Here is a 263793-nt window from a genome sequence, read left to right as displayed (position 1 = left end):
AAAGATTAATTACGAATGAAATTGTTTTAATATTCTTACTCAAACCATACAATTTTTTATTCTAACTTATTAATAATAACTAAACTTACTTCCAGTCACGCAATTACCAAAGATAATAAAACTATTAAAAAAATCTAACTACAATTCTAACCCCATTAACAGCGAATTAATTTTACATTTTACTAACTTCCTAGACGAAAATGAATCCTTTGAGTGAATAATATTAAAGTTCAATTAAGAGATGCATTTCTTTGATCAAAGTAAAACATTCCTAAACATTCACCATGGGTTCTGCCTTGACTTCAACTGTTGGTAATGAACCGTTTCTTTTCATGCATTTTACGATACTTAAAGTAGCAAGAACACATAAGAAAATCAAAATTGCGACAATTGTTATCTCTTTTTTGCTCACATTTTGCCAAATAGTTTCTTTTTTCACTATGGCCGAATTCCAGTTTGTTCGAGCCCTTGCTGCCTTAGTTTACTTCTACGTAAGTATACCAATGAAGATCACCGCTACAATTTTTGACATCAGTTCTTCATTTTATTGATATGCTTGAGCTTCATAATGGACATTGAAAGTTTGATCAAATCTAAAAAAAGAAATTGCTGGCAGTTAGACAAAGCCGGATTGGAACTCAAACGAGAAATTTTCAAACTCGCCCGGATCATAGAGGTTTTCTTGTTAATAAGCATTGCAATTATAGGCATCCTTGGGAAGCTATATTTTCTCACCTCAGAATTTCTGGGGACTATCGATTATAGCGTTATTTTAATGGGCGAATTTGTACCCTACTTCCAACCTGTTTACACTATTTTTCTCGCCATTTTCCTTTCTGTCGAAGCTCTCTTATGTATTATCTGGTACCTGCACTTTATATATTTCAACTGGCATGTGCTGCTGCAAGTGGTAATCCTGGGTAAATTCACTAGAGGTGAAGAATAAGTATTATTAGAAATATTGAGTTTTTTCAAAATTTGTTTTATACAGATTTAGGAAAAAATGTTACTGAAGACTTGGTTATGACCCACTGTGGTGTTATCCTTGATGGATATTATCAACACTGCATATGGAAGGATTTGGTCTTCATAATTCAGAGACATGCTTGTATTCTGAGGTAGTTAGACTTTAAAATTCATGAAAAAAACGATGATGACATCTTTTAGCTATCATCGACAAGTGTTGCAAGATATTAGATATAACATCACTTTTCTATTGGCAGGAATTTTTAGTATTTGTATTTGACTCGGTGGGCTGTGGATAGGTGTAAGTATTTTTTTCAGGAACACACACAATAATCCTTATTTCATATTAATTAGATCGTAGAGCAGCAAATACAAATGGGAATGTTAATGCCATTTTGTCTAATTTATTTGGAAATATTCGGCTTCTTAGGTCAAACCCACGAGGACAAAGTATATTTAAATTCAAACTCTAATGATATAGCTCATCTAATATCTCTTCAGTTTTATGCAATATGTGATTTGGCTTTGGAGGCTCCATGGTACAAATGGGACATACAGAACCGAAAAACCTATTTGCTTTTGATTCAACAATCTGCTCAAAAAGTACCACTCCAGTTCTTCAATATCAATGTAAATAGAGAGTTTGAAATGAAGGTAAATCTAAGTTTCAAACCAGAAATTTGGAAATTCGACGAGAATTTTTCAGTTCCTAAAACTCCTATATTCGATTGCCAGTCTTCTTATCCATTGTTACTTTTAAGAAAAGATTTGCGGGACATGGTAAAAACAATATAATTATTTATCTAAAAAGTGTGGAAAGCGACATTTTAGCGTACGTCAACTGCAGTTATTTACTACGGTTAACTAAAAAGTAATCAAACACGTTAGAGATTCTTTTGCATGTATTATACTATATAATATTTTTTCTAACAGCACATGTTTGTTAACTTTATTGTCCTCTGTATCTTTGCACGCATACGAGCGGTAAAAATTTTACCACACGGATGTTAATGTCAAATTTCCCGAAAAATTTTGACACTAACACCTGTCCTTCTGATTTGCATACGAAAAATTTTTATCACACATGGTAAAATGCCACTTTTAACCCGCAAATGTGTGCAGTAAAGTCACATTAATGCACAATCGTAGAAAAAAAATTAATGTATTACTAATAATGAATGAATAAAGTATTTATATTAAATTGCTTTTTACTATTTTATATGAATCTAGCAGAAGGTAGCACAGATTAGTCGTCTCGGTAGATATACCCAAGTACTTCTCGTAATTTTTAACTTTAATGTTGAATTGCTAGGATATTCGAGGAGGAATGATTCAAAATGTGGTTGAAATTTATCTTCTTGATAAGCATGTGCAAATCGATTACAGTATGGATTTCCTTCAGGCTGTGATATCCGGGGATCCACTTCTATATCTTATTTCCGATTTTGAAAATTTCTCAAACTAGTTTTAGGTTTATTTTTATGTCAAAATTTCTAAGGACTTTTTTTAAAACTTTGTGTAAATTTGAAAATTTTATTTTGACCATTTTTTTTTGTTGTCACAAATTTCAAAACAAATATGTAGAAAGTGAAATTGAAATACGGTTTTCTTGCAAATTTCAATCGACGTTTAGGGGGAGTTTTGGGACTATCTTTATAACGTTGATATTATGAGGATTTTTTTCAAATCTGGAGAAATTATTATTTTTATTAGGTGGCTTGTTTTGGAATTGAATTTAATGTGTTTTTTTTATTTATTCAGATTTTTTTATGTAGAACGTATACAGGTCTGACAACATTACGCAGCCGGACGATCTTGTTCCGGAAAGTCCTGGTTAATTAATTGATAAAAACAGTGAATCAAAATTGTTTTTAAAATGTTATAAGATTACAAAATTCTAAATAGTGTTTGGTGTCAAAGGGGCAACGTAAATTGTTCAACTAGAAATGCTGAAGTAATTGATTCCACAAGTGATCAAATGTTGTGGTGAAATGGCCATGAGAGGGGAGAACGTTAGGAGGAACGTATGTATATTTAATAAACTAGAGAAAACTGCATTTAAAAGTTCATTATGTGGAAAAAGGTACAGTGTCAAAGTTTATGATACATTTAGCTCAAATTTGAGATGTAGCTATATTTTTGCAATAAACTGAGTTCGATAGAAGTGTGAACTCTTTCTTTAAATTCAATGCTCGATTAGAGAGGGATTTCTCGTAACGTTGCGGATTCTCTGGTATGTACCGATCTACCGAAGTGCGAATCTTTTCGATAATCAATACAAAATCCAGAACAACTTTCTACTCTTAAACATAATGATGTCAAAAATTTGAACCTGAAACTTGAACTGACAGTAATATTGGTATTCAATAAATGCCCATCCCTGCCTTAAAGGGAAATACGACCCTACAAAATACGAAACAACCAAAATCAACTCAAAAAATCACAAAAAAGTTCCTATATTAAGCTGAGTTTAAGACTTGTGAAAATTCAACTGGGATTACTAAACAAATTCTCAAATATCTTCGAAGAAAATAAACGATTAATATCAATAAATAAAAAATACGACAACTAAAAGTAACCACTTCAAACCCTAGATTAATAAGCACAAATATAACTTGCAATATATTGGCAAAAAATATTAATTATAGATGAAATTATTTTGATATTCTTACTCAAACATTTCGTTGTATTATTTTAACTTAATAATAATAAAACTAATTCCTGGTTACGTAAGTAGCGAACTCAATAAAGCCTTTAATAAAACGTCTAACTACATTTATTATAATCACAATAATAGTGAATTTAACCCATATTTTATTGATTTTCGAGACAAAATCCATTGAATAAATAATACTTAATTTCGATAAAAATATATTTCTTTGAGCAAAATCAAATTTCTTTAAACATTTGCCATGGGTTCTGCCTTGACTACAACTGCTGATAACGAACCTTTGCATTTAATACATTTTATGATATTTAACGTAACAGTAAAAGTACATAAGAAAATGAAAGTTTCTGCAATGATCTACACTATTCTCCTCACATTTTTTCAAATTGTCTCTTTTTTCAGTATGCCCAAATTAGAGTGTGCCCGAATCCTTACAGCCTCACTTTACTTCTACGTAAGTATACCAAGGAAGATCGCCGCTACAATTTTTGATATCAGTTGTTCACTTCATTGATAGGCCTCACCTTTCTAACGGATATTGAACATTTGACCAAATTAAAAAGAAGAAATTACTGGCAGTTAAACAAGGCCAGACCAGAACTCAAACAAGACATTTTCAGATTAACTCGGGCTGTAGAGGTTTTTGTATTGATAATCTTTGTAGTTATAGCTTTAGTTTTCATGCCTCATATTTTGGCCCCAAAGAACATGCGAAGGGTCGATTACACCATTATTTTAATGAATCAATATGTGCCTTACTTGGAACCGATTTACACGATTTTTCTCATCTCTTTTATCACTCTCGTTATTCCTATATGTCTTTCCTGGATTCTGCACTTTATGTATTTCAATTGGCATGTGCAGGTGCAGGTGTTTATGTTGATGAACTTTATTAGAGGTGATGAATAAGTGGTATTATGAATACTGAGTTTCTTCGAAATTTGCTTCATGCAGATTTAGGGGAAAATGTTACTGAAGACATTGCTATGACTCACTCTGGTATCCTCCTGGATGGGTATTACCAACGCTGCATATGGAGGGACTTGATCTTCATAATTCAGAAACATAATGAAGTTTTGAGGTAGTTAGTCCTTAGAACTCACGAAAGAAAGGACGATAATATTTTTTAGCTATCATCACCAAATGATGACAGATTTAAGAGTTAGTATCAGTTCTCTAGTATTAGGAATTTCTGGTAGTTTTTTATGTCTCTCTGGAATGTGGATAGCTGTAAGTTACTTTTTCTGGAACACATACAAAAATACATATTCCGTATTAATTAGATCGTAGAGTGCAATGTACCAGCAGGAATGATGATACCAGTTTCATTCATGATTCTGGATATTTTGGCCTTTTCTGCTCAAGCTTACGAGGACAGGGTATATTTGATTTTCAGATCTAGTTCCTAATCTAATATTTTTACAGTTTCTTGCAATATTTGATTTGGTTTTGGAGGCTCCATGGTACAAATGGAACACAAAGAACCGAAAAGCCTATTTGCTTGTGGTCCAAAAATCTGCACAAGTGGTACCATACAAGTTTTTCAATACTCGTTTTAATAGACAGCTTGAATTAAAGGTAAATCGCAGTTTCAAACCGGAAATTTGAGGTTTTGATGAGGATTTTTCAGTTTATAAAAATCGTATACTCGGCTACGAGTCTTCTTGCCCACTTTTACTTCTAATTGAAGATTTGCTGGATATGGTTTAAAAGTTTGCAATTAGTGTGGATACTTTAGCGCACGCTGATTGGAGTTAATTATTAGGGTTAACTAAACAGCAATAGAGTGCACTAAATACGTTATAAAAACAATATATGTAGTTATTTACCTAAGAAGTGTGGAAAGTGATATTTTAGCATGGGCTGATTTTCGTTTTTTCGATTTTTCCGATAAGTGTATGTGTGCTAACTTTATTGTCTTCTGTATCTTTACATATACAGTATGTCTTCATATAGAGGGCCCAAGAGGACAAATGGACAAAAAATGTTGTTTTTCGACAAAAAAATCATTCTTGATAAGTCTCTGCTTCTCGAAAAAATATGATTTACCAAGATAACTTTTTTATACAGGGTGTCCAAAAACTACGAACACACGAAATACCATCAAGAGCAAAATGGTAAATAAAGAACAGATTTCGAATCCTATCCAAAACTTACACACAAAATTCTGCTATTCCAAAATAGTTTTGAAAAAATTCAAAATAAAAATTAGTACATATTACATATTCAAATACACCTGCCCCGTATTCGACGCATTTCTCAAATTTAATATTGTGACATTTGTTGTCATGCTTGTTGTGAATACGTGAAATGAGGTGAAAAAGGTAAAATTAGAAATTGTTTGGATTTTAAAAGAAAAATAAAACTTGGAATACTCAGTTAAAATTTTGTATGCAAACTTTGGGTAGGATTTGAAATCTGTTTTTTATTTACCATTTTGCTCTAAAATGAGAAGTAAAGGTAGTTTACTCTTGATAGTATTTCATGTATTCGTAGTTTTTGGGCACCCTGTATAAAAAAGTTCAAAGTTAGCTTCATAAATTGTATTTTTTCAAGCAGGAGATACTTTTATCAAGAATGACTTTTTGTAGAAAAACGACATTTTTTGTCCAATTGTCCTCTTGGGCCCTCTATATGAGTACATACTGTATACGAGCGGAATAAGTTTTACCTCACGGGTGTCAATGTCAAATTCCTATACAAATTTTGACATTGACTAATGCCACTTTAACTTACGCGCAAAAACACTTTTTACTGCACACTGTAAAATGCTATTTTCAGTGCTCATCATATTGATAAAAAAATATTAATTACAATTACAATATTATCTTAATATTCCCTCTTAAATGTAACGATTTAGTATTTTATATTAATAATAATCATAAAATTAGTTCCATTTCCTAAAGCCAATAAAATCAAAATACAAAAATTCAATTTATATTTTGTTTGTCTATTATGTCTAAGGCGGAAATTAAATCATACATAAACGTAATTATACGGCGTAAACAGTGTTTAACTTCGATGGTAATATGTATATTCTTAACTTTATTTTGGTTAAACTAAAAAAACATCTAACTACATTTATTATAACCAGATTAATAGCGAATTTAATCTATATTTTACTAATTTCCAAGACAGAAATTGATCCTTTGAGTAAATACTATTTAATTTCGATTATAAGATGTATTTCCTTCATCAAAATAAAATGTCCTAAACATTTGCAATGAATTCTGCTTTGGATTCAGCTGTTGATAACGAACCGTTGCTTTTAATGCGTTTTATGATATTTAACTATGCAGAAAGAATACATAAAAAAATTAAAGTTTATGCAGTGATTATGTCTATTCTCCTCACATTTTTCCAAGTAGTCTCCTTGTTAAGTATGCCTAAATTAGAGTGTGTCCGAGTCCTTGCTGCCTCAGTTTACTTCTACGTAAGTATACCAATGAAGATCGGCTCTACAATTTTTGACATTAGTTCTCCACTTCGCTGGTGAGCCTCACCTTTTTAATGGATATGGAAAATTTGATCAAATCCAAAAGAAGAAATTGCTGGCGATTAGAGAGGGCCGGACTTGAACGCAGACAAGAAATTTTTAAAACCACCCGGACTCTAGAGGTTTTCTGGTTAATAATCCTTATAATTTTAGTTTTGATTTTCTTCCCCTATTTTCTCACCCCAAAGTTCATGCGAAGTGCCGATTACAGCGTTATCTTAATGGGCAAATATGTGCCATACTTCGAACCTGTTTACATTATTTGTTTAGGCACTTGTTTTCTTTGCTTTTTTTCTATATCTTTTACTGGGATCCTGCACTTTTTGTATTTCAGCTGGCATGTGCAGCTGCAGGTGTTTATGCTGACGGACTTTGTTAGAGGTGATGAATAAGTGGTATTATGAATACTGAGTTTTTTTTTTAATTTACTTTATGTAGATTTAGGCAAAAATGTTCCTGAAGATTTTATTATAACTCACTGTGGTCTTGTTTTTGATGGATATTATCAGTTCTGCATATGGAGAGATTTGATCTTCATAATTCAGAGACACACTGAACTTTTAAGGTACCTAGTCCATAAAATTCATTTGAAAAACGATAATAATATCTTTTAGCTATAATCGACAAATGATGACAGGCTTGAGATTTAACATCAATTTTCTGTTGCTAGCAATTTCATTGCTTTGTTTAGCTACATCTGGATTGTGGATAGCTGTAAGTAACTCTTTTTGGAACACTCTCAGATATTCTTAATGCACATTAATTAGATCATGGAGCACCAACTACAGGCAGGAGCGTTGGTGCTGGTCTGCTTGATTTCTCTGGAAATGTTCAGCTTCTCTGCTCAAAGCCACCAGGACAAGGTATATTTAATTTTCAAACCAAGAAATATACCTCATCTAAAATTTATATAGTTTTTGTCAATATATGATTTGGCTCTGGAGGCTCCATGGTACAAATGGGACATCAAGAACCGAAAAGCCTATTTGCTTTTGGTTCAACAATCTGCTCAATTGGTATCATACCAAAGCTTCAATATTCGTATTACTAAAGAGCTTCAATTTGAGGTAAATCGCAGATTCAAAACAGAAATTTGAGGTTTTGACGAGTATTTTTCAGTTTCTGAAAATCATGTATTTGATTGTGACGATTTTTGTCAACATTTTATATTTATGGGAAAATTTGCTGAATATCGTTAAAGCAATACAGTTATTCATCTAACGGGAGCGGAAAGTGATATTTTAAGTTAATTAAACAGCAATTCATTGCAGAAGAAATACTTTTGCATGTTAACATTATTGCCTTCTGTAAGTTTATTTAAGTCCTAATGTGCGTTAATATCTTGTATCGTATAAGGATTTGGACGGTGACACATGCTACTTTGATTTGAATGCGAAAAACCTTTTACAACACACGCTACTTTTATCCTGCAAACGAGTGCGGTAAAGAGACTTTACCACACGATCGTCAAAAAAATTGTATTATTGATCATGAATGAATAAAGTACCCATAACAAATCACTTTTAGCCATTTTATATGTGTCTAGCAAAAGGTAGCGCAGATTAGTCGTCTCGGAGGATATACCTTCTTCGCGTCATTTTTAACTTTAATTTTGAATTTCCGGATATCGGTGGAGAAATGTTTAAAAAAATAGTTCGAATTAATTAATTCTTTTCACGAGCCTGCGATACTGGATGGTAATATGTATGGTACATCTTTCAGTATCTGAGATATGGGGGCGACTTCGATATCTTATTTCCAAGCTATTTTAAGGCCAATTTTTATAATGTTTCTGAGGACTTTTTTAAAGCGTTTGAGGTTATTTTCTGTGAACAAGTCTGAGAATATGATTTTGAGATCTGATCCTACCACTTCCGACACTTCCCTCTAATCTCTCTCTTTCGCGAGCAACAGCTTCCCTAAGGTACCCTTCTTGAATTCTCCCGATTCTGGACGAAACGTTTCCCTCAGACTCCGAATTCTTGATATTCAAACCTGGTGTGTTTCGCTATGTCGCACGCTATAGCAGCACTCATCCGACTTAGGCTTTTCAATTCTCTTCAGGTTCGATGCAAAACATCTATGTCCCGTCATGATCTGAGACATGCAGTAACTTACGTTGAAAAATAGGATCGACGACTGCATCGTACATGTTATCAGTCTCTTTTCCATACTCGAGGGCCTCCCAATTTTTGGAGTTATTCTACTAAAAAAAAATAATCCTTTAGTGGGCTTTCTCTGTAATATAATTCACGTGCTTCGTCATCCTTAAGTCCCTGTCTAGTACCACTTCTAAGTATCTGCCGATTCACCGCGACACACCTGGTTTCCTTCCATCTCAATACCGATTTATCTCACTCTCCTTCGGGGCAACACGATCACCTCGGATTTCTCCTCGGACTCTCTCAAGACCCATCTCTCCCAGTTCCTTTAATGCGACTCGCATCGTCACATTTACCGCTCCCTCCAGGCTTTTCCTGTCTGTTCCCCTCACAATAACTGGAAGATCATCTGCATACGCTACCAGTCTTACATCTCTCCCCATTCTGCTCTCCAAGACTGCGTTGTACAATATGTTCCGCAGTACCTAACGCGGAACCCCGCACGTCAAACTCATCCTCTCTCCACTGGGACTACATAATTTTCTTATCTGATAGGTACAACATTTCAGTGTTTGTGAGATATCCACTGATATTTTCCTTTTTGAGCGCATCTACTATCCTACCCCATGGCGTGGAGTTGAAAGCGTTTTTGATATCCCCCATTACCTTGGCACATAAAGCTCTATGCTGACTAGTCCTCGAGTTGATCTTCTTCGCACACTGTTGGATCCTCTTGATTGCATCAAGCGTGGATTTGACCTTGACAAAACCATACTGGTCATGCCCTATCATGCTTTTCCATTCCGCTTTCCGGGCAAGCCTATTTTTGATGAGGATGTCCATTATCTTTTCCACAAAATTAACTATCAAGGTAGGTCTACCGAATCCTTCATCCGCTTGGGTTTTTCTAACACAACCATTCTGCATACGTTCCATATCTTAAGAAACCGCTATGCCTTCAGGCATGTATTGAATATCCTCAGGGAATCGTCGATATTCTCCCTTATACAGCTGCGTCTGGGGCCTTTTAGTTTTCGAGCTGTTCTAGTACTTCAGGTCTTCCTCAATGAACATCCCTATCTCTCCACGGTTTATCCCCATCCGTTGCCAATGGATTCTATCTTTCCTCGGGAACAGCTTTGAGATCTGCGCTTTCATTTCCTCCTGCGATATCCTGCTTTGGTTCCGCATTCTCATCCTCTCCACGGTTATTTAGTAAGCAGTTCCCCAAGGATTTTTGCTAAGCTCTTCGCAAAGCTGTTGCTAGCATTTATACTTCCTGCTCTCAATTGTTCATAATTTGATGATTGCCTTCTTGTAGTTCCTATCATATTCCTCGGTTTTTTCCCGATTATTTTCCTTGTTCCTGGATTTAGTATACAGGGTGTCTATTAAATGTACGGCAAAAATTCAAGGAGTTATTCCCTGGACTATTCTAAGAATATTTTGTCTTGATGATTTTTGAAAAGCTTCTTTGTTCCGAGGACACATCCTATTTTATAGACCTATGATAACTTAAGTCTTTCTGCGCGACCTCTACTCTCCAGTTTTTAATATTAAGTGTTTGGTGTTTTGTTGCCGCTGTAAAATCTATCACCGACGACCACCTGGATGTACAAAAGGTAGGCATACTTCTCTTGTTTAATACAACCAGTTTGTCCTTAGTCATCCAGACTTCCAGGAGTTTTTCTCTCATTCATACAGTTGGATCCAATGATAAGTGTCTTGGCATTGCGGTTTCCGCCGACTATTGCCCCTTTTCTATTGTTGGTAAGTATGTATATCCTTCACTTGCTCCAATAGAATCCTTAAATCATTCAAGTCCCCATTAGGTGAAAAATGAACCTGAAACCTAAACTAACCGTAATGTCGGTATTTAATAAGTGCCCACCCCTGCCTAATAGAGAAGTACGGTCCTATGAAATATCAATAAGGCCATCATAAAAAAGTGCCTATTTTAAGACAAATTTGTGAGCTTTAAAGACACAAATCAGGCCACTAAACAAATTTTCAAAGATCCTCGAAGAAAATAAACGATGAATTTCAATACATAAAAAATACGAAAACAAAACGATATCATTGCATACACAAATTAATAAGATCATAAATAATCTTCAATACGTTGTTTAAAAAATATTAATTATAATCACAATATTATTTCAACATTCTCATTCAAACTTTATAATTTATTATTTTATGTTAATAATAATCATAAAACTAGTTTCTGGTTGCTGAAATCAATAAAACTCAAAAACCGCAAATTTAATTTATATTTTATTAATTTGTAAGACGGAAATTAACCCATTGAACAAACAATGTTTAACTTCGATGGTAGAACGCATTATTTTAATTTTGTTTTGGTTAAACTAACAAAAGGTCCAGCTACATTTATTACAAACAGAACAACAGCGAATTTTATTTATATTTTACTAATAACCAGGAAAAAAATTGATCTTTGGAGTAAACAATATTTAATTTCAATTAAGAGATGTATTTTCTTGACCGAAATAAAACATTCCTAAAACATTTACTATGAGTTCCACTTTGACATCAGCGGCTAACAACGAACCGTTGCTTTTAATGTGTTTTATGATATTTAACTTAACAGAAAGAATTCAGAAGAAGACTAAATTGTCTGCATTGATTATCTCTATTTTCCTTACATTTTTCCAAATAATCTCTTTTTTCAGTATGCCCAAATTTGAACCTGTCCGAGTCCTTGCTGCCTCAGTTTACTTCTATGTAAGTATACTGATGAAGATCACCGCTATAATTTTTGACATTAGTTTTCCATTTCATTGACATGCCTCACCTTTCTAATGGATATTGAAAATCTGACCAAATCCATCAGAAGAAATTACTGGCGATTAGACAGGGCCGGATTAGACTTGCAAGAAGGAATTTTCAAAGTCACTCGAATTCTAGAGGTTTTCTGGCTAATAGCCCTTGCAATTTTAGCTGTGTTCTTCATCCCCTATTTTACCACCCCAAAGTTCTTGCGAATTGCCGATTACAGCGTCATTTTAATGGGAAAATATATGCCCTACTTAGAACCTTTTTACATTATTTGTCTGCCCTCTTTTTTGGTTCCAATTTTTACTATGTGTTTTTCTTGCATTCTTCAATTTATGTATTTCAGCTGGCATCTGCAGATTCAGGTTTTTATGCTAATGAAGTGTGTTAAAGGTGAAGAAAAAATCATATTAAAAATATTAATTTTCTTGAAAATGTTCTTTTTATAGATTTAGGGGTAATTCCCATAGAAGACATTGTAATGATTGACTGTGGTTCTGTCTCAGATGGATATTACCAACGCTATATATGGAGGAATTTGCGCCTTGTGATTCAGAGACATACTCAAATTTTAAGGTACATTGTATTAATTTTATTTTGATACACTTTTAATCGATTGTAAAAATCATTATTTCTGGAGAAACAGGAGTCAGTCAAAAACGAAGTTAAATGGTTTTTCAAAGTTTTACGTCGCAATTTTAGATTTTTTTCTATCGTGTTCGATTTTCAAGCTGTCACATAACTTTATTTCTTTTCAAATGAGACATCCTTATATTTTGGTATTTTTCAATATATGTTGTTCTGATTTCAAACATGTGCCATATAAATATGTCAGGGTTAATTCTCTAGCTCAATTAACAATAATTTTTCGATAAGAAATAAGCAATTTTAAACAGTAAAGATATTTAATATAATTAGTTTAATATTTTATATAATAATTAAGGCAGATTAACAGACATATATAAATTCGAAATTAAACAAGTATTAGTTTACTAACAAGAAAAATTAAAAATTAAGTTAGAAATATTACTCTATATGCCGATCTTGTTTTTCAATGCGCATTGTATACTGTTTAACCAACGTTCTTTAACTTTTAACAAAATTTCTCTATTATTTTTCACTTGACGTATTACATACTTAATACGAATTTATAACTCATTAATGCAATTAAAAAGAGACTTATAAACAATATTTTTGAAATTACTCTATAAAAAAAGTCGCATAGTGTGAGGTCGGGACCACCTGGAGGCCATATAGACATAAAACTTTGGAAAAAAAACATTTAAGCTCGTTTTTGAATGACACCTCTATCGCAAAAAATAATGATTTTACAGTCGATTAAAAGTGTACCAAAATAAAATAAACACAGTGTTCATATATGGTCCTTAAAATTCGTGAAAAAAAGATGATAATGTCTTTTAGCTTTCATCAAGAGATGATAACAGGTTTGAGAGTTAGCATTACTACTCTACTAATAGGAATTTCTGGTATTTTTTTATGTTTTACTGGGTTGTGGGTGGCTGTAAGTTTTTTTTTTTAACACACGCAAAAATCTTTATTGCACGTTAATTAGATCACAGAGAAACAACTACGAGCAGCAATGTTGATGCCAGTATGCCTGATTTTTGTAGAAATATTGAGCTTCTCTGCCCAAGCCCACGAGAACAGGGTACATTTAATTTCCAAATTTGATGGTATACCAGGTCTAATATATCTTTAGTTTTTAGCAATATATAATTTGGCTTTAGAGGTTCCATGGTACACATGGGATGTAAAGAACCGAAAAGCCTATTTGCTTTTGATTCAACAAATGGCCCAAGTGGTAGGATACCCGTTCTTCAATACTTGTATGAATAGAGAATTTCAATTACAGGTAAATAACAGTTTCAAATCGGAGATTTGAGATTTTAATAAGAATATTTCAGGTTCTGAAAATCATATATTCTTCTGCGAGTATTCTTCTAAACTTCTATTATTAATCTGTAAGTCACTAAACAAATTTTAAAAGGCGTTCAAAGAAAATAAATTATACATATAAATTTCCATAAATATATAAATTATAGAAAATAAAAGACCCCAATTCAAACAAAATCTTATATTAATAGGTAGATAAGTTGCTTCAAAGGTATTAACAAAAAAAAACATTATTTACAAATGAAATTATCTGAATGTCCTCATTCGAATGGTACAATTCATTATTCCAACTTAATAACGATAATGAAACAAGTTTTTGGTTAGGTAAATACCAAACGGAGTAAAACCTCTTAAAAAAGTCTAACTACATTTATTATAACTACAATAATAGTAAATTAAATTTAAGTTACCTACAGGGTGATTCATTAACAATTGAATAACCGAAAACTGCAGATACTATACGTCAAATATTGACGATTGGAGAAAATATGTCTTATCCGAAAGTTGATAGTTTCGGATATACAGGGTATTGAAAGTTAAAACTTTAATTATTTTTTTGCTATTATTCTGAAAATATCTAGGTTAGACGTTTGAAAATTTATGAAGTTACGTTTTTTAGGTAATAAATAAGATACGTTTTGCAGTTTCAGTGTTGCTAATAAAGGACACCACTTACGATCAATTTTACAGAATTCATAGTTAACAACTTTTTACCCTGTAAGCCTCAATGAAATTTGAAGCAAACTTTGAAAAAGCAATCATTTTTCCATTATTTATGTATTCTTGTTTCATTTGGATATCTCAAGCTGTTTTCGAGAAAAATCTATTTAACGAACACTATTTTTAAATTTGGACATATGGGAAATTAAAAACGAAACAAACCAAGTGTATTTACATTTTTGGAACACATAATTCGTCACCTAAAAAACATAACTTTACAAATTTTCAACTATCTAACCTAGATATTTTCAGACTAACGGCAAAAAATTAATTAAAATTTTAACTTTCAACACCTTGTATATATCTGAAACTATCAACCTTCGTATAAGGCGCATTTTCTCCAATCATCCCCATTTAGCGTGTAATATCTCCAGCTTTCAGTTGTCTCACTGTTAATGAATCACCATGTATATTTTACGAATTTCCAAAACGGGTATGAATCCTTTGAATCAATAACATATAATTTCGATTATAAGATGCATTTCCTTTACCAAAATAAAGCGTTTTTACTTATTTGCCATAGGTTCTGTTTTCACTTTGAATGCTGATAACAAACTTTTGTTTTTAATGTGTTTTATTGTATTTAAGGTGAAAGCAAAAACACATAAGAAAATCAAAGTTTTGATAATGAGTCTCTCTCATTTGCTCACATTTTGTCAAATAATCTTTTTGTACAAAATGCTCAAATTCGAATGTTTCCGAGTTCTTGCAGCCTCAGTTTCCCTGTACGTAAATATATCAATGAAGATCACCGCTACAATTTTTAAGATCAGTTTTTCATTTCATTGATATGCCTCACCTTCATTAAGGGTATTGAAAATTTGACCAAATCCAAAAAAAGAAATTGTTGTTGTTTAAACGAGTGAATTTTTCAAACATACCAAGACTGTAAAGGTTTTCTGGCTAATGGCTTTTTATTATAGTTCTCCTTTTTATGCTAGGCATTCTTTTTCCCCGAAATCTCGCAGCGAAGAGTCGATTACAACGTTATGATGAGAGCAACCAGCATTAAAAACATCAAGTTTCTTTAAAGTTTTTTTTAATGCAGATTTAGGACTAAATGTTTCTGAAGACTTTGTTGTGTCTCACTATGTCGTGATCCTGGATGGATATTATCTACGCTGCATATAAGAGAGTTTGCATTCTATAATTCGCAAACATACTGAAGTTTCGAATCAGGTAGTCCTTCAAACTCATTAAAGAAACTATGTTAGTATCTTTTAGTTATCATCGCGAATTGATAGCAAAATTGAAGTTTAGCAACACTTCTCTACTACTAGGAATTTTTTATGCTTGTTTATGCCTCACTGGAATGTGGATAGCTGTGAATGACTTGTTCTGGAACACACACAAAAATCCTTGTTGAATATTAATTAGATTATAAAGTACTAAGTACGAGTAGGTAGATTGATGCCCGGTTTCTTGATTTTTTTAGGAATCTTAATGTTCTCTGCTTAAGGCTCCGAAGGTAGTATGTATCTGACCTCGAAATCTGGTGATATAGGTACCACATGTAAAATCTCTAAATTTTTTTGCAACATTTAATTGGGCTCTGGAGTATCTATGGTGCAATTGGGACATAAAGAAACAAAAAGGCTATTCGCTTTTGGTTCAAAAATTTATTCAAACCCGACTTTCAATTTTAGCCTTAATAAAAATTTTCAAATTGAAGTAAATCGCAGTTTCAAACAATAAATTTGGGGTTCTAAGAAGAATCTTTCAGTTTCTAAGAATCATATATTCGGCTGCGACTATTTTCGTCAACTTTTACATTTAAAGGAAGATTTGCTGGATATTGTTGGAAACAATATAGTTATTTACCTAGGAAGTGTGAAAAGTGATACTTTAAATTAACTAAACAGCAATCGAGTGAGGTAAAGACATATCGCACAAGATCGTAAATGTAGTTTATTCCTTAATTTTATTATTTTATGGACTATACTTAAATCGCTTTGAATGCTCCATGATACAATTAAGTTTTGTAATATGGAAACTTAAATTTTTATGTTGTGTCTTACTTTACAGAGGTATTACCTGTAAACACCAAGTCAATTGTTATTAAGTAATCAGTTTAAGTTGTTCGTGTTTGTTGGAATTTGTTTTTCTTTGATTCTTTGTCGTGAGTTTTGCTTGTGTTGCTAAGAATCAAGTTCCCAATATATAAAAATACTCGATCTTCGAGTTTCTTTTTTCTTCAACAAGTTTCACATGATATGTATTATACAACTTTTGTAAAACACATTCCAATTATTTATCTTAGCTTCGTATGAAATTGTTGGACAAATATTAATATTATGTATACTTTAGAGAAAATAATTAGATTTTATGTCTGTTTCATTAAATTTACCGATATACTATGTAATTTTTCTTACTAGCTCATATGTGTTAACTTTATTCTCTTCTGTAAGTTCGATTAAATATTACCGTGCGATAATATCTTTTATCGCTGGGATGTTAACGTCAAATACCGGAAAAATTTTTATACTGACACATGCCACTCTGACTTGCGCACAGAAAAACTTTTTACCGTACACGGTAAAACGCTATTCTCAGCCTCCAAATGAGTGCGATAGACACCTCTTTTGGTCCAGAAAAGCATGTTTAAGATTCGAATCTGATGGTATTTCATATTCATTAGGAAAATTTCAAAGCATGTTTAAAAAGCGAAATTGCAATGGGATTTTAAAGCAAATTTCAATCGAGGTTTAGAGGGATTTTTAAGGCTATTTTTATAGCGTTGATATTATGATGCGGTGATTTTAGAAAGTGACGAAGCATTAGTTGATAAAAATCTTGAATCAAAAGTGTTTTTAAAATACCATAAGACTACAAAATGCTCAAAAGTGTTTGGTCTCAAAGCCGCAACATAAGTTACTCAACTAGAAATGCTGAAGTAATTGATTCCACAAGAATCAAATGTTGTAGTGAAATGATTAAGGAAGAAGAGAATATTAGAAGACATGCACATACATTTAACGAACTAGAGAAAATACATCTAGAAGTTAATTATCTGGAAAAAGGTACGGTGTCACAGTTTATGATATATTTAGCTTAAATTTGAGATGTAGCTATGTTTTTTGGCAGGTGTTGTTTTTTGTGGGATTACACCTTTTACCACTAAAATTTTTTTGTTAAGTACTTCTGACTGGTTCTTCCTTAAATTCAGAAGCTCTGGTTAAATTTTAAAGCTTTTTTTTATCCTTTGAATTGTTTCCGTACCTACCACTGTTGTAAGAATCCACATAATATGTCCAAGTTTATTATTTCTCAAGTACGCATGTTTTGCTTTATGCATAACTCAATCGTAATCAACTGATGTTACACGGGTACCGACAATTGTAACTTATACATAACGCAATTCTATTTATTTGATACAGTACGGTCCAATCCTAATATTAGAGTTTAGAGGGTATAACTTATATAAAGACTCCGATGGAAACGTGGACTGTTTTTTAAATTTAATGCTTGAACGGAGAGCGGTTTCTGGTAATGTTGCCGATTCTCTGGTATGTATCGATTTGTCATAGAACGACTCTTTTTAATAATCAATACAAAACTTAGAATAATTTTCTACTCTTAAGCATAATGATACCAAAAATTTGAACCTGAGACCTGAACTAACCCTAATGTTGGTATGTAATAGGCACCCCTGCCTTATAGGGAAGTACGGATTTACGAGATATGAAACGACAAAAATCAACAAAAGCACCACAAAAAAAGTACCTGTTCTATGCTGAATTTGTGGTCTTCAAAGCCTCAAATGAGATCACTAAACAAATTCTCAAAGATCATCGAAAAAAATAAAGGATTAATTTTAATAACTTATTAATAATAACTTATTAATATAAATGATAAATATTTGATTTAATAAAAAACACAAAAAGTAAAAGTTATCACTGCAAATAAAGTCTTAAATTAATTCCCCATAAATAATCCTCAATATATCGTTTAAAAAAATATTAATTATAGTTACATTATTATTTTAACTTTTTCACTCAAACGCTATAATTTATTATTCTAAATAAATAATAACCATAAAACTCGTTTCTGGTTACAGAAGTCAATAAAATCAGAAACCACAAATTTAATCTATATTTTACACATTTTCTAGAGAAAATTTATTTCTTTGAATAAATAATAGGTACTTAATTTCGATCATAAGATCTGCTTCTTTGATCAAATTAAAAGTTTCCTAAACATTTACAACGAATTCCATCCTGAATTCAGTGCTTGATAACGAACCGTTGCTTCGCAAGAGTTTTATGATATTTATTTTGTTGGAAAAATTCTTAAAAAACTTAAAATTTCTGACATGATTTTCTTTATTTTCCTCACCCTTGTCCAAATAGTCTCATTTTTAGAATGTCCACATTAGAGTGTGAGTCTGCAGCTTTAGTTTACTTCTACATAAGTGTATCTTCATTTCATTGATAAGCCTTACCTATATAATAGATCTTGAAAAGCTAACCAAATCTAAAAGAAGAAATTGCCGGCGGTTAGACAGGGCCGGACTAGAACTCAAACAAGACATTTTCAGACTTTCCCGACCTCTAGAGGTTTTTTGGCTACTGGTCCATGTAATTTTAATCATGTTTTTCATCCTATTTTGTCCCTATTTTGTCACTCCAGCGTTCCTAAGAAGGGCTGACTTTAGCATTATTTTAGTGGGCAAACATATGCCCAACTTGGAACCTATTTGCATTATTTGTATCACCCCTTTTCTGGTCTTTAGTTACTTTATGTATATTTGTTGGATTTTGTACTATATGTATTTCAGCTGGCATATGCAGCTGCAGGTGTTCACGCTGACGAAGTTCGATAGAGGTGAGTACCAAGTAATATTTGGAATACTGAATTTCTTGAAAATTTGTTTTTTGCAGATTTAGGCAAAAATGTTGCTGAAGATTTTGTTAAGACTCCCTGTGGGGTTGTCCTTGATGGATATTATCAATGCTGCATATGGAGGGATTTAATCTTCATAATTCAGAGATATACTGAAATTTTGAAGTAGTGAGTCCTTAAAATTCCTTGAGAAAACGATGATAGTAATTTTTACCCATCATCAAGAAGCAGTAAGAGATTTGAAAATTGGCGTCACTGTTCTACTGTTAGGAAATACTGGTATTTGCTTTTGCTTCACTGGATGCTGGGTTGCTGTAATTTTTTTTTAATACACGCAAAAATTCTTATTGCATATTAATTAGACCATAGAGCAACAATGTTGATCCAAGTTTGCTTGATTTTTCTCTAAATCTTGAGCTTCTCTGCTCAAGCCTTCCAGGACAAAGTGTATGTAATTTCCAGATCTGGTGATACATCTGATCTAAAATCTCTACAGTTTTTTTGCAATATACGATTTGGCTTTGGAGAGTCCATGATACAAATGGGACATACATAACTGAAAAGCCTATTTGCTTTTGGTTCCATAATCTGCTCAAATAGTCACATACCAATTCTTGGGTACTCGTATTAATGGCAGGTTTCAATTGCAGATAAATTGTACTTTGAAATTGTAGATTTGAAATTCTAACGAACATTTTTCAAATTCTGAAAATCATATAATATATAAACTATAAAAAATAAAATTCCCCAGTTCAAACAAAATTCTATATTAATAGTCAAATAAGTTGCTTTAAAGGTAATATTAAAAAATATTAATAAAAAGTGAAATTACCTGAATATCCTTACTTCATTATTCGTTATTCGTATGCAACGTAAATACCAAACAGAGTAAAATTTGTTAAAAATGTTCATCTACATTTATTATAATCACAAAACTTATTTATACTTTACTCATCATTTCCAAAACAAGAATTAATCCTTTGAGTAAATAGTATTTAATTTCATTTATAAGATCAACTTTCCTGCTCAAAACAAAAACTTTTCTACTCATTAGCCATGGGTTCTGCTTTGGCCTCAGTTGCTAATAACGAACCGTTACTTTTAATGCATTTTTTGATATTTAACGTAACAGCAAGAACACATAAGAAAATCAAAGTTTCGGCAATAATTATCTCTCTTTTACTCACATTTTGCCAAATAGTCTCTTTCTTCACTATGGCCGAATTCCAGTTTGTCCGAGTTTTTTTTGCCTCGGTTTACTTCTACGTAAGTATACCAATACAGATCGCCGCTACAATTTTTGAGATTAGTTCTTCATTTCATTGATATGTCTCACCTACATAATGGATACAGAAAATTTGATCAAATCCAAAAGAAGAAATTGCTGGCGGTTAAACAGAGCCGGACTGAAACTCAAACAAGAAATTTTCAAACTTTCCCGAACTCTAGAGATTTTCTTGCTAATAGCTCATTTAATTTTAGTTTTGTTTTTCGTCCCCTATATTGTCACTCCACAGTTGCTACGAAGGGCCGATTACAGCATTATTTTGATAGGTCAATATGTGCCCTACTTGGAACTTACTTACATGATTTTTCTCATACCTTTCATTGTTCTCATTGTTCCTATAAGTATTTCTTGGATTTGGTACTTTATGTATTTCAGCTGGCATGTACAGCTGCAGGTTTTTATGCTGACAAAGTTTGTTAGAGGTGAAGAGTAACTAGTAATAGAAACATTAAGTTTCTTAGAAATTTTCTCTATATAGATTTAGGGGTAAATGTTGCTGAAGACTATTACGGGACTCACTGTGGTATGCTCTTGGATGGATATTGTCAGCGCTGCATATGGAAAGATTTGATCTTCATAATTCGTAGGCATACTGAAGTTTTGAGGTATTTAGTACGTAAAACTCTCTGAGAAAACGATAATAATACTTTTTAGCTATCATCGAGAAGTGATGAGGGATTTAAGGGTTGACATCACTTCTGTATTACTGGTAATTTCTAGTATTTGTTTATGCCTCACTGGAATGTGGATGGCTGTAAGTTACTTTTTCTAGAACGCATACAAAAATCCTTATTGCGTATTGATTAGATTCTAGAGCAGCAAGTATTAGCAGGAACGTTAATGCCAGTTTTCCTGATTGTTCTGGAAATATTGGGCTTCTCTTCTCAAACTCAGGAAGACAGGGTATATTTGATTTTCGAATGTAATGATGTACTGAATCCAATGTCTTTTCAGTTTTTTGCAATATATCATTTGGGTTTGGAGGCTCCATGGTACAAATGGGACATAAAGAATCGAAAAGCCTATTTACTTTTGGTTCAGCAATCTGCACAAGTGGTACCATACAAGTTTTTCAATACTCGTGTTAATAGAAAATTTCAATTGCAGGTAAATCGCACTTTCAACCCGGAGATTTGAGATTTTGACGAAAATCTTTCAGATTCTGAAAACCGTATACTCGGTTACGAGTGTTCTTGTGAACTTCTATTATTAGTCAATAAGTCACTAAACAAATTTTCAAAGATTTTCAAAGAAAAACTATAAGTTTGAGTAAAAATGATATATAAGAATTAAAATGCACCACTTTAAATAAAATCTTACATTAATAAACGCATAATTTCTTTTAGGGTATTAATAAAAATATTAATTACAAATGAATTTATCTTAATGTCCTCATTCAAATGTTATAATTCATTATTCCAGCTTAATAAAAATAATGATCCTGGTTCTTCGTTACTTAAATACGAAAGATAAAAAACTCTTTAAAAAATGTTTAACTACATTTATTATAATCCCAATAATAGCGAGTTTAATATATATTTTATTAATTTCTAAACTGGAAGTGAATCTATTAAATAAATAGTATTTAACTTTGATTGTAATATGCATTTCTATAAACTAAATAATCATTTTCTATTCATTTGCCATGGGGTTTGCCTTGACTGCAACTGTTGGTAACGAACCATTACTTTTAATGCATTTTATGATATTTAACGTAACAGAAAGAACACATAAGAAATTAAAAGTTTTGGCAATGATTATCTCTCTTTTACTCACATTTTGCCAAATAGTCTCTTTCTTCACTATGGCCGAATTCCAGTTTTTCCGACTTTTTTTTGCCTCAGTTTACTTCTACGTAAGTATACTAATTAAGATCGCAGCTACAATTTTTGAGATTAGTTCTTCATTTCATTGATATGCATCACCTACATAATGGATATTGAAAATTTGACCAAATCCAAAAGAAGAAATTGCTGGCGGCTAGATAGAGCCGGATTAAGACTTAAACAAGAAATTTTCAAACTCACCCGGATTATAGAGGTTTTTATATTAATAGGTATTATTATTTTAATTTTTGGGGTCCTCCCCCATTGTATGAGCCCAGAATTTCTCCAAAAGGCCGATTACAGTTTTATTTTAATGAGGAAATATGTGCCTTACCTGGAACCTATTTACAGGGGTATTTTGACATCTTTCATTATTCTCAATATTCCTATGTGTATTTCCTGGATTTTGTATGTTATGTATTTTAGCTGGCATATCCAGCTACAGGTGTTTTTGCTGACGATGTTCATTAGAGGTAAAAAATAATTAGTACTAAAAACATTAAGTTTCTTGATTTTTTTAAATACAGATTTAGGGGTAAATGCTGCTGAAGACTTTTATATGACTCACTGTGGTGTGGTCCTAGATGGATATTATCAACGCTGCATAAGGGAGGATTTACTCTTCCTAATTCAGAGACACGTTGAAATTTTGAGGTATTTAGTCATTAAAATTCTTTGAGAAAACAATGATTATATCTTTTAGCTATCATCAAGAAGTAATACGATATTTAAGGATTAGCATCACTTCTGCGTTGCAGGCAATTTCTTGTACTAATTTATGCCTCGCTGGAATGTGGATAACTGTAAATAACTTTTCCTGGAACACACACACAAATCCTTATTGCGTATTAATTAGATTCTAGAAAACCAATTACAAGGAGGAGTGTTTCTGTTAGTTTGCTTCATTATTCTGGAAATAGTGAGTTTCTCTGCTCAATCTCACGAGGACAGGGTATATTTGATTTCCGAATGTGATGATATACTTAATCCAATATCTTTTCAGTTTTTTGCAATATATGATTTGGCTTTGGAGGCTCCATGGTACAAATGGGACATACAGAATCGAAAAGCCTATTTGCTTTTGGTTAAACAATCTGCTCAATTGGTACCATATCCGTTCTTCAATACTCGTGTTAATAGGCAGTTTCAATTCAAGGTAAATCGCAGTTTTAAACCAAAAATTTCAGGTTTTGACGAAGATTTTTCAGTTTCTGAAAATCATATATTCGATTGGGAGTATTCTTGTGAACTTCTACTTTTAAGGAAAGATTTGTTGGATATGGTAAAAAGATTTGCAACTAGCGTGGAAAGCGATACTTTACCGCACGCTGATTGCAGTTAATTATTACGGTTAACTAAATAGCAATAGAATGCGGTAAATATGTACACTTTTGCACGTTTTGGGTACAATATCATTTCTACGAGCACATATGTGTTAACTTGATTGCATTCTGCAGGTTCAATTAAATATTAGTGTGTGGGAGATGTTTTACAAGCACACTGCGCAATCTTACATGCACAAATAGTTGCCAAAGTGCGGTAAAATTTTATCCCATATTTTCGAACAAAAAAATGTTGTCATTGACACGTCACATGTACGTGTGGTAAGCTGGCTTGACTGCACGGACGTAGAGAAAAATTGGTGTCTTATCTATCGCTTTAGTGCGAGGAATTAGATGAAATGAAACAACAAACACTGGGTACAAAATTTAATATATCATCACGCTTTTCCGACAAACAATTATTTGTCTCCTCATTTTAATGTAATGACGCTTACTAGCGCGAAAAGTTAGTTCATAAAACTGAAGCAAATGTTGTAAAATCTGTCATAATTATATCGATCGATGTAAATTTATTATTCAAATAAACTAAAATATAATGTGTGAATTCGACAACGTTTATCAAAGAATGTGGTACCATAAAATGCTTCAAAAAAGGATTTTTTTTATATGGGTACTGTTTTAGAAAATTGATTAAAAAAAATAGAAACAAAAAAAGTAGCGTCTAAGTAGATAAAATATCGCAAATTCTTATCGATTCCTTTGATATTCAATAGAATATGATATCTCTGCCTTAAAGCAAACAAATAATGGGACAAACTGCACGATGGCCAAATGTCGGGATTTCAAGTATTTAAAGTTTGACCCTTAGAAATAGCTGTAATTTACGATTATTTCCCTACATCCCACAAGACAAGTTTATGTATAAGAATATATAGTTATGACAGATCTGTACTGATTTCCTGATAATGAGGCCTCGTTCAGCTCACATGGACAATATCGTTTGAATTATCTGACTTCGTCTTTAAAGGCTGCAGCTCTTTCTCGCGTCCATCGTTCTCATCTGAATTGTTCCATCTTTGAAGGTTCCCTGTGCCAAAAATCAGATAAAAAAACGCTCCGAAAGTATAAGTGAACACGAGAATCCAAAAAACGTATTTCCAAGTATCAAACACGCTTTCCTTTGACGTAAGAAATCCAACTATTGTCGTAGAGAGCCACCCTCCGAAACTCGACAAAGTGTTAGCTAATCCAAAAACGGTTCCAGAGAAATTCGGAGCGATGTCCAGGCCGTTTGCCAAATATCCAGCGGTTACAGCCCCGTTGAAGAACAAGCTTAAAGTAAAAACAGTCACCGATAATATGGCGTTCATTCCCCATAATGCTTGTAGAACCATTAAACATCCTGGTGTTAGGAGAGCAAATGCTGTGAAAATTTTGCGGGTTGCGGTGGTGGTAAGTTTGCCGGATTGCCGTAATTTGTCTGCCGTGTAGGAGGCAATCACTGCCATGATGTATTTGCCTGGAAGAAAAGAATTATTTATGCCGTTTTGAGTATCTTGCGCTCAAGCGCTTACCTAAATATGGCAAGCTGCTCCAAAGCCCATTTGCCTTTATGTCAAAGTGCAGGATGTCTTTCATGTATGTTGGCAGTTGGTTAATCACTGTGAAGTATCCAAACACGGAACATGCATGCGTTATCACTATAGCCCATACAGGTGCACTCAAGAATATTTGTTTCCATGGGACGTAGGAAGGTTTTACCGCTTTCCCTCCTAAAATTTTATTAGAAGGAGGCAAAATATGAATAAAATTTTGCATCATTGATAATTAATATAGCAGAGAAAAATCGGCAACAACTTTATCCTACCTTCTCCTTCCGCAATTTTGGTCTCAATCTCTTTCCTTTCCTCCGCAGATATTCTGGGATGTTGAGCAGGGGAATCATAAATTAAGTAAAACCAGAGCACTGACCACACAACTCCAATCACTCCAGTGACGTAAAAAACGCTTGCCCAACCTACAGTGCTAATCAAATAGCCACATACCGGCATGGTAAGGGCTGCTCCGAGACTAGAAGCCATCATATGGGCTGTGAATTTAGATCTAAAAAAACAGGTTTCGTTTCATCCGCCTGCCGTATTGTGGAATTTGAAGCAAGCAACGATCTAGAAAGAACTGGATAGACCATCGTTTTTTAAAGTTTTGAGGCCTCTTTTTGGTAAGTAACGCACTAACTACTCATGGAACTAAAATAGGAGGAAATGACCACGATCTCCTTACATCTTATACAGGGTGTCCCATTAACAATTCACCCCCTATTTAGTTTCTTTACTTTTGACATCAGAAAAAAAGTTTAATAGGTAACCCCCTCTCCTTCATTTTAATAGTAGAATTTAGAAATGGCCTCGTTGTCCCCCTCCCTCGGCACGTGACATAAACTTCCTTATTTTAAATGGAACTCCCCTATTTTTTGGCATTTTTGGATTTCTCGTAAAATTTTAAGGTTAGTTTATGTAAGGTGTCTTACCTTAAAAATTTACCGTTTTCGAGTTATTCCGGAAAATTTGAAAATTTTTACAGCTGCAAGGTCCCACGGAAATTAAGGAAATTATGTCACGTGAGGGAGGGGGGCAACGAGGTCATTTTTAAATTCTACTCCTAAAATGAAGGGGAGGCCCAGTTGAAATCTTTTTTCTAATGTTAAAATAAAGAAATTAGAGGGGAGTGAATTCTCACTTGGACACTTTATACAGTGATAAAATGACGTCGTAGGAAGACTAATACCAGTATAGGGCGGCCTTCTGGTCAAACAAGCAATATATGGCACAAGCAAACAATGGGGAGGTCTATGTTTTTTTTACTTATTGAACCAATTTTTTTTGTAGACCCCTAAGGGGTTTTGGAGCGATTATTTCCTCCGATTTCTCCGCTGCGGATTAGGGTGCCAAAAAGGGGGCTCAGAAATAATAAATTATGCCGCTGCATCCAGTTCTTCTAAATCGTTGAATCATTGATCAAAAAGATAAATTGGGATAAAGAACGCAGATGCGTCCCAAGTCGAGCGCAGTTGACCTATTTCAGTTCAGACGCGGACAGTGGGGACGGCCGCTTGAAATAATAGAATATCGGGTATTTCTGCAAGGTGGTACCGTGTCCCAACTTTTGCACAATTTTTGGAACGCTGTTTCCTGAACGTGATAATTTAGTTCGATAGTCTGGTTGAGAAATGCGGAATCTAATTACTTGATACAAATTGCAGCTTCAGTTCAATACCATATTTACTTAGTAAATATGTGGGCAAAAAAAACCGAAGAAAATGACATTCTCCATTCAAGAAAATAGACCATCTTGTGGATTTATAAATTTAAAATTTTTTTACATGATATATCAATATTTAATTCAAGAATTTACTTTTTATTGTGTGCAAACTCCGTAAGTTAATTTCCTGCTTTTAGATAACAATGGTATACTTTTGTCAAACAATAACAAGTGGAAATTAATGGAATGAAAAGTATCAAGCTTTAGAATTTTGAATTACGAGGAACAATAAAAATATGCTATAAGTAGAGTCAATATTTGTCGTAGTGCTTATATTCACTTTCATGGATTGCCATAATTTTAACATCGTCTGAGACGATAAAGAAAATTTATTTATAAAATAGTTCGTTAAACAAGGTAATTCGATGTAATCCTGATTGAATCTTGTGTAATTTCTTTGTAAATGTAGTGCAAACATTTTTGTCGGGTTGCTTTAATGAGCATCAACAAACGTAGGAAAGAATTAACAAAAAAAAAACAATGTTTTGGATGTTAGAAAAAAACTTCGGACACTTACGTGAAATCCGGGGCGTTTGAGGCAGGGCTGCGCTTAAGCAGGTTGTTACCCTATGCATTTTTCCGCCCCCTAATACACTACCCTTTTTATATACCTCCTCTTATTCAATTATTCATGCGATGGAATTTTTTGCGCCCCCACCAAATTTGCTGCCCTAGGCATCCGCCTATCTTGTTTAATGGATAACACAGCCCTGGCTCCATGTCCATTGCTTACAACATTATACAAGTATGCTCATTCATCCGCGCAAACACTTCTTTGATTAAATATTCTGGATTTTTGTTTTTTATTTCATGTAAAAGAACCGCGGTACCTACCGCTCCATTGGTGGTATCCATTTAGATGCCATGGGAGGTATGGCAGGCCACGTCGCACCTAAAAAGAATCCCAATGCAGCCCTTAATATCAACAGAACATAATAATTCAAATATGCTGCGAAGGGCGTGAGAATGGTGAGTATCGAAGCCATCAGCATTCCTCCTCCGAAGATTTTTCGCGCTCCTACTATCTCTGCCATTCTGCCTCCAGGAAGTTCGGTGAGTACATATCCCCAAAAGAAGCTGCCTAAAAAATTGTGGTAATTATACTAAATGTGTTTTTTGCATTGGAAACGCATTGAAAGCCATACATTAAAGACAAAAAACTGCGACTTGCAGTCGCCATCGAAGAGTGGTAAAGGACGGCAACCTGTTTGTTAATTCTACGGTTATTACCACCAGCAGGTATAGACATACCAGCGTCTCGTACAGGCGCATATTATATTAAAGAGATCGATTTATGGGCCCATAAGATATTGCAGCGAATAAGAAAAATGTATGCTGACAGCTGAAATCTATAAATGGACTTACAGCAAAGCCTTTTTTAATGTGTGCGTACGTAATGCGACTGGCACACATACGCTAGAAACCTATACAAGACCAATACCTCAAATGAATCTTCGATAATTACAGACAGGAACCCATTTTTTGGATATTTATTTTTCATTGTTTTACTCAAGAAAAAGTGTGGCTGAATAGTGAAAAAATTTGGAGAAAACAACCATTTTAAAAACACCTGATAGTGGCAACATTTATAACAAGTTTCATTTCCTGAGAACTTAGGAGATGTGTCTGCATCAGGGCCAATATACCAAAGCCCTGGTACCTTTACCAACGAAATGTTTTCCATAGAAATAACGAATTTGACGCGGAGCATTACACTACTTCTTCGTTTCAGTGGAAAATATCTTCCAGTTAAGGTTATCAGAACTTCGACATATTTGGCCTTAGATAGCTTAGAAAAATAAGTTTGTCCGCTTTTAACCCTCTTGCATATTTTCAGCTCTATAAAAGTTTGTGTTAAAAAGAATACCGTAAGAAATTCAATCTCTTACTCTATTCTTGACTCAAATTGACCACTCGGTCAATTTAGGTTAAATCTTGTTTGTCTACTGGCCCACACAGGGCAATATATTGTAGCTAACCGGTTATTAAAATAGGAAAAACCGGGATCGCGTATGGGGATATGTTCTAGTTTGCCTTTGTCCAAGGATAAGAAACTATTTTCAGGGAGATATGTGTATCTCAACTTTTTTTCATCTCTAATTCAAATTATTCCGGCTTGTACTTATTTTATACTCATGGGAACAGAATCATTCTTACCTAAAATGGCGTTTGATTCCCGCGAAGTCCAGTTGAAATGTGTCTCATCTATTCGGGATTTTGATAAATTTGTGATAGTTCCGTTTTCGACCCTCGTGCTGTTTTCTGTCATTTCTACGATCGCGATGGAAATGTTCACCCTCAACATATAATTGAACATGAATCCCACAATAACCATTATATTTAGTATATGACGACATGATAGCGTATCTAAAATGAAGAAAAACGCAATAAAATAACATTCTTTAGAGCTAAAATATTATTAATGTCCTCATCGGCCACATTTAGTAAAGGCAACGATTTGACATACGCGTTAAAAATGACGTTTCGCGACTAGTTGAGTCTGCTGAATGCGGTCCTTGATTTCGTTTCCATGGGAACTATGCTCCTGCTAAAGTTACCAAAGACCTTAGAAATTGGACCTTTACGGTGAAATAATTGAGAGTTGGTAAATTCATTCAGAGAAATTTGAAAACGAATGAATGTCAAGCCTCTGTTACCAAGTTAAAATTGATGCCCCTATACAATGATTTATGGCTGATGATCAAAACGTGTCCTTTGTTATACTGGCTACATTTTTACAAAGTGACTCATTTTATTTACATTATAATTCGAGACAGAAGGCATATTGACTTCCACAAACAATAATTATTGCCTAGAGAGCATGAGTGTTTTTTAGGCTTAAACAATGGTTATGATCGTTAATTTTTCTCTCACATAAATTAAAAAAAAAAACAACATAAATGAACGGATTGAGTAATCTTGGCCTCTAATAATTAATATATAATGGCTTTATGAAATCCCCATACCTATTGGCAAGGAATTAGACTAGGAGCCAATGAACCTAATTTGAAACTTGAACAGCACCATTATATTTATTAGCTCGATAAACTACGCATTTTAATTATGCATTCCTATTAAATATTAAACAGATTTTAATTATGGAAAATTGACGTAATATACTGCACGTCCAAGGGATTAATTATTCGATTGAAAGCAAATTGAGGTGATGTTGGGATAGATCGGGAGTCTAAAAAATGACCACCCAACATGTCTTTTTGAGGAAAAAATAACAATGCAAAAGCTTATAAATTGAATGGCAATGAAGAGTTCAAATTAGAGAATATGAGCATTAAGCAAATTTAATTTTTTAATTTTTTTCTAAAAAAAATTCTTTTCACCTTTTTTAAAGACATTCAAGGAGATTCAAAATATCTAATAATACATAGGGTGTTCCATTTAAAAATCATGATTATCACTTTGTACCATTATTATAGTTACTTCTGGCATATAATGCAGAAAAAACGAACTACACCACTAGATTCTGTAGCAAAAACTCTTATCAGGATCCATTTTCACTTTCTTGGTACCTCGTCGGGTAAATCAAACACATAGGGGGACCCCAAAATGCAGTTTTTTTTAAAATACCCTGTATGAATGAAATCAAGATGGCGACGACTTTTCCGTCGCTGTCAACTTTTTGTTGTGTACACAAGTATGGGTTACAACCACCTAGAAGTCAACTTTCTGTCAAACTACCTGAATGTATTACTCATGTATCTCTGTCAAACTTATGTCACCTAGTTGATTGATTAGAAGGTGCTTTAAACTCAACATACATACTTTCCATCAGAGAGCTAGACAGAATTGAAATCGCGAATAACGTTTTACACTCACCTGTCCATTTTTTAGTTTGTTTGTCTGTAGTGGCCATTCCAGGGACCAACAGGACCTCTTTAAACCGACTCTATGTTTTAATAATCTGCAATTACTAACTGCTATATTAAAGTATTTCCTGAAACAAAAATATAAAATTTAACGTTCTTTTTTTAAGCTTATTTGCTCATTATGGTCAATTTACATTTTCGCATCGGGATTTCAGAGCAAAATCGCGTTTTCGATAGTTCTGGTTCATTTAAATATAATTTTCTGTGTTGGAACCTATACGACCTGTTTTCGGTCGGAGTGACACGAGATCAAGCGCGGAAATGTGTATTTAAGTGAACCGAAACTGTCGAAAAAAAACATTTTGCTCCGAAACCATAAGATAAATGCCGAAATGTGTACAAACCGACCAAATTGATCACATTAAGCTTTAAATAAGTTCAAACGGCGAAAATTCCCTCTGAGGGTTCCCAAACAGCCAAATGTCGAAAATTTGCATGAAAAACACATTAAAATGAAAAAAAGGCAATTTTTTTTTCCACTTAGTTAAGATACAATAAAATAAAAACAGAAATATACTGTTTAAATTATAGACAAAATCATGTATGTAAAGGCGTGTTTCTGTCAGGTAGAGCGTGCCTAATTTCTGACTTTAACTTGAAGTAAAAAATCAGTATTTTCTATTATTGTGGATATTATTTTCAGTAGGGTGAAGGAAAACTGGTAACCTGAAATCCCTCATTTCGCTGATTTTCATGTGACTGAGGGGCTCACGCTACTGCACACATAAATACAAAAATGGGGGGACGTCGGAAAAAGCACAAAACAAGAATAAAACTCACTAAAAAAATCATAAAGATAAATAAATGATGATGATATTCAATGGCATGCTTATAATTTAAAATTTTTCTTTTTCTTTGTTTAAAAAATTTATGATATTATTTATTCACAACTCATCATGATTGGTCAATAAAATGTTATGGTTTTACAACTTTTAGATGCCTTGGGACGACTTTATTATAATTTGCATAATTATGTAGTATTTACACGTCTTGAAGATTAAAAAGAATTTAATCTTCTGCATGTCGTTATTGGCAATATCAGCGATTCTACAAACTAGAGCAACAAATTATTACGATCTTCGAACGTGGATAGCTCGCACGCTTCGCGAAGAAGACTTTTCACTGATAATTAAATTCGGTCGATAATCAGATTATCAGGTTACTTTTTCCTGCGAAATGGGAGTTGTCTGAGATAAATGTGTTTATTTCAGACGCACCTGTATTTACCTTTCAAGAGTTATAGGCATAATTGCTTCTACTACTTGGGCATTTGTTCCCTTCGTACATGTTCCAAATTTATCTTAGACCTAAGTAAATTAATCTTAATTATGATTTATTTAAGTAAAAATTTGTCGGAAAAGTCTTTTTTCAAATGTGAATTGCTTACTACTTAATTCAACTGGGGCGTAGTTATTTATATATACTTTGATGCTTATGTTAACAAAACCCATATAGGGAGGTATTTTTTCTATAGTCTTCGGGAGCAGACCTTATCAATCAATCTTCAAGGATAGGTCAAAGGATCCATTAATTATAACGACCTCACATTTTAGGGCAAGGTGTTCTTGTACGCTTGATGAATATATGAGCAGCAGAACCAAAACAAGGCTAGTTTGACGAAAATTGCGAAATTTCTTAATGACTTACATATTATAGTTCCAATTTCCATATAAATTACTAATACTTATAAGTTTTGCACAACAATGATTATTTATGTGAGGAAGTTTTCTACTCACCAATAACAATGGAGAACTTTTCTAACTGTAAGTATGATTATTACGTAACATTATGTCCAATAATGTGATGTATTAAGGTACTTTTTCACAAATTGACAATGTTTTCCGTTTGAAATAATTAACTTCTCTCACAAAACAATGCTACAGCTTTGGCAAGGATTGGGGTTCATTAATTATCATTTAGTCAACTGATTTATCCTTGTAGTAATTAAAACGCGCCGAACCGTTTTTTTCAAACTTCACGTGTTTTATAATTACTGACTTAATAATTATTAAAAATATGTTGATCCTGCTTCCACGTCATTGACACATTCACATTTATTTAAAAAACTTACACGTCCCGTAAAAATTAACTTAAATAAACATCCACCTAATAACTTTCCGATCCTGTGAGAATGTTGCTATAAGAGACCCAAGAATAATGATATCTGCTATTTCCGATATATTTTTAATCACGCATGTTGCTCATATTCTCAGATAAATAATTTATCTTAATACGTGTTATCATCGACCAGCAAAAATATAGACTTATAGGAAATAACAAAGGAAAGCAGAGGAAATTGGTTTTGAGTGTGTCAAGTTCATCTGCACGCGAATATAGAAAAATAACCTCCTGAATTATTATTGATTATTGATTGACTTGAATTATTTGTTGTATGAAGTCGTTATTGCACTGACATTTTTTTAAATCGCCCTGTAACTTTACGTAGGCATTGCCCAATAATACCAATCTTCGGTGAATCTGGAAACAATAAGCTCCGATCGAGGTTGCTATACAGGGTGTCCGAAAATAGCGTCGAACTATTTTGGGAGGTAATTCTAGAGATTAAAATAATAAAAAAAGTTGTTATAAACATATTCCAAAAATTACTTTTTAAAGGAGCTAGAATCCCTTAAGAGGGCCACTCTAAAGTTGTTTTTTTCGCAATATTTTCGAAATAGTTTACACTAAAATTGTGAAATTCGGTATACTTTAATAAGTTGAAATGGGAAAACTTTTTTTGTGTTAACAATTACAGAATTTAGCCAAAGGCGCCACATACGGAGGGTCTCCTACAAAAATGTTTTCGTAACTTTTTTGTTTGTGACATGTTTTAATTTTTGAAATCAAATTACTGAATCGCAAATATTTTTAAATAAAAAAGGTCCTCTTATTTTATCTGTTAGGATAGACCGTTTTTCAAAAAAATTAGTTTTTTTATAAACCAATGCACTATTATATAGACATTAAAAAAGTAGAAACAAAAATTAAAGTCTGCATTTATTATAGATGAATGGAGGCCATTTTCTACATTTATCATGAATAAGTGATAGATCCTTAATAATATTAGTCTCGCTAATAAAAAAATATTTCTATTACAAGGATGCCCACTATGTTTATTAAGATTACGATGTAATATGTAATCGTGCATCAGTTCATAAAAACCCATTTTTCTAGAAAACGGGCTATCCCAACGAGATAAAATAAGAGGACCTTTTTTACTTAAAAATATTTGCCATTCAGTAATTTACTTTTAAATATTAAAAATGTCGCAAGCAAAAAAGTGTTTTAAAAAATTTATGTAGAAGCTCCCCTGTATTTAACGCCCCTCACTAAAATCTGCAATTATTAACCCAAAAAAAGATTTTCCATTCCAACTTATTAAAGTATACCGAATTTCATAATTTTAGTGCAAACTATTTTGAAAATATTGCGAAAAAAACATCTTCAGATTTCCTCTTTTAAGGCGTTCTAGCCCCTTTAATAACCAGCTTATGGTGTACGTTTATAAGACCTTTTTTTATTATTTTCATTTACAGAATCACCTCCCAAAATATTTCGAAGTTATTTCTGGACACCCTGTATAGTGAATATCGTTTTATACAGGGTGTTTTCTAAAGGTGCGGCACAAATTCAAGCTTTAACTTCAATTTAACGCGAAAAACTACGGAATACTTCAAAACGTTGTAATTTCAAATTTGATGTCGAAATCAAAATGCACGATTTAAAATTTATTTTAACGATTTTGGAAAAATTGGTATCTTGAGACGCCACTGGATGCTAGAATTTTATCGATCAAAAATACTAAACATTTTGAAATGATGAAATTTTAATTTGCAGTTGAAATCTGGGTACATGGGTTGTTCAAAAAATTTGATGAAATTAATGCGAATTTAAAGAAATTTCAGAAGTATATAGATATGAAAATATATGTTGATTGTTTGTGTCAAAAGAACGAAAAAAATCCCCTATAAACATATATTCGAAATCGTTTCATATTCGATATACAAGGCGTCAAAAAACAACTATTCTTAATTCAATTTAGTGATGTTGTCGGTACTCCCAACTATTACTGGGCTACTATGCCTAACCTGAACTGGCTATTTATTAAATAGCAACAATAACGTTAACAATGAAAGAAAAACGAAGACATTTTCTTTATTAAAAGGAGATCGAAAATCTAGATATTACTTACGAGAAACACAAGTGCGTTATAGCAGATCTTGGAAAACCAAACTCGGGAACAACTCACAAAATGATTTGTGGTACAGTTAACTTAAAACACGTTTAAATTAAGCAACGAAAAGAAGATTCGTAGACGAAGTGAATGTTCAAGTGATAAAGAAAAAGCTGGTTTTATGTTTTAAAATGTTCTTATATGCTAGAACCTACATATAAGCACATAATGGGGGCCTAGGATTAAAAGGCGGGTACCGACTAGGTTTATTGCGAGACTGATTTAAGATACTTGATCGAGCTTAAACCTTAGTTTTTCCTGAGCGCAAACCTGAGGTGTACCACAAAGCTTATTTGTGTTAATCACCACTATAGTGTAGCCATTTCAGATATTCCATTAAAAGCTACGATGTTTAGTGCCGTAAGTCCCATTACCCCTTATTTAATTATCTTCTTTCGTTGACGACAGATAAAGAGAGGTAATAGAACCTTATAAAATTTCTTATAAAAAGTTCAGGACTATGTTTTAAAAAAATATAATGATAATGGTTGTTACAAGTCGAAACGTCCGGTACACGACTTGATTGCTTCTGGTGAATAGCCATCTTCAAGGGATCTGTTTAGAAATGTCCGTTTTGCGCCTTTGAGGCGTCTTAAGATGTGTTTTTTGGGCCATATAAACGTTTTAAAGTCATTGGAATTTGTAACATCTGAAAGACGTAAGCAACCAATATCTTTGGGGCGTTCTGAATATCTACTCAACACGAAGGTAATTTATGATATTAAATTATTAAATTTATTTTTTATGCAAATGTGGGTATTTAACATCTTGTATAGAGGTTGAAGTGGAGCATTTTTAGAAAATGGGAATGTACAGGGTGCAACATATCGTGATGGAGATATGTCAGGGAGAGACAGTACTCTACAAAATAATTTCAAAAATGCTAATAGACCCATGATCAAAAAAGCACCATTTTTGATATACAGGGGAAGAAAGTTTCACATTTTGTATTTTCCTCACGTACGCCTTGAGATAAACTTTTAAAATTTCGTGCACCTATTTTCTTTACGACTCTTCACGACAAAATGTAAAATCGACAGCTATATACAGGGTATTATGTTTTTTTTGGTCACGTTCTATCTTAAGCATTGTATCTTTTTTTTTGGAATACCCTATATGAATTCTGATATAAAATTTTAATTTCCGCTCCTATTGTTTATCTTTTTGGTCTCTTGCAGTATTTTTTGCACCTTTCACCGTTTTCGTACAATTTGCCAAAAAAAATCTGTCTATGAGAATTAAGAATGTAAAGAAAGTAAGGCTCAAATACCAAGCACCTGAGGCAATTCGTAACATTTAATCAAATTTCTTTAAATGAAAATAAATTTAAACGAAAACAAGATTATAAAAAATGTGAATCTTTGCCACTCTATATGTCGAAAATGGCGTATTTTTGGACACGGATCTATTATCATTTCTTTAATTATGTTCCAGAGTCCTATCGCCCCTGAAAATATCTCCATGAAGATATGCTACACCCCGTATAATTAAAATTGATAAATATTCAAATTGATAGAACGATCATCTAGTTGTCGGTAACTTAATAGGTAACCATTGAAATAGATAAGTATCAAACACTGCGGCACTTCCCTTCGGAATTCAATTAAGCCCATAGAAATGTAGCTGCCCTTCCTACTTACCCGGCTAAATAGGTGCCTGTCTAACAATGTATTTCTCAACGTTTTCAAATTATAGCGTTAGATATGCTGTCTTTATCGTCTATCACGCACGTACACAATACAAAATTGTAATTCGACTACCTTGGTTGAAACACCTATCTAGACGTCATCCCATAATTGCCGATCCATTCACGAATATCGCAATTGGACTAAGAAGGGGGTTCGTTATATCAATGACATAACTACGATTACAAATTTCTGGAACTCGCACCGAAAGCTACCGGTAGCGAAGGAATAACAGATAACCGATGTGTGGGTGGGTAGTCCGCCTCACATCCGTATCATTCGAACAAATAATGAACGAATAATGAATGAGAGTAACATAACCCGGCACTTTATTGCTTACATTTGACCTAAGTGTTAGTGTTCCAGGCACTTACCCACCATTATCACCCATGATAGGCAGTTTTACCGACGAAGAAGAAGCTCGTATGTGTACACCTCACTACCTACCTACCTACCTACATCTGAAGTTTAGTACTTACCTCAAATATCGATCCGAAAAAAGGGGGAGTTTTAATCTCTCCCTAGGCCACCATGCGATGTCGCAGCATTATCATTTACCTCTACTTGTAAATATCTCTATGCGTGATATATCTTTCTAAAACGCACTTTCTTTCGTCATCAGCAAAATCGCGCGGGAACTGAACTAACAGGTCAATTCTGTTATACCCACCTTGAAGCCTGAAAAACTTGAAAATGTGAGGGGCAGTGTAAGGCATGCGCAATTTTCCAGTGTAGTATACAGTCTGTTATTTCGATGTCGCGCTAACCGAGATTGTAGAATTTTTGGGAAATTACCTAAGAGTTTTCGCATTGCGAATTGTCCGCTCAGGGCGGAACAGGAACGGTAAAGTTGAACTAGTCCGACCGCGAAGCTGCGGAAGGGGCAAGTTGAACATTTTGAGAGGTGCTGTCAGCTAAGATTCGGTGGTGCAGGTTCAAAACTTCATACATTTCAAAAATCTCGTTTTTCGGAACGTGCAAAAACTCTCGGACATTCTGAGGGGGATTATTATTCGGAAGCGAAGGGGCAACCCCCTAATTGAAACAATCAATGAGACAGCTGGTACGCTCATAGCAAGTAATTCTGACGTTAAATTTAACATACTAAAATGCCATTGAAGATTATGGTTCGGTACTGGTTTGGTTAAGTTTGGCACAGCCCTCATTAGTAGCGCAACAGCGGAGCGGAAATGAGACGTGCGATGTACAGAGCGGTTCCCACTTAAAAGGTTCATTCATGTATTATTTTTTATATCTAAATTTATTTGGCATAAATATTTATCTACTTCACGAAGGCATTTTTTTATTTGTTTTATCTACTTCCCTAGAGGGTTCCTAGATCTAACATCATGCAGATATTACCATTAAGTTTGATTAAGAAACATGCTTTCCCCATATATAATTAATGGACGGTGACGTGGGTGACAAATATAAAATTTTATGAGGCACTATCAACGACCTAGAAGAACTAGACGTAGCAAACAATTACTGGCATTCCACTAAAGTCGGTCCGGTTTTTTGGATGAATGGCCGCCATGTATTAATGTCCCTATGACGTCTCTAAAAGTGTGACTGAATTGAATTTACGGCGAAGATGTTTCTTAGATGAGTTCTCTAGGAGGCAACTTTTTTCTAATTTAGACACCCTTGCCACAATCATCGTTTCGCAGAGAGAAATAGATGTGATAACCGATGTGACCGATAGAAACCCGACGGTTTTTAAATGAGCTATACACAATTATTTTTTACAAAAAATTTAATTATAATTGATAAAATGGTTTATTATTACATGCCATTTGATTATGTGTAAAAAATTATGTCAAGTAGGTGGTGTCCCTCCGCCTAAATACAGGTTTTCAATCTTCGCACGAAATCGGTCATATATTATTGCCATATGATAAACACTTTGTTACGTCCAGAACTTCGCAGAGGACAATTGGATTTGGAAAATGTTTTTTTCCAACAGGATGGTGCCACCCCACACACTCTCGTGTCGTGCTCATGTCTGTGCAATTGGTTCAAAGCATGTTTCCAGAAAAGTTGATTTCGTGTTTCAGTGACGTTCCATGGCCCCCGAGATCACTGGACTTAAGCGCATGTGACTTTTTTTGTGGAAGTATGTTTACTCTCATCATGGGCGCATGTTTACTCTTATCAACCCCGTACACTGCTAGAACTGAAGGAGGCCATCAGGGAAGAAGTCACTTAAATAAACACTAAAATGATGACTCTAGCAATGGCCGGTTTCATGCGAAGATTGGAAATCTGTATTCAGGCAGAAGAACCCCACCTACCCAACATAATTTTTCACATATAATAAAGTGGCATATAATAATAAACCCTTTTATGAATTATAATTAAATTTTTTGAAAAAAATAACTATGTATAGCTCATTTCAAAACCGTCAGATTCCCGTCGGTCACTCTTTACTTCCGTTAATGGTCTTTGTTGATGAGACCAAAATTTCCTTGAAAAAGTTTGTTTTAATCGCTGTCTAACTGTGTAGAATAATGCGTAATATTAAGCAGAGAAGAAAAGATTAAATAAAGAACTATGAACAGGAAATTTAATTTAAGAACTAAGAACAATGATCGTTCACATTGGCACAAATAAACCAGTCCACGTGCGCTAAATGGAAAGCCTGAAAGCCTATTAAATTAACTAAAGATATTTAAGGTCTTTTACTACGTCTCCATTTTCCTTTATCACGTTGGCTCCAAAAATAATTCTATACCATCTATTTACTTGGCTAGTGTGTACTGTTAGATCCTACTTTGCTGTTCTCCTTTCATTAATAAACTTGGCAAAATGATATTACGCTGAATTGATTTGCGCCGTTTATTGTTACTTCTATTGATTCGTGCCGTGCAATAAAATAAGACGTAATAATTAATGGTAATAGTGTACCCACATCTCTCAAGTATATTCAATGTAATATACAGGATGTCTCAAAAAATCAAATGCCAACTTGGGAAACTTCTGAGAACGCCATTGGTAGTGGATCATAGACAAATGGCAAATTTCATATAGAATTCACTCAAACGGTTTAATCTTCTTTTATTTTCAAAAATCAGTTCTCACGGCTGTACCCCACAGTTACACCATGTAAGTCAATTTTTCACGAAAGTTATTTATTTATGTTAAGCGAATACAAGTTAAGAGCTACTTCGTTCGCTGTTTTCAGTATTCACGTAGCTGAGTTAATAACGGAGTTAGCACTTCGTAAATAACGTTTCACTCAAATTTGTTTGGAATTTTTGATATTATTTATGTATATGTCGGCCTGATTCTCTAATGTGTTAAGCCCATATACCGAACTTATTTTTATTAAATTTTAAGCTGCTATTTTGGGTGAGTAGGCCTTAAGACTCACAGGTGCGTAGTAATCTTGACTTTCTACATAAAGTATATCCACAAGACTTTTTTTCCGTAAAAGAGCACAAAAATCTGACTCGCCTTGCATTATTCACCGTTTCCAGAATGTCCATGAGACCCACTTTATTTGGAACATCCTGTATTATCTGCACAAAAGCTGTCGACCTCCAAATCCCCTTTGGGATCCTGCTTTAAGGTTCTTTATTTGCTCGATCATAAAGGGTGATCATTAAAAAAATCTTAAATAGGCGTTGAAATATAAGAAGCATGTCTTAGATAAGTTCACTTCTTATCTACTGCCAATGTCCGATTTATGATGGTATGTGGATTAATCAGGGTCCTACGTTTGCGGTTTAGCGCCTTCAGCAAATATTTTTAATGACCATCCGGTATAAGGCTTGACCACCTGCTGGCAGGTCAATCCGCAAAATTAGTAAATTGATTAAGGTTGCATGAAACGAACGCCGGCAGTTCAAATAGTATTAAAATGAATACGGGGAATTTGAAACCAGTTTACATTTATTTCAGTCATTACAGATCGCGGAACGGGTTTGAAGAAAAGCACCTATGCATTCTCAAATAGAAGCAAACATAACACATCATGAAGAATATCTCGGTTATCTTGTAGGCAATTAGTTCTTCAGTGGGATTAGATAGAAGCAATTATAGTGAATTGCAAGTTCTGTGGAATAGATTTTGAAACGCATGTCACGCATTATGCATTTTGCGTATGAATGAGCAACAGTTATTTGCTTACACAATCTATTAGTTTTTTCTTTAATGTATCTCAAGTGTTTCTTCATTTATGCGCAATGAAAATATTGCGAACCAACGACGTACTTAAGACTATATGCCGGATATGGAATAACTGCTGTTGCAACCATTTGCGGTTGAACTGGATCGTTAATGACCCCGATCAAAACCGAAAAAATAAATTTTGAGGAGCGTCCGAAAGAGAAAAATTATAGTTCTAAATCTATAATAATTCAAACACCTTTTTCGCAGAGATCTCGGAAAGTTTCTTCTGGCTACCCGCCAAAACTACCTTCGTGAGATTGATTATCTTGGCTTATTGATTAATCAGAATTTTCCAAGAGTTAGAATTTTAAATTTTAAGTAAACTGATTGAAAAAATACCAATGACTTGACCCTAACACTGACTTGCCGAATTGTAACGGGCACGCTTCCCATACGAACAGATCTTGGGGCAAGTGTGCTCAACCCACAGAATGATTTTATGTAGGTTTAATCTTCGTGATTTTTAAAATTTTTAAATATTTTACATTTAATTCAGAGAGGGAGCATTTGCGCACCACGCTTCATTTTGATTCAAGCCCGCCTCCACCAGAGGAGGAACCAATAAATACACCGAACTGCTCCGTGACGGCTTCAGTCAGCATCCAGAAGCATGGAAGATCACTTCGCCTTGGATGATGCCCACAGCAGCTTTAGATGAAATATTATGGAACAATTTCATGGATGCATTCCCGAAAAACATTCCTGGTTAAATTTTAATAGAGTTTTCTGTATTGATAATTCCGAAAAAAAAAACAGAATCACATAAATCAGCAATCAACCTTAATCTTCTTCAGAATAAACAATCTATAAAGATAAAACTGCCTGCAAACTGTACCTACAAATAATGAGATGCTTACTTTTAATATCTGGTAAGGTCGTATCTATTCAATCTGCAAACTAAAAAACCATAACTGGTTTTAACCAAGTATAGTATAAGTTCAGTAGGTAAACAGCAAAACATTGTGAACAATTTCTCAGCAACTTGAATATCTCGTTATTACGTTATTAACGTGTAATGCAAGAACTCTTAAAATCTTAAAGTTAGATAAGGCGTCTGTGCAACTTTTAAACACAAACCGTTTAAGTAAACGATTTAAGCCATTTGCTTAAAATAGAATCGAATCGTCACCGACACACCTATATTTTCAACCAACCTCAAAGCATATTGGTTGATGACGAAGGCAATATGTGATGTGTGTGTAGATATTGACATAACGGATGTCTTAAGTGCCTTAAGTTAACTGGTTCTAGTACATTAGGAAGCAATATAATCTAGGGATTATTATGGTGTCAAAAATAATTTATTGCTTCGGTTTACAGACAAAGAATGAGTGCTGGCAATCACCCATGCACCTCTTACTCTATCTTTACGAAAATACTTAGTTTTGTTGCACTTGCAGTAATAAGTCGCAGATGCGCCAATTTCGTGGAGTATGAAGTTTGATACTTACGTTTAAATGAACACGTCACTTTTACTTTAATTTGCCTAATGCGGGTAAATATGGGAAGATCGCGAAGATGGAAGAAATATCTATAATAACGTGTACTAAATAGGTGTATGCATTGTTAAGTAAAGAGTTCATTGTTCAATTTAAAGCGAGAATCAGATATAAAACGGTGCATATAAAAAAGGTAGGGTGATTAAGATTAGTTAATTCAAACCCATCAAACAAGGATCATGATACTCTTATGAAACATGTGGAGCTGTGTAGTTTTACTGATGATTTTCGAGTTTTTTGAGGGAAGCCTGCAGCTGTAACTGTAGGAAAAGCCCTGGAATAATTCCATTCAATCATGGAGAAAAGAATTGTGTGTTATGGCTCAAGATATGGACGAAAAATGATCCCTTATCAGCCGGAAATTGGGGGAGGGGGGGGGGGCGGGGTATATATATATATATATATATATATGTTTATGGAGTTTGATAATAATACCATATCCATATTTTTGAAAAAAATGGCTAATTTCATTTTTAGTTTTGTTGAAAAGAATATTGTGCTCCTATGAAATTCTTCCATTAAATATCACTGATTTTCCCTCCTCTACATAGATTTCACATTGATGTCCTCTAAACTAAAGGGTGCGTTTTAGCTAAGTGAACTACGTACCCGATTTCGAACAAATATTTCCCGAGTTATTCAGGGTTGGCGCAAATTTTTCTGGATTTGAACTAAGCCCATGAGATGTCGCACAGATTTTTGAAAATATGTCCTGAATCCAATTTTATAATTTTTTATGTGATTTATTTACCACTAGTATGGGAAAACTACGATTTCACACTAATTACTCCTGCTGTGTGCTTGAATTTTCCGCGCTAATCGTTTCCTAACACTAGTTTTTACACAATTTTTCCTTGTAGGTAGTGAGATAACCCCACCTGAATTCATACATATTTTGTTAACACGCCGCACTGTACTTATTAACAAATTGTAGTACTTCGAGATAGCTTATTTTCTGCCCATATGGAAAAGACGCTATTTCGTACTAGTTTCCCGTGCTCTGCACATGCTTGACATTTATGTCCCATAAACGAAACTAAGTTCATTCAATGATCAATGTACAGGGTGTTTGGAGCATGAACCGTCAAAATTGTTTTGTGGATTCTTGGGGTAATTTGCAAGGTTTTTTGGGTCCAATGACCTAGGACCTAAATGATACAGTTACTGAGAAATTAATTATTTTAGATTTTTTTCAAATTACCTAAAATCTCCCATTCAAATCCTTAAAACTATTTTATTTATAGTTGTATCAGTACAATTTTTTTTCAATTTATCCTCTAATAAATTCTTATTTAAAATAAACCGTTATTTGAAGCAGCGATCCCCAATAATTTTAGTTACAACCTTTGTTTATTACTTTTAAATTATCTTAGGAATTTGGAGCGTTGCAAGTAAAATGCTTGGGATTGTTGCATCAAATAACAATTTATTTTAAACAAGAATTTATTACAATATAAAGTGAAAAAAATTCTACGTTGATACAAATACAAATAAAACAGTTTTAAAGGTTTGAATGAGATATTTTGGGTAATTTAAAGAAAAGTCTTAAAAAAGTAATTTCTCAGTAAATATAACATTTAGGATCTAGATCAATGGAGCCAAAAACTTTACGAGAGAGCCCACCAATCCACAAAAAAATGTTGATGATTCATCCGCCAAACACCCTATATAAATTTTAAACAGATTTTCTTTCGACCCTGCGAAAACCATCTGCACATATTCTGAATTCGGTACAGTCGCATTTGCTAAATTCATCAACAAAGTGAAAGAGTCCGACATAACTTAACTGTAGTATTAATATTTTTACTGCCATTCACAAATTCCATGAGAACGATATGCTCTCTTAACTGAACCCATTGAACTACCGATAGCAGACCACCAACACTACAATTAGGCATATTTTAATAGATTTGCCTTGGATTAAACTAAATGCACCTGATTTCACACGCATTTCAAGAACTTGCACTTAGCTTTCACGCATATTGATAGTCAAACTATTTATCTGCTACCAATATAGGTACACAGGTTGCAGGACTGTTACCAATTGCACAAAAGTCGTTTCTTGTAAGTAGAGGAAAAACACGATTTCACATAAATTTCTCCTGGAAACGAAACGGGAAATTAGAGAGAATAGCTACTTCTGCGAATCACTCGAAATCGACAACAGATAAGAAAAATCGTTGGAGGCAAAGAAGCTTCTAAATTGATGAGGGACTGAAACTTTACGAGAGGAGCAGTCAGTAGCGGACCTCAAGTGAGTTGAGAATGGGAAAAAGGGGCCCGACGTCAGAAAAAATAACATCCTGTGGAGTTGACGAGTCAAATAGTGCAAACCGTAGTGTCTCAAAAACTAGAGGGTACGTGAAAAATACGAAAAAGGTCTAAAATAAGAAAATCTGAAATTAAAAACGGTTCTGGTTAACGGAGCATTTGCTATGATATAACATAGTATTCTGTGCGGTTCTAAATTGACCTCCCCTGTTAGCTTTTTAACAAATTATTATTAAAAAAAAATAAAAAGCAGCATTAAATAAGCCAAAAATACTATCTTTTGATGTTCGTTTATTTTTCTAAATGTTGCTTACGTCATCGGTAGGGCAAAATGGCTGACTTTTTAAAATTGGAACATGGGCCAAGTGCTACCTCAAATTAAAGGTATTTCAAAACTACGTTTGATGGTGTAATGCGATTTAAAATCAATCGATCCCTTTTTGAGTAAACGAGCTATAAATAGAAAAAAATTGATGTAAAAAATGTAATACAATTTCAGATTTATAATACATAAACAATAAGAAAACTTGTTTGTTAATAAGATATTAATGAAATTAAATATTGGAAATAGGCACCACTTTGCTTATGACAAAAATGTAACCTGTCGACAAATTCCTTCCTTACATTAACGAAGGTTTATGAGTTAATAGATCTGCAAACTTCTGTAATTCGATGTTGAAAAGACTACTTTTATTGCACTAAAGAACTAATTTAGAATGATCGGACTTGCAACTGATCACAAAAAATGATGAGGAAGAATGATGAGGTTTCAACGGTAAAGGGCGGTTTTATCTTGTGGTCCTAATGGGCTTCAGTTGTCCATCGCACCAGGCGATTTTGCACAGGATAACACAAAAGGATAAGAAGGGATGAAACGCAGACGACCACAGGATAACGCAGATGATTCCGTGACGATACAGATGGCTACATAACTCCTGCCATTTTATAAAAATAACCGAAGACTGATTTGTATTGTTTTTGTTGCGAAATTTATAGCTGTTTTTTTTTCAAAAACTAATTGATACATTTCGAATCGCAATACACTGTTGAATATAGTTTTGAAAGGCCTTTAATTTAAGGTGCCACTTGACCCATATCTCAATTTAGAAAAATCGGCCATTTTGCCCTACTGGTCATTTGAGCACCATTCGGAAAAATAGACAATCGTGAAAAGATGGTGTTTTTGTCCTATTTAATGCTGCTTTTGAATTTAAAAAAAATAATAATTCGTTAAAAAGCGAACGGGGGAGGCAATTTAGAGTCGCACGGTATTATTTTTAGACCTAGAGACAAACCCCGAAGCGAGAGCATTCAAAGCTGGACCATCCTGTATGTCCTACAGACTCCTCGAAGAATCCTACTAATGGAGAATGCTCGAACGAATTCTGGTAATTCGATTGTTCACGCTTGAACTAAATCAACAAGTTTATGCAGTTTTAAGTGAGAGAGGGGCCTTGAAAATTATGTTCCGATTTGCCCTTATTCTCTTCGTCAATAGCCCACACCCACGTAACTCTTTACACCCACAAACCTACACCCACAATTCAATCACAGGTGTGATCACAGAAGCTGCAGGAATCCTGGGAGAGGTAAATATGGTTTTATGCACAAATGAGGGTAAGTGCATAAAACATGAAACCACCCCGCTTTTCGCCGCAGGCAAACAGGAGATAGTGACTTTAGATGTTTTTCCAATATAAAGTGCTCCCCTTATTTTCTCCATTAATTCAGCGGTCTGCGCAGACCGAACACTCTACAGCTTCCCAGCAGCTGTGTTCCAGATATTCCCGTAAATAGGGCCAATATTTTCGCGACCTTTATCGACACCACAGAGGGTGCAAATTGTCTACCCGATGGTTGGAAATATAGTGTAACGACCATGTTTCTGCCACAATTTATAGTCCACCTTTTGATAACTCAAACACCAGTGAAATAGAGTACCTACACTATTAGGATAAACTAGTTAAATATGCAGCTCAATATATTGCCATTTAGGCTATAAGTATTAGAAATTTTACGGGTCCAAATATATTATCCCAGAATAGCTTAATTTAGTGTGTAATAAGAAATTCCATATTATTCCAGATGAAAAATTAGGAAGCAGGTGAGTGTTTTCTCTATGCATGCTGAGAATGTGCATGTGGCAGGGCACCACGTAAGTTAGATATCTGCTATAGAAGTTGACTTTTCAGATTGCCTTTCTCTGTTTCTCAACTTCGTTAATGAAAGCAACTGATATTTACAACGCAACAAATACTATTGCATTTTTTGGAACGAATTTGACCTTCACAGTGTGTCCAAGATAAGGATATAATAAATGCAGACTTGGATAAGTGCTAGAAAAGTTCCGCATTCAACGGAGTAGTTTCATGATGCGAACAGATTTACGAAATTATTTTTGGTTTTTTAGTTACTTTGGAAAAACCCACATATTTAATTAAAAAAATATCTCAAGTTATGATACGCAATAGATTGAAACTATGCCGCTTTCCACTGCAGTTGTTTATAAGCTTAGATAATCTCTCGTTGGCGCTAACACATAACTGTTGGTTTCATCAGAATACTGCAGTCGCAACTAATGCAAAAGATTTCCAGGAAAATCGATACACACTTGGCCAGCCTGTTCTACGGACATGACCCCGTTAGATTTTTTCTTTGGAACTTAATTAAAAATTATATTTATCGATATACCTTTGAGACGAAAGAACTACGAAAAAGAGTTCTTGAAATTTGTTTCTTTCATTTAACCACGTCTGTCTATTACTGTTTACAAGTTTCCCATGCTGGACATCCTTATCTTCGATACACTATATACCTACCAATAAAGTTTTCCGTGGGCCTCTAAGCTATAAAAATTGCAATTTGAAACTCACAATTATATTCTTTTAGTTTGCCATGCAACATTCAGCAGCCAGAGATTCTCAATCAAATGAATCGTGCGGCAGATCTGATGGAGGTCGGAACGATCTGTACGCTACTAAAACTCTGGCTCATTATAGTAAAAAAGATATCTTGGAGCAGTACTGCCTCTCCGATAAGGGTTTCATTGCTCTAGAAAATGGTAGTTACAATATTTTTGGGTGAGTATGAGTTTCTCTAAGTAAGCCGATTCTAAATCAGAAGAACAACTTGTAAATTTCAGTCAATTCGCTTTGGTATTGTATGGTATGAAGTACCATTTTAAGATGTGAGTATCGTGGATGAGCACATATATATGAAAGGCAATATCTCAGTACGTATTTATTGGCCTTGATACGTACGGGTAAAACTGGGTTAATGCTTGTTTTTTAATCTCTCCCACAGTTTTTGAGATACTTAATTAAAATTTTGAGGGTATGTTAAGGCCTACGTAGATGGACTAGCCGAGTCATTGATAAAGTTCACAGGATGCTAGTTACTTTGAGACGAGACCTTTATGTCCCATCTTCACCTGATTTGAAATACGCCAGTAGCTGTTCCCTTCCTAAAATTTGATCCCCTAATGAATTTTGAAACTGTCTTGTATCCTGCAATATTTCTAATAGTCGCTCAATAGATAGAGTTTCCAAAAACATTAGAATTCACATTTTTTTTGTAATTAACCAACCAAAATCTCCCCGTCTGTTTTTGGCGTTATTTTGAAAAAAGGTAAAGAAAAAATGGAGCATTTGTCTGAAACGCATAGAACGTATTTAATATACAAGTTAATGCAAAATGTTTTTTTATGGATAATCTTAGATTCTACATTCAAAAATAATATATAAATGTCCTATGAACATGAATCCGAAAATAGTTCGTTATAGATATATAGGGTGGTAAAGGTAGGGGTTAAGGTTACACGATATGACTTTATAGTATACTTTATAGTATAGCACATTGTTTTTGGAAAAGACCCCCATTTATTGTTTTTTTTAACATTAAATGCTCCAAAAGGGTCTAAATTAAATATCTTGTAAACGCTAGGAGCTATAATGAAAAGAGTGAGAATTATTTTCACACTTTAACATTAATTTCACATCGTTGGATAAGTTTCTTGCATTTTTGTCTGTAGACTCTGCAACGAAATTCTCTGAAATTTTTGTACCACCCTGTACATATAAAATAAAGACAACGGTAGCCATTTAGGATCACAAATTAGCGCAAAATTCAAAAACAGATCACGTGTTTAGCTCTTTTAGCTGAAATTGAAAACCAATTTTACACTTCTCATTGCTCAATTCAATGATGCCATTATTATTCTAAACAAATAGTGGTCATTAGGTTACCTTCTATTGAATTTCGTGTTAATGTGTGGGTCAAATTAGCGACTATTTGCCATTAATTTAATTATTGAATGGTTTTATTGGGATCGCTTAAATTAAAAAATATACAGGATGTAATTTTAATACCAAAAAGATATGATATGTAATGATTGCTTGCCAGGGCTGACGCTCTCAAGATGTTAAGATCAAAATTTGGCGCAGTACAATGTAAGAGAAAATTAAAAAAATTAATTGATTTTATTTCCAATTATCAAAGGATTAAACTCTCCAAATGACGGTTCAAAAATGGCCCGCTTTATAGTACTTTGTCTCTAAAAAATTACGAAAATTCCGAGAAAGTATAAGAAGTAGGGCAAGGCCTCTATTCAGTCGAATTCAAAATTTTAAAACCAATTTAAGTGTTTACTTACTTATTACCAACTGGTCGACCAGTTTCCATGTGAATAAGGACGTATTACGTTATTATTCTCTAGTTGTATAGCTATTGTGAATAATGCTCTCAGTGTGTGCTATGTTTCCGAACAAAGCAATTTTATTCTTTTTGAATCCTTATTTTTTCATCAGATAATTGTAATAATTATTATGCAAACGCTATGAACTTTCAACCTATTGAAGAACGGTTACTTAGATTTTTTCACCTAACTTAAGCGTTGCTGTAGTGTATTAAATATGAATACAATATACAGGATGTAACATAACATCATAGAGATATTTCAGGGGGCGATAGTGCTCTGTAAAATAATAAAAAGTTACTAGTAGACCCATGGTCGGAATCGCCCCATTTTCAATATACGGAGTGGCAAAGTTTCACATTTTTTAAAGAACATTTTTTATACTTACTTATTATAATTTTGTTTTCGTTTAAATTTATTTTTGTATTAAGAAATTTGATTAAATGTTTGCTCAGATAGTTGATAACTAAGCTGGATGATTATTTTTTCCTTCTGTTCTTTACATTCTTCAATTTGTATGGATAAATATTTTTGTAAATTCAACGAAAACGGTGAAAAATGCGAAAATATTGCAAGAAACCAAAAAGTTAAAAATTGAAGAAGAAATTTAAATTTAGTATCAAAATTTATATAGGATTTTCAAAAAATATATAAGGCATAAAATAGTACATGGCCCAAAAAGCATAATACCCTGTATATGGCTACCCACGATTGTGACATTTTGTTATAGAAGTTCTTAACGAAAATAGTCGTATGAAATTTTAAAAATTGTACTTAAGTCATCTTCAAGATTTCTTCATCTTCAATCAATTCTTCAATCATTTCTTTCATCAAGACTCACGGCAAAAAAACGCAAAATATGAGTAAATGTATAAAACTTTGCCACCCTGCATATCGAGAATGGTGCGTTTTTGACCATGAATTTTGACCATGAAGATTCCTATTGCCCCCTGAAAATCTCCATGATGATATGTTACACCCTGTATATGGAATTAATATGATTTAAAAATTAAATCATTTATTTCAGGTGCCTTTCTTCACACAATAGCTCCTTTTGTTCAAATGCCAGAACGTCGATTTTTATGTCCTGCGTTGGACAAAAGGTACCATCGGAAGAAAATTTGTATGAACTTTATAAGAGAAACCCGGGAGATATGGCCCCGTTTCCCAAGAAGCAAAGGTAGCTTATACTTGACCAAAGTAGGCGATTTACAAAAACAACATGTTGGAAACGAAGAAATTGTGAAAATTTATTGATACTAATTCATGCCTTTACTTCACACTTTTTCCAACAATCACCTATCAATGGAGAATCTGTTAAATCTTCCAATTGATCATTCGGCTAATTTTCAAATATTTCTCATTTAGATATCCTTGGGCCCCACTTGCACCTGAAATGTACATGTACGATAAAGACTTGAAAACATCGTACTTCCGAAAAAGGCACCTGGGCGATCCCAGTAGATACATCTGGATGCCTCCTGACGACGAATCTGTAAGGATGGAGAAACCAAAATCTATTTCGGATTTATCCTATCGGAATCAAATATTTCCTCAATGGCAAGTTTTCGCTTTTATAAGAATTTGAGTTTTACATGACAACAACTTTTAGCAAAAAGCATGTGAGCTTTGCAAGGTCTCATACACTGACATCATTTGACGATGCGTTAATGACTCTGAGTTCGTCTCTAAGCCAACTGAATCAAATTTCAAAGAGCCAAGAGCGGTTATTGGATGTGCGGAAACCTGGAGATCTCCAAACGATCACAAGGCAACCTCAGTATTCGGAAAATAAAATTGTATTAGGTAATACCTAGAATATTACGTGACTCGAATAATGACTTCAGTAGGGTTCCCATACACTATTTTCCATTAATTGAATTTCACATTATTAAGGCCATATTATTAATGTGTTGCTAACTTTAACCTCGAGCTAGTTTTCATGAAAATCGAGAGTCTAACCAATACTCATTCTCCATTTTAACGTTCTTATGGAAACTAGCTTATAGTTAAAATTGGCAGCGTATTAACAAATTCGTCCTAAACTTCCTATTGCAGATAAATTGAAGAGAGGGCCTATGAAAACCAGAGCAACACAAACAGATGCCATTCCCAAGAGTAAAACTGCGCATCTTAATCTGAGTCCTAATGCAGCTCAAAAGGTCAGCTTACATAAAGTTTTGCTCAAATATTTTTCTTAATGGAATAAGTATACTAATCGTTCCATTTTAGGTTAAACTTGTGTCTCAAGCTGCCCAAACTAATGGAATAAATGGACGCAGGCTTTATAAGTCGCTTTCGGAAGTAGGCTGGCAATTCCCACCCTCCTTCAAGATAAGTGACAGTATATTTAATTCTGGACATCAAACTTTACAACGGTAAGCATGGTTCATATTTAAGTAGATTTGGAGCCGTACAACGTAGCGTTAAGGTTCTGTTCTATACCGTGTGGCTCCAAATACCCCCCTGTTAACTTTGTAACAAATTATTATTTTTCAAAAATTGAAAAACAGCATTAAACAGGAAAAAAAATACTATCTTTTGATGCTGTCTACCTTTTTAAATGTTTCTTCCATCACCGGTAGCGTAAAATATCCGACTTTTTAAAATTGAAACATGGGCCAAGTAACTCCTCAAATTAAAAATATTTCAAATCTACATTCAATGGTACATTGCGTTTCAAAATCTATTGATTCATTTTTGATAAAAACAGCTATAAATTTGATTTAAAAAAAAAATGCGATACCAACGCAGTTAAATAATAAGTAAACAATGAAAAAACTTGTTTGTTAATAGGAAATTAGCCTTAGAGCTGCACGGTGTTGAAAATTAGCATAACCGCTAACGACATAAGCTTATACGTTTACTTTTCACACGTCTTATGCCTTACGTTAACGAAACTACTAACCCACCTACGCTCCAAAGTAATACCATTGAAATTATTTTTTCTAGAACCCAATCTGATGAACCTCCTAGGTCGCCCTTTGTAACCTCGGCGTCATCAGCGCCGATGTTCCTCCAGGATGATCAATCAGTTAACGAGTCACGTTCATCATCGTCGATTGAAAACCGTTCTGATGATTCTGTGGAAACGAAAAATGAAATTTTCATCGATTACAAACCTCAGCTACCGCACAGTTATTTAAAGGCATCAAATTACACCTTGTACAACAATTTTGCCGATAGGCCTGTTGCTGACGATGAAATTCATTCGGATGGGCATATGTTGGCAATGAATGACGATATCATTAAACTTACTACTGGTGATGGGTTTCATGACTATGAAGAGGGTAAGTGGAAAAAGTGTAGTAGAAGATGTATTGACTACGGGACTACTCCGTTATGTTTCGATTGTCAAAGTTAGTCTTATGAAGCTTGTAGCTTATACAGGATGCCGCAATAATCACTACTTTATATTACAAATAAAACAGTTAATATTATGTAATTATACGAGTCGCCCCTATGATATGACAATTAGTTTAGCATGTCCTGCCATAACGCCAATGGTAATTCACGAAACTATTTTTACTCCTTCGGCCTTAAAGTGCCTCTTTATGTGCCTGTTCAGGCGTAGACAACGTCGCACTTTAAGGCCGCTTGGAAACATTTTTTTTTTTCAGTTTTCGACGACACAGACAATTTGGCACAGCTAAAAACATTGAAACAAGTTTCAATGCCAGATATAATAAACCAAGACCTGGAAAAACCCATCACTGAAAACTTCAGTGCCACTGACAAAGGGTAAGCAAATCCCTTATACAGGGTTCCTTGATGTGATGCTAATATTTAAAAGTGTGATTCCTCAGGTCATTTTATTAAAAACAGTTCATATAAATCGCAACGGCTTAAATTTTTAGCTATAGGGTGTTGAATTTTTTCTTTTCAAGTCGTTATGTTTAAATTTTTCAGAAAACAATGTAGATATTACTTTCAATTTTGGTATATATTAATAGGTCATAAAACCCCGTATTTTAATAAGAAAACCACTTTTTTGTAAATAATATCGGAAGACATGTATTCTCCTCTGATTGAGCTATAAAATTACTTTTCTTGTTAAAATACGGTGTTTATATCCTATTAACATACATCAAAATTGAAAACAATATCTAAAGAACTTTTTAGGAACTTTACAAATAGCAATTTGAAAAGAAATATTTCAACACTCTCTGGCTAAAAATTTGGGCCAGTGCGGACATACATATGTTCATATGAACTTTTCTTTATACAATGACTTGATAAATCACATCCTGAAATATTAGCACCACATTAAAGAACGCCCTGTATAACAGCTACTTCATATTCTGAGTTTTAATTATTGACACTCTTAAGCCCTACGCTCTCAACGATTGATAGCGTATCCATTGACGAATCCATTGTGCCTTCTATTCTGTTAACATTAGAGCCGCCCTCACTTGACTTGTTCAGGTAGGTCACAAAAGGACCTTTTCAAATATTAAATACAACGTGAGTGTCCGAACTTGTAGTGACCGCATTGATGGTGCCTGTCAAGAGCCATTACCAATGGTACATACCGAACCTGATGATATACCACTGGGACCAACTGCTAAAAGCAGAACTGTGAACGTCACGGACGTAACTTCCAGTCAAACTCCAGGTTTGAATCAGCCTCAATTAAGTTGTTCTGTAGTTTATACGCTTTATCCTTCGCTTCTCATACGCTATCGTTTATCTAAGAGCCAGCCGAATAAACTATTAGATATCTTCAACTAATAGTTTATTCTGCTGGCCCTTAGGTAAATAATGGCCAGCATGATAACTTTACCGAGTAGTTCCAAATTTCCTACGCAAACGAAAGAGTTAGTCAAGCCTTTATTTAGTTTTTTTTATCTTCCGGGTAAAATTGTCTTATAATTGATTTTTTGATCCGAAGCAAATTATATTCATTTTTCTTTAGCAACCTTGATGACACCAACATCAAAGCGAAAACGTTTAGTGGCTATGAAGCAAAAAAATTCTATCACAGACTATAAAATTCTCCCAGAAGACTATTATGATAAACCTGTGGAGAGCTTCAGTAATTCAAGTCCAGCAAAGGTAAATTTGGCATGTAATTATTCTTTGTGGCAACATCTACCAAGCCATCTACATGTAGAATTTTATGGAGATATTAGGTTGTGCCTGAAATGAAGTTATAATATCCACTAGACCAAATCTACAATCTACCAATTCTACATGTCTTTTGGTAGATTTGATAGATGACTCCTCCGATCCTCCGTGATTTCAGAAATTTCATAATGACCTAAAAATCATTGAGCCAAAAAACAATTCCAGGGCAAAATTCTTCACAAACCACTAGAGTCTAGTTCCGTTATCAGAAACACGAATTCCACAGCCTTGAAAGTAAGGAGTAAGACCACCACAATACATTTTCAAGACAACTTGGTAGATTCTCAACGACATTTGGACTTTGAGAGCATTCAGCAGGCGGTGGTGCCTGATCTGCATCCCATTCCAGATATCTGCAGGATAAATGCGGATCTCTCGGAAAGCACGACCACTGATGACTATATTACTGCCAATTCTGGAACAGACAGTTCAAGGAAAAGCACCAATATCCAGGTTAGTATATTTTTAAAGTGTAATAAGTACTATAAATTTTGTTGTCCACACGACTCAAAATACAAGAAAGATCCACGCACCGAAATCACCTCTTCAGTTTCTATATAGCGGTGGCCCAGGTCTTCTCCTCAAATGTCTCAATAACCTCATGGATGCATTTCCTGGAAGTCCACCATCTTACTCTCATATTTTCTAAAAATAATTATCTTCTACATAGTAAATAAAGTCGGAGATAGTGCTCCCTTATTGTTCAGCCTTTTAAACCAACTTACATGTACGACCAGTATCGGCATTAGGGGGTGGGGTTGAGGAGGGAGGGGGCGACAGCTTACCGCGGAGAACTTTCTTGGAGGTATGGGAGCGATGATTAAAAATTTCACCCAAGGCGCCAGACTTGCCAAAATGAGCCCTGGCTACGCTTAGGTCTCAGTTTTTGCTTCCTGTCTTCTTGTTTTCTTGGTAGCATTGCCAGCAACATAATTTTTATAGGAATAACAAAATCAAACAGAACTTTGCTCTATTTCTCCATTTTCATGAAAATTAACTTACTGGCAAAGTTTCCACGAGTTTGAAAATCCGTGCTTAACTATCCATCTACTCAGAGCGATGCACCCCTTGAGCTTAAATTTAAGCTAAGTTAAATCTTAAAATTTCCCATATATCACCAAAGTTTTAAGCTTTAGGTTTGCCTGCATAAATTTATTTTATACGGGAAATTTCAAAGCCCAACTTGGCTAAGGTTTAAGGGGATGGGGTGCAAAGTCCCGTACTAGCTCAAATAGTCGGACTTGCTATATCGGACTATTTTAATAGCTAAAAATATCGTAGAAATAGAAGATCATTTAATTCTTAAAAAATTTTCAAAAAATTATTTCGAAATCAATTTTACCATCGTAGGTTGTTCCATCCGTATCTGAATCACCATCACCAGACCCACACTTTATCGATTCCAACCTCCTCATTTGCAATAATCATGATAACGCCGTACCTCAAGTAAGAACAACTAGCTATTCAAGTCAAAGCGACGATAGTAGTTCTTCGGGTAGTTATAGCATTGGAGGATCTACTGCTGATCTATTAGAAAGGTACGATATACATATATTAATTCTTATAACTTCATCTGGAAGGAAATTTCCAGTCAGCTAAAATTTAGTGGGTACACGGCATATTGGCCAAAATAGATTTTTTTGTAGATTGGCAAAACGTGAAGTCAATAAGTCACGCAAAGACTTAGAAAAATCCTGCGTACACCAAACTCAAAAAAAAGAAAAGAATGTGAATTCTGGCTCGGAAGGTAACGTTAAAACGAAAAGAAAAAAAGCTGAGCTCAAATTGATTGCTTATCCGGAATGTATTAAAGTCACAAGCGAAAAATCTCAAAGGCACAAAGAAAGAAGAGGAAGTCCTACACGAGGTCAGAAAAAAAAAATTCAGGGTAAAACAACTTTTCTGCTGCCAATTCAATACTAATAAATATTTCGTTTCAGGAGGAAAACCTACACGTAGCAAGGAGAAACAATCCAATGCTGATATTAAGGGTTATAAATTGACATCAGATGAGTCGAGCACAGGAAGGGAGAATATCACTAACGAAACTACAGTGCGCAAAGTTAAGAAAAGCAAAGATAACGTGAGAAGAAGATCCGTGTCGCGATCACCAAAAAGTCAAAAATGCAACAACAAAAGGCCTGAGAGAGAATATCAATCTTCAAGTCTCCCCAATAGCTTGTCAAGGCGAAAATCACCGAAGATATCTTCTCCTCCATCTCCAAGCTTGGGATGCAAAAACCTCAAGTAGGTGAAATAATAAAATAATAAATGTGTATAAGACAATTTTCTTTACAAAAGTGACTTCATCATTGCAAATTTTCCTCTTCTACAACGTAGCGACGTTTCGATTTTCGGCGACCATCATCAATTTTACTTTTTCTTTTTGGTGCCATCTTGGATTTTCACATTTTTTAATTTAGATTTTCTAATGATTCTTTACTAAAACAGGATTTTGGATATTTGCTCCAACCTGCGAAACTGAACCTTAATATTTGATACATCACCATAATAAAAAAAGTTTCAGTTTTTTTCGAATATTATCGAAAATCGTCGGAATTTTTTAAATTTTAAAACGGCACATTTTTTTATCTCCAAATTAAGCAACTTTTCCCCAATTTATCCCACCTCGTATCTCATATTATTACTGAGATCCTTATGGCTCCAAAAACAATCACCCTGTATATATAATTTTTTTTAATTTATTTTTTATATCAATGTGAACCTATTTCTTAGACCACGAGATCAGGAAACTGGGGGTGGAAGCTCCACACAATCGTCTAAAGATAAAACTACACTCAAAGCCCTAAGTGTCGAATCATTAAGATCTATCAGTCCTGGAAGCGACAGTGTCTTCTACAGTGACCCTAGCTGTTACACCATAGAACCACAAGTACAGTGTCTGCAATGTGGAAAAGAGGTACTGTTGAACTATATAGATATTTCATAACAAAACTGAGCCAGTCTTATGGGTTTACTTTTAGGTTCACATGCATTCCCATGGCGAAGAAAAGGAAGTGAATGGGCATATCACTCAACCAGATATTGTAAAGCCACCAGCCGGTTTTGAAGATTCTCCCAAAATCAAGGTAGGGAGGTTTATTAAGAAGTCAGATGGAGCGCATAAAGGCGAAGACAAAAGTGAAAAAAGACGTCGCCACAAACCGGAGACAAGGGCAAAGGTAATAACCACGTACCAAATACGCTCCTAAGAACGGACACCGGCTATGCCTCATATAGGTGCTATTTTTGCAGATATTTGGAAACAATGAAACAGAAGATCAATCATAAATAATTAAAGCAATAAATTGTTCCTGCTTGCTTAAAGAATTGAAAATTGATATTTTTTATTAAGTTCTTTTGTGTTTCCACTACTGCTGTAGTATCTCTAATATCTCCCTTTCTACTACTACCGCTCTAGTATCTTTAAAGCGTAAAATTATAAGGCCCATTAAATTAGAAAAAAGTTGCTAAGTTTTGCTTCATTAAATATGGAAAAAGGAAACTGTATTTTCAATCGATTCAAAGCTCTGATATCAATAGTTTCTGAGGAATAGCGATATCATTTCTTAGTGGCTCACTTTTCTACCACATGTACCTAGCGAAATTCTATATTTGTACGTAGTAAATAAAATCGGAGATAATGCTGCCCTTTCTTATTATTCAACCTTTTAAGGCAAGTTGCATTTAGACCGGTACGGGGGGGGGGGGGGGAGGGGGTCGAGGTTGTGCAATAACTCACATCGGCAGACCAGAAAGGGCGGCGGATTTCCCTGGTCGGCAGTTTTTCTTATAGAACGGGGGTCGGTGATTAAAAATAGCTATTAACCTGTAATTTAACTATCTATACCAACCTGAAATCTGCATTTCGTTGAGTGCGTTCCACAATTTTTGCGCACTGACCGTGTTTCACTTACAGTTTCTGAGATCCCAACGATGATCCTTGAATTGGACCACCAACGGGTTGGTCCAAATTTCGAGCCAAAACATGAAATAACACAACATTTTTCCTAGTCAGAAGAACGTAGCGGTGGCGCAGGAACAGTACGAGGACGATTACGTCCCATGCAACGTTCTCCCTATTGCAGCAAAGAAAACCTCAAATCAGCAGACAGCAGTCCCTGCATCTTACCGGGAGCACCAGAAGAAGAAAATGACGAAGGACTATACATGGGATCATATAGTACCGGAAAGTGGTTATGTGTCAGCGACTCTGAAAAGGCGTACACTATCACGGCAGCCTCAGGTAAAAGTCTTACTAAAGAGCAGAAAATCGACCTGTGTGTGTTTACTTTGGATACTTCTTACCCTTAAATAATCATTTTATATCATCGCGACTACAGAAAGAAGTAAAATAAATCTGGAAATATAAAACTAACATTAAAATACTGTATTTTGACTGGAACTCATTACGGACCATTCTGTAAATCAAAACTATCCAAATAACAAACTTGCGAAGCATCCTACGCCTTTTGTATTAAACGGTGTTTTAGAATTTTCCCCCATAAAACCAGGCAAGAGAAACAGTGATTACTATATTAAATTATTAAATGAATTATTGCATTAATCATTACATTAATTATTATTTTAATACCTTCTTTTTTCTAGATTCAGAATGTCAACGACGCGACTCAATCTCAAGTACCGAGTCGGAGCATGAATTTTTAAAACGATACTACAGTGTCAGACAAAAAGTTACTCATCGAAAACCTTATGTAGATATGTACAAACGGCTATATTCTAAATCGTTTGGTAAGTTAAGTGGATTCGGTCAGTCCATTATGGTCATATTCTTTAGTAAGAAATTTAACAGTCAAAAGAAGTATTTATATCTGAAGATGGAATTGGTAAATTTTAGACATAACTGGAATCTATTTCAACAGGGTAAACGTAATCAACTATTTGTAGATTCTTTCTAAATTTAGAAAGCCTGTTATACATTTAAACCCCAATTGCCATATATTGTTACTCAACAAGTAAGTACGTTTCTCTCGCACATTTTCAATCTTATACCTTGAAGATTGAATTGCTCGTGCGACGTACCCGAACCTAGTTCAATGAAATAAAAGTTGTCCAAAAATATGAAAATTACTCCAAAATTAGACGGTCCACTTACCTTTGCCACCCTGTATACTGTAAAGTATTTGTTGTCTCTAGACTGTGATAAAACAATTGTTGTTCGTCGAGAATCTGGGGAGTTTGGCTTCAGAATCCATGGGTCCAAACCAGCAGTGGTAACAGCTATTGAAACCGGAACTCCCGCAGAATCTTCTGGTCTCCAAATTGGCGACATTATAATTGAAGTTAATGGAATAAATGTTATGGATAAGAGTCATTCAGAAGTGGTGCACATTGCCCAAGGCCAAAATGATATTTTAACGTTAGAAGTAAGTTCAAGGTTATGTGTGGATGAACTGCAAGATATTTAAAATTGCATTCGTTTTCAGATAGGACGCACATGTAGCGCTGGGAACCAAGGGAATGTTAACTCAGACTATTGCACGCTTCTTAGTGGGTTTTTGTGGAAGTTAAAGACACATCACGTAGGTAACTCAAGGTATAAGTGGACCCGTCGATGGTTTTGCCTGAAGAACGACAACTGCCTTTATTATTATAAAACTGAAAGTGTAAGTATTATTAGGAGAAACAAACTTTCTTGCCTACGAGGGAGAATCAAATATGTACGGAAGTTTTTATTTTTTTATTTATTGGAACAAGATCCAAAAGTAAAAGATATATATTATTTGTCTATCTTATCTCCTGATTTAAGAATATATTTTTTCCATGGTATTAAAACTTTCTTAATGCCATTATCGTAAAAACAAAGAAGCCCTCAACAGCTGCATCGTTGTTTAATCTTTCTCCTCCCAGTGTTTCTTTCAACAGGCGAAATTTGTGACAATCACAGGGGTACAAGTCCTGACTATAGGGAGGATGTTCCAATGTCGGCCAGTGAATTTCTGCTAATTTTCCCCGAGTCAGGTGGACTGTTTAAACTTAGGGTATAGCTTATGCCTACCTCACTTACAATATGGATAGAGATTAATTGGCGATCAATCTGAAAAAGGCAACGAACAGTAGCGATATTATGCTTAGTCACACTGGTCCGAGGGCGTGGAACATGAGGCTCATTTTTAACTGTTTCTCCTCCTAGAAATGTCTTGTGTCATTTGTACACCTAGGTTTTCTTTAAAGGAATCTCTCCGAACAGGTTTCAAGCTTTTTAAGGATTTCCGCTGGTTTTACACATTTCACATGTAAAAAATTTAATATCACTATCACTCCTAGGCACACGAGCTCCCTCCTGATGCTCTAATTAGCCGCATAATTCTAATTTATATTTGATTCACCGTCGTACTAAGATCACATATTAGCTTTGCCAATGCCGAACTGATTAAAATAAATTGACTGATTTTAATAAGCCATAAATTATATTATCACACAACTAAATGTAGTTCCGTCACTAATTTAGGACCACCATCCTGTGGGGGTTTTCATGCTTAGGGATAACGAAATTGAAGAAGTCAGCTACGAATCTAAGCAATACAAGTCAAACTCGTTCGTTATATATGATAAGAATGGCTTTGAACAACTTTATTTGGCATCAGACACTTTAGAACAGAAAATCAAATGGGTAAGTCCTTAGATATTTGTAACATTGGTGCAGGTTGTTAGATCATTTTTGATCGATGTTATCACACACCTCATATAGGGGGTGTCTGTTTCTGGAGCTCAACCATGGAAATCGTGCTAATCAATCTAAAGAATCTTAAAAAAATATAAATATCCCCCGTGTATAATTCATGTCTCAAAAAAGTTACTTCCAGGAGACACTGAACAGAAATTAGCGTTTTGTGGGAATACCATAGCACTGATGGAACAAAATCCCCTATTTTATCTTCAATGAAATATTCACAGATAAGTGCAAGTTTACCAACTGAGGCATGTTCAATCATCACAATGCTTGGTCCACTGAAAATCCACACGAATATTAAGGAGGTCGACCACAAGCATCTTTTAGGCTAAGTGTATGGGAGACATACGTTGGCCGACACACTCGCCAGATTTTTACCCATTAGATTATTATTTATGGGGAATTATGAAAGACTATCACAATTTCAAGGACCAAAATAAGAAGAAGAGACTTTTTAAGAACGAGAAAATCGAAATATCGGGTTTAAAAATGAGATCGCAATGTTATAGAACCGGAAAAGTTGTAATGATGAAGTGTCAGTCATTTTCTGTAATCTCACTAAATAAGGTGAGGAAAAAACGTATTTTTTTTTCAAAATTTCACCTTTTTTAACAATTCTCAAAGTTATCAATATTTTTCAAAATTTTAAACAGCGTATTCTTGCACAAGTTTGTTAAAATTTAACCGAACTCATATCTTTTAAGGTTATTAAAATCCCCATGGTTGGGCTCTAGAAACGGACACCCTGTATATATCACACATATCATGTTAGCAGGCCACTAAACGTTAGGCGATTCTATGAAATCCAACTAACAAACTCTTACCTTTTTTTGCCCTGAGGATGTGAAAATCATCAGAACACACCTGGTTGTCTTGTGTTCTCCGTGAGTGGCCCGATGGTAGCAGCCAGGTAGGGTGGGATTTAGGATAACCCCACCTACCCACTAAAACCACCCCCTATCTTCTCCCTAGCCAGGATCATTATTATTTCGGGGCATTCATGCGCACGTACCTCCGTCCGTTCCTGATGTTCTCTTTCCTTCTCTTTTTCTCCTCCATCGCCTTCCTTCCCATAATCTCTTCCATGATCATCCCGAATTCTCTCCACTTCTCCTCATTCTTGGTCAGTCTCAACCTTTTCTTCCTCGCTCTTTCTCGCTTCACTCCCATAACGAACTCTTACATACATTTTCTTCACCAAACCTAAGATTAAAACACTATCGAAAATAATCTTCAAGGTTGATCACATCAAGAAGACAATAAAAGACTTCCAAACAGGGGATGGGTACTTGGAAGATGTAAAACACAATCTGGCTACAAGTCCCAGTGACGTAAATAATCCCGAATGCTTAGGATACCTTTTTAAGTTGGGTACCCAGTGGAAGTCTCGAAGTCGACGATACTGTGTGCTCAAAGATGCTGCCTTATTGTTTTATCAGGAATACAACTCTCCCGTTGCTTTCGGTGAGTGCGTGAATACATGAAGACAAAAAATTATTATGCTTTTGGTTTAGTCGACTTCTATTGTGAGGGTTAATCACCCCTTAAAAATAAAATTACAAGACTCCAAACACCCTGTATAGAGGTTGTCCTAGAATATATGGATAATTTCTTTGACTCGTTTTCAAGTAAACAGCTTTAAAGACCTCCGCCTAAAATTAAAAAAAGAAATCCTCACATCGTACATTCATTAGCATCTATTAATAAGCAACTTTCTGTTACAGGCGTTGTCTTGCTCCACGGTTACAAAGTTCAACAATCGCTGTCCTCGAAGAAACATGGCTTTGAAATTATTGCTCAGGTCCCGTCCAACAAGCATTATTATTTTCTAGCCGAATCCGATGCGGACAGAAAGAGGTATCTATCTAAAGAACAGCTAAGAAGATTAATGTTCATGATAGATTCCATGGAAATGGAGCAGCTAACAAAATTCATGCAATCTACTACATTGGGCGCAGTCAGTCTACAGCAGTGCTGCAGCTCTTTTTTGCAGTGATTGTATTTCACTGTAGTATCCACTTAAAGTGGTAAAGCATATGACGCTGAAAATTTGACACTTTCACACGATCAAGCTAAAAGCTTTAATAAAATCTTTAATAAAAAATTATCATGAAAATATTGATGACTTAATACTATTGGACGGATAATAATAAATATAAACATGTGCCACACATTGCATCTTAGAAGCTTCATAAATTAATGATTTTATTGTTAATAATGAAAATCAATCAAAAAACAAAAATAATAAAACTTTAGTCTTTGTTAAAATAAAGTAGTAATAATTTTCAGATGGATCGCAGCTCTTGAGTATTCCATAGACCGATGGTTCCCTCACACCTGAGTATTCCAACACATGAATAGAAGCACTAAGTAGTTGTGTGTGTTTAGGTTGCCTGTTTGTCACACCTTAATGATTATACATGTACTTAGTAAACTGAGTTTTTTTTATGTAAATATTTTAATATAAATAGTAAAACGTACAAATCCTTGAGCACGATTTTGGAAACATACCCCAATTCCCAAAAAAAATCAATTTTTAGATTACTGTTTTCAATACTCAATTTTTTTTTGTTTATATATCCTGCGATTTTTGCAATATTAAGTCAAATTTTCAGTACACACGCAGTTTTACAGAGTGCAAAAATAAATTTTCCAAATCATGTCAGAAACCTACAAAACGATCATTGTTCTGGGATCAAGCCCGCTTTTACCACCTAAATGCTTTTTGTGGTACGCCACTAACTCTCGCATTTTTTTCATATACGTAACCTTTTTCGAAGGCAAACCATAAAAATTTCCTATTCAAATGGCTTAAGACCATGGGCAGGGATATACCTATTAATAACCGAGTTTCGATTGGTTGGATTCGTGAATATGGCTGTAGGATTTAAAAATTATATAAACTATATTAAATAATGCGAATAAATAATTTATTGCTAACTCTTGGTATACAACTGAGCTTTCCGTTTTCGGTTGGCAAGTATATCATAAAATGGATTATGGCTAATACTTTGAGTGAGACGTTCAATCCACTCCTTACGTTCCTCATCGCTACTGGCGGACATTCTATACACAGTGTGCTTGCCTTCAACAACTTTTCCTTCGGAATCTGTTTTGCACGCCTAATAAAATAAAAATAAAATAGACTTAACACAAGTATGAATAGATGAATATAGTAGCAAAGTAAATTTTTAAAGAGCCTTAATTAAAGCGTCAAAACCAAACGATTCCTTAAAAAATGTCACTTTAAAGGACCATTTAAGACAAGAAATCACCTTAATAAAATCGGCGCCACCACTCGCATATAATTCAAAACAAAACTGCTTCTGTCTATCCTGACATTCACGTATGGAAATATTCTCTAAAGGAATAATGCCTCGTGGCTCCTTATCTGTGGTGTACTCAAAATAGTACAAACAATTATCGTTGAGGATAAACCAACGCCGTTTCCAACTCTTATAACGCCCCCCTTGTTTCCATAACCAGCCCTCCTTGTCTGGATTGAAGAATGTATGCATTAAATCATTTCCGTCGTCTTCTGGGATTTTAAACGGTTCCGCTTTAATACTTTCATACAGACTCTATAAGTGTATTAGTTTTCTTACTAAAAAAAATTATTACTTCTAGACACTTACTATAAGTAATTCCTTTGGTAAATCTTGGCCCTGATTAATTCCTCTATTCATATTTACAAATTGTTCGATTGTAGGTTTGTCTTTGACGCTTGGATTATGCAAGCTAGTATTTAACATTATAATAGCGAATGACAGCACATAACAAGTATCTGAATTTTCGAATATATTATTCTCTCCTTGACAATCACAGTATCGTTTCGCGAAGCACTCCATCATCCTATCTATTTTTTGAGCTTCTCCTGGCAATCGAAAACTCCATAAGAATTGCCTAGAAAGAAGAATAAAAAATAGTAACAATGGTAAAACAATTCCTGTAAATATGTTACTCTGTAGACATACCTTAAAGCTTGGACTAGAATAAGATCTGTGAAATCGTGAAGATTGACAAAAGCCTGCAGTACTTTCTCATTAAAATCGTTCCTTTCGCCCAGGTAATCTCCAATGGCGGTTTTGTTAAGTCCTTCACCTTTGTGAAGAAATTGGGCAACGCTTTCAGGAGTATTCTAGAAATATAAATAATAAAAAAATATAAATATAAATAAAGCCATATTAAAACTTTTTTACCTGTAGTAAATTTTTCTCTATTAAATATTCGATTCCTTTCTTGGGGTCCATATTAAACTTTTTCCGTCCAATGGACATCATCTTTGTCCTATTGCTGTTTTTACCATCATCTCCTGTATCAAGTGTTTCCATCTCAGAAACTACTTCACACAAGTCATCTTTAAGTTGCTGAAATATTAGATCAAATCAATTAAAATTTTTTAGTTATGATGATGATATACCGCCCCTAGGGCGTCCCAGGTTTTATGATTAGGACTTCAGAAATGGAACGTAAAATTGAAACAAAAAGGTAGCCATTATTGTTACATTATATATATTTATATAGTAAATTCCTTTAAATATTACCAATTTTACTATTAACTAATTTAACACACTGGACCACCTACGGCGGCGACTCGACTACTAAACCGCTAGAATCAAGCTAATTAGTTCTTACAGGGTCACATAATCATAAAACCCACCCCATATCGGAAAGTTGACTCATCAGTAGATAAATTATCGCCTCGGTCCCTTCTCTTTCGCCAGGTAAATTTTGGAGTGTACGGCGTCACTGGGACAATTTCAGAATTCACGTGGTTTTCAGAATGCGTAAATATCGTGTTGTTAACTTGTATTAAAATGTTTCAAAAACCAAAATGAAATATAAAATTAATATGTAAGAAATTTGTGCTATCGATTGGATTTAATTTTCGCGTGATATTTGTGCGAAAAGTACTTTTCCTTTTCAGAAGCATGCTTAAGTCCAGTATATTTCTTGACAAATTTGGCGATAAGAACTTGGTGGATATTTACCTGTATTTGCAATAAAAGTTCCGTTTTCTTTCTTCTGATTTCAATTAATGCCTTTTCCTGCTCTGGCGAAAGGTCTGAAAGAAAAATTACCAAGTGAAATACAACTAGTATATGAACTAATTAATAGTAAGCATCAGATTAAAACTTCTGGAGCATTGAAAAGATGATTGGGTCGTGAACATGCATACTTATGAACTTGTTAAATTCTGGACTGTTTCCTTTAACATAAAAAATGTATTAGGTGGACCTTGGAATGAGTCATGGAATCTTAATTTTTTTCTCTCATCTGCCTTTTGAGCATACTCAATTCTATTGCAGGCAAGTAGAAATGCAATTTTCTTGGATATGTTAAAGATAGACATTTTTTAATCTATTATTTTCATGTTCATATTTCATCCACATATTAAAGCCCATTGCAGATACTGTCACCTATAGCCACCACTGATGGCTGCCATACACTAGGACCCATATCAGATGGGAAAACCATGGAAAAACCTGTGGGTGAACTAAACCAGTATGAATGCTTTATCTGCAAATGGTTTATTCAATTGCATAAAAAATATATTTGCTAGTGTGTAACCAACTGCAATGTGTTTAATAACGTCTTTTGCATTATTTATTATTGTGTTTGGATGGTAGCAAGGTATGCCAAATACTGTTCAGGAAATTTTAAGATAGGTTTGTTCAAGAAAATTATTAAAATTGGTCAAAATGAATTTGACTGCTCGATAACACATCCCTAATTTTAAGGCCTTTCCAAGACAATCTAAGATATTTTTTGAATAAAATTGAAGCCCAATTTGGATTTTAATGTACCATTTTTTGTGCCTCCAATCTATCACTTGCTTATCCATTTGTATCGCTTGAATGACTGTCACTTCGGATCCCTAAATGTAGGGTATTCATTTGATACGATAAAACAGGACATTAACAATAAGTAGCAGATGAATTTATCCAAGACAAGCACCCGATATTTTAACGCCTGCTTGAGGTTTTGTTCATGATCACAGTCTGGGACCTACCTGCAACATTGAAATTCTCCAAACCATTTGTCATAGATCCCATCCCTTAGTTTGCTTATTATCCTTGTTATTATTTTAAAGGTCTGCCTATTTCAATCTCGAAAAGTGGTACTGCCAATGCAGCAATCAAACGTTGCTTTTCTCTAAACGCTACTTAAATATAATTGTCATATAAATAACGTGCCTATTGTCTTCTATACCATAATTTGGTACGATTTAAAAAGTCTAACTCTAAACACACGATTATTGGGTGCCTGCACTACTTTGCAACTAGACAAACACTTTAATCAAGCACACTAATAAATAAATACGTCATGGCGTAGTCATAATTAAGCTTTTTCCCTGGAAAAATTTAATTGTTTTTTTTCCAAATACAAAATAGTTTTGTTGTCTTGTCAGTGTCAGAATTAAAAAAAAGTTCACCATCAGTTGTCATGCACGTTAATGTTGTCAAGTCAAGGTCATGTCAAAAGTCAATACAGCTCCTAGCTTCCACTAACAATCCGCCACGTAGTTCCCTGGCTTAGTTTCACCTCTTGTCAATTATGACGTGAATCAGCTGGCGAAAAAAAATCAATCAGCTAATTTGGTGGCTTTGGTAAAACTTGTGACTTGTGACCTAAAAACAACAAAACAGCCAAATTTCTTTACTAACACTACAAAACCTTCGACTAGTTTCGCCTAATCTTGTCAATCCGGGAGGCTCCACTGCCTAAATGCTCAGCAAGTACCATTAAAGCAGTTGATTGCTATCGTGCACCACCTGACATCATCTAAAGATGGTTCAAACAAAAGAAGACCCAGAGGAATTGCATAAAATATGCGATGTGTTAGACCGTCTTACCCTTGACGCCTTATCTTTAATGCAAGAAGAAATTGACCTCAAAATTACTGCGGAAAACTCAATGATGGTGGGTGAAACTCACTTGGCAAAAACGAGGTAGTAAACTATAGTCAGAAACTTAAAAAACTGCAATTCAAAACTCACCTTTCAGGTACATCTGCGGCCAAAATAGTGTATCAAGCTTGCAGTTACCTTGTGAAAATAGCCCAGAATTTGAAGCCCTCACCACAGTAAATTTTGCAAGTGACCAAGGGGTGATGCAGTTTGATATGGAAGTACATAAACCTAACAATGAAAATTATGTGGAGCCATTAAAGTGGTTTGGGTTTATGCCACCACAAAATCTTCAGTTTGCACAAAATCTTTATAGGCAAGCTGTACAGTGGATTGTGCAAGCCGCCAATGTTCAAGTCAGATTAGCAGAAACTTATAAGCAAATTAGTCAATTAAAAGTTTTGAAAAAAGAAGCAGTAGCCAAAGGATAATTGTGTCTCTAGTTTAATGGTGATAAGATAAAAATCAATTTCACAGCAATGTCAGATTTTCTGTTGGCCTTAAATTGTATTGAGTAAAGGGTGAGTCACTCAAAAATCATAGTTAGGTGAAAGTTCTAGAAAAGTATAAAATATGAATCTAAGAACATTCAATTACTGCAGACATTTTTATTAAAGCCGGTTTGGTGAAAGTACCTGTACCTATATGTAAAACTATGATATAATTAAGGTTTTGCTAAAACTCTGCAAATTTAATATTTAAGGTTAGAGTTATTCGGCTATGTCACAGCAATATATAAAGTCTGATAGAAGACAGATTTTCGATTATGATTTCCTCATTTTGTATAAATAGGGACTTTTTAGAAACTGAAGGTGTAGCATTCATATAGAAAAAAGATTTCTCACTTTATTTGCTATGTAATCCATACTGACATACTATTAGATCCATTGCTTAACATATGCGAAGAGTATACTTTTAAATTTCTTCTCAAATCTTTCACGTTATTTATTGGCACCAGGTTCTGAAACGCAGATAATTGATTTATTAGACTACTGCCATGGATACTTTGAATTAGGTAATCTGGTGGGAGTGTCAAAACAATCCAACATTTCATAGAAAATAGACTTTATTTCTCAGTACACTTTAAATTAAGTATAGCAAGCAAAGCAAATGGCGAGGTAAGGCAAAACACTCTCGCTGCACAATTCTCCCAACAGATAAAATTCCATTTATTCCACGCATCCTTAAAAAACTATGACATCTTTTTTATTGGGCTCCACCAACAATGGTTTTACATTGCCTATATCTCTCTCCATAAGGTTCAGGAAGAGCACCTCTACAACCGTAGCCGCCAAGGGTGTGGATGGCAGCAAAGTCATCACAATCAATTTTCCCATCACCATTACAATCCTAAAATGAGAAGAGATTAATAATTTAGAGAAATACAGGTTTGTTTAAATTCGCAGACTACATATGAGATATGTAGTTGGTTAAATTGGAGCAAACTTGCTCCCAATTTTTATACCTAAAAAAATTACGTTTCAAAATTTAGATTTCCAATTGATTCCGAAAATAATTGCGAAAAAGCGATATTAGCTGCAATTGTGCTTATTTTATTCTGAACTTATTTGAAAATATGATTAAATATAAATATTACTTTTTCGTTAGCAATTTTTGATCTTCTACAAAATAGAGCCATCGGATTTTTAATTCAACGTTTTATTTTTTTTAGTTATTTTACTTTTTTACTAAATTTTACTAAATTTTTGAAAGCCATTGATTTTTTTAATAAAACTTGTAATCGGACTCTAATTAATTTGGAATCTTCAATAATCCCTGCCGAAAATCGAATTTGAAACATCCGATTGTTATCCTCCATATTATCAAGAATTCGCTAAAATAAAATCTTAAAACAGTATTTATTCTTTTGTAGCGATTGATTTTATGATTTGGACGAAAGATAAAAATCATTAATTAAAAAAGCACTTTCTATATTTTGCTATGGAGACAAATACATAAATTAAAACCTCCTTAATAGGCAGCACGTTTGTTTCAAGGCAACTTCGATTATTAAAAATTTCTTATAAAAAGCTAATTCTACAGAATTGTGTATTATCTAGATTTCCTATTATGGTTTATATATTACAGCTCTCTACGACTCTCACACGGATAAAAATATTTGCAACACTTGCACCTTGCACCTAGTAAGTGTCGTAGCAAAGAATAGTTTCATCTTTGCTCACTGATCCTATATATTTATTCCTTCCTGTACATCTTACAGCTTACACTTTGAAAAGAGAATTTTTAGCTGTATGTACAAATATATAACCTTTGTATATACAAATAGCAAATAAGTACTTACCATTGCAATTTTTCTTATTTTCTTATTTTATTCAAATGGTTAATATTCTTATCTGGACTAGGGCCTACCCCTGATTGGGTAATCTCTCAAGGAATAGGACTTTGAGGTACGAACCTGCTGGAATTTGTTCATGTACCCTTGAACGCACAGAGCGGCACAGTAAGTGTCTCCAGCGCAGTGGGAATAGGCAGCAGGAGCTTCCGGAGATTCTCCACCTATCGTGGGTTTGCCTGCATCCGACCAGTAAGCCCACGTAATTCTAAAGGGACCACAAACGTCTCCTAAACAAGTATTGGTAGTGTTGCATCCCGATATAGCTTCGCAAATGCATCCTAAGCATTGTTGTGTTACAGGCAATTCGTCGGCGAAAATTCCTACAAAAATTAAAACCTCTTTGGAAGTATGACGCAGCTAACAATTCATTGTAAAAGTGAAAAGTCGTGTTCTGCAACTGCGTCATAACTATACAAGGCAATTCAGAACTATCGGATCAAACATCTAGGGATTATTCAGTGCAACAAATAGAAAATATTTGAGTATAAGAATTAATGTCCAAAAATGTTTCCCTCAGGCGTTACGGCCTTTTTATAGTGCTTTAAGACAGCTATGTGCTAAAGTGTGTTTTATCGAGTTTTATTATAATTTGTTTGTGCAAAATAATACTGCAATAATTGTTCAAAATATCGTCCTTGTACTTCATCAGTTCGGACAACAATGGATCGGCAGAGGTGGTTCAGTTCCGTGGCCCCCTAGGTCATCCGATTTAACATTTTTAGATTTCTCTCTTTGAGAACATCTAAAGTTTCGGGTTTATGAAACGCCAATGAAAACAGGGCAAGTTCTGATTGCACGAACCACTGCAGAATTTGAAGTCGTTCAAAACGATTATCAAATTTTTAGCCTAGTCCAGCCGCATATGTCATTTAAACAGATGCAATCAAGTTAAAGAACGATTTTTTTAGCAATTACTGTAGTGTTATTTGATACAAAGAAATTATAATAAAACGTATTAAAACTACTGTAGATAAAACATATTTTTGCACATCACTTTCGTAAAGCATCATAAGGCCGTAGTATCTTAGGGAGACATTTTTCATGCATATGGGCTCGTATTCTCAAATATCTTCTATTGTTGCACTAAATAATTCCTAGAAGTTTGATCCTATAGTTCTGAATTATCATGTATGTATATAGTATGTCCCAGAAACATTGGTACAAATAAGTGTTGCGGGCTTCTGGGCAAAAGGATGGAGTGATTGAACTAAATATGCCTCATAAAAAAGTGTTTGTTCTCATTATATAGGATATTTAATTTTTTTATTGTGTAAATTGGAACTAAATCTTACAGTTTCTCATTTACAAGCTCAAAATTGCTCCCAGTGGGATTTTTGGGTAAGGTAGATTCACTTAAAACCTTTGTTCCAAGCTAGTCGAGAGGTGGTTTTCTCTCTAGCACTCAAGACTAATTTGCACCATTATTTCTGATACACCCTGTATATAGAAAGTTACTCCAAATGAACAAAGAGTTACTGGAACTAAAATATATTTCCTAATAAGTAGATTTTCAATTAAGTAAGTGCCTCCTTACCAGTTATCTGTTTGCATTCATCCTCATTTTCATCCCAAGTGAACGTAATTTACAAGAAATTAAATCATATTTCGGACACGCTTTCGCATAAGAATTTACATTAAGAATGTTTTTATACAGGACTTTTTATGGTATATCCTGTTACAGGCAAACAATGAATGTTTTTAAGCCAACTCCCACATTATCTATACTTTATTTAAAGGTTATCCCATAATTAGATTTTGGAATGATGAAAATGATGTGTTCACAGAAATCACAATGATCTCATGGGATTAGTATGGTCTTAATACGCGATATATAGCTACCGCATACTCGATAGTAGCCTTTAAGAAGGCCACACTGAGATCATTTTAAAAGAGTTATTCTTTTACGCAAGTATAAGGTCGCATACAGTTAATCACATAACTGGTCATAAGACGGTACATAATCGGTATTTAAACGTATGTAAGTACCTAATGAAAATATAATAATTTTATGTCGTTCTGTTGCATATCAGGGGTCTCCGTTTCGATAAAATATAATCTCCTAATAAAGCGATCTCAGCGGTCATAGCAGTTATGAGTGAACAAGAAATTCTAAATTAAGAAAAAACCTTGAATTCGTAAAAATCTTGCAAGGGAAAATGTAGTATTTTTCAGAATTCCGCTTAGAAGCAAGTTTCGGTTTTGTTTTGAAAAAGGTAAATACAGCAATTATTACTTACACCAAACTAAAGTATACTACACAGTACACCATACTAAAGTATGGATGGGAGAAAAACACCATACCCAAATATGGTGTAGGTAATGGTAACCAATTAGCCGCTGTACACATCCCAATGGCACTTGCAATCCATCCTTCTCATTCACGCCCAATTGCTTCATTAGGGCTTTCACCGTTTTCAAGATATTCGTACTGAAATTTTCAAATAAACCCCCCGTGCATACAGGAAAGCAGTATCCATCTGAGAAACGCAACCGATTTGAGTAGGGACCAATATTTCATGTGTCTTCATGTGGGTACGTTTTTTTGGGCATACTCGTATGAGACACTTAATATTCAATACGAGAACGAGAGGCCATAAAGATTAAAATATCGGCCTGGGATTTGCCATAAAAATGCACTGCAGATTGTCTGCAAAAGCAGCATACAAAGTCCTTAAGATCAATGGCATAAAAACTGGCATCAGATTGGTATCATTTGGCTGGTTTGCAGTTTGTTGAACCTTTAACGACTTTAAGGCAGAAACTGAAACCTGTTTCCAATAACTATTATGGGATATGAGAGTCTTAAGGAAAGCGTTTAACACCCTTGCTCGAGGATTAAAAATGAAGTTGCGATGGTCGTAAATTGAAAATAATGTGTCGTTAATGGGTGCGCGTGAAGGGTATCCAGAAATAAAACTACCAACGGTAATTGCTCGTCAAACGAGAAAAATGGAAATAATGCTCAGAGCTTCAGAGGTCACCTATGGACTTGAGGCGGCTTTAACTGGTTTGCCCAGCCCAAATCGGTGGTCCTCGTGAGTCACCTATACCTGACTCATTTTCAAACATTATTGAAGGTACTGAAGAAAGGACAGGTATTTCTGAACATGCTGAAATGTGGGCAGCTGGAGAGCTGCCTGCGTTGCTGTACCGAAATTTAGTGGAGCAGCCCAGTCAAAACAACCTGTAGAGCTTGAAATTCCGAAGTGAGCGATTTCGTCCTAATTTACAAGAATATGCATTAAGAATAAAAATCGAGATATATTTTAGGTGTAATTATGTGAAATGATAGTCGTGATCACATTGTCACAGTTGTTTACGTTGCTGGAAGGACAACTTAATGAGCTTTGCTGAAAGTTGTTGCCATACAAGGATTTAAATTTAAAACACGTGCATCACAATAAAATATTATTATACGAGATTTTTATAATCCCAATCATTATCTAAGAGAGATGTCTGAAAAGAAAATATAATGCTGTATTTTGTCCATGGTCACAGCCAATTACCATCGATAAGGTCTTATGTCATATACAAGGTGTAACATATCATCATGGAGATATTGCAGAGGACGATAGTACTCTGTAAAATAAAACAAAAATGCTAATAGATCCGTGGTCAAAAACGTATCATTTTTGACATACAGGGTGGCGAAGTTTCACCATTTTTTCTCATATTTTGCCTTTTTCCCGCGTATAATTTGATTTAAAATTTTAAAATTTGGTACATCTATTTTCTTTAGGACCCTCTGCAACAAAATATCAAAATCGTCAGTAGCCATATACAGAATGTTATGTTTTTTTGAGTTAAGTAATGTTTTATGCTTTGTACTTTTTTTACACGCCCTGTATGAATTCTGACACCAAATTTAAATTGCTTCTTCAGTTTTTTAACTGCTTGATTGCTTGTAATATTTTTGTATCTTTCACTGTTTTCATAGAATTTGCAAAAATATCTATCGATGCATATTAAGAATGTAAAGGATGTAATGAAAAAACAATCATCCGGCTCAATTATCAACTATCTGAAGCAATTTGTAACATTTAATCAAATTTCTTAAATTAAAATTAATTATCAAAAGTAAAATTATAAAAACTGTTGAAAATTTCCTTTAAAAAATGTGAAACTTCGTCACCCTATATATTCAAAATAATGCCTTTTTGACTATAGGTCAACTAGCATTTTTGTATTCTTTTGCAGAGTACCATTGCCTTGCGCAAAATCTCAATGATGATATGTTACACCCTGTAATCTATAGGCTTTATAGCTCGCAGATCTCCTTTACTTCAATCAATGGGCTGAATATCGGTTTATCAATACTAAGAGAGAATTTTAAAAGGCTTCTTTTTCCTTCGATTGTTACTTGAAATTGAATTAAACCAAAACTGCTAAAAATATTTCATATTTTGTAATAACAAAAAATATCTATAGTGGCAAGCAGAATTAGAATCCATAACAAAATATCGGATATTCTATTTAAAAATCTTATTTTTGCCACACTACTGTTTTCTGGACCAACCTGTAACTTCGAAAATATTATATTATTAACATAAAAATTCATGAAAAACTGAATAACTTTTATATTAGACTTTTTTCTAAATCTTGCGGTTTTTGACAATGTAGTGGACCATCTTACGTGGACCACCTTTTACGTTTCGAGGAGGCCCGGTACCTCCTGAATATGTTTTTTTCGGTCCAAAACTTGCCTCTCAATTCTTGTTATTGTGTCTATAACTAAGGTTCTCTAATCTCAGTATTATCAAAACCATCTCTTTATAGAAAAAAATTAAATGAATAATGCGTTCTAATTATGATGTTTTTAGAGCAACTTGATTGATTAGCGTTTGAAGATCAAAAGGTTTCTTTTAATGATAAGCATATTGGTCTGCTATTATTAAGCGACCTTAACGTGGCCTTCGGGCCATTTTTCAAAAACTGAACATTTATCAAAGCATTAAACACAGAAACGATTTAATTTGTGTTTGCTACGTCTAGGCCATAGTAACGGATGATTTAACCATATACTTTCGCTTTCAGTTTGCCTAATTGCAGACCACGAGATTATGCACACACTTATTCAAAATTCGACAAAAACAACAATTAGATAATAATGTGGTAATCTTCTGTTGTAGACGACCTCCCTACAGAATTCAATCTAAATGGGTGGATGACCCTTACCTGCCAGAAGGCTGACCGCGACGACGACACCAACAGTGTACTTAATCATGGTGAAATTGTTAAATCAAAAAAGTCACTGCAAAGTTTCAAATGATACTGACCGCAGCGTATTGGAGAACCAACTGACCAACGTATGGTTTAGAGGATTGAAATATATGCAAGACACTGGCGGAACCAGACCACTGTTTGGGTCTTCCAAGTAACTAAGAGAAATGTGTAGGTGTAACTTGAACTTGACTCAAGAACGAGGATTTGGTGTAAGCACTATAGTTACCAAACTACCAGAAATCCCAACCATTATGATAACAATAGATAACTATGCTAATTAGGTCCGCTTCGTCTTACCGGACTCATCAATTCCTATTTGGTTATTAATTTGTTGATGCTCATGATATTTTATGAGTTTAGTTAGTTAGATATTTCTCAGGAATGTGAATATCCTATAATTGCTACCATTAAAAGTCGAATATATTGGAAAAATTCGTGACAGGCTGAGAACAGTTTCAAAATATTACGGTGCATGTGAATTCATCAATAATTTGCCATTTTCGAAGTTTGACCAGATTTACTAGATTTTTAACAAGGGAAATTTTGAAAATTCAGCAATGGAATGTCGGTTATTAGAAGGGTTACGAGATCAACTAGATTAGCCCAATACTTTGAAATCTCCTTATGGTGTCAGATTCAAAATTTTTCGGTGTGGTTATAACCATCATCAATTCACATTTTTTTAAGTACGGTCCTGGATTTTTAAAATCTGATTCTGAACCTCCCTTTCCGAATTTGGTGACGTAGGACAGTTACAGATTTTATTAGTTTTTAAGTTAGATTTTAGTCGATTTTTCACGCACTTCACGTGCCTTAGGTGTGACTGACCTGATGCTGGATCAATAAACTTGACCCCTTACGTGCAGACTTGAAGACGCAAAAAACAAGTCGCTTCCTTATGTTCTTTATCTTTATGTTATATCGAGTAACAATTTTGAACAAGAGATTTATTGTCTGCGAAAAATAGTTTCAGTTTGGAATTTTTAGCGTTTACATAGAGATAGATTCGATGAGTATGGAGTAAGTAATAAAATTACAGAATGGAAATTTACAAGCAAATCTGCTTTGCAGTCATTCCACTGGTTGCGACTGATTATTAGAGTTAAATTGAGGATGAAGTTGAGCATAAATAGTCAAAACAAAGCAGACATTTAAAGAAATTAACAGGTATTAAAACTTCAATAAATTAACAAATACAGAAGTTGTAGAGCGCATGTTGAAACTTGGGTACCTATAAATGTGCATATACACAGGGCCGGCATTAGCAAGTCCGCCGCCCTGGGCCATCACTCAACTTCGTGCGTCTATAAGGCCGGCACTGCATATACAGAGTATTTCATAATAAAGTCGTGCTATACTAAACTTATCTTCACAGATCTCCATAACTTGAAGAATAAAGTTTTATGAGTGTACGACGCACTTTTTCAGAACTATTTGATGGTATCATCAGAAACCTGATACTTTGAAATACATATATGCATGTCCATTGATCCACAATATAATTCTATACCAGATTTTCACTTAAAATATAGTGAAGTAATCTGGTTTATTGAAAATTTAGCAAATTTGCGTTTTCTTAATTTGTTTGATAGTGATGCCTAGTTTTCTTCTAACTAACTTTTATTATTTCTTAATGATATGCTCCGTATATTATTACATTTGGATAGCTCTTTACAGACAATTACAGTTATACAGACTTTCATGGATTTATGATGAATTGTTTTAGAACTTCTCTATGGTATCTTCAGAAAAATTACTAGTTTCATAAACATAGAAGTCCATTGGTAGTTTATCATTCTTTTGGAACTGATTATCGACGATTTTGACATTTTGTTATAGAGGATCTTGAAGAAAATAGGAGTACGAAATTTCAAAAACTTAACTCAAAGTATACGCGGGGAAAAGCAAAATCTGAAAAAAAAGTTAAACTTTGCCATCCTGAATTTCGAAAATAGTACGTTTTTGGCCATGGGTATATTAACATTTTTTAAATTATTTTGCGGAGTTCTGTATACACATTTATAAAAAAATAAATAAATTTCCCTATGAGCTCTATAACTTTTATGTATAATAATCTTTCGAAAATCTCCTTCAAACCCAGTTAAAGGGGAGTGGGACTTTTTTTCTCGGACATTCTTTACAGTTCTCATTGTTCTCATCTTATTTATCTTGACGAAATTATTGATTCGGCCTGCAGCTAGCTTGCAAGCTTTCGTTTAGTACGTAACATGCTACTTACTATTCCCGTAACGTAATGCGCTGGTATTGCCGCCGCTTTGAATATATTCGTACTGAAATATTTCAAAGGGACACAGCTTGTATACAATTGGAACAAGAAAAATCGATGAGCTGTTTGTAACATTTTATTTGTCAACATTACAGTCAAAGAGGTATCCAAAATAAAATTCCAACATTTACGAGTACCTATACCTACTAGCGGTCAGCTAGTTTTAATTTGCATGCCTCGATGGACTTTTTATTTCTAATTTTGAAATCGCTGTTGCCTATAACTACTTTAAACAACCTAAAAATATTAGATATGCAGAGTACCTTCATTCTTACATAGTCACATGGTAGGTAAATTATCTACCTTTGATGAACCCTACTTTAAAACTGCAACTTGTATAATAATTCTTATTTTGTAAAAAGTACGGTCAATTGTAAACCTTAAAATAATTATTGTAACTTCTTTAAAATTAGCCTTCACAGTACCTAATTTATGAGCTACTAGCTACCTAATTTCTAAATCCTAAATCTACTACTACTTCAGCTATAAATGTTAAAAATAAGCATTCCAGGTAATACGCCATGATCAAGGTTAGGGAAAAACTGGGAAATACCCCTTACATGGTTTTTATGCCACACAATTCCAAGAGAACCCGGAAAAAAAATTTTCGCGCCTGCTGCTCAGGTATTTTAAAAGCAGGCAAGTGAAGTTTTGACTAGATCATAACTAATCTAAATACCTATTGATCTGGATCCCCCCCATTTTGTCTGAAAATTCTAAAAAACACTTACATATTTAAGTTAGACTTGCACAATGCCATCTAAGTCTCAGTATACTTGAAATATATTATTCAATTCACAAATACTTTATCTTAAAAAATAGTTGGGTTTTCGGATACGATTCTGAACCAGCTCTCCTAACTTTTTGGGGCTCGAGAATCGTAAACGATGAGAGACTCTTTTAATCGGTAAATAAGTTAGAATCTGAGTGTTCTACCATTTCAATAAAATTGCTTCAATTTAGTATTGTTATTGGCGAATGAACACATAAGTCTTTATTATAAGTAACATCGTCTTACTAGCTATGAGTAAAAGCGACTAATCTACGCTCGATCGAGAATCACACTGAAGTGATTTTTCTCAATTTGGCTGTGTCTCTATAGTAATATTAGAATTGGGTATTTGTTTTAGATTGTTTCTCTTTCTCTGTTGGGCTGTTTGTATGGATTTTCCACATGTCCAAAGTCATATTTGCAATCACTCACTGCAACCTCTTAGGTTCTTATCGGATTTTAATTGACTCTCTTTTAAGGTTCCAAAAGATACATTGACATTCGGGTTTACAATCGATTATCTCTAAGATTTTAGCAGATCTACTAGAAGTAATATGATGATGAAGGAGGTAAGCCCGACAAAATATTTCTACCGTTTTTACAATAAATATCTTTGTATACAGGGTGTAACGCATCACCATAGAGTTATTTCAGAAGGCGATAGTACTCTACAAAATAACAAAAAAATGCCAATAAATCCATGGTCAAAACGCACCATTTTGAATATACAGGGTGGCAAAGTTTCACATTTTTCTTCACATTTTGCATATTTCTCACGTATACCTTGAGTCAATTTTTTAAAATTTCGTACATCTATTTTCTTTAAGACCCTCTGCAACAAAAAGTTAAAATCGTTTTTAGCCATATACAGGGTGCTATGTTTTTTGGCTCATGTTTTATTTTAAGCTGGACGTCCTCCCCGTAGCAGCAACGCACGTGAAGATCGACTTCTTAGACGGATGGCCATTGGTGATCGATTTCAAACAACAATGTCTGTTGCAGTAGATTGGATGGTAGCTCTAAATCGTCGGGTGTCGATGGCAAAAGTTTACAGAAGAATTTCGTCTTTTGGCCTGCATTCATACCGCCCAAATCTACGACTGCCACTAACCGCCCAACACCAAGCTTCCAGATTGGCCTGATGTCAAGAACGAATTGATTGGAATCATGAGTGGAACAATATCGTCTTCAGTGACGAGTCGCGATTTTGTTTATGAATCAATGATGGTCGTAGAAGAGTCAGACGATACCAAGGTGAAAGAAGAAATTTGCAATTTTCTTAAAGGCGCCACACAGCTTTAACACCTGGTGTTATGGTCTGGGGTGCGATACGTGTTGGCCGAAGATCTTCTCTTGTGTTCGTTCCAGGCACCCTAAACGCACGTCGCTACATTGACAATGTTCTGAGGCCAGTATTAGTACCTTTCATGCAAACTTTACCAAATGGCATTTTCCAACAGGATAATGCAAGACCACATAGTGCGAACATTACTCGACGATACCTGGAAGAAGCACAATTGGTAATACTGCCTTAGCCTGCACGGTTACCAGATCTATCGCCCATCGAAGATCTTTGGGATATGATGAGTCGCCGTCTTAGAAATTTACCGAGGCCTCAACAATGTGGATGACCTACGACATCATCTTGAGGTAGCATAAAATGAAATACCCCAGGAAGATATTGATCATTTGTTGCAAAGCATACCGCGAAGAGTACGTGCTTGCATTGCCGTACGAGGCGATGTCACTCATTATTAATTTTTTAATTATCAAATATTGTATCTTTTAACTGAAAGTCTGATCATTTGATACTCTATTATGAAGCATTATTTTGCCAAAATTACAAGACTTAATTATTATTATTACTGGGTGGTGCATTTCATGTGAAAGTGAGTGTATTATCCAGCTCAGTTATTAACTGACTGAAGTAAACATTAAATCAAGTTTGTGAAAAGAAAAATAAATGTAAACGAAAACAAAATTATAAAAACTGTAGAAATGTCTTTGCAAAATATGAGAAAAAAATACGAAACTTTGCCACCTTGTATATCGAAAATGATGTGATTTTGACCATCGATCTAAGAACATTTTGTATTTTTTTGCAAAGTACTATCGCTCCCTGAAATATCTCCGTGATGATATATTACACCCTGTAAATAGTGTATCTACTTTTCGAAACTTTCAGAGGGTGTTACCATTATTAATATATTAGACAGAGAGATGCAAGTTTCACAAACCTCTGCCACTTTTCGGTAGAATGAACGACGTTATAAAGAGATTTATCATCTTCACCTCTTTTTGTTTTTGCAGTATAGAGCAAATAGAAAATGGACCATTTTTTTATATAATATATCCCTTGTATTTCAGTTACCTCATAGATCATTGACTCCGTGTCCTCCCTACTGGGTATTTTTCTATACTTGCGGAATACACCAAAGTTGTGATTTTCTCAATCGGACACGCATATTTATTCATAATTACAGTTTTATCGCCGAGAGATTTCCACCACAGCATTAGTTTTTCTTTGAATTTCAACATTACTTCTTATACAGGGTTTGTCAAAAGTTTGAATTCGGTTTAGATAATACCTACCTACTTACCTTAGAATATTTAAAACGCTGCATGTTAATGAAATTTGGTGTACTATGAGTTCTAATTACGCCCGATCTACTGCGAAAAATCGAAAACTTTGCTATGTCCTAGATTTTTTATTTTAACTGAAAAAGTTTTGGTATCTATAGAATAAATGTAAACTTAAGAATAACACCTGCTTTATATTGAATTGGGCATAATTAGATCCGATGGTGCCCTACTCGAAATTTTATGAAACCCCTCCTTACTTAGTTGCTCGTCCTGCAACTCGGATTAGTGCGACAATGTGTCGTCACCTTAGGAAATTTATATTCTTCAAAAATAAATTATCATTTTCTTATTAAACCTTATTAGGTACACCTTTTAAGTAATAGTATTTAGTTCTCAATGATGACCTTTTTACATCTGCTTTTCTTTAAACCCTTTCTTGTTCTTTTTCGCGTGAAAACCTTTAAAGATGCTCGAATTTTTCTCTTTTAATTCCATATTTTTTTCCGTAATCTCATTCATTTTATTGTCGATCCTTTCTTCGCTCTTCGTGCGATCGGACCACCATCTCTTCCTCTCTACTGATGATACTCTGTTTTGTCTGGTACTCATGGTACTGCCGCACTCATCTTCGACAAAATCTTCCGGTTCTTCTTGGGGAAGCTTATCGTACTTATGTCTTCTGGAGGTTCTGCTTGTAAAGGGCATTTCAAGTTGTGTGACGATTTTCTGGGCACACCTGAAACTCAATTATCATGTTTTATATCTCGATTGAAATTGAATTTTACCTAATTCTTGTAGAAGCTGGGGGTATGCTGTGCAAAGGACTAGACTCTCGAATTGGAGGCAGACGATTGATATGATTTTTGTCGGGTCTGCAGTACTCCCTTAAAGTAATTTTCATGTCTTGTGCTTGAGACCTAAACCAATGAACAACTTAAAATATGATACTACCGAATCGGCGAATTGCCGAAAACCTTCTAATAGCTCCAGTCATGGGTTGTCGTGGGTAAGCCCCTCCCATGCAATTCCCCCCACAACATTTTTGCAGTCCATGGATGTGGCCTTTTGGAAGCACTCCTTCGGAAGAACTTGAACTGGAAGATATAATAGACGATGTTCTGCTACTAACACTGTAAAGGCTGTCGGATTGAGGAACTGAAGAATTTCGTGATGTCATCGAGTAGCCCGAAATGGACGAAGGTAGTTTTGGAACAGTCTAAAATTGTGATGTATTAATGCTTCTGGATATTTTCTGGATTGAATTAAATTACCTTTAACCTCAATATTTTGGCTCGACACACAACGCATCTCAGAGGAAGTAGTCTCTGCGATACTGCAATTTGGATGGTTTTGACGAAACACTTTCTACAGACCACTTGGTGTTCGCATGGTGCAGTTTGCATGGTGGCTTTGGCATTAATGCAGATTACACACTATGAATGAAAAGTGTTTGTACTGTCGGCAACTTGCTCATATTTTGTGTCGCACGATTATGCCAAAAATGTATTCCCAATCATGTGCCCCAGCTACAATCTATGTAAACTGATGAGAAATAATGACCTCGTGGATGATAAAATTCGAAGAATTTATTAAATTCATTATACATGGTGGTCCAACGAAAACTTTGCACCTCGATTTTTAGTATTTAACATGAAACTCTGTTAAAATGCCCGGCCCCATTGATTTTTGGTTCGAAGGCGACAATTTTGTTGCATTTTCAACCCTTCATCTTCAACCCTTGAAGAAGGGCGAAGGTTACCTCCAACCTCCAAAATTTCTAATGGGAAAGGTTGTCAAGTGATACCTCATTTTAAAGGTAGTTGCACTCTGATTATAATTTCCAAGTTTGAAGTCATTGTCATTATTCCCGTTAATATGACAGCTTGTCAAAGTCTGTGGGGGAAAAATGTTTAGTTAATAATTAATTTGTCATAATAAGAGCTGTGGGCTTCAAAATGAGAGTTTAAACGCACTTTGACAAGCTGTCATATCAAGGGTAATAATGACAGAGACTTCAAGCTTGGAGCTTATAATCAGAGTACAACTACCTTTAAAATGAGGTATCACTCGACACACCTTCCCTTTCAAAATTTAAGGGTAACTGTTACCCCTGTTTAGAGGTTGAAGTTAAAGAGTTGAAAATACAATAAAAAATTGTCTCTCTCGAATCAAAAATCCACGGGTTGGAGCGTTTTTACACATTTACGTTTTAAATACTGAAAATCGAAGTGCGAAGTTTTCGTTGGGTCGCTCTGTACATCTTTATTGATATTCCAACAATAAAGACTTTATAGTGCATTTTCAAGAAACATCGTAAAGCTTTTTTTGTAGTTGAAAAAACAAAGAATTTCAAATACTTCCCGAAATATTTCCGGACGCCGTAAAATTCCGTTAGAACGAAAACTCTAAAAGTTGCTCTTAAGTTCTATGGGTTAAAAATGTCTCATTTTTCAGTTTTTTGCTCTTAGGTGACTAGAAAATCAGTGCGGGATGTAAAATACGTGGGTCAAAATTGCCAGGCGGTGGCAGGTTAGGCGAAGGTAAGTTAAAATGGAGGAGGCCTATTTCTTCCCCCATCTTACCTACACAAAGTTTCCGTTATTTACCTCCTCTTCTCTGCATGAGGCAAGTTCGGGCTCACTCTCTTCTAGCTTAGTAAGAAGTTTTTCCTGAAACGAAAGTGATAATTTGATCAACTTGCAAAGCAACATTAATCTAAGCAATAATAGTGGTCACACATATTTTTGCAATGTAAATTAAAACATTAACAAGACAAGAATTTAAATATTCCTTTTTTGATTTACGTAGTCGACACAATAAACAGCTCAGATCATTCAATTCACCACGACCGGTAGTTGCAATGAAATGCATGAAGTTAAATGCGTTTCGAACCACTAAACTGCGAAATACCAATCCCGACCGTGCCCGTAGACTGCTTTAATTTCATGTATAGCAAAACATGCCGACTGTGCCTAGTCGTGGCGACCGATTCATGCCGATTCATTACGTGTGGTCCTTTATGGAGTTCACGTAGTAAAAAGGCTCTACTCGGCACAGTTTTAATATACATGAAATTAATGCGTAGTAGGAATTCGTAGAATCTAAAGTTATTGAGACGCGATGACGTATTCAAATGTTGATTCCGTTTGCAGTTTTTTTAATTTCATGCATTACAAAACATGACTGTGCCGAGTCGAGTCGCCTGGTTCAAAAACAGTAGCTCTTAAATGTATATCTAGTGAGTCAGGATAATAAATTGATCAACAAGATACATGGTAGGTAGATATTATATACTTTACAGCGGGGAGAAAACTGCACTTTTAAGCATTTGTTAGGAGGAGTAATTGGAAGTTATTCTTCGCGTTGGATGAAACAGAATTGGCAGCTCTCTCATCATTCTCCGTGACAATTAACAATTAGTAAAATTAATAGTAATTACATTAAGTGAATTGATGACGATCTAGGTATTGACGCAAATCCTCTATTTTAAAGGAAGCTCATTGTTAATTACAGTTCGTTCTATCATGGAATAATTTTGCATTCGGCAGTCACACGTGGGATCACGCGGGCTCGCCCGTTTTATCGCAAGTGTTATTCCTGGGATCTTCTCACAACTACGGTTTTTGGGTGCTGAAATGGGCGCGTGGGAACCCGACCTGCGCAACACAACCGTAAAACGGGCGCGAAATTGCATTTAATGTTATAACACGCCAAAAATATGTTTTTTGCGACTTAATGGCGAAAGAAGCTGTAAGGTAAGACAATACTTAGTGGAACAGCCAAATAGAATAAATTCAATATCTGCCTATTTCGACATATGCGAAAAAATACCGAAACATGTTAATTTTAAATTATAAAATAGCATTCTTTAAGGTAAAAATTTTAAATTTGAATTTAATCCCCTTTGCGTGACAATTGCAACCCCCAAATTTTTAAATGGGAAACATGGGTTTCTAATACCTCAATTGAAAAGTTTTCTTATCCTTTATTCATAATTGCTATGGCTTGAAATTTTATTGCAAAGAATAATATTTTTAAAAATTATGTAATTGATGACATTTTCTACCATAAACTTAATACTTAATAACCAATACCATTTCATTATTAACAATCTAATAAAATAATAAAACAAATCAATCTCAGTCTTCTATGAAACGTTCAAAACGCATGTCTCAAACCTCTTGGCAGTATTCTGTCCGTAAATAAAAATGTTTTCTAACATTAATCAACATGTGAGGCGTAATCGATCTAATCGCAAGCGTTATTCGTTTTTTCAAGTCAGGTAGATCGCGTAGTTTAATTTTGTACGTCATACTCTTCAAATATCCTTATAAGAAGAACTCTAATGGAGTAATATCAGGTGATCGTACTGGCCATTCCAGCAGTCTTCACTTCCCTATCCATCGATATGGAAAAGTTAAGTCGAAATACATCGAAGTGGATTTGTTTTGTTATTTTATTACATTATCAATAATGAAGTGGTATTAGTTAATAAGTTTTTAGTTTATTGTAGAGAATTTCGTCAATTACATGAATTTATAGTTTTTCTATGATTCTTTCAAACAAACTTTAAAACCGTAGCAATTTTGAATAGCGAACGATGATCTTTCAAATATGTAAGATATCACAAACCCATATATCCAATTTAAAAATTTGGGGGTTGCAATTATCACGCAAAGGGGGTTAAATTTAGGGATGACATTTTTACATTACAGAATGTAATTTCAGGATCTAAAATTGACGTGTTTCTGTATTTTTTTCACATATGTCGAAATAGAAATTGAATTTATTCCATTTGGTTGTTCCATACCGTATTATAGTTTTACCGTCTTCTCAATTTCATGATAAATTCAAGGTTTTATTTCATCTTTATTAAAGTCAGGCTAGAATTAAGCCATGGAATCTTAAGTTTAAGGCAGTAGGTAAATAGGCGCCATTGATCATAATTTCTTTGGGTTATCCTTTCACCTTGAACCGTGACATTACCTGCAAAGGCACGAAGCCTGAGCAGAAACCTCCAAGAACGAAGGAACGAGAGCAGAAGTTATACAAACTCCTTGGGAATTGCAACTCTCTATAGCCTTTGCTATTATTAATCCAAATTACGAAAAATTGGTGTCGTCGAAAAAAGAATTTAGAACGTTTTAAAACAAGGTGCCACTCGACATCCCTTTCCATTTAAAATCTTCAAATTCACTTACAACTCTGCCAGATGGGATATTTACTTTCACAATAATATGAAAGGAATATGGCCCCCCTTAATTCTAAAATTGACGGATTCGAGCGTTTTTCAATTTTCTCCAGCAGACGCTCACAAAATCAAGTAGGAAGTTTTCGACGGAACACCCTGTATGTATCTCACCATAAGCGGACACCATGGACACACACCATGGACTGGACCCATGGAATTTACTGGTCTTTAAACGAGATAATAATTCAAGTTTATTAATGGTTCGGCCTAATTTTTGTGCGTAAATTTTGGATTGTATGCGGTCTATATGACACAATTGTTCGTTGTCGGTTCGTTGCCACACTGCGATTTATTAACAAAACCGTCAATTCGGCAAAAAGCGAACTAGGAATCTATTTACGTAAATGCGTGTAAATATGTCAATGTTGCCCAAAGTTGCAATTACTGAGAACACGATTACTAAATTAGTAACATATAATTATTTATACATTGACCACATCATTTAGTACTTCGAAGCGAAAATGTGAATCGGTAGTTTCTTTAAACATCCGCTATTAAAAATTCTAAATAGCTTTTTCCTAATTGCTTTTATGTAGAACTATAATGAAGCCACGGAACAAAAAGGTACCTGTTGTGCGGTTCTGCGGTACCTACGTGCCTATCAGCATACAGGGCGCATTTAGCTGAATGCTTTAGAAGTATTTGGAGAACCGTGAAAGCCAGAAAATCACAATTTGGGATGCAGCCGTTTGAGCCCGATATTTATAGATTAAAATATTTTCAAAACGGCGGCACTTCCAGAAATATCGGAAATTGATAACAACTTTGTTATTTTAAATGGAAAGACTGTTTTTTTCATTTTTTTTTATGATTCCATTTTGATTTTCAGGTCAACCTTGTGTAACGCACTGCTAACCTAAAGTGTCAACTTTCGGAGATAAAAATTGTTTTATGCCAAAATTGGAAAAAAATTTCTATATGAAAAGAAATTATCATAGCGGAACTAACAAAAGCAGAACAATAAAATTTTGCAGGTAAAAAGCCAAAACGCCGCACTTTATCCTTCTCAATTTTGATTTTGATAATCGTCTACAGGGTGGTCTGGTTAATAAGTCGGACTAGACCAATACAAAAATGCCGAAAAGTCATTTTGTTCAAATGGGACGCCCCATATTTTATTACACGGGTTATTTCATTTTGCATTCAACCATGTAACATTTTCCTATTCTGACATAAGATTTCTTTAAGTTATCCGAGTTTGAAATTTGAAAATTTAAAAAATATATATTCAAAACATAATTGCTTGGTGCTGTAATATCCTTAACTGCATGTAGACAAATAGTTTTAATAACTGTTCGAAATGTCCACCATTTGTTTATAAACATTTTTCTGCCCGTAAGTATACCTGGTCAAAGCTCAAGTAACTCAGAAAATTCTTATGTAAGAATAGGAAAATGTTACATGGTTGAATGCAGAATTAAATTGTTTTTTAACACTCGTAATCAAATACCAGGAGTTCTATTTGAAGAAAATGACTTTTGGGCATTTTTTATCGACCTAATTCAATTTATCTTGCAGATCAGCCTGTAGATGATCATCATAATTGAAGATTTTTGCCAATTTTAACATAAAATAATTTTTATCTTCGAAAGTCGATACTTTAGGTTAACAGTACGTTACGTAAAGTTGGCCTGAAATTCAACATGGAATCATAAAAAAATGATAAAAAACATGGTCACTTCGTTCGAAATAACAAAGTTGTTATCAAATTCCGATACTTCCGAAAGTACTTGCATTTTGAAAATGTTTTCAGTCAACAAATCTTGGGCTCAAATGGCTGCATACCAAATTGTGATTTTCTAGTTTTCGCGAATCTCTAAACTCTTCTAATGGTCACTCATCTAACGATAACTTTTATGTTAAGTCTTCTTTGGTACAGCCACTACACAAAGATTCCCACGAGCTGATAGTTAACTTAAACATACGGCCTTCGTTATGCTCTTGACACAGTACTACCTTGCCGGAAGAAATTTAAAAGTTTACGCAGCGTAGAACGATAAACGCTGATTAAAATCCATTTTGGTAATGATGCACATGATGACATTCAATTCACTGCAATAAAATTACTACTGTAGAGTTGATTTGTTATTAAAAAAATGACTTTATACCAGCGAAAAGCACCCATAGTTTTCCTTGAGCCTCGAGGGTGGAGCGTTTCGGCTCGATCTTTTTGTTCTTTGTGTTTAACTTTGGAATTACCAAATTTGGTCCAACCTTGTGCAGCATTGTAGAGATGGTTATTATTATTAATCCCCTGTATTGAAACAGTGAAGTGTTCACCTTTAGACCATCATCGTACATGTTGACCTTCCAGAGGTCACTTGCTTCCCGTGTATGTATCACCATTTATAACAAACATGTTAGTTAGAGGCAATATAGAAGCACAATTTTTTTGGTCCCGTGTTTCAGTGAATTAAGTGAAAGAAGTGAATTTGTAAACTCGTCATTAACAAATAAGATTCAGAAGTCCATTAGTGGTTTTAGTGAGTTTTAAGCGATTGGATTAGATGTCTATGTTGATGGCAATGGTGAATGTGCTCATCCCTTTAGTTTTATTGTGAAATTTTTAATGAGGTAGGTAGTAAGTTTTCTTCCCTTTAAAATCACTTTTCGAGATTTGGAGACATACATATCTTCGTTTTAACTGGAAGAATCGTCAATATAGTACAGCGAATCTTCAAAAATTTTCAAAGACACATGCAGGTAATTTTTATAAATCATCGTGTTACTTTCGAACAATTCCAAATTATTTTTAAATAAGTTTAAATTGTTTTTAAATTATTTCCAAATAGGTAGTTAATTCAGTTCCCTGATACTTGTCAGGTCCGTTTTCTAGATGTTAATTGGTGTTCTGTAGACCTAATCGTTTCTAATAATTAATTTTTGTGTAAAATAAAGGACTAGAAAATCAATCTGAAGTTAAGACGCTGAAGTGAACTATGAGTATTGTGTCGCTTTTAATTGGAACCGGTATCAACCTGCTTTACATACCGTTTGCGGACTATAGGAGTGGAAATTTTGTAAGTGAGAGTGGTGGAACTAATGAACTCATTCCATTCTCCCCATTGAATTTTTTAAGGAATACCGCAGTGTGCTCAATCGTACCCGTTACCTTTGGTAAGTACCATTCAAGATATGATTTTCACATGGTATTTAATAATAACATGTTCTTGAGTGAGGCAAAGAAGTCCCAAATTTCAATTTACAGCAACAAGTGCTCAACCTTATTATATCGGCTTTTACTGATTTATGTGTTGATCGATGAATGTCACTTTATTTAGCATGGATCAAGTTTAGTTGTTTGATAATGTGTTGATTAGACATACCAGTAAAATTAAAACCTCATGGCAAACGCCTACAGTGCGTCTTTTACGCAAAGAAGCCATTTTCTGCCTTTATTCAGCGTACATGGTGGTCCTAAAAAATTATTAGTCCAGGGTTAACTGGATGTCTGATTTCTTCTTATTGCAACTCTACATGCTTAGAACTACGTTTTCCGTGTAATTCTAATCATTTTCGATGTAATATAATCCCCCCGTGTGCCTTCAACCCTTTTAAAGAAAGCAAATAGATAAGGTGCTCAATTTTTTTTTGCCACCCTGTAGGCATTGAATGAAGCCATGCGCTTTCCTATCAGTATAGTCGACAGGGATTTCGCAAGGCGAAGAAAGCCAGGTCCCACAATATGCCACGAGTTAGACAAAATAGCATTTTTTAATGAGTTTCACATGCACGATTTTTTCTAATCTGTACGATGACTAAATTAGAGGAATGGGGCAGAAAGTTTGAAAGGATTCAAGCTGGACCCTGCACTGGTAGAACTGCAACAACCAATATTGCTATTAGACCTGTTTATTATTAACTGAGTTGTAAACTGGATCTCCCCGTTTTCATTATGTAACTAGTTGCGCAATGAAACCTATTTAGTCACCTGATTCAGTTACAAAAACTGTCACTTTATGTGTAGAAAAGTGAAAAAAATTCTTTCGAAACACGCTCTCCTGACTTTGAATTGGAGTCGTGCAAAACTTTGCGAACGCCCTGTGTGCAGTTGGTTAAATAATTCAACTTTATTAATGGAAAGATGGGTTTTAACTGAACATCCATTACATTAAGGAATTAACCAGCAACAGGTTGCTTTCAAAGATGCCTTGAAACTAGAGTAGTTCGCATCGTGGATTTTATCAGTGTATCAATTTGGTAATCTCGAATAGTTAATTAATCATTTACCTACGTGAGCTGATCTCGTCTGCTTAATTTAACTTAAAACAGTTAAAATTCCCAGGCTTCAATTAGCGCCTGAATATATACAGAAATTTCATTAAAATTAGGCTTGTTTTATGATCAAATATTCAGTTTCTGTCAGATAAGGATGGACAGCATGGGGATCTCGGAAACGGTGATAAACACAAAGTCGCTTAAATTAGAAAAAAGTTGCGTAATTTATGGTAAATTAATAATTTGTTGTTATATCGGCTAAATTCCGAGTGGTTGCGAAGATATCCGGAAAAAAAACAAATTTAAAGATTTTGATTTTTTAAAACAACTCTTATACGGTCACGGTTATAGGAATGAAAGTTTTACATTATTAAGACACTTTTTTGAGAAATTCTCAGCAGTGTTGTCAGCTTTCTTGTTAAGTCCTTACTTTTGGAGATAAATTGTTAAACTTTTGATTTTCATATAGGCGCAATATCGAACATTTTTAAAATCGATATAAAATTCCCTTTTCGGCCATGTGTTACGTTTGGTGTCTTTCTCAGAAACTCTATGTGCTATAACCATTAAAACATTTTTTGATAAGTCGGCTATTATTTTGACATATAGCGATGGTACACATTAAATAAATGCTATGGAAACGTCAAAAATATTTTAAAGTTGTAAAACCTCAAATTTGTTTGACGTTTATATAATTATGGCTCAAAATTGCTTCTCCAATGAAGAGAAAATTGATATGTTGTCATGCAATGTATTACATCACGGAAATTGTGCTGACGCTAAACATATGTATGTATATAAATCTGTTTCCAGAAGGAAAGCAGCCTGAAAAATCCATATCTAAAAGACTGATGTTTAATTTAAAGGAATATGGTTCAAGCATTTATTTTTTTACTTTGTACCATCGCTATAAGTCGAAATCATAGCTGACTTATCAAAAAATGTTTTAATAGCTGTAACTCATAGAGTTTCTGAGAAAGACACCAAACGTAACACATGGCTGAAAAAGGAACTTTATGACGATTTTAATATTGGAAATATTCGATATTTCACCTATAAGAAAATTCAAAGTTTAACAATTTATCCTCAGAAGTACGGACTTAACAAGAAAACTGGCAACACTGCTAAGAAATTTTCAAAAAAGTGTCTTAATAATGTAAAACTTTCATTCCTCTAACTGCAACCGTATAAGGGTTATTTGCAAAAAACGAAAATCGCCAAATTCGTTTCTTTCCGGATATTTTCGTAACCATTTGGAATTTAGCCGATGTAAAACACATTATTAATTTGCTTTAAATTGAGCAACTTTTTTCTAATTTAAGCGATTTTACATCTATCACCGTTTCCGAGATCCCCATGCTATTCATCACTATCTGGGACAGACGCATATGGATCCAAAATGAGAATTCTCGTCGAAGGAAATTTGCATTGTTGCTTACTAATTATTGATTGCTAGCAAAAGAGAATTAAAAAGACCACAAGTTCTAAATTAACAAATGAATTAATAACTTTCGAATTTTTGCGATGAACCTCGCAGGATGCTACCTAGGCGGCTGTTATGTAACTATTACGTCTTCTTACACAACGATAGTTGTCTCTGCCGAATGAGGTATATTCACTTCAACTTATTGATATTATGATAATTATTTCTTTATAATTAATGAAATATGTCCAGCATAAAAAAAGTCTACTGAACCTTTCACCCATAAAATCGTGCAAATCTGCTCCATTTATCCCAAAGAGATATTATGTGGTTCTATTTTTTTGCAGTACCGTTCTATCGCAAATCTATCAACTTTTGAAATACAAAACATTAATATTCTTCCAAATCGTCAACCAGAAAGCTCCGCGATTTATCTCCTTGCTAACCTGATTGGATTTTTATCAAGCTTTTCCGCATACATGACGGAATCCCTAGGGATTGCTCGATTCATCGCTTTTCCGACTCACATAACTAAATTATCGGAAAACAGGAGGCGAATAATGATTCTGCTAGATGTCTACCAGTTTGCTTTCGAAATAATATTATTCAATTTATGACAGAATATCGTGTTTTGATGATTTCAGCTTGGGTAATCTTAAAAAATCAGTTCTGAGTAATAAAGTATCGATATACAGTGTGTCTAAAGTAAGGATATCCAGAATGGGGATCTCCTAATAGATACAAACTTGGTTAAATGGGAGAAAAATTCGCATACACCATGTAAATAGATCTATAAAATTGTTTTTGGTTTTTCAGTTATTTGGAAAAAAACATACATTTTTAAATTTTCTTCCCAAGAGAGATAAATGAAACAAACATCACTTTTGCATTGCAATTTTTTATAAGTTTGAACATGTTTGGGTTTCGGTTGTATGTATGGTAAAGCGCTTCGTTTTTGAGATACAGGAAGCATTGAATTTTTATCTTTGTAAATATTCTCTCTCACAGTTTTTGGAATGTTTGGTCGAAATTTGTCAACAGAGTTAAATTTACGATATATTTAGAGCGATATAAGATTAGACCCCAATTTACCCTATCGCATTTTTTCTTGTTCCCTACTACCTAGTCGTCCTTAAAATTAATTTTTTTTCATTCATAATTTTTGTTTAATCCATAATTCATTTTATAGATCTTTTCGCATCGTGATTTCACGCCTTGGAATTCGCAACTTTTCTCTTATTTACCCCAGTGCCTGTACCTATTACAGTTTACGAGATCTCCATCCTTCGGATACACGGTATTAGTGGAGCAATTCTTTGAAAATGGCCGTTTTAACAATCAGCAAAAAAACTCCTAACATTCTCTCCAAGCCTTCAACACTCAAATCTACTCACTTTAGAGGTGCTTATTTATTGATTTATTCCAGGTGAAAATGAAATAAAAATCACAGCCATCCCACGCGGGTATTGTACTAACTGTTGCCCCATTAAAATTTCAAGGGACATTAAGTTTGTCCTTTATAACAAGTTCGACGCCAAAAAGGGCATATCAATTTCCCCTTTTAAGGAAGAAGGTGCCGCCAGGAAAGCCGGTGTAAACCCAAATTGGAAAACTGTAATATTCATACATGGCTTTTCCGAAATTAGTCCAGGAGAGAGCGGTAGCACTATAGCAAATGGTAAGAAAGGGTGAGACGATATGACATTTCGACATTTCTATCCTCCTACTTCCATTCGCGAATATTCGCGAATAATTCCCAAACCTCTCGAACGGTTTGCTTACTTAGCGATAAAACTGGAGTATTAGCAGAACATCATCCCGTAGAGGGTTCGCACTCTTCATCAACATCTGCTTACACATGAAATTTTACTTCCTGCTCTCAGTATATTTCTCATTTCAGCATACTTATCCAGAAGTGAAAACTACAACATAATTTTACTAGACTGGGGCAACTTAGCATCCTTCCCATGGTATCGAACTGCTGTGCAAAATGTGAAGCTGGTAGGAAAAGCTTTAGGAAACTTTATCAAGCTTTTTGACCAAACTGGGGAAATACCGGTTAGCAATCTGCATATTGTGGGCTTTAGCTTGGGATGCCATATTGCTTCAATGGCAGGCAAAGTTTTGCCTAGTAATATTAAGATACCCAGAATTATTGGGTTAGATCCTGCATTTCCAGATTTTACTGCAAATGGTACGTAAGGAAGTTTATGAATAATACGAACGCTATACATATATATTTTGATTGCCAGTGAAATAGCTCACAGAGAATTGATTGAATTTGTAATTTACAAGCGAGGCATGGGTAAGAATTTAAAGAGACTAATTTGAACGTTTCGATTTGCTATCAATTTCCTCGTTAAATTGCGTTCCTGCTCTGCTAACCCTGACGAGTACTTCGCTTTAAAAGCACGATTTTCCAGTTTTATTTCCAATTTTTGTTGTAGGTTTCACGAAAAATTGCCTTTAAAAAATCATCACTTTATTTATCAAAACTTGAAAACCAATTTTTAAGTATTTTGCTAATTTTTAACTTTTCAAAACTTTTAGATATGACAAAATTCCGGATTCACCTCGAGAATATCATTTGTTTTACCTATCCCTATATTGATTCTCTGACTGAGTTCACATTGTAGCTTTGTCAACAACACTTCTAATGTGAGTTTGATCGATCTGGAAATTGTCGCTGAATAGTCGAGGTGGTCTTTGTAGCTTTACATTTTTTGCCTATTTACTGCCCTTAAATGGTCGCTGGTTCGCAGTTAGATTGGAAAAATAGTTCATTATACACCCAGAGTGTGAAATGCATTGTTTATAATACTATTTTGTATGACTGCCTACTACTGGATTGAACTGAATTGTATAGAATTACAATAAATTTGCCTAAATTAAGTATAAATTGAATCCAAAACGCAAAAAAACAACTCATCTTGAATCATAACAATGTCGTTTCGCGTGAGTTTCATTTTGTTTCCATAAAAAAATTGGTTTATCTTATTTTTGGCTCACTCTGTATAAATGCAGATTGATCCGCAAACTGCGTAACTAATTAACAATACAAATTAAGAGATCTGAACATTTTTCTTAGATGAGAAAAATATATGAATTTTATATGAACCACTCTTACAATTTACACCCTGCCAGTTATATTATACGTAGTTTATGCACTTTATATCTTTTTCACCAGATATAGTCTTGGAACTTCTTAACTTATGGCAATAAATTTCGATTTAAGATTAGTTGTAAGGTGTCCAAAAATTATGAAAACTGTATCGAGAAATGAATTGTCAAATTCGAGGAATTTGAGCAATATTTTCACTTTACTACTTGCTGGACCATGATATATACTACAAAACAGTGAATTTTAGTGTTATTGGATCGCTAATTGGAAAATCAGGTTTGTTTTTAAATATTAACGTGCTCTTTAACAAATGGTCACATCTTCAACGTCGCCGTCATATCTAAAATGCTCCTTTGCACCTAATTATCAAATTTTGACCAAATTGCTCGATTTTTTTCAAAAATAATAGGCAATCGTTTCCAATCTTTTTGGACATATCATATAAGTGAGCTTTAAATTTTAGATCGGCTGAAAAGACTAGTGCCCACGGATGCATTATATGTGGACATAATCCATACAGATGGAGGGGTGTTTGGTATCCATGATCCAGTTGGACATGCCGACTTCTATCCTAATGGAGGAACGGCTCTTCAACCAGGATGTCAACCCGTTTACCTGGCACGAAATCAGCTCGCTGATCAAGTTTGTATGAAATTTTCTGGAAATGTATTTAATGAGCAGTATTTAACGTTGCACATACCGTGATTTAAAGAACTATTATTTTCCGATATTGGTCTGCAGAATCTAAAAATGTCATTTAATACAGTCTTCTAAATGTTGAAATACGGATAACGTTGGTGCTTAAGTTTCTTCTGAACAACCTTCTGTTATTCCCTCAGGGTAAATAAAAAAGTCATGTACGAGTTATACAGGTTGTCCGGAAATAACGTCAAAATATTTTGGGAGGTGGTTCTGGAGATTAAAAAAATAATAAAAATTCTTATAAACATACCTCAAAAACTGCTTCTTAAAGGCGCTTGAGAATCCCTTAAAGAGGAAACTCTGAAGTTGTTTTTTTCGCAATATTTTCGAAGCGATTTGCGCTAAAATTATGAAATTCGGTAGACATTAATAAGCTGGTATGAAAAAACTTTTTTTACTAGAATCATCTTCCAAGAAATTTGAACGTTGTTTTCGGCACCCTGTATATTATTTAAACATTATTTCCGCAATTGTCCGTGTTGAACAGATCGCACTGCAGCGTCCTGTATATGGCGATTTTAAAAAACACATATTACGCATAAATGCCGACAGATCTGCTCCTAAAATTGCTGAACCTACCCTGATGAGACTTGACAAAAATTATAATTAAATCGGCATCAGCGTTTTAAAAAAATAATAAAAAACAAGTCTAATTTCGACATCCTGTATTTGGGGAGCAGCAAATCCGGACATATGTTTATAGGCACTTTTTTTCTTATTTTCACTCAAGGAAAATTCCCTTAAAATTGCGCGCTATACTTAAAAAACGCTCTATATATTAATCTGGAATATCGTGGTGTTTTAGTATGCAAATGGATTTTTAAGTCATTCAAGAATCTCTCTTTGTATTCAATTAAAGTATAATACATAAATATTAAAATTTCAAAACAAGAGTTAATTTTTTTATATTTTTCAGTGGCTTGCAACCATATAAGAGCATGGCGACTTTATGCAGAATCAGTTAGAAATCCAGAAGCATTCCCAGCTACTCATTGTGAAAATTGGAACGGTCCCAACAACAACTGCAACTTTACTACTGATGCTTACATGGGATTTGGGAATCGGTAAGCCTTAATTTAACTCAGTTTCCCTCAATGCCCAATTGATGAATGATCTATATTTTCTCTTTTAGAAATTCTATTGGACAGTTTTACCTACGCACGAATTTCGAGACTCCTTATGGTTTAAATGCCGAGCAACAGATCGAATAGGATGTGGCTGTGATTTTTAGAATTCTTTTTTTTTTTAATTTTAACAATGATAGTTTTTGTTTAGACTGAATACCTCTGAAATTCGATTTAATAAGACTCGCTTTATTGAAGAATAATTCATTTTACGCCATTGTGAAAATTCACTATTGAGCTTCGAATAAAATATGTAAAAACATTTGGGACCAACCCAACGTTTGCGAAAAACATACTCCTACATTAAGCGGCCACATATACAATAGAGGGATCTGATTTAATAGTCAATGAAAGTCGGAGAGTAAAATTGCCTTAAAACCATATATTTCCCAAATTGCATCGCAAATTGGGCCAGTGTGAGATTTGCCTTTAGAAGAAATAATAAAGTGAGTTTAATAGAAAAATTAACATACAGCTCACCGCTTTTGCTGTCGAGAGATTTAATGTTTAAGTAAGTAAGAAAACTTTCCGCTCTAGTTATGTAATTAATCATGGAATGGTTTTTTTAGCGTCGGCATTTTATTAAAGAAGAGCAAGGTATTTTTTGCATCGTGGAGAGCAATTCAAGTTAAAGAAAAAACCCGCCACTTCTGGCTGGGTATGAACCAGCAATCACTAGCTTTCACTATACTGCTTAGTTCGGCCTACCGTGGTACCATTTTTCGATAAATTTAAGATTAGTGGTAGGAAGTGAGGGATGTTATGGTGGATCCCAAAAGAAGGTTCTAAAATCTTCTATTTCCTACTGCTAATCTGAAAGTTATAGAAATAGATAGACTGATAGACTAGACGAAGCAGTGCAGCGAAAAATAGTGATCGCTGCTTCAAACCCAGCCAAAGGCGGCGGGCTTTTTATTTAACTTTCATTACTGCCTGCGGTACCAAAAAATACCTTGTTCTTCATTAATGAATCTCTGATGCCAGAAAATCAATTCAAGATTAATTACCTATATCGTCGTAAATAAAAATCCTTGATTATGCCATTTTTCTGCAGATTTATCATTCTACTAAACACAATATGGCATCACCTCGTATACATCAGAGATATTATGATAAAACTCAATGTGAAATTGTTAGCTTTGAGTCTGTTTATGTTCGAAAAGCGACAAATAAAAATACTCATAGCTTTTGATATTTATGTATATCATAAGAATCTGTGGCCGTTCAGCCGGCTATTCTCATTTTGCCTGCCCACTACATCCATCAAGTTAAAAATGGATACCCTGCCACTCAAAGACCGAAAACTCGATTTTCGCAAATAAAATTACGTCTATATCATTACGTCTTCAGGTTTTACGAACAAATCACCAATGTGTGTATGTTACAGTTTGCCGTTTCTCGAGGGTAGATAGAGACAAGACTAAAAGCAAATTTACCCTCATTTTATTTGGCACTATAAAATGATTAAGGTCGCGTGTTCCGTAAAAATCAATTCATTTCTACTTCAATAATGCGATTACATCGTTTAGTCACTTCAAGACAGAAAATTTAGACTGAGCTAGAGATACTATAGAGTCCGCTCCATTTACTGCTTGTTTTTCAATTAACGCTTTTCCTTTTGCTGACTTTACACCCAATTTAGCAATTGAAGAACTTGCACGGAAAGCTAACAGAGGGGTCCCCCTTGAGGAACCTCCAAAGAAACTAAGTATGGGTATTCATGTATGTACCACATAGAGAGGTGACACCTCGTCATGACGTAGTTCGTGATAGTTCAAGCCTTTAATGAAGAAAATGTAGGAAAGTTGCACCCCGCGACTATTGGGATTTGTGCTGGATAACACGCTCCGCATCAAAGACTTTTAAATGACAGCTGACGTTATTTTTTATAGGACTTTTACCCAACTGTTGCACAACTGTTAACTCTTCTGAATGCGGCCATGTATGAAAATATATCTTCTAAACAGGGTTGGTCATGTGTTCCAGAACATTTCAGTTACAAGTGAACTAAAGAAATTTGAAATTAGTGGTGCTATGAAAGCTTCCTTGACAAACATCATGACTATACTTAATCAAACAACCTAACTAATGTATGTCATAATACCTATCATCATCACCCCCATCAAAACTCGATAGGAAAATGGCCACAAAAATACTAAAACCAGGTAATATTCGCGTCTCGATCCAAATGCGTATTATCGGGAAATTTATTAGGATAATTCAACTTTGAAAACACTTGACCTATATCCTCAATTTTGCACAAAAACCGGCTTCTAGACGTCAATTCAAGTATGTATTTTGGGTGCCAGCACACGGCTTGGCACTTATACAAGTTTCCTTATGAAACAAAGCCCACTGATCTCCCGCTTACATCTGCAAGGGTGTTTCCCTGTCGAAAACACCGGAATCGATTTGTTTTGATACCAGGTGCCAGGTTCAAACTTATTACGAACAAGAACAAAGCGCATCACTGGTTAATAATGTAAGAAATCATTGATTCGACTAGTTTATTAAACAGTTAAGTTCATAAAGCCATTGCATCTTAGAGGGCACATGTGGTACTAACCCTCCTAATAGAAGACTCCAATTCTGATACTCCGTCAGGAGTACGAATAATAAAACAAGGGAAACATCGCTATAACACCGCAGTGAAATGTCCTATGTAGACTTCAAAGGCTCGTGTGATTATGGTAGTGCTACCAGTATCAGTCACCACTGCCATGATCGCGAACGTGTTTAGGAAGACCAATTTTTACCATCTAGGGAGGATAATCGGGACTGCTGCTATAGCTATAACTATAGCTATAACTATAGCTATAACTGCTGCTATAGCTATAGCTGTAACTATAACTGCTGCTATAGGTGCTGCTATAGCTCAGCTTGATTACCTGCCTCTAAATACAAAATTTTATATTACTGAGATCTATTAGGTCCTTAGGTGAAAGCGAACAATTTCCTAAGTCGGTACCAAAATTTGCACCCACACATGCTCCTGTTATATGCCTCTTTTTGGTGGACTTGTGACTTTTGTGCTGTGGACTTAGTATGTCCCATGAGGACACTTTTACACGTATGTTATGTGAGACCAGAGAGGTAGAGATGGAGTGCACCACATTGAAGTCCTTTTTCCTGGTATGCTCCGTGGGGAAGCCCTTAGATTGCAGGAGGTATAACTCCATGCAGGAACCATGTCCGTTTAGGGAAAAAGACAGGAAAGGTCGCAATTTATTAAAACAAAAAGTTGGATGCTAAAGAGCATTTTGTTTGCACCCAAATTCACACTTTTACTACTTTTTTTAAATTTACGTATTTTTTTGGTTTTGGTAGATTTTCGTGTTATTCAAAGTTCAGCACAGTAGACTTAAACTTAGCTCATTGGGCAAAAACTTATTGGCCAGCTTAATTTGGCAGTAAATTTGCCCCATTGGTGTTGAAACGATTTAGATCATGACTATTTTATAACAATTCAGTATCTTCACACCCATTCTGAGAAGTTTGCGTGCTTTACTTGTTTACTGGTTACATTATTAATTTCAGGTTGCACGCAAACAGGAGCAGGTATGGAAGGCGCCAGAAGTGACTGATAGTCTAGATAAAGTTAGTTTAGGAAAAAAGTTTGGATTATAAAATAATATTTTCACATTTCTTTTACCCACGCCAAGATTGGCGATGATGATGAATGTATTTCGTGTTTGATGAACAGATATCTTCATTTTAATTCAGCTAATCTAACTGAACTAAACTATGAAAATTGACGTTTTAGCTTGAAAACAATGGAGGAATGTTCAGAATATTTTAGACAAATTAACAACTTCGAATAAACTTCTTCGGTTAGTCAATATTGCCTATCAGTTCTTTCTTGGAGGGATTCTATAATCAAACTGTTTGATCTGGAAGACTCGAAAAAGAAATAGTCAAATGATGTCAGATCAGGCGAGAGTGGTGACCGTTCATTATGATCTTGCTATCCGAATTATGTAAATTCAAGGTGCTCATGCCAAAGAGATTGATGATATACAAGGTGCTAGAAAAAATTAAGCCAATTCGTTAGCTATATATCGCACGAGAAACTCCAAAACGACACATGATATTATAAAAAATGTTTCTTTTTTTCAAAGTATGTATGCATAACGGAAAGGTCTAGTTTTCTCTAATATCCTGTATAATTATTCTTCTAACAGGTTGGCCTCCTGAGATCGTCGTCTACACTTTCAACATACATAGGTGCCATAGAAAAAGAAAAAATAATACAGAGAAATACTCACGATTTTGCCATTCAAATGCTGCAACTCCCTCTCTGCTAAGCGTCTTGTTGCATTTTCTTTCCTTTTCCTCTTATATTGACTATACTTGTAAAACAAATACATTCCAGGTAAAGCCAACACAACAAACGGCTTTATGAGGGGATTGTGACGAGGTGGGTAATGAAAAGGATTTTCTTGAGGATTTCGGGCAGCCTCCGGCATTTTGATATCTAGAAATAAAAATGTAGGTTTTTTAGTCACTTTTAAACATAAAGAAAAATACGGAAGTGTACGAGATGACTTCAAGATAGTTCGATGCTGCTCACAAAATGCCGCTTTAAATTCCAAAATTATCAGTTTTGTTCCTTATCAAACAATTACTATTTTTTTCCAACACGACGACGTGGCAAAGTTTTTTACGGTCGCAGTCAGCCGGCAAGGAAAACTTCCTGCTGGCCTTATTTTGCAGGCCTGAGCATAGAAACTAGCATGTACTATCAGACATTAATCGAGAGATAGGAGTGGTGACAATTCTGGCCTCTCGGGAGACACATAATCAGATATCTATAGCCCCTCCCAATTTGCATTGAAATAACTTGTATGCTAGAATGTATGTTTGAATAAATGAAGGATACTACGTACCGAGGAATGTTATGGACAATTGCCAATTTGTAAATTAAACCACGCGCGTGGAATATCCGAAATATTCTGAATCTTATTGAGGAAGGAAAGCTGGTATGGATGTACTGGACACGAGAACTATACAGGGTCGGAGATATGTCGTAAGTGAGTGAGTATTAGCGAAACTCTACGAGATAGAGCGTAGTTTTATGGCATCTTATAAGTGTCCCAAAAATATTCCAAAATCTCCAAATTAGCAAGTCCAATTTTCAAGGAGAAAAATTTTTCGACAACTATTCAATTTAGGTATAGGAAATGTCTATAAAATTCAACCAAATAATATGACGCAGAATCCAAAGATAAACCTATATATACCGGGAGACCCAAATCGAATGTACTTTGTCACATCTTACTAAACAGGCCTGATAATGTATTATCTGACATCTCTTTCAAGTCTTTTTGTGTTATACCGATTTTATTAAAAATTCCAGGTAGAAGTGGAGAATTATATAAAACTGGATTGTTTTTAAATTACCCTGTATAATAGAATTTTGGTGAAAACAATACCATCATAGAAATCAATTTTGGCGTATTCGAGAATTTTTATTTTTAAATCTACCAAGAAAGTCATGGAGGTGAATCTTTTTGATTAGACCACTCTGTATAAACAAGAGACAGTTAAAATGTCAGTAAATATCGAATGTTCTCCCTCTTTAAATATGCTTTATATAGAACATCTGTATTCCATGTCAAGCTGAAATATTAAGCTGTAATGTAAAAGCACTAAATTTATTAAAAATCCAGGCCCCATGGAAATCGATTGCTGTACTCCTGTGTAAACAATAGATAGTGGCAATAGCTGAATTTCACATATGGGTAAAATAGAAATCTAAAAAACGTCAAATTTTAGAAGGCTTGTGTCAATGTTTGACGTAGTGAGGGTAGACAATACTAAAATTTGACATTTATTAGATTTATAATCTCAATCATACGTCAATTTCAGCAACTATCGCTATTTCTTATTTGTACAGAGGCAAAACATTAGATTTCCATTACATCCCCGATTATTATTAAGTTGAAATAGCATATATATATTGGTGGTACAGGGTGGTTCCTTATATTTAGATTGCTTCTGGCGAATTTATTATGAAAGATGGGTAAAAACTTTAAATATAAAAGTTGTAGGACTGCTCCTATATCGCCAGAAACTTTATGTTTCTCGGCAGTTTATTGGATATTTTTCCCTGATTCTAAAAATATGTAATATATTGACAGTTGGCTCAGCTACTTTTGTATTATTTGCATATATAAAACATATTCAAGATAAATGTGATTCAGTATCTCCCTTATAAATGCAAAAAATTCAAAAACAACTTGACCAAACGTCAACTTGTTACAGATATCAGAGTCAGAAAAAAATCTATCAAAAATGTCAAAAAACATATTTCATTAGAAATTTAACTTAAATTTTCTTTTATCCTGACTTACATTGATCTTTTGTTTTTACCAATAATATTTCCTGGCGGATTGCACCAAAAGCAATTTAAATCTAAGGAAACACCCTATACATTCCAATATCACTATAACCGCTAAAATATTTGGCAATGAATTATATCCAGTTTCATGAGCTCAGATGAATTTCAGAACAGAGCTTTAGCTAATAATAAACGAGGGTTAACGGCCCTGCAGGATAATCAACTAACTCTAGCCTTTATATTTTTACTGGGCATTAACATTCACATAAGCCATACCTGCTTGTTATTTTAAGATGTCTTAAAAACGAAGTTACATTAGTAGATCTTATAAATTGCAACAATTCACTGGGAAATAAATAAAACAGAAGATAAAGGAGATTTAAAGGAGAGACGGAGATATATGGTGGGAAAGAGTGCGAGAGTGACGGAAAAGCAAAATATTTACGAAATCCTGCATACGCTGACTCGATTGGTGAATCAGCGCATAGCCCCACCGACCGTCGCGACGCGACGCGTCCTTTAGCATACTGCGGGCTCTGTGAGGGTTGTAGGGTCTTTTTAGGGATGTACGACACAGCTACGTTCCAAAATGCTATTATTATGTAAACTCCTCTACCCAGTCCTCGAATAAAGACTTGAATCGTATTTAGTACTTATCTAATTATGTTTATATTGAGGATATTAGAAGTTATAGGCTTGTTATAATCTGCAATTAATTGAGTCCGACACGAACTTGCTAAGTAAAAGGAATAGGTAAATAATTCGAAGGACATTCTGTCCAATAGAGCTCCTCCATTAATTACAACCGCACACGCTTTGATCTATAACTAGTTAGTTTTGTTCAATATTTCCAATTAAAGGATACGAGCAGTTTTTAATTTATGTATTTGGCTGTTTTGCGCTCGTGTCTTCTTTTACTGATAGCCTGCCAGGGAAAATAGTGATTGATTTTACTAGCAATTTATAATTTTTTTCATCTGAGTTTACAGCTTCACAACATATCATATAACGTGAATTATTAAGAAGAGGTCACGATAAGGATTTAAAGAAGTAAAAAATCGGCCAACTTGTTCCTTATTTCTTATTCTTATTATATCTTATTTGCTGTATAAACCCATTCTTATAAAATATAAAATACTACGTTTTGACAGGAAGTTGACAGTTGTGGGTTTCAAAATGACAACTTCAAAATGATAAGCGGCATTTTAGACGTTTTAAAAGGATGACAGAAAGTTTGATACTTTCATTTGAAGATTTTTAAGAGTTTCTCAAAGTTTCATAATTCTGGTAATTATTCTTTTTTTCGTACGGGTTTTTTAAATTACTTAATAATGCAGGTCAAAACTGAAATTTGTAACTTATAAGAAATAATGTGATATCGCAAAAACTAATGGAGATGTATATTACTGCAATTCAACATCAGCGTGTCGTAGAATTTTTACGTGCACACCTGTGCGTAAAATGTTTCGACACACGAACGTAAAATATACACAAAAATATTAATACTGACACATGCGATTTTGATTTGCTGGCGTTAAAAATTTTTGACAAAAAATTGTGAATCGTAGTTCCGTAGATTATGAGGTGAAATGTATGTACAAAATTGGGAACGTAAGAAATAATTTGATATCAAAAAATCTGCAGGAGCTGTATATGACAGCTTGTATGTTAACTTTTATGGTTATTGTATGTTGTCTTCTGTACGTTGAATTAAATATTATTGTGTGAAAAATTCTTTACACACACACTTGCGATACAAAATTTTGCCGCAGGTATGTTAAATACACACAAAATTTTAACACTAATCCATACCTCTTTGATTTGCTTGAGGTAAAACTTTGTGAAAAGAATGTGAATCGTAGTCCCGTAGATTATGAATAGTGTACCTACACAATTAAATACTTAAGAAATGACTAGATATCACAAATACTAAAGGAGCTCTGTGTTACAGCGATTAAATATTAGCGTGCGGGGAAACCTTTACACGCACATGTGCATTAATGGGCTACTTTCGGCTTGGAAATGTGTGCTGTACAGCCAATTTACTGCACGCTTGTGGGAAAATAATATTATCTTATACTTATCAGGTTAATTTACGATAATATCTGACAAGTTTATCTCTGTTAAAAAGAATTTTAACAAAAATTTAAGAGAAATAATGAAACACTGAGTAAGTTGGAACGAAATTTAAATTTAGGTCGGATTTTATATACGTACGCCATTCAACGTTCTTCTTCTTACAAACTTTACTGAAATTTCGAAAAAGTTAACAAAGCCGGTATTTCAACGTTCTTCTAAAACTGCATGTAAACTTGAAGTAACCATCAGTCTTCCCTCCTATTTTCGATAAAGCGCCAATCATTTTTAGTTTGGCAGCATTTTTAACCCCTACAGATTAAAAGTATGCATCAAATATGAGACTACACCTTGAAATATAGTGGACAGAAAAAGTTTTCAAATTCACAATTTTGACCCCTCATATTAAACGCGGAGTTCCTAAATGAAAATTGGTGTTATAAAAATCAACTGCGTAGTAAAGCTTGTATTATATCCTTGTTCAAGGAACTTATACTTTTTTGTAACATCCTGCGTACCACAACTCACAACATCTTGAGAAAAACTCGTCAATCAAAGATTTTTTTCAAACATAACTTTTTAATCGTTTTGGAAATCAATTTTGAATGTTTTTTTTTAGTTCAAAATGTTATGATATATATAAAAATTAAACGACAAATCATATAAAACCATAAAATGATGGCCTACTTGAGCATCCATGAACATGTCTATCAAATTAATCCTTGCCTGATAGACAACCGAGCCTCATTGTTTGCACTAATTCATTACCATGACCGTAACTAAGGATTTTTCTTCGATCCACATGAATTGCTGAAACATAAAAGGATCAAGGCTTCCACACAAGGCCGAACCACTTAAAAAATTTATAGCCATTTCGAACAGGATAATTTTAAGGAAATAAAGCTGTTTTTACCCTTCTGATTGCAGTGTATAATTCTAAGCCAAATGTTTCGATTTAATGCTCTTTATGCCCATATAGTTTGTGCCTTTAATTTTGGGTTTTATGGGTTTATAAAGGCACATAAATTTTGGCAAAGGTTGATCCTATAAACGTACATTTGGCCGCCAAAGTCGCGCGCAATAGATCGAAATCAGTGCGTTCCAATCTTCGCGTTTTGTTACCAAGGCACAATAGCGAAGTTTTTAGCTTGGCTAGATGGCTAATTATCTCAGCTAATAAGCTTTTTTAAACGTATAATCAGTTAATCGACTTGAAGTCATCAGGTTGTCAATCTATTGAGACTGTTTTTTGAAGCAATGGAAAGATGAGATAAGAATCTATTATTTATTAATAAAAAAACCAAAATTGTGACACTTTGTACAATACTTCTCATTGGAATGGCGCGAAATAATATTGCAAAAATCGACCTTTTCCATTTCATTATCTCTTTATTCATCCACGATACCTAATATCCTACACGTTTAAAGATCAAAGAAACTTTAATAAGACTTAAGTCGGGAAAGTGAGGAGGCTATGCGATGTCCTAATGCCCTGGGCCATAAGGCCTGCAAGAATTCCTAAGCTTGAAATACTGTGACAAAAGTTTCAGTGCTCCAACCTCTGTTAAGATTTTCTTCGACTAAACATACTAAGCCATCTTTATTAAATATTAAATTGAGGCATATTACTTACAAGACACTTACATTTCAATGTCGCGTCTTGACCTTACTGGTTGGTTAATACAAAGAGAGTAGGCATCACACCATTCTTGAATTCTAGATAGGCACGTCTTAGAAAGAGGGTTTTCTAAACCACCCTTATTCTCCTGCGGAGATCCTCGAATCTTAAATGGAATAGAATACCTCCATAAAAAGGACGGGTTATTTTGCGGAGCGATCCAACTGGAGTGAAAACAAATTAGGAAGCAAAAAGGGCTCTAAGGGTGTAATCGTAGGAAACACCCCCGTTTTATTACTACTACTACCACCGGTACAGGGTGTCCCCGTTAATCGCAGTAGTCGGAAGTGAATATTTAACCTTCGGTATGAAAAATGTATACAAAATAAAAGACCGAAAATAACAAAGAATAATATTATTTTTATTATATCTCTGATCTTATTTTTATACAAACAAAAATGTGATTGGCACAAAACACGTATTGGATTGTGATGTTTTGGAAATAAATCGGCCAAGAATAAATTAATGTAAAGGATTTATGGAAAGCCTGCCACCCAAGGAAAGTGTAAATACAACTACTACATGATGTAACAAATTTTCAGAGGTTGCATCAAAACTTAAGCGAAATTATTTATTTTTAATGATATATTAAATTTAATAACCCAATTAAACAATAGGGATTGATATAACCTCCAGAGGAATATACTTTTTTATACATATTGTGTTCTGAACGGTTTTATACATACCATGAACCAAAACCCATTTAACTATTACTATCAATATAATAAACTTAACAATAATTAATTTTAAAAAATAATTATTTTCGTAGGTATTAAGTAGGTACTTATTGTATTAAAAGGAGATGAATACTAATCCTGAGGCCGGACTGTTGAAATCTCAACGAGATTTCGGTTTTCATTTTATCAAGTTCAATTATCTTTTTTAAATAAGAATCCGGCAAAGAAATTTCGAGATTCTTATAAAGATCTTTTATTTAGTTCAAGTATCTTTTCCTGATTTCAGTCATCTGCAAAGCACTCGAAACGTTCTTGCCAAATCTTATCGAAAATTAATTAATAAGGGATTAAATTTAATGAAATGGCAATCAAAATCCGGCTTATGACCAACCGAATAATAATAGTCTACCTAATACACATTCTTTTATCACAAAATAGGGTTTCATATCTATTCATGATATTTATTTAAATCTATACTACGCAATGCAAATGAATCGATAATGGAACCTTTTTGGCTACTCACGATATAAAAAAATTATTGATATTATTTGTGAATTTATTTCAAATCTCGTTTGTTGTATTTGTTTACCTCCATATACTTTTATTGTGTGTGGGTGATTGATTGCCTTATTTGATCTATCACACCTTTGTTGTAAAAATTACCACAAGGTAAATTTGTACGCGAATAAGAAAAAATTGAACAAAAACCTAATTTCTTTATAGTCAATTTTCGATACCTTAATGAGTTTGCAATAAAAGATTTTAAAAAAAACTACTCCAGGATAGTATTAAAAAAACACTTATTGTAAAAAAATTGATTTCCTAATATTGAGAAAAGTTAATAATAGAAAAATGTATTAATTGATAACACCTCTCGATGGTAGATACATTTAAAAACACTGCATAAGTTATCGTAATTTATTTTTAGGTGTATAAATAAAAATTGTTTAGGAAATAACCAACTAAAAATAAATATTGAGAATCCGAGCGTTTTTCCGAAGTTAAAATGTCTAATTTTTTCATGCATTTTTCTAATTTTTAAAAATTTTTTAGTGCTTTAAAAGACACATATAGCGCAAAGTTACCTTAATTATTAGTAGAAACGTTAAAGGCACTGTAATGGTACTTGACACACACCAGGTGAAAAAAATTACTGCATGTCGTACCGAAAAATTGAAAATCTACACCATTGGATTCTTTGCCAAAAAAGTGAATTTAGGTGTCCACTTATGTTCGAAAATAACGCCGGAAACTACAGGAGTATAAAAGGAAAATAAATAATTCTCAAAAATGTATCTTATAGACTAACGGGGTTATGAAGAATAGTTTGAAGGCAAATTTTCTAACGAGAAAAAGTAAGCAACGATTTCGAAAATCGCATCCATCTACCTCTGCTTATAACGCAAGTACTTCAAAGACTTCAAAAATGGAATGTCATGTACAGGTTAGAGTACAAGATGGTTCAAATTAGAGGCTCTCCACTGGAATCTTGGAAACCGTAAGAGATACAAGATTGGTTAAATCATACCAAAGCTGAACAATTCGCCAAAATGCTTTTCTGAGAACAAAAAATTCCTAACAATTCCGAATATATTCAGAAAAAACTAAAATATGCAAAACTATTTTTATTTTTTTACCGCTTTATCTTTTCTGAATATTTGAGTACAGTAAAAGCTAATATTAGAGAGGACGTATCTTATTAGAATGTTACTTAAATGTTAACTTAAAAGTTTATTAGTCAAAATAAGTGTAAAGTATATTCCAAAATTGACTAATTCTCGCTGAACACTGCGTGCAATTTCCAGTCATCCAGTCAATCCAAGTATTCTACGTATGAATTATATGCGATGTATCTGTATTAGGCACTTTTGGCTAATGTGATGATTTATTGATTATGACAGTTATTACATTGGTCAAACCTGATGTTATAATGGAATTCCTATGGAATAATTAATGATTAAATTGAAACCTGCCAAGAACTGGAAGGGGATTTAATGTATACCGAATTAAAGATTTCTCTAGCTATTTAAATGTCTTTCACGATTATACTTAAATTTCCCCAAAGATCACAATTATTGCTACTCCAAAACGGTAACAAATTTAATACTTTTTCAAATTTCTTTACGAAACAGAAATTTTAACAAACATTTACAAATATCCATTATATCAAACATCTACCAACAATATTGGAAATAAAAAACCTGTACAAAGATCTTATAAAAATTAGACTAGCATTATCTTTTTTAAAATTGCAAGTTGTGCATTGGTACGAAAGTACATATATTGTCAAGATAGGCTGCTCTGTTTCTACCTCAACAACCAGGTTACCTAACTAAGTTGTTCCTTCACCGCTGCTTCACGGTCTAGAGAGTCTAGGGTATCATTCGAGCTAGAACACGTTAGATCTTCCAGTTCCTCCATATGCTTCTGCCTTTTACGGACATTCCAATGCAAACATTCCGCGAGCGAATCGAACCAGTCTGAGATTTGATCTTGGGAACATATACTTGGCACTGGGTATATTGATGTTGTAACTCTTAAACTAGAAATAGAATAAATGCTTTTCATATTAAATAGATCCATATTTTAAAAGTAATTTTTTGACATACTAGTAATATTATTATACTAACCTGTCACCATGTACTAATTCTTGTCTATTTCTTCCATCAAAGGAAACCCATGACGTGTTTCGACTTTCTGGTGAAACTGAAATCTAAAAATGCAACTTCGTTTTAAAAAATTAAAAGAAACATTTTAATTGTAATATGCGCTTTGCGAATTCTTTCTGTCTTGTTTGTAAGACTCTGGACTGGCATATTTCATATAAATAGAATACCTATAAGCTATTTCACCTTCCAACATTTGAATTTTTTGAAAATTACAAAAATTAGTGTTGTTTGATGGTTGACAAAAATAGTTGATTGATAAACTACTGAAAGGCAGTCACATTCATCACCATAACGGAAAGAGAGCTGATTTCTATACTGGAACATTGTACTGCCTTGTTTAAATGATCATTATTTTCCTCTAATTCCACTAGGTTGTAACAATTTAAAAAAACTCAACTAGTTTGGTTGTCTTGTCCATTCATCTTCGATTTCAACCAACTCAACTACCACTTTCTTTTTTTAATTTTAATTTATTGTTTCTGTAAGTTCAATTTTATACTAAATACGATATTTCTCATACCTTAAGTTCGACGCCAGCAGGAACGACAATCGGCCTAAAACTAAGGGAATGGGGACATATGGGAGTAACCATTATAGCAGGGACGCTAGGATGAATCATTGATGCTCCTGCAGCTACGGCATATGCAGTACTACCTGAAATAAACATGCAATGTATTATATCTGAAAAGTGGATTGAAAGTGGAGCAAATAGCTATTTCCAAAATTGCTACTAGTATTACTGTAGATCCGATTTTAGTTATACCGAGCAATATTTTAAAACCCATCAAGTGGAATATTGAAATGAAGATTTTGATCAGTAAAAAACGAACGAAACATGTATGAAATCCGGAATCTCGGTTTATATTTAAAATTAGGAAATTATCAGGCGCATGGTGGCAGAAAAGCCTTCATGTTACTTACCAGTCGGAGTGCTAACTATTAATCCATCGCCTTGGACAGAAGTGATGTGTTTTCCATCCAAATACAGATCAATGTTCGACAAGTACGGACTCGGCCCCCGGTCAATAACCACTTCATTTAAAACTAAGAAACTGGCCGGCTTTTCTTTCTTCATACCCTCAGCTTCTTCAGCGTTAGAAATGTCGGTTTTCTTAACCAGGATACATCGTAATCTGCTCCTTAATGTTAAAGCCGCATTGCCTTCAAATAATAATCCATAAAATGTATCTATGTATGGTTCTTGGAAGCTATCATTGAAGGTAAATTACAAATTTTATAATAATAAGGAAAAAACTTCACCTTCAAGGACGTTGTTGACTTGCTCTTGAAAATTGTCGAATCGAAATGGAGTAAGAAATCCTAAAGAGCCTAAGTAGAAAGCCATGACGGGTGGGACTGACTGCTGGAACAATTGGCTTGCATATAGTAAAGTACCTGAAACCACAATAAAAAATTGCAATAACTCTTAGGTTACACGAATATCTCTAATTGAAAATCAAGAGAAGATATCAACTAAATGATGTTCTCTCAATGGGTTCTTATATGATACGAATATCTAATTTGCCTACGAACCATCGCCCCCCAGGCACACAATGAAATCAATTTTATCTGTCAAGTCGTCTTTCCCTAATCTAAATGTCATGAGTCGATCCTTCACAGAAGGAAATTCAGGAAATTGGTCCAGGTGGGGATCATCCATAACAGCAGTTTCTACAAAAACAACCATTCGTTTCTCCTGAAAACGATAAAAATAATCGGATTAGGTCAGGTAGCCACACAGGAAATTTAAATTGTTATTCTTTGTTAAACTTAATGAAAAAACTGAACACGAACAAGGATGTAATTATTACCTTCTCATTCTATTACAAATTATTTGCAGAAAATTGGCGAAAAATAAATTTTAAAAAAATCGCAGACTCTAAAGTGAGATATACCTTTACACAATAACCAAGTATATGACGCGTCATCGCGTGTCGACATTTTAGTACTGAAGTGCAAAATAAGTAGAGACGAAAATTGATTATGAAAATTGAATGAACCATCAAAATCTGTCCGATAAAAAAGCAAAGGAACGTTGAAAAAAACAGAAAAAAAATGGAAAAATAAAGGAACATGAAAATTATACATATTATGTTCCTTTTAATGGGACACGATGTCTATTATATTCTATAAATATGGATATTTTTCAATGGCTTGATAAACATTTATGTTGAAATTTGCATGTAAATGAAATCTTGCATCAAATTTCATGGTCTTTCACTATAACTGCAAGCCCAACGAATGCCAATTAACGCAACATGAGTTATGAGACCAAACGCTATTAAGGCATTACTCATGCAATTAAACTGTCGAATAATTAAATTGATATAAGCTCTAGGAACGAACAGATCATTTTCAGACAAATAATGAACTTTTTACCTCGATTAGCCATCGCACTAATTTGACAAAAGGTGAATAGACCGAGGCATCTCTCACTTTCTTTATAACAAGGACTGTTAATGGAGGTTTGTACCATGTTAACCTTTGACTGGCAGGATCCTGAATAGTCCTGGAAATTAAAAAGGGAAATATGTACACATTATAAGAAAATAATTAACACGTTTTTAAAATAAACACAAAGAAAATAGGGATATTCACGACATAATGGTTCTAACTTAATATATTTCAGCTTTATCACTGAATTGATACAACATCGCTTTTGTTAGGCACTTAATCATATAAAAATTTTATGTTATTGCATACTATGGCATTGATACATTTTTCAAAAATGTATAACTAGTTTTGTGACGCCTTGTTTGGTTCAATAGATCTACTGATTTTTCAAAGAAAATCGACTTTTTTTTATCAGGTCTGCTTCGACAATATTTTGGCAGGTATTTTTCTGCGCTGTTTGATTGAGATCTTACGCGATAAGACTGCGTTAAACCCAAAACTGTCTATTCTCTGGAAACGAACTTTGGGTAGGCTAAATAAATACATATTAAATAATAGATAGATTTTGCCGCAAAACAAAATTTGGCAATTGCAAATTTAGATAAATAAATAAAAAATCATTGAACCTAGATGGTCAAAAGTTCTTTAAGAGTAGCTTAGTTACATTAACAAGTAATTGACTTAGCGTGAGAGTAAGTGAACTATGAACGTAATTCAACTACACTACAAGTAGTTCAATTGCTTTGAAAGTAGTTTAACTATTGAATGAACATTAAAATTGATTAGCAATTACCACTACTTTTGCTTAGTAGGTAAAAAATGAATTACAATTACCGTTTCTTGAATAATTGAACTAAAGTAAGTCTTTAAGTAATTAAAGTAATTTGCAATAGTTAGATTACATTTTACAAGCAAAGTAATCTAATTGCGGGCAGCTCTAATTGTAAGCATTCATTTTTTGGGGTAAACAAATATATCAATTAAAATCCCATGAAACATGATTTAGGTTTTATGTAGGTAGGTAGGTACTTGTTTAGACACACTTACTACTTCTTGTTACTTAAGACCTTAAGACTTAAAAATGCTTGCATGACCAAGATAAATTGGCACGTAATGGCGGTTTAATTTACATTTACTCTTATCCACAAAACATGATAAAAAACCATTTTACTGATCAGTAAGTATTTGATATAATAAAATAAGCACTTTTGCGATGTAAAAATGAACTCACCTATACTGGATTGCGTTGCTCTTGCAAACCATGAATCCGTTTATCCCGTATTCCCCGCTTTGTCCGGAAACTCCAACCTTGGCACCGTTATCTTCACAATTATTGTTAATTTCAAGGCCCTTATTCTCACTTTTGAAACAACCTTTATTACTACCGGTGCTTTGGGCCATATCACAGCTCCTTTCCATACACAGAATCAGACCACTTTCAGCAACCATTTTTTATCACAGTTTGCGTATACTATATCACAGACTTTTATATGTTAATTTTCACTTTTCAATCCGATTAAAATTACCAACCTCCTGTATTAAACCGGGTCATTGAATGCTATGAACCTCTAGATGATGTCCCACTGCAGTAAAACTGGGCATTGTTTCAAATTGATTTGTGAATTAATTATTGGCATTTATATTGTCGCAAGTACCTATTTCGAAGCACTAGTAATTATCAAGGAATGTGTGGTTGATAACTGCCGATGAACAACGATAAATAATAGGAAAAAGCGTTTTCGGGTTCGCTGTTCTCACGCGATATACTGTAAATGGTTTCCCCAATCAGACATTACTTGAATTATCGAATATCAACAACTTGGAACGTGAAACAAAATAACGGACGTTTATGAAAATATGTGAGATAGTACATACCAATTAGTAAACAATCACTCAGACCGAAACTTTTTAAGAAACATTAGTCGGAATTTAGGGACAAATGCTCACATTTGTTTGAGGAAAGGAAGAAGATTAAAAAATTTATACGCAAATTAAGGGGGCCATAATGTGTCTCGTACGCTGTATTACAATCCGTGAATTTATCGGCATAAAAAATTAGTCAAGTCATGCCATGTCAGGTAATAACTATCCGAGCGATCGCAATACATTTCCCAACAATGATTGCGCACGTTTTCTACGATTCTACGTCTACCTTAATAAAATATTTATTTTTGTTTTCGACCAAAGATGTAATTGGTATAGCACCTAACAGATACAAAACTTAATGGTTATTTGCCGTATTCGTGCGGTATGAACACGGTAATTATTTAAAACGCTTTACCGCACGTGTGATGATCTCTAAGGCCATTTGGCAAAAATCTATTTCGAGCAGTGAAAATTTACGTTCCGCTATCGAAGCGTTGCGTTTTGATAATTTTGCCCAAGTATAAAATCCAGGCGCGATTTGATGATGTACTGAACTCATTACAACGCTCATGCTGTAATAAAATACAATTCATATTCCATTACCACTTCGTCACGAATCCATACTAAAATCTAAATCTGCTCCGTATTATTAAGATCGGAAACATTTAGCCAATATATCCAATTGATTAAAGATGAAAACCAAATTATTTTTTTGTTATTGGACATTGATATGTTGTGCGCTTAAGTTACTTGTTAAACACCAAACACGGGAAACACGTTTTCACGATTTACAAGCTTTTACCCATTTAAATCGCCTTTAAATTTTTTGGTGCTATGGCCAGGTCAAAGTACGCATATTTGAATTTAGTGTTGCAAAATTCCATACTGAGTACCATATTATTTTCGATATTACAATTAGAATAAAAGAACGCATACGAAATAGGGATCGCAAAAGCGAATGTTTTGTACTTTCCTTAAAATCCATGTCTACAGGATTGAAAACAATTCTTCAGAATTTAAAATTGCGAAATCTAAAAATCTAGGGTCGCCTTCACATCCAAAACTACGAAAAAATATTTTCCCGTAAACACAAGTCCAGGAATATATCGTTACTGAAAACAGGGTGCTTGAAAATGGTTTTCAATCTTACTTCACAGCTGCTAGAGTTTGTTAGATATTTAGATTCAGATTTGGAGTTGTTGAAATTAGAAGCGACCTTTCATTTATTCCACAAAATATTAGAAAATGATTAAATCGATAGGAAAAGACACCACCAAAATATGAAACGAGAAAACATACAACTTCGCTGATTATTTTCACAGAAACCCCAACTTCGATCAATTCTAGAACTATTTTTCAACACCTGCTAAGAGGTGAACGGTTGCTATCCGAAAAAAGTAGCTCTCAAAAATTCGGGGATTCCCAAATAATGTATTTTCTAAAATAATATGTCCTCCTTTTTGGCTTTATTGGCTTTATTCACCTATGTATCCATATTTGAAGACAAATTTCGCTATTTGAAGCTAAATAATCTAAATTCAGCAACCAAAATAATGACTCATATTGCTAATCTAATTTACAGTGCCCATAAACTCATTATATCACTAGAACTACCGTGCAAGCAAAAAACTAGAAAACATATTTGAATTATATGCCCTTGCACAGAGTCACAAATGACTAGGAAAGACGTGTGCACTGCATAAATAAATACATGGATATCCTATTTAAAACAGAGATATCGTTGAAAATTCTCATCAAGACAACAAAACCATTAACAGATAGGTTAGTATTTACCAAATTTGGTATAAAACTAAAGATGTGACACCACATGAAAACGCAGAATAACATACCATTCAGCCACTATATTGGTATTATTGGTATATGGTATAGTACGACCCAAATGATAAGAAACTTATATATAAATAATTCAATAAATTCGCGGAATGGCAGAAGGATCCTTTTTTAAACCATAACAATAATAAAAAAGCGGATTTTGGAAACCGTAACTAATTCAATCAAAATACCATTTATACCAAAGCATTTATTATAAATATCGACATCACGTGCCCATACAACTTAGAGGAACAATTTCGTCATGCTGAATGTTTTGTTTGCGATGAACTTGAACGGCAAGCTTTCGATAAAGAATGCCTTTGCACGCAGATGGTGATCTTAAATGTACACAAAAAGTTATCTGCATTACACTCTATAGTGTTCAGTTATTAATAAAATTATGCACCTAATTGTACATTCGATTAGTTTAGTACAATGTAGCACAGTGGGGCAATTCTAATCCCAAGTCTCTAAGGAACAAACATTACTTCTTAGGAAGCAAAGGGAACAAAACCTGGTAGACTCTAAGGCAATCTTCAGTCATGTCATTTATAATTGAAAAGATTTTATAATAAATTTGCGCATTGCATTTTTTGTTTTCTGAAAATTGAAAAGACTTCCTGAAAGGCAAAATTAAAGCAATCGTTCTGCATAATAAACGAGACCCATAAAGAACCTGTTGCCTTCATTCGTTTCACGAGCAGCTAGCCTTACTTCGCGGAAATTGCATTTTTCTATTTCACTAATAAACGAAATACCTCAAAAATCTATACACTCTATATAGGGTGGTTCTTTATACTTACACTACTTCCAACATGATTAATGTAAGAAATTTCTCCTAAATCACTATAAAATGCTAATCAATGCAACACAAGAATACGGCAAAGTACTAAACTTTTAATGAAATGCCCACAATGTTTCATAGTTTACTTGTGTTTGTCCTTCGCAAAGAAGTAACGACATATCGATAAAACCGCATTTTTCAATTAGATATATAAGATTTTAAGACGTTTAGATACGACTCTATTCAGTGCAAAATACTTACATAACCATAGCGGAATTTTTCATAATACGTCCACATGGTCCAAAATGTTGCACTGGTGAAGGAGCGTTTAAAGATCTTGTCCTCCTGAAACAAATTAATTAACATTAAGAAAATTGAAGCAGTTCTAAGGTGCAATGCAATGACTATTATCACATGATTGAAAGAAAATTTAGTTTAATAAGTACATGAGGATGCTGCACAACGTCAAGAACCTGGAGAAAACGAATAAGAATACATCTACACATACAGTGTACATCTTGAGAATTTAGAGCTTGAAACAAATTCACAAATGCGAAATGAATTTAAAAATTCAAGAATATGGGAAAAATAGGCTGTTTGATTTAAAAACTTTGATACATAACTTCATTCTAAAGAACTCTGTTATTACAGAAAAAAAATAGCAACAGGTTTATGCAAGTATTTTCTGTAACAAAGTATACTCCAATAAATACAGCAAATTCCAAGCTTGAAGTGGTCTATTTTCATAAACATTAGCTACATCTGTAATCTTATACCAAATTAAACCAGAAGCAGCATCAGAATCAATCAGCAGTTTGATTTTACAGGAATTTCAAATTTAATGTATTGCTTATACCAGGGAACTAAAAGGGTTAATAAATATTTTCCAAATGGCAATAATTTTGAGTAATGAACGTATCAAGCATGTATATTAGCAAAAATTATTTTCTTAAACTTATTTATTACCGTCTCAGTACGATCATGTTGGCAAATAATGACCAGTAAATTAGTATTTACTAATTTGCTAACCATTTTTCATCTTTAGAATCGACATAAACGAATTATAAAATACGAATTAATAATACACATGCTTCATAGTCCATTACTGAAAATTACTGCCTGTTGAAGTATTTTAATTTTTATTGGTAACTCAGTTGTTCTGAAGTGTGGAAAAGTTATTTACCTTATTTTGCTTGCAAATTTCCCTTTCATAATTTTATTACTTACTTCATATTCATTATACATACTTCTGCATGAATACTAAAAATTCCAAACTTAAGTTATTTACCTAACAAGGGCAAAAAGTGATACCACACTCTGATTTAAGTTAAGTAAGCAATGCAGGTAACCAGCTTCTACAAACAAAATATGGAAAGGACACTTTCACATATATTAGGAATACCATTTTTCCTACAAGCACATGTGTATTCAGATACTTTCAGCTTGAAAATTCATTCAGTAACAACTTAACATCCAGCTCATCACAAAAATACATTAAAAACCAGTTCTAACTCCTAAGATGTCAGTATATTACTGTAGTCCTTATTAGTAATAAATTCTAATTCTTACCAAGGAGTGCCACAAAATATTTGTATTTATGAAGCACTTACAAATCATACTCCAAATTGATGTAAGTGTTGATTAGAGTATTAGCCATTTTATCTGTCATCTTCCTAAACCTCAGAACTCATGAAAGAACTTAATTTTACTTAACATACAAAACTACAAAACCTTGACACACAAATTAGTTTTAGGAGTCTTTTGCCCTCATTGTGATGTCATAATTACCACTATGTCAAGCTCTCAATTCTTCTCTCAATGTTCCTGTTCATTAGGAAGAACTCTTGATACTCAAAGGACCTCTTCTACTAAATTCTCTATATCACGGTACAGAGATGTAGATAAAGCCTAGTAGCTGCATTGCAACAGATGGTTGAATTTGAACAATAAAGTAGGCAACTTGATAATATATGAAATAATAAGGTGACAACATACTCACGGCCATGTACCAGATCTCTTCTGTGTTGCTCCACTTTCCCTAAAGTCTCTATTGAAAACATCATCTGAATACTTGATAGAATGTTCACTGTGAGCCTTCTTAGTTCCCGCACAGTCTAGCCTGAATTCTAACTTTTCTGCTAACCTACATTTGTGTAATGTTGGTAAATCTAGATCAGAACCAACCCATAATGATGTCATCATGTGTATTATGAATTTTCGGACGTAAAACTGCCCCAAAATCACATTTTCACTTGCCTTCCTGGCATCATTAAATGTACATTTAAATCTAGAAGAGAACCAAAACTTTAATTTTGGAAAATAAAAATTGTCCTTGAACGGCAGGTTATGTTTTGACAGCCCTCAAATTCCTTAAATAAAAATATGACAGTTAAATATTTGGCATTTTCAAATCCTTTTCTGACGATCTGAGTATATAGAGCAAGACCTATAGAAAAAATTATATTGCTGTCTTGTATGCACACAAACTTTTCTGTTGTTACCCGGTATACTCATTTTGGGATAACCTTTAGAAGAATAAGAATAACGAAATATATTCAAGAGTAAATGTGTGCTAAGCCTCTTTACACTAAATTACATGAACTACTCTAAATATTAACGTTATTAAAAAATGCTTGGTATTTAAACGAAACGTCAGATTGGGGTTGACAGTGACACTGTCTCATAAGTTGAAAACGAAAGTACGCATGCGGCGACGATTACAGAAAATCGTGTGTGTCTCAAAGTTTTATAGGAGTTGTGGCGGTAAGATGATTATTATTGTAAAATTTTCCTTGGGAAAACCAGTAAATGCAGTTCTAAGTTCTTCGTTTTTATCTCTTGCAGCTCTTCATGACTTTGGACGTTATTTATGACTCTGGAAGGATTGTTAATAGAAATTAAAACTTAAATTGTAAGTCTACTAAAACTCCATTCAGCACTGTACTATAAGTAAATGTAAGGTAGATATTCCCAAGCCCAAGCCATTTAATTTTTCAAATACATAGTTAAGTCCTCTAATGGCGCTTCTTCATGTTCATTTTAAGCATCACCAACCATTGGCCGTTTTAGCACGGTCGTTTATTATCTTGCTAATATTTTATGTATTATAATAATTCAAACTAGAAATGTTGTGATTAGCGATTTTTAAAATTCAGAAAAACGAACTGACCGGCTTAATCTTTTCAACTCTGAAATCTATTTTTTAGTCGAAAAAAAAATTCTTACCTGTGGTTTTTGAGCTTTGATATGTACATTGTGAAATGCATTGGGTCTTGACATTTTAAGAAAAAAGAAATTGATTTGTGTATGTATTTATTTAACTAACTACTAATTCTTCTTAAGAAAGGAGCTTCTTGGTCATATTTAGCTTATAGTAATTCCCCTTAGAAATGATCAAAAAAATAACACAAGCATCTCCACATTTTATTTGCAAGTCCTGACCCCATTGTAGTGATATTTTTCATCAGAAATGAGTGCCAGCAGTGAACTTTACGGAATACTGCTTTTATTTTTCCTTTCTGAAATACTTGTGGCCACAGAGTGTATAGTACCTTGTTCAAAATAAGAATTTGAGTAATAATGGCTAGTACAATCATTGCCATCATTGCTAAATACCCAGTTGGATACATTAATATCTAACAGTTCTAGAAAAGGTCCCAAATAGGGGTCATTTCATGTTGACAAGCACTATTTGTGACATGATTTATAAACATACGTAGGGAAAAGTATGTATTTTATTCTAAAAAATTTTAAATATCATACTAAAATTATGTACCTTCAACCTGGAGTTCTGATGAAATTTATGCATAATAAACAGACTGTCAACAAACAGATTATCAAATGATTTCAACTCATTGTTCTAATTTGTCAATCCAGCCACAGGTTGTAATAATTTCTAAGATATTACCTTAAATGAATAACTTATACTTCTTGTATACTATGTTGCTTTAATCAAGTGTTCTCCCCCTTCATCTTTCAGGTAATGATAACCAGACTGAGATAGTAGCTTGCTTCCCATACTACATTGGAATGGGTGACTACAGCAACATTGGTCTTCCTCACCACACAAGTACAGAAACCAAGGAAAAGTATTGCAAGTATTCTTATTCATACTGTGCAATATGTGATAAACAGTCACCTCGAAGAAGGTCTAAGAGTGAAACGAATGAATGCTGCAAACGAAAGTGTAGAGAAATGAAATCTCTAACTCCAAAGAAGTATGATAAATGTATTGAGTATGAAAATATGGAAATGGAGTTTGATTCCAAGGGATGGCATGAAACTAAATATGATTGCTGTCGAATAAGGTAAAATTTTTAGGAACTACATATAATATATGTTTAGCAAGAGACTAAGTTGAAATTGAATGATGTATCATGTGATTATAACAAGTACTTATTTTATTTGGAGATGTCAAAATAATAATAATTATACATAACTGCTATCTTTAAATTAAGAAATAAACATGACAGAGACACTGACACCACTTAATGACCTTATTAGATAATTCAAATACTCAAAAAGCTAAATTTTGCTATTTTATATCACAAGTATAAATTTAAACAAAAAACACAACTAAAAGTTTGCCAATTTCAACATAGATTTACAATTTTCTGCATTAAAAAAATTATTCTAACTATTTAAGCAAATTCCGTGACAAGCTGCTTAGCAAAATTTATATTTGCTTTAGAGAAGAACCCTATGAATAATGTCATGAAGACCCTACGACCAGAGCCATTTTAATTTTTTAGTTTTATACTTTTTAATTATATTTCTTATAAAATTTTTGATTTATGTTGTCTTTTTTGGGACGTAACGTGAGAAAATTTATTTTACGCAAGTTTTCTTTAATTCTGCGACTTTGAGTGAGATTTTCCTTGTACCTGGTGCTAGTGGCGTAATCAATTTAATTTTTTATTCCAGATCCAACCTTGTAGAACTGCCAACCTCATACATTGCCAATAATGATAACTGTCAAATCCCATCAAATTTGTCAGTTCTTCAAGATGACATTAATTGTTTAAAGGCTTTTAAGCAGAATGATTTTTGTCCAACGTCCAATTCGTTCGATTTGAGAGCTCCATTTGAACATGTAAGAGCCATAGATCCAAGAACGAAACTACTAGAAAATGTAAAAAATGTTGGCAAGATTGAGACAACTTCGCTAGAGCCTGCCATGTTATCGTATATAAAGTCAAATGGCTATCATGCTCCAAAATCAAGAATTATAGATGGTCTAGAGTTTGACAACTCAAACTACTCCATGGGGTCACGCTCAAACACTTCAAATTGTAGAGAATATTGCCAGCTAGTAGATTTTAAAAGTCAAGATGCTGATAGCCAGACGCCTCTATGCTACAACACTGAGACTTATTTCAATAGACAAATAGATAGAGAAAATTACTCTAAAGAAGTAGATTACCTGAGAGAAAAACTGAAATTTCTACATAATTCTTCTTATACTCTTCGTTCTAATCAAGATGTAAATGTGCAGAATGTGGACTCAGCAAAAGGAAATATTTTACGCGAAAGTTGTATAACGACCATAACGGAAGCAAAACATAAGGTGGAAGAAAAACAGTTACCTTCCGAGGGAGCAAAATATTCTAATTGTAAAATATCGTTAAAAACTAGGAAAATTAATGTTGGAAAGACACAAAGAGGAAAGGCTAGATTGGAGAATATTATTATTATTAATAGTTCCATAAGGTAAGTTAGTTTGTACTGTTGTTAAAGTCTATAGCAGCATTCTTTGTTTTGTCAGAATATTTATTTGTAATAAGTTTAAAGCGAGAAGTTTTAAAATGAACATGTTTAAACAGATTGTCAAGGCTTTCATGACAGAAAGAAATACAATTGTAAATATTTTCCAGGCATGCAAACTCGGATCAAGCCAATCATTTCTGAAGATATACCGAATTTTCACGATTTCGGAATTATAGTTTCCAGATTTTATTTGAAGATATAAAGTGAAAACAATTTTGCAATCTCATTGCCACTTTATCTTCTCTACGAGCTGAAGTGGTACCTACTTATATATATATATTCCACTTATATATTAATTCCAACATTTTAGAATATCACCAACATCGTTTAAATTTTTAGGTATATCAATTGATTTTTTTGCATTTTTTTTAAATGGCCTAAGTTATAAGATAAAAAGTTAAACAATTTTAAATTGTTCACCTTATACTAGTTATGTAAATGAGATAGTTTCCTTCAAGTACTAATATTGTATTCGCACACCTCCATTCTTAAAATAAATCAGCCGTAACTTGAAACATACTACTCGTAAATTTACATATTTCCAAATTAAATTGTCCAATCTTGTTCCCGTTCGTTTAAATCAAAAAACTATTTGTATACATTTTGCCCACGTCTTCCCAAATTACTTTTCATTCATGGAAACTGCGATTTCGTACTACGCGTTACGCCACTGTTCTTGTATATCATGTTTACACGTGTTTTGTTAATGCCTCACATTCAAACTGTAAGTAGAGTATTGGCGTTCCCAATTACCAAATCCGGACTCACTCTAAGCCCGAAATAAGCTATTTTAAGACTCTATGATCTTGAATCACTTTTAAACATCTGTTTTCCAGCTATCAGGAAAGACGTAAAAATGACTAATTTAAGCCAAAAATTTTAAGTTTGAGAAAAGTGCCATAAGTTTTAAAAATAAAAGGAAAGTATTTTTCATTCGATCTGTACTTCAATAATGTGTTGGGTATTGAAATTCTTAACTTTTTTTTCGAAAACATTGGTTGCATGACACCACGTTTTATTAAAAATTCCAACATTCCATGATAAGTTTACCTTGCGTATTTTTAGATTCAGGTTTAATTCTGGCCATTAATATAAAAGTGTTGTGAGGAGGAGGAAAATAAAGCGTATGTCTCATATCCCTTTTACAACAACAGGGTCATATTCGCCTTGGTCTGGTTGGCGAGTTATAGTCCGCCTTTACACCTCATTTTGTGTGGATCCCCTTTTAATTACGTACTTCGTACATGCACGTGCCGTTTATTGTGTGGTGTTAAAGCAAATATTATAGATCCCTTCACTCCACGATATTATTTTTGTGTGCTTTATGTGTATAGCGGCAATATGAAGTGGAAACTTGATGGTTATCTCCTTAGGGAGTATTGTTCTGAGTAAGATTTATTCACTAAGTTGGTATCTTTATTCAGATTGTGTTTAATCATTTCCTATTAGATACTACGATACTAACGATACTTGAAATCATAGTTTTATGGTTTAAAATAAGTTGGTTTGGTTAGAAAGAGTATTAATCCTAAATTGGAAAAGAAAAAAGAAAAAAAATTGTACCTAAGAGATGCGAAAATATCTTACTACTTGATTACTGTCTGTGTCACACATTTTTTTATTTTAAAAGTGATACAAAATCTGTTCATAAACTAGACACTTTCCTTTTATAAATTTTTGAATTACTTCTTAGCTCCTGAATTGACTAACCGATTAGACTGGCAATTCAAATTAATTATTTCTGTTCTATTATCTATTCTCTTCTACATTTCATAATTGCAATAGACTGATATTTTTTTGGACTTACAAATTACTGCAGGTATATTTTTTAACATTTCAGTGAATCTGAAAGTGATAGCGTCGAGGATGACGTTGCAGAAGAAGACTCCCAAAGCATTTCAAGTAGCGATCCAATTTCTACTGATGAATCTTCTAAAGACTCGTCGAGTAGTCGTGTGTCCGTCAATGTCGATTCTTCTCGTAAGTTACAAACATTTTTATTCATATATTTTTTTCGCATTTAATCTGATTAATCTAAATATTTAACTTAAATATCATTGTTTTAAATTTACAATGACAATTATAGATTTATAGAGGATTTGATTTTATTTCAAAACGTCATTTATCACGTAGTTAGAGCTCGTCATTAATTTTATTTTCGTTTAGTCAATGTTCTGCCTTCTGCACTTGTTTAAAACCTTAAAATTTTAACGACTTTAATAGTTTCTCTACCTTGAAATTATATGGTTTTATAGTCAGAAGCCTTAGGGCATTGCAACCAGATATTCTAGAGTTTAATGTCTTTTGATCTTGACTTGTCTTTGAAACCCTGACTTTCGATCGTTTATTATCAAAAGTACTAAGAAATGCTAGAAATAACGCTCTATGACATTTGCGCATTATTGTAAATAAAATTCTTGGAAATTTACCTTTCGACCTTCGGCTTGCTGTTTTTTTCCATTGGTTTTATTGCCTTATATTCACTACCACATAAATTGCTAACTGTATTTATATCCTTTTAAATGCTTGTGTAATCTTGGCGACGAAAAAATATGATCAAATATTGCAATATCAAATAAATATCTAGACCTTAAATATGAAAAATATCGATAAATACTCATAATTTGCAGGTAGCCTGACACTAAATAACATAAAATTAGAATTATTATACTCCAGGAACTCATTTAGTGGAGGAGTCAAATCAAAAAGCTTAAAAAAGTGTTCCATGAGAACAATATTTCAGTCAAACAGGCCGAGAGGAAAATTCAAAATATGAATTGTGTTAGTTTTAATTTTCTTATTGCATTTTTACGATATAATTATTTTATTAGTTTCCATTCATTCCCCAGCAGACCAGCACTGACATTTCTAAAGTAGTCTTGGAAAAGGTCTCTACTTAAGTGTCTTTCACATTCACGTATCATTACAAATTTAAAAAATAATTTATTTTGAGTTTGAATTAAAGACATTAAATGTTTAAAGAATCGTTTAGTTTAGACGTATGAAACATTAACAAAGCTAGGTAGTTTGGGGTCACAACATTTCCGTTTCCGAAATTCACTTACTAGTTTTCATTTTATTGATCGGCGTATGTATGTATTTCTAAAAATCACCTATAAAATTACATATTTCTTTGTTTTTTTGCCTTTACCTACCTTTACCTCTTATAGTATGCTTTTAGTAAAGGCCAACTTCTAATTAGACTTTGACATGCAACTGTGTATAATAGATTTTAGGGATTAGTTCAAATATTCATTTGTTATTATTCCTGGAACTGAAGAATATTTAAAATTTTAACTTAGTCCTGCAGTTGTATTCCCAAACTTGCCTAGAGGTTTTTTTAAGTGGAACTTACATTCCGTTTTTTTTTTAGCGTTGGAATGTACTAGTTGGCCAGTTCGTTCGAGTTTGTTTCCAAACATTCCCCCCTACGTAAAATTCCGCCCTCACGACTTGGAAACCGTCTATAAGTTACCCAACGGAAAAAAGTACTTCAAATGGAAACTTAGCACAATTACGCCTATTATAGTTCGCAAAACTTTGTCAAATTCCGGCTTTGCCTTGGTTAGAAGTGAGTTTAGTAGAGGTGTGTTCCCTATTTTGTCCTTAGCAATCCCATTTTACCATATCATAAGTCTCCTCCCTTCCGCGTTGTGGCTCAATCCTTACATTGTATCAGTACCTTGAATAAATTGTTCAAACCCGTATTTTAGAATCGAATCAGTGGTTAGGTACGTGGGGCAAACATATGAAATCTCCCATGTTTAAAACGTTAAAGGATACCCAAAAGCTAAATCACTTTCCTGGCACATTCCAGTTGGGCAGAAAGGATAGGTTGTGGCGCAATTTCCAAAAGATGATTTCTAAATATGGACTGAAAGAGTGAGAATATTTTGCGCAAAGTTTTGGGAATAATGTTTTCTTAACAATCAATTTAATAGATTTGGTTTTCTACCTCATACTTACGTACTACCTCAAGAACTGAAAATTCTGAAGCAGACCTGGGATTTTAAAATTAACGGGGGTAAAGAAATGTGGATTATCAAGCCGGTAAACTCTTGTTGGAAAGTTTTCGTATATGGATTTGATGATTTGCATTTTAGCCTGCTTCAGCAAGAGGTGTAGGAATCAAAGTGATAAACAAATGGTCTCAATTGCCTAAAAAAACGTCCTTAGTGTGTCAAAAATATATTCATAACCCCTACCTCATAAACGGGAGCAAATTCGATTTGAGACTGTATGTATTAGTTACTAGTTTTCACCCTCTTAGGATATACCTGTATCCGGAAGGATTAGCCAGATTTGCAAGTGGTGAGTCTTGTTTTTTAATTGGTGAAGTACGTTTTCAAGAACTTTTTCTTGTTTCAGCCAAATATAGCGATGACGTTAAAGACCTCAAAGATCGGTATATGCATTTAACTAACTATAGTATCAATAAGTTGTCCAGTCAGTACACTGCCAATGAAGATGCGAACTCGTGCCAGGGACATAAATGGTGAGTATTCAAGTTTTTGTATAAATTTTGTCGTTTCATAAGTTTATTGTTTTCGACAATTAGCGAAACATTTTCATTTTGGATTATTTTGGGTTTAAATAAGAGCATTTAATATTCAACACAAAAAGAAACGTGAAAATTGTATTCTTCAAAAAACATTTATGAGTGTTTAAATTTAGCTGCTGACTTCATGTGTCTCATTGCCATTATCAACAGTGGAACATAGGTTTGCTTGGCCGGTTTCATAATTTCGAGATTTTCTTTGAATTGTGTAGTTATTTATGATACCAGTGTAAAAACGCATATTTCCACTTATACACAACGGATATATTAACAACTCGTCAAAGTGTTCTTAATCGAGGGTGTCATAAAAATTTACTGCTCTTTTTAATGCTGCAGGACACTAATGTGTTTGTTAGCAGAATTAACATTTATAGTTTTTGATTAAAATTGTAAAGATGACATAATGTTTATATCATACTTGAGTGCTGGGTCATAAACGAGTTAATAATTTCTTTAACTAACCGTATATCGCACCTTTGCGCTTTCAAACAGGGGTGCAAAACTGATATTTTGTCTCATTACGAATTTCAAACATTTTATCGTTTGCAAAATAATAGCGAAAATCAAATTATGAAATTACAATACCAAGTTATTGTTCCAGGACTCTTACGAAACTAATGGAGTATTTGCACATAGAAGGTGTCGACACGAAAGTCCTTTGGAAAAATTTGCAGCAACTAGTGATAAAGACAATAATATCATCCGAAGCCTTAATAACGCCTCTCTGCGAGGAGAATATGAATAGTTACTATAATTGTTACGAATTGTTTGGTGTGGACGTTCTCTTAGACGAGCACTTAAAACCATGGTTATTGGAAGTAAGACTTTTCTTTAATTTTTATATATGATAAGAAATCTACATAAAACTTATGTTGTCTTTTAGGTTAACATTTCACCAAGTCTTCACAGTTCCTCGCCTCTTGATGCCTACGTAAAAGGTCCCTTAGTTAAGACCTTGTTCGATTTAGCACAGTTCCATTTTCCTTTACGTTTATCGCAGAATGTACGAAACGCCCCGCAGTGTTTTGATAATCGGCTGTATACCACCGCTCTCACGAAAAAGGAAAGAGGAAAACACTCGCACTTTGAACTCTTTGAAAGTAGAGAGGATTACTTAGATGATATTTTGTATAATTTAACAGGTAAGGGGATATTATTATTTTCTTGTTCGTTTTTTTACGAATTTATTTAGGTGATGACATTCGACATTTGTTAAGAGCGGAGGATGAATACGTGGTGAAAGGAAGATTTGAGAGGATATTTCCAACTGCGCACACATACAAGTATATGGAATTTATGGAAGCACGGTATTACAATCGATTATTTGATGCGTGGGAAGCGAAATATTCTTCTAAACGGGAAGACGGTAAGATTAAGGAGCACTAATGATTTATGGTAACTTCAAAATTAGCTATTCCGTTTATTTTTAAATTGAGTCTACCAGTAAGTCTTCAGTTTTTTATTAGTTTGTAATGTAAAATTTCGAAAATAAAACTATTTTATTTATGAATATCACTACTCTAAAACAAAACTGATATGAATAAGAAGTTATAATTCAAAAATTTGCAGCAAAACATTTTTTTGCAGGTATCGCCTTACTTCAATCCTTATGTGCCAAAAAGCTGCACTTAAAGGTAGCTCATCACAACACGGTAAATAAGGTAGGTAATTTACATCTTATTAAAGTAGTCGGTACCATTTCAAAATCTTGCTTATTTTGAGATAGGCTTTGTTTATATTATAAGGAACACCGGAGTAGGTAATTACAGATTTTAAAAAAGTTTTTTGTAGAAATAGTCAGTTGTCATTTGAAATCATGCATTTCACTTACAACAGAAGAATTTATTTTTTTTAAATATGTACTGCCATTGCAGGGTGCCCATTTGACGATCCCACGAAGACTTACTAATTTAATTGTCCTGCCTACTGCGGACTTGACATAAACTAATTCAAAAATTTAATTAACTTATTTAATTTGTAAATTAAAGTACAGGATTTTTTCCAAAAAAGTAATGAATTAAACATCTAACCCATTTTAGAATTACCAGGTCAAAGCCTTACATAACTCTTTGTATTCGACTATAAAATACGAAAATATACTTCTACTATGGCACAGATTCATGACTCCGTGGAAGTGTCAAATGGACATCCGGTATGGAGACAGTAAAATCTCAAAATCAAAACTGAATTAGACACTGCGAATGTTAATTATGCGTTTACATCAAATTTTGGATTCTCGTTGGTAAGATTGGTAGATGAATAGCCCATTTCTAAGTTCGATTAATGCTTTTTATTCTCCACTTGTGTCCAAATTCATTTTACTATTTGACAAATCAATAACACCTAATAACCACACACTTACATAGTTTATAAGGAAATTTTTGATTGTCGTTAATGTAATGTTATTGGGGTCAAATCGAGGCCAGAAATTCCATTATGGCAGCGCTGCATTCTCTGTGCTCTCAGTGTCGCAGTAAGTGGGAACTATCTCTCAGAATCGACGTCAGTTTGTTAATAGAATAGTTTTCTAGTTTTCGTCATGTCAAAATATCTCTTAACGCTACGTAATGAAATGAAAGCAAAGTTAAAAATTTGTCATTGACAAATAGAACTATAAACAATAATACTATAGAAAGCAGAAACTTGTTAGATGATGTTAACAAAGATCGTGTAATTTTTGAATACCCTGTGCCAGTAGTAATGTAATTTAGTTATGTGTTCAATTACTTGAATATATTGTTAGAGCCTAGCGATGCAATCAACCAGTTAACGTTTACAACGTAGCTGTCTATATGTCTCTTTTTTAAATTGTGACATTTTAGAAATTAGCAAAATGATAGAAATTAGATGTGTGTGATTTTGGAGAAAAATGCAGAATGGGGATTAAAGACCCGTTTACTACGATAGGGAATTACTTTAATATCATTGTAGCTGAGAATTGACACATTTGCAAATTAGTAAACCGGCCCTTAATCAACATTAGAATTATAGGTATTAGATATTAGATCACCGTTATATCGGAGGTGAACATCAACATTCTGCTTTGAAGGAGACATTTCTATCGTGAATACTATCTTGAGTTCGTATAAGGTTAGTAATGTCTAAATTTAGTGGTTTCTGAAATATTAACACATCTTCGAAAAAAATTACTGGTGCGGACCTTCAATTTGTCGGTTTTTTATACAATTTTTGGTCATATATGGAAAGCAAATTTTGTAACTATCAGAATGGTTATAAATTGAGGTTTAGCTCTAGATTCTATAAAACTAGTAGAGCCTAGAAACTGTGAAGAATAAATATTGTATAGATTGTTGTTTAGACTTTAAGTTACTTGGACGTGTATAGAGCGATAAAAGTATCGAAATGCCACACATTGTAAAAAAATAGAAAGAAAAAAGTTGCTTTCATCGATTTATTTGTATAAAAATATGAAACATACTTTCTATTCTTTAATCAATGAGAAGGGCAATTAAATATGTACATTTTACATTAAAACTTCTATTCTTATTTATTTTAGAGCTGTCAGAATATGACCCCTGGGGAAACGATGATTTCGAATCCGCAGCCATCATATGAGGGTCACACTCGTCCTTTAGAAGAAATTATGCAGAAAGCTTCTATTTCTACAAAGTTGCTTTTATGTGAAGAAATTAAGGTGTGAAGGGGTATAACAATTGTGAGTTGTAAATAATAATTACTCCTTGAAACTTCGAGACATAGAGGACGATAGTCTTCCCTTCAACTGCATGCAAAACTATGTGCCATTAACTAGTTCAATAATTATTGACGGCAACAATTTCGATCATTGAACGACGATAAATACTATTCTAACGTTTCCCCAAAAAGGGAATAATGTCGAGGTTGAAAGTTTTTATAATTTTATTGAGGATTAATAATTTAAACAGAAATTGTTTATTCATTTAATCTTTAAAATATCCTTTGTTTTAGATCAATAATCGTCAAGCTGTATAATGTGAATGTCTTGTAAAAACGCCAGCGTAGACTGCCAAGTACGTCTCATTATTTTACTTTCCAAGATGTGTGTCTTCTATTGTTTTATTTTCACATATGGTGTAGTAAATACTCTATATTTATTTGTATTATTTATTAATTCTAAGTTTCATTCTTAAGGATATTCCACTCTTTTTTTACTTAATTGAATTATTTAAACATGATTTAATAAATAAATTTTATTTGAATTAAGAATAACGTATTTTTTGTCGAACCCGCTCTAATTTCTAGGTTTTGGTTATTTTAGATCTGCAATCCTAGATAAGTATGAAAAGTGGCAATCAGTTCAAGAAATAACAACGTAATTGTAATTATTAAATTTAAAATGTATAAAACCAGATTTTCATTCAAAACCTATTCTACTCTAAAAATCAAGTGTAACTCCGATTTAACAATCCAAAAAAATTTCAATTTGTTATTACATACAATATAAAAAATGATGGCACAAGGTCTCATAACAGACCGACGAAATGTTTAGATTGAGACGTATTTGCATAAAGCGAAGACATATTCAATTCATGATTTTATTCATCTTCAATTACTTCTTGCTCTTCAAATGTTGTCCATGAACCTGAAATAAATTTAACGAGTTTCAGAAAATTCCTTTTTGACACTGAAAAAAGGTTTAATTTCAAAACTGTAAATCCATTTTAAAAGTCAAATTGACCACAAAAAATTGTCCTTTCGCTAGGCAAGTCACTTACTATCACTTAAGTTGTCCTCAATGTTATCTCTATTTTCCTGAATATCGTTCAATGGTAATATATCCCTATGAAGTCTGTGATTAGATCGAGGCCTCGGTATTTGTCTCATTTGTACGTTTATGTCGAGTTGCATTCGAACGTCTAGAACCATGAAGCCAACCGTGATCAAAAGAGGTAAACGGTACCGGCAGTCCCAAGCTAGTTTCAGTAGAAATAGAAGCGGAGTACCATCACCCATTGTTTGTTGAATCAATCTTAAAAATAAACAAATTATTAACATTTTTTGTATCAAGTATAGTATATGTATAGAGGGCGATTCATATAGAGCTTTTAACAATCTGGTTATAATTGGATACTTTATTATAACTAATAAATGAAGTTAATACATGTTTGTGGCTACGTTTCGGAGTTCATTTAAAATAAGAACATTTTACTGTATCAAATTACTATCCGTATAAGTTATGCATATGCAAAAGCACAGGGTGATAAATGATGACATTTCAGTACATTACAAGACGAGTGTCTGTATGATTTATCATAAATCTAACTAGATGCAGGATGCCAACATTTGAAAATGTCTCTCAATCTTCTCTGCAGTTTTTACCATTTATGTGTCATTAAGTTCAAATTTGGGGTTATACAAAATATAACGCCTCGGTTGATGCTGGAAATTTACAGAGCGAAAATTATTTTGGTGCCAGTTCCGAAGTTCCCAAGTTCAATTTTGATTTCTATTTTAAATAGTCTAACATCTACCATTTTAATGATCTCAAAAACGAAGAAGTAAATATATGAGGTCATTATTTTGCATATTTAACACGAAAAAGAATTTAGGTATAATCAAACGTTACAATTTATATCAAGTAAAATCTGGCACATAAATTTAATATTTGCAATTCAAATATAGAAAAAAACTATATTTTAGCCACTTTTTTAATTCTTTTAAAAACGATATCTCACATGTTCGAATTTTTATAATTGAGCAAAGAAATAATATAATCATGGTACATACCTTCTATATCATTGTTCGTCATATATGTTGAAAATATTGCACAAACACTTATTTTATTAATGCAGCCCTGGGGAACGTATTAGGAAAGGCAATAGGTGGTTGAAAGAAAAATTAGTTAGGGAAAAGCATAATATATTATGTATTCTATGTTATATGATCCTCTCTGATAAATTACATGAAGCTAGGTATGCCGATGTAAATATAAGTAAAAACTATGAATTTCATGTTTAGTTTACATTATATTTTTATTATTAAACAAAACCAGATGCTGCCATATAGCAAAAGCGAAGCAGTAAACCACTTCAAGCAAACAAAACTCTCCTATACTTTTTTATATTGTCTTCACCCTTTTCGTATACAATATTTGACTCTTATCACCTCTGCATCAAGTTAAATGGACCCTTTTACATACTATATAACTCAATCTTGTAATGCGAACATGTTCAAGTTAGTTCAGATTAATGATGTGAACATGTTCTATAAGTTTCAGGTAATTGTTCGTTTTTGCTTTTATTTTGTTTGAGAAACACATTTTGAAGTTAAAAAATAACAGAAACAATTATTATTTATCATTCTCCTATGATAGAAAGACCAAATGGTTGATGGCCTTTTTCTTTAGAAATAAAAATTTTAAATATAATACATAGATATATATTGCCCCACTAGCTTCAGTGGCATAGGAGTTTGCCTTAACTCACTCGATATTAAAGAACGCTCCAGTAAATAAATTTAAAAAAAGAACTTTAACAAATGCGATTGGGATTCTTAAATATACCCATTTCCATAAAAGCACATAAAAACCCTTAAAAAAAAACTTTAAATTCTATCGAAATAATCCACAGTGTCTCCACTCTTATATTTGCCCTCCTCCAAGAGGTTAAGAAGTTTGGTCACAGTTTGCGACGCACTCAGAATTGAGGTATTTCTAATCTCCTGAAAGCTGCGCCGCAGATCAAGACTTTCGGCAGAATCGCAAATGGAATTGAACATATCAGTTAAAACAGGTCCCGGAGAATAGTTCAAAACGGTAAATTCGGGCTGTTCTAGGGCTAACACTTTAAAGAAAATGTCTCTAGAAGCTTTTGCAGACCCATACATCGACATATTAGCAAACGGCTGGCGGCCTACCAAAGAAGTAATATTTATTATAACGATTCGTGTAAATAAATCCTTAAATTTTTGCAAAAATGCGTTATTTATAAGAATGACTGAGAAAAGATTCAAGTCAAAGTAGCTCTTCCATGTTTTTAGGTCTACAAGTTCTGAAGCTTGTTTTAGGTCCCCTACATGACCAGCGTTATGAAATAAATATCCGTACTCCATATTTGCATTATCAATGGACTTAAGAACTTCGTTAAATATTTCAATATAGCCACCAAAATCAATTGAGGACAAGTCGATGGCGAAAGTTAGAACTGTGAAAGATTTATCAGTTTCCAAAATGCGGTTCTTGGTTTCCTCCAAACCGTCCATAGAACGAGCGAGCAGGACAAAAATGGAGCTTGTGTCTAAGCGTTTGGATATTTCCACTGCGATAGTTTGCCCGATACCTTTGGAGGCGCCGGTGATGACGATTAGTGACTTTTTTGAAAAGTTAACAGCAACTGAGGTGGCCATGGCTGATATGTTAGAGGACAGCCTGCGAAGAAAAAACAGTATTTTAACCGGGAGGTGCGCAAGAAGACTTATTAAAACAAGCTTATTTGGCGCAATAAAGATGGAAAGTGTATCGTCGGGATAATAATAAAAATATCTGTTCAAGTCTGTGGTAAGATCCGCCCGCAAAGAAGCAACGTTTATCATGCCAAGATGTTTCCAGAAATTCTTCGATGTAGACAGTGGGTTTACAACATAATATACATAATATGCAATTACTTTGTTTTAGACATAACAATCCCATAAGATTTTGCCACTATCTAACTTCTGTAAACTTACTAGGTACGATTTAAATGATAATTTTAATTTACCTTCTTCTTTAGACAATTGATCGTGTTTAACAAGCTCCAAAACTTCTCCTTGATTAAGAGCCTGCCTATGGGGCAAAATTGTTCGTAATAATGCAGAATCACCTACTGGTTCATCCAATGAAATTTGATCTGAATCAGGTCTAGTACTCTCTGAAAGCAGTTGTCGCATATAAAATTCTTTCCTTGCAACTAATTGCTGGAGAATGTCAGGCCTGGATTGTAGCTTAAGCAGTCTAGATTCTGAAAAACAATAAATTATTGAAACAAATGATGTTATAAAATAATTTTCCCTACATAGATAGCTATTTATAACGACCAAGCAGAAAAAATAATTCATTAGTAATACGATAATGTTAATTCAGGATGTGGGTGACTTGATGGGTAGAAAAAAGGTAAATTTTGTAATAGCACAATATAATAAATAAACACGTAAGATATGATGTGGCGAGTGTTGGAACCTCTTACCCACAAATGCATATTGCTCATCTAAAAAGAACCAAACGGCTTTTGCATATTGTGAGAAAAATCTACTTATATAAATGTTTCAAGTTGAGAAGCTCTTTATGAAAAAGAGGCTAGTTCTCTTTGGAACTCTCCAAAATAGTCAATTTCTTATACATATTTTATTGAATATAAAGTCGAATTTATAAACACGGCACTGCATTTCGCTCCGATACCAGCTCCGATCCTTGGAGCTGTTTTGGTAGCACAAATTGACAATCCAACTTATATTCTTAAAGCTGGATTTGACATTACCTAAATACAATCCTTGTGGTAAAATGGCTTTATCGCACGCAAATCGAGGTAGCAAGTGTATTTCACCCTCACATGCTTATGGTAAAACTCTTTAGCGCCCGTGTGCGTGTAAAGATTGCACCACTAATATTTAACTGAACTTCCAAAAGATAGTAAGGTTTATACACATATGTGAGGGATAAGAATAATATTATATCTAACACATGGGAAAGTATCCTTTTAATTTGACCAATTGCTAACCTTGGAACGACCTTGGTGTGCATGATTCATTCAACTGCATTAAGTGTATGATAAAATATTACTTTGGCACTCATTAAGTAAATAACTATTAAGATTATGAAAAATTATACTGACAGCACTACAGAGACACAGTTAAAGTTTTTGGAGACTATTTTCTTAAATTTGTTGTTTAAATTGTACACAAAGTACATGAGTCATAGCTAGTATTACAGAGGAAAAATAACCATAGCAGTGTGGTTATCTAGCTCAAAGACCAATCGATATGCCATTATATTGTGATCTATATTATCATAGAGAATCTATTTATGTTAGGTCAATAAATGAAGAGTTTATTAAATTATCCTGTCTACTGGCCAAATGTAAATGAGCGGCGAGGAAGGTAACATGGTACTCAACAATTTAGAACTGGATGGAGCAAACGGTTGCACAGATTCCACCAAAACTGATCACACTTTTTAACCAGAAGACCACTAAGAATTAGTGCCCTCATTGCATTATTTTGAAGCCAGGGATGTCATGCACCAGCACATCGGCACATATATAAAACATCACTCCTCCTGATTTCACAGCCATCAGTTATTGCCCCATTTGCCAATAAAGAGGGGCAAAACTGCAACAACCAATGCTACATCCTCTTCTTCTAAATTGGCAATGGTGCTATTTGATTTGGTGCCTTATTTGGGGCACTCATAATACTCACCAAGAGCTGCTAAATACTTTTTGTGATCCGGCAACTTATCGGTGATTTCAGGCTGAAAATTATCCTCGAACTCAGTTAAAAAAATTTGATTTGCCTCAGTAGAGGATTTTGAACACTGGCACTTGTTCCATGGGTCCATAACAAATAACGTATCCACAGAAACAAGGAAAACAGAAAACAATTTCTAATACAGGTAGATATAACAAAAAATAAAAATTAATTGCAATTTTTATGTGCACAGAAAACACTCATACTCAAAAACAAGCATTAGTAAACCGTAGGGAACAAAAACAATTTATGTGAAATCCACACAGGTAAAAACAACTAATAAATAAATAGAACAGCCCAAATCAAGGTCAGTCAAATGTCAAATGTGAAAATATAAATAAAAATTAAAAATAAGAGAGTAATAAATGACAAGTGTCATTGACGTTGGACATACGTTTACGAGCGCGTTCACAGTCTATCAGGAAATTATTAAAAAGTTGCAAATTGTGTTTCAATTGGTCATCTCAATGTTTTGCGATTTTTCTTGACTTTTTGTTCCGCATGTGCTCCATTGCGAATTTTGAATTAACTGAAAAGGGACTAAGCAAACCATAAATTTGACAATAAAAGTAACTTTATTTTCTATTTTGTCTATTCATATAAATGTAGTTTCCTACTTCAGACAATAATTAACCAAACTGTAGAAATAATTTAGTTATTTTACGTTTCTATAATTGGTTATTAATATATCATTCATTAATTAGTTTCTCTTATTCTCCGCTCACTACTCTGTATACTCAAGAGTCATGGTAATAGCATCATGCATAAAATTCCTATACATTCTAGAAATCTTACATCTGAAGGTCTTTACGAGCCATCTAAACTTCCTCCATAATTTTCTCAATATTTGGAACTGACTCTTATGCCTCCTCCTCGCCTTCAGATGATATTTATATATTCCAATTTCAATCAACAAAATAAGCCCTAAAAATATAGAAATATTTTATTATAAATATACTGTGCATTTTACTTACCACCACGTCACCACATTATATACAGCGTGCCCTTTTTAATTGTCTCTACTATAGCTTTATTTAGGCAGACGAAAAGAATCTTAGTAAGGGTCAAATGGGAGAAACCAATTTTGGAGACGTTTGATATGTCGTAAACGGTATTGCGACATGTTGAAAGTTTCCAAAATTATCTTCACTTAAAAACGACATCCTGTATATTATCACACCACGGAAAAGTTCGAACATAGTTCTCGGCAAGAAATCCATTTATAGGGTCCACATTACATAACGGACACTTTTAGTTGTAGAGATTTTTGAAAAATTCAAAAACAGGGCTCTTTCTTATTAAATTTAGAAACTATCTAGACAAAGAAAAATTGAATTTTCCCAAAAATTTTCCACGAAATAAAGTGTCTTACGGGACCGTAGAGTGAAAAGGGGTGCTGGGTGTGGTAAAGTAAGGTAGGTAAAGTAACCAAAATGTAGTTTTGGAAATTGGAACGATGTAGAAAAGATTAGCATGGCCCCTGCGCAAGGATGACTTCACGCAAAATCGTGAAGGTTAGGTTAAGTGGTACTACTGTCTGTGGTCATTGCGCAGGAACCATGTTAATCTTTTCTGTATCGTTCCAATTTCCAAAACCACGTTTTGGTTACTCTACCTACCTTACCTTACCCCACCCAGCACCCCTTTTCACTCCACGGTCCCGTAAGACACTTTATTTAGTGGAAAATGTTTTAAGAAAATTCAATTTTTCCTCATCTAGGTAATTTCTAAATTTAATAAGAAAGAGCCTTGTTTTTGAATTTTTCAAAAATCTCTAAAATTAAAAATGTCCGTTATGTACTGTGGACCCCGTTTATAATTCAAGTATTGATTTTTTGAAAAAGCTCTTAGACACATCCCTTTATTTTTCAATTCGCATCTTTTCAAAAACAATTCAAATTTACAGGGTGGACCACCAATTGATTAAGACATTCAAGTTTATTTTTTCAAATAGGAAGACCAAGTGTTTTTATTTCATATCGTGAATCGACACAAAATTTTAGATACATCCGATAATACATTCTTCATTCAAAGTGTTTGTGCAAAAACGAACACCTATGTGTATTGTTTCCAAAAATGAGTGCCTAAACTATAAATGAATTAGTGCCATTTTTTTTGGCCGCGCAGTATGTATTATATAACGAACATGAAGCAAATAATTTGCCGCATAAACCAAAAATCCTAAAGCCAATCCGAAGGCGAAACCTGCGGATTCGCGAGTACTGAAAATATTTTTGAGAGAAAATTAAAGTAGAAGCAAGTACATAGTTTACCGTTAAATTTCACATTATAATATAGATATAAGTCCATCTTCACTTGTTGCAAAATATTTCATTCTATAACAGTGTGATGGAATAAGTGATTTGGGTTGGGCAGCGACAAATCCATTTGAAAATTCCTATTTGATATTTGATTTGGAAGACAAAATTCCACATAGCGAGAACTTTTCCGTGGAACTTTTATAAAAAATAATTTGAGTTCCCACCAGAAAATATATTTCCGATAAAAAGTAAATAAAATGATCCTTGCAGCATTTTCAAACTTATGGGTTTCAATTTATCGTCCTCAGTCGCTTTCGCCCTTTTATTTGTTTCAATACTAGCTGTTGTAGCTTCGTTCTCTCTCAGCTTGGCATCTGGTATATTTTGCTGCTTCCCTAGCTTTTCATATTCGTTTTCTGTCATTTTCGTTATGATTCCTGCCTCAAAATTTGCCATGAGACTGAAAAGAAAATTATGTAGCACGTTACGCTTTTTCATAGCAGCAATGCTGACATTTTATTAATTTCTTCTATGTATGGACACCCCAACTGCAAGGCAATGGCAGAGTAGGCAGTGTTGAGCTTTTCGCTGAGATGAAAATTTTTATGGCCTAAAATTTAACTAACTCAAATAATTTATTACACCTTTCTAAACAAATTTTTCCACTACCAAACCGTTGGGTATCGAAAAATAATGTCTCTCTCCCTGCCATTACTGCGACGTTTCGCTTGTCCTTTACCAATTTCACCCCCTCTTCCACAGATTCAACTACATATTTGTTTTGACTTCTTTGCATTATATCCCAAATTTGACCATAGATTCCGCTTCCATTCTAAATGGTAATTATTTTGTTGTACCAGTCCGTATGCCTCTCCGTAATCTACCTCACCTCAATTAATCCAAACGATGGACTATGCTTTTCAATGAAAAGTTCGAAATTAGTAGATTCCATAACGTTTTTTAATTGATACAAGTTGGTGATAGCTTTTTCTAAAATACGGAGTAATTGTTTGTTTTTGCCGTCTGTCTCAGTAAAGTAATATGTTTTATATCTACCTCTTCCGGGTCTAGCAAGAAGTGAAGTTAGATTTGCTGAATACATGTCAGTGATAATGTAAGTCGAAGACATTGATAGAAGAATAATGAAAAACCTCGTTTTCTGGGTGTTACTTGGTTCTTTCCCAGCTATGTAAAGAAATGTTTGATACAGCTTTTATATAAGTGTACTAGGAACACTTCTCCCAATAATCTTCGTTCTTTGGAGCTCTTATGCAGGGTGCACCAGAAACACTTGCACAAATAATTCTGGGACTGGGGGAATGGGGTTATACAGAATGTCACAGTCATTTTTAATTCTCTAAATTGCGAATAAATGTCACAGTTTTTGATCTACACACTTGAAACCTTAGTTAAGCTAAGATCTTAATGTTGAATATAATCTCATAACTCCCCTCTGTTGTTACGTAAGTATTTGAAAACCAATGACTTAACAAAAACGTAAAAAATAAATCTAATGGGTTTAAATTAATACTTTGACACTCTGTAGAATGAAAACAGGCTGCTGGATTACTCTATTTTTTTTATCCCCTAGCACTTTTATATTCACCTGTATTTCTGTTTCTGAGACACCCTGTATACGACAATTATAAGCAATCTGTACTTACTCTGTTTCAGTAAAATAGTTATTGTAAACCAGGTACAATCAAAAAATAATCGTGTGTGTGATCGTACCAAAAACCGAGGCTGCCAAGCATTCGGTAAGGCAATTAGGATGTATAAGAATGGCCCTACGATTAGGCAAGTAAACCCTATGGCTGGCCAGACCTGGAACCGTATTAAAACGCCAGAACATAAGGTGAAGTTTATTTAGGTTTAAGTTAAAAGAAAAGTTTCAAGTTAAAGAAATAAATTTTTTGTAATGGAACAGTACAGCTACAGGCTAAGCTCATTTATTGTTATTACTAAGTTTATGGAAAATTTTCCATATATCCAGCTAGTTTTTTTCTGTGCTGTACTTCAGATATATTAGATAAGAGTAAAACTAGGGGGTCTCAAACATTTGTCGTTTCACTTTTATTCCTATGTATAAAAAATATCTACTTGATAGATACAAAGACCACAAATAACAATTCTCTAGAACCCTTTTAATTCTCTGAAAAATTAATTTAAGACTGTTTTTAAACTCTTTAAAAAAATTCGTAAAAAAACCGTGTAAAGAACCAGTTGTAACCGTATTCCACTGCGAAGGTTAGTTGAAGGTGAATAAAGACGGCCAGAAAGAGCAAGAACCGGTTATATCCGCATTCCAAACATTCCGCTGTCAAGTTTTTTTAGCACCCATTAAAGGGGATGTACCAAGTATGTAGGTCAGTGGATCAACACAAGTAAGACAGAATAAGAAAATGTCGAGACGAAGTCAGATAAAGACGTTAAAATGTGTAAAAACAATTGATCCTTCATATATTTATCCTTGTCCAGGATTACTAGGCTGTACGACTCAGAGAAAGACAGAATGATAATTATTGGAACTTTTTTCAGAAATGTATCTTTCGTTAGTTACATCATAACCTCAAAAATATTTGTTTTGACTTTAGCTAGAAGATTGTCGTTGTAACATTATATATAACTGAAATGCAAAATAGATTGAAATTATATTATGTAGGGATAATAAATGTCGGCAAGGGTTGATCCAAATATATCGTGGACAGACTTTACCTGCCATTGGAACGGTCTCAATAAAGCCAAAGCCTCGTTGAGTTTACTCGGTGCATGTGTAACAAACGCACCACTGTCTGCCAAAGTGATAAAGGAGAACTCAACTACGTTAATTCTCTCCCAGATGATTCCCATATCTCCAATGAATAAGTCTGCTTTCTGGAAAGTATCTCTTCTAAGTCGGTCCAATGATTCAATAGTTTTTATTGAATTTTACCCTATTTGAAACCAATCCCAACACTCCATTGAATTCTCCATTTTCAGAAGTAGCTGAACCCTGAATCCTTTCTGGGGGATCTGAATATACATACCTAAATTTTAATAAGTTGATGTTACAGTTTAATATGTTGCAAAGCGATGTACCTGAAATTTAGTTTTCTGGACAATAAGTTCAATATTCTATCGTCTCTTCCACCAATTACTTCAAATGACTTGTTATCGCTTAAGTTGTACCGAACAAAGTGCCATGGTGGTTTCTGTTGATGTAATAAGCTTGGTAAAAGTTGTAACAGATGTAAATTCTATCTACATACATGTAATACTGGAATTCTTAAAAGCTTGCCGTGGAAATCCTTGTAAACAGACTTTTTCTGTGGGAGTGTTGGATGATGAAACAAACCTTTTTCATGATCCCACCAGTTGACCATATTTAGGTGATGCTCTTTATACGAAGTTGCTTGATTATAATATATTCTAAAACTGTGTTCAAAGCTTTGTAGACTAATTTCTCTTTATCAGACAGTGGTTCAGCTTACGAGTCAGGTCTGGAGTTGTATATCACAATTACTCTCATAGCACTATGAATATTCATTAAAAAGTGCCTTGAAAATGCTTGCTTAGACTTTTCTTGAGCCACACTGTAGCACAGCTTGTTTGTCCAGTGGCAGGCATTGATATTTTGTTGCCTCTTACTTTTTATAGGATCATTCCAGTTAGTCTTCCAATGAAAGATATAGATCAAAGTTCTTCTTATGTAGTTTCTGTCATAAATCTATAACATTCACTTGGTCTTAATGCCTCTTTCTAATTTATCTAAATATCGACTGCCTATCTCTAAATACTGCTCCACGGCTTTTTTTAAAGCAGATTCATAGCGGCCTACTCTATATGAAAGTTCGATGGTTTCTATTCAAAACTGATATTTCAACTGAGACTTGCCCTAAGCTATATTTAATTCAAATAAATTTAGTGTGATATTTCAGATAAAAATCCTAAAATGCAACAAAAATTGCAGCAGTTATATATGGCCTTACCTGAAGTAAAATATGTTCATAAAACTTATGTTTCCCAAAGAAGATTGTGGTAGCTGGCAGATAGTTCTTCGTTTGGTAAGAAAGTAATTCGAAATACTTGCAATAAAAATATAAATGGGTATTTATTATGTATAGAAATATTTCGCATCTTCCTCTAAAGGATATCTCAAAAATCAACTGCCATATATGAACAATTGTTTAAAAATAGAAAAAATTCCTTAAAAACACTTATTTAAAAAAAAGGGAAGATGATACTCATTTTTTCTTTGATTTGAAGAAATACACGACGTCCCTCCGGTATATAAAGGTTGAATTTTTAAAAGCTGCCCACTTACCAAGTTTTATCCGTATCAAATTTCCGGTTCTCAGTAAGACGCCCTGTATATCTTCAGATGGTAAAAGCGAATTTTTTAAAATTAATTATTGGGTGTGTGTAAACTTCACTTTGTGAGTTGTGACCCACCTTGATTTAGATTACTCTTTTTATTCATTACCTTGTCTAGAGCATCCAAAGACGAAAAATTAAAAAGCGTTACAGAAATTTTTCCTTTTTCCAATGTGGGCAGCAGGGAAATTACCAGATGATGGTCTTGATGTTGACGATTTGTAGAAAAACAAGAATTACAGTAAGTCAATGAGAAAACTAGAATAATTATTACAAAACAGTAATTTCTTTATATAATAATTTTTTAATTTTTGAAAAATAAAATTAGATACAGTTTCAGAGCACTCGAAAGTGATGGAAAAACTGATTATTTTGCAACTAGTTATGAAACAAAGCAGATACTTTCATTTCCTAACTCATTGACAGGTTTTCTCTCATGTTGGAGCAAAATTAATTAACTCATAGAAAATGCTGCTATTGTGTAACTAAAAACCCATGCATAACATAAACTGTTATCATACGTTCTGAGAGTACCTATATTGAATTTCTATCAATATTTCCTTGTAGCTATTTACCCGTAATGTCGAAACCAATTATTAATTTGTTTTCCGGAAAACTTTTAACAATCTCATACGTCGCGGAAACCAAATCGCCACCATACCTTCTTCTCAACCTCTGCAGTTGATCTAAAAATTACATGAAATGCATTAGGTACCTACAATACCGTTAATAAAATTGTCATGAAAATGATGGTGAAGGAAAAAGAAATGAAGATTTAGAAACAGACAAATTGTTAAGAAAATGAGTTAAGACAATCGTACACCTAAATAATTATTGTTGCACCCATTTTAAATATCACGTTTACCAATTATACAAATTCTACAAATGCTACAATTTTTTCAGTATTACAAATTCGAGAGAATGTATGGGGATCTTCAGACTACCAAAATAGATCATTTCTATAGCTTTAATTTTTATATTTGTTTCCAGATTTAAGAAAATGTTCATTTTTATGAAATGATAAATAACGTTCTTGTAAATTATGCAACAAAAGAGAAGAAATGTTAAAGAAGAAAATATTTTCTTCTATAATATGCGCATTTTGCGAGTTTAGAGGAATTTTGCAAACGTATTCAAATTTCTTATAAAAAAGTGCTTTAAAATATTCCAGTTACGTCTATCTGTAATGAGTAATTATTCAACTATTTAAGAAAAATCAAATTTGAACCATTGGGGTTTTCGCCGATATTTCCGGAGTAATTTAGAATTTTCTCTAGATTAAAACTGATTTTTGAGTAAACATTAAATTGCGCATATTTGGTGAATTCCTATAAACTTCTTGAATACTCAAATGAAAAGAATAATTTTACGAATAATGCACACTTACCTTCATATGTAATAAGTTTGGATGTTTTAAAACAATACGTTTTAGAGTTTATTAATAGAATGCTGAAAACCACATAACTAATAATGATTATAGCGTGATTTAAATATAGTTTCATAGCTACTTCGGTGATGGGCAGATTAACTATAATTTTCTTTAGCGTACTTAAAGTTGGAGAAATGAGCATGAATATTCCATGATAAATGCCATTCATTTTGATAGCGAATTGAAAGTTAAAGGTGAAACAATTAATATGGACTGACATATTAAGAACAATAAGACATGATGAATTGAACCCAAATAAATACTAACAAGGGCAATATACATATAGGGTGTGTTGTTTAAAATAAACAAGTTTAATCCTAGTATTCTTTTTCGAGCCACTCCCCATATTTCAAATTATACACATCAGCCTATACCTTTTTTTGATCTTACAACTTTCGTATTTAACCGATTCTTCTATTTCTACGAGAATCATGCAAATTTTGGATCCTGTTATTGTTTCCAAAGACGCTCCAAGTAAAGATGGTGAATGTGCTAGTTATAATAGAACCTTTAATTTAAAAGTTGATACTCCTGCTTTAAATTGTCCTGAGGTGTCTGTAGAATTCGAATTCATGTTTAGTTCATGTCGAATTTGAAACAATTATTATAGTAATAAAATAGATTTTAAATGGAAATTCCTGGTTTGGGCTAATATGCTACTCATCCATCGTTACCATGCACCTGTTAGTCTTAACTCAACGTTGCCATATTTCATTCTTTATAGCTTTCAGGCATTAATGATGTTGTAGCCCTTGACCACGATAATAGCCAGAAATGTCAACGTAGACATTGACATATTTATAACATAACCCAATATTTGTAACTTTTTGATGTTTGATATACTCCAAATTTAATTTTAGGAATATTAAAAACCCCACATAAAATCATTTTTATCAAATATTTGAAAATAATCTAAAGTTGCCATTTAGAACATAACAAATAATGAGGCACGCCAGTTTTATCGCCAGGACAGTTTTTGTACATAACAATGATGTAGAGTCTGCCTGCAGGGTTTTGAACAGAATTTTAGGTAAAGAAGATATTTTTGATCAATATCGTCGAACGCGATACTATGAGAAACCTTTTGAGGTACGTGCTACATTGGACTACTCCATTTTGATACAAAAACTGTACCTATGTGGTATAGTTCCTTTAAAACATATGTACAATCTTCTAATTTCATTTAAAATAGATTTTAACATAACATGAGAAAAGGGATTATTTGTTCATGTAAAAAAACGTTGGGGTAATGTAAAAAAGCAAACCAGTAATTTTGAGACATTTAGGTGCAAAGCTTTTTTATACAATTTATCCTCAATTTATAGTCATATTTACCTAAATTCCATTTTTTATTGCAGTTTAGAAGGCGAATTAATTTTGAAAGGTGCAAATCAATATACAATGAAGATATGGCTAGGAAAATTAATTTTATATTAAGAAAAAACAGGACCGACCCATTTCCTGGATGTCTTTAGTCAAAATATGTCAACTATTGTTGATACTATTAAGACAGTTTAAAAGTTGTATTGAGTAGTTAATATAATAAATGAAGTATTTTAACATTGATTTTATTGGATTCAGAGATTTATATATCAAAATGATGTGGTAACATCTAAATATTTTCTTAAATAAAATGTCTAATTAGTAATACATCTTTAACAGACATTCGGCATGACGAGTATAGAAAAACTAAGGTAAGTTTTACAATTATAGAAATTCTGTACTAGACTGAAAAGATACTCATTTTGATTGATAAATAATAAAGTAAAAACAACACATTACTTTCAAATGTAATGCAGTTGATTTTTACTAATAGGACAATTAAGAAATCATGAAAATACGCCAATGTGCTGGAGGTTGGGAAATTAATTTTGGAACATCCTGTATCTAAATATTTTAATGCAGTTGTTATGGTAGGTACGTTTATTATATATATACATATACACATGATAACATAATAATTAAATATAAACTTGTTTTTAAAGAATACAATTGATAAAATTCCATTTTAACAGAAATTAAATTTACTAGCCAATAACGACATAAAATACATCAAGGTTATTTTTATTTAAATTATTTTTAAACTTATTTTTAATCAGTCGCAATAAATAACACTTGAGTGTTTATTCCAAGCAGTCCCTTCAATGGGCCAGTAATCTTAAAATAATTTTAAAGGCATGAAAGTTTTTTTACAAGGTTTATATCATATTTTTTTATTAGGATAGGTGCATAGAATCTGTATAATCACATATAGCAGTACATTATTATTTGGGCCATTGCATTGAAATTAACTCAATATTTTGTCTCGCATTCGCGAATTAGTTTGGGAATTAAATCTCATAAATTAGATTAATTTTAACTAAATTAAGTAAATTTTATAACCTATGCTAGAGTGTACTTTTCATGACAAACAGCAATAGTTTTGCTTTTTTGACTGAAACGAAACAGGAACTATATCGTAACTGTCAAGTGCAATTTATATCGATTGTACCTATGTACTATAATATTTTTTAATAAAACTTATTCAAAGGGATTTAAATTTTTATCACAATTTTCTCTAAATGGATTAGTTTTATCTAACTCTTCGACGTCATCTTTGAAGGGATTCATTTTGTCGTCGTAATCATCGTCCTCAAATGGATTTGACGGAGTAGGATAACTGCCTGCGGTAGAAGTTTTGTACGAGTGTGAGGTTTGTTCCCGACTTTGTTGGGCCCTATGAGCATTATTGATTGAAATTGGAAAATTATTTATAATTGTCCGATTTTAAGTTATAACTTTATACCATTAAAAAACTGATATAAATCAATTCAACTAGACGTTAACTGAACGAAAACTTTATATCAAAGCAGAGTATGAAACCCCATTTTACCTAATACTTTTGTCGCTGAAAAAAGTATTCATTTATTTTTACAGTTTTCAGTAATTTATTATTTATTAAAAAGTAATTTTTTTCCCTATATCTCTAGTATTTTTGCCCGAAAAGCCAAAATAGTCGTCTAATAAAGATACAATTTTGCTTCCATTTAACAAACTCTGTATCGCCAATGACTTTTGAGATCTCCACATTGAAAGTCAAATATGGGTCGTAAATATTTAGCCTTAAAGAGATTTAACGTTCTCGAGAAGCATTACTTTCAATGTGACGTGGCAAATTCCTAACATAATAATACTAACCTGTATTTCTGAACATTTGAAGATTTTCCTTGTGAATCGAAACTTAAACCCGGCTTAATTTTCACATTATCTATTGGACGTGATTGCATTTCCAATTCTCGATGATAATTTGGCCCCTCTCGTTTGGTCGTAACGGGATTCGCAAATTTTGTTTTGGTATCTACTTGGGCAAAAGGAAAACTCTTTCCCAAAATTTCAGTCCTAAAAAATAATGATTAAAATAGTTCGTCTTTGAATGAAAAAGTATCACCGATAGATCAACATTATTACAAAAACGTGTCGAGATGAGGAGAAACAAATTGCCATCAATACTTACCTTAAAATATTGTAATTATTGAACACTCCTCGACCAAAGTATTCAGCAACTGTTGAAAAACCATCGTGTGCTTTGTCTAGCTGGTAGTGGAATGTTTCGTGCAGGTCTTTATTATATTCTCTAAAAATAAATCAAAATTGAGGTTGGGTTTTACACTAATTTAGACAACTTATATTAATAATTATTTTGTAGGGAGTTTTAAAATATTCCTATAATATCTGTATACTTCATTTAATAATCAGCGTTGAACAAAAAATTTTAAACATATGTTGAGTGCAAACATTGATATAACAGACTGCTTTATACATATAACACATATAAAATATATATATACTAATTTTCAGTTGTACTGTAAACAGTTTTTTCTTACCTTGCCTTTAGAAGGTTCAATAAATTCTTATTTTCCGGCTGGCAAGTAGGGCATTCTGCCTTGTCGTCGGAAAAACTTTGAAAGCAATGCTGATGAAAACTGTGATTGCATAGAAAATGAACGGTGGGTAATTCCAGGGGATGATGGCAGGCTGCACACCGTGCTCCTGGAATAGATATTAATATTGCTCATCCGGATCAGATTGTATTTTAGTATTCAAGACCTCAATACGATTATCATACAGCAGACTGGCATCCAGTTTCAGACTAAGCAGTCTGGTATAATTACTCGTTATATTTTAACTTTAATTTTAGTGTCTAGAAACTCCGAGTGTGTTCTATTAGTTTTAAAGCAGATTCATCCAGTTTTACTCACATTTGAAGCCAATTTATTCTGGTAAAACATCCATTATAACCATAAAAAAACGGCAAAACTTACCTTGAATTCTACTAACACCAGTGGTAAGCTCTTTCAAGAGTTTTTTGAGTTTCTCGTTATCTTTCCTGTAATTCCTTGTTAACTCGGCGATTTCTTGAGCTTTCTTAATTTCTTGTTGTAGTTCATTCATTATGTATGACCTTATGTGGCCCAAACTAATTTCCGCATTTCCTGTACATACGGCGTCGATAACCAATTGTGGTGAAAACAGTCTTTCCTTAGCAATTACAGTTAACACCTAAAAATATATATATAATATATATATATTTGGACAAGTCTACCGACCCCATAATTCAAACTAGTGATAAAAAAAAGCTCTGGAAGATGATAGGTATGTCCGATGTACGAACTTACCTATAAATTTGTAATCCGTATGTGTAATGTGAAGTACAGAAAGTAAGAAGTTACTACGTACCTCATTAAGCAAATCCATTGATGGTTGTTTATTGTCTCTAACACAAGACCAAAGAGCTTGGACCCAGAGTGTCGGTTCTTGATGACCAAAACGCGTGCAACATGCAAGAACGGAGTTTGGGTCATTGTTGGATATATGATACCTGAAATAATATTTCGCATTACTTGTATGACGGCATCGAAAAAATAAGTTAGGTAGCATAGCTACACGTACTATGCTTATATTATATCAAAACCTTATATAATTTTATATCACCGTCGAAATTTTCATTTCACACGAAAAATCAAATGAAATGGAGTTTCTATTTGTTTGACTATAAATGCGTAAAAATTAAGTAATTGTTCAGAGCGACGAGACACGTTAGCGATTTTTAATTAATCATTATTATTCCTAATAAATTTACAAGAGATAATGGACTGAATTAGGGAGTAGTAGCTACTACTTAATATAAAAAATTGTGTTTGTTACTACCTTAAAATTTGTTGATACAAATTCTTTTCTTCATAAATATATAAAATTCCTTCACTGAAAGAATGCATATTACAGACTACCAACGCATGAGACTTGTCCAACTTTACATCTGGGTTTTGAAGCAACTCCAATATCCTTTGGGACAATCTATGCTTCTCATTGGTACCTGAAAAACAAAATTTAGCTTTGATAAGCTAAAAGACCCAATAAAATGAGTTATTTAGCTTGGACAGAGTACATTTTAGAATATTACAAACAAAAACAAAATGAATACTCAAAAAATCTTAAAGTATAATTCTGGTTCACCTTCAGTATTTGCCCAAACTTGCAGGTAATGCTCTAACAGAGTGCCATATACCGAAGGGCTCAAAATGCATCCTTCTGTAATTAAATGTTCCAAAAATTCTACCAAACACTGGGAATTGTTAAGAAAAAGATGTATGAAATCTTCAGGATCAGACTTATCAATCCGATCGTAGTTTCCTAGAAAATTATAATTTAGATGTAAAAGTTTTTAAAATACAACCGATATAGAAAAATAAGAAGAGAAAATGCAAACCTTCCATCATATTTTCCGATACAAGTGGACGATTATCAGGTTTGTAGTTCGTGCACAACCTTTTCAGAAATTGAGTGCTTTCGTATGGAAGTTTTTCAACCAACATCTGACCATATTTTTTCATGTAGTGATCAGCCTCTTCGAAATTTAAATTAGCAATATAATCTAATACTTCCAAATACTTTTGATGGTCTTCAATTTGTATTTTTATATACCAATCGTGCTTTTCATGTTTTTTTGCCAACATTAGCGCTTCGGCAAGATTTCCTTGCCTAGAATTAAATATCAAATCAAAATTTTCAAAAGTATTTAACTTGAGAGAGAAATATTCCACACCATTATAATTTTGTTGAATATTAGTGAGATATCTTCCTTAGGCGGAAAAATTTCAATATGATTTGTTAACACCCTGTCAACAGATATCCTGTGAAGTATTTAAATAAGTAGCCAATAATTTCGCTCTTGAAATATAAACTACTCACCTGCAAACTTTAATCGCAACATCGACGTCATAATTTAAATCGATTTCTTTGGAAAGAATGAAATCTCTCAAACTGTCCGTCTGACCAACAGCGTTATTTAACTTCGTATAGCAGTTCAACAATAAGGTGGTATGATCTTCTGTTGCTTGTCCCTGTTTATGCAAGGCCTGAAAAATACAGACTTCTAGTTATGATGGTCTGGCAGCAATTAAATGCTTATATAATAATGGGAAAATGCGCACCAAAGCGTTCACCTTTTCAATTTTTGACCACATACTATTATTACTACGTGTGAAAATCTGCTAACCTTAGAGCTTTTTTAAATTTCGGCATTGAAAATTTTATATAGATAGAAGTTATCTTAATTTTCTCAAGACTTACCTGCAAATATACAATCAATTTTTCCAAGTGTTGGGACTCTACAAATTTCCTGATCACATAACTAGGCTCAAGTTTACCGATAGTTTTTGTATACTGTTCAATCGCTCCAGAATGGTCTCCTTTGTCACAAAGATGATCACCATACTGTTTAAATATATCTACTAAACCATCCAAATGATACTGTTGGCTTTTTGCGATTCTAATTGCCACATCATAGAGGTTCTTTTTGAAGAGGAGAGACAATTTTGATTGTAAGTCTTTCTCGTCGAGATGGTATACTTTATACTCTTGATCAATGATGAAAAAAGATCCCCACTCATAAAGAACCGTTCTAAACAAAAAAATCAAAATTACAAAACCTGACGTAAATAACTTCATTTCGATTTTTACTTTTTGGCGAAACTAATTTTGATAATCGGTTCACCATTTTATGATCAAAATGATAAATTTGGGAATCTCAAATAAAACACTTCAATTAGCTACCTTATACTGGACATCACATGCTGATAAACTATAAATTTGTTGTAGATATCCAAGACAGTGATGAGGTCCTCTGAATTTGAGTTTGGTGAGTCGGACATACTGCTTATTGACGAAGGTCGATTGCTTTTGGAAATTATAATTAAGTAGCTCCTAAACCATTCTAACATACTCTTTTCTCCGTCGACTGCATAACATGGTCCTCTACCATCGGGTGTGTAGCAGTATATTGCCTGAAAAGTATATCAGTAAAAACAAAATACAAAAGGTTCTGCTATCAAATTTGGATAATCGTCTTTTAGCAATATTATTTAAATATTTAATAAAATTACTAAAATTAATTCAATGTGTGTTTTGTATTCTTGAACATACGTATTAAATATTTGGTATCTTTGACGATCCCTTACTGAAATGTTGAACATTAAAGTCTTGAAAGTTCCAGATTATTTAAAGATTGAAATCTGGAATTGAAACTTGCCCCAGTGTGTAATGTCGATAAGAAAGATACACGATACCATATTTAAAAGAAAAATCATAATATTAAATGCTGTAAAAATCTGTGGTTAAAGGGTTTGCCTCTTTTTTATGGGCCCCTGTATAAAAATTAGAAGGTCCAGGCAACAAGATTGAACGTAAACATGGAATTTATATTAAACTACACTAAACATGTGCACTTACATCATTTCTGGCCACCATAAAATTACTTTCCTGCGAAGACTCCGCCAGCACGTTACACCTTTTTGTGCAACCTATGCCATCCAAATGATACTAAAAACAAATAAAAATAGTAGGTGGAGTGTATTTGTATGTGCTGTACAGATAGATATTTAAAAAAATCATTAAAATCTAGTTGGATTTCGTAATCTTGTCTTAAAAAAATGAATGCATTATACAGGGTTATTCACGCTATACGGCGCGGAATATTGTGGCTAAAATACGAGGCTTTCAAAAGGTTTCACTTTTGGGCTATATGGGGATCTATTATGGTTACTTTTAAAAATTATTTTCATATTATACAGGGTGTCCCAAAAGCCCTAAAAGTATCAAAGTTGTGTTTTTTTAAATGGAACCCTCTGTATATTATTGCATTTTTGGATTGTCCGATCAAAATAAGTGTCTGTTTTAATAAGGTTTACTATACCTAAAACTTAAGGTTTTTTAAATAATTTGAATTTTATCAAAATTTGACCTAATTTTTATGTTTTAAACACTTAAGAAGTATTTAAGTTATGCAAGTGTAATTTACAGTGTAATGTAATAACGCCAAATGGCGCAAAGAACAATTATTTAGCGTATTCTGTAAAAACGCGAAGACTTAGTTATGAACACCCTAATACCATTCGATAGGTAATTAAAAATTACATATCCTGGTAAGTTAAAAAATATAGCATTGTATTTAAATTAATCAAGTTATAGTCACTTAAAGTTCTTATTCGATTAGTTTTAATTTTTGCACATCCTGTATAAAATGGCAAGTTTATCATGATTGGGATATAAAATATGATCTATTGTTACACTACACTGTAAATTACACTTGCATAACTTAAATTCTTCTTAAGTGTTTAAAACATAAAAATTAGGTCAAATTTTGATAAAATTCAAATTATTTAAAAAACCTTAAATTTTAGGTATAGTAAACCTTATTAAAACAGACACTTATTTTGATCGGAGAATCCAAAAATGTAATAATATACATAGGGTTCCATTTAAAAAAACACAACTTTGATACTTTTAGGGATTTTGGGACACACTGTATAATATGAAAATAATTTTAAAAAGTAACCTTAATAGATCCCCATATAGCCCAAAAGTGAAACCTTTTGAAAGCCTCGTATTTTAGCCACAATATTCCGCGCCGTATAGCGTGAATAACCCTGTATACAGTCTAATCGAAGTAAGTATGCATATAATGAATGCATTTAGCATTCGAATTAGAATTTGTCTATATAATGTATGAAAGCACTATAAAAGGAATGAACAAAATCAACGAAAAATATAGCAACATTTCATAACGTTCTCGATCAATGTCAATGGTTTTTTCCATGGATAGGAAATAATAAATCATGTTATAAACATAATGTTCATTTTTTAATTATGGGAGTAAGATTTATTATGTCATGGAAGATATTAAGCTTTGAAGTACTTCTTACCTTCTGCTCTTTTTCTTTATGTGAAATATTATACACCACCACTTCTCTATGTGTTGATACAAATAAAAAGCTTCCATTGGCCGTTATCTTAAAAGCTAATCCAGTTATTTCATTACGTAAATCTTTGAAGAGTTTTTGTTTGGAACTCCTGTCCCTACTTATATCACCCCTGGAAAGAGATTTAGTACGATTTTAGTGTGTTACAACTAATAACTACTTGAATGACTGAGCATATTAGTCTCAAGTAAGTAACATGTCTATTTAAAATAAGTCGCTTCAACACAATTTACAAAACATTAATCAAATAAATAAGGCCAATTAATTTCAGAAATTTTCGATTTCTTGTTAATGAGAAATGAACTAACCTAAATAGAAGTAAAGATCCATCAACAAATCCTACAGCCATAAGCCGCTGATTATCATGTACAGTAAGAGTACTAACTTGTACTGCAAAAGGTCCAGGAACTGCTCTTGTGACTCTTTGACAAAATGGGGTTTTATTCTTATCAAGTTTACTTGTGTCCCATACCTTGATCAAGGGATTTATACCAGCTTCATCATTCTGCAAAAAGTTTAAATAATATACATATTTATCACTATATGTCACACAAACAGAATCTAAATCACAACTTGGTTAATTTTATAACAGTATTGTACTGCAATTGCAAATTTTTTATATTGAAAGAGTCAAAAACTAACTAGATCTATTTATTTTTGGTATAATAACTCCTACCATTTGTCTTTTACCTCTTAACATATCTGACCATAAGTAGTTATTATCAAATTTGGCAATATGACTTTCCATATATGTTATTTACACCATAACTAACAAATTTAACTGTTTACTTACTCCAATAGTAACAAGAAGAGGGGAATTTCTTAACTGAAATGTGCAGTCCACAGATATTTCATAGGCTCTAAATGAAGTGATATGCCAGGATCTTGACACCAGATGAATTTGGCCTAGGGAGTCGCCAAAAACTAAATGATTATTTCCTGCTGAAGTGGTGTTTATTTTGCATTCCTAAAATTACTACATTGAAAAAATCACATAAATATTAAAAAATCCTTATTTTACTTAATTAATACTTTTACATCCTAAAGAACAAGTGCATATATAAAAATAATACAAGAATTATTTAGATTATTCCAGTGTTTATATATCAAAATTGATAACTAGAATTTCCAATAAAAATTTACAATGTAAAATTGTACCTGCAGCTTGTTAAATGTAGGAGGAAACACGGCTTATCGTCTTTTAACTTTTAACTTTCTGTACATGTAAACCTACTAAATATCATATTTCACACAATCTAAATTTGTGGAGTGAAAAAGACTCTCATTTGTAGTTGCATATGTGATTGTGTTTTTTCTCTAATCTTTGTGCCATCCAGAAAAAATCCTAAGTCTCTTCCTATATTTGACAGCCTATCCTTTAGCAAACCGAACAGCAGTTCTGCACACTTACTTACTTTGGAAAGTTTTGCCAATTGTTGACTTCCCTCTAAATTTGGTTTCATATCAAAGAACTGAAACTTTCTCCACTAAAATAAAAAACAAATGTTAAAATAAGAAACCTAAAAAATTTAGAATCATTTTCATTTAATTATTTCTTAAAGATGCAAACAAGCTTTGTGGTCTCATGTTTTCATTGTAGGATTTCTATGGATATCTACCACAATTTCTCCAATTCATTTTAATGTAAATTTGTTCTAGTTTTGAGGGTGTCCAACATTTTAAGGAACTCATTAAGTTAGTGCAAAATGCTATTGATGCACAGGCCATGAGCATTTTTGATTGGCTTTTCATAAGAATACAAGAGATGAAATTTATTTATATCTTATGTTATGCTATGCTAAATAGCCAAATTAGCCTACACATTTCTTATATAATACTTGTATATGGTTGTATGCATCTATAAATTAATTTCAAGTGTTTAATGTTCTTGTTTTTTTAAGTTTCACTAAGATAGGATGTTGAGTCAACAGAATAAACAATCACTATATTTGACAGAGGTAACAGTTGAGGAACTGCTCTACAACTGTTTGAAGTTCAAAGCATAAATAATATCTCACTTATAAATTTAGGTGTTTAAAGAAATCCAAGTAACTTTCCAAAAAAGTCTATAGTCTGTTTTGTTTTAATATTAACCATATAATGAGTAATAAGAGTACTGATATTATTATTCTCTTTTACATGTTATTAATGAATTAAAAAGAAACTGTTTACTGTTCCACCCTTCAGATTTAGGGTTCTTTACGTGATCTTATACTTAAAACTCTATGCTAAACATTATGACATGGTATTGATACCTATGGACTGTAAAGCCTCTTAGGTATCTATTGTAAATTATCGTAAATTATCGTAAATTATAGGTACTTCGAGGGGCTTATATTCATTGAAAACCCAAAAATTAGCTGAAGTGCTCACCTCCAAAAATGCCATTTTCCTTCTCTTGCTTCACTAATTTTCCTGATAAATATTGTATAAAAATCTCCAGCAAATATTCTGAATTTACTCCACAGACCCGAGGGTAGCAACGTTTGGTAAATGACCCAAAATAAAACAAAGGTTTAAATTAAATTACTTGAAAATGTTTTAATCATACATCTTTGAAAATAATAAATATTAATAAATATAATAAAAACATAAAAGATAAGGTTCGGGAATTAGGGACTTTTAATTTGATGAACGACGAGCTGTCGAGCACTGCGAATTGTGTATGAGTTCAAGGTCCGGACTCTATAGGAACATGGAAGAGTGAGAATGAGAATTTTGTCTACTAAAATTAGCAAATGGAATTTTTTGACTAATTAACATTTATAAAAATTTAATTTTCACTTTCACATTTGATTTTTGACTTGGGTACCCTTTGGCAAACTAGACCTTAATTCATGGTGATGAAATCGGACGAAGTGATGTCAGGCGCGTTTACATTTTTAATAGGATTTTCTGGCCTCAAATAATAAAGTTAAGCAGGACTGTCGCTTTTTCCTCCATAATCGTTGTAGACCTTGATTGAACTTTTACGGGAAAATTCGTTTTCTTCTCACCCTCAATTCACTTTTTCAAGCGTCTAAGTATAAATCGGTGACGTTCCCCAGATCTTGGCACCTAAAGTTTTTTTGAATATCGTTTTTTGAATCCAAATCGTTCTTAAAGAATGGTGTTGAGGCTTTCCTCAAATTGTTTGAGTCTTTTCAGGATAACTTTTCTTACGATCTTTCCGTTATATGACAAAAAAAATGACTTTATAAATGTACTTTGGTCTATATTAGTAATCGATATTTGAAGATTCTTTACTTCTTAAAGTAACCTCGAAGAATAGCTTTATATTAATAGTTCTAAAAGGTAAGCTCATTTTAAAGATGAAGCATTCTCCCCTTCAATGTTTCTCTAAATATTTCGGTATCTCCACAAATTATTCCACTTTTGTGATTCTCTATAAGGTATGCTACATGGTGCTTTACTGGTTTCGAAATAAAATACTAAATAATTTATTGCAAAATACTTTATTTAAAAAGAATTAAGTCTAAACAAAATATATTGACTTCAAACCATCATCATCGAAGGTTAATGGAGCCAAATGAAGGTAATAACAGGTGACATTTTTCGTTGGATATGCGAGTGGCGGTCTCCAAATATTGGCGAAACAGATTACTAAGAATCTCGTGCTCCTATTGCCAACATACTTTTATTATCGTTTGCTCAGAAACGCTTACGACCAAAACTTACCTTTTCAAAAGGTTTACCGAAGTCCGCCATATTTTGCAACTCTAATTCCTTTATAAGAGCTTGGATTTCATAGACAGGAAGGCAAAAAGGGGGTGAATTTGAAGACAGCGACATCGTAAAACCAAACAATTCTTTCCCGTAACCCATGGTGGCTAATAGATACTCATGGCATAGCTCAAAAGTTTCTTCTAACCGTCCGGAACGATGTAGGAGCTTTAGAATTTCAGCGGGGTTTCTAACCTAAGGGACATTTGTGATAAGTAAGCGAATTATAAAGATAGCACATCATGACTTGCCTTATAAGACTTCAAGAGCCAAAATGGTATATAAACTCTGAAGTTAATCATTTTTTCGCAAATAGCTTTGTGAAGCAAAGTGGAATTGGGTTCCTCGTATTTGTCTAGGTAAGTTTGCAATAATTGCCAAGCTATTAAAGCCACATCCTCCCTATTCGCAGGTAAGTCTACAAGCGTATAAGAAAATTATCCTCTGTAGTGACTATTTATACAAAATCCTGCCTTGCAAATCGTTTTCCGCTAACCAATTCCAGGCAGTCGGGTCCTCGTCTTCGCTTAAAGCCAAACATCTCCAGGTCAAACCCACAAACGTAGAAATATAGGAGATATTAAAAGTGGTCGCAACCTCTAATGCCGTTTTGAATAATCCGCAACTGTTCAGTAAAGTAACAAGTTCAACGGCATCTAAAAAACGCAACATCTTTGTAAACATAATCATTTTATTTTCTGAAAGGTCTAACCTGTAATATTGGTGGCTAAAGAGGGATCGAATCTAGCCAACTTTAGTTTGGCACTAGAGAATGCGAGTTCCTTTTTAATAGCGTCGATATTAACCACTTCAACTTGCTTTTTGATGCGGAAGATCTCGCTATCTTTTCTTGATCCGGCTAATGATTCCAGGATAATTTCATCTTCGCCTTCGTCGGGATATGAAGGACGAACTACCCAAGCATGCTGAAAAAAATGAGAACTATTTACACTTTAAGCGATGTATGTGTCTTAAAACTTACTACTTCCCCCATGAAACTTATTGTATTTTTTTTAATAACATTCGATATAACGTTAGGAAGCTTTAGAGTATCGTGAGTACCCAAATAACAAACAGTTTTCTTGAATTTGCGAAAAGGTCGTGTTTTGGTGTAAAGAAGATCGTTTCGCTTCACCATCTGAACCCTTTATTGAACTTACACACAAACATTCAGACACTTACCTGTGCGTCAACCAGCTGCAACATAATTTTGGCCGTCAAAAGACATTTTACTTGTTTCTCCAAACACTCTACATTATCATATTGAGATAGCCTAAAGGCCTGTTCATACATTACAGACGCGGCTAATCGGTGGCACAAAGGACCGCGCTTAATTTGATACGCATACAAAAAGTCGTAGAACACATTGTCCGTAGCATCAGTTGCTCTTGCCCTAGTGAGGAGAATGTTTGTAAACAATTCATCCATATCTCCGTAAGTGAAGCTCAGCAAAACATCAAAATTTCTCTCGTCAAGGAGCGTTTTAACCCAATCTCTTAAACTGTCTTGTTTTCGTTCGATATCCGGGTTGGATTTTAAAGCGTAAAAGGCTTCTTCGTAGTGCTTAAGACAGAGGTGGTGTTTGAATTTGATGGAATATAAAGTGGCCACACGAGGGTTTTCTGGGTCAGCAATAGTCAGGGCCGTATTAGCCGTTTGAATAGCACAATCGCGAGCACTGTGTAACTCGAAGAGTTGAATTACCTACAAATGCATGTTATTTAAATGATTATTTTACTGGTAATGAATCAAAAACCTTCAAATAGTAAAGAATAAGGGCTTGATTTTCAGAATGGTCTTTTATCAATTTTTGCAAAAACGGCTCGGTTATGACCCCTTTGGCAGCAATTTCAAATAAATTGAGGGCTTTATAGTTTTCCCCACTAGTAAGAAATGAAACGGCCAAAAGAAAGCTACCTAAAAACCAAGGAGAATTGAAAAATACTCTATAATGCGACGATAACTTAACTCACAGCTGGAAATATTCCAATCACACCAACTGACCAGCAGCTTCACGTACTGTTGCAGCCAAACGTGCTGGCCACTACTGACCAGCCATTCTGGTAATATTGTATTAGTTCTTAAAGGCCACCTAAATACTGTAATCGGAAAATATCCATTTATATGTAATTATTTAAATATTTATCTGACAAGAAGGATACAAAACATAGCGTAGACTGCTAACAAAAGGCAACAAACTTAAATGCCAATAGGCCATTGTTTTTTCAGAGAAATCGATCTTGGTGAATAGTTTTCGTGCTTCTTGACCTCCAGTTGAGCAAGTGAAGAGTTCTAGAAGTGAGTATGTGGATCTCTGAGGGCGCACATTAGAGGCAGGCGTTAGTTTTAATGGAGCTAGGCGTTGCAAAGTCGATTCCCTGTAATAAACCCTGTTTCTTTAAGTAACGATGAAATGTACGTAAGTAACGATGTAAAATAATTTTTTGCAGGTATTTGTACGTAAAAAGTTAAACGTTTTTAAAGTAGAAAAAACTTACTGAGGTACATTATTGAGAGCAGACAATTTTGTCAGCCATAACATCACGAAGTATGCCTGGGTTAGGTAAGTAATTTCAGGTTTGCAAACCGAATGTAAGGCTTCGGACACATTTGATTTCAAGGACTCTCCTTTTTCCAAAATATCGCATAATATGATCATGTTCCGGCAGATACCAAATCTAAAAATTCACACATAAGTGTATTCATTGTATAATGAGCACTATACTTGAAGTTAGCCATATTACTTTTCTCTACGAAAGTATTGACGAGATTTTAGCCACACACTGTATGAACGAACATCACCTTACCGATTTTGACACTGTTGCCTCAAACACGAGGCTACGAATGACACCCCCAAATTACTGCTGAAATAATGTAACGTATTTGGATTTGGCTGATTGTCTGGACTTGCCGAAGTCGAATCATATCTCAGCAATTCCAAGAGCTTGTGTATCGCCTTGTACAGATCTGTGCCTTGACTGAGAATCGAATTTACTTGGTCGCAAAGCGTATTATACTGGAATTCAACCAATTGTTAGTGGCTTTTAATAATTAAGCTCGTTTTAGATTATCAAATTCTTGTATACACAAAATATTAGATAACCCAAAACTAGCTTTAGGTACGAATACCTCGTGTTCCATTTCACTTTGCAGAGACGTCAACAGTTTAACTAAAACTGCATCAGGTTGAACGGACATTCCCACGTCTCTCTCAAAGGCTAATTTGAAACTAGAGCTCAACTGCTTCTCGATATAAACAATGGCTTCAAATAAAATTAGCACGTCGTCCAACAGATTTTGACCTGAAAGCATGATAAGATCAATTTAACTAATTTCCAGTAATATGTAGAGAAAAGAAAACCTTCTTCTAGGAGGGCGAAATTTATGAATTGGTCCTTATAAATGAATTCACTCAGAGCCATATGCTCTAAAGGCTCCATGGGGCGAATGAATGAACAAGTGGCCTTTTTCAGTAAAATCGCTCCGGAATTTTGAGGCAAAGCCACGAAACCGAGGGGTCTAAGACTGGCTTTGTGGTACTGGATACAACAAGAATAGAATTTCTGCCAACACCTACGTATATGATTTTTATTAATGTTGTATATGGTGTGCTCCAAAGTTGTTCCACATGTATTTATTTATTTCGATCATAGATTTCAGATAAATAATAATGATAATTGCCCTATATAGCAGTGAGGTTTCACAAACTAATTTTGAGTGTGACGCCTCCACGGAACCGAGTCATTTCAGTCGCTAAGCATAACCGGCGGGTAGGCAGTTATACTAAATTTCTGACCAACTATGAGCTAAACTCTGGCTTTTTTCTTACAGTAACTGAGATTTCTATATAATCATACATGTGATAATATAGCAATTTGGAACACACTGTGTATATGTTAATATCAAAATACCATTCAGAGTGTTCTAGATATTCGTCAGCTGAGACTTCTTCATTAAAGAAACATGCATGAATGTCACTCTCTATGGCTAAACATATTGCTTGTTTCAAGGCAGCCACGGAAGTCAGATTAATTTCTGTACCCATCAGATTAGACTTTCTATAAATCTAATAATAAAATAAGAAAATTGGTTAAGCTAATATCAATAAATAAAATAAATCAACTCACCCCCAAAGCTTTATTAATTGTATGCAAAGAAAACCCTCCAGGTCGAAATAAATGTTGCAAGTAGAATTGTCTGGGATCGCATTCTGAAGCATCTCTCTGTGGCTGAGAATCTTGAATTGGTTCTTTTATAACAGGAGTCCAGATCCCGGACCGAATGTTCGAGATGTAAACAACGCAGTCGTCGTCATTAGTGCGCCAAGCGCCCCAAATGCAATTAGATTGTAGAGAGAAATTTATAAGATCATTCTAGAAAGGCATTAATTACAAGTTTGAATAGATTCAAAAATACTTCTTACCTCAACTGAAGATAAAGTGTTGAGAACCTTAACACGTATTTGTTGTAAATTTTCAATAATCTTTAGAATGTAAAATTGACTGCTGCTTACAAAATTTACAAATATCCCCAAAAGATCATGACCTTCATATGGACAATCACTTTTCCTTAACACAGCTATAAACATGACTTTTAAATGCATTTATTTTGTACATAAAGAAACAAACTCTATACCTGCCTGAATTCGTTCAGTATTGCAATTGTCACTTTCAGAAAAAATGTCTATAGCAAACACACACTGTCCAGTTTCACATAACCAAAACTTTAAATTTCCATTTCTTGACAATGTTATTACATGCACTTCAAAATCTATAACATGAATTAAAGTGCTCACTATCTGATTTCCATCATTTGTTTTAGACCTGCAATCATATGAAATGTACAACTTAACTTACCCATTTTTATATGAGCACTTACCGAAACTTGTCAGTTAGTCCTGATAGAAATCGAGGCATTAGTGACTCGCCTTTTAATTCTTGACATATTGCCTGACCAGCTTTAGTTAACCTAATCAATAGCAGTTCAGTAGAAAGATAAGATAGCACAAAAAAAGCTTCATCAGTGTCCACATTATAGAAGGATCTGGCCAAGTTGGGGAGTTGATCAACTATATTAACCATAATAATTTGTTTGGTGTGTGATTCAAAACATAGGACTTACTGGATGAACTAGGATTGTTAAATACATGAAAGCTGCATGGGTCTCTTGCATCACTGGCATTTGCTTTTGAGAAAATTGAAGCAGCAGCTAAGTTTGGGTGAGAACCTAATAATTCATCCTATAAATTTATCCTATTAAAATACAATGAGACTGAGGGGTTATGTTACTAAAAACCTGCTTATGGAACTTTGAAGGATGTGGAAATGACAACTTATGAACACTGCAAACAGTGGGGACTAAAATAAATACATTATCTTCAGTTTCTTGAACTGATATTCCATCAAGAATTGAGCTATCAATGAACCTAATTTTTAATTTGTTTCCTGAGAGGTTTACATCCAGACTTTGCTCAATTAGTTCTAAGTAGTCATTGTTGATTCGCCTAAAAATCACAAAATAGAAGAAAAAGTTAGAAAAAGTTTTTCTGGCTAGTTTATTCTTAATTTTGAATAAATTTATTACCTATTGGTTAATAAAATTGTTTATAAGAGTAAATTGTGTTCATTTTTGTGGTTAATTCTCAATTTCTAGAAGTGTTTTAGACTTTTACGTATTAAGGGCTAAAAATGAAAAACATTTTTTTGGTAGTGGAAATGTAAGTACAGAAAGGAACTGACATTTCTCAAAAAAATTGCCTGAAATGCACTATTTAAATTTACATAAAATATTCTTCAACTAAATTGGAAAATGTGTGAATTAGTTTCCCATACTTCCTAAATAAAACTAATGACATTGATTTTACAATATGTAGGCACTACTGCACATAAAAATAATGAATGAGGACAGCATAGTCTACGAATCCAGCTTAAAATTTACCAATGTATGAAGCGGTTTCTTGTATAATATCGGCTGCTATCAGTATAACAATAACCATCTCCCTTTTCTGTGGCTTTAATGTCTTGCAATGTGCTTTGAGTGCCTCCTATAGATGACAGCAAAATATGTATGTTAAGTTTTATTATGTTTATTAATAAAAACCAGACTCACCAGTGGTCAATGTGATTTCAGTTCCTTTTTCCAGTAAGTCCTGGTCAGTCATCACTTCTCGATATCCCAAAGTGAATTCAGTCATGATGAATTTATATTATGAATAATTGAATGATACTAAATTACAGTAACATTAAAGGAAAACTCACAATAATTTTTTTTTAATTGTTTGCGAGTGCAAATCTGCAAAAATTCAAAACGATATACATTAAAGGCGCTAAAATAAAAATTTTGCATTTGTGTTATTTATTTTGAGAACCGGTCACCGGTCTTGGAAGGGTCGGCAATTGACAAATGACAGATGGGGGTTTGAGCTTTAAACTTATAGAAAAAATCATGAAGCATTATCGAAACAACGCTCCTCCTTACTTCCTAATAGAATCACGATGACTAAGATGTCTTAATAAGGTTGGAAAAATGACGTCGCTAAGAAGTAGCTTGTGGAATGTGCTACAGACATGTGTTTGAACTTAACCTAAAGAGGACTTCTAACTGTCTGAACTTCCATCTTCAGATATACAATTAGAATCCTCATATAACTCCACACAATAGAGGAATTGCCAAGAATTAGTTCAAAAAATTTTAAATTTTAACACCCTTTATTATATTTCTTATTAACGAAGTCGAGTCGATAGTTTTGATAATTTTCGCATAACGAAAATACAGATTCATTCCTCAACCTTATCGACATGCGTTATTTGACCGTTAAAACACGTGACTAAATCTCCGCCAACCGCATTCGGTGCAATCAAGTTCAGCGCCGTCACCATTTGAAAATAGGTCTGACGTCAGCCTCCATATAAATATCTGACGCGCATTAATATTTCCCATAATTCTGTTGGTGATCGATTCAGAAGCATCATTATTAGCTCTCTGGATAATATCTCTACCTAACGGATTTTTTTTGATTTTGTGGTAATTGTGAAATAAAAATTATACAAAATGGTAAGTATAATTCAACGTCGAATCACTGGTTTTTATTTGCGTTTTTAATATATAGTCTGAGAAAATTGCGTTTAAACGAACAGAATCGAGGTAACGGAAGCCGCCATTTAATCTAACGCTACACACACGCCAACGTAGGCAACCGGCATTTTGTAAATTCTGCCTTTACGTGTGTATTAAAGATGATTTGAACTTTCAATAATACAACTTATTTATCAATACGGTTAGCCCTAAATTTTAAATATATGAGAAAGCGCTTGGTGAAATGTCCTATTAACGTAGGGCGTGGCATCGGCCACTTCTCTCAAAAATGGAAAAAATGAAATTTAGAATAAGTACGAAAATTGCAGGACCAAAGCTGAAAAATATTGATTATTGGCTTTTATTATTGATATTTAACTATATAATAATAATTATCCTTTGGTATTAAATTAGCTATTTTTGTATAATTTATTGGAAAAGGGGGAGGCTAACGTAGAGCTATTAACCCAATATTTGAGAGAAATTATTCTATAAGTACTTCATATTTTAGAAAATTAAATAAATTGTTTCCATGCTACAGAACAGTTGTTCTTAAATAGCAACCTCCCTTTAATCCTTTTTACTATTTCATTTCATAGGTTGGAATGTTAGTAGCTTTAAAATGAGTCAAAAGTCCTATATTCAATTATTGATATTGTTGTCTTTTATCTAATTTTCTTTGATCCATTGTATTTCCAATTGTCACAAGACACATTATATATTTTTCAGCTATTAAATAGCCTTTAACTGAGAGCATTAAAAAACAGTACATTTTTTTAACTTGAAACATAGGATTTCACATATTAAAATTTTGAACTCCAGGCTATATTCTGCTAGAATCAAAGTTATGAAACTTAGCAAATAGTAATTTGACAATTTAATTTACACTAATAATGCAATTAAGTTAACAAACATACAGTTTTTACTGAAAACTTATTTTCCAATGACTATTTAACACAAATAAATTTTTTTCTGCAGCGTGAATGTATCTCAGTTCATGTCGGCCAAGCTGGAGTCCAGATTGGTAATGCCTGCTGGGAGCTCTACTGTCTGGAACATGGCATCCAACCTGACGGTCAAATGCCTTCTGACAAAACTGTAGGTGGCAATGACGACAGCTTCAACACTTTCTTCAGCGAGACTGGTGCCGGCAAACACGTCCCAAGGGCAGTGTTTGTGGACTTGGAACCCACTGTAGTAGATGAAGTGAGAACCGGCACCTATAGACAGTTGTTCCACCCAGGTAGACTGCATATAATTATTTTTTTAAGTCTTAAGTATAACTGATTTTAAAAAGCTTTCAGTCCAAAACAAACACCCTAGATATCTCTTGATTCTGTGAAAAGTTTCATTTGAGAAAAAGAAATGTCAAATGAATATCCAACATAATTATAAAAGGCATAAAGTTATTATCTTTTCAGCAGTACTAAAAAATGTGAAATTAGTTGATGTATTTACAGATTACAGAAAGAATCATATGGCTATAAAACAAATTCTTAATGCATTGAGTTTATAAAAATTAATAATTCACTTGTAAAACGTAAAAATTGTGCTGAGTTGCAGTAATAGATTCCATTTTCCATGGATATATGGAAAACTTTTGTTCTAGTAATATTTTGGTTTTTGAGATATGGTATCAACAAATTAACAACATTATCTTGTTTCTAAATTGTAAAATAAAGCTTTTTTTATTTTTGTCACAATGTAAGCCTTGGAAAGTTTTGTCTCCTATCATACCAAACGAAAGATAATTACTAATTAAGTGTTAAAGTTGATATCGGAATAAATTTGTCCTAATTTTGCCGGTGTACGTAAAATATTAAAAATCAGCGGATATGAAAATGTTTTTCTTTCATTTCAGAACAACTCATTACCGGAAAAGAAGATGCTGCCAACAATTATGCCCGTGGTCATTACACTATCGGCAAGGAGATCGTCGACTTGGTTTTGGACAGAATTAGGAAGTTAGCCGATCAATGTACTGGATTACAAGGCTTCTTGATTTTCCATTCGTTTGGTGGTGGAACTGGGTCCGGTTTCACTTCTTTGTTGATGGAACGTCTGTCGGTCGATTACGGCAAGAAATCCAAACTCGAATTCGCCATTTACCCAGCACCTCAAGTGTCGACCGCTGTAGTGGAACCCTACAACTCCATATTAACCACCCACACCACTTTGGAGCACTCCGATTGTGCTTTCATGGTTGATAATGAGGCCATCTATGATATCTGCCGCAGGAATTTGGATATCGAACGCCCCACTTATACAAACCTGAACAGACTGATCGGTCAAATCGTGTCTTCCATCACCGCTTCTTTGAGGTTCGACGGAGCATTGAACGTAGACTTGACTGAATTCCAGACCAATTTGGTGCCCTACCCCCGTATTCACTTCCCACTGGTAACATACGCTCCGGTTATTTCCGCCGAAAAGGCTTACCATGAACAACTTTCTGTCGCCGAAATTACCAACGCCTGCTTCGAGCCTGCTAATCAGATGGTGAAATGCGACCCTCGTCATGGCAAATACATGGCTTGTTGTATGCTATACAGAGGTGATGTCGTTCCCAAGGACGTAAATGCCGCCATTGCCACAATAAAAACCAAGAGGACCATCCAGTTTGTCGATTGGTGTCCAACTGGATTCAAAGTAGGCATCAACTACCAACCACCAACTGTTGTGCCTGGAGGTGACTTGGCTAAAGTACAACGTGCAGTCTGCATGTTGTCCAACACCACCGCCATCGCGGAAGCTTGGGCTAGGTTGGATCATAAATTTGACTTGATGTACGCCAAGCGTGCATTTGTCCACTGGTATGTAGGCGAAGGTATGGAAGAAGGAGAGTTCTCCGAGGCTCGTGAAGATTTGGCCGCTTTGGAGAAGGATTACGAAGAGGTTGGAATGGACTCCGGAGAAGGTGAAGGCGAGGGTGCCGAGGAATACTAAGTTCCAAAATAAGCAGAAGAAACATATTTATTGGTCTTCCATGTTCTGAACTAAAAGTTTGTTACATTTTTGTACTACATTAAATTTATTTCTTCTGTATAAGAAATATGTTTTTTATTTATTCATATTGCTTCCAGTCATATTATACAGCATGATTCATGAAGGTTTTTCTGAGCAAAACGTTTTGGTATAAAGATTAAAAAACCCTAAATATTCTTAATTTTTTTATTTATGTTTTAATCTATTACTAAATACATTTTACCAGAATCTATGATTAGTGGATTTTCCTCTTTAGGGATATCCTGTGTAGCCAATTGAAAATTTCATTTTTACACAATTGTTGAAGTAAAAATATCGAAATTGTTAAATTGATTTAAAATAATATTTGCAAGAAGGGAATCGATCTAGATCAACATCTCTTGCCTCTAATCTTAGCTAGATTTTTGTGTTTGGGCAACCGCAGACCATCCTTGCCCCCACCCACTACCGCTGAAGGTTCGTATAGACAGACAACCACGTCCTCAAGCCAACATCGTCGGCCTAGGGATGTGCAATAGTCCGCAAGATATAGATTTATATCGATAAAAGCAGTTCAGTGTAATTTATGGCACTTTGCCCGGAAATACAGTAAAACTATATCAAAATCGAACAATAAATATAAATTGTTAGAGGGTGTCTTGCTTTTAAATGCATTACACTGTAGATGATATAGCGAGAATGCATTAATTTCATATTGCATTTACATCTTGACGTGGTTGTGATAGGCGAGTTGCAGGCCTCGATACCTAAAATTGTTGGATTTGATTTAACCTCATTAATCCCATGAGTGCAACACACATCAACCCTCGATCTCAAAAGGATTAATATTCAGTAAATTATTTTAGTTGGTAAATTGTAGTAAATGTCAATGTGATAATATCGATATCTCGCAAACGATATAAAGTTTTGAATATTGAATCTAAACGTATCGATACGTCAAAGTTTCGTAGCATGTCGAACATCCCTACGTGTCTGATCGTCGCCATTATTGTTGTATTGCGTTTGACTTGAAGCTGATTTCGCGTTTTGTGTTGTTGACGAAATAGAGATTTAAAGGAAAACTTTCGTTAAGTTTTCTACTGTTTGTGAAAATCTGGGAATACAAATTTTGCGGTAGAGATCCAGGTTTAGACAAGGAAATCAGGTGTGTATGTATAACCACCTCGTTTTTACCAATTCATGAACCTAATCAAGATGGTGATGGGCATTTGAGAATTCCTAAGTAGTACGTTCCAATTATTTTTGAGAGTGACTGAGGATTTTCTTGCGTCCAATGAGTTAATGGGGAAATTTTTCTCTCCTCGCTCTCTTTGGCTTTGCAAACATAGGAAGCTGCTGTTTAAGTATCACTTGATAAAAAGGTTGAAGAAAATTAACTGTTGCTTTTACTGAGAGATAATTTTGATATCAATAATGATGTAAGAATGAACCTAAAATGTTAAATTCTCTCTTGTTGCTAAAACCCTCCTATGTGGGTACTGTTTTGATATTACCATCCTGTGGGGAATATTTCAACCATCCAGATTATAGAATTGGGGCCTCAAGTCTGTTTAATAGTTCATTAAACTTTCAAGGTTATTGAATTACTGAGTCTCCCAAGACTAGAAATGCCTTACACATAGTTGAGACTAGATATTTAATTCCCAAAACCTGTGAGACATATTTTGTAACAATGACTATAAAAGATTATCCAGTAAAACACTGAAGGAGTACAGTCTCAGTACAGTAGGGAGAACAATCATAAAACACAATACAGCATATCACAAGCAAAACATTTTCTGAAATGCAATTTATAGATTTGGTTTTGTGCTCTTATTAATTTTGCTGTGTAGTTGCTTTGGTTGGTTGCAGCTCTTTTTGCAATTATACATTGAATATTTTTTCTTTATGTTATTTTTTCTATTTTTCTTCTCAAAGAGCTCCTTTGTTTACCTCTTAGCTGCAATGAGCCAGTGCTCCATCCAGTTGGAACTAACAGCTGTGAGAATCTTCTAGGGTTAGATTTTCTAAAAATCATTTACCACAAATCCTAGAATTTCGAGGTATTTTGCGAACTTTAACGATTCGTCGTAAATCACCAAACTTATTTCTATGTCTTTGATGCGTTCCTAGGACTTTTTTGTTTAAGTTTTCTATGAATTTCTGACTGAGGTATTTATTGTAAATGATAAATTGAGATACCCTGTATATGGTAGTTTTCTATAAAAATGTTGTATTTATATAAATGTTAAGATATTTTCAAACACTGTATAAAAGTGATGCGCCAATGGGAGATTTGATTGTTTGAGGTTGTGCACCATATTTTCCCCTCCTGTGAATATGTCCCTCTGTATTTTATTTAAAAAATGTTATAACATAATGTGTGTAAGTGAACTGCATTAACGATTTTCGCATATTACGGTAAGACATACCATTACCCAAACTTCGGTTCCTGTAGGACACTTCAGGCATCTAATGCGTAAGTTCGTCATAGATTTTGCCATCCACTTGCAGGAAAAACTGAGCGGACGTCTTACGCGTTTGGCGCCGACACGCTCCATTTTATTTTTTAGTTCTGTATTGTTTTTAACAATTTCGACTTTCAGGCGAAACAAGATGCCGGGTTTTAGCAGCGCGGGCACGTTCAAAATCTTTATCGGAAACCTCGCCGAGAAAACCAGCGTATCGGAACTTCGGCCCCTCTTTGAGAAATTCGGCAAAGTCGTCGAATGCGATGTCGTCAAGAATTACGGTTTCGTCCATATGGAAAACGAATCGGAGGGCCGCGAGGCGATCCAGCAACTTAACGGGCAAATGTTGAATGGTCAGTCGATGAAGTGTGAGGCTGCCAAAAGCCGCAAAGCGCCCCAAACTCCCACTACGAAGATTTTCGTTGGTAATCTGACGGATAACACTAAAGCACCTCAAATACGGGAATTGTTTAAAAAGTTCGGAACTGTTGTTGAATGCGACATCGTTCGCAATTATGGGTTCGTACACCTCGAGTCCTCGGGAGACGTTAACGAATCGATTAAAGACCTAAACGGTCAAATGGTAGATGGACAACCCATGAAAGTACAAATTTCTACCAGCCGGGTTCGACAGCGCCCCGGAATGGGAGATCCTGAACAATGTTATCGTTGCGGACGTGGCGGACACTGGTCGAAGGAGTGTCCCAAGGGAATGGGACCCGACAGGTTTCGCGAACGTATGTTCGGTCGCGACCCTTATCCACCACCACCGCCGCCACCGTTTCTACGCGATCGGATGATGGGACGTTTTGAGGTAAATCGCGATTTTCTTTACTTAACTCATATGGATAACCTACACTTGGTTCATACAGCTTTGGTTGCTACATTCTTCGGCTGTAAAAAGTTGGCCTGCAGAAAGCTGCAAATATTAATTCATAATAATATCTCTTTTTGCCTCTCAACTTAAGGTTTTTAAGTTGTGTCAAATTGGGATGCATTACCTACGAATAAAGTTTTATGTTGGATATAGATAATGTGGTTCCCAATTTGTTTTAAAATTCAAAGTAAGTTTTGTTGTTTTTGAATGATCTTATTATGGTTAATTCTAGTAACTTTCAATAAAATTTGGTACTCTCCATATTTGTATTTAATGAGAGAATATCATGAATAAAATTTGGCACATGCATTCTCAAGATTGAAATATTTCAGTTATTTATTTCATTGTTGATCACCTTCAATAATCTGCAGAAGAAGCTTTGTGGGTGAGTTTTAATTTTAATATAATTAATATCCTATCTAAAAATAGTTATTCTTCAAACCGGCTTTAATGGGCATTTCGTATATTGTTGATGTATTATTTATTTTTATTTAAGTTGGCTAATTTAAAGTTTGCAGTACGAATAATAGTAACGAAAATATGCTTTGACTTAAGTATGATGACAGTCTGTCATATCATAATGCACATTGAGGCATTAATGTCAATGGCAAAAATAATTATTGGTCTGCTTTGATAATCGAAGGTAATCCATCTTAGAAACGAAATTATTTCTTTATTGCTAGGGTGTATGTTGCCAAAGTCTTGGAGTTTTCTACCTTGTTTATCAATGGGGCCTAAAAAGATGCAATATTGCAGGATTAGCCTTAGTAAGCAATTCCTTGCATTACTGTATCGGACCTATAACATTGATCACACATCTTAACATATAAATTTCTGATTTAGGACGCGTATGATGCTTATTATGACAGACGATTCCCGGAAGATTCACGTGATCTGTACGAACGCCGCTACTCGAGCATTCCTTCGCGTAGCGAAATGGCATTCCGAAGTAGCAGAGACTTTTTACCACCCCCCTTGCCGCCAAGGCGTGAGCCGTTGCCGCCAATTCCTTCGATTGGGTTGAGAGGTTCCTCATCAGCTGGCTTGAGTTCCAGACTGAGTGATTCCAGTTATTCAAGGAGTGCCAGCGAATATGCTATGTTTAGCAGACGCTCGCCGCCTCCTCCCAGTTCATTGAGCAGCTCGAGAATGAGCCGCATGTATGAGGACTTTAGTCGCGATACTTTTGATGACAGAAGGTACCTTTCTTTTTCATGGATTTGTGATGAACCGTATGTGAGCACAGAAATGTTCTGTAAGCTTCGATGAAAGCACGATTCTCGATTGCCACTAATGCAATTGAGTTACTCCTGTGATTTTTACCCTTAAAGTATACCTTAAATTAGTAAATATGAAGATCACAGTGTGTTTTGGAGCGTGAAAAATTGTGAAATGAAAAAGATACATTCTAAAATCACAATTCTAACATTCAAATGACGATTTCTTATATACAAATGATATTTTCAAAATAACATGGAAATGGAGTGCGTAATGATGTAGTAGTTTTATCAAAAAAATATTTTAGTGCATTATATTTTATATTTTATGTCTTTTTAGGCCTACCATGCGTGGAGCATCCCCTCCCAGGAGATATGCACCCTATTAAAGCATTAACGCACGTCTTCATGACAGAAAATAAATTGATAATTTTTTTGTTGTAATCTTTCTCTAAAATTTGTAACTAATGGTTGTAGCTGGTGTGAATTTGAATTATCCAATTTTTTTTAAATGTGGGCAAAAATCTTAAATAATAATTAACATTAGTTTAAAATTTGTGACCAATTCTTTAATATTTGTGTCGAATTCGCTCGGTATCGTCATATGTAGGATCTAATAAACTGAATATATACTTCAACTGTACAGAGATATTGTAATCATTTTCAGGTACTTATTAAAAATAGGTGGCGATTTAAAAACTAAATGAGTAAATGAACGGACTAATCACTTCAGAATTTATTTTGGTGTTTTGTGTGTTACACGCTGTCGAATTATAATAACGTTAACAATTATTGAGTCATAGTGTGCTGTTAAGGATAGGTAGTGAGTGACCATAATTAGCAAACTACAGGCATGTCTTCAGATTTACCATAACAAAGTACTTATCAAAATCACAAAAAATGTCTACATACTTTTTAATTCTGCTAAATTATCAAGTGGGTATGAGGTAAATTGTGACCTATAAGACGCCGAGTATTTTTGTCGTATAATCATACAAAACTTTATACGAAATTTTTATTTTTTACATAATTTACAATAAGAATCATTAGGCATCTATAATAATAAACTAATAGAAATCGGCTAGGTAAAATTCATTAAAATTAGACAAAAAATGTAGGTAATTAAAACATCGGGTAACTCCTTATTTATTTACATTTTAGAAAAGGGGCATTATCTAATTTGTTAACTCATATTGATAATAAAAGTCGTTCAGATTATGACATAGAAAAATAAAAACTAATGGCACTCCTTATGATTAAAATTTTAGTCAATTAAGTATAACCATAAATGATTTTTATAAAAAAACAAACGTAGTTAATTAATAATGTGAATAAATCAGTTCCTTAGTTAACACATGTCATGTTTTGCAAAAAAGTTCTTACTGTTCCCAGAAAAAGGTTAGTAATGAGTAAAGTAGATACTTTAACACAGGGAATTTTATCGGAAATAAATACCTACAGAACTATTAATAAGTATAGCGCAAAAAATATCATCAAACGGTTAGTAATATCATTTTAAATCACCTAATTCCTATTTAACGTTGCAAATTATGACAGTTCCGTATATGGTAAGAAATAAAAAAATTAAATATTTTCAGTCATATCGACATTTTATAAATATGTATTCAGAGTTTTAAATATTATTTTAGTTTAACAAATGATATTAAAAAAAATATTTTTTGCTATTCAACACTTTATTGTGGTATTTCATATTTTTATTAACGGCTTTGATTATATTATTTTCCAAAACAAATTTAACGTTTAATAAATTCCTATAGCAATCATACTTTGTTCACTAAAAATTCAATTATGTCTAATACTTCATGAAACGTTTTCAGTAAAAATAAGTCCAAATCATCGATCATAACCTAAGCAATAGTTAGCTGCGATTTCTAGGCACTTTTTTAAATAAAAATTACAGCAGAACAATCATGTTTGTATAAAAACATTATCAAATTTCAATAAATGGTGGCCATAACTTCAAGTTGACCCAGTATTCTGGAACTCTTCATCAAACATCATCTAGCCCATAGCTCTCATATCGTTGTCCAACATATTTAGAAATAATATTTGTTTATTTCAACAGAGAATAATTATTCCTTGAATACCTTAATGACTTAGGAGCTTGATTGAGAATAATTTCTTGCAATTGAAGCTTAAAATTAGAATCACAATAAATAGTAGGTATAATTTTAAAAGCTGCTGTCCCATCCTGAAAGATCGTCAGGTGGTAAACCGCCCTCATCGGGGGGATAGGGGTCGAAGTTGGAGGAATCTGTCACGCTCCTAATTTTCGGCAGAATAGGCGGAGTCAGTGTTCTGTTTACCAGACCTTCCCAATTGAAGCCATCAAACCACCTGCAAATAACAGAGAGACCAATGTGATTGATTTGAATTTTGGTACAAAAAATGCAGGTAAGATTCATATTTACGCCTAAAAACCTGTACTTACTTATGCTTTTGGATATCACTAATGCCTCCTTTTTGATAACCTAAACGTTCTGCAGGATTGTCCCTACAAAGTTTCTTTATCAGAGCAGTAGCGTTCCTTGTAATATTTTTGGGAAAATCTATGGCATCGATTCCCTGCAAATAAAAATATATGTGAATAATTAAGAGGATAGCATTTTATCTATGGTAGATGGTAAGTAGGGATTAAGGGAGTAAGTGGCGATTGGGTGGTTGTAAAACTGTTTATTTGTACAGGCGACACTAGTATCGCTCGTGTGGATATTTGAAAACTTTGAGAAGAAATTTCATGATTATGTTGTCGATAATATATCTTTCAGTGCTGATAACTTTAATATTTCTTTGATATTCTAAACTATTGAATTTTTTTGTGGTAATTTACTACTAAGTTTGTTACATAAATTGCATTTGTCTTGTACATTATCCTAGTTCTGTTCCTGTGAGGGTTTACTTTAAGAGACGTAAGGACACTTTAGTACCTTGGACACCTTATGATTAAGTTAGATCTAAAATACCTCAAGGTCGTCAACTTTGTTGACAGTTATTACCCCCAAATACGCTTTTGACTATTTTAATTACATTCCAATTATAAAAAAAGTAATAAAAATAATCTAGTTCAAATCAAAACAAACATTTTTGAGGTTATGATGGAATAAACCAAAGAAATAGCGGGAAAATCTCCAATATTATCATCCTATCTCTCTTTAAATCGCACGACTTGGCAACCCGAGACAAGGATAGATACATGAACAATGAATCTGGTATTACATGTATTGATGTCCTTCTCTGGCTTTCGTTTGGATGTTTTCGTTCTCTGTCTTACCTATGGCGGCTCATAGATCGATATACCTTTAAGGCTATCTCTTTATTAAATAAGATATTCTCTTTAAGCCGCGCTAAAACGCCTCATGCTAGAATGTGAGGAATGCGGATATAACTGGTTCTTGGTGGCGCCACCTTTTTACCCTTTAACTCTCGTTTTCTACGGAATGTCTGCGAAGTGGTTATAACCGGTTTTTTTAAAGGGACGCGAGTGTGTAAATTTTAAAGGTACTTTAAAACGTTTTGAATTATTTTTCAGAGAACTAAAAGTTTTTGTTTTTTTGTTCTTTATAGATTATATATGTTACGTTACGTATATACATTTTCTATAAAAAATATTCCTATAATTACTTCGATATGAAAGTCATACTAACAAATACAAATAAGCTTGTTATTTTGCTACCAGGATTATTAACTATTAGAAAATCTTAAAATGTACTCTTGCACTACTGAAGAGTATGGTGATATAATTGGCCTATACGGTTATTTCATTATCATCACTTATCACTTACCTTTAAAATTACGTTATAAGTCTTCATAGGGTCGCTACCGTTGAAGGGGGGCGTACCAGTAAGTAATTCAAACATGAGTACACCGAGTGACCAATAGTCAGCACTGATATCATGACCCTTGTTTAAAATCACTTCTGGCGCCACATATTCAGGTGTACCACAGAAGGTCCAGGTCTTACGGCCAGCGTGTAACTTTTTGGCAAATCCAAAGTCCACAAGTTTCACATATCTGAAGCAGAAATGTTATCGTTAAATTCAACGTATTGAAGTAATCAGTTATCTTACCCTTTAGCATCTAACAACAAGTTTTCAGGCTTTAAATCTCTGTAGATGATGTTCCTAGAGTGAAGGTAATCGAAGGCTTGTACAACACAAGCTGTATAGAATCTTGTGGTGGTGTCGTCAAAATATCCCTTGTCTCGCAAAACGGTCCAGAGTTCTCCACCCAAACAACTTTCCATAAGCATGTAAAGGTATTTTGCGTCCTAATAAGAAAAATAACTTAAAATAATTTTAAAACAGTATTCGTTTTCAATCCAGAAATCTGGATCTTAGTATTCGCATTTTAAGTGTAATGAGATGGAAAACATTAATGCTGAGCTGTCATTATCGCAAAACTCTACTAATCCATAATAGATATCGAGTAGCGAATTAAACGCAGAACTCACCCTAAATGTCTTATAAAGTTTGACAATAAAATCACAGTTAGCTTCTCCCATAATTTCCTTCTCGGACATGATGTGTTGCTGCTGCCGGGTTTCCACAATTTGAGATTTCTTCATCTGCTTCAAAGCGTAGGACTTGTTCGGTTTTCCATTAATCTGGACTAGTTCCACTCTTCCAAAGCCGCCTACACCAAGGGTAGCCAGTACTCTAAGCTCGTCCAGACGAACGGTGGAGAATTCTTCATTAAGCCTAATAAATTTAAAATTGCGTTACAATTAATTCGTAGATATACAGAGTGTCTCAAAAGTAATCCGTTATACTACAGCAAAAGAAAAATTGGTAGGATACTTTGGTCTGGAGAATGGAATTGTCAATTGCTCGAAGTTATCAAATCAAAGTGTATGTTAGGTTCTGATTAGTCTTTCTACTGTGGCTTTAGTTTAACCATTTAGTTCACATAAATAAGTCATAGTAGTTTGCTGTATGAATTGCGTTTAAAATATGCACGCAATTATTTTTTAATTTCTAGTAGCAGTTGAAAATGTTATAAGAAAAATAAGGAGTAATGGTTTTCATTCTCGGTTACTAACTGAACTGCTATCAATTCATACTGATTGAAATACTTTAGCGGATTTTCTCGTCTCTATGAAATTTATGCAGTCGAATATTCAATTTTAAAATGAATATGATATCAGTAGGTACCCATATAAAAGGTTAACAGGGCTTACTAAAAATGCTAAAGAAAAATACTTACAGAAGATGCTAATCCCAGAAGAGCAAGTAAAAGATAAATTATTTTAGATAATGCAATTACAAAGAAACACAGAAACCGTTTTACCAATAATATATCAACCATTATATTATAAATATCCATTGTAAGCCTTTGGTTTAATCAAAAGGAAATATGGTCTTATATATTCTTTTCTTGATGATTAATGCCTCTTTGATAAGTATCATATATTTCATAAAGACTGTCACGAATATGGTTGGATAAAAACCGTAAATTTTTGAAGACATATTAAAACATCCATTAATCTTAACGGTAGTGTAACGTTCAATTAATCACGGTCCATGAATTTGAAAGGTGCCTATCCGACATGTTTGGTTAGTAAATTTAATAGAGTGTAAATACCATCTTCTTACCAAAGGCTTATTAATTTTGCTAATAAATTTGGCGCAACATATGAAATTTATCATTAGCGACAAATTAGTCACAACCAAATGAATAAAGAGCTCAAATGATAAATATTGATCATTTTTTCTTACCGTCGTCGATCATCAAGATCGTCGATATATTTAGTTCTGACTTCATCCAAATTTGATATGAGCTGGAGATATGTGTCTCGGTCTATTACGAGACATGTTACTCCTTCTAGATCGTCCACTATGATGTTGGCCGTCCTCAAATCATCGCTAGAACGAAAATCTTGAATTAGAAAAATTATAAATAATGTTTTTAAGTTGTTTCAATTAACATAAATAAAGAAATCGCTGTATGAAATTTTTTTCTTGGAATAATTACCAAGACCTTGACATAAGGCTTAAGGTCAAATTATTGATGTAGAACAATAATAAATCTAATTTAAAGAGCAAAAATTTTATGAAATGAACCCGGATTGAGCTGAGAGGAATATTCTCAAAATTGTCACAGTTCATAAATATCTCATTGAAATTCTGAAAACAATTGATTAAGCCAAGACTAGAAATACCTAACTGAAAATTAGAAAGAAATCTTGAAAGTCACTTTAAGTTCACTGGTCATGTCTTCCCTTTGATGATGAGTAGTTCCTTATCGGAAATTAGTTCTTACAATAATTATTTTTCATTGAGCGATTGCCAGTTTTTGGTAGCCATAATAGCTTTACTTTAATACCAAATTAATTATCACTTCTACTACAAGAAACCTATCATTATCTGGATATATTATTGTTACATTAATAAATTAAATATTCTCACGATACAACAGCGTTATCTGCATAATTGACTTATGGGTCAGTGGTCACTGATAACCTTTTAGTTATTAAAGAAATATTTATGTATGTGAGATCAAATATTTCACCATTCACAATGAAATCACTACATCGTTCTAGTTTCGTAGACTACATGACCTTATTCAGGTTTTTTCATTGTGATTATTTCTCTCACACCTAAGTTCTTACTTTAAAAATTGCCATTATTTGGGAACGTGAGGGATCTTCTATTATTACGACTAGATGAAGGCAATTACTTACCTACATACTTGAAATGCTTCAATCTTCTAAGATTAGTTATCAATTATTACTTTTAATTTATTTGCGGAATGTGTAAAACTTTAAAAACGATCAAGACAGAATTTATTTTCTGCAATCGTTATTCATTCCATGACTTACTGAAATACTAAGAAGTTTTTTAATACAAATTTATCTTAATAACGGTGAGAATATATTTATATATTTTAGTATAATATATATATATATATATATATAATATATTTTAGTTTTTATCGAGACTGGATCAACGGCGATGCGTTACAAAACAAGTAATTAAAATTATATAAAATACGATTAAAATATTGAACACAAATCAACCTAAACAAAAATGAATAATTTTTTTCTGAACAAGATCTTACCCATGCAGAGCTTTCTCTCCGAAAAAGTCTCCCTTGGTCAAAGCTCTGATAAACTTTTCTTCGGTCGAGTCCTTCTTCTTGATCGTCACCTTAACTTTGCCTTTACTAATAATGAAGAATGTGTCACCTCGGTTTCCTTGGCGGATGATGTAGTCTCCATTGGCGTAGTAGCATTCTTCCAGGACGTCCGATATTTTGATCAGCGTCTCCTCTGGCAAGTCTTTGAATATAGGAACACTGAAAGTAAGTTCTCGTTATTTCAGTTCTATGGTTTCAATCATGGAGAAATTTAGAATAACCCTTTAGGTAATAAAATGCATATTCACACCGATGATATTTGGAGAATTTTTTTCAAATTAACGTAAGAGAAATAAGTATAAGGCGGCTCATGTAAGCGGACTATTGGAGTTTTCTGCTTATGTTAAATATATATATTAAATGTTTTTCCTGCTTATCCAAATATATTAAAAAAAAAAACAGATAAGTATACGTTTTCAGAAGTATGGGGGACAAACTGATTTTGGATTAAAAAAAAAATTCAGTTTTTTGTCATACAAGTACATTTTAGAAACACCCGGTATAAGATGTTCCATTAAAAAAAATCTATATAATTTGATACGACGTGAGAAATTTGATAAGACTGGTGCATATACATATGTATAAAAATGATTTTTTAAGGCATTTAAAAATTTTTACAAGTCTAGATTTTGTCAATGTATTTGGTTCACATTCTGAAATACCGGTACTAACTAAACTAATGCTTTTCCTATTGTAACTTTGAATCTGAATCAAAATACTTAGTATTTTATAGTGTAAGTATTTACTAAGCCTTTAAGTACGTGCGGCATGTTGCAAAACACAATGCACCGCGGAAGCGTTATAAGATAAATAGAGAAGTATTATGAATTTGTCAAAGTGCTTAGATGTGCCGGAATAAAAATATTTAAAATAGTTTCCTTAGTAACCCTACATCCACCATAATGATCGTTTTATGCACGCTGCAGCGTGCCGTAATCGACGATTATGATGCATGCATAATAAAAGCATCGATATTATGTTACTAATTAATGCACGAGGGAAAAATTGAGGAATGTTACTTAATCTGCAATCTTTGGAGCTACTTTGAAGGTTAAGATGTATTTTCAGCTGCTTTACTACCAGTTCGAAAAAAATGTGGGTTAATCGAATTTAAAATTAAAGATAATTGGGAAGTGACTGTATGCATGTGGGTCTATGCACTTTTCCTTCATATTTAAATAAGTACGGATATTACATTTCCTTAAAGTTTTGAAAGAGAAATTTTCGGGCCTGAAACAAATTGCAAGTAATAATTTTTTCCACTAGCTTTAAAAGATACCATTATTGGGTGTGTTGACTGACTGTGATATACGTTTTTTGTCTTTTTTTTTAATAAGGGAATAACAAGTTAATAATGACATGTATATATATGACTTATTATTTATCTAGCGAGCTATTCGGCCACAAAGTCTTCATGATTCTCATTGTTGCTTTATTTATGGTTGCCATGTAGTATTTAAACATCGAGGTTGTAAAATCCCAAAGTAACCTCAATGATATGTCGTCTTTTTGTTTTTTTTTTGTTTTGGTTTTATTTGAATTCTATGTTGTTTTTGGTACCATAATTAATACAATAATTTGCAATAAAATATATGTTCTCGTAAAATGTGTCCTAATTTGAACGTTGGGCCTGAAGATGTTATAACATGCTGCAGCATGCATAAAACGATCACTACCGTGAATGATTGTTACTTGGCAAACCATATTAAAAATTTCATTTCCGGCATCTTTAAACACTAACAAATCCGTAACACTTCTTTCTTGATCCGAAAAACGTTAAAGCCCTTGCGGTCGTCCGCGGCGCGTCGTGTTTTGCGATGTATCGTACGGATTTTAAAGGCCGTTTTATACACTTATACTATAAAATACTATTTTAATTGACACAGACCTAATAACATTTTTATTAAATAACAAAACATAATTACTGCAGCCTCTTCAGCTTGATATATCGATGTTTAATCCGTCCCCATAATCTCTTCCATTTTATATACAACAAATGAGTGATAGCCGATAACATATCTGCCTGTTCACTGTTACACACGTCTTGCCAGGGAGACTAACCGAACTAAACTAATCAGAACTATGTTGATAAATACATATGAACATTTCTAATCAGATGAGTCAAATTATATGAAACTCATAGGAGAGTTCAAAGTATAGACTGGTAGGGAGAGAAACAAACAACCAGGTTGCTTTGTCTTCTTATCTTTAGGTTTTAAAATTTTGACCAGTTCGAGAATAAAGAGTTTATTTGATGGTAAATTTGGTTGGTGCATTCCAATACTGCCATTGGTTTAAGTAAATACAAAAATAGTCCGTGCTTATTTAGAACCGAACAATCTCGTTTGGTCACTCACGTTTCATCAGGTTGGTGATGATAGATTAGACCAGCTGAAACAGCATTACTTAAATTCTAGACCCTTCAGTACGTACCTCTTTAGAAAATCGGTATACTCTGCTTGCCTGATCAAACCGGTCCTCATCATAATAGTTTGGAAGCATTGACGTTCTATAGCCCACAGCTTGCAATTTGTGGCAGCTTTTATCGACGCAGTTCTTTGGCAATTGTATAATATTGCCAACTCCCCCAGTACTTTCCCAGGGGTAAGAGTACTGAGGAACTTGTCCTCCCTCGATACTTCGACGCATCCCTCTGGAAATTAAAGAGAAATAATCAATTAAAATAATTTTTTGAACATCCAATATGTACTGAATAAAAATAGTTTTAAGAATGTTCTAAACATTTGATGCGATTTCTTTTTTCTTTTATTTTTTGGAAATAACGCCTCGCACCCTGGTAGGGGTTGGAATTGCATACTATTCTCAGCTGAAACTAACTAGAGAATAATTATCCTTGTTTAGGGCTTGGTGACAAATCTATCACCTTTCAGAACCTAAGAAAAATGAGTAGAAAAACATAAGTAATGAACTAAGTGCATAACATGTGAAGTTTTTAAATCTATGAAACACTTTGAAATTCAGAGAATTTGAATTTCGCTTTATGGACGTGAGTCATATCGTCATTCCAAAAGGTTAATGTGAGATAAGCGATTGGTATTCATTAGACCTGCCTTTTTTCATTCATTTTCGGAGTTGGTGATTACTCTAAATGGAATTTGTTAGTGTTTAATTTCTTTTATGTGTTCGAGATTGACCTCTTGCTCAAACATTGGTAACCAAGTGATATCTATCTTCACTGCACAGGAGATCACACTTTGATTTTTATTAAGTAAAATATATTCATTTTGTTTGATTTACGCCTCTTTGATTTGTTTTATTTTCTTTGGTTTACGCCTTTTTGGTTACCGGCAACGATGCTTGTATTATTATTTCAATCATTATTGTTAATTATCAAAGGCATCTTGGCATATATTTGAACTACGAAATCTTTATTTTTAATGGAGTATTGGTGTCCGTGAACTCTCTTTTTTAAAAGTCTAGAGAATTCGTCAATATAAATTTTTTCATATTCGCGAAGAATTTTATACATGCTATTCCAGCAATCATAGTACAAATGTGTATGGGGGGCTAGAGGGTAAACAGAATAAAACCATTTAAAAAAGCTTGTCTTGAGACAAAAGTTATTTTTTTTCATTATATACAGGGCGTCGAAATACTTTTTTAAGTCTGTAAATTAAGAGCGTCTCTTCATAGAAGTCTAGATTTATGATTTGTGGACCCCCGCCGCTTCAGAGACACGTATGGTGCTGCAAACTTCTAAAGTGGTGGGAGATACCCCATTTTAACTACGTTTCAAATTTTAAGTATCGGTATTTTTTGAATTCGAAGAGCAAGTGCTCTAAGAATACAGATAAATATTTGTAGTGATTGTAATGATTGAGATAGTGATGGCAAGTGATTCCCAATGTTTTTACTGTCAATTTACAAGAGTGTGAAATTATTATGACTATCCTTGCTTATGACAATTTTGCTTTCGCACGATGCAGTAACGTTACGAACCCTTAACCTTTGCAGGTAATCTTGTTCCTTATTAGATTACGTTAGTTGACCCCATCTTGACCCAAAGAAGTGTGGATTCCAAAGGCACATTGTTAAGTCACGCTTAATTTGCAAGCCATTTGTCAGGTTTACAATTCAACGACTATAAGACACGTTTTTCACGTAATTCCTTCATTTTCTCCATTAACATGAAAAGTGCAAGATGCCTATCTAATAATTCGGCGGCAAATTATCGATCGTTTTTAATAACAACTTTTCTTGGATTAAGACACATTTTTGTTTACTTAAGCGATAACGCGTTTTTAATTAAATATGCAACCAATGTGAATAAACTATAATGTTAGTTTGGCTGGAGATTACCTCAATTTATACAATTTTCACTCATTAAGAGCTTCAAATTAATAACCAATTAATGGGAACGAATGCATAATAATCGACTTTAAATAAATAAAATTTCATATTAAATTGATTACTTATTCTAACAAGAAATCACTTAAAGATATACTTTTAATTACCATGATTTATGCATGTTGCTAGTGAATTGGGATAATTAATTAAGAAAGGGAATTTAATTTTCAATTTAGTTTTAGAGCTAGAAATGCACATTCAGTAGTAGGTTTATAACCGATTATTAAACTGGAAATTTGTTTATTTCACATCAAGGGAGGTACCGAGTGATTAACGGAATGCAGTTCCCAAACTGACTGGAAAACTGAATTTATCCTGCGTACCGGAAAATGACCCTAATGAATAATTGGAATATCAGTTTTGAAGCTTTATGGTTATTTGCAAAATGGCTTAAATTTGAAACAGTTTTATTCTTCTAGGTTTATTTACTGGAGCGAGTGTGCGAATATATTTAATGGCACAGGTTCAAGATAATTTCGCTTAGAGAAAAACTATAAAATTATTTTTGATTCTTACGTAATAATGATGCGACATTTTCGCTTTAACTAGAAGTTGCAATCGATTGCACAATTCAGCGTTTTATTATTAATGCTTTATCAAATTTAACTGCAAGCAAATTTCCATAGAAACCTTGAAATTGAGGCTTGGTAGTGGTCACGGTTTCTCTGGAAACTAGCTTTATATTAGGGTTAACAGCACATTAATAGTACATAAATCTAACTGATAATAACATTCACCCTTTACAAAAGGTTCGAAAACCCTTATTAATGTTTCGGTGAGAAATCTGTCATCGTCTTCAGAACCTAGGAAAAAATGTTAAGTATATAAAACTAACCTAGACTAACCTGAACTAAAGGGTGTGGCATGTCGGCATGTAAAATATCAAACAATCTGAAAATTCCTCATCTCAGTCGCTGAGGGATGACAATTATCAATCTGAGTCACGTCATGATTTTGAAAGGTCGATTTAAGTGATCATGCCTTAGGACCGAATTACGAATCGTCTGTTAACTTTAACATTCTAATCCAGTTTCTTTTAACGTATAGACAACGTGTATTATGAAAAGTTTCCGGAATATCATTTTTGTTCCTGTATCGCATAGTATTTTGCCATTTCAAAAGGGTCAAAATTAAAAAAAAAAGGTAAAGAGGAAAAGTGGTTAAAACGGAAGTGTTCTGAAATCACATAGAGTGGATATGGGAGTTCATCAAGTGGAAATGAAAAAAATTAAGTTGTTTGCTTTAAACCATATAACACCTGTCGAAAGCATAACGAATTCAATAATGATGTGTGATTTATCCATTGATTGGTCAAAAAAAGAAACTCCAAGGAGACGTTGAAAATATAAATTTTTTTAGTTTTGGTTAAAATATCTTTGTTGTTTACAATAGCCCTTTCTGGCGTTAAAATTAAGAAAAACTCTTCAGATCAGTTTGATAAACTGTATATCTTTTTGTGTTATAGAGGCATAGCAAAATATGTTAAACCGCTCAATTTTGTCCAAGCTTATAATTTAATGGTGAGACGTGATGGGTTAAATTGGTTTTCATTTTTGAATTGATCGGAGCCAAGTCACGAAAAAATAGATGTTTCTACTGCAGTTACGTACAAGAAAAGTTGTAATCAAGCATAAAAATTATAGTTTAACCACAACCTCTACGTTGTAAAACTTGTACTTTGAGTCATTTAAAGAAATTAAGGTTTTCATTGTTGCTCAGCACAATCAAAATCAGTAGTTAACTTGCAGTTGGAACTAAAAACTGCATTATCGGAACACATTGATTTGACATATTGATTTGAGTCATTAACCGACTGAAGCAGTCCAGTTAACGACACAGACAGTCTTTAGGTGCACAAAATGAGTGTATGTGTAAGTAACAAACACAAAAAAGCAACTGTAAATAATTGCATATTCAATCGAGGTCTTCAGTGAGTTGTAACATGTAGGTTATTATTAAGAGAACAACAAAGTAACGCAAAAGCGAAGACTGCGATCTTGATAAAGAGGCGCAATGTACTTTTTATGTTAAGGCACCAAGAATCCAAAGATGGGGCTTGGTTGTGAACAATGCGATATTTATTTTTATATCATCGTAAGTTCTGCCTACACAGCACAAAAGTTATACCGGATTTAGATGAGCGATTCAATTTATATACTAGTTAACATACTTTGCATGGTTTAAACTGCAGTGATCAATTAGAGTGTGACGTTTGTTTAATACCACGCCAATCATGGTTTTATTAAAAATAAACGCATTTCGTTACAGGAGAGACTGCAAGTCATTTTTAATTAAGAAGTTGTACATATAAACTTTGAGAAGTATCACATTAAAAGAAGCAGTAACGCAGAGATATCGCATCATAGTAAACAATACATTCGTCACAATCATCATGTACATATTTACATATACAGTTACAGCATTGTTTCTTGTAACAGTCCATTAATCTAAAATATCACCTTAAATATCTGATCAGCATCGTCTTTTAAAGAAGAAAGAGTTCCTTTGAGGCTCCCTCTATTTTAAGAAATAGCTTCAAATAGACTCGGTAACCAAATATATATTTTTTTTGAATATTTCAAGTGCCAATCTTAATGACTATGAAGTCTGTAGAACCCCGGTAATGCTTCTAAATTTGGGAATATTAAGGAACTTTTCGAAGATTTTGAAAAACGGATGGGTGAATTTTCCTGAAAATTGCTGGCTACCTTCTGAAATTGTTTAATTTCCTATAAGACCTGGAAAACGTTGGTTATTTTTTAGGCCATGTCAAACCACTTCTCAGTCGGCTTTGAAGTCTCTATCATTTTAATAACTCCCTTAAAATCTGGGTTATAGATTTGCGTCACGTATCATTAAGAACGTAAGTTGCGTGAACTTTTGGAGCCCAATTTGTAGACTTACGTTTTCAATCAACATCACAAACCTGGAAATATTTTATCCCGAAAGGCTCAAAAGTCATTAGGTCTTTTTTGGTATCACTTATTTCTACGAGAAACTATGAGACAATACGTTGCGATCCTCACCCCCATCCAAATGGAAATCATGTTGGAATTTGCCACTAATAAAGCTTAAAATTTACATTTTTTTTCTTCATTCTCTGATGTGCAGTCAGAAAGTGGAATTTCGAGACTTGGGGCAATAATTGAACGTCTGTCTACACTTACGATGTAAATTTATCGCCAATTACGGTTAAAATCCCAGTTTGGTCTTACTTACCTAAATTTCTTTTTGGATTTCATTACCGTGAACAATTTTTTATGAATTACTAAAATATTATATAGGGTGTAAATGAAATACGGAGACATATTTTCAGAACTGATTTTACATTCAAAAATATGAAAAAATTGATATAAACATGGGTGCGCAAAAGCCTCGTAAGGGAGCTACGGCCTTCGAAGGTGGCTCTCAAGAAATGCGGAATCAAGGGGGGAGTTATATTTACGGAACACATCGGTTAGGAAAAGTTATTTTGCAAAGCTGTTTGCTGCCCACCTGTTTCCATTAGCACGACCATAATAATAACGTATGTGTGCAAGTTCTTCAAAGAAATAATCCATGTTCTTTTAGTATGTAACAAACTCTGGACCAACACGATTAAACTAAAAAAGTAACTTAAAAATCACTTAACTTACAATATGACTATCATTACTTTTATTTTTACATAAACGTTATTTATGATACAATAAAATCCTCTTTGTAAAATCATCATGGTACTCATTTTGAACACCTGCCTCAAGACTGTTAAATTACGTAGTTTCGCAATTCTTTTTAAAAATGTTTTTTTGCAATTGGTCTTGAACTTGATTTTTTGAGCTTTCACGTTTCAGACCTTCTATCAAAAAAAAGTTTTATTTTACTAGACAAGTTCACTACCCCATTACAGTTTCTCACCATGCAATGTTTTCTTTAAAGCGGCATATCTCTTAAAAGGTCTGTTCTACGACAATTTATCAGGAGCACCTTTTCTATGCAATTTTGGACCAGAAATCACATTCCATGTCAAATTGTCATAAAAGTTAAAGCATACAGGAATATCCAAAGTCATTGTAGCCGCCCCGGTTCCACACGCCGTTCAGCCTTTTTTGGGCCACCTCCGAAGGACCGTCTCTTCCTTAGGAGCCTTTTACGGACTCACGTTTATATCAATTTTCCTTCACATTTTCGATTGTAAAATTAGTCCTCAAAATATGTCCCCCTATTTCATTTACACCCTGTATATCAAAGTTACTTCTCTTCTTTGTACCTTATATGGGTCAATGTAAAAATATCTCATGTGTTTTGTTTGAATTCGGACGGTACATTTGGGACGTACGTTCCAATTTTAACAGTTTTAGAACCAAAAATATGTACGAAAAAGCTTTCATTTTTCGACATGTGTGATTATTGACTATTAACTCCGATCTCTGAATCTTTAAGTCGCATAATATATTAAATCTAAATGTCTTCAAGCCGAGAGTAAGTCCATTTCACTCTTATCTATCTAGTCCAATACAGTACAGTTGCAGGGGAACGACTGTCGGTACTCAGCATGCAAAATTGCAAATAACGGCACGTTCGATGATGGTACTTTACGGTTCTGAATTTTTCTCTTGTGTGTCCATAAATACGAGTGTTCAATTACGGCGCTTAGATAAATGATGAAAGCGGCATACGATTTACCAGAGGAAGTAAATTATTATCCTGCTTTTGCCTGCATTTATTAGACGATGGGCAAAAAGCATGCAAATTCTTTGTAAACATGCAACAGCCATATTGGCGAAGTAAAAAATTAGATGATGATGATTATATTATTTTCTTGTTTCGTGTTGGCACTGCAGATAGATTATGGCACGTAGTGCTCCATGGAACGGTTATGTTTCATTTGGTTTACCTACACGCTTGTAATAACGTATTGTTATGGTAGACCTATTCCTTCAGGTGAGTGCTGTATCAATGTACAGGCTATCAGGTTTCTTTGTTGTAGGACTTTACCCACGTGTTCCGCGCTCAAAAATAGTGCTAGTTTGTAAATTTTGATGCTACGAATTTGGTAACGCAGCGTTTTTCGAAGACAGATTATACATGTAGCAAACTAGCACAGTTTTTCTCTAAATTGTCTCCCTCGCTATTCTCTAAATTTGGAGTCTCCAAAAGCGATCTACTGCAGTCGTGGACGCCGCTCGTTCTCAAGACCCGGCGCAGCACATTTTAAGGGCTCTGTCCCATTTAAAAAACTCTGGTGGCATAGTTTCTGATATTATTTTAGTTCCCTGTTAATTTGAGATTCAGGCGTGAAAGGGCTAATGATGATCACTTCAAAAAGTACCAGGAAAAAAATCACGTCCCGCTCCCATGGGCTCCATAAACGGTACAATTTACTATAACCGTACCAAAATACTTGAGGTAGAAGCAATACACCACACACAACAAAGCGTAGAAATAAGTCATTGTCAGCAGTGCCATAATGCATTTACATTTCAATAGACATGCATGTATGCAAAATTAATTTTGCAGAACCACGCTGTTACATCAACGGATTACAAATGGGAAAAGGCATTCTCGAGATAACAAAGTTCCTTGACAATTGCGTTAATTAATCATACGAATGAACTTTTCACTGAAATAAAGGTGTACTTGTTGATTGCTTCCTTGCACAATATTACAGTAGGATTTGCAAAATAGTTTCACCTCGAGGCATTAAGCTTTGTGCCTTAGTTGCACCATCGCGAACGGTTAAATCTGTACGGTGAAGACGTGCATATTAAGCTCAAACTGTTTTCGTAGGACATAACAGGAATGCCAAATTACTGTATAACAGTGCGTTCCTTGTAATTTCGCAAGGCAGTAAAGTGGTTGTTCATGTATGAGGCAATTAGTATTCCTTTTATGTTTGGTACTTGGAGCAGTACCCGAAAAAAGGAGACTTAATTTTGTAACGGGCTTCCATTATTTGATTTCGCCTGACTTTAATGCATGTTTTGCTTGCACACTGTTGAGCCAGAGATCCCACTTACAGGCTATGGTTATTATTGTTAGTTTCGCTTAGTAAGAATACGTAATTAGATCAATCAAGAAACGGAAATATTTACGAGGATAGGACTCATCTGGGTGTAATGGTGATGGTCTGTGGGAAGCTGATCTCGGTATTAACTGGCCAGATGTCTGGGATTAATATTACAGGAAATTAACTAGATTGCTATTAATTGCTTTAAATGCAGTAGAACTAAACAAAGGCTAAAAATCTCGAGATGATGGCGATACTCAATTAAACATTCCTCCTACCGCTTAAGTAATATGGTAATTCGATTTTTTTAAGGAAAAAGGTAATAAAGTTAGGTATCGAAGCAAAAAAGTACCCTGCTTTTATTACGTAACTTATAGTTTCTAGCTCTAGCACGTATTTCATCAGGTAGGTTCACCTTACTTTACATATTCATAATCTGCAAGGTTAATTATTTGCAGTTTTCAATGTACCGCACTTTTTCGACCTCGCGGACATAAGAATTAAGTGCGATTATATAAAGCAAGGCAGCAACGATATAGGCATTTTAATCTACCGAGTTAATAACTGAAACATGACCAGAAGTTGATGTGTCTCACACCTTGCTTGAATGAGATGAGACTGTTGATGCGACACGAAATCAGTAAAATTCAGAGAGATTTAAAAGCGGTAGCCCTGGTACACGTCTAGATGACTCACTAATGCGGAAATGAATCTCATTATGTAACCAAAATTAGTTATGCAAAGAGATCCAATTGTATCGTTTATTAATAAAATTTAGGAGGAGGAGGAGGAGGATAGAATTTAAGATTAATTTCTGTCCTTTATTGTCTTTAGGACGTACCCCAAAATTGACAAAAACATATTTTTTATTAAAAAATATAAAATTGCTAAGCGGACGCGAAGTCGAAACATCCAGTACGAAACTTTCCGGACATTTTTGGAAAAATCAAGAATTATTATAATTTAAAAGGGTACATTAAGTAATTAAGTAATTAAGTACATTAAGTAATTGAGAGTTCGGCTTTACCGCAGGTTGATCGAAACCTTAGAGTTTCCGAGATCCTAAAGCTGAACACCTTGAATTTGGCAGTACCTAACATTTAACCGCGTTTAATAAAGATCATAAATAAATAATTTCTCTACTGGCCAACATTGTCTCCACGGTATTTATTTATTAACATCATTTCAAATTAAATTTTAATTTCTCAACCTCTCTTCAAATCCCATATTGGTTAAAGCTTTCACGAGCCACAACTGAAGTTAACCAAAACAATAAAAATAGAAGAATCATAATGAAACGCAAAGTGACTAGTGAGATGGTACGGCTTTTCAATGTGCAGCAAGTTTATACCAAACAGTACTATTTAGGTACTAAACAACCCATAAATCCCAATGTTCCTATTAAAAAAAAATTTACCGGAACTTTCGTCATGGTTCAGGCCTTGGAACAATAGTTACAAGATTCTGCTAATCGTGGTCAGTGACGCATTTAATGTCTGTCCATTTAAATGATTCAAAGGATGAAACCATTCCTAAGAGGTTAATTATTCAGAGGAAGTAGATTTAAATTAACATGTGTAACAAAGATCTTTTTATCAGTTTGTAGACGGAACGTGTGCGTTCGCTTTGAGAAATTGGATGTATTAGACCCGCATGGTAAATAAGAAACTTACTGTGTGCATCGATGGTGTGACAGTGAGTGTATTGATGAGCGTATCGATGAGTATCGATGAGTATCGATGAGAATACCAATGTATGTATACAATATCTTTGTGTACACAAATCCGATATAGGGCCACATTGTCGAAATTTGCAGGTTTAAATACATCACGATATAAGAAATTTTAATGAACATAATAAAATAATTCGCGATAGCTTATTAATAACTCAATAAGCCCAATATGTTAATTAAATGTGAAATTATAATTGACCCAACTTGTTTGGTTATATAATATTAAAATTGACTTTATCCTGCTGATTTTAATTAGGTATTAGTAATAAAAACAAGGCATCGGTCAATGTTGTTTCTTGAAGTGGAATGGGCTTGGAAAGTTAAACTAATAAGAGCTTAACTGCACAGGAAATGATTAAATTTTTTTAGTGTCTGAAACACTATAGCGATGGATGGAGCTCGATCATATCGTGTAATGATTTACTTAACATTTGAATTTTCAGTGTTTGAGTAATTTTAGCGTTAAAGTATCATAAAGCTGAACTCTTATTACCTTACAACGGTATTTTGTCGCAGATCTTGCCTTCACAGCTATAATGGAGCTTGCAGATTATAAGCTGTTATCGAGTGTCATAGCAAAGATGAAGACATTGATTGAATCACGAGGGTTTAATTTGTTCTCTATTCTTAATAATAATGCACTGAAAACATGGTGGGCTGAATTTAGATATTTTTACTAAACCAATTTCATTATAAAATTTGTCATTGAGCACAATGAACAACTGAATTAACAAATAATATTTCTAAGGCACCATTAACGGCTATTGGGTAAGATCTCGCAATTTAACAGCTGGAGGAGGTAGAAGACATGGCCACTCAAGTCCAAACATATTGCAAGCGGAAATTAAATGCCATCATCAATTCGCAAAAAAAGACTTAAATATGTCGATAGGCGAGTGTGTAGTAATTATCACACGATTGTGTAATTCCGTCATCGACCACTTTTATTATGTATTTAGTTATTTGCACTTGCACAATAAATACTTGACCGAAGTATTTTTTAAAATAAATTGCTTATGACGATCTAATTAGTTATAACGTATCGCGCCATACTCAATTTAGATTAATGACAGAGTTGTGAAATGCAGAAATCTAATTGATGTTAACGTTTTAACTAGTGTTTCGGATATGGTTGGAAAATTGATAATTTAGTTTGTGAATAATGCTAATAGTAATTAATGCTAAAAAAATCTATTTAATGTAAATTAAACTGTGCTCGTTCAAAAATGATCAAAATCAGTACGTGGTAAAACATAAACAATACGAGCGAAGACATCTTAATAATACGACAAATTACTGAACCTACTGGAAGCACAAACATGCGTTAAATTAGTTATATACTTAACAAGTGTGAAAAGTAACATTTCCACACGCGACAGGAGTTGCGTCGTGAAGCGAGCGCATTTCGGCCAACACTTTTCGCACTTGACAGAGTTAAAGAACTAGTTTCTATTCGTGTATAAAACAATGTTTTTTCGCACGCATAATCGGGCTTCAATGTTACACTTTTCCGCAACAGAGCATAATTAATTATTTACGTATAATTAATAAAACTCCAAGCCTGCCGATAAAGAGGAGAGAGATACGACATGTTCATAGCATGGATGGAAATAAATAAAAAAACAAGAACAAAGGTAAGTATTAAAGATTAATCATCAAGCTCACTAATGGTAATCTCTGCAGGTAAAACGGTATACAAGCACTTGCTCACTATATTCGTCAAAATGGAACGTCCAGCTCGTAAGTGCACTTTAAGATAAACCAAATTTTTTCCCCTGTCCTATAATAATAAGTTTACTCTTAAAGAACCTATAAGACGTGTAATGAGACGTATCTTGATAAATTACCTAAGGATGTCTTGCGGAGGTTAAACGAGCCACATTTTCTTATATTAAATTTTTGAAGGACAAATTGATAAGCTCCGGGGAAAAATGGTGCAACAGGTGCTCAAAACCTGTTCTTTTGTGGTATTTTAAAGCCGAGTTAGCGCCCATAAAGACCACATACATAATTTTATTCTATTGGTGAAGTAGAATTTATTGATTTATTAGAACGTTAAATAGTTATTGAAGCTTACGTTGCACAAAAGAAGAGAAAAACTTTGCGTAATAGTCAATATAAGGAGCGTCTTCTTAATTATGAATAATTACGTACAGGCGGGAATGATAAGATACCAACATCTGCACAATACAGCAACGATTTTTTTACGTTGATTAATCTGACTGTGAAAGTTATAATGAGTTACTATTAAAGTGATTAAAAACGTAATAAATCGATATAATAATTATGGCTGCCTAACCATAACCAATTTTTCGATGGAACTGAAAAAAACGTTCAAAAATGTTAGTAAAGGCGTGGAGCGGCAAATTGAAGAAAATATAAATTTTGCAGAACGAATAACTCAAGAGTGGTAAAAGTATATAGTTCCTTATCTTGACCGCACTGAAAATGATAAATATTACAAAACAATAATATAATTAGTAAGGAATCCAGGGCCAAAACACAGAGTCGCGTAAATGAAAATTTTGAAAAAGAAAACTTTTTCCTAATTTTAATAAATAAAGTGATAGTTTTCTCAACCAAAATTGGTGATCAAACGGATTTTCTTGCGTAACAAGTTAGAGAATGAAAGCATATATCTTCATTTTAGAACTCAGTTAACAGATAGGACCAATAGCAGCAATGATTCAACAGATATAAGACCGCTTAAATATGGTATATACATATACATAATGTATGTATATGTTACATACCTTGTAATTTTGTAACACGTATTCATTAACACCCTGTGTATCACAGGATGTATAGTAATATTAACATATTACCATTTTTAGATATTACTGTAATATAGAAATAATAGTTTTTACAAACGAGTGTATTAATAACGGCGGTTAATAACCAAGAAACTTTATCCCAGTTTAAATCATTTTTTGTTCAGCTAGAGACGTGGAAGATTTGGTTGTGAAACAACCAGTAAATTCAATTATTTACAAAAACGACTAAAATCGTGCTTCACATATTTATAAATCATCTAAAAAATAATTTAGTCATTATGGTTTGTTTAGTCGCTACTTACGACGTAATGCATTTGGGCCTTCAAAGTATGATTGAAATTTACCTTTTTCTTTAGAATTTGCTCCCTTCCGGCGACTGGCACTTAATGTTCCACAACTAAACTCAGAAACACTATCTTTGCTTATGTTACCAGTCCTCCTACGCCTTACCGCATACGTATGCACCGGCACTAAAAGTTTTGGTCTGGGGATGGTAAAATCGGTATTCCGCAACGAAGAATTAGATGGGGAGCCGTGCTCCATCTTAGTCCTATGCTCCCCACCATCCTTGTAAATGCTATTGTAAACTTCATCATAATAATGATCATCTTCTTCCTTGTCACTTTTAACCACACTTAAGTCACTGCTGGAGCAAGATGAAGGGACAATATGTTTAGGAGGCAACCTCTGCCTTATTTTCTTAGAGTGCTCATAATATCCACTATCGTTTCTAATGAGATCTTTGCCCCCGGTTTCATTTACTGTAAGATATTGGTTCTGCATATCGACCCACTGACTAATCCTCCCATCATCTATAACCTCCACATCTTTATCAGTGGAACTTATCTGCTGCAGTAGCTCATGGGTTGGGTTGACTATGACGCGTACGTGACTATTTTCGGAAGCATTATCACGTTTCACAATTTCTTCATCAATGTCAGTGCTGATTTCATCAAACCTAACGCTCTTTTTTATTTGACGCTGCAGGTCTTCAATAACTATTTGAAACTTCTCTTGCTCACCACCATCCAGCTGTAACTTAGTCCTTGGTTTTGGAACTGGGTGGAGGTTTTTGATGGTGGGCTCTTCAATAATACCTTGAGAAGGTACAAAGTAGCTATTGTGATCATTGGTTTTGGCAACTTTGGAGTTGATTTTAGATAAAATCTTATCACTGTGGTATTTCAGCCTAATGCTATCATTGCTCTTAAGTTTTCTTGGAGCGGCGTATAAGTCTTCATTATTATCCTTTCTAATCTCCTCTAGTATATGTTGATACTGACCTAACCTTGATGAAACAGTACCATCGCTTTTTGTGCTATATTTGTCCCAAGAGTTGGATTTCGAGCTGCCGCTCGACAAATTCTTTTGCGCATCAATCCAGTTGGCTTCATACAGCTGCCCTCTGGCATGGTTTGGTATGTCCATTTCCAGCCATGCAGGGTCGTTAATAACTGCTTTTCCAGGATATCGTTTAATTTTCATGGTTGGTAATTGCATGTATGTCAGTTTAGTACATATCTTCTCTTAGAGAAAGCTGAAAAAAATGTTTACGGTTATGCATAATCTAATTGGATACGTGGTGCTGACTCAGAGGCGTTGCGAATCCTCATGGCTTCCTCTTATGGATCAGTTGTTAAATAATCATAGTCCAGTAGTTAGCTAAGTTCATTAAATATGTGACTTTACTTGAAATTGGATATAGTTGCGTTGATTTTGATGACTTGATGCCTGACCTAAATTTAATGGAAACTTTACATTCTATAGCCAGGTGTGTTCATTCAACTGCCAATGTCCGGAATTATTTAGGGAGATAAAAAATTAATTTACAATTTTGATTTAGAGACTTGATTCAAGTTTCCTCGGATGGTTTATTGGTTTGGAGAATTTCCTAATTTTTTAGTTTAAGGTCACATGTTTCCTGTAGCTTTCAAGAAAATTAATTCAATTACTAACACGTAGATTTTCTAGACGAATAACATCCACATGAGTATCTTCCTGTGAGAGTTTCTAGAACCTTGATCGCTCTAATTTTGGATAACCAGATCATTTTAGGCACCTTTTTCAGGTCTTATCAATCACATTCCCCTTCCTTGAGATTTCTGTTGACAATTTCGAAAATTCGAAAAAACATCATTTGTGCAAAAATATTTTATTTTTATAACTTTTTGTTCAATCTAACACTCTTTCAGAAAAATTTAGCTAAAAATAGATATAATCCGAGTTTACAACTTTTTTATATTTTTTAAGATAAACCCGTTAGCCCATGGATTAACATGTAATAGATCACCCTGTACATGATAAATTAATTTGTTGTAATCGACTTTATATTCTCCCCTGATGAAATATAGCTGGCATATCACCACTATTTCTTATCTGCATTGTTTAGAAAGGTCATCTGCATATTATAAAAGTCATTGGGTTTTTGCATTTGTGAGCAAGGTTGAGTAATTGTTTCCGGTATAAATTTACATGTTGATGCAATGCAACTGCAAGCAGGGAAAAAACCGTGTTGAAAGTTGGCGTACATAGAAAAAGAATTAAGTTTGATTGAATTACTTTTCAAGAACTAATTAAACTCCTATATTGAAGCAATCGTTCGAGAAAATCATTGCAAAGATTTCCTATAATAAATTCTTCTTCTACGAAGAATTACTTAGACGAAGCAACTTAACTAAGGCCTACTTGTTCCATCATGAAACAACTTTGGCTTTACTAAGCCAGATCTAAACAGATTAAGACCATCGTATTCTTTGACATTTATAAGAAATAAATTGAAGTCAATATGAGATAAATGAATTTCTTTGGAGGAATAATGGTGTACGAGGGTCGGGCTCAATAAAGCCAAACTTCTTTCACAATGGAACAAGTGGGGGGCCAAGTATAATATGCGGGCGATCGTACCACTACTGAGTAATTGAGTGTCCTCTACTTTTAAATCAAGCTTTATGTGCGAATGTCTTTTAATGAAAGTGGCATTTTATAAAATTCTATTTGTTTGCAAAGTTCCAATTTTAAATTTAATTTAAATTTAAATATTCATATTGTTCTGTATAGAAATCTGCGACATCGCCTTTCCCGCGTTTCCTTCTACATAGAGGACCAAAAGTCTCACATAAATTCGTTACATTGAAGGGAATATTTTTTATGAAAATGCTGGAACGCGTCAAATATTGTTTTTAGTTGTACATTTTTTGATGTAACAGACATAAGGTTATTCATGTAGTAGATAAATATACTTTTTTACTTTTTCATATGCAACCTTTAGAACTTGTGAACATATTTCATGTAACATATCAATGTCTAAATTCAACAATTTTCGAAAAAAATTACAAAAAATAGAAATAACGATAGAACTGTTAATACTTAAAAAATAACAATATAAACTATAATACTATAATCTAATGTATTAAATGTTTGAACTGCGTTCTGTTGACTTCGTGACATTGGACAAGCCGCAACTCAAATTTCACAGGAAATTTTCTTTTTGAGAATTTGATGAGGGAGGTATTTGTTGAACTTTTCGAGTAATTTTATTTTTTAACTCTTCTATATCGTTGGGATTATTTAAATACATCCTATGTTTTAGATAATCCCATAAAAAAGTCCATAAGGGTTAGATCAGGCGATCTAGTAGGCTGCTATAATTGCCATATTGTGCAAATATTCCAATAACTGTTGAATTTGAAGATGGGTATGTTACATGAAATATGTTCAGAATTTTTCAAAGAAATCCAAAACGTTATAATATATATAGGGTTTCATAAGAAAAAAATGAAAAAGTACATTTATCTACTACATGGGTAATTTTGTATACGTATATATCTGTTATCTCAAAAGGTGCACAACTACAAACAATATGGTATTTGACGTGTTCGAGCATTTTCATGAAAAATATTAATTTAGAATTATAAATTTTTAACGAATTTATGCGGGACTTTCGGTCATCTGTGTATATCAGACACTGAATTTGTTATGATGTTGGTATAAAAAAATTGGGGCAAGTTCAACAATACAATTTTAATACAAATTATGTTACACTTTTTCAACAGAGAATTAGTTACAATTCAACACAAACTTATCTGCCATATCAAGACTTGATAATCGAGGAAAACACGAACGATTCTTTGGGCATCACTAAAAATCTTGAATTGAATAAATTATCTGAAAAAAGTATGCTATCAGCCTTTTTCGACCTAATATATAGGAAAAGAAAAAATAGAAATTACACGGAAGTCAATATTCTCACGGTGTTAAAAGAAAGAACTATTAATATTTATATTGATTTGAGCTGCAAACTGCTTGACCATTGATTGATACTTAGAAGTTCCGTTCAAATATTTTAATGAACTATCACTTTGCCACCATGTGATTATATGAACTTTTTCTTATGAGATTAAAGCCTGGCAGGTTGTAATTAGTATTCAACATACGTTTGCTTTAATAATGTAGCGTAAGATCTACATTAATTAAATAGATATTTTAAGGCGTAGGTAAGCTGCAAATAGAGAAAAAGTAGGTAAAATGTAAAGGGTAAAAAAATTATTTCTGTCTCGGTTTCACATACACCTCCACTTTGAAACATTGCTCGACCAAGCAAGCGAAGTAAGCATTAACAATGAAATAACATAGATGCGATAATAAGTACTTAGGAGAAATTCATAATTACTTCAGCGGTTGTGCAGGGCTGGACTGAGACGAGGAGTTTTTTAAAGAGTTCTATCTTGGAGGATTCGAATATTACGAAAAGAGAGGTTTAAGTAACTTTAGTTTGGCTGCTAAGAATGATCCAAGTACGGTTGTTAATGAATGGACATTTTGAATTAAGAACAATGCCGAGTTAGTTCAGGTACACTGATGTATATTTAAAAATCTTTCCAACTTCAACAACAAGCACCATTAAGAGTTCCTCCTCTGTATTAGTAATTCTTTTCATTGCTATCGAAAAATTCCCATGATACAGCAATAATCCTGGTATTATCGTAAGAAAAGTGTTTTCTAATTTAACTGTCGACGGTGAAATCGATCACATCTATTCAAAAATTCCCTGTGATTCAATTTCATTAACTTATGCAAATGAATGTTAAACAGGCAATAATCGAAACGCAACTAAACAATCAAACTTGGTGCAAATCTTGTACCAATTCTTTCGGTCTTGTGAAACCGGACCTCTTTGAATAAGATAACCTTGCGGTCTTGCTTGCAAGCCATAATAAATTGCAGTTTCCATTGTGCAAATATAAATATATGTGTGGTTTCGGACTTTCACTCATCGTACTAATTTGAGATTCTGGTCAGTCTGCCAATAGTAATTTGACATGAATCATATTCATTTAGCTCAATATTGTTTGATTTTGATTGGCATATATTATATACCCAATATTTGTAATGAAAGTTTGATAGTTACTTACAGCTCAGAATCTGGACATTATTAATGAATACATGAAGTCAAGCAAGGCTGCAGCTGTTAGTTAAATTTCACTATTCTGATAGTTTACTTTAAAAAAATACATTATTTTCTATAGTAAAAATACAATAATTTTTTTTTTTTTTTTAATTTTGTTTTAAATTTCAACACCCTGTATTTCAGAAATGAAATTATTGCGCACATATGGTTATATGAGCTTATCTCCTCTTTTGGCCTAAAGAATATACCCTTAAGTTTGCGCCGTATGTTTAGAAAACACCCTGTGTAAAATGTAAGATGCTAAGGTGATTTCACTTCCTCCAATTTCGTCGCTATAAATTGGTGTCTGCTTTACCAAAAACAGTGAAAAGCAATGCGGGGTGCAATGCAACAACACTATGAATTCATAGGTTGTTGGAATGCTCGATGATCCCCACAGCAATAGTGTCGGATTGATATTTAAATTTATTATTTTCAAATGTTTTAAATGCGATTTCAAAAATTAAAGAAATATTTGTCATGTGTTTGAAAACGCTCTTTCAAAATAATAAATTGAAAAAAATAGACCTTTACTACACTAAAGTGTAAAATTAACGGGATACTTAAATTTTTATAATTTTTTACTATTAAAAAAGCCTTGAAAATTTTTCTGAAACTTTGTTTACTTTTATTTACCACAATGTTTTTTCCTATTTCAACTTATTTAGATTTCTTTTGCCTGCAGTCTAGAAAAACTCATGGTATTATAGTTTGTTGAATATCAAGGCGAAAGAAGTTCGAAGAAGAGTCAAATTAAACAGTATTATTGCAAGTTCTTGAGCTATTTTCAGTTTCAGCAAGTTTGCTTCTGGTGAAAATACAGTTTTCAATTTCTTATTCTTACAATAAAAAAATCATGGCACCTAAACAAGTAACGCAAGCTGTTGCCTTGCAAGATGCCGCAGTATTCGTTACATCGCAAATGTCTTAAGAGTTCCTCGAAATACTGTATCAGACGCATTACAATGATTCCGGGAAACAGGACAATTCACCAGAAGGCCAGGACAAGATAGACCAAGAACCACAAGTTTAATTGAGGATCGTTTCATCAGAATACAGGTGTTACGCGACCGCATATTTTCAGCTCCAGCACTTGTCCAACGGTTAAATGACGTTGTTGGTAAGCGCTTAAATGAATCTGGAATAAATTCCAGAAGTCCTGCTCTGGGACCTCTGTTGACTGTAGATCATCGGCAAAAGCATTTACAGTTTGCTCTCGAACATCTTCATTGGGGGATTCAAGATGGGGTGCAATACTCTTCACACTGTATGAATACAGATTCAACAGATACTCATCTAATGGGTGGAATAGAGTTTGAGGAAAAGTTGGTGAAAGTTTTGTAAAATGTTGTTTTTCCCTTAGAATTCAATTTGGCGGTGATGGCGTAATAGTATGGACAGGAATTTCCTTAGAGGCACGTACAAAACTTGTCACCATTCGTGGTGGTAATTTAAATCCTGAACGATACATTGAACAATGTTTCAAAGAACATGTAATGCCATTTGTGCCATTCGTCGGTGAAAATTTTTGTTTAATGCACGACAATCTTTGTCCACACATTACGAGAAGAACGCGAGCGTATTGGGATGAAGTTGGCATTCCTTTATTATCGTAGCCCCCGAGGAGTCCAGATTTGAACTCTATAGAAAATGCATAAAATATTCTTGGCCGATATATTCATTGTAATCATTCCGAGTTTCAATCCATAAATGACTTGGACCAAGCACTTCATGACGTATGGAAGTGAATTGCCCAGGAAGGATTTGTTACGTTGATCCGTAGCATGTTCAATCTCATGGACATCGTGATTAATGTTCACGAAGCGAATATACGTTGCCAAACGTGTTTTTCATTTAGAAAAATTTTACGTGAAAAAATGTTTTTTTTTTGTTAGCAGATTTGTAAACGTTCTTTTTTTTGTAACGTTGTCTTCTTCTTTTCTTCTCCTTTTTTTCTTGCTGTATGAAAAATTTTAACTTCTCAATATTCAATTTCATTAAATTTTCAACTACTGACTATACTGACTAACACTGAAAATATTTTTTAAATGCTTGTTGTCTGGAAAAATCTAAACGTCTCGTTAATTTTGCACTTCAGTGTAGTAACTGTCATTTTAGGAAATTGAAGTAATTAAGATGCAGTCCGCAGCCTTTTTTTTAGAAAGTTGCGGTTTGATAAATTCAAGAAATAAAACCCAATAACTGCAAATAAATAAAACAAATACATGGAAACAGCAGCGGTAGCCTATAATTAGATGCGATATAATCACGAATCGTGAATAATAATACTCTCAGATCAGGCAGCAAAAGTGAAATTATAATTTGCCGACTGCTGCCTTGTGGCGTTGGACTACTTTTAGCCGAAGACTGAAGATGAAGATGAGTGTCGCCGTATTTTATTAGCGCCACTCCGTTTATAAACTACACGTAGAAAGTGCAGGAGTCTATTGGAGAAACCTAACATTTGGGAATATTTTAAGAAAATAGTATACCAGTCTGAATTTTTGATATATGGTGACGACTCAAATTTGAGGGCGCTCAAACATTTAAATTGGGAAACATTCATCCAAAATATGAGGCAGAGGAAACCTGGTTTGCTTAGGCCGGGTTTAAAATTCCTGGTCGTTTTGCCAGCAAAGATCATTTCAATGGAAACTGAGAAATTGATCCGTGCTCTGCTCTGACTTCGTCGTTGTCATCGATATGGTCTTGCTGGCAACGTTACCAGAAGTTCGAAAAACCGGACCTTATCAAGTCACTCGAGGTGCCCAAAGATAATAAATTTATAAAAATTATAACTTCAGACAACAATAACCGAGATTTGCAATGTAAATGCTTAATTAATTTAATCAGCACACGATAGGTATGTGCAATATTTGTTTTAATTCCAGTTCATTAATTTCTTTGAGCTGAAATGTGGAATACTTTATTAATATGAGGAATGTGGACTAACCAAAACCAACCTTTGGCGAAGAAGGTATGTTCCGCTCTTGATAACAGAAAGAAATATGTCTGCAAATTGAAATTTACATTCAGACCATTAAGGAGGAAGTAGGTCGAGAATAGAGAACCATTCGAAGATATAGTCTAGCTAGAGTGGTACATGCGTATTAATTTTTTAACGTTTCTTTTAAAGCGAACGTGACCGCGTGCTTTGTAGCTCCTCATTGTGTCCCCAAAGAAGATTTTTGTGTGCTTAACATCTTTTCGAGAGAAGCAGCTCTTCAAACTAGATTAATAGTTTCTGGTTCGGTCACAATTTGAAACTATATTCATTTCCAACAACAGAAATAATGCAAATTGTTACATAACACTTGCCAAACATTCTCAATTGCAGTGTTATCGAACAATTGCTCAGCAGCTACATTGCAAGGTTAAGAGAGAAAGTTAAAGGATATGTTTTGCTCTTTACATCCGACACAGCAAACTTTTCGTTATGTATTTATTTATAAACAGAAAAACTCTAAAAATCCATTAGATAATCCTTGACCGAACAGTTGAAATTAGGCGTTTCCCTGATGGAATGAGGTCAGTAACTTGCGAGCAACACTCTCTTTTTGAAATGCATTTTCAGTTTGACGCAACTGGTAATTAATGGTTTTCCCGAAGCAGAGGTTTGTCTTGTAATTAAATATAGTAATCTAATACATATCACTCCGATAAAACTTGTGATGATGGTGCACCAGTTCAATGACTTGTTTATTATAAGATTCGGGAAGTTATGTTTTGTCTCACCTTCACGTTCTCTCAGTTTTGGGAGCTTCCGTGTTTCTCACAATTGCGGCAAATTAAAAATAAGTTGGGTACTGTTTTATCACATCCAATTTTAGATTAGATTTTTGAGCCACCAGACATTCAGACTACGCGCAAACATCAACGACAGTCATACTCGAGATAAACGATACTTTCGATTAGAAGAGGTTCTTGTATAAAGTCGTCGGGGGAATGATTAATAAGAAAATTTTTACGCTTTTCTTCTTGAGAAATACAAATTATCACATCGTAATCAACAAATTAGAAAACGAGTTTATAGGTGTTTCTAATAGAACAGAATCTGTAATGTAAATTTTTTTTGCATAATAGGATCTTTTAGACACGTAAATACTGCTTCTTGAAGACATAAATAGTCACTCGAACGACGAAATTTTAAAATAAATTTCAAAAAACTGTGAGTGAAAATTTCGCTATTACGTTATCAGTGAGCACTTTGCACAAATCGAGGGATAATTATTTTTATCGTTATATGCCTGCCTAATATTGAGGGAGAAAGTGAGCCCGGATGTAGGTCATTCGACATATGCAAAAACGCAATGATCATATTGTGAGTGCGAACGTGATTGAATTTTTTTTATGCAGGGTATTTTAGGTTTCAATCGGGAAAATTTAACAGAGGATAGACCTCGGGGGAAAAATAATGAGAAAAGTTCATATGAACTTGTACATTTTAAAGCTTCGTTATCGAAATACAGGATGTTAGTTTCGATTTATTTTTAATTTTCAGCTGCCTATGTTTTTCAGATATCAACTTGAATGTTTGCAGGTACACCACTAATTTGAATCTACATGATTTGATTTAACAAGTCGCTGAGAATATCTCTTTCGATCTGATTAAAATTGCTCAAATGCTTCTTTCAAATAGTTAGAGGTAAGGACTCGCCGGTCGACTAAAAATAATGTTAAATCGGTGTGTGCATTTGCTGATACGTTTTCAAATGGCGGGAAAACGGTCGCAGGCACGAAAAAAATCCAAGAGGCAGAAAAGTTTCTGAATTGAACAAGGAATTCAAAACATCGGTCACTGAAGGTCAGTGGCACCCCACAAAAAAATTTAGTATAGTAAAATAAGGCTTGACCTCCGAAAAAGGAATACCCTGCAGATTTTCACAGTGACTTGTTAAATCAAGTCGTGTAGATGCTAAATAGTAGTGTACCCGCAACATTTCACGTTTATATTTGAAAGACATAGGCAGCTGTAAAATAAAATTTTTAAAAAATCTGTAACTTTAACACCCTATATTTCGATAACGAAGCTTTAAATCGTACAAGTTCATATGAGTTTTTTGAATTATTTTTCCGAGTTTTATCATGTGTTAAACTTTCCCGATTAAAGCCTGAAACACATTGTATATTTCTGGTTGAATATAATCGACATATTAAAATTCAAATTTGGAATTTTTAACGTTTACGTAGGAGTAGGTACAACACATGAAGTGAGACAACTACAAAATGGATATTTGCAAACAAATCTGTTTTGCGGTTATTCCACTGATTACGGTCGATTATTACAGATAAATGATAAAAACGGAATTCAGCAAAAGTAGCTATAAAATAAAGCGGATAAATGTGGAAATTAAGTAAAAAATTAAATTTTGTTTTGGGATGTAAGTTAAAGGCAACATATCGACTAAATGACTAACAAAGTTATTCACTTTTTGCACAGAGCGACTGGAAAATCACTTGCTGCAGGCGTGTAAGTGCATCTGCAGTTTCGTAATGCATATCTAGATTACCGGGAAGTGTTACGTATGAAAACTGGACCAAACTACGCGAAATCTTGTTCGCGTTGTATCAACATAAGAAGCATTGCGTTCAGCTAATGGAAGAATTAAGTACTCTCAAACAAAGCACATCTATTAGTCTGCTATCACGTTCAACGATAAAAATTGATAAATTGACTCTCAAATTACTAATTTCAAAAATCTACACATCAAAAAGAGAACAAATAGGCCAAATCGATACCATAAAAGAACTAGTGCTACATCGTGCATTCACCATTCCAAACCTGACGTACCCAGATTCCTCAGGGCTCAAGAACTCGATGACCTCTCAGAAGTTCTCTTCAAAGCGATATTTTATCTTATCTGATGTGCTAGGTAAATTTAGAAGACCATAAACCAATTTATTGTATAAATATCAATGGCAAACGAATATGCAGGCGTTACGAAGTTCATGCGAAATAAATACGGGCAATTGCTCAATTTTACGCTTAACATAATTCTTTTTGAACACTTTATTTGGGTCAGTAACGACAAAGAGAAAGGTTCCTTTGGAAGGATCAATTATTGAATAACAATTTCAGCTGATTTTATCTCAAAATAAATTTAAATGCTGTCAGCATTAGATTTATTTCGAGTTTTTTTTTTTAATTCTTTGGCTACGGCGAACTTTAAAATGTCCCATCTAAAATACATTATTACTACATAAATCCGTTACTTAATGTTTTGGCGACAGCAACTATAAGAAAAAAAACAGATTTTCAACGATCATCTCGCCTTCAATTTAAAAACTGATGCAAATGGACCATAGTCAATAATATATAGAGTTTCACTTTCAGGATACTTTTAGCGTATCAAATTTTCTCGCTTCTATGATTTGGAAACTTCGAACGTTATACAAAACGAATTTTGCGAAATTATAGTTTAACTCAATTGTGTCAAAACAGCAAATTTTTAATGCAACATTTTTTATTTGTTGCTTTGGTGGACTCGTGTAATACTCGCAATTTGCGACATAAATCAAAATAGAAAGCCCACGTTTTCAGAATTTTTTTGTTGTTTCCGAGATACTGAAAGAGTCGGAGAAAAAATGGCTATGCCGTAAATCGGTTTCTTGAACAGATGAGATTTAAACGTTAAATTGCAAAGTAGTTCTTGTAAAACATAAAATACCTGCTTTGTAAAATTGTAAGTAATGTCTAGCTGAACGTTTTACGTAACTCGGAAATATTTCTTAAGAAAATTTAAAGCTCGCGAAAGCTTGTCCCCAAAAAAGACAAGTTTTCTGATGTTCTTGGAAAGTTTTGTTCCGTAAAATTGGCCAAAAATATGAACGTGCCAAGGGAAAATTATTCTAAATTAATAAAGTGCAGATATCTAATAAAGCTCCGACAAACGCGATTATTCATCGCTGAGTCAATTTATTTAGCAATGATCTGTTTCATAACAATTTCCTTACCATAAGCATTAATTGCCAATCTTTTTTATCTCCATCTAAAGCATCATACATCGTTAAAGAAATTACGAGCATAACCATAATATTCCCAAGAAAACTTGAAATACTGTGAATTAATAGTGTTGTTAAAACTGGACTGGCAAACAATAATCGCGGCAATGTATTACAGTTGAAACATTAATTAGATTCTACGTCTTTTTTTTTCGAGAAAAGTATATAATAATGAGTTAATTAAATTACATACATACATACATACGTGCTGGGAACGAAATACATTAAAAAATCATTTAATTGCATCTGGTGCTTTGACCAAACTGAGTGTCTGCTTGGCCATTTACCAGAATGCGTTGAACAATCAGTTTCATTAGTCCATTGTGGTTTACATTTTAAGACTTGATCGTGATAATTCTAGTTCGTTTTTTCTGTTCAGTGAGCATACGACCTTAACGTAACCTTTTTAGTTTTCGGTTAGACTTGTTTTCTTGTTTAGATTAACGGATGAAAGGTGTGGGTATCTACCATCTTGCCAAGCTGTGATGCTTGTTTCAGGTACAAACCGAAGCTCTCTTTACTGCCATCGGAAGATCATAAATTGTTAAGCTATTCCTGTTTTGTATGATCGTAATATATGATTTTCTATCGATACACACCTTTACGTAGATGCATTAAGCATCTTAGCAAAATAGCCTTTGGGCTCTTATCGGCTTGTCTGGAATCGAATCTCAGTCTAGGAAACTCCTGGCACGTTCAAGGAAGTTGTCTTTCCCTGAATAAAATTACATTTCTTGAGGTGTACCTGAACAGTATCAGTCCGTAATTTTGAAAAAAAAATTCAGATTAAATAACTGGTTACACCTAAATGTGATAATACTAATCGGCAATATAAGAACTCAGTGGTTTTTGTGAGCCTGCTGCTGCAATTTTTCGATTGTTGAAAAATGCAAGAACAGTAGACCTTGCACACTCCATTTCATGTTAATTTTTATTCTTCATTATTTAGCAAAATCCCACCTGAAAATGTAAATTCACGGATGCGATCTAATATTCAAACTTATGTCACATCAGATTGTGAACGCCATAGGTAGAGATCGCATGTGCTCGTTAATGTGTGGTGACTATCACTTATGCGGTTGTCAGTAGTCCACACTATCACGACTATATTGAATCTCATAAAACCAGCAATTTTTACCAAACAAACAACATTTCGAGTGATGATGTCTTCATTAGGTAATAATTTCTATTTGTCCTTGACGATTAACTGTGAGTGTGATTTTCGACGTTTTGCATTATTTCTTCATCAACCCTGTAGATACGCGATGGTCGAGGTCGACCGCTGCTTAGAACGGAAGAACGGAACTTAGAAACTAGACAGTGGCGTAGAAATTATGACAAATTTTTGCAAATAGTACAAAATTACTCTTTAAGATTCAAATAAATAACATTGATTCCAGAATATATTAATAAAAATTGAAATTTTCACTACTGATATTTAAAAATTTGTTATTTTCTCCGAAATTTGTGACTCTCTAAACTTCGAAGTAAGATCTAAAAATGTACAATTGTGCCTGAAATTCGGTATTTTTTTGACGTGTTGACTTCTGCGCTCATAATTAGAAACTCCAAGTTAGAATTTTTGCACGGAAGTTTGCCTTACTTAGCCTTTTAGGGCCACGAAGAAATGTCACAAAAACATTAATGTTTACTAAAACTTGAGAAATCTTGAATAGAAAGTGCAATTACTCTGCCTATAAGTATATTTTTGTGGGAGATATGACTTCTTGTAAACGGAAGTAGAACCGCCGAAATGGGACTTCCTACCGGGATTTTAAAATTTGTAGCCTTTTAAATCACCAAAAACCCAAAATTGGGATGTCAATATTGGAGGACAAAGGTAACAAATTCTGAGGCAATATCAGAAAAAAATGTTGCTTTAAATTCCGTCTATGGAAAAAGCTAACGCTTCTACCATATGATTTTCATCGTGGCTATTTAATTCTGTTTAAAGTGACGAAAAAATCCAACATATCAATTATTCTGTCTTCAGCATTGTTGCAGGCATTAAATGTCAATTGAAATTTTGCTCATGTTACAACGACCTCGATATAGGAAAGAAAATTTTTTGACCGCAAGCAAAACCTCGATACAAAGAAAGCCTGAAAAAAAGCTGCTATTAAGAGAAAAGCTACTGTGAACCATTAAGGTAATAACCCCTTAATCTTCACTGTGAATCTATCAACGTACCAGTTTAATTGCATAAAAATTGCTATTACCGGTTTTTTCCTGAAGAAACAATGTTCCGCATTCAAGAGGAATATCATCAGAACGCTTTCCAATGAAGAGCGTTCTAGAATGTCTACGAGATATCACCAAATTTAGACAAAATTTATTACTTATTTGTGTTAAATTATTCAAAGGATTTTCATTAGGGCTTATGGTTAAGCGCACTTCTAGCTTTCAACGGATTATTACCGGCATTAATACATAAATTCAAAACCAAGTTTAGAATAGTTAATTGGGGCTTCTAAAACGGTTATTTGGCATTTTAGTTCTTTGGCTTGTGCTAATTGCTATAGATCTAGAAAATTGCTTTATTACATCCTTTCTTGGTTGTTGTTTTGTAACTATCAAAGCAATAAATGAAGATTTTTGCTTTTACAGCTCCATTTACTATAATAAGAATGTTGACTTAACTACTGTAATATGAATCGGAAAATTCTTGAGGAACTTTTAAAGAATCACTGACATCAATACTTCTCCGAGTATTCAATTTCTCTTGAATATAGGGTGCCGCAAATGTATACTAATGTCAGGTATTATTTCTGGTTTAATAACTTCTTACTGTTATTGCTGCTTATAGCGAACTTGGTGTATTATTACTGCAACTCGTACTTCATTAATTCACAACTAGTCGATTTAAATTAATTAATTAATTAAGAGCAACGTTGGGGGAATACCATTACTTCGGTTTATTATTTTGTTTTTGGCCACGAAAAAGACCAAAATAAAATAAAACCTCACACATCTTAGACATTTTAACCTTTAAAGCCCAGTTAACATCAGTGGCGATATTTAAATGTTGTGAACGTAGAACCTAAATAAGTAGAGCGTGCGAGTTCATTGTGCAACAGAGAGTGATAAAATATATCTTGGTGGTAGGGTTCATTTTGCTTTCGTTATATATCAAAACGTCATAATAAATAATAATAAACTATCATAATAGCCATTGTTATTGGATTGATTTGGAGCGAGAGATGAAATTTATCTTCGCAAGAAAGTTTCGAACGAGTTGTAGCTTACTATTGTTGTAATGTTCCTCTAGGAGTAACATCTATTCTGTTTCGGATTGTTCAACCGTAGAAAATCACCTCTGGGAAAGTGGTATGAGCGTGAATCAACAAACAAGAAACGACAGAAAAAAAATTAGGGACGCCAGAAACCATTTGAAATTCCCTACGAATTAATAAGAAATTCGGAAATAGGAATGTTGTGGGCGCTTAAAGGTGCTCTAAAGGGTTCTTACTTATGAGGTACTCCTCATATATTCCCATTTTTAAATGAAGTTCGAGGAGTTTTAGAATCTTGTACACACATTTGGGTTTTGAAAGTGGGCCGTAGATATTTTAGATGGTTCTTCATTTAAACATAGGGTTGAAAACGCTGTGCTATTGGTATACACAGCATTAAATTTTCAGATTTTACTTCAGATCTCTTCAGTTTTCGAGATATTAAGAAATAGACATAAGAAGTAAAGTTGACCTGCAAATTTAAATTTTCACTGTCAAATCACTTTTAAGTCGTCAAATATCATTATTCTAACAACCCCTTGCCCTTAGATATCTAGAATCATTAAATGTGTAATATTGTTGCTGCATTGAAGCGTTGCGACCTTGGATCCTTATTGTATGGGTATCTTCAAAGAAAAAAAAGGGGGGGGGGGTGATTTTCGGTAGGTGCGCTTTTGTGAAATGAGGAACAAAATCTTTAAATTTTCGAATTATATTTACACACGTTTCATGCCGATTTGCTTCTTTCTCCGGGTGCTCCAAGACATGCATTAGTGTGCAAAACGGCAATTTCAAGCACCGAAGAGCAGTCAATGTGAAATAATATACCAAAATAAGCAAAAAAGAGGGAAGAGAAAAATTATTTTTAAAAAATCTTTATTTATCCTAGTTTTGAGTATTTTGTATAGACCTTTAAAAAAAATTAGAATATAAGCCCTGCCCTGCTCAATAAGGAACTTGCTATAGTAAGTATTGTATAAAAATTAAAAATTGATTTTCCTTCTACTTAAAATAGTTCGGATTACCGACGACAAATAACACATGTTATATTAAGGATTTGAAAACCTTGAGACTGTAAGACTCGATGCGTTAAGCAAGGTTTTGGATTTGAAATTCGAGACCCGGAACAGGTTGGACCAGTTGAAAATCAAACATTCCACCCATATTCCTACCTAAAGCAATATTGATAGATGATTAAGTTTCCGTTTTAGCCATTACTTGAGACAATATCTGTCTCATTGTGTACAGACATTAAATGCAATAATGATCGTTCATAGGAAATCGTTGCAAAATTAAAATTTCCACACTTTAATGCCTTCATGTGTTCCGATTCTCTAGCCGAGTACAAAGCCATCAAACTTTGAAATTCTTAATAAATAAGCTTCACGCAAAATTATTTCACTGGATTTGCAACACCTCACTTTGAGTCAACACAAGCGGCTAATTTCGCTAAACATTATAACCAAAACGGTGTCATACCTTTCGAATGCAGGAACTTAGCTGTAACACCGCCTTGAAATTAAGAACATCCCGGTGGACACCGAGTTCCCCAGATTTATGTCTCGTTGAGAGTCTCAAAGTCGTAACACATGGGCCGCGCAGGACAATGCACCCACATCAGACAAAAAGTGGCTGAATTGCGAGGCTGAAGATCGACCGAAGAGATACCAGAAAGGAGAAGAAACTGAAGTGCAAGTGTCAAAAAACGCGACGCACGCGGTTTTGTCGTCGCTGCCTCGCTCGGCGCAACTTTCGCTTACGAGGTACGTCGATGACTAACCGAAAAGCGAATACTGCGCTGTCGATTGTGGATGTCTTGGAAGGAAAAAGAAAGAGTAAGACAGCAGCCCCTGCAACGATATAATAGTAAAGCGCCAAGACGACAGCTTGTTTTAAAAGGAGTTACATTAATGAATACATTTTTCTAAGAAGACGATCTTTACCGTTGTTCTCTAAGAGTCTTTTTCTTCTAGAGTCTCCAGACCGTTGTCTGGAGGGAATCCTAAACTAACTTGTTTTTGGTCTTAGTATGCGAGACCGATACTGATTCCTATCTTGTAAATTGAGACTCTCGGAAGTCAATGTTTCGATCGGAATAATTTTGTTCAAATTATTTTCTTTGATACATACCGAAAAATGAAGATATTTTAGACGTGTTGAATTTTTGGGTAAATTTTTTACATAGTGAGATTAGAAATGCAGTACATATTTTTTAAAATTTGACATTTCATAGATTTATAACTTTAATTCTATGTCAAATTGATTTTTTTGTTATTGTCCGTTATTTATCAGAAGCAGAACAATTGATTTCCATGGCACTGCCCGATTTTTATGAAGTTGGATTCACTGTTGATAAAGCTTAAACTTTAGTTTGAAAAATACTTCATTTGCTGACTAGTTGTTAACCAAAAATCGTCGTTCCCTAAAAGCCAGTTTTATAGGTTTAGATAAAATATATTTAAAAGTTAAACTGAGGAGTCAGTCTAGCAGAAAATACTGTTCCCCAGATTAAGCCAAGATGTCAAATGCCTTGCAACGTCAAATTTAGATCTCTTAGATCTTAGGCGAAGAACGCCTCTAAAAATAGTGTCTGATATAGAAATCTTCTTATATTTTGCATCTCTTCTTTACTCTATGTCTTATTCATTTTCTATGGTACTGCGAATAATATATTATTCGACCAGCATATAATGGACGTTATCCCCCCGTCGGAGAATTTAGTCGTTATTTATTATCAAGCACTATGAAACAAATACAGTTTTATGAAAAAATGCAACGTTAAAATACACTAACAAAGAAGATACATTCGATGCATACATGTAATTGTACTTGTATTTATTTGTATCCTCTGACCTATTTAATGTACAGTTATTTTAAAGAAAAATAAATATGGCAATTTATTGTCCATTAGCGATTAGGTTCTACTTTCTGATAATCGGTACTTGTGCAGAAAACCAAAATTGCCGCAGTGATTTATGAAGTATGTGCAGGTACTACACTATAAAAGAGAATTCATGTGGATTAGTTTGAGAATTAATTTTTTTGTTGAAGAGGTGAATTTCATACGCATTCGCAAATAATAACATGAGCAGTTCAAATGGGCTACGCTGTATCAACTATTTCTTAATTGATTTTCAATTCGTTGACATAAGAAATAATAAAAATGTGACTATAACGTCACGGTTTTGCAGTATCCTCAGATGCCTCTAGTCCAAGTTCGATGTGTCAAAATGTATCAATAAATCTGATTTATAGTATAAACTATTTCATATTAAATATATCAGTCTTAAATTAGAGTATTACGAATTTTTTCGTTTTTTTTTCATTTGAAAAGTAAATTACATTTAGATCAAAAACACTATCCGGCCGACAGAACACCAGGTCGCGTGTCTTGAAGATTATCCTCGTAAAGAAAAAAAGACCAAAAACACGAAAATCGGACGTGGGTTCAATCACTCAGCACCCAGGCAGGTTAGGTTCTCACAGGGTTCTTTATTTTTTGTTGTTACGTCTAATTCGGGAATGGATCACCCGGTATCAATCTTCTTTACTTATTGAATAAGGACTTTGCATATCTTTAAAACTAAATATTTCAATATGGGTTGTGACATTAAAATTTTTTATGTCAATGTTTTACTCATAATAAAGATTTAAGACTCAAAAGATAATAAACTACTAAGACTAGACAACTATTAACTTAATTTATTAACTTTAGCACCACTTTTGTGACAATGGTTAACACTCAGAAAACGATATATGTACTCATATTGTTCTGTCATTGTGGTAAGTAAAGCCTTGACTGAATATCCCGTCCAGCACGGAGACAGCCTTGAGTTAGTACCCCGAGGAAAAATATATCTACCATGGGCGGTACCATGTCCTGGTGGGTAAAAGATGTATTTATGTATGTTCTACACGATATTCACATTTAATATGTTCCGTAACTAATGATTCAGGTTCCCCCTTTTGTGTCCAACTAATTTAATTTAATCTGAACACTAACAAAAAGTTGCTATCAGAGTTATCTTTTCAAACTGAGAGTTAGGTAATGAATCAAATCCTTCGGTTCTATCAGTAGAGATGCTCAACGTGGTTCCTGGGACATGAACCTAATAAGTTTTAAACTATCTATAAAGATGACTAAGTAATTTATTTGATTGCGGATGTTGGTAAGAGTAGATACAGGGTCATATATATATTACATCGGGTGTTCTCACATGGGATTACCTGTACCACAAATGGACCAAATTGTGTGTTTTTCGACAAAAAGTCATGGTTCATAAAAGTTCTTGTACAGTGTACAGGAAGCTCAGAATCTTTCAAAACATGGTTTTGACTTAAGAGTAAATTAACTCTATTTCTTATTTTTAAGCAAAATGTTACTTGAAGAAGTTGCTTAGAATTGTTTTAATAGTTAAAATCCAAAATTTTAATTGTTTTTATTATGAAATTGTTAAATAGGTCTTCAGCCAACTAAAGAAATAAAATACTGTTATTGTTAAGAAGAATAGGTACTGCGACTATCTATTGTACTTGGAAGCCACCGACTTTAACACATTTTTCAAAAAGTGTTTTGAATTTTTCATACACAAAATGAATAATGTCTTCATTTATTTGGACCACAGCTTCAATTATTCTGTTTCTTAAAACATCAACGTTATATGGTAGTGGTTGTTTGTACACTTGTTCCTTTAAAAATCTCCAAAGGAAGAAATCACGTGCCCTTAGGTCAGGCGATTTGAGTGGCTACAAGATAGGCCCAAACCTACTTGTCCATTTTTCAGGAAAATGCCTGTCTAGCCAATTTTGTATATGAAATGTTGAATGAGTAGAACATCCATATCGTTTAAAATATGCATTGATATCTCTAAATTTTCGTTTTCAAATTAGGACCAGAAAAAAGTGTCTAACACATCTAAGTATGAATTTTGATTAACATTTTGTTGTAAAAAAATAGGGACCAATGATTTGAATGTAAATAATAGCGCACAAAACATTTACTTTCTTGAACTTTTAACTTCGTGAAGTAATAGTAACATTTTGAACTTTTCTGTAACCAAAGCCAACAATTTTGTGCCGTTACAAATCAATTTGTACTAAATGTACACTCATCAGTAAAAATAATGTTTTAGTAAAATTGCACATCTTCTTGAATTTTTTCCTCAATTTGCAAAAAAAATTTAACCGATGTGCGTCATTGCTATCTTTTAGTGTGTGCAAAATTTTCGGCTCGTGCGCTTTAAAGCTTACAAACCGAAAGTTGTTACTTTTTAAAACTATATGAATATGCGTTTTGCTAATAATTAGTTGATCCGATCTTTTTCTTACTGATAGCTTTGGATTATGTGCCATTGAGCCAATAACTAATAGCGTCGCTGTGTCATTTTCATTGTAGGTTTTTCTTGGCCTCTTTACGTTTTCCACCTTATCTGTTCAATTAAATTATCGTAGAAGTTTTTTTGAATTCTGTTGAATGACTTGTATGTACGTCAGGATATTTTTAGTAAAATATTTCAATAGCATGACGATAAGAAATATCATCAATGCTGTGCCATTTTATGAAATAACTTCGATGCTTTAAAGTAAGCGTTTTTGCATCAAAATTAAAGAAGTGTAGGTGTAATTTATTTTTTGAACTGATGACAGTTATGTTTAGAATACCTGTTGAAATCTGCTCATCAATTATTTACAAGTATTATACTTACTTGCCTACGTAGTAGCAGTGTCTTTTTTCTTTAGTTGACTTAAGAGTTATTTATCAATTTCAAAATAAAAACAATTGAAATTTTGGATTTTGACTATTAAAGTAACTTTAAGCAGCTTCTTCAAGTAATATTTTGCTTAAAAATAAGAAATAGAGTTAGTTTACTCTTAAGTCAAAACCATGTTTTGAAAAATTCTGAGCTCCCCGTATAAGAAAATAATTTTTTCTCAGGTCGAAAGGTGTTTTGGAACAAGCAAAACTTTTATGAAGAGCGACTTCTTATTTAAAAATGCAAAATTTGGACCACTTGTGGGTTAGGCAATCCCATTCGAGGACACCCGGCATATTGACTCATGAGCTACTAAGCTTATTGGAAAATATATCAAAAATATTTCTAAATTCTGTAAGGAAAATTCAGATTTAAGAAAAAATGATCGCAAATACGGTATTTTTGTGTAAGTGATATAGTATTTATTATTGAATCTTCCGCAAGTGCATATTTTTCTGATTTCAAACGTACTTACTTATATATTTTTGAATATTTCTAGCCAGAAGTGAAGCCACTATTTCAATTTAAACGTTAAAAAACTTAATATAATTTCATTATTACACTATGAGAGGTATTTTCCGTGTCCGTGGCTATGCTTACCTACGATTCTATACGAATTTTTTAACATTTAAATTGCACATTATGTATTTAAATGCGCACGATGTCTAAACGGCCGATTAGAAATATATAAAATTTTGCATATTCCAAATCAGAAAAATGTGTTCTTTTCGAATATTTAATAATATACAGAGGGTTCCATTCACCGAACCATTTTAAAAAATCATCTCTTTAAATTTACGCCGTACGTTTAGGAAGCACTGTGCGTCTGATCGTCATTAGAACTTTCAAAAAAGTAAAGGAACGTGATTCTTAAATCAGAAGGGATTTTGATCCGAAATCGCAAATCAAAATAAAGCTTGATTATGATTAGACCGTTCAAATACAAACGAAATGCCACATTAAATAGAATTGCTTTAAATAATTTAATCACTTTTTATGAGATTTTTTCAACATAATTAGCAGCTGATATTTCTGATTTCTGATCGTATTCAACACTACGTAATCGCGTTAAACGAACGTGCCTATCACCATAGCAAATGTCAGTGCTATTCATATCGAATATATTATAAAAGCAACTTTATCAATGTTTAAGGCAGTTACATAAATTCTATAGTATACATAATGACGTAATTAAACTACCTTTTTTAGTTCTTGATTTATTAGGTATTGGACGTTTCATTGTACTGTAGCAGTATTGAGATAATGGCTGTTAACGTTCACGTTATTCACGTTGAAGTCTGTCGAAACCATTAAGAGAACGAATACAATCCACTCCAAATCAAAATTGAACATAATTAGAGTAATTAAATCCGAATCAGAGAGACCAAATTGAAAATTAAAACTTATAAAAGCAGGACTCTCTCAGTTCCTTATTGTCTTAAATCAATTAATATCTATACAAAGTAATCACGTAAGCATGGGAGTGAAAGTTACGCTGCCACCTACCTATACATAGATTCATAAGTAATGGTTTTAGCAAATCTGAAAGATCAAGGTTTGCTGAATCGACGTTACCAATTGCAAAGTTTTTTCTTGGCAATTTTTATACATAGTATCAATTAAGCAGACAAAACCCCAGAAGTGTATTTCAGCGGTTTTTATGTCAGATATGTTTTTTCTGTTTATTGTGATAAATTGGAACAATAATTAATCCTGATGAGTAAGCCGGTTTTTAATAGAAACAAACTGTAAAATCTTAATTTTGGGTACGCTTAAATTGCTTACGTCAAGGTCGCCGGCTTGTAATGTGTTCGGGATACGTGTTTACCTGTTTTGTTCTAGATGTAGGTATTCAGGTATTCAATAATAGAGTGAAGATGAAACGCCGATAAAGACGCTTTTTTCCCTAATTAAATTATTATTACTGGGTAAACGCAGGGAGTACGGTCGTTAAGTGAAGGATTCTCTCTTCCCGTCTCGGGTCTAATTCTGCACTTCTAAGTTAATGACTTCTCATTCTATCGCAATAATACTCAACTTTCATAAATTTAAAAAAGAGTATGGGTAACACGCATGGAAACTTCATTAAGCATCAATCACGAATCACCGAAAGTGAGATAATCGGCGCGACGGCTCATTAGAAACGCAATTTGCAATTTCCCTCTGAGGTAGAAAAAATTCAAAGATGAACTTTAACAAAGGCGAAAGTAAATGGCGATGAAATATGCATGTTGATTCTTGAAATACACCCGGAAATACCGTCAAGTAGTCGAAAGACTACCCGTGCGCAACTACAGGAAATGAAAGTTTCGTCTTTTGAAGTTACTACATCGTGCTGTAACAATGAGTACCTTAGGTCACGGAATTCATCTTGAAAATTTCTGCTCTCTGGGTAAAACCGTAACATCCTGATTGACCTTTGGCACTTAACCTTTGAAAGGAAAATCAAATGAAAGTGCGGCAAATTGCGTTTTCCACGAGAGAAAAGAAATCGTGACTCCGGTATTTTTTTGAAAAAGTATGAGTACACATTCCTACTACTTTCATGTTAGGCGCTATCACGTTAAGATTCAGTAATTAATAAACGTAATTTTATTGCTGCAAGGTGCGTATAAATTCATATGAATAAAAATGAAATTAATGGCAAAGAAAAGGGGATTTCCTTATTGGGAAAAGTGAAAGAAAATGAAAAATTAAACATTATTAAATCCAACCTTCACTCGTCCATGTGCAAACCTTTTAAAAGCCACTCAATTTTTGGTGAATCGGATCGGTTTTGAGCTGATAGACAGCTAGATCCTTTCTTTTATGCAAAATAACACTTACAAAGTAATTACATTCGAACACCTAAAAAGTGTGTGCACAAACACTGCATGATATAATATTTAATAAAGATCTAATAACCCATTAGTACACTAACCTACTTATTCAAGAGTCCTGAAAATGTTCACAAAAACTATCAGGTTCCACTTTGACAAATAATTTGAATAAATTCCTTTTGAAATTTCCTAAATTTTGCGCTGTTGGAAGTAATTTTTGAAATAAATGCAGAAGAAAACATTTTATGGCAAAGTACGAGCTTCTTTGTATTGCATTTGCCTCTCCCCTTTACCGTCAAGGTGGTTTATTTTATCGTTTTTAAGTCCAACAACTTCAGGAATCTCTGACCACGACCGAGTTGTCCTGAAATATACCCTGGGTTTACGCACCCATCATAAGGGGGTTGTTTAAGTCCGATTGCTGCCATTGCACTTCTTACGGGCGTCAAATTTTACGAGGGCCAAGGTTTAAGTAAGCTAATTTTAAGGGATCATTCTGCCGCTTGGCCTAAATTGAACAACCTTCCTACTTATTATTGCAACAAATGCGTTAAAAAATTATTGTAAATTTTAACAAAAATAGTAGAGCACCACCGACTTGTACTGCCATCTTGTTGCAGTAGTGCGATGGAGCGAACTTAGAAGAACCGGTACCATTGCGTTTTACAGACCGCAAACGTTTCGCTTGGTTCCTCCGTCGAAGATGTACAAATTCAGGTACCTGCTGGTAGATGGCGATAGTAGACGTAATTGAGCCAATACAGGGCGTTCAGTTGCAGCCTGCACATATTCACTTTTTCTAAGCTAAATGAGATGTCGTTCACGCTTCATTATGGAGTGTTAAAATTGCAGGCGTTTTAAGACGTTAAGTCAGAAACAGAATTATTTAGCGCCGAGTGGTTTAATGAAATTCTCTAGCCCAAAGCATCTATATTTTATAGTTAATTATAGATTTCTATAGTTAATTTAATAAATAGACAGAGATGTTAAGGGAAGATTAAATAAATTAACAGAAACAAGTCGGTTTGAAGTAACTCTTAAAACGTAACCTGAAGTGAATTTTAGGAATAACCGTCGCCAATTACTTTTTATAGCATTTTAAAAATCTCAAAAATATAGAATTTGCACTTACCTTCTAACACGTAGACGGTGCTCCCAACGTCGCCCTCTCGAATAATGAGGCTGCTGGCCGGATATTCTTCAGGGTACATGCAATCTACGATTTCCTTAATCTGCGTCAACTCTAAGTTCTTCATGAAGTCATTGTCTAATATAGCTGCTTTGATTAGCTCTCGTGAACTGAAAAAGAAAAGATAATTAGAACTGCAAATGTGGCAAAATAATTAAGTTTGATGAACTGTCACCACAGAATAATTTTCTTTTAACGAACCATCATCAAAAACAGAACTCTCTTCCGTCATTTGAAGGAAGAAAAAGCACTTTGCTTCTTAGGCAGGGAAGAACTTTTACTCCCTTTGGAGTAAAAGTATTGTGTTTTCTATCATAAATACGCAATAGTTATTTGCACAAGAAGGGAGGAAAATACTAATTTTACTCCCGCCGGCCTTTCACGTTATTGGTTGCGTTTCATTCGCTTAAATTACACCAGTTTTTTTTTTGCGGGACTAAAAGTGGCACTAATGAAATAATCAATTTCTATGTAAATGAAGAACTTAATAGGATACCTGAGCAACAAAAAAATCGAAATGAATTAAAAATGCCCAACAGCTATTTGCGCGGTGAATGATAATTATAAAGAGCAAATTCATGTGTTTTTATCTCAGCCGTCATTTAGCAGGTTTATTAACTTATCTCACAAATATAAAATTCCTATTGCCAAAGGTCTAAATTTGCAGACTCGTTTTAAAAGATCGAAGAAACGCCTTTCTTGATTTGATAAATGACAATAAAGAGCTAAATATGTGGAACAACTTAATTTATATTGAAATAAACTTTATGACAAAGATAATACACATTCTAGATGATCAACGAATTTTTAATTAAGAGGGGCATGTTTGTTTTCCGAGTACATGAGAAGAAACACGGCAAATGAGAGACTAGAGTACCATTAAGTCAAAAAGAACCTTTGAAGGACTGGTAAGCCAAATAAGACTAATTGTAAGATCCAGACTAGAACGGGTTTATTCTTACATGGAGCTCGGTCTTGCTGTAATATTCTTGTCAGTTTTGCCATTATCCAGTGAGCTCAAAAAGGTTATAATGAATTGATTTAAAATTCATATATTGATTTTTGTAGAAAAACCCTGAAACTCGTCAATTTTTAGTTATATCCACCATTTATAAAATTCATTTAGACTTATACAGGGTGATTCAAAGTCAATCATGGCAACCTGTGTAAAAGTGTTGTTAAGAACATAATCAGAAGCAGCGATACTCCGAGGACTAACGTCACTACCGCCGTTGAAATATACTGTTTTTTCTCGGTAATTTCCTGGAGGAAACATTTATACTAGAAAATAATTTAATACGAATTCCAGTAACACCAACGATTACCATTATACTCACATGTTCAGAAACGTTTCACTCTATATTGCAGTAGCTGGAAAGAATATAAGGTGTGAAATCCCTTCTTAAGGAAATAAGTGGTCAATTTTGGTCATGTTTGTTAAGTGAGTTTTAAAGAATGTTAATGGTAAGGTGAGAACACATCAAGTCTTTTTAAGAGACACTTAATGCCAGACTTCGTTTAAATTCAAACTAGCGAATGCTGAGGAAATGGCTATTAAAAAGCCATTCTGTATTTCGATAGCAAAGCTTGAAATCACATATACAATATATAAGTATAAATAAACTTTTTCGTCTTATTTTTCTGTTGCCTCGTATAATACCAAATAAAGTTGTAAAAATGATTCTGTTTAGAGACATGCCAGGTGGCTATGCAGGGTCCGTGACCTAAAACTCCCCAGGCTTGTATTTTCTTTACTGTTTTAGATACAACCTTAAGTAATATATTAAATTGAAGGTCTTTTTTAATACTTTAAAAATGGCATAGTGGGCGTCAAAAAAATTGCCCTTGATGATATTTCATAAATAAAGTGGATTTTTGTAAATATTTTTTTACCTTCTTCCGTATCTTAAATATTGCTATCATCACGTACAAATATTTTCTTGAACCCCCACTAGGCCATTTTTAAAGAGTTTAAAAATTTCAAATTTCAATTTTTTACTTTCAATTAAACATATCACTTAAGTTTGTGTCTAAAAGAGTAAAGAAAATACGAGCCTGGCGAGTTTAGGTCTCGGATCTTGTATAGACTGAATGCATCTCAAGTGAGTGATGAAATGTAACAATTAAAAATCAATTTAAAAAATGAATCAAAACAGAATCTCTACATTGAAGGACTATGAAGCACTTGACGAAAGTGCTTCACTTAACTAAGCGCAGAGACAAATGAGATAAGTAAATGTACTAATACTTACCTAGAAGTTTTCGGAATTTTTTTGATCTGCAAATCACTCTTGCTCAAATTAACTGGCTCAGCACTGATGCCCTCCCTTTTCATGCGTGAAGGTTCTTGAGTTTGTGTTTCCTCTATATCTTTATGACTGCCATTTTTCACAGCCGAATCTCCATTTAACCTCCAAATGTCCTCCCCAAGGGATAGTTGTCTTGTAATAATTTTCTGGGTGATAGGCCGGACAACCTGTCTGAACTTGTCGATTTCATTTTGCAGGTATTTAATCAAGAGCTCTTTATCTTCGAGTTTCTTTTCCAGCTGGACAATTATGTCGTCCTTTTTGGATAGTTCCTTATTCTTCTCTTCGAGAAGTTGTTTATAGTTAGCTAAGACCTCCAGATCATGCGGGGACATTTTCTTGGATCGATGAATGAGTTTATTCACGAAACTGTAGCAGCTCATTTTATAAGGTCTTTTTAACACAGCATGTTGCAACAACCGAAATAATAGAATCACTTAACTACACTATTTTAAGGCCCCAAACACCTGTCGGAATAGGTACATAGAAGGTAATTAAGAGTAGGCATCGTTCTATTAACTTAAACACTGTAGTTAACCGAATTTTTCCTAGCCATTGTTTGCAGTTTTACTGATGTGACGTACTCTTAATACTGAAAGATTTTAATTGTGTTATCATACATTTAAAATGAGATTGCCAATCCCTGATAAAGATTATTCTATTCGCTAGTCTGAGAAGTGTTTTGTATTTATTGTAATTGTGTAATTAAAATCTCAATGTATTGCTAAGCCTTTAGTTATACATACCAACACTCAGGGAGGTTGAGTTAATTAAGAGTACACGCGATGCTCGGTCAAAATGGATTAAGACACAATATGAGGTAAAAACGAGAGAAAATTTAATCATTCTTTTATCAGATTGTAAAACTTTCGAATTATATTAAGTACAATTAATTAAAATACTGATAATGATGTAATATGCGTATTATGTACTGCATTTTAAACAGGCCCTGTATCGAGGAGAACTTTGACGAAAATGAGTACAGGGTGTTCTAAAAGTAACGGAACAAAGAGCAATGGCAAATTCTCGCCATCAAAATATTAAGACGTAACGCAATTGTTGCATTCCGAGTAATGTTAACAAACATACAGGGTGTAAAAGTTTAAATTTTATTTCATATCTTCACAGTCTTTTGATCTATGGGACTGAAATTTGGCGTACGGAGTTTATAGCCTCAAAACTTGACCGTTTTCGAGATATTTGTCGTTTTAATAGCGCTGATATGTTTATAATGTAATAGCGGTACGTGCACTGTGACTTTCCGTAAATTACAACTTAGAAAGAAAATTGCCCAAAACCAACTTTACTAGTTCGTACAAATACGTCAATATACCTAGATAATTTAAAAATCAGTTTAGTATTACATGTAAGTAACTAGTTCGCCAGCTCTCGGCTCTATTCAAGAATACATACGTACGAACATTCATAAGGCATTAAACTAAAAAATACCTTAAAAACGGCCAAGTTTTGAGACTTCTAACAGGTATACCTTTTTTTATCTAGAATGTTAAACAGAATGATCATTTTTATTAATAGGGCTACTGGAGCTGCGCAAAAAAAAAATTAAAGCCCTTTTAACTAGCCAAGGTCTGTTTCAAGTGTGGCCCCCTATTAGCTGCAATAAAACCGACAGCACTACCTTGTTTGCCACATCCAAAAGCTCCCGTGAAGCCAATTTCAGTCTCATAGGTCAAAAGACTGAAAATATGAAATAAAATAAAAAATAAAATTTAAACTTTAACACTCTGTATCTTTGTTAACATTAACTTTCGGAATACAATTGCGCTGGATCTTAATATTTTGATGGTAGGAATCTGCTGTTGCTCTTTATCTCATTACCTTTGGGACACCCTATATACAATCTGTGATATTATCTAAGATAGATTCAATCTTTACCTGAACTTGCATCATAAAATTGGCATACGCTCACACATTGAGATAATTCCATTGAATAGAATGACTAATAGAATATTGACATCAGTGATAATGTCTAAACGTAATTTTTCTTATCACATGAGTAGCAATTCCAATAATTTATACATTAAAATCACATATGTTTATTTTTGCACAGTCGATAAAAAATAACTTGATCACGAGAAAGTGAAACTGCTCCCAAAGTTTCACCTTCACCTTCACCTTCATCGTTTCATTTTCTACCTTTTGATATTCCATCTGAATGCTCCATCTAAGAGCGTTATAATCTTCGAGGGAAAGATCACCCAAAACGTACAATTTTCTGACTAGTTTTGGCTTTGTAATCACTGGTTTTGCAGGTTTCTTGGCTTGACCCAACCGACACTTTTGCACTTTTTTGTTACTGACAGTCGATGCTGTCGTGAATAAAGATTTGCGAATCAAATTGAAATTCTTAGCGATATTTTTACTATATAATAAAATAGGCATTAGGAATAAAAGAAGGAAAAATTACTGATAATCAAAGGAAAAAATTCCAAATCAACCCGTTTCTTGTAGGCAATGAGCAACTCCTCTTCTACCGCAGGGGATGTGATAGGAATCACAAAAAAAGCTAAAAAGCTATCGTTTTTAAGGACTAATCATTACTTTTTTTCGTGATTGCGATAAAACACAATTCGGCCTCTGACCCTTTTCTGCAATTAACCTGCTCGTGTATGCAATAATAAACATTTATACATACTTATACAAAAATTGGATAATTGGCTTCTTTCCATACGCTCTAACAAGCCTGTTGAAATGTTGTTACATTCATAACAAAGCATTAATGAACCCTCATATCTCAAATTTCATTGCCTATAATTACTACACGTGCATGCATGCTAATTGAATAGCGAGCAATGCATTACATGTAAAGCAGCATAAAACCTGAACTGTTAGCTGATGAAATATTTAGAAAATAATGGCTAATAATTGGTCAGATTCTTAAGTTTCTTTGGACATTATTTTCAGATAAATTTTACAAGTCCGTGATTCATTTTCTCCAAAGGGCCGATCCCTATAGAGAAATTTACAATAGATTGCTGTTTAGATTCCAATTAATGAAATCAGTCTAAATCAGTTACTAGATGTTCTAACTATATGTATTCTATTCTATAGGAGGTGTAAAATGCCCGTATAAATTTCTTAGTGATATTGTAGATTTTGTCAAATGAAAAACTCGTAATAGAACTTCGATAAAATAATAATTTTCTTTAGTGTGCAGGGTCCATTGTACAATCAAAAGGAGCAGAAAATATTGAAACAAATTAATAAATTCAAAAAAATAAATAATTGATTAAATACTATATAATAAAATATTGAAGCACTGGGGGTCAATATGTTGGGGTTGTATTGATAGTACAATATTTGGGGAAATGCAGTCAAAAACGGATTAATTTTTCAAAATAATGTCATTCATTTATTGTTATTTTCTCAGATAACCGTGCTCCTGATGTAGGGATCCACACATTGAAAGATTAATCAATACTTGACTGAAGTTACTGTTAATGTTTCGGTATCAATGTAATCCGATATATCATAAAAAAGTGTATTATTTAATGCATGAGAAAAAAAATGAGAGAGCACGATTTTCTCACGTTAAAATTTCGATCAGCGAATTTTATCACGATAAGATTTCTCAGCAAATTTTAATGCGATAAAATTTCTGTCAATATCTACGAGTCAAAAATTCTATAAAAAAGTTACGAATAAGTAGCATTCGGTTTATGAAATTTTCCTCCGAGTACAGCTCCTGTATAAAAATTACAGATAAATTTTAGGACAACATTCATTTATGCAATCTGGATCAGAAAAAGTACTCATGGACCATGCGCACTTGCTTTTTTCATTGTAAATTGCATGATTGAATATTGCCCTAAAATTGATCGACAATTGTCAACACTCTTGATACATTATATTATATTACATGTGATTAAATATAATCTCATTATGGATTTAAGAGAATTATTTAAGGTAATTCCGATTGAGTAACGTTCCCCGTCGACTTTCTACTAATCTGTTTTTTGTAGGAAAAATTTGGCACCTAGTTTCAAAATATTTTCAGTGAAATCTTTGATCGAATGTCATCCTAGTTTGTTATATAGGGTGTTCTAGAAACATTGTTAAAAATGAGTAGGTATAGCGTGACTAAAAATTTATGTCGATTTTCCGAACCTCAGTAAGCTATATGGGACGCCAACAGGAATTTTGAATGTTAGCAATAAGCGATATTCATCACTTGATCAGTATCAGAAGAATCATTAGTCTATCCAAGGGATATTTTTCACATCAATCAGTCAAGTTCTATTAATATTTTTAAAATCTAAAAGACAAATTACATTCATGCCACACGCATTATAATCAAAAATTCAGAAGTGTTCCACATTCTCAGGGATCATGCATAATTCAATTAATATAAATCACATTCTAAGGTTCAATGTTTTATTGGCTACAATACCTCTAATTCACACAAGTTGTGACACGAGCCTCGACAAGTTATCGTCCTTATACCAAAGCATGGATAATATGCTAATTGGATTCATTATATGTGATTTAGATGCCTGTGATACGGCTACGTGATACATAAATAAGAAAGAAATATTTACGTCTGTTAATTGGGCTTTAATTAAATGCAGTCGTACTCAAATAATTCCATCACGATTATACAGGATGTCCCAGCCATAAATGCCAAAATTTAAACTAATGATTTAATTTTGAGCAAAAGAGGTAATAGGTACGTAAGCACTTCGTTATAGAGATACATGTTGTCAAAGAATTAATCGTTTTTTTATTTTTATTTATAGCTCATATAAATAAGAGAGATTTGCTTCAAATTTTTACTGGAGATTACTTTTGAAACTCCACATAATTGGACCCAACAAAATCATTACTCAATTGCACAAAATTTTTTTTTGGGTCCGGCCCCTTTTCACAACCCCGAAACTTTTTTTTGTGATATATTACTGACTACTACTGATTCAAATTTGTATTATTGCTTTAGTTAAAATCTCTTCGTTCCACGCGATTTTTTCGCATTTCTTATCGTCTGCGAATTATGCGAATAACGTTTTTGACAATGCTTTAGAATAGAACTTAAAATTTTTTCTTGAAACAAAAATTGTGTTTAAACACGATTAATAATAAAAATACAGAGCGTGAAGCAGCTACATACTAGAATATCCTAGGAGTTATAATTAAAACACAAAAGCGTTAGATTTAATTTTTAACATACTGCATCTCGATAATGAAGCGTTTGCGAGCTTGTATGTTCTCATTTATTTTTTGCTCGAAATGGGATTCCTTGTGATCTGGGGTAATGTAATAAACTGAAATGAAAATTATCGACAATACTTTAGACGTTTGCACGAATGCAAGTTCAGTTGAAAAAGATCATTAATGCACGTAGTGCACGAGGGCTTTTTTCAGATTAATTTACGTGAGTGTGAAGTTACCAAAAATGATAGATAAAGTACCGCGGTAATTCGATGTTGATTGGTTTAGCGTAACAATAAAAAACCAGTAATGCATTGTTGAGATATTATATTTGACAGATAAATAAAATTCTCAGTTTTTAATTTACGACATTTGCAATCGAGACACTCTGTATGTTGGTTGCTCGTGATATGATTAAGTAAAAATTGGGTTTTATTCAACTGTTTTTTTTTTTTTATTTGCGATGAACGATGGCAAAAGCTATAAGAAGTATATGGTCAATTGCATAAATAAGCAGAGGCGTATATTTTCTTAGCAGTTAAATCTGGTGTGCAAAAACATGGCTAGAAGGCTCTAAAATAAGTTTAAATTGTATAAAAGTCCAGCTATACTTAACGCCATCAGCATGCAATCATGGCGGTTTATTCGTAACTTTAAGTCGTGAACGGTAGGTATATACAGAGCAGCCGTTGATGTGCAATCAAAAATAAACAATTTTCAAATTGATTCTGAATTGGACTTATAACATGTTGCGTTTTTCGGAATAATGTAATTCAAAATCTTTTACTTAATGACTACAAATTTCAGATCAAGCTAAGTGATTCGATTATCTCGGAACGAATCTTAAAAAATTCTATACTTATAAGGTGAGTCAGTTTAAATTGTAACTAAACTCTTCGTTTAGTTCAGATTAGCAAAATAAGTTAACAAAATATAACAACATTGCTCTCAGTTTTGACGCTAACGTATTTGATAAGATCAAATGTAAATCTAACACGCTCTTTAGATGTTGAAGGAACATACCCTAACACTCGCCATATCAAATTATCATATATTTTAGCAGAGCTTCAGCTACCGTTAATATATGGAATCGATTAACACTACAGGGAGCGCTACCGTTGACATCTTTATGATGCCGAAATGTAGTAATAATTGCCTCTGAGTAGAAATGGGAATTTCACATGTAATTGGCCGGCGGTTTGTTAAATTTATCAAGGTGCGGCTTTTTCTTCGGCTTTAGTTGGGGCCGCCCTGTGGGTGCGGTTGGTCATGAAAGGCGACGCAAAACTACATACAACTTCATTACACATTATCATTAGCTTCAATCTTTAATTGGTAAAATATCAGTAGGAGTAATGCGGACTCTTACTTTAACGATTTTTTCCTTTTTCTTCTCAACAGAAGAGAAAGGAAAAACTGATAAACAAACGCAGAAAATAGTACCCATACCTAATACCACATCATACATGAGGGTCTTAAAATACTTAGCACATACCGCTCTAAGCGGAAGTGGTATGTAATAAGAAGAAAATTGGTATCCCCATAATCCAAGCTGGCTAGTTAATCTACGTTAACGCAAGAATTAATGAATCTGAATAACGGAAAACCAAAACTTATTGATTATACCTATCATGCACTATCCAAGTATACACCACAGGCATGCAAAATTGGTGAAATAATTGGCGATAATAATACAGAACTTCCCCCTTACCGGACGGCACTGTGCCAACATACTAGATTCGACAAACCAGGCGATGAGGGCCTCTGGGATTTACACAGAAATCCCGATTGACGCTCGCCATGTCCATATGCGATAGATTCATTCTATGTATCAATTCTTAACGAAAAAGCATTTATCGACAATTATCTTTAAAACATCTAGAACTTCACTAATTAGCAACACAACAGAATCATTTTATTGATAAATAAATAAATAAATAAATAATACTTTATTAAGCGCTAATACCACAGTAGCAAATGCGAATTAACGAATCTGAATGTCGATAAAAACAATCAGTTTTAATTAAGCGATTCTCATGTTACGAGAATGGAAATTTTCTAATGAATTTGTTATTAGATTCGTTGAAGGATTACAGGACTTAAACGCACCGCACAATAAATCAATGTATTTATTATTTTCGCCCCATAAATCAAGATTACTCTCGATACATGTGATTTAAATCTGATTAGTTTGGAAGTGTATGACATGGAGGTGCGAATTTCAGTTTCATGGTCTTAAAATAGTAAAGATAAGTCTATACATGGCGTTTCAAAATTTGAATTTTCACAATTCGTAGAAGTCTTTAAAATAAATAATTTAAATGAAGTTGACCAATTTCATTTAAATTTGAACCAACTGTTCTCATCCAAGAACAGGAAGAAAGAGAGAAGACATATTTTTAGAATTCGCAATTAATCCACACAAATATTAAATATTTTTATATCTTCAATTGATGAATGGCGATAGCAGCTCCAGATACACGTTCATTAGAAAAATGGCCAGGATCTATCTAAAAATAGAAACCCGGTTCCCTTAGAGAAAAATAATTACAGTTATTTTTTCGTCAGTATAATTTAGAAGTAAAAACAAATATTGGGAATTATTAAATGGCGGTTTTGAAATTCATCCGAAAAGAAAATCATACTTTGCTCTCCTACAGGTTATGTTCACAGTAATCGTTTTTTGCAACATCATTCTGGCATATCATTGATGTTATGTGGTAGATGATGGACTTACCAAGCCGATGTTCTCTTTCAAGGTTCAGGGCCATACGTTATCAGGGTTTATACAGGGTGTTATTTAAGTAAGTGGCCATACTTCAAAAGGTGATTCTTTCAGTGATTCTAAGATGAAAAGTTTACATAAACATACGTCCAGTAATGCTTCCTTTTCAAGATACAGGGTATCAATTTTTTTTCTTAAATCTTTTTCCGTAACAATTTTAATAATCCTTTAGTCGATTTTGTTGAAACTTGGCATTATTATTTATGTCTATTATTGTCATTTATGCGCCACCGACTTTTTCGGTTTTCAGGTTAGGACTTTTTTGAATTTGTATTATTTGCATTATTAGAAAATGTCCCATTTTAAGACAGAGGAGTAATGTGGTTCACACACGATAGAACCCTAGCTCACTTTAGCACAGTAGCACGCCAGTTTCTTGATCTATTTTATGGAGAATGCTAGGTCGTTCGCGCGGGTCCACAGTCATGGCCATCCAGGCGACCAGATTTAAATCCGTTAGATTCTTTCCTTTGAGGACATGTCTAGTCAAATCTATAGAAATCCGGTTAACAATGAAGAATTATTCTAACGGATATGGGATTCATGTAACTAGATAAGATATACGCCGGGAATATTTCAATGTGTTCGGCAATCGATGTTAAGACGAGCTAATACTTGTATTGAAATTGAAGGATTTATTCAGCAACTGTTGTAAGTTTCATGTTACTTACTGTTAAACAATTTCTAGTTTAAGAGATTCCTTTGTATTACATTAAAAACTGTCCCCAAATTTCAACGTCATATTAGTTTGCATCTTCTTTTTATTTAGATTTTTTTTTAATATCTAACGATGTTTTAAAAAAGTTTGACACTCTGTATCTTGAAAACGAAACATTACCGGATCCATGTTCATGTAAATTTTTCGTCTTCTCTAATCTATAATTTTTGGGATATTTGTACGATTGCAAACTAAGACTACGAGTGAACGCAGCGCACAAGTGCCTTTCTAGTTTAACTTGCATGATTATAATGCTGTCAAAAATTATGGATACATTTTCGTTGCAGAATTTTGTGAATCACATCCTCGACGAACACGATCGCAAAAAATTGAAATATTTTAATTTGTTACAAAATTCCTAATACGACCAGGGAAATTATCCCGACGATTGCACGAGTGCAAATTACCGCGATAATTATACTAGTGCAAATTACTACTGTAATTTGCCAGTGAGTGATTTAGCGTAACAATGGGAAAAGATGTTGCATTGTTAAAATTGGAACAAATCGTTAACTTTCAGACAAATTATCTCAAACACTTGCTATGCGTAATAATTTGTGAATGCACAGCAGTGTTTGATGCGTTGGACAAATGTTTGACTAGTTTCAAAATTGTAGTATATTTTTAAAATGGTATAGTTTAAAATGGTGGTAAGTATAGATGAGTTGCGTTTGATTGCGCAACATTTTTCAGCTGTAGGATTACCGTAAATCGACATTGATAAATTATTGCCCAACGGCATATGTTGTACGATTTGTTTGATAATGTATGATTTTCCTTCGGATAATGCAACTGCACAATACAACATTGTGCAACGATAGGATGATTCGATATAAATGCAAAATTCCGATATAAACTAGTATTCTGGATATGTTGGCTGATAATAAAGGTTCATGTCCCATTAACACATTTTTCATTTGTTTGAACTAATGCACCTTTCATTTCCCGGACTATTTATAAATCACTTTGATAGTTTTTAGCGGTTATTCCCTAGAAACTCCAATATGACTGTTGGTATTTATATCACAGAGACGTGACACGACTTGAAAACACCTGACACAGGTTTATTTTTCCTTACTTAATGTGCTTTATTGGCTACGATTTTATTCTCATTTCAGTCAGTAGTCATAGATGTAGTTACAGCTGATTACGCCTTTTTGTATCTCGAAATTTCGACTTTTCAAAATTTAACCTGATTGAATGCTACCTGAAAGTACCTGATCAAAGCTAAAGCTTTCGAACTACATTTTAGGTATTTTGCGATAAGTTCAACCGGTATGCAATTTTAGCTTAACTTCAATTTTTGAGTGTTTAAAGACTTCCAATGGACTTAAAATCCAGCCTACAGACCCCTTGAAAAGTGTATATTTTTGGTTTTATAACATGATGAAACTGTAACTAAAACGGCGGAAATATGTTCACATATTCAGCAATACAAATAATATTCATGTGAAATCACCAGGGATCATTGGAAAATAAGGTTTGTTAGTGCTGCGCTTTCCCCAGATTTGACAGTGATATGTCGGGTCTCTAATGGAATTTAATTCAAACAGATAACAATTATTGATTTTTATTGACTAAGGTTTGACTGGAACGTTGTCGCTAATTGCGCGAACATACAAGAGGAGGCCCCGAAAGGTAACATGACAAGCTCAAGATTAAAAAGGACTAATAATTATTTCAATAAATATTAAAAATTACTAGGTAACAAGGTTTAACTATAACTAATAATCAAACATCATCCTACAACGATCTACAAGCACCTATACCCAAACCAATCGATGCCCCGCATAGTTCAAAAGATCCACAAGTCATGTGGGTCCATGTTCACATATGAACTCTATTTAGAAAATTAATTATCAAAATTACCATAACAATGCACCCCCCTCAGTAAAAGAATGCGTCTTAAAGCGGAGAAGCTCGCGGTCTCTATTACGATGAATATGTGGTTAAAGATGACAATAGAACCGATTACGGCCATTTCAATTAGCACTAAATTAACAACAATTGTTCGGCAAATCACTTAAATCAATGCTACGTCATTCGAATGTTCAACTCGTATTTCTATGGAAGATGTTTATGGTACATATGGGGCTGGTTAATTATTGACGACGCGTTCATTAACTGTTAAGTATTTTTTTGTTAACGCACTTTAGTAGAAGTTGAAATAAAAATTAAAGTAGTCAGATGTTTTCGTTTATTCATACAGAGTGTGCCAATTCGCGGGAATGTACGGGTATCTTCCAAACCATCTACACGATTGGCTAATTTAATGTTAATGTGAGCATTTTAATGCCGGTTCAAAATCCATTTGAGCATTGAAAAAGTCCGAAGATGTTCGAATTACTGATCTTATTCAGTACGCTGAACAAATCTTATTCAAACGCCCTATTTGTAGACAAATAGAGCGTTTTGGGGCAACCAAATAGAGCGCACTAAGGCTCTTTATGAATGGCGGTTTGCGCTAAGCATTTTTACGCATAGTTATCCAAGTCGCAATATATAGTAATATAGAAATTTTTCAGTAATATACAAAATTGAGAATTTCCGCAATATCGTCCAATCATTTGCTAACTAAAAACATTTTCCAATTCGTAAATTGGCAATGTTCCGATGTTTGTAAACAATCACATTCTTGGTACACAATTAAGTTGATACCTTAAGATAGCTCTTCAAATTGTCATGTAACTTTTTCGTTAGAACCAAAATTGATGGGTTAGATGGTGAACAATGTAAAAACGTACATGTGAATTTTCAATGTTGCCACTGATTTAAGATACAATTGGAACTGTGCACTAGTGAAACTATATCTAAAAGATGATCCACTTTGCACGTAAACATACCAGATCGGGCAGATCGTTTAATGAGCAATTAAGAAACTGCGATTCATTAATTAAAGAAATTATAAAGCAAACGCGATTTTTTTGTGTAGTGCTAAATCCATCAGTATTTTGGGTCTCGGTAAATTACCTGTTCGGCCAATGTAAAGGTCTGCGTGGCTCCGGAATACCAGAAGTACCAGAAAGTATAGGAAACATTTATAAAACGTACAGAAATAGCAAAGAAAAAATTCGTTCAGACCTAAAACAAGATATGCACGAGATTCTTAAATCGTGAATGGCTAGGGACTACTGAGATCTGAGGAAGCATAGTTTTCTTATTCTAAGGGATAATTTTGAAAAAGGAGATTAAGATTAAATGAACGTCACAATTTCATATCTTAGAAGGTTTGCGGCCTTCAAGTGCTAAAATTGAATGTCTAATTAAATTTAATTCCAGATTCCCCAAAGCAAATCAGGCACTTGACTTATGTTTAAAGCTCTTAATTCTGCACAGTGCAGCTCAGTTACCTACATAGATAAGTGCTAACAACAGACACAGCAAATTCTGGAATTTCATGATGAAAGATTAAAAGATAGGGGAATTCAATATTGTATTAAAATGTTACATCTAGTGGAATTGTGTTTCAGTTCTTCTGTGGCTCTTCAAGTTTGATAACATTTTTAGCCAGTTAAATAAATAAATCAGTGTTGAGAATTTTGGGTTATTTGGATGCTTTTTAGAGGTTTGTTATATTAACCCATTTAAATTAGGATGAATCAGGGACGGACTCTACGATTGGAAAAGTAGCACCATTATTTATATGAACTGACGAATTTCTATTGTGAGAACTGACAAATACAACAAGATTTTAAGTCATATTTAAATTCGCTTATGTGTATGAACTCAAGTTAATAACAATACCTAGGGCTTTTACACTCCGCTAAAGAAACCGATTCAATTGTTACGGATAGATATCAATGATAATTAATTAGGACGGTTGCTACTGTGCCATTCCCAGGGCTACAGACGGCACAATTTGCGTTCGCTAAGATAAAATACAAATTGAAAATTATTGGGTTTGTATTGACCAATGTTTTGATTGAATAGCGTCTCTAATTAGACGAATATACAAAAGGATTCATAGAAAGATTCACATTTTTTTTAACATTATCATTATCATTGTCACGACATTAACACACAAGAGGTGCGTGTTAAGTGCAGCCACCTAACCCACAAAGCGATCTGATAAAAAATCATAATCCTATTAAAGGGACCACTAAACGGTATATACCGTGCGAGATTTTGGTGGGAGCCGATATCTAAACAAAAGACCGAGTTAAATATCTGATATACTTTCTTTATTTCCACTTTATTGGTGCTTGCTTCTCATAAAAAACCTACATAATGGTTAATTTTAATCACAATACACCTATTGCATGCTTTAGATTTATCCTCGATTTTCCCATCCTGATATTTATGTGCAAGAGAATTGCAATTCATTACGTTAACAAAACTAAATAATAATTGAAAATTCAAAGGCCATCTACCTTGATTACATGATTATTATATATGCTAATTTTTAAATTAGCATGTGACGTACCATATCTGTATATGATCATCATTGTCCAAGAAAACCTTCGTTAAGTAGCCCGCAATTTTAGGAAATCTTGTCACGATTTTGCTAAATTTAACTCTACCTGGAGGCAACATAATTTTACTGGTTATATCTTAAGGCTATCTTGTAAAAATCGCAGATTTGACAAGAGAAACAACATCGGTGTGTGTGTGTGGTTAATGGGATAGGTGAAAAGCGACAGAGGATGAAAATGCAAAAAGGAATTCAACGAAACGAGTGGAAAAAAAGAATCAAAAAGGAAATTGCAAGCAGAACCCATTGATTTTAATTTTAACTTTCAAGTTTAATTTTTCGAGTTTAATTATAAGTTTCCATTTCCCGGTCGGTGATGTTCTCATCGATGCTAGAACGAGTACATCCCGGAAATTCATACTTTGTCAGCCAACATTACAGGTGTTAATAGCCATTAATAGACAATAATCAATTGTTTTTTTCATTTGAATATATTGTTTAGGAATAATATTTCACACATACGGAGAGGTGGACAACATCTAGAGGTCTCGCCTATATAAAATTTCTCATATTTGCGAGGTATCTTATATATGACTTTTTTTTATTGCAATCGTTAAAATGCTAAACAAACCAAAATTTCTGAAGAGGCTGCACGATTTTTAACTTCTCGGAATTTTTGGAATTTATTTTCTATACTTTTCCAAGGAATTTTCAGATCTTCCACTCGCTTCGACTCTTGTGACTCAGATTTTTAGGAGATTTCGAACAGTTTTTAGAACCTCCCCGATGATTTTCTTTCGACTTTGAAGAGATTTCTGCATATCGTTCTCAATATATGAATTCCAAAAGGATTTCAAAACTTTTGAATTTTTTCAAAAGTTTTTCAAAGAATTCTTAAACTTTGTGCATGAGCTGATTCGTCGCAGTGGGCTCTCAAAATGGCTGAACCAATTATTTGTTTCCAACAGCTCCTCGAAATAGAGTCGTTAATTAAACCAGGAAAGCAGTTCACTCTAAAAACAGCATTTCAATAATCAAATCTTCTAATCAAAACACTGGCTAGGCACCTTCACTGAAATCCCCGCTAATTAACCTATTTTCAAAATGCCTACTTTTAACTACCTCTGTTTTGAACACTTAATCAGGTATTCCACTTCAGATAGGGCTGCAGATAGGCCCTGTAGATATTTCAGCACTATTCACAAGAACACAAAATAATCCTTTCTGGTGTAATACATTAAATCATAGAAAATTAATTAGCACAAAACGTTAATTGGACATATTCCGAAATATGAACGTCTGAAATGAAACGCGAGTTCGGTCGGACTGAAATGCCGGTACCGGGTCTCGTCGTCGGCTTAAACCGTTTGTTGCAGGAGGATACTCGTACATAACACACTCCTGCTGATGAATTTCAGCGTTAGCCGTATATATCATATTATTAGTATGTAGGTGCCTTCACATTTTGAATAATATGACTTGGCTACCTGAAGCGACAGCGGCAATGCACGTGAGAAATAAATAACCACAAGTAAAAGGAATTTTAAATTGCCTGTTTACCTAATGATCACTGCAAACTGTATTTTAGTTCAGCTCATTAAAGTTTTTCATCTTGCTTAAGATCCCCCACATTGACATGGATTTCAAGGAAAGAGTTAGCGGATACAGAAAGGGTTTAGATTTCCTTTTTGATTGTGTCAGTCTCGACTAGTATGTGCCCGTACATTTCCCTCCACCTACTTGAGGGACAGTACGTGTTCGTACATTTTTTTTTTCATGTGTCCGCAGATTATTCGCCAAAAATAATTTACTGTGTGTGCTTGTAGTTTTCATTACACGGAGTCGCAGTTCTGTTGTTTGATGTTTTACGTTTTTTGTCTTCATCGATGGTGGCAACATAATTTACTGGGGTAACATCAACTAACTTTTTAACCTCCTATTCGTGTTTCTTTTGAATTTCGGAACAGTTGAAGGTCTTGACAACTGAGCCTTCTTTCTAGCTTTCTAGGACACAGGGTGTCCCGAAATAACGTTGAAATATTGTGGGAGGTGATTCTAGACATTAAAATAACAAAAAATGTTCTCATAAACATACTCCAAAAATTGCTTCTTAAAGGGGCTAGAACCGCTTCAAGGGAGAACTCTGACAATTTTTTTTTCACAATATTTTATAAACGGTTTGCTCTAAATTTATAAAATTCAGTATACTGTAATAATTTAGAATAATTTTTGTTTGTTAATAATTCCAGATTTTAGTTAGGGGCGTCACATATAGGGAGTCTCTTACGTAAATGTTTCCCGTAACTTTTTTGTTCGTGACATTTCTTAATTTTTGAACTCAAATTATTGAATCGCAAAATGTTTCACTAAAAAAGGTCCACTTATTTCATCTCGTTAGAATAGACCCTTTTCCAAAAAAAATGAGTTTTTTATAAATCGATCCACCATTACATGGACTTCGAAATCTATGAAGAAGAGAATTAGAGAGTGTATTGAGATGAGCGGAGGCTATTTTCAACATTTGTTGTGAATAAGCGATAAATCTTTAATAATATTAGTCTTGTTATTGCTGGCTAATATAAAAATATTTTATTACAAAGATGCCCACTATGTTTATTAAGATGCATTTCGATATGTAATCGTGCATTGTTTCATAAAAACCCATTTTTCTGGAAAACGGTGATGGATAACGAAATGAGATAAGGAGATCTTTTTTACTTAAAAATATTTGCGATTCAGTAATTTGATTTCAAAAATTAAGAAATGTTAGAAACAAAAACGTTAGGGCAACATTTACATAGGAGACCCCCTGTATGTGACGCTCCTGACTAAAATCCGCAAATACGTATAAGTCCAAAAATATTTTCCTATTCTAACTTACTAAAGTATCCCGAATTTCATAATTTTAGCTCAAACTGTTTCGAAAATATTACGAAAAAACAACCTTTAAAGTTTCTCCTTTAAGGAGTTCCAGCCTCTTTAAGAAGCATTTTTAGGGTATGTTTATAAGAACTTTTTTTATTATTTTAATCTTTAGAATCATCTTCTAAAATATTTCAACGTTATTCCCGGATACCATGTATTTAGATATACATTAAACAGATTGAGACAACACTACTTGGTGTTCTATGTTTTCATAGGGTTCTGTAGCTATTTCTTTAGATTAGCTCTCATGTTGCAATTATTCTCTTTTGTAACATTTCATTGCTTATCACTAAAGCGCAGTTTTCTAGCAGATATGCCATATGTTATGTTTTATGGCAAGATTATTTTAAGTGCAGACATACCATGAATTGAATATATGAATATTCATTTCGGTCTTTTTCTGCTTCTTTTGCTTATTTTCGGTCTTTAAGCATATTTTTTTCTTAATGCCAACTTTACGCATATTTCAAATACCAATGTGGCAAATATTTAGTACTTTTTGATTAGTGATTATTTCTTATATTTAGTGAAAACCAGTTCAAATTCTGAATGAAACCGCATCCCGATGCCGCCTCCAAAACTTGTTTGTTATTTTTACTTTGATAAGAGGTACCCGTCGCGGCATATTTACATATTGATTGTCAAGACAGCTTTACATGCTTTGGGGATTCCTTTAGAAGTCGACACGACATACCTATCTACCCGTCAATAGTTAAGTACCGATTTACATAATTTGGGGATTCTTTTGCCATTATGACTTCCAAATACTGGTAGGTATAGTCTGGAGTTGAGCTATTGATGTTAAATCATAGTGAAAATCTCTTATGGATATTTCATGTTTAGTGTGTGTTTCCATTATTAATTACTTACTTAGTATTTGACTCAATGCCCGAAGTTAAGCCAACCGTTGATGAAGGAGTACGATATATTAAAAGCAGCAAATTAATTTGGAGGGTCTCTGTAAAAGCGATAAACTTTAAGAGGTGTGTAAATTTGAAACGGGAGTCAAAATTATATTTTCTAGACAAACTCCGAGAAAAATTGCAATATATTTCAACATATTAAAACTGCAGTTCATCAACAAAATTTGAAAGCAATGGAAAGTGGAACACACAAACAGCAAGCTTTGTTGGAATCAATGGCCGGCCCATCTACACAGATGAAACAAAAATAATTTTATTTTGATTTGTGTCATGAATTAGTTTCTTCTAGTATTCCACTTACAAAACTAAATAATAGCTTGTTTAGTCGGTTTCTTTAAAAATACACAGGAATATATATTTTTTTAGTCGCAAAAACTATGTTGACTTTCATAGTTAGAAAGTATGCATTCGTGACATAGATATATGGCGTATCTGACGGGAATTTTGAGCGAAGATCGTTGCGTAGTGGATTTCTGATAAGCTCTAAACAATTAGACTAAAACGAATAATAATACCGTATCGAGGTTTAATCATAATGTGTTAAGAATTTTTTTTTGCCAAGCTCTGTTCTAAGTGAAAAAAATATTACTAGTGCTGTCTGATGCAGCTGCATACGTGCTAAAGACATGTTCAAGTGTAAAAAAGTTTTATGGACATTTAATCCATCGTACATGTTTCGCACATGCGGAAGCAGACACTATTGGATGACATTTTCCTTTTTTTTAGATGCTTTGATAAGAATCGAAAAAGGGGCTTTGAAGGGCGTTTCTCAGGAATGAGTGCAGCCGGAATAGGGAACGAAACAAAATTAAGCTTTTCAGAATTTTACTTTTTATCGCGCCTTTTCCAGGCGCCGTTTAGGTGCATATTTTGAAAACGTTTCGCGCTTTTTCGAGCGCTTATTTTAAAATCATGTAGGCGTACCATAGAACGTTTCAAATGTCCGCTATAAGTTAAAATACACAGACATGTCTGCAATTACCAATTAGTTCGGATTGACGTAATTGAGATGCTACGAACAAAAACTACGATTCTTATTCCGATCCATGCAAATAACATATGCATGACCTATCAAGGACATAAAAAGTATAATAATTCTAATTGCAATTGCCCGACAAACCGCAAGCAGCATTTAACCCACATCGAAACTAAGATGAAGGTATCAGTTTAACATTTTATTATAATAGCACTTACATAACTTTCCCGGTATTGTGTGATTACCTGCTTGATAATTGTTTACTTTGAAACACAGGTTTACATGGGTAATAGTACAGGTTGCAGTAGACATGGCTTTATGGTGATGTTGAACAAAACGCAGTATGGAAATAAGTGTGATTATCTGATACATAGTCAAAAGTCATGGAGGAGGGTTTTTCATATACGTCTCAATTCTAATTTTGTCAGAATTCCACTTTAAATCGTCATTTATGTCCTGAGTAAATGCTGAAAGCCCCGGACAAAATTCATTATCGAAAAGACATGTTGTTGACAAGGCACAAACAAACCATCGACAGTTTGATTGATCCTCGAAATTCATTTAAACCACAGGCTCAGCATTAAAATGCACTCAATCGTTTTGCAAAATATATGTTAATTAATTTTTTTTCATCTGATAAGCTCGGTTGGTAGATGCTTAATGAACTTCGAAGAACCACAAAATTAATTATCAGTTTTTCTCTTGTCATATCTGCATCTAGTTAGGTAATGACACTGATGTTTACACGTTGAAAATTCAAAGTGGTAGAGTCAATGATACAAATAAAGAAATAGAATTTTACAAACAATTAAACTACATTAAAAAAATAATTATTGTTGGTATGCGAAGAGCATGGTGTGCGCAGCTAATTACAACTTATTATTGTGCTTAACGAAGCGCCTAAAATTAACAACAATTAGACAAAATGTGAAGCATTTCCTGACAACATGGCGGATGCACTTAGGTATTTTGACGATATTTTTGAATGCTTTGTACACCATAACACTTCAAACCATGCAGTCAGTTACGATGAATTGTAACGAAAAATTGTAAAATAAGTTGATAACAAGATAAATGAAAAAAACTTCAGAAATTGTTTTGAAATATTTTCTCGGCAAAAGCTGGTACATTTTTTGCGATTAATTTTCGGTTGAGTGGTATGTACATATATACGAATTTTAAGCTCAAACTAAAATTGATTTTTATATTTTTAAGATTCACGTGTTAAAATTTAAATTTTAACTGCAGGCTCACTTCAAATCGAAGATATATTAGGCTTTGGTGAAATTGAAAAGTATTACAATTAACAGAAAGTTTCAGTCTAAATATACTGAAATGCGGTTACAGTAAAAAAACAAATAATATTTATCTACCTAACAAGGGAGGAAAGTGATACTTTACGGCACACTGATTGCAATTAACCGAACGGCGTGAAACAGAATTCGGTCACTAATCGAGCGCAGTAAAGACGCTTTCGCACGCTGTTTGTACAATATTTTTCTTACCAGTCCATGTTTGTCAGCTTTGTTGTCTGCTGTAAGTTCAATTATATTCATTATATACATTAACGTGCGGTAAAACTTTTATTACACGCATATTAATACCAAATACTCCCAAAAAGTTTTGACACTGACACATGCCACTTTGATTTATGGGTCATCAACAGTATTACCACATGCGCACGGTAAAGTGCTACTTTCAGCTCGGAAATGCGGACGAGAAACCCAATTTACTGCACGCTCGTATAAATTCATCTTCGGAATTAGTATTTAAATGCATTCAGAGGTCAGTGCATGGCATTTCCTTGGCAAATTCATTTAGATGCAAATTCAATTAAAAAGCTCAAATTTAGTTGCAAAAAATTTACTTTTAAAAAATAGTTTCAAGTCGTAAAACTGTTAAGAATTGCTAACTGGCAGTCGACTTTTCTATTTTATGATCAAGTTAGACAACTCGTGTTAGAAGTCTCACCTTAACACGCCAAGAAAAGATTATAACCGACGATAGTAAAATCCCGTCGGTGAAATCACGCTTAATCTGCATGGCTACTTCACATCGGTATATCATTACGAAGATTTTATAACATGGCAATATTCCTCATTATATATTATGTATGTTTATTATATCTTGACAAATTAAATGCTAATGAAGTGAAGGAAGTTATGCGAGTTGCAAATTGTTACCATAATAAAGGATGAACAAGTGGTTCAAAATACTTTGTGTCATGTTGGTTACGATGCCATATTTTTGGTACTTCCAAGGTTGCCATGTTGTGCCTCATATACATACATATGTACCTCTGGTGTGTGACCGTGGCCTGGTCGCACACCATAAGGTATGCATCATGAGATATGCAACATGGGACGTGCAATATGGGACACGCTACATGGGACATGCAACATGTGATATGCAACATGTGACATGCAACATGTGACACGCAACATGAGACGTACAATATGTCCATGCCGCTAAGCAGTATTTTCTGGATATTTTATGTTGCGTATGCTATGTCTCACGTATGTCTAGTTATGATCTACCTTCATGTCACATGTTAAGATACACTGAAGTTATTGGTCAGTCGGATAACAATCGATTAAGATAAGAAAAATCAAAATCCGAAGCACATTATTCAAGACATATTTTTCTCCCATTTAGGCGTAGATCTTTAGGTAAATAGTTACTGTAGTTGAAAACTGAGTTTCGGTTTTTTTTTTATTAAAGGTAGGTTAGTTTTGTACCATCTACATACTCTAAAAATATGTATCATTTATCGAGTAACGCCTTGCATGTTTCATGTTAGGGATAAGTTATCATTTTCTCACCGCAAGTATTTCAATTTATTACTGAACATATCCGATTAAACCTTTTAATGAAGAACATAACTAATATATCTTCAAGTCTCATGTCAACATACAAATCCCGGTTGCAGGCACCTTAATTTCGGTTGCGAACGAACCAAAGCAGGTTCACAAGAAGTGTTTCTTTTTTAATCATTAATTTTAAACCAGGTTTTTGGTTAACGCATGGGTGGAGCGCTGCCGCTTGGTGAACACCGGTGCTAATGATCTGCGAATTAGCCATCTTAATCACTGATGATTCGAAGAAATCAATATTTATAACGTCACTTGAAAATATTAATGTTTAAGATCTCACTGAGAAACCCTTCAACTAACAAAAATGTAAAAAGAGAAAATATGGCCTGAGATAATTCTCTCCAATCTGGAGGATCAAATGGTCCTGGCTAGTGACGTCAAAATGTCCTCCCAAATATGTGAGACTATAAAAGGATTTCCGTATTATTCCATAAACAGAGGGGTCAGAAAAACAAAGTAACAAGGATCGGGAAATGGTTTAGCTGATCCCTTAGGTCAGCTTCTTCTGCAACTTCAAAAATCCAACTCTTTGAAAGGAGGAAACAACTATTTTCTCTATTCTCGAATGTGTCTATTTCCTAAAAGAAAATATAAAAAAAACCTTCTTAAAAAAGAGAATACTGCAGGATTCACATTTTCATAAATGAAAAGAAGTTTTACTTTTGAATGAGGAACGAGTGCCGGGCATGTTCATTGGAGGTAAAATATATTTTTGGGAAAGCACTTTTTCAAAATTTAGGTACAGTTCTAGTATAAAACAAACCTTTTTGAATAAAAGTGTCTGAACAATACATATTTTCGAAATATTCCAAGAAACGTTTTACTTTCAATGGGGACAGAGTGTATTTCTCTTGAAGGTAAAATGTAATTGTCAGAAACGGACAAACAAACTAAAAGTCCTTAGTAGTAAATATAAACTTTTTGGTAAAGAAACCGATTCTTCTGGAATAGGAAGCATGGAAAAGACACATTTATTTGTTTACATATAGAAAGCCATTGTATTCTCTAATAAGGAAAAAAGAATGTGCACTTTTCTTTGAGATGCAATGTAAGTGTTTGAATGATTGAATTTAACATTTAAGGATTTAAAAATCAACTCCCATTTCCTAAATGTAGAACAGGAAACAGGTATTTTTGAGGACGTTTGGAAAATGGACAGAGATGGAGGTACGCATTTCCACTACTTCACTGAGAATGGATCCTGATCATACTTAGTACATGTCCATCATCAGACGAAATAACTTAATTTAATAATGGTCTAAAACGAACTTCCATCGAGGATTAATATCCAGTTTAACATATCTAATTAAGCCCTTGCCCTAGTTTAAGAAGCGATGTTGGCCACCAAAAAAGAGACTCAACGAGTGAGAATCATAAATATCTCAGTCAAGAATTACATCGAACAGCATTTTATCAGCCAAATAGATTGAATACAAAAACGATTAAATATCCAACGAACAATTTGCTTTAGTTTCAGTCGAGCCTTGGGCGTTGCAATTATGGGGGAATGTCAAAAATGTGTACAAAAAAATTACCAAAATTGGATATTTATGATCCGCCAATTGGCCTTAAGACACAACATTTAAAATTCGATGCACGAGTGTCATTAAATGGTTTTTATTCGCTGTAATCAGAGCCAAACAAATTAAACAGATTACCTGTTGTGTAGGTTCTTGCGAAAATTTACGAACGACCTCCTTAAAATTTTTGGGATAGTCAGTGCCACAATTTTTCCATTGTATCAATTGAGATTGTCGAAAATTTATGTGCCTGGTTGGTAAGAAGGGTAAAATTTCAATATTTTAAATTTTGCTATGTACATGTTTACACGTCTTCTCATTAGGATTCCACAAGTTATTATGGTTGATGATGTGACAAGGTGTTTTAAAAACCCCATTAATCATTCTCATATTATACTGATTGAAAATGTTCAGGAAGGTCAGTAGGCATCTTTGAAATGCACTTCAAAACATCAAGCGTGAAAAATACAGGGAATTTCATAATAATTGGTTCTCGATTCCATGCAATTAAACTGATTAAAGGCAATTTGTTTGCAATTTTTTCTCTTGTATGCAAGGATCGTCATAATTGCTTATAAATACAGATAACCATGACGATACGTGCCCATTATGGCTTATTTTTTTGGCACAATGTTGTTTGTATGGCGTTTATTCTGCCACGGCTTGATAATAAAAAATAGAGGATCAGTAAGTCAAGGTTGGAAATCAGCAAAGGAAATCGGTGAATGACGACTGCTTGCACGTGTTTCCGTTTACAAATACTACCCGATCTGGAGACCATTCAAACTAGAGAAGATAGATAAGTAGCGCGACATTCATTTCGTAACAAGTGCGTTTTTCATAATTTTGCTTCAATAGAAACAACGTACAGGACAATTCAAGTACGATATTTTGAATCCGGGAGTGAACCACGAGTTTCGAAAATGCGGAGGCATTTTGAAAAATTGTCAATTTTAATTAAAGTGTTTTGTCAACTAAATATTTTGAATCAGTTGAAGAGAACTGAATAACAATAGAGACTGAACGAAAGAATAACTACCACACGTAGTTTATTATTTTTATTAAAGCGCGCTATATTGCTTTATTTTTAAGAGAAGCGTCTTTCAAGTTTATTTTCCAATAGTGCACCTTATCGTAAGGCTGGTCGCCCATTAGACGCGTAGTCGCGCGACTAAGTGGTAGCGCGTATACGTTCGCATATGACCGATCGTGAGACTGAGCTACTGATATCGTCCACTGCAACTTTTTGCTACTTAGTTCACGACTGTCATCGAAGGAAAATATTTCAACGTTGTAAATATCGTGCAAATGGGGTTTGCAAGAGATGTATTTTTGGAGCAACCCTACATGAGGAGTTTGCGAGATTGTCAGCATAAAAAAGACGGTGTTCGATAAATGAAATATTTAGTAGAAGGGATTCACTTGGAGAATTCCATCACATCTATGACGATTTATTGAATAATCCTTAAAAATTCCTTGATTACCATCGAGTGCGTCCAGAAACGCTACAGTACATTCTGAGAGCTATTGAGTCATCGATCACCAAAGATTCGAATTTTAGAGAGACAATGGTACCTGCGGAACGTTTAAGTGTGACTCTAAGGTAAGCAAAGCTTTTTAATATTCAAAAATCGTTATTTCTACTTTTGAGTAAAAGTCCAGTTTCTGTAGAAACTTTTCAGTTTCTTACTACTACTAGTTGATGTGAAAGTTTCGGAAATACTGTTGCAAACTAGGGTCAATCTCGCTTGAGGTTGAGTTAGATGTTACAGTCGTCCACGGTCGTAGCTGTAAACCTGTTCCGGAGCCCCAAGACGACGGTGAGGCTAATGGTGTTGTGCAGTGAGACGACATATGCACAGATCTGTTGCATACCTGATTTTTATCAATAATAACTTGTTGAAGTTTATTTCTTACAGCCAATTTGCGATGTTCCAAAACTTTTTCTAGGTGAGGAAAAGGCTGACCAAAGGCTAATATTCGCTGTCCCCTTGTTTATTAACAGTGTGTTCAGTAAATAATTTCAGCTTGGCCCTCTCAATTTCTAGAAATTTATCTTCAACCGTGGTTCAACATAAGAGTACATGCGATTACCGGTGACTGATGCCACTCAAGGGAGATCAGTCGCCAGTCGCTTGTGGTCGGCAGTTCCCGATCGCTTAAAGTCGCTTGCAGTGGACTCTGTTTATTTACATTTTGTTTATTAGGATTAGTCGTTTGTATACGGAAATTTACGCATTACCTCTAAGACGCGCGACTATACTTCCAATGGATCACCAACCTCAAGCAGGAGAGTGAAATCTTTCTCACGAGTAGCAGGCGAAGGCGCGTAAACAGACTTTCTCGTGCGTTACGTGCATCATTTTTCGCACGGTTATGGGCCGAATACAAAAAATGTAAACAGTTTATCACTGCGATATTTGAATCTAGAGGGAAAATTCGACACTATTTCATCCTTGCAGACGTGCACATGATTACTTTCACGATGACCGACTAGGCGATGCTTTAGACCTTTCGTGATGTGTTAACGAATGTTGTTATCGATATTAACATATTTTTCTGTTCTTGGGACATATAGGATGTAGTTAAGTATTTGGTAGAGATATACTAAATAATAATTCGTTTAGTTAGAGGAGTACTTCAGTGCGCGTCCATCGTTCATGTTTTCCATAACTCGCGTGCGCGTTAAAATTTTCTAAGGATAAAACCTGAACCAAGTCCGAGAAGGAGGAATTTAACGAGCTCCTTTCCCGCTAATCTAAGTCACTATCTGTTGTTTTCTTCTTCTGGAAAAGGGAATGCCTTTATTTGTATATTTATCATTTAATGCTAACTAGTCGTATTCATGTCGATGTGGTTAGCACGACCAAGTAAATCAGCTTACAAAGGCCTATTTAAAGAACAAATTAATAAACATTAATAAACAATCCACTTGTCTCAAATAGGTCAAAGTAAATTATAGAAAACTTGAACTAAAAATAGATGACGCAAATTCAAAGTCAAACAAAAAAGGTCTTGAACTGAATTAAATGTCCATAATTGTGATTGCAAATATTTACTAATATGTTAAAGAAAATCAACTTGCTCATAATACCATGCAATCAACAAACATTTTCAGTAGAGATATTCCTTTTTATATTTGTTGAAAAATTCAGATATTCATCTTTTACAACTGAAACAGATATAACATCATTTGTAACACCATCGTGCCAATCAAACTTAAATTTAGATACATGTAAAATATCGTAATTTAAGTCTTTATCTCAAATTTCAACATTTTCGAAATTCTTATAGTTGCCTTTTGCCTCCTTTTCGAAACGTATGCACATTCATTCCTTATCGGAGAGTAAAACGACTTTTTATGTAGGAAAAGTCTTTTCTCCTATAATTTGGATAGTTTATAGGTAACAAAAATAACATTCAAAGATGCCGATTTCCGATTTGATTGGATGGACCTTACAGATAGTTCGATCCTGTAGTTCAGATTAGTTGTATTATAGATTTTTCCTTTTTTTAAATATAAAATTAATGTAGTCACTCTAGTTGCCGAAACTATTCATGGCAATATTTTAATAGCATGAAAAACTACTTACAGAGTGATTTATTGAGCTCAAAAGGATATTTACCTTCTTCCTTTCACTACTATAATGTATCATAAATAATTTATTTTAATGTCACCTGATTAAATGCAGTTATGGACATGTTCAAACCTAATGCAACTGACACTTACATCATTTAGTGATCATTTCAATGTAATTTATGATGACATAAAATGTTTATAGTCCAATAATAGTACAATTATTTTCGTGTCGCAAGTCTGGAGATTAATAATCATAATTTCAAATTGTTTTAGGTCAAACCTAGTTGAAAACCATATAGTACCAACTCTTTCATATTTTTCAATTTATCTAATTGTGAAAAGGATTTGGCAAAATTAGCAACCTTTTTTTAATACACTGTAAATGTTGCCAAACAGCTGAAAAATCACCTATATTTTCGAATATTTATTAATTTTTATCTGAAAGGTAGGAATCATTAATTTTACCCGCTCATCGATCGACATGAAAGGTTAACTTTAACGGTCCAAAAATTAATCTTGACTGTATCCAAAATATAAATCAAATTTAATTATGCAAATCGAAATCACCTTACAGCCTTGGTGTGTGGCCAATTTCGTTTAGATTAAGTTATTTTTCAAGAAACACCAACACCTTCAAGTGCAAATTGGAATAAATGATATATTTCCGTCTGGTGTGCTTTATAATCTGATTAATTACATTCCTAATTTAGGCATATGCATTTAATGAACTATGCTATAAACCAAACATGGCAAAATCCGTAAATGATCCAAACTGGTTCATAAAAGCCTGTTCAACTGTTAATATCATTGCCATCAATTCGAAAAACCTAACTATTTTAATTGTTATTGGATCATAATTTAAGAAAAAAAACCCAACAATCTACTGTTATTAATTACGCTTAGGCGTCTAGTAACTCTTGGGTTTCATTTGATAAAATGAATTCCAGTAGTTTTCCAAATTATTTTATATCTTATGTATTATAAAATATTATTGCTTTTTTGTGGGTTAACTTTATGTCTTAATAGCGATTTATGTAATAAGTTTATAATGTTTGATGAGACGCATTAGTTTATCGTTGAGTGAGCTTGTGAGCGAATTCATAAATGGATGGGTCGAATAAAACCTCATTTTATACCTTAATCACCTATTCAATGGAATTTATGCTCTTTTGCAATTTCGCTTATAAAATAACAAATACAAAACTAAAATCCAAAAAACGCAATCAATTTTATCGTTACAGAGTTGCTCAAAAGTTCGGAAGCTGATACAACTTTTTCTTTTCAAATTGTACACCCTCTATATTTTCTGAAACTTTGATTTTCCGTAGCGTTGTCTATATCAATCTATACTTGATCTGGTTTTATATTTCGCGGTGTTACCAAATAATAAATGAAGTAAATTATAATATAATTTTATAAAACAATATTACAAACAAGGAAAATAAACGAGAAAAAACATTTATAACCCAATTAAGTGGTGCTAGCATATTCTGTAGGCTTTTAAGTTATATTTTATTCTTCGGTTTTGTGTATTTTTCACTGATAAATTCAGCAGATCTAACCAAATTCCTATCTACCAATCCTTGATCTACTGAAAGTGTGTTGTTTATATTTTCAAATTAACTTTTTGGCACAGCATGTTATTCTATTATTGTGGCGCTCTGTAGTCTGTAGAAAATAAAAGTCATGCCACTTCTCATTTTCGCATTAATTCTATAAACAAATGTGCAAAATGAACAGTGAAACTAAGGAAAAAAAATGAAACAAAAATGTCAGACAGTGTTTCTGATATGTTTGCAAAATTCATTTATTTTGAAATCTCTGTAAAACCTTCGATAGGAATATAAAATTTTCTCGTTCTTATCTGGGTGGATATGCAGGGTGATTCATTAGCAATGAAAATCTGAAATTTGGAGCATGCTTTATCAGAGAAATTCAGATAAGACATGTTTGCGGATATTTTTCTGTCTTTTTAATTCATCCTGCACACTATTTTAACATTATGCCTCTAAAAAGAGTCCTCTCAAAAGCAATTGCGTAGATGAATCTTAAAATTCTGAATATACACTGCTGATTTAGTTTCGATTCTCAATTTTCATTAAGTATGAATTGAAATGCATACCAAGATCATTAATTACAAGGTGTGACGTGAGAATTTTTAATGTTTTTTTTGATGAAGATGAACTTTATGATGTCTAATGTTGAGGTAACAGATATCTTTTTACTAATTTTAAGAAGTATCTTCTACAATTAAGCAACAGCAGCAATCTTGATATTATGGTGGATATAATGGATTCAAAATGGTATTCTTTACTGTAGAAATATAACTGTAGGATTTATAAAAACAACCAATAATGCATACCCTTTCCCATACCATAGAAGAAACATTTGAATTTCCACCTCAACCAAGGGATGAAAAAGATGGAATAAGGCCACTCATGACTTACACAAATTCATATTTTTAAGTTTCCAATAAGTGATGGCGTAAATTTAAATATAAAATTTAAGGGGTGTTTTTTTTTCTCTCTGGGGCATATTTATTAACACACAGTACTTAAATTTCTGTTTCAAATTAGAAATATCTAAGATTTTCTTGCAAGTTTCAGTTTGAAATTCCGGAAATTTGCCAACTAGAGGGAAGTCGAAAGAAATTAGATAATTTACCTGAAACTTTCTTTAGGATGGTCGAATGCTCTTAATTGCTTTATAAATCTATCGATGTAGGACATGCAGAATAACAGTTAGTTCCAATGATCTGAACAACTGTCTGAGCAATGGAAGAAAAATTTAATGTACGAAACGTAACGATAACGAAACTTTTACTGAATTTTATGTTCATATCAAGTTTTAATATTATTTTTACGTGCAAAATTCACCCTTTGAAACAGCCTTTAGAGGAGAGATATTTTATTTAGTTAATTATGTTAGTATTCATTTAATTTGCTGGAAATTTCATCTGAATAGAGATTACAAGCAAATTTACATAACTACTTCGTGCAACGTGGCATGGGTCACATTATTATTAAGTTGTTATCAAATTAATCAAAGGTTATGACGGATGTGATGATAATCACATACATAGAATCGGTGGACGGTGGCTTAACTAACTATCAAATCTATAAAAGAGCAAACCCTACCGGAAGCAACATCTAATTACTATAGCTGTAGTCATTTTATGAATTCATAATTTGGTAATGCGGGGAGCATGTGTTTAATGTGATATAAATTTTTGGTTGGAAAATATTCCAAAAACGTTGCTCTTTGTACTGTTCTTCTGTCTGTTATAAGAGAGAAAATGGGGCACTGCGGTGGGACATCATCATCTAGTATTGCATAGCTCAAAACGGAATTGAAAAAATGAATAATCTGCCACAAACTTAAAGAACAAATTAAGTAAATATTGTATTTGTTAGCTAAAGAAGAGAATAGACAATTTCGAAATAACAAGATTAAAAATTGTTTATACAAAAGAAGAAATTTCCCTTTCTTCTTTTAATTATTATCTTTCCTAATCAACAATACATAAACATGCATGATTAATAAATATTTCGAAATAGGTGAAATCGATTTACTTAAACTTTATTTAAACACGTTTTAACGTTTATTGACAGCAAATAGAAACGTCTAATAATAAATCCTAAGGTAATATATACCTAAGAAAAAGAAATTTACTGACATATTTTTATTTACCACATTTAATTTTTATAACTATGTGAAACATGTAAGGTGTATTTTAAATTAGATGAAATGTCAATGGCACAAGTTCTTCTACTAAGATGCAATTAATTAGGAAAATGTCAGTTATGAAATATTTATGGCCATTTCAGTTAAAGGAAAATAACTGGCATTGGCAGGGTAAAAATTCTCTATATTGAGAATGTCATAATTGATACTGTAGCATATTTACGAATTAATGTGATGTGAATTGGGATAATGATTAATATCTAGGTAGGTAGATTTTAAAAGTGAGCGGAAAAGCGTATGAAATAATGTAAATGAATTGCTTAAGAGGTGTATTTACGTCACTCATTACTTAAGTCTGGTCCAGATTATACAAGTTGCATTTAAGTACGCAGTCAAACTTCAAGAGGTGATTCTTCGAGTGATTCTAAGACGGAAAATGTATAGTATAAGCATGAGTCTGGTAATGCTTCGTTTTGTAGATCCAGAGTGTCAAACTTTTTTTAAATAGTTTTTTCGTAAAAATCTTAATAATATTTTACCTGATTTTGTTGAAATTTGGCAGTGTTACTTATTGTTATTTATGCGCTACCGACTTTTTTAAAACTTTTTGGAAATTGCGATATTTGAATTATTAGAAAATGTCCCATTAACCGAAAGAGGAGCAATGTGGTTCGTGTACGACGGAGCCCCACCTCACTTTGGCATAGTAGTACGTCAATTTCTGGATGCAACTTACGGAGAAAACTGCATCGCTCGTGCGGGTCCACAGTCATGGCCGCCCAGGTTGCCGGATTTAAATTCGTTAAATTTTTTCCTTTGCAGGCAGGTAAGTGCCTTCGTGTATAGAACTCCAATCAACACTAAAAAATTATTCTAATGGATACGGGGTTCGTGTAATTAGATAAGATATACAACAGGAATATTTCCACATGTTCGGCAATCGTTGTTAAAGCGAGCGAATGCTAGCATTGAAATTGAAGGACATTTTAGGCAACTATTGTGAGTTTCGTGTTAATTATTGTTAAATGTTTTTTTACAAAAAAAAGCGTACCACTTGTTTAAGTGTAGGTTTAAGAAAGCGTTTTCATTGTTTGATTTTTCTTACATTTCCGGCGCTACCCTTGTGCACGCTACTAGTAAAAGAAGACAAATAACTTCCAGCTTAAAAGATTACTTTGTACTATATTGAAAACTGTCGCAAGTTTCAACGTCATATTAATTTGCGTCTTCTTTTTATTTATGAGTTTTTTTAATATGTAACGATTTTTACAAAAACGTTTGACACCCTGCATCTTGAAAACAAAGCATTACAGGATCCATGTTTATATGAACTTTTCGTCTCAGAATCACTCAAAAAAATCACTTCCTGAAGTTTAGCCACGTACTTAAATAATACCCTGTATACAATGTTTATGAACAATATTTCTATGCAGTTCCGATACAGTTCCAAAACAGGTGGCATACAGTTTAGATAAAAAATCCTCCACCAAGTAAGGCTCTATAATATAGAAAAAAATAGCAAAACAAAGGGACACCAGTCGGATACAAGGATGCAACAACTAGCAGGAGAAACCACAGACACTTTTCTATTCTGATGATAGGTATATCCTACAAAGACAGGTTTCGGATCGAAACAGGAGAGAATCACAGAACTACTCTGAAAGTTTTTGTAGGTAGACGCTTTAGCGAATCCCGCACCATCCAGCCGACAGAACACCAGGTCGGATGTTATTTCAAGATTGTCCTCGATAAAAAAAGAGGTGGCGAAAAAAGAGAAAGATTTAACCTTTTTTATAGATAATTAAAAGGAGCATATGGCGATTTATTAAAAATAAATTTTTGAGAAAATTTTGCAAGTTTCAGGAAATCCCTAGACAAATCCAAATCTTGATAAATTACATTGCAATTCCATAGAATTATTATTGCGCTCGAACTTGAGCATAAACATACAAGCATTAAAAGCAGGTTTTTATTTATTTTTTTGTCATTATTATGTAAATTTTTCCTTGTGACATAAATCTGTTCGGTGTAATTCAATGTTGAATTTAATCTTCAACGGAAAAAAGTTTGTTAATTTGATTTTTTGTCATTTTTTGAGCATTTTACTCTACAATGTTGATGTTATTTCTGTTATTGTATATGTAAATGTAAAATGTAAACTTCTGTTATTCTGTCTTTCTAAGCTTGATAAATTTCAGAACTATTATAATTTCACTTAATAATACCTATGCTATTAATAAACGTTTACTGTGGGAATTAATTTTGCTTATTTACATAATGTGACTAAATAATTTTAGAATTGTTTTGGCTTTAAAGTGTATAAGGACTGTACCAATGCTTTAATGTGAAGCACTGGCATCATTAGACGAATGACGAATTTAAAGATAGCATAGTCGAGATATAGGTATTGCAAAGAACAGTGATGGGAACGGAACTTGCATCGGATTAAAAAATACGATCAAAAGGATAGTTTCTGATAATTTGCATTTTTGCTGTTTACCATAAGTGCATTGAAAAAATAACATTGACCCAGATAAAAGAATTTATTTTCCAATTATTCAGCATCATCATGAAGAAAATAAAAAATAAACGAACCATATAAATAAAAGCTTTGAATTGGCAAGTCGCACTTTTCCATGTAAAGACATAACTTATCTAAATACGACTTTTGCCAGTAGATATTTTATATGTCAACAAGGTCTAATCATGCCCAACAATTTACTTTGACCTAGGTATTTGTGTTAAACATTTATTCTTGGCTGCGTTTTATTTCAAATGATTCTGTTTACTATTAAGCAACCGTTCAAAATTGCAGTCACATATGACACTAACTGTTCCAAAATTGATGGTACTACTTGGCATTATTTCCCAGATTTCGCTATTTTTAATCCTTTCAAAATTAGATATGGAATGTATTTCATTCTTTTAGAGCTGGATCGATCGAATTTCTAGGTAGTAGATGAATAAGGAAAGTACACTCAGAGCAAAGAAGTTCCACGGATTACTAGTATTTTTATATTGAATTATAAAAAGTTATAACACGGGGGGGTCCAGGGTAGCAATTTTTTCTTAGGGGTAAGTGGACGGTGATTCAAAATTTTGCCACGGCCCTAGACTTGGCAAGGCCGGCCCTGTATAACGTCTGTAGATCAAATATAGTCCAACTGCAGATTGTTCAGGGTTGCTATCAGGTATAAGTACCGGGTATTAAAGCACGCAAAAATTTCAAAATTATTTTGCATCTTTCGCATCTGACTACAAGCGTCTCCAAATATAATCAGGCTACAATGACAAGTAAAGATAAATGTTTAACCTGTTCAAGTCACGCACACTTGCAAATAAAATACAAATGAGTCTAATTAGGTACCACTTCAAAGGCAGCCCGTCAGTCCTCTCTTGTTAATCGACTATACAAAGACATCTGAAATGCCAATATTATTTCTATGAAATATGTATGTAGGTATCCGTTTGAACATACACAGAGTCTCCAGTTTTATTTGGACCTTTATACAGCGTGTCCCAAATTTATAAGCGATGTGTACAAGTTGAAAAATAAATTTGAAATATTAATGTAGAAACTGTTGATGTAATTGAAAAACATTTGGGGGTTTCTCATAAATAAAGATACTGAACCTAAGGAGAAATACTCCTTCGAATGTTTATACAGGGGAGAGTAAAAACGTAGGTAACTTTGTCTCCTTAAATAAAGCGCCCTATTTGTACTTATAAATATCAGTAGAATGTGGTAAGGTAATGTCATTGTATGAATGCTTGAACTGTCGGTCAAAAAGGTTACAATACAGGCTTTTAGATTTGTGCCTTATCAGAACAAATCTAAAAGTGACAAACAAACAATACGCTGGGATGCAAAATTAACCGGACATTTATATTTTTCCAGAAAACAAGCATTAAAAAAATTATTTACAGTGTTAGTAGTTGAAAGTTTAATGAAATTTAATATTGGGAATCATGCAGTAAGAAAAAAATTTAATGAAAAAGAAAGAAAACGACATAACAAAAAAGAAGAAAACCTACAAATCTGCTAACAAAAAAGACTTTTTTTTCCCTTAAAAATTTCTAAATGAAAAATAACACGTTTAGTAACTTGTATCGTTTTCGCAAGCCCCAATGACGGCATCCATACGATTGGGCATGTTACGGATTAACGCGGCACATTCTCCCTGAGGGATTTGCTCCCATTCGTCATAACATGTTTGTTCCAAGTCATTTATGGATTGAAACTCGGTATGAATACAACGAATACGTCGTCCCAGAATATCCCGTGCATGTTTTATAGGGTTCAAGTCTGGATTCCTCGGGGGTCACGATAATAAAACGATACCAACTTCATCCAAATACGCTCGCGTTGTCCTTGCAACGTGTGGACGAGCATTGTCGTGCATTAAACAAAAATATTCACCGACAATGATTTTTCAAATGTTGTTCGGCATTTCAATTATTACCACGAGTTATGACAAGTTCTGTATGTGCCTCTAAGGAAATGCCTGCCCTCACCATTACGCCACCGCCGTCAAATTGAACTAGAGTTCAATTTGGCCGTGGTGGAGAAATGGGAAACACAACATTTTGCAAAACCTTTACCAGCTTTTCTCCAAACTCTATTTCGCCCATTAGACGAATATCTGTTGAATCTGGATTCATCCATAAAGAGTATTGCACCCCATTCCTCATCCCCTCAATCAAGATGTTCGCATGCAAGCTTTTACCGGTGATCTACAGTCAATAAAGGTCCTCGGGCAGAGTTTCTGGAATTTATTTCATATTCATTGAGCGCCTATGAATTATATAAACGGAAACGGCGTTTCTATGGATCTTATTTAATCGTTGGGCACGTGCTGAAGCTAACAATGTGTGGTCGCGTAACACCTGCATTATGATGAAACGATCTTTAATTAAACTTGTGGTTTTTGGTCTACCTTGTCCTGGCCTTCTGGTGAATTGTCCTGTTTCCCAGAATCGTTGTAATGCATCTGATACAGTAATTCGAGGAATTCCTAAGACATTTGCGATGTACCGAATAATGCGTCCATCGTTTTGCAAGGCAACAGCTTGCGCTACTTGTTCAGGTGCCACAATTTTTTTGTTGCAAGAATAAGAAACTGAAAACTGTATTTTCACTAGAAGCAAACTTGTTGAAACTAAAAATGGCTCAAGAACTTGCAATAATACTGTTTAATTTGAGACGCTTTCGCCCTGACATTCAACATAAACTGTAATACCATGAGTTTTTATAGACTGCAGACAAAAGTAATCTAAACAAGTTGAAATAAGGAAAAACATTGTGATTAATAAATAAAACGTAAATAAAGTTTCCGAAAAATTTCCAAGACATTTTTTCAATTGTAAAAAATATATAATAATTTAAGGGTCCGGTTAACTTTGCACTCCAGTGTATCAACTAACTCTAAACGAGTGAATAAATTGAAAATACTAACGGGGACTTTGCACATCCACTTAATTAATTATATCTTATTAGTTAGTTTTGTGTTAACTTCTATTAACATCATATCCCGTTTCATCCCAGGAGTCAAGTGACGCTTTCGCTCTTGCTCAAACGACCGTGGCGCTCATTTGAATGCATAGGACTGCGACCTGAACGTGATGCTCACTATAGTGTGAACATCATGCTTATGTTACTTTTCAATGCATTAAATTTTATGTGGGGGTTCAGATGGCGTAAAGCATCTCGATTGCTAATACAGTTCCAGAAAATCATGGGTGGTACTGTGAAGAATGCTTAGGCATCAGTGCATTAGATGATAAAGCGAGGAAGCAAATCAATAGGTTTATTGACAGTACTAATTAAATATGGAACACAAACTGAAAAAGTTAATACAGGATGCAATTAAGAGCGGTTAGTCTTCTGTAGCAGCGGAATATGGAGACGGCAACGGTTAAGAATATGATATTAGTTAACGAGGCAAGACAGTACGGATATCAGATAATGACTTAGGGGCGGATCCAAGCAGTTAATCTCGGATTTACAATTGGTATTACAATTGATTTCTGAAGATAAAATCGACTTTTTGCTTTAATTGGAATTTAAAGCAATATTGTAGAAATCCAGTAGATAGATAATACACAGAAAAAATTTCAAACATTGTTCTGGAAATGCAGGCATTACAACATTTGTAACTTTATATATAAACTACATAGTCATTAATGTAATGTTTCAAATAAAACCGAACACCCTGTACACGAAATCTAGGCCAAGGCCTAAGTACTTCCTGAGCATTTGATGCATCTGTTTATTTGATCCTAGGGTATGGTCCAATTATCAAATTTTTAAATAATCAAGTGCGACCGCAGGGTATAGAATCAGTTTGGATAGAAATGTAGAGGAGTAAAAATATTCTCATAGATGGATATGTGAATTTTGGTAGTCTGCCTAAACTCTGGTGACACCAGCGTGTAACTGATCTTGTCGCTCAATATTATATTTCCGATCAAGAGGATTGACAGGTAATCGAAGTAGTGTAACCCGTTGGCCAGCGGACAGTCCTGATTTGACTTCATTAGACAACTTTTTCTAGGGATATTTCAAAAACAAACTCTACTGTAATATGTTCATATAAGAACCTATTAGTGCAAGTGCCTATTTAGTGCAAGTATCGTTCAGGTTCACCTAATATCATACAAAATAGAAGACTCTGTCCAGAAATTGTCATTAAATAAAGTATAATTTAATATCTCGAGTTCAGCTAATGTATGTAAAATAAACATAACCTACCTAATATGTAAACAGACTACAATCTTCGGTACTCAAAGCTTGGCTACAAATAATAATTGATTTGACCTTCGTATCAATACGAATGTATTATCGCTCTAGCGCGATTTGTTTCTGTATCCAGTATGTAGGAAATTGACCTGTGGCACTCAACATAAGATCAACGAACGATGACAGATAAGCACATGGATAAAATAATCTATTGCTTATTAAGTGTTTTTTTTTAACAACGCTCAAACATAAATTGCAGCGATTGGTGCATGTGATTCAAATCGGAATCAAATTTCCACTTACGAAGTTATAGTCCTATTTGATTCCCTTAAGTAGAAATCACATGAGAACTTCCATTTACAATTAATGAGATTTTATTGCAGAAAGTTGTTTCGTTATAATGTTAATTAATTTTAAAAAAACTGATGCGTAAGTGACTTTCGTTCTTAATTATATTTCTTATTTGAAAATATACGTTAGACTCACTTACCTTTCATCCTTATAAATAGTTGGGAACGTGGTAGAACTCAATTCCAAAATACTCTTTTCGTTTTGAGGCTCGGCCGAGATCCCAGCCCTTTGTTTTCTCGGTCTCAGCTGCGAGCCTAGCCCTTTGGGGCTAGCCGGATGGCTGTGTGTGATGGCCATCACCGATTGAAATTTGTCTAGTTGTGACCGTAGCTCGTAGATTTCACGATTTCTTAGGGTAAGTTCGTTTTGCAATCGCCTTAATTCTTCATCTCTTTCTGCCAGCAACCTGGTAATCGAAAAAAATGTTATGTAGATAAGTAGCGTAGATACCAGGTGTTGAAATTATGGTACTATGATTAAGCCAAGTTGAATTTGTTTGCTGGGGCTACAATGATTCACAACTTTTAATGGTATTACACTGAAAAAAGTGAATACTTTTTGTATATCTAACCGAAAGAAATAGAACACATATTTCAAACCAAAAATCAATTGAAACGGTGTGTATTTATTGAATGAAAGTATTTGCCCACCTTTATTTCAACACCGTATTTACTTAATAGAAATATAGATAAAACTATACCGAAGAAACTGACTTTCTCAATTCAACAAAAATATATCATATTACGGATATGTGAGCCTAAGAATACTTAATATGATAAATTAACATTTAATTCAAGCATTTACATTTGTGTAATGCCTCGATGGTATAGAATGAAATTATGATAATGAAATGTTCAAGCACCACTTCAGAAAGGCCGGGAGGTGTTACGTAATCTAAACATGAAAGGTGATGAAACAATTATTTTCCTGATACGATTTGTCCAGATCATCCATGTTTTCTTTTTAATGGTAAACACATCTCTTTCAATTTTGCATTAAATCTTTATACCTATAATAAAATACGAACCACAATCAACAATGTATTTAAGGTCTACAGTGTCCAACATAAGGATGCCGAACGTGAGGATTTAGTAAAGATTAACAGATACTCATTTGACTTACAATCTTGGCCAGAGACCATCAGATCTCATTTTTAGCAGCACTTTAAGATTGTCAAATGTGATGCCCCAAGGAGTTGTGAATGGTAGCCCTAATCTCCGGAATCAAGACTATATTGGGTCTCAAGGAAAGATTTAACTTTGCAATTATCCAATGAGGTGTGAAATTTTTAATGCCGTAACGGACAATGATTACAAGTCTAAGAAGTTTACCATTTTCAGCAGGATTTGAACCAGCGACTCGTAACTAGATTTTTGAGCTATATTGTACTGAGTAAGCTACAAAGATACTAGTGGTACTTCATTCGGTCTATCATGGAACCCTTATTCTACAGGGTCTCCGAAAATAACGTTGAAATATTTTCGGAGGTGATTCTAGAGATTAAAATAATAAAAAAGTTCTTATAAACATATCCCAAAAATTGCTTCTTATAGGGGTTAGAACCCCTTGAAGGGGGAATTCTAAAGGTGGCTTTTTGCAATATTTTTGAAATTATTTGCGCTGAAATTATAATATTCGGTCTACTTTAATAAGTTGGAATGGAAAAACTTTTTTGCACTAATAATTGTAGATTTTCGCCACGGGCATCAGTCTCGTACGTAAATGTTGTCCTAACTTTTTTGTTTGTTACATTTCTTAATTTTTAAAATCAAATTACCGAGTCGCAAATATTTTAAAGTAAAAAAGATCTTCTTGTTTCATCTCGTTAGAATAGAGTATTTTACAGTAAAATTAGTTTTTATGAACCGGTGCACGATTACATGGACGTCTAAAAGAATTTAGTAAATATGATGAGCATCCTTGTAATAGAAATATCTTTTATTAGCTAGCAATAATAAGACTAATGTTATTAAGGATTTATTACTCATTCATAACAAATGTTGAAAATGGCCTCCGTTCATCTCATTGCATCCTCTAATTCCCTTCTTCATAGATTTCGAAGTTTATGTAATCGTGTATCGATTTATAAAAACTATTTTTTTTGGAAAACGGTTTATTCTAAGGAAATGAAATAAGAGGAGTTTCTTTACTTAGAAATATTTGTAATTAAATAATTTTATTTAAAAAATTAAGAAATGTCACAAACAAAAAAGTTAGTGCAACGTTTACGTAGGAGACGCCCTGTATGTGATGCCCCTGACTAAAGTCTGCAATTATTAACACAAAAAAGTTTTATCATTCCAATTTATTACAGGATACTAAATTTCATAATTTTAATGCAAACCGTTTCGAAAATACTGCGAAAAAACCATCTCCAACGTTTCCCTTTTAGGGGTTCTAGCCTCTTTAAGAAGGAATTTTTGAAGTATGTTTATAAAAACTTTTTTTATTATTTTCATCTCTAGAATTATCTCTCAAAATATTTCAACTTTATTTCCAGACACCCTATATAACTTTCAGGTGTTAAGGTGTAACCAAACGCTACCTACTTGTGATTCAGTTGTAAAATTTCTGCAAGTGTCTGTTACTGCGGTTATCACGTTATTTAATCATGAAATACCTGATTTTCGCATTGAACAGGTGGCGAAAGAAATTCTCAGTGTTATAGTTTGATGATGTCATCATATTTAACGCTCCTAAAACGCTGGTGAAAATGAGACCCAATGGTCTCCAGTACACCCAACTAACAATATTGCTAAGTAGTACCTTCACGAGGACTCAACTATTCACTGAATGCACGCGTATACATTAAACTAAACTATCCTGAACTGATTACAAGCTATTCATCCCTAGTTTTTCAGACCGAAGTCAACCAAAGTAATACCCAGTATATTATGGAGTTATGTGGGCTTGACACCAGAGGTTGGGGTGTCGATTCATGACTCTCTACATTGGACGATCCTGAAGTGTTAATGGAAATATGAGATCTGATGGTCTGTAGTCGTGAATGCAATCCCTGTACCTCTTGAAAGTATCTACTACCTATTCTACCTCTCAAAGTTACTGGTCGCTGGTTTAAACTCAGCCGAAGCTGGTGGACTTCTTATACCATGAAACATTTCACACATCAATGGAAAATTCGGACGTTAGATCTTTTTTTGTATTATTTAAGTTCAGTTGGTACTTACTTCAATAGCTCCTCCGAATCTGGCACGGTCGTACCATGTCCGTAACCCTCCGCCATATTGGCCACACCGTTCACCCGGCCACCATGCACCTCTGGACTCGCACCAAAAACCGCTGGGTTTTCACCACCGTTCGAAATCACGATTTGGTGAACCGCTTCCTCGTCGGACGCCGTGTTGAGCCTCGACGAGAAGCAGAGGGTGCCGAAACACAGGCGCATTCACACTCTTTCGGAACGGTGTTCGCGAAACCGCTTCTTCCCTTAACACTGCAGGGTTGGCACAACCACTTGGTGAACCACTATCACTTAGTGCGAGGAATGTACCGGTATAAACGAAAACGCGCACTTTATACTCAAAAAGTATCGAGTATGTTCCTTTCAGAAGGCTGGAAGAGATCGTATGCGGAAGGGTATTCTGAAAAAAAAAGTATTTGAATTAACGATTTTTAATAATAGAGAAAGATTTGCTTATTGATAATTAGCTAAAAACTAAATATAAAAGTTTTAAAAATGAATTTAAAAGAATAACGAGTTTTTTTTTATTCTCGGTGGAGGGAAAACCGTTCTTTGTTATAGTTTTTTTTCCCCTTAAAAATCGCATTTTATTAATTATTCCACTGCTCTAGCAAATACACTCCAGATTTTAGACTCAATTTTAGACCTTTTATGACACCTACCTAATCAAACTTTCGTAGTACTATTGCGACACAATTTAATCAATTTCACTACGTTGTAACAACGTTCTGTGATTTGGTCGACACATCTGCTTATTTCGGGTGGTCAGAGTGTTCTTACTATCGTTCTGGCTGAGTGCCACGAACGTTTACAGACCAGTAGATGTGTTTAATAATTAACCTTTAAATCACAGTTATACATAGGAATTCCAAGATTAGACAACAATGCATTTCCGCTTAAAGTTCTACTCTAATTGAATATTTCCTTTCGGGCCGGGAGTAATTCATGGAAAATACATTAACAACAAAGACATAGACATTGCT

General features: G+C 33.7%; 17 protein-coding genes, 1 non-coding gene and 1 pseudogene across 26 annotated transcripts; 9 read left to right on the top strand and 10 right to left on the bottom strand.

Annotated features, from left to right (window-relative positions):
• Window positions 1-24509: 24509 nt before the first annotated feature.
• Window positions 24510-37686, bottom strand: LOC136417771 (sialin). Its single transcript, XM_066403576.1, has 7 exons — window positions 37499-37686; window positions 31051-31168; window positions 29374-29583; window positions 28051-28297; window positions 25766-26001; window positions 25473-25670; window positions 24510-25417 (listed from the first exon to the last, which is right to left on the bottom strand). The coding sequence occupies exons 2-7, from the start codon at window positions 31085-31087 to the stop codon at window positions 24876-24878; spliced, it is 1470 nt and encodes a 489-aa protein (XP_066259673.1). The 5' UTR covers window positions 31088-31168; window positions 37499-37686; the 3' UTR covers window positions 24510-24875.
• A 9000-nt stretch (window positions 37687-46686) lies between these two features.
• On the top strand, window positions 46687-63910 carry LOC136417765 (uro-adherence factor A). The gene is made up of 26 exons (XM_066403566.1): window positions 46687-47066; window positions 47852-48042; window positions 50683-50835; window positions 51024-51215; window positions 51268-51461; window positions 51714-51817; window positions 51888-52033; window positions 52608-52945; window positions 53276-53396; window positions 53985-54080; window positions 54140-54270; window positions 54571-54710; window positions 54948-55235; window positions 56133-56320; window positions 56429-56670; window positions 56723-57029; window positions 57519-57702; window positions 57767-57964; window positions 58797-59028; window positions 59391-59534; window positions 59940-60169; window positions 60230-60409; window positions 61255-61416; window positions 62715-62940; window positions 63201-63333; window positions 63766-63910. The coding sequence occupies exons 2-26, from the start codon at window positions 47858-47860 to the stop codon at window positions 63815-63817; spliced, it is 4566 nt and encodes a 1521-aa protein (XP_066259663.1). The 5' UTR covers window positions 46687-47066; window positions 47852-47857; the 3' UTR covers window positions 63818-63910.
• Window positions 63911-64389: 479 nt separating this feature from the next.
• step (cytohesin steppke) lies at window positions 64390-67884 on the bottom strand. The gene is made up of 7 exons (XM_066403600.1): window positions 67490-67884; window positions 66468-66541; window positions 65676-65843; window positions 65451-65614; window positions 65112-65379; window positions 64752-65057; window positions 64390-64598 (listed from the first exon to the last, which is right to left on the bottom strand). Exons 1-7 carry the CDS (start codon window positions 67530-67532, stop codon window positions 64413-64415), a joined length of 1209 nt encoding a protein of 402 aa, XP_066259697.1. The 5' UTR covers window positions 67533-67884; the 3' UTR covers window positions 64390-64412.
• A 214-nt stretch (window positions 67885-68098) lies between these two features.
• On the top strand, window positions 68099-68867 carry LOC136417792 (coiled-coil domain-containing protein 115). Its single transcript, XM_066403601.1, has 2 exons — window positions 68099-68429; window positions 68485-68867. The coding sequence occupies exons 1-2, from the start codon at window positions 68269-68271 to the stop codon at window positions 68816-68818; spliced, it is 495 nt and encodes a 164-aa protein (XP_066259698.1). The 5' UTR covers window positions 68099-68268; the 3' UTR covers window positions 68819-68867.
• Window positions 68868-69435: 568 nt separating this feature from the next.
• Window positions 69436-76090, bottom strand: LOC136417775 (lysozyme-like). Its single transcript, XM_066403580.1, has 3 exons — window positions 75919-76090; window positions 70804-71063; window positions 69436-69737 (listed from the first exon to the last, which is right to left on the bottom strand). The coding sequence occupies exons 1-3, from the start codon at window positions 75965-75967 to the stop codon at window positions 69594-69596; spliced, it is 453 nt and encodes a 150-aa protein (XP_066259677.1). The 5' UTR covers window positions 75968-76090; the 3' UTR covers window positions 69436-69593.
• A 5687-nt stretch (window positions 76091-81777) lies between these two features.
• On the bottom strand, window positions 81778-104302 carry LOC136417773 (uncharacterized). The gene is made up of 7 exons (XM_066403578.1): window positions 104064-104302; window positions 101713-101921; window positions 84215-84277; window positions 82880-83041; window positions 82583-82824; window positions 82394-82525; window positions 81778-82344 (listed from the first exon to the last, which is right to left on the bottom strand). Exons 2-7 carry the CDS (start codon window positions 101911-101913, stop codon window positions 82017-82019), a joined length of 1128 nt encoding a protein of 375 aa, XP_066259675.1. The 5' UTR covers window positions 101914-101921; window positions 104064-104302; the 3' UTR covers window positions 81778-82016.
• On the top strand, window positions 85152-97750 carry LOC136417814 (lipoprotein lipase-like). 3 transcript variants are annotated; one of them, XM_066403622.1, is made up of 7 exons: window positions 85152-85363; window positions 89758-89976; window positions 93927-94178; window positions 94401-94694; window positions 96085-96267; window positions 97240-97387; window positions 97456-97750. In XM_066403622.1, exons 2-7 carry the CDS (start codon window positions 89799-89801, stop codon window positions 97532-97534), a joined length of 1134 nt encoding a protein of 377 aa, XP_066259719.1. In that variant the 5' UTR covers window positions 85152-85363; window positions 89758-89798; the 3' UTR covers window positions 97535-97750. The 3 variants fall into 3 exon arrangements, with proteins under 3 accessions (XP_066259719.1, XP_066259720.1, XP_066259721.1); XM_066403623.1 differs by lacking the exon at window positions 85152-85363 and adding an exon at window positions 88901-89433; XM_066403624.1 differs by lacking the exons at window positions 85152-85363; window positions 97456-97750 and having other exon boundaries at window positions 89714-89976; window positions 96085-96263; window positions 97240-97381.
• Window positions 99588-100491, top strand: LOC136417743 (malate dehydrogenase, mitochondrial-like; annotated as a pseudogene).
• Window positions 104303-107881: 3579 nt separating the features above from the next.
• LOC136417753 (NAD kinase-like) lies at window positions 107882-120118 on the bottom strand. 3 transcript variants are annotated; one of them, XM_066403552.1, is made up of 9 exons: window positions 119764-120118; window positions 118026-118109; window positions 113267-113396; window positions 112421-112583; window positions 112148-112282; window positions 111809-112048; window positions 111408-111541; window positions 110849-110931; window positions 107882-110760 (listed from the first exon to the last, which is right to left on the bottom strand). In XM_066403552.1, exons 1-9 carry the CDS (start codon window positions 119964-119966, stop codon window positions 110547-110549), a joined length of 1386 nt encoding a protein of 461 aa, XP_066259649.1. In that variant the 5' UTR covers window positions 119967-120118; the 3' UTR covers window positions 107882-110546. The 3 variants fall into 3 exon arrangements, with proteins under 3 accessions (XP_066259649.1, XP_066259651.1, XP_066259650.1); XM_066403554.1 differs by having other exon boundaries at window positions 119760-119961; XM_066403553.1 differs by lacking the exons at window positions 118026-118109; window positions 119764-120118 and adding an exon at window positions 114513-115098.
• A 335-nt stretch (window positions 120119-120453) lies between these two features.
• LOC136417856 (tubulin polyglutamylase ttll-4-like) lies at window positions 120454-132357 on the top strand. 2 transcript variants are annotated; one of them, XM_066403703.1, is made up of 16 exons: window positions 120454-120527; window positions 120609-120675; window positions 121744-122071; window positions 122688-123473; window positions 125371-125510; window positions 126904-127116; window positions 127244-127412; window positions 127472-127580; window positions 127634-127841; window positions 127899-128025; window positions 128690-128906; window positions 128972-129230; window positions 129281-129454; window positions 129676-129749; window positions 131606-131764; window positions 132037-132357. In XM_066403703.1, the coding sequence occupies exons 3-15, from the start codon at window positions 121794-121796 to the stop codon at window positions 131747-131749; spliced, it is 2898 nt and encodes a 965-aa protein (XP_066259800.1). In that variant the 5' UTR covers window positions 120454-120527; window positions 120609-120675; window positions 121744-121793; the 3' UTR covers window positions 131750-131764; window positions 132037-132357. The 2 variants fall into 2 exon arrangements, with proteins under 2 accessions (XP_066259800.1, XP_066259801.1); XM_066403704.1 differs by lacking the exon at window positions 120454-120527 and having other exon boundaries at window positions 120540-120675; window positions 126904-127101; window positions 132037-132354.
• Window positions 132358-134623: 2266 nt separating this feature from the next.
• Window positions 134624-135923, bottom strand: LOC136417857 (sepiapterin reductase-like). The gene is made up of 2 exons (XM_066403705.1): window positions 135783-135923; window positions 134624-135454 (listed from the first exon to the last, which is right to left on the bottom strand). Exon 2 carries the CDS (start codon window positions 135430-135432, stop codon window positions 134632-134634), a length of 801 nt encoding a protein of 266 aa, XP_066259802.1. The 5' UTR covers window positions 135433-135454; window positions 135783-135923; the 3' UTR covers window positions 134624-134631.
• A 2277-nt stretch (window positions 135924-138200) lies between these two features.
• Window positions 138201-145813, bottom strand: LOC136417770 (ionotropic receptor 40a-like). Of its 2 annotated transcripts, XM_066403573.1 has the most exons (16): window positions 145528-145813; window positions 144716-144826; window positions 144250-144344; window positions 143756-143851; window positions 143258-143493; window positions 143036-143201; window positions 142866-142978; window positions 142720-142813; window positions 142503-142661; window positions 141452-141611; window positions 140844-140972; window positions 140677-140777; window positions 140457-140619; window positions 140301-140397; window positions 140012-140247; window positions 138201-138450 (listed from the first exon to the last, which is right to left on the bottom strand). In XM_066403573.1, the coding sequence occupies exons 1-16, from the start codon at window positions 145787-145789 to the stop codon at window positions 138251-138253; spliced, it is 2418 nt and encodes an 805-aa protein (XP_066259670.1). In that variant the 5' UTR covers window positions 145790-145813; the 3' UTR covers window positions 138201-138250. The 2 variants fall into 2 exon arrangements, with proteins under 2 accessions (XP_066259670.1, XP_066259672.1); XM_066403575.1 differs by lacking the exon at window positions 143756-143851.
• Window positions 138948-139054, top strand: LOC136417892 (U6 spliceosomal RNA). The gene has a single exon (XR_010752873.1). It is a non-coding gene; the product is annotated as a U6 spliceosomal RNA (small nuclear RNA).
• A 606-nt stretch (window positions 145814-146419) lies between the features above and the next one.
• mRpS21 (mitochondrial ribosomal protein S21) lies at window positions 146420-147129 on the top strand. Its single transcript, XM_066403581.1, has 2 exons — window positions 146420-146658; window positions 146928-147129. Exons 1-2 carry the CDS (start codon window positions 146512-146514, stop codon window positions 147042-147044), a joined length of 264 nt encoding a protein of 87 aa, XP_066259678.1. The 5' UTR covers window positions 146420-146511; the 3' UTR covers window positions 147045-147129.
• Window positions 147130-147613: 484 nt separating this feature from the next.
• On the bottom strand, window positions 147614-157402 carry Vps11 (vacuolar protein sorting 11). The gene is made up of 18 exons (XM_066403569.1): window positions 157239-157402; window positions 156281-156352; window positions 155659-155832; window positions 155174-155370; window positions 154809-154977; window positions 153337-153426; window positions 152662-152891; window positions 152179-152509; window positions 151798-151964; window positions 151316-151587; window positions 151063-151239; window positions 150757-150922; window positions 150286-150427; window positions 149871-150108; window positions 149433-149598; window positions 149063-149182; window positions 148747-148947; window positions 147614-148285 (listed from the first exon to the last, which is right to left on the bottom strand). The coding sequence occupies exons 1-18, from the start codon at window positions 157251-157253 to the stop codon at window positions 148090-148092; spliced, it is 3123 nt and encodes a 1040-aa protein (XP_066259666.1). The 5' UTR covers window positions 157254-157402; the 3' UTR covers window positions 147614-148089.
• Window positions 157403-158304: 902 nt separating this feature from the next.
• Nup160 (nuclear pore complex protein Nup160) lies at window positions 158305-164873 on the bottom strand. Its single transcript, XM_066403556.1, has 22 exons — window positions 164697-164873; window positions 164526-164631; window positions 163884-164091; window positions 163710-163827; window positions 163467-163656; window positions 163224-163411; window positions 163012-163166; window positions 162716-162961; window positions 162500-162654; window positions 161950-162161; window positions 161718-161890; window positions 161396-161604; window positions 161087-161266; window positions 160751-160966; window positions 160562-160680; window positions 160345-160505; window positions 159771-160292; window positions 159301-159514; window positions 159062-159244; window positions 158840-159006; window positions 158544-158783; window positions 158305-158485 (listed from the first exon to the last, which is right to left on the bottom strand). Exons 1-22 carry the CDS (start codon window positions 164779-164781, stop codon window positions 158372-158374), a joined length of 4161 nt encoding a protein of 1386 aa, XP_066259653.1. The 5' UTR covers window positions 164782-164873; the 3' UTR covers window positions 158305-158371.
• Window positions 164874-165489: 616 nt separating this feature from the next.
• On the top strand, window positions 165490-168703 carry LOC136417772 (tubulin alpha-1 chain-like). Its single transcript, XM_066403577.1, has 3 exons — window positions 165490-165641; window positions 166641-166905; window positions 167524-168703. Exons 1-3 carry the CDS (start codon window positions 165639-165641, stop codon window positions 168606-168608), a joined length of 1353 nt encoding a protein of 450 aa, XP_066259674.1. The 5' UTR covers window positions 165490-165638; the 3' UTR covers window positions 168609-168703.
• A 913-nt stretch (window positions 168704-169616) lies between these two features.
• On the top strand, window positions 169617-173834 carry lark (RNA-binding protein lark). Its single transcript, XM_066403579.1, has 4 exons — window positions 169617-169791; window positions 171233-171911; window positions 172818-173173; window positions 173532-173834. The coding sequence occupies exons 2-4, from the start codon at window positions 171243-171245 to the stop codon at window positions 173578-173580; spliced, it is 1074 nt and encodes a 357-aa protein (XP_066259676.1). The 5' UTR covers window positions 169617-169791; window positions 171233-171242; the 3' UTR covers window positions 173581-173834.
• A 358-nt stretch (window positions 173835-174192) lies between these two features.
• On the bottom strand, window positions 174193-263208 carry for (cGMP-dependent protein kinase for). 3 transcript variants are annotated; one of them, XM_066403571.1, is made up of 11 exons: window positions 262797-263208; window positions 259748-260014; window positions 220592-220758; window positions 182780-182999; window positions 180269-180505; window positions 178927-179073; window positions 177663-177909; window positions 177280-177479; window positions 176995-177223; window positions 175644-175777; window positions 174193-175549 (listed from the first exon to the last, which is right to left on the bottom strand). In XM_066403571.1, exons 1-11 carry the CDS (start codon window positions 263012-263014, stop codon window positions 175384-175386), a joined length of 2232 nt encoding a protein of 743 aa, XP_066259668.1. In that variant the 5' UTR covers window positions 263015-263208; the 3' UTR covers window positions 174193-175383. The 3 variants fall into 3 exon arrangements, with proteins under 3 accessions (XP_066259668.1, XP_066259669.1, XP_066259667.1); XM_066403572.1 differs by lacking the exons at window positions 259748-260014; window positions 262797-263208 and adding an exon at window positions 222901-223428; XM_066403570.1 differs by lacking the exons at window positions 220592-220758; window positions 259748-260014; window positions 262797-263208 and adding exons at window positions 195551-196743; window positions 212367-212681.
• Between the last annotated feature and the right edge of the window lie 585 nt (window positions 263209-263793).

This window comes from Euwallacea similis, chromosome 30 (assembly GCF_039881205.1).
Source record: "Euwallacea similis isolate ESF13 chromosome 30, ESF131.1, whole genome shotgun sequence".
Lineage (NCBI taxonomy): Eukaryota > Metazoa > Arthropoda > Insecta > Coleoptera > Curculionidae > Euwallacea > Euwallacea similis.
Note: the sequence above shows the minus strand (reverse complement) of the source record. Positions and strands in the feature narration are given on the sequence as shown.

Coding starts and splice junctions, on each gene's coding strand:
- LOC136417771 (XM_066403576.1), bottom strand. CDS start 31,087: ATGGCCACTACAGACAAACAAACTAAAAAATGGACAG. Junction 29,584..31,050: donor ACAAACTAAAAAATGGACAG/GTGAGTGTAAAA, acceptor TCTTCATTTTAG/ATACGCTATCATGTCGTCAT. Junction 26,002..28,050: donor TGGATACCACCAATGGAGCG/GTAGGTACCGCG, acceptor CTGTTTTTTTAG/ATCTAAATTCACAGCCCATA.
- LOC136417765 (XM_066403566.1), top strand. CDS start 47,858: ATGCAACATTCAGCAGCCAGAGATTCTCAATCAAATGAATCGTGCGGC. Junction 56,321..56,428: donor ACTGCTGATCTATTAGAAAG/GTACGATATACA, acceptor ATTTTTTTGTAG/ATTGGCAAAACGTGAAGTCA. Junction 62,941..63,200: donor CAACTCTCCCGTTGCTTTCG/GTGAGTGCGTGA, acceptor TTTCTGTTACAG/GCGTTGTCTTGCTCCACGGT.
- step (XM_066403600.1), bottom strand. CDS start 67,532: ATGGGATCTATGACAAATGGTTTGGAGAATTTCAATGTTGCAG. Junction 65,615..65,675: donor TAGAGAAAAATTTACTACAG/GTAAAAAAGTTT, acceptor TTATATTTCTAG/AATACTCCTGAAAGCGTTGC. Junction 65,380..65,450: donor ATTCTAGTCCAAGCTTTAAG/GTATGTCTACAG, acceptor TCTTCTTTCTAG/GCAATTCTTATGGAGTTTTC.
- LOC136417792 (XM_066403601.1), top strand. CDS start 68,269: ATGGTTCAAACAAAAGAAGACCCAGAGGAATTGCATAAAATATGCGAT. Junction 68,430..68,484: donor ACTCACTTGGCAAAAACGAG/GTAGTAAACTAT, acceptor CTCACCTTTCAG/GTACATCTGCGGCCAAAATA.
- LOC136417775 (XM_066403580.1), bottom strand. CDS start 75,967: ATGATTAAGTACACTGTTGGTGTCGTCGTCGCGGTCAGCCTTCTGGCA. Junction 71,064..75,918: donor CGCGGTCAGCCTTCTGGCAG/GTAAGGGTCATC, acceptor TAATTTTTGTAG/GAATTTTCGCCGACGAATTG. Junction 69,738..70,803: donor ACATGAACAAATTCCAGCAG/GTTCGTACCTCA, acceptor TTCTCATTTTAG/GATTGTAATGGTGATGGGAA.
- LOC136417814 (XM_066403622.1), top strand. CDS start 89,799: ATGAGTATTGTGTCGCTTTTAATTGGAACCGGTATCAACCTGCTTTAC. Junction 89,977..93,926: donor AATCGTACCCGTTACCTTTG/GTAAGTACCATT, acceptor GATTTATTCCAG/GTGAAAATGAAATAAAAATC. Junction 97,388..97,455: donor TACATGGGATTTGGGAATCG/GTAAGCCTTAAT, acceptor TTTCTCTTTTAG/AAATTCTATTGGACAGTTTT.
- LOC136417773 (XM_066403578.1), bottom strand. CDS start 101,913: ATGCCGGAGGCTGCCCGAAATCCTCAAGAAAATCCTTTTCATTACCCA. Junction 82,526..82,582: donor ATGACTGGAGCTATTAGAAG/GTTTTCGGCAAT, acceptor TCATTGGTTTAG/GTCTCAAGCACAAGACATGA. Junction 82,345..82,393: donor CCAGCTTCTACAAGAATTAG/GTAAAATTCAAT, acceptor ATTGAGTTTCAG/GTGTGCCCAGAAAATCGTCA.
- LOC136417753 (XM_066403552.1), bottom strand. CDS start 119,966: ATGATGACATCATTATGGGTTGGTTCTGATCTAGATTTACCAACATTA. Junction 118,110..119,763: donor AAGAGATCTGGTACATGGCC/GTGAGTATGTTG, acceptor AATTTGTTTCAG/GAGGACAAGATCTTTAAACG. Junction 112,049..112,147: donor AGTCAACAACGTCCTTGAAG/GTGAAGTTTTTT, acceptor TATTATTTGAAG/GCAATGCGGCTTTAACATTA.
- LOC136417856 (XM_066403703.1), top strand. CDS start 121,794: ATGGGTGACTACAGCAACATTGGTCTTCCTCACCACACAAGTACAGAA. Junction 123,474..125,370: donor ATTATTAATAGTTCCATAAG/GTAAGTTAGTTT, acceptor TTAACATTTCAG/TGAATCTGAAAGTGATAGCG. Junction 128,026..128,689: donor TCGTGCCAGGGACATAAATG/GTGAGTATTCAA, acceptor TTATTGTTCCAG/GACTCTTACGAAACTAATGG.
- LOC136417857 (XM_066403705.1), bottom strand. CDS start 135,432: ATGGCCACCTCAGTTGCTGTTAACTTTTCAAAAAAGTCACTAATCGTC.
- LOC136417770 (XM_066403573.1), bottom strand. CDS start 145,789: ATGTCAGTCCATATTAATTGTTTCACCTTTAACTTTCAATTCGCTATC. Junction 142,814..142,865: donor TCCAGAAAACTAAATTTCAG/GTACATCGCTTT, acceptor ATTAAAATTTAG/GTATGTATATTCAGATCCCC. Junction 138,451..140,011: donor TATCGGAAATATATTTTCTG/GTGGGAACTCAA, acceptor CTATATTTTTAG/GGCTTATTTTGTTGATTGAA.
- mRpS21 (XM_066403581.1), top strand. CDS start 146,512: ATGAGGCACGCCAGTTTTATCGCCAGGACAGTTTTTGTACATAACAAT. Junction 146,659..146,927: donor ACTATGAGAAACCTTTTGAG/GTACGTGCTACA, acceptor TTTTTATTGCAG/TTTAGAAGGCGAATTAATTT.
- Vps11 (XM_066403569.1), bottom strand. Junction 152,510..152,661: donor CATGTGATGTCCAGTATAAG/GTAGCTAATTGA, acceptor TTTTTTGTTTAG/AACGGTTCTTTATGAGTGGG. Junction 149,599..149,870: donor TGGTGTTAGTAGAATTCAAG/GTAAGTTTTGCC, acceptor TATCTATTCCAG/GAGCACGGTGTGCAGCCTGC.
- Nup160 (XM_066403556.1), bottom strand. CDS start 164,781: ATGACTGAATTCACTTTGGGATATCGAGAAGTGATGACTGACCAGGAC. Junction 160,967..161,086: donor GCTCTCAATAATGTACCTCA/GTAAGTTTTTTC, acceptor GGTTTATTACAG/GGAATCGACTTTGCAACGCC. Junction 160,293..160,344: donor TTATTCTTTACTATTTGAAG/GTTTTTGATTCA, acceptor ATGCATTTGTAG/GTAATTCAACTCTTCGAGTT.
- LOC136417772 (XM_066403577.1), top strand. Junction 166,906..167,523: donor TAGACAGTTGTTCCACCCAG/GTAGACTGCATA, acceptor CTTTCATTTCAG/AACAACTCATTACCGGAAAA.
- lark (XM_066403579.1), top strand. CDS start 171,243: ATGCCGGGTTTTAGCAGCGCGGGCACGTTCAAAATCTTTATCGGAAAC. Junction 171,912..172,817: donor GGATGATGGGACGTTTTGAG/GTAAATCGCGAT, acceptor TTTCTGATTTAG/GACGCGTATGATGCTTATTA. Junction 173,174..173,531: donor GATACTTTTGATGACAGAAG/GTACCTTTCTTT, acceptor ATGTCTTTTTAG/GCCTACCATGCGTGGAGCAT.
- for (XM_066403570.1), bottom strand. CDS start 196,706: ATGCAATTACCAACCATGAAAATTAAACGATATCCTGGAAAAGCAGTT. Junction 177,224..177,279: donor TTGTTGTTAGATGCTAAAGG/GTAAGATAACTG, acceptor TTTCTGCTTCAG/ATATGTGAAACTTGTGGACT. Junction 175,550..175,643: donor AGTGATATCCAAAAGCATAA/GTAAGTACAGGT, acceptor TGTTATTTGCAG/GTGGTTTGATGGCTTCAATT.